At 47.2% G+C, this 249,109-nt stretch overlaps 3 protein-coding genes across 11 annotated transcripts; 1 reads left to right on the top strand and 2 right to left on the bottom strand.

Moving 5' to 3' along the window:
- Nucleotides 1-24,684: 24,684 nt before the first annotated feature.
- RNF144A (ring finger protein 144A) lies at nucleotides 24,685-148,048 on the bottom strand. Of its 9 annotated transcripts, none has more exons than XM_043916978.1 (10): nucleotides 147,928-148,048; nucleotides 117,454-117,642; nucleotides 91,750-91,896; nucleotides 61,760-61,908; nucleotides 52,673-52,777; nucleotides 52,470-52,530; nucleotides 44,332-44,539; nucleotides 42,650-42,797; nucleotides 35,600-35,689; nucleotides 24,685-28,941 (listed from the first exon to the last, which is right to left on the bottom strand). In XM_043916978.1, exons 3-10 carry the CDS (start codon nucleotides 91,802-91,804, stop codon nucleotides 28,810-28,812), a joined length of 948 nt encoding a protein of 315 aa, XP_043772913.1. In that variant the 5' UTR covers nucleotides 91,805-91,896; nucleotides 117,454-117,642; nucleotides 147,928-148,048; the 3' UTR covers nucleotides 24,685-28,809. The 9 variants fall into 9 exon arrangements, with proteins under 9 accessions (XP_043772913.1, XP_043772914.1, XP_043772912.1 ...); XM_043916979.1 differs by lacking the exon at nucleotides 91,750-91,896 and adding an exon at nucleotides 87,871-87,977 and having other exon boundaries at nucleotides 147,928-148,042; XM_043916977.1 differs by lacking the exon at nucleotides 147,928-148,048 and adding an exon at nucleotides 147,352-147,484.
- An 11,122-nt stretch (nucleotides 148,049-159,170) lies between these two features.
- RSAD2 (radical S-adenosyl methionine domain containing 2) lies at nucleotides 159,171-176,844 on the bottom strand. Its single transcript, XM_043917607.1, has 6 exons — nucleotides 176,357-176,844; nucleotides 172,466-172,627; nucleotides 167,827-168,056; nucleotides 165,655-165,804; nucleotides 163,459-163,491; nucleotides 159,171-161,535 (listed from the first exon to the last, which is right to left on the bottom strand). The coding sequence occupies exons 1-6, from the start codon at nucleotides 176,706-176,708 to the stop codon at nucleotides 161,371-161,373; spliced, it is 1,092 nt and encodes a 363-aa protein (XP_043773542.1). The 5' UTR covers nucleotides 176,709-176,844; the 3' UTR covers nucleotides 159,171-161,370.
- Nucleotides 176,845-188,257: 11,413 nt separating this feature from the next.
- Nucleotides 188,258-205,312, top strand: CMPK2 (cytidine/uridine monophosphate kinase 2). The gene is made up of 5 exons (XM_043917055.1): nucleotides 188,258-189,298; nucleotides 190,835-190,949; nucleotides 192,275-192,476; nucleotides 201,681-201,914; nucleotides 203,327-205,312. The coding sequence occupies exons 1-5, from the start codon at nucleotides 188,630-188,632 to the stop codon at nucleotides 203,442-203,444; spliced, it is 1,338 nt and encodes a 445-aa protein (XP_043772990.1). The 5' UTR covers nucleotides 188,258-188,629; the 3' UTR covers nucleotides 203,445-205,312.
- Nucleotides 205,313-249,109: the final 43,797 nt, after the last annotated feature.

Raw genomic sequence — 249,109 nt, 5'->3', positions numbered from 1 at the left:
ACACAACGGAAGTGTCTGAGCACATGGGACACAACACAGCAATCAGAGAAATCAGATCGAGAGTGCAGGCGCTCCAGACTGAGCCCACGTGCATGCGCTTCTATGTGTCTGGACAGGACGTCCCACGAGACCAGACCCAGTGCCCACCCAAGGAAGCGACAATAATGATGCTGAGTCCACTGGACGAGTCATAAGATAGTGCAAGCCCAGGCGTGTCAGTGGAGCATTCGACTGCTTGTGTGCTTCGGGGTTTCTCTCGAGGACTCCCACACTTCACCCTAGTGTACACACACAGTCACCTGCTCATGCACCCAGACACCAGGTTTAGTCACGAAGAGGGGCACCAGTGTTACAGCCAATGACTCTGTGATCATTAACCAATATCTCATAAAGTGAGACCTGTACACAGGCTGCAGAGAGACAGATGTTTCCAGGGTTTAATGAAGGGGAATCATGCACCATCATCGTATGACAGAACCCAGCCCCGCCTCAGCCACATGCATCATAAAGCGCTCAAACAGCGTTGCTGGCTGTTTGGATGAGCTGGGTGCAAATGGACCCTGGCTTACTTAGGTTGCATCCAGAGCTTGCTCAGCTAACCCTCACACACTCACAAATACACACCTGTCTTGTATGTGTGCATGCGCACCCACCCAGGGCCCAGGCTGCCTGCAGGCAACAGTTAAACAAACACAGCACCACGAAGGACTTTCAAGAAAGGAACCAACCCACTGCTGAGACTGGAAGCCTGGATATATGGTGTGCGGTCAGCCGAGGGTTCCCGAGGAAAGGAACCAGGGCTTCAGCCAGTCACACCCGGGCTCCCCACGTTGTGAGCTGCAGGAGGCCAGGATCATTCATCTCGAGGCTCTAACCTTTCGTGTGGAATTTGATGGGCAAATATTACAATACCTAAAAAGTTCAACCTGTGGATTGCTGAGATGTGAAACACCATCATCGTTGAGGGGATCTTCCTGACCGAGGGATCAAACCTGGGTCTGCTTGCACTGCCGGCAGACACTTTACCATCTGAACCACCAGGGAAGCCGTCATTTAAAGCAGGTGAAGCCTAAGAAAGGTTTTCAAATGACCCAGGAGCTTATGAGTCATGATAAAGTTCTCTCTCATCCATCGTGTTGCCTGTTTTCGCCTTTCACAAGGGAGCCCTCAGGCACCCGTCCCTAGTTCTTCATCAGTTTTCCAGGGTCACCCTGTGGATCCGGGGTGCTCCTGCCTGGGTGGGGCCGCACTGACGTGCGCTCCAGGATGTGCAGGGGGAGAGGGTGGCCTCAGACTCAGGGGGAAGGCACCTCTCCCAGCCAGCCTATCTCTCATTTGGGTCCATGTGGCCTCCTAGCCTATAGCCAGACTGCTCATGAGGTCACGAACCCCCTAAAACCCTGCACAAAGTCTGGGCTCCTGGTAAAAACCTGGCTTCGCAACATTTACCAGAGCTCACAGTTTCCCCAGGTGGGTTCTCCCACCTGCCCTTCGTGCTTTCAACTCTCTTTAGCTCACCTCGCCTCCCACCCCAGCGGACTCTGATCCTTACAACCGCAGACAGCCTGGACAGTCCATCTGCCCATCCAGTGTGGCGTCTCTGAACTCTGCCATTTTAGATCCCTTCCCTTGACTAGACCATCGAAGCAGGTGACCCAGCATCACCCACACAGGCTCCAGCTCCAGTCGAGGCTCCGCTGGACCAGCCAGCAGTCAGGAAAGCCTGACTTGTGAGAGAGTATAGCCGTTCCAGATACCAGCAGGCTTCTCATCCAAGCCAATTCCAGGTACACAAACTGCTCACGTTTCATCTTCAGTATGATAGCCATTGCATTGTGTGTGTGTGCGCGCGTGCATGTGTGTGACTGTGTACACACACCTGTGTCAGCATCTGTGTGAAATGAAAGCTGGTCAACTCTCTCTTGATCAGTCCTCCAAAATCCCAGGGCTCTGTCTGGTTCTTATCAGCTCCAGGTTCAGCATCTTCTCTTCGGGTGCTCAATCCTTATCTCTCCTAACAGAACACCTAAGGGGAAATGGGAACATTTCCAAAACACCCAGAATACGCAGGCACATCGGTCACTCCCTTTTATAGCTGTGGACCTTGCAGGGTACAGACGGTGATCCTCATTGTAATCAGAACATTCCTTGAGTGTTTACTGTGAGCACGCGCTGTTTCAAACACCTTTGCCAGCCTGCCTGGTCTCTTTGAACAAACACCAGCGATGGACGTTCAGAGAGGGCCTGAGGGCACGGGAGCAGCCGGGGTAGCAGGGGTCCCGCAGGGCCTGGAGGGCCTTACTTGTGTATGACATCAGATCCAGCCACGGAAGGGCACAGACTTGAGACCGCTTCTATCCTGCTGCTTGGAAGGCTTGGGGGACTTTTAATTTTTTCATTTTTTTTAATTGAAGTTTAGTTGGTTTACAATGTTGTGCCAATTTCTGCTGTATTGCAAAGTGACTCAGTTATACATGCATATATATACATTCTTTTTATCTTCTTTTCCATCAGGCTTATCACAAGATATGGAGTACAGTTCCCTGTACTATAGAGTAGGACCTTGTTCCTTATCCATTCTATATGTCATAGCTTGCATTTGGGAGGCTTTGTAAGTGCATCTTTCTTTGAGCTGCAACAGGCTTGCCTGTGACCTTGGAACTTCCAGCCCCAGTGAAATCCCCATGGGATTCTTTCTTCCAGAAAAGCCTCATCCTGCCGTGTGGGCTGCTCTCCAGGGAACCTCGACAGCAGCACCCTTCCTGGCCTCACTTACAAGATAAGGAACCTTGAGACCTAAACTAGATTATTGTATCTATGGGCACATACATTTAGCTTGGAAGGAGAAGAAATGAGAGAAACGTGAGTTTCCGCATCTAAAGGGCAAAGAGACACATCATGTTCTCTGAGCATCTTCTTTCTCTCTGGGAACAGCATAGAATCGATGTGGTTCCAGAGTCTACCTGAGACTAAGTGTGGAAACTGAGGCACTGGGTCCTGTGCTCACACACACACACACACACACACACCCCCCCCACATACACACACACACCACATACACACACACCACATACACACATACCACATACACATACACACACACCACACACACACAAAACACATACACACACAACACACACATATAACACATACACACAAACACACCACATACACACACACCACATACACACATACCACACACACAACACATACACACACACAACACATACACACACCACACACATACACACCACACACACACACACACCACGTACACACACACCACACACACACAACACACACACACAACACACATATAACACATACACACAAACACACCACATACACACACACCACATACACACCACACACACACACCACATACACACACACCACACACAACACATACACACACACCACACACACACACACATACACACACACCACACACACACACCACATACACACACAACACACACACCACATACACACACAGCACATACACACACACCACACACACAACACATACACACACAACACATACACACAACATGTACACACACACCACATACACACACAGCACATACACACACACACCCCACACACACCCCCCCCACACACAACACATACACACACACAACACATACACACACACAACGTGTACACACACACCACATACACACACACTACATACACACATACCACATACACACACACTACATACACACACACCACACATACACACACCACATACACACACCACACACACACAGACACACACCACACACACACACACAAACACCACATACACACACCACATACACACACCACACACACACAGACACACACCACACACACACACACAAACACCACATACACACACCACATACACACAGACCACACACACACACCACATACACACACAACACACACACAACACATACACACACCACACACACACACACAAACACCACATACACACACCACATACACACACACCACATACACACACCACACACACACCACACATAAACACACACCACATACACACTCACCACACACACATACACACCACATACACACACCACAAAAACACACACCACATACACACACACGTACACACACACCACATACACATACCACACATACACACAACGCATACAGACAACATAGAACACACAACACATACACACACAACACCACACACACACAACACATACACACACAGGGCTGAGTCTTTCTGGGACAAATGAAGAAAGAAGCCAAGGCATCAGAACCTCCCAGGTAACCTCTCGGGACTCAGAGTCTTTGCAGAACGTTATCTCATTTGAATCTCATGGCGACTCTCTGGGGGGACTTGGAAAAAGGTGGCACTGCATTTGTCAGGTGGGGAAACCTACTCAGACGGTGAGCGAGCTTCTCCGGATTTGTGGCCAAACTAGAATCACGCCTTGACCTCTGGCTTCTAGTCCTGGAGGTTCTTTTACACTAAAATGCCCCAAAATCATTGAAATGCCCAAACAGCGGTCGAGGTGATAACAGTACCGTAGTAACACCCGGAGAAGCAGTTGCACTGGAGGACATACACATAGCAGAAGCAGCGGCAGAGGTCGAATTACTGAAATAGTGAACTAACTGCAGCCCAGGTGTGAGCAGCAGTGACAGGAGCTTAAGAACCAGCAGCGCCACGAGAGCAACGCGGTGAACACACTGCCAGTCACAGTAACAGTGGCCTTTGTACGGAAGTATTTACATAAACAACTTCCAAAGAACCAGAGAAGCCACGAGAAAAGCGTGTCACCCATCACACCTTCGTGAGTAAAGCTGCTCATTATACTTGCTAAGCCTCTGAGGAGGCTTTACAAACAGCTGAGAAAGAAGAGAAGTGGAAGACAAGGGAGAAAGGGAAAGAGATACACAACTGAATGCAGAGTTCCAGAGAAGGGCAAGGAGAGAAAAGAAAGCCTTCCTAAGTGAACAACACAAATAAATAGAGGAAAATAATACCATGGGAAAGACTAGAGATCTCTTCAAGAAAGTTGGAGCTATCAAGGGAATGTTTCATGAAAAGATGGGCATGATAAAGGAGAAAAATGGCAAGGACCTAACAGAAGCAGAAGAGATTAAGAAGAGGTGGTAAGAATACACGAAAGAACACACAAAAAAGTCCTAATGACCTGGATAACTGCAATGGTGTGGTCACTCACCTAGAGTCAGACATCCTGGAGTGTGAAGTCAAGTGGGCCTTAGGAAACATCACTATGAACAAAGCTAGTGGAGGTGATGGAATTCCAGTTGAGCTATTTCAGATCCTAAAAGAAGATGCTGTTAAAGTGCTGCACTCAATATGTCAGCAAATTTGGAAACCTAGCAGTGGCCACAGGACTGGGAAAGGTCAATTTTCATTCCAATCCCATAGAAAGGAAATGACAAAGAACGCTCAAACTACCATACGATTGCGCTCATTTCACATGCTAGCAAAGTAATGCTCAAAATCCTTCAAGCTAGGCTTCAGCAGTATGTGAACTGAGAACTTCCAGCTATACAAGCTGGATTTAGAAAATGCAGAGGAACCAGAGATCAAATGGCCCATATTTGTTGGGTCATAGAGAAAGCAAGGCAATTCCAGAAAACATCTATTTCTGCTTCATTGACTACGCTAAAGCCTTTTACTGTGTGGATCACAACAAACTGGAAAATTCTTAAAGAGATGGGAATATCAGACCACCTTATCTGTCTGCTGAGAAACCTGTATGTGAGTTAAGAACGAACAGTTAGAACTAGACATGCAACAATGGAATAGTTTCAAATTGGGAAAGGAGTATGTCAAGGCTGTGTATTGTCACCTTGTTTATTTAACTTATATGCAGAGTACATCATGTGAAATGCCTGGCTGGATGACTCACAAACTGGAATTAAGATTGCTGGGAGAAATAACAACCACCTCAGATAAGCAGGTGATACCACTCTAATGGCAGAAAGCAAAGAGGAACTAAAGAGCCTCTTGATGAGGGTGAAAGAGGAAAGTGAAAAAGCTGGCTTAAAACTCAACATTCAAAGAACTACGATTGTGGTATCTGGTCCCATCACTTTATGGCAAATAGATGGGGAAAAAGCAGAAACAGTGACAGATTTTATTTTCTTGGGCTCCAAAGTCACTTTGGACAGTGACTGCAGCCAGGAAATTAAAAGATTCTTGTTCCTTGGAAGCTATGACAGTGTATTAAAAAGCAAAGACATCACTATGCCAACAAAGGAACGCAGAGTCAAAGCTATGGTTTTCCCAGAAGTCATGTACAGATGTGAGCGTTGGACTACAAAGAACGCTGAGCACAAAAGAATTGATGCTTTTAATCTGTGGTGCTGGAAAAGACTCTTAAGATTCCCCTGGACTTCAAAATCAAGCCAGTCAATCCTTTAAGGAAATCAACCTTGAATATTCATTGGAAGGACTGATGCTGAAATTCCAGTACTTTGGCTACCTGATACCAAGAGCCAACTCATTGGAAAAGACCCTGATGCTGGGAAAGTTTGAGGGTAGGGGGGAAAGGGATGACAGAGGATGAGATGGTTGGACGGCATCACCAACTCAATGGACATGAATTTGAGCAAACTCCGGGAGATAGTGAAGGACAGGGGAGCCTGGCGTGCTGCAGTCCATGGGGTCACAAAGAGTCGGACACAACTGAGTGACCGAACAATAACAGCCACACAGTCTTCCGTTTAAATAGACCAAAAGGAAAAAAAAAATGCTTATGATCTTCTCTGTAAGTTTGGAAGAGCTTTTGATAAAATTAAAATTTCATTCTTGACTTAAAATTCTTAACGAAATAAGACTGAGCAAGAGTATAAAACTTTTTCCACTTACAGACCTAAGACCTTTCTGAGACTGGATGAGAGCTATCTTCTGGGACAAAATTCCCCCCACTCTGCTGGGCGTTGCAGGTGTGGGTGTGGGCAGGTGCGCAGATTTGAAGCATTTTACAAATGTATAACAAACCTCACTGGGTCTCATAAATGCAAGAGCAGTGAATTTCCGAGGTAGTGATACAAAAACAGTCATGATGCGGGGGAAAGAAAAGGTAACTCAAAATGAAACTGTGAGAAAAATCGGCAAAATTTTGCATGCAGATAGGAGGAAAAAGTAAATTGGGAATGATTCTTAAAAATGAAGAAGGGACAATGCTTGTATTAAAGATGCCTTGAGACTTCCCTGGCAGTACATCAGTTAAGACTCTGGGCTTTCAATGCAGGAGGCATGGGTTCAATCCCTGGTGGGGGAACTTAGATCCCACATGTTTCATGGCATGGCAAAAGATTTAAAAAACAAGCAAACATGAAAGATGCCTAGTCAGTGGACAACAACTAGGAAATATTAACAGCACCGACTTTGTATATGTTCTAGCCTACTGCTGTCAGAAGAAGGCCAGGAATGTTCCCAAAGTTGAAAAACCACAAATAATTTCATGGGCTCAGCACTCTTTCAAATCATTACAACACTGAGATAAAAATAGGGAACACACTCATTTTGTTAGCTAGAAAGACGTTCACGGCAATACTCATTGAGATTCTCAAGGCAAATAAACGTACTTATTTAGAAAAATGAAGCCCAGAGAGATTCATCAAAACACTTTTTTTTTTTTTAAAGCTTTAAAATGAAATCACACTCCTGTTTGGTGGAATTACCTCTGGGAAACAGAACTTTAATCCCTGCCCAGTCATTTAAAAAATAAATAAATAAATGGTCTTCAAATTCTTCAAGTTCAAGGGGCTCCACGGAAGTGACTTGAGGGAGGAAAGCGTGCCTTGTTCATTCCTAAGGCTGCATCTCAGGATGCTTCCAGCCAGGTGCCCCGGTATATGACCAGGATACAAAGGTTCTCAACAGGCTGAGCATTAAATGATCCACTATTAGGAGCTCTGTCTGCACAACTCACTGTGGTTTTAGAAGTATTCTCACAATCTCCCATCTCTGTTTGGTCTTCTCAACAGCCTTCGGAGGTGTTTCACGAAGGGGTCGTTTTGATTCCAAGCGAAGAAATGGTAGCCAAAGTCATGAAGTGAGGCCCCAGACACAGCAGGTCAATGGTTTCGACGCAGCAGCAGAACCTGGGGTCTTCTGACCTTCTCCTGCTAATGTCCAGCTGGCAATAAGCCAACACCCTGCATCCGAACCCAGAAACTAGACGGAGGCGTTCAGAGTGAATGAGGGAGACCTGGAATCACTCTCCTGGCTACGCAAGGAGGTCTTTTTACTTGTGAAACAAAGAGCTTGCTTTGCGACTCGAACATCTCATCCTTAAGACTGGTGAGCCAACGTTTCTGATGCCATACTAGGAGTAGATTCAAGCAGTAGAATGAAAAATCTTAGGTCCCTTCATTAAAGTTTTAAATAGATCTCCTTGTCATCCAGGCAGGTGAGTAATCAGGCTAGATCCCAAGACATAAGGCTGATCACTGCAACAATTAAAACTGGTTAACGTTTACATGTTTATATCAATGAATGGGACCCTGAGGGGCTTTGTACTCCTGTTCACACTTGACCAATGGAGAACAGAGGGGGCACCTGAGGTTCAGAGACAGAGCATAGGGTGTCCGAGGCGTAAAAGGGCAGAGAAGATGGGCTGGCAAAGCCTACTCTGAAGGGTTAATTGTGGTTGAAAACCTTTTCAAAGGGAGATAGCGAAGCCTGTTGCATTTTGCTCTTATCCTCATGTCTTGGGGGCGAGGTCACATGGAGGATGGCAGGGGGGAGGGTTGAGTGACGTGCCCAAGACGCCTGGCAGAGCAGGGACAAGACCCCGCTGAGTGGCTGTGTCTTCTGGGTCCCACTCAGTCTCTTAAGGAGGAAGGGGGTCTATGGGGAGAAGTCACTGTCGGGGTTAAGAACAAACCTCTTGCCTGAAGATCTCAGAGAGAAGGTGAGAAGGTTGATCTTTATATCGTCTTGAAAGGAGACCTCTTCAAACAGGTGTGTCCACCTGGGATGCGGGATAAGGAGGACCGTGTGCATGGGGAAGGGGTACCTGTCCATCACCAGTCTCTGGACCCCGGGATTCCACTTACCTGAGGTCTCTCCTGCCAGCAGGATGACCCCCAGGGGCCAGGCAGGGCAATGGCCACAGACGCCAGGTCTCCATCAAGCTCGGATCTGGTCAGCTGCTCCCAGTACCACCCTGTCCTTCCTGAACCTAGCACTTGCTTACTCTTTCCTTGCAGCCCTTTTTGTTTTGATTTAATTTCAAAGAAAAAAAAAGAAAAGCATCCTGAGAGAAGCTGCAAAGAAGGTAGGCGGGTACAGGTTGTTTAAGGACAGGAAAGTGAAAATGAAAGTCGCTCGGTCGTGTCCGCGACTCTTTGCGACCCCTTGGACTAGACAGTCCATGGGATTCTCCTGGCCAGAATACTGGAGTGCAGACACAAAATTCACACACACACGGCAAACAAAACACCGAAATAAAACGTAACAAAAGACCTCAAAACACAGACCGCGGCGGAACCTGGATAAATGAAGCGCTGCAGCGCCACCTCCTGGCTATCCCTTGGCACTGCATGCCGGTAGGCTTGGAAATCAGTGACTCAAACCTCAATTCCAGCGGCTGTGAGCTCCACGCTCTCTGCCACGTTTTCTTTCCCCTTACAAATTTCTGTCGTCCTCGGTGGCTCTTCCTCTTCAGATTTACCTTGTGTTTCCCTCCATCCAGTCCAGACCCTAAACCAGGTAAGTCCTGTGAGTGTGCACACGCGTGCACACCTTTCACTTTCTGCAAACACTTTGTGAAGTTAATTAATGGCCGAGAAATGAGCACATCAAGGAGACACCCCAGGACCACGTCCTTGCTTCACTCTCCACTTTCTGCTTCCATGCCTGGCGAGAACCAGCCACTCTTCTCCAGGCCTCTGGGGTTGGGCGCTGCCAGGTCTGATCTTCAGCTTCTACCTTAAATAAGTTCATCAAAGACAATTTTTCTAAAAAAAATGTAGCAATGCTCCATGGAGGAGGAGTCTCCTGAAAGCGTTTGATCCTTGTTATTCCACTTCATAACCAGAAAGGGCTTCAATGTCCAAGTGCAAGAAGCTTGCTAGGACCAGACGCCCCTGCAAACTTGGGTCTCATCCCTTCCATCCTCTCCTCTATTTTCCGTGGGTTGGTCCTTCTATCCCATCTCCCCAGCCCTCTCTCTGCTCCACAGGTGGGGATACCCAAGTCTATGGCCATGTGAGCATTAGTATGGCATGGGACTTCCTTGAGATTCTTAATGGCCTTGCATGGGTTCCTGCCCACTGCATGCATTTTTTAGGTGGACAGGAGGATGTGGAATGTCTTATTGATACAAGATGCTGGCCTCGCTCTGCAGACCTGGAGAGGCCCTTGGTCTCGAGTAGATGCTTGGAAAGTCCACTGCGATATGTCCTCGCAGGGGCGCCTGTGGTCTCAGTCCCTCTGCCTCCCTTCCACCCACCCGCGCGCTCAGAGCCAGGGAATAAGTGACCAACAAGTAAAGACAAGTTCCTGTCACTCCCCGCAAATGCTCACACTGTTTGGAATCCAGTCTGAGTGCCTGGACCACACACCTTCAAATCCAACTGGCCCTACTTGCTCTTCCCAAACTCTGCAAACCAGAATAAAATACACTCATTCTAAGGCAGCTCTGCAAACCAGAATAAATACACTCATTCTAAGGCATGGTCATGTAAGCAAACGAAATGTTCATACTTGGGGCTGGGGCTATGATTTGAGAATCAGTTGTTCAGTTCAGTCGCTCTGTCATGTCCGACTCTTTGCAACCCCATGGACTGCAGCACACCAGGCCTCCCTGTCCATCACCAACTCCCGGAGTTTACTCAGACTCATGTCCATCGAGTCAGATTTGAGAATAGATCTGGGAATTAGAGGCATTAAGCTTTATCTTGAAAAATCTCCACCCATAGCTGTTTCTAAATCTTTCAAAAGCTGTGCAGGAGCAAAACTCTTGGCAATAGTCATTAATATACATGTTGTTTTCTTCAAAAGGATTGCATCTTTGCCTTAGCTGACTTTTAATCATGAGAAGAAGTCTTTCTATTAAGAGAAAGATGTGGTCAGTATGTTTAATTTTAGCTTTTCTAATGGGTTTGTGATCATATTCCATTGTGGGTTTGGTTTGCAATTTCCTGATGACGAGTGATGCTGAACACCTTTTCATGAGATTGTTAACTAATCACATATTTTCTTTGGTGACATGGCTATAGAAGTCTTGTGTCCATCTTTGAAAACTGAGTTGGTTTCTTTCATTATTTTCCCCTTTAATTATTGATTTAAAGGAGTTCTTTCTATGTTTTGAATTTAAGTTCTTTGTTAGATACTATATCGTGATTATTTTCTCCCAACATGTGGCTTGTCTTTTCATTTTCTTCATAGCTTCCTCACTTGAGCTTTAGTTGTGATAAAATCAATCTATCCATCTTGTTCTCTTATAATTAAAGTTTTTGCGTCCTCTCAAAAAAGAAAATGTATTTGCTTACCCCAAAGCCACTAAGATATGTGTCTCTGTTTTCTTCCAATAACTGTAATGCTCAATCTGTGATCAACCTCAAGTCAATTTTGTTCAAGTTGTGGGGTAGGTACTGAGGCTCGGGCTTCCACGTGGAGTTGTTAGGAAAACTCACCATCAAATTTAGGGCTTCCCTGGTGGCTCAGTGGTGAAGAATCTACCTGCAATGCAGTAGATGCAGGTTTGATCCCTGGGTCAGGAAGATTCCTTGGAGGAGGAAATGGCAACCCACTCCAGTATTCTTGTCTGGAGAAGCCCATGGACAGAGTTGCCTGGCGGGTTACAGTCCATAGAGGTAGCAAAGAGTCGGACGTGACTTGGCAACTAAACAACAACAACAATCTGAAGGGTCTCTATTGCATTCTTCTGCTCTCTTTGTCCAAAGATGAATAAACTTACTCTGTAAAGGGCCAGCCAGGGAGTATCTTAGCTTTTGCTGGCCACGTGGTGTCAGTTGCAAAGACTTACCTCTCTCCATGTGGTGTGGAATATGGCTGTGTTCTGAAACTTCTGTAATGGGCACAGAAAGGTGAATTTCATGTTGTTTCTGTGTGTCACAATATACCATTCTTCTTTTGATTTTGTCAAACTTTTAAAAATGTGAAAGTCTCTCTTGTAACTGTACAACAGCAGGCAGCAGGCTGTTTTTGGCTCACAGCTGTGGTTTGTCAGCCCATTTTGGTCCGGCCTTATTCCCAAACCACAGGGTCTTGATTACTGTAGTTTTATAAGAAATTTTGAAATCATGATGTGAGTAGTCCAACTTTGCTTTTTCTTTTTCAAGATTGTTTTGGCTATTCTAGGTTCTTTGCATTCCCGTATAAATTTTTGAACCAACTTTCAATTTCTATATAAAACATCTGATGGGGCTTTGAGAACACACTGAATCTATGGAGCAATTTGGGGAGAATTGACATCATAGCACTGCTGAGTCCCCTAATTCACAAACACTGCACATCTCCCTCTCATTCACGTCTGCTTCCACTCCTCTTGGCGATGGGTTAAGGTTTTCAGAGTCAAGTGTCTTATATAGAGTTTGTGAAATATATTTTTAAGTATTTTGTATTTTTGCTGCTGTTAAAATGGATTTCTAAATTAATTTCTCAAGTGTTTTCTGTGAGCTTAATGAAATACAATAAAAACCCAGGTTCGTGTTCTCAAGTCCCCTGTGAGCATTCACTCCAGATAGAAATGCTCTTCCTAAACTACAAAGCTGATCAGGCCTCTCTCCTGCTTACAACTTAACCATAGAATAAATGTCAAACATTTTCAGCTTTTCTATCTGCTCAGCACTTGAACTGCAAATAATTCCAACTGAATTTTTTTCATTGTTATTTTGTTAATGTTATTAGTATATTGGGTTTCCCTGGTGGCTCAGCTGATAAAGAATCTGCCTGCAATGTGGGAGACCGGGGTTTGATCCCTGGGTTGGGGAGATTCCCTTGGAGAAGGGAACGGCTACCCACACCAGTATTCTGGCCTGGAGAATTCCATGGAGTGTATAGTCTATGGGGTTGCAAACAGTCGGACACAACTGAGCAACTTTCACTTTCATCAGTATATTAGTATATTTTTGCCAGCCCCAAGAGAAGAATTTCTAGACAAAGGAGAGGATTCATACACACACAGGGACTTACCAGAAACTATCCCATCCCTATTGTGACCTCTTCGATAGGTGGCGGGATCAGAAACGCCATATCTGAGCTGGTTTGGGATTGAGGAGGCTGTTGACAGGGCTTCACCATGATCAGTCTTTGGGCCAGAGGACAGGGTTCACCTCCAAGTTATCGGAGATCCAGACAAAGAAAGTGGATGTGTACCTCTGCTACCTCCTCCTCCGGACCATCTCACTCCACACCATGCAGGCCGACATCATGGTGAGTATGACTTCGTCTTTCTTTGTTTATCTCACTCTCTGCCTGAGTTGTCTGTAATCAACTTGTTTGAACTTGGGACCATAATGTCCTTCCTACCACAGAGGCAATCAATGCCTTTCGTGGCCTTTCTTCCTTGAAAGTGAAAACCCCTTGCTAATCTCTTTTTTTTGTTGAGTTTCCCACGTCATCAACTAAGAACACATCTGTGACTGATTACACAGGGGCCGCCCCCCTGCTCCCCCTTTGCAACGTGATTTTACAGCCACTGACACCAGGAGGCAGAAGGTATTTCCCTACTTCTTAACTCTGGAACATTTTTGAGATTTGCCCTGGCAAAAAACAAAAAGGAAAAAAAAATATACAGCAGAATTAAGGTGAAACTTTTTCAAGCCTAGACCTCCAGGGACCCCGCCTGTTCCTTCTCTTTGTTCAACCTCTGTTCAGGTCAGCCTGAGGACAAGACTTGCCAAACTTGCCAGAAACAGGAAGATGGCGTGAGGCACAGCCAAGCTGGTCATCGACCAGCAGAACCTCTTACCAGAGTGACCCGAGCCAATCACGGTGTTTGACTGAACTCTGGGGAGATAGGAAGAAGAGCCTCCTGCATGACCACTGGACTCAGAACAAAGATGAATGCTCCTCGTTTTAAACCACTGAATTCAGGAATGATTGTCAATAGCAAACAGATACAGTATCTCGTTTATGTTACACAGTCAAGTGGAGAAAAAGCCTATTGTTGAATGTGTATTTGATAGGTTGTTCTTGTTGTTGAGTCACTCAGTCGTGTCTGACTCTTTGTGACCCCATGGATGGAAGCACACCAGGCTTCCCTGTCCTACACCATCTCCTGGAGCTTGCTCAGACTCATGTCCTTTGAGTCTGTGATGGCATCCAACCATCTCCTCCTCTGCCATCCCCTTCTCCTTAAGCCTTCAATCTTCCCCAGCATCAGGATAATGCCTGTTAAATACTAGCTCTAATGCACAGAGTGGGGACTCCCCCATATCAACCTTTGAAACTCTATAAACAGTTCTCATTCTGTGGTTGGGTAATGTGTGAAGAGCTATAACAGCCTTACCAGAAATAAGTGTGAGATACAAATCTAGATTCAGCATTTGGCCTAAACCATGAACTCCAAAGTTTTATCTGCTTCTTTGGGACCCCGGACTGTAGCCCACCAGGCTCCTCTGTCCATGGAATTCTCCAGCCAAGAATACTGGAGTGGGTTGCCATTTCCTCCTCCAGGGGATCTTCCTGACCTAGGGATCAAACCCAGGTCTCCTGCATCGCAGGCAGATTCTTTATCATGCGAGCCACCAGGGAAATTATAGGTGGCGCTAGTGGTAAAGAATCCTCCTGCCAATGCAGGAACATGAGACCCAGGTTCAATCCCTGAGTTGAGAAGATCCCCTGGAGGAGGATATGGCAACCCACTCTAGTATCCTTGCCTGGAGAACCCCATGGACAGAGGCGCCTGGTGGGCTACAGTCCATGGGGTCAAAAAATGTCAGACACGACTGAAGTGACTTAGCACACACATGAACTCCAAAGAGCAGGCTCACAAAATCCACGGCAGAACACTCACACCAGAACTCTCTCCTTCAGCTGGCTGAGTGGTCATGGATTCCCACCTTGGCCCACGGAAATGGGTGCAGATTCATACAGGAGACAAGCAACTTGGGGAGAAAACTTTGGCTGAGGTTATTATTTTGCTCACCTGAGGAGGAAAAGTCATTGTAAACCTCACCATGGAACTTGGCTCCTGCATTTTCCCTCAGAATATGATTAATTACTCTCTAAACAATAAAAGCCTTCCAGGAACAATAGAAGGCAGCTACTACAGAATATTCATAAATATTCAACCGAAGCCTGGTGGGAACGTTATACTCCCACCAGGGCTCTGTGCTGACATTGGAAGTCAGACCCCCAACTCAGAGACATTAAACTGTGCAGAAAAATATTGACATAAGTGAGCCTGCTATGACTCGTCAGAGTGCCACGCTCTGCTTTTGCCAGGACATTGGGAATTAATTTGGACCCGATGATGAAACTGAGGTCTGAAATGCTGGCAGCCTCTTTATTTCTGTGACCAGCTCGCATGGATGTCAGGGGTGAATAGAACAGGGCTACTCAGGCCACTATGTTAGTAGAGCCCAGGTCAACAAAATATTGTTTTATTTGTCTTGGGGTTCTTTCTTTTGCAGCCACTCTTTTAGAAATCACTTGGTGCCCACATACTAGACATTAGGAAAAACAAAGTGTAGGCTCAGGCCCTGCGTTCTCCCCAGGAAACTACATCCCAAAAAGGAGTGAAGACACAAAGAGGAGACTGCAAAGCATCTTAAATGCCATCTTGATCAAATATAAGGGACGGGGACATGCAGGGGCTCCAGGAGCTCATCAGGGGTGTGGGAATGGGCTGGTAGCTGGATTGATGGAAAGCCTTTATATAGCATGGGATGTCTGAGCGGGGTCGCCTAGAGGAGGTCAACAGTTCTTCCAGGTGGGAAGACAGAAGCAGGAGATTCCTGGCATCGCTGGTGTGGCTTGCGAAACAGTGAAGGATAGTGAGGTTGTGGTTAGAGAGCGAGAGCTGGAAAAATCAGAGCTAAATCTGTAGCAGTCATTTGGAGTCCCAGAAAAACGCTGTGACCTTCCTCCCTCCGCCTCACTGTTGGTTTATTCTGGCTGAAGTTTCTGCACAAGGGAAAGGCTCTAGAGGGTCTTAGAGTATTTGTCTGGCCGAATCCTTTGTAATTTGCGGGGAACAAAAGAATCTTCCAGTACCCTTGGTTACCACGCACTTTGAGAATGACTGAAGGTCCTATAAAGAAAGCTGAGTGCTGAAGAATTGATGCTTTTGAACTGTGGTGTTGGAGAAGACTCTTGTGAGTCCGTTGGACTGCAAGGAGATCCAACCAATCCATCCTAAAGGAAATCATCCCTGAATATTCTTTGGAAGGACTGATGCTGAAGCTGAAACTCCAATACTTTGGGCACCTGATGCGAAGAACTGACTCATTGGAAAAGACCTTGATGCTGGAAAAGATTGAAGGCAGGAGGAGAAGGGGATGACAGAGGATGAGATGGCTGGATGGCATCACTGACTCAATGGATATGAGTTTGAGTAAACTCCGGGAGTTGGTGATGGACAGGGAGGCCTGGCATGCTGCAGTCCATGGGGTCACAAAGAGTCGCACATGACTGAGCAACTGAACTGAACTAAACTGAAGGTCCTACAGACCCTGCATCCACTGGGGATACCACCAAGCTTCCTTTGTGGAGCTTTTTCAGGGGCAGACCTGTCTCTGGGAAAGCAGAATGCCAGCATAAAGCCAAGTGAAGACTGCGTGGACTGAGTGGTCACTGGTGACTTCAGCAAGAGATGTTTGGATGGAGCAGTGGGTATTGAAAAAAAGCAGAAAAAATCAGAGACCTTACTTTGCTGGCAAAGGTCCATCTAGTCAAAGCTATGGTTTTTCCAGTAGTCATGTATGGATGTGAGAGTTGGACCATAAAGAAAGCTGAGCACCAAAGAATTGATGCTTTTGAGCTATGGTGTTGGAGAAGATTCTTGAGAATCCCTTGGACTGCAAGGAGATCCAACCGGTCAATCCTAAAGGAAATCAACCCTGAACATTCATTGGAAGGACCGATGCTGAAGCTGAAACTGAAGCTCCAATACTTTGGCCATCTAATGCGAAGAGCTAACTCCTTGGAAAAGACCCTGATCCTGGGAAAAATTGAAGGCAGGAGGAGAAGGGGATGACAGAGGATGAGATGGTTGGATGGCATCACTGACTCAATGGACATTAGTTTGAGTAAACTCCGGGAGATGGTGATGGACAGGGAAGCCTGGCGTGCTGTGGTCCATGGGGTTGCAAAGAGTTGGACAGGACTAAGTGACTGAACAAGTAGGTGCAGAAGCTGGTGAGTGTGGTGTGAAAACAGATGAGAGGATTGGAAACTCAGCTATGTCACTTACGAAGAGGTTCAGGTGCCAAGCTTTAGGTCCTCGCATCTGTGAGAATGTGGTCACAGATGAGATCTGATCATTGCTTCTCAAGTTTCTGTTTACATGGAAGAAAGACCCTAGGGTAGTGCCCACGCTCACACCCTGTATAATTCAACACCTGGAACTTGCTTCTAACCAAGGCAAAGACGTCACTCCTATGATTAGTCTACACACTCACACACAGACATACATGTATTTATACATATATGCTGTTGTTTAGTCACTAAGTCAGGTCCAACTCTTTGCGACCCCATGGACTATAGTCCATCAGGCTCCTCTGCTCATGGGATTTCCCAGGCAAGGATGCTGGATGGATTGCCATTCCCTTCTCCAGGGGCTCTTCCTGACCCAGAGATGGAACCTGCATCTCCTGTGTCTCGTGCGATGTAGGTGGACTATTTACCCACCTAAAGAGTCACCTAGAAATCACCCTAAAATCCAGATCCTAACTCAATAGATCTTAGGTGAGGCCTGAGGTTTTGTTTCTAGTGGTTCTCAAGCACCTGTCATGCCTCTGGTCTAAAAAACCACCTTTTTAGTATAAAGGAGATCGATGCCTACTGAGATTCCTTCCAACTCCAGGAATATACCAGCTGGAGGGAATCACATGGGCATCAAAGAAAAGAAGTTATCACCGTTTGCAAATATCTAAACTGACTTTTGCAATTTCACTAAACATTGAAAAAGTATGTTGAACAAGTTTAAAGGCATATGGAATTATTTCACAGAAGTCATTTTCAAGAAATTCTTAAGGCTCTACAGGAGAAATGAAAAGACTAATGATGAAATAAATGTTGGAAAGAGAAGATTACAGAAAAGTGCTAGCTCTAACTAGATATTCCATACACAATGGTGTGCGTGGGTCCTTATGCAGGACGTAACCTGTTTCGGTAGAAGCCTGCTTCTGTGGCTCTGATCACCGTGGGGGTGGGAGGAGGCGCCCTTCTCTCCCTGTCTGTGCTGACCCCGCCCCCCACAATCCCATCGCTTCCAGGAGTTTGCTCTAGCAGGAAGCCGCTCCTCTCTGCTCTCACTGAGCTTCGGGGCAGGTGTAACCTTCACATCTCTGCACCCCGTGGCTGCAATGCCTGAGGACAGGAACCTGTTCATGTGCTTTGTTCTGTGTGCAGAATTCAGGTGCTGAGGAGACAGAGAGATCTGCTGGGAAGATGCTGCAGGCTGGGGGTGTCTCCCCCCGGAGCACCAGGCTCCTCTTTCTTAAGAACAGGTGATGTCTGAGGGGTCCTTCCAGGCCTGGGATTCTGGCGATCCTTCCCTGGGGAGCTTCCGGAGGGATTAGTGTTCCTCTCAATTGTTGGTATTCAGGGTCTCTAGGGATTCCTCCCAGAAGGTCAGAGGAGTCAAGAATCTGTTAGTCCTTCAAAGGCAAGTTCTTCTGTTTCTGCCTAAAGCTATGCCAGAGAATCCACACTCCTGGGAGATGATAATGTCTTAGAATTTTAAAAGCATAAATAAGGAGCAGTGTGGGAGGGCTGGGGTCAAAATCTAACTCTTAAGAAATTAAAAATCAAAAACAAAGTAGAAAGGATAGTGTAATGAACACCCATGCACTTTTCAGCTAAATTAAAAATAAAAACAAAACCTGAATGCTATAGAGCTCAGTTATATACCTAGTGTGTGAAATAAACATCACAGGCGGGGCTGAGGCATCTCCGAAGGGTGTCCCCTTCCTTCTGTCGCCCTGCCCCCCACTTCCTAGAAAGTAACTGACTTTGTGGATCTGATGTGCACTGGTTCTGTTTACAACACTTTTACCACGTATATTAGAATAAACTATGCAGTGTAATTTATGGTAATATTTTTGCAGTATGTTACAATACACAATATATACATAATAATTTTGTTTAGAGTGGATCAAGAGAGGAAGGATACAAAAACGGTGTGATGGGCAACACATGAGTCCAGCAGGGCAGACCCGTCCCCCACCAGCCGCCATGTCCTAGGGGGTGGCCAGTTCTCCCAGAGCCCCTTTCTCACTGTGCTGTGGGGATCACAGTCCTGGCAGACTTGGGAGCACTCGAATTAGCACCTGCATGGAGATAGCAAACTGCCTGGCCTATTTGTAACCCAAGGGGCCCAATTTATAACACATGTAGAGTGAGACTTCTCCCTCTAGATGGTCTGTCTGTCTTCAGTTCAAATTTAATGGCTGATTTCTTAACTGAATGACCCAAGTAACTGACACCCCTCCAATAAACACACACACACACACACACACACACACACATACACACACAGGGCAACTTATTCCTCCATTTAACAAGCTCCTAATGTTAGGGGAAGCACACTGATTGAAACCGCCCACCCTGGCCAGGCACCATAGTAACCATTTGCATGAGTTGTTTTATGGCAGGAGATCCTGATAAGGAATACGGAACTAATAGGCCACCACCAGCCGGAAGAGTTCGGGAAAGATCAGAAGAGTTTGGGAAAGATTGAGAGGAGACACTACCTGTCCGTCCACTTCCCAGAATCCCTCTCGCTGGCATCCATCTTGGCTGAGCGATGCGTGCGCCACCAGGAAAGACTCTGAATTAGAATGATTGGCCAAAGACCACCCGGAAACTAATCCCATCACCATAAAACCCAAGACTGCGAGCCACGCGGCAGAGCAGTTCTCCTGGGTTCCCTTACCTACTGCTCTCCACCCGGGTGCCCTTTCCCAATAAAATCTCTTGCTTTGTCAGCATGTGTCTCCTCGGACAATTCATTTCCAAGTGTTAGACAAGAGCCCAGTTTCGGGCCCTGGAAGGGGTCCCCCTTCCTGCAACACTAACAGTCTCTACTATGTCAGACTTGATGATGCAAACAAGAAAAAAACCTGTATTTATAATACTAATGTCCTAAATTCCTGGGTAAAACTAACAATTAAGTCTACTTTTCTGAAACTTCATTGATATTTTTTTGTATAAAAATTTTAAATAAATAAATACTGAAAAAAGCAAGATAAAAATTCCTGGATAAAATAATTGAGTCTACTTTTCTGAAACTTCCAAAATTGTTTCCTTTCATATAAAAATTTTAAATAAATACATATTGAAAAAAGCAAGATAAAAAAGTCCCATGAAGGATTTTAACCCTCCTTTTTGTTAGAAAAACGCCGCGGGAGGAGAAAAGCCGCCTCTAAGGACCAGTGGTAAAGGCCTTTATTGAGCGGTCGCTCTCGGGCAGAACTCCCGGGGGCGGGTGAGCGAGGAGACAAAGGGAGTCTGCTAGGTATGAGGGGTGGGGAGGGGTTTTATAGCCAGGGCCGGTGTTTAAGCCAGGTCTTTTCATATAAGGAAGAAAGCGCGGGCTACGGCGACAGTTAGTGTCCGAGGGCTCTGTGTTGGTACATGATTGGACCAGGCTGCAGGGGGTCGGTCTCCGGAAGTTAGCCAGCCTCTGGAATTTGCCTTGCGGCACTTTTTCTGGGGCATGCCCCGACCTTTCACTTTTCAAATGAAGAAAAGGATGCCCTGGTAAGACACAGGCCTAAGAACTCACCCACCGGGGACTGGAGCCCAGGGCGCCCTTCAGGTCATGGCCACACTCCTGACCATGACGCTCCGGCTCACCCTGGGCGTCAGCCTCACCCCTAAACATGCAGCTGTGTGATGCCAGAAAGGGAGGAGTGGATTGTGAACGTTCCAGTAATGAGCGGGAACGGCCATTTTTAAATGACTGAGAGCCCAGGAAACAGGAGCATTTGATGCTGTCTGGGGTTTGGCCACATCAACAGCTACACTCTCCCCCAGGACCTGGGCACAGCAACCTTCCACACAAACACACACACACACAAGCCTGCGGTCAGTACCCACACCCGCCCACGCTCTGTAATTTGAGTCCCCTAAGAGTCTGTGATGTGGGTGAGTGCAGGCACAGAGGAGTATTCTTTGTGGGGAGAACAAGTCCATGCACCTATGTGTACACACACACACACACACACAAACCATGTACACACACACAAACCATGTGTACACACACACACACACCATGTACACACACAAAAAAACCACATGTACACACAAACCATGTGTACACACACACAAATCGTGTACACACACACACACACAAACCATGTACACACACACACAAACCATGTACATACACAGACCATGTACATACACACACACCATGTACATACAAACCATGTGTACACACACAAGCCATGTACACACACACAGACCATGTACATACCCACACACCATGTACATACACACATACCATGTACACACAAACCATGTGTACACACACAAGCCATGTACACATATACAAAACACATGTACACATACAAACCATGTGCACACACACACACACAAACCATGTGTACACACACACACACACAGATTTATTTTGCTTAAAAGCAGTTGCTCCTCAGCAGGGTGTCCTCTGGGGTGATTCCCACCTTCCTGGTCAGCGTGAAGACCTGAGATCCAACCAGAGTGGGGCTGTTTCAGGGTCGGGGAAGCTCGGCAACCCCCTGCCTTTGACTCTCGTCTGCCTCCTCGGATTGGCCTCCACTTGGGCAGGGTTGCCCCACCCATGGACCATGCTCCCCGCCACGGGCTGAGCTATTCCCCCCAAAACATGCTGGAATCCCCACCTCTAGCACCTGTGACTGTGATCTCATCTGGAAACAGGGCCTTTGAAGATGGTCAGCTTGAGGTCACACTGGACTTGGCGCGGGGGGAGCTAATCCAGTGGCTGGGGTCTTCACAGAAGCAAACATGGACGCAGAGACAGAGGCACACGGGGGAAAGAGCATGAGGAGATGCAGACAGACTAGGGGCGGCCCGCACAAGCCCGGGGCTGCCCGAGATGCTGGCAGAGCCCCAGCTGGGAGGGACGCTGGCACGGGCCTGCGCTCGGGCTTCTCAGGAGCCACCTTGCTTCCTGCGGACCGTGGGCCCCTGGCCTCCAGGAGCAAGAGAGAAGACATTCCCGTTGTCTCAGCCCTGTGTGTGGTGCTCTGTCGTGGCGGCCCTAGAAAGCTGATGCACCTGACCCCCCCTTCACAGCTTTAGAATGAAGCCCTGGAGCTCTGTGGGCTATGCCTCCCGAGGGGGGACCCCTGAGTGGCCGTCCAGCCCCAGCATGCCCATCAAAGTGCTTGCGCTTGCTGGACTGGGCCATTCCCTCATTTCTGCTCGGCCGACGCGTCCTCATCTGCTAGACCCAGTCCACACACCTCACCCTCCCCACAGCCCTCCCTGACCACCCGTCCTGGCTGCAGTGCCATGGGGCGGCCACCAGGGCCCTGGCCACACCTTGCCCTGATCTCTGACCCACAGATCGGCCTCCCTCCAGACGAGGAGCCCCCGTGAGCAGGGACACCATGTCTTCAATGCCAGCAATGGGTCATCCGCTCACAGAATACTCCTTCCTGCACCCACATCTCCAGAGTCTAAGGATGGCTAATATTTATTTTTTAATTAATTACTTAATTTTCGGTTGTGCTGGGTCTTCATTGCTCTGTGGGCTTTTTTCTGGTAGCAGCAAGCGGGGGACACTGTCTCGCCACGGTGGAGGGGCTGCTCATCACGGTGGCTTCTCTTGTTGTGGAACATGGGCTCCAGGGCATCTGGGTTCATCAGTTCTATCTTCTCGGCTCAGAGTTTGGGCTCAGCAGTTGTGTCTTAGATGCTCCGCGGCATGTGGGATCCTCCCAGACCAGGGATCGAACCCGCATCTCCTGCATTGGCAGTGGATTCTTTACCACTGAGCCACTGGGGAAGCCGAGGATGGGTTTTAAACTGTAGCCACAGGACAGGTAACTAACTGCCTTTTCCTAGCCTTTCATTTTATGTTAATAAGTGCAGTAAATTAAAAGACGCTTACTCCTTGGAAGGAAAGTTATGACCAACCTAGATAGCATATTAAAAAGCAGAGACATTATCTTGCCAACAAAGGTCCGTCTAGTCAAGGCTATGGTTTTTCCAGTGGTCATGTATGGATGTGAGAGTTGGACTATAAAGAAAGCTGAGCGCCGAAGAATTGATGCTTTTGAACTGTGGTGTTGGAGAAGACTCTTGAGAGTCCCTTGGACTGCAAGGAGATCCAACCAGTCCATCCTAAAGGAGATCAGTCCTGGGTATTCATTGGAAGGAGTGATGCTGAAGCTGAAACTCCAATACTTCATGGCCACCTCATGTGAAGAGTTGACTCATTTGAAAAGACCCTGATGCTGGGAGGGGTTGGGGGCAGGAGGAGAAGGGGATGACAGAGGATGAGATGGCTGGATGGCATCACCGACTCGATGGACATGAGTCTGAGTAAACTCTGGGAGTTGGTGATGGACAAGGAGGCCTGGCATGCTGCTATTCATGGGGTCGCAAAGAGTCGGACACAACTGAGTGACTGAATTGAACTGAACTGATATATTCTTCCAGGAAATGTAGATGAAGCAAATGAAAATCAAGGTGGAATACTCAAGAGTTACTAATTTTTTCTCCTATTAAACTCAGCATCCATGTTTACTCTTTTTTTCTAGCAATGACAGGATGATCACTGATTCTTACGACGCTCCCTTAAACTTCGGTAGTTTTTTAAGTACTTGTCTCCATGGATGGAGGCAGAGAACCGCGGTTAAGGTGCTTCCTGATGTCATTTTCCTAGAGAAGGCACAATTGGGGTTCACTTACCCAGCACCCCACATGATTTTGGTTTCGAGAGAGTTGAGAATGTTCCTAAGAGAGAAAACCTCAGCATATACAGATGTGTCTGAAGGGTGTCACGCCAAGTGAAATGAGTCATAGACATTGAGACCCAAAGACTGTGATTTCACTTACTCGTGGAATCTACAAAACAAAAGCAATGAGCAAAGGAAACAAAGCAGAAGTAGACTTACAGTTACAGACAACAATTGTGGTTGCCAGAGGGAGGGGGCTGGGGGACAGATAAAACATGAAAGAGATAAAGAGGTACACACTTCCAGCTGTGAGACTAGTTCTGGCATGTAACATAGAGAATAGAGTCAGTAAGACTGAAGCACCTTTATACAGTCAGAGCTACCATGTGACAAACGGTTGCTGGTCTTACTGTTGGTGATCATCTCATAATGTATAAAAATACTGAGCCACAATGCTGTACACCCATAACATTATTCTACTGCATGTTAATTATAACTCAATTTTTTTAAAAGCTGTGTTCCCAGTGGCATAAGGACCCTCTCCCGTCCACCTCCAATCCTCACAATAGTTTCAATCTTCAAGCCAGCAGTCAACTAAGAGTGTAAGAAAGATGGAGCCAGACAGGATTTACAAAAGTAACCTGTATTCCAGCCAAAATATCTTTAAAAAGAAATCCCTTCTAAAGGGGTGGGGGACAAACTACATAAGACACAATACACTTAAAATATGTATTGAAATTACAAATCAAACTTGTCTATATGATTCCAAAGTACAAAACACGACATTAAAAGGCGTTCAAACAGCTCTTTTATACATCACAGTGTGAGTGGCACAAAATGTACTGACATTTCAAAAACACAAACCAAACTTGTTTTGGTTTTTTTTTGTTTGTTTGTTTGTTTTTACCACCACTTGTCAAATACATAATGTATACATGTGCATGACTCATTCATGCATGTTTTTACACAAGAGTAGAATACACCCACGGTAAAATGAGATAAGGGAAAGGTCGGGTACCTACCCCTCCCTGAAGGCTGCTGGAATCTCGGAAGACAGGATTGTGCAAACTAAGGAGGGGCGAGCATGGGCTTGGCGCCCCCAAACAGCAGGCTCTCCGGGTCAGGACGCATCAGTCATTCTGCTCTCATGCACCCCCTTCTTTCCAGCTGGCAATTTTGACAACACCCGTCACAACTCTTCATTTTGTTTACTTTCATAAGGGCTTGGGTTAATGATAAGGAATAAACAACCTTTGGTATTTTTGAAAGAGACCTTCAGGAAGCTTTATACATGCAAAATGTTTTCCCTTGATGATTTCACTATGATTTATATATACATAGACAGGTATTTATTCATCAATGAGAATCTGAGAAATAGACAAAAAAAAAAAAAAAGCCCACCCTGGTTCTTTTCAGTACTCTCATTTTTAAATACAACCAAGGGAAAACACTCTCTTCTAATCTGCAAAATAACTTTTAACTTTTGGAACACAGGTGAGAAAGATGAAATCATCTTGGAGTAATTTCTGCATATCTGATAAGCCCCTTTCCCCGGGTCCTATGTGCTCATCAGGAATTTGTCTGGTTCTTAAACCGGTTTTAAGAAACAGTATGCTGTAAAGAGAATCTGTTCCCCTTTAAAAAGATTCCAGAGGGGCAGACATCATTCCTTAGCTCCTCCCGGGGGTGAAGGAAACACTGATGGGCCAGCATTCGGGCCTTCAAAGGTTCTCTTTACACTCAGGTCCTGGGTCGGTCTCTGCTGAGTTACCATCTATAATGACGCCCCTGAAGGCGCTGGTCCCCGGTGACGATGGTGAAGCTGGGCTGGCCAGGCTACAGGACGCAGGGCGGAGCCCAGCTCAGAGCCCAGGCATGGCCAGTGAAACCTCACTGCACCATCCATTCCCAAAGGACTCTGATCACCACACCCTCCGTCGCCCCCACCCAGCCAGGGGCACTCAGCCACAGTCCATCTCCATGTTCTTCTTCCCCTCCCCAACCCCCCAGAATTAAAGGCCTCTAAATGAATCAACAGATGTGTGCTTCCAGAGGGTCAGTGTGAATACCACCTGTCAAAGGTCATCTTCGATTAAAGCCACATCTGCAGTGTCAAACACCCAGGCTTTCCTGGGAGTGACGGCAAGGTCAGAAACCACAACGCGGGCCATCTCCCCACATCCTGTATACACCTGACATCAGGCCCGGTCCATCCTGTGTCCCCATGAACAACAGGGACGGCGCTCCTCGCTGAAAGGAGGGGCATCAGATGGTAATGCTGCAAGTCTCCGAAAGGCTCTCAAGGCGACCCTGCCGGTGTCTTTCTAGGGAACAGGCAGCTTTATTTTTGCTTTTCCTAAATTACACCGAGCACTCTCAGGCAGGCTTGATGTAAAAACTCAGAGCAAGCAGATGTGACTCAGGCCCCGGGGGGCCCCAGAATCCCGGTGTGTCCTACCCGGGTTGCACCATGTGCGGTGAACTGTCAGGGCTAAAGGCACAGGGCTGGCAGGGGCTCCGCGTGTGCACAACCTACCCGTGGACTCCCCCATGAGAACAGGCGGCCCCGCCTGCTAGGAATGAAAGGACCTGAGCGCTGGCCCAGGCAAGGCAGCGTTTCCAACAGCTCTGGTCCCCACCCCGAAGGAAGGGGCACTACCGCCTGGACCCCTGGACCTGACGGGCAGCAGCAAGTACAGACAGGATGATCTAGGATGGGAAGCTCTGCCCCGTGGGCCACTGGACACGGGCCGCGAGCCTGCTATCTTCCATAAGAACTTTAAAGGGCATTCACAAATCACAGTGAGCTCTCAAGCCTGGGCCATAAAGCTCAACTTCAGGCCTCAGGGCGCTGTCGCTCTCTCCAGAAAAGCCATTCCCCACGTCCAGACCTGACCCTGATAGCAGCACCTCCAGCTACAGAGACTCAGGGCCCAGGCTTCATCCAGGCAGATGGCCTCGGGCATGTTCTCATTCTTAGTGAGTTTTCAAACTGCAATTATATGGAGGCTGTTTTGCACATAATTTCGACACAGACTGGCTCCCTAAAATGGCTTCAGTTTCAAAAAGAAAATGAATCCTAGAGGGCAAGAGTGGTCCTGTTTCTCCTAAGCTGATTAAACGTTAACAAATAAAAGTCATTTCTCTACAAGAAGGTAATCGAGGACCTGAGATGGATACACAAACGCAGACATCAAGGATACAAACCACCACGCTGTACCAACGTGCCTGACACAAGCAAACGACAGAGATAAAAGACTTCGTTTTCATTTTACTCTTTCGTGGAATGCTCAATAAGTTTTAAAAAGTTCCACCATGATAAATCCACAACAATCACCTACTATGTTTAGAAGTCCCAAGCTGGATGAAATCAATGTGCTCTTTAAAAGCCACAGTAAAGCCAACTGTCTGTAAAGCACACGTTGCCCAAAGTTAACTTATGGAGCCCGGGATGTGTTATTGATCTGGGCATCCGCCTGCCCTGGTCACGGTCACACACAGCTGTAAAAAGACCGAGTGGTAATACCCCCTCAATCAGAACAACTAAGTGAAGCGGAAGATTTTTTTCAGCAGGGGCAAAGGGGTAAGCAGCGGGACTTGGAACTGTGTAAGAGAGATGATTTCTCCAGAATAACTCAGTCATGTCAAAAACTGTGAACATCCAGAAGCTTGTCCCCCAGCCCCCTGCCAGGAAGCCCTTCATCCAGAAGCTTGTCCCCCAGTCCCCTGCCAGGAAGCCCTTCCCCTGGACTTCAGGGTCACTATTTCATTGGCTTTGTCTGCTTGAGGGGACTGACGCTGTGGCCAAACCACAGGGATTCTCAATAAAACTATTACCAAGTAAAACATTCAGTTTCTGAAGACATGAGAGGAGCCCTGTGAGCCGAGCTGAATCACTAGAGAGAGAAAAACGAAAGGCGAACCTAGGGTGGAGATGTTCCTTTAAATGCATCAGTATGTTCAAAAGAAACTCAGTGATAAGGGAAACACGCTGATAACAGTATACAGAGCACAGCAATCCAAAAAGTCTCCATGAGCGTCAAGAAAAGACACAAAGAGTACACAAGGCCTCCTAAATCTCCTGCAAAGTGGCCGAGCCAGAAAGGCCATTTAACCATAACTTCTTAAAATCGCACATCTCAAGAGAAGGCATACAATGGTTTCGATGCACCATGTTGATTTTTCACTACTTGGTTGGGGGAGGGGGGGAAGCCTTCTAAAAAGGATTTTACTAAATGCCATTAGTAATAAAAAGAGTTGTCCCAAACAGAATGCTTTTCTCAAGTCAGAACACTCGGATTCTGTCTGAAGTGAAACGCGATCCTTAAAGGACTTCTCTCAGCCACGAGGAGGCGCCAGCTTGAAGCCAGGGAGGAGACAGACTGCACTCTGCTTGAGATGATCCCCTCGGCAACATCAGAGGGTCCCGGTCCAGCGGGATGGGGAGAACGTCACCGGGGTAGGGGGCGCTCCGCACAGCACCTCCCTCGGCGAGTCTGCGGAGACCCACCCTGTGTGAGGCGCCCCACCCACGCCAGCCTTGCCTCCCCCATGCCGGGGGTGACCGCACCTGGGGCCTCGGCCGATGACCTGACATCAGTCCCTGGAATCACGGCGTCCTGGCGTGACACTGTGAAGCTCAATGGGGCACATAAGGCAAGAGAGATGTTTAGTGAGAGGGGGACAGCCGGGTGGGGTGGGGGAACCACGCTTCCCGCAGGCGGGGGTCCTGCTCCAGCATCGCGCCGTTCTCTAGGTGGGCAGAGGGTCATCGTCACCTTTACTGCACTTGCACTTGCAGCAAAGTACAAACGGAGTGGCCAGGAGCAGGAAAGGGGAGGCCACTAGGAGCAGGAGCCCAAATCCGGCAAAGATGCCCACGACCTGCAAGAAGGAAACAGGAGCAGAGGGTAAGGGGGCTGGTCTATAGGTTCCACAGCTTAAGTACGAGCTGCACAACCACCCATTCAGCCATCACCCACCTACCCAGCCATCCATCCACCCACCTATATCCATCTATCCATCCATCCACCCACCTATATCCACCTATATCCATTCATCTATCCATCCATCCATCTATACATACATATATACATTCACCTATAGCCACCCATCTATCCATCATCCACCCATGTATATCCACCATCTATCCAGCCATCCGTCCATGCATCCACTCATCCATCCATCCATTATACACACAACATCCATCCGTCTTTCCATACGTCCATCATTTTTCCTTCCACTTATCCATCCATCTATCCATCTATCTACAACCTGTATCATTCATCCATGCATCCATCAACCCATTTATTCACCCACTCATCATCCACCCACCACCCATCTATCCATCATCCACTCACCCATCCATCCATCTGCCCATAGTTCTTTCCCTTCACTTCCTTCCTTTCATTCTCCCTCTCTTTCCCCCTTTTCTTCTTCCTTTCCCTTTCCCTTCTTTCATCAAAGTAACCAGACATCCATTCAATAATAGATTCAATTAGCCATTAAGCACCCTCTGAGCCCAACACTGTATTAGGTGCTGCAAACACAGAGGCACAGAAGACCTTGGCTCTCAGCTACCACCCAGGCTGGTGGAAAGAGAGCATGATTACAGCTGATAATAATACAGTTTACAAAAACTGCGATCAGGTTCCAGGTGTAAAGGAAACCCAGAGCCGGACACGTACATGAGCCATGGGCAGGAGAGTGTGCAACAGAAAACGGTTGAGATTATAAAAGGCTTACGAGGAGATGGGTGGTAAACAGGAATGCCTGGAATAAGGCACTCCATGTGGAAGAGCAGAAAGGCACACACAGGTGCATTAGGGAGTAACCAGAAACTGTGTGGCATCATTGACTCAGTGGACATGAGTTTGAGCAAACTCCAGGAGATGGTGAAGGACAGGGGAGCCTGGCATGCTGCAGTCCATGGGGTCACCAAGAGTCAGACACGACTGAGTGACTGAACAACAAGACCTATGTTATTCCTGGAGTTTAAAGTCCAACATGTACTGTTACAAATTTTGATTTGGTTTAAAACATACGTTTACCCCTAGGGATGAGTACCTACCAAAGGATATAAGCCTCAAGTGTACACATGCTGTCATTCAAATCAGGGAAGGAAGCTGGACAAAGAAGCTGGGAGGTTGTCCCTTACCTGGCTCCCTCCATCAGCTCCTACAGCCGGAATCTGAACTGAAGGTGGAGTTTATCTGCCACCTAGTGTTCAGAGCGATAAATATGTAAATCCCGGGGCTCTTGGTTCTAATTCTGACTCAGTGTGTTCGCCTCTCTGGGTTTCCTGCTAAGTCACTTCAGTCGTGTCCGACTCTTTGTGACCCCATGGACTCAAGCCCACCAAGGCTCCCCTATCCATGCAAGAATACTGGAGTGGGCTGCCATTTCCTCCTCCAGGGGGATCTTCTCGACCCAGGAATTGAACCCGTGTCTCTTATGTCTCCTGCCTTGGCAGGCAGGTTCTTTACCACTAGCACCACCTAGGAAGCAGTTTTCTCAATGATAAAATAAACAAATGAAGTAAAACACCTCTGAGGGTTAGTATCAGCTCTGAAATATGATAATATGCTACAGCATCACAGAGGGGTGAACGAAAGTGTCCCTTGACTTTTGATTTTACCTGAAGACTATCACAGGTACATGCATACACCTGCACACACACACACACACACACACACACACACACATCATATGGTGTTTATAAATTAGACTGTGTGAGTCCAGGCTTTCTGACGAGCTGGCTAAGTCCATTTGTCTGAACTTAACATCAGTGGTGCAATTGTGAGGTCTGAATTCAGATCACACTCTGATAAAATCACGCACACGGCTATTTCAGAATACATAAAAACCCACAGGAAGGCATCGCTGATCTGCAGGGCACCTTGAACAACCTTAGCCACTGGGAACACACTCTCATTCTCCAGGGAGCCAGGGAGTCTTGCATCAAAAACAGACCAAAACCCTTGAGCAGATGCTCACATCCTTGGTCAATAAGACACCTTCGCTTTCACTGTCTACTTTGTCTCGTTCTCGGCATGCTGTGGAACCAGCCATACCCAATTGTTCCCAATTGGTGACAGAGAAACAAAGCAGAACCCTAAGGTCCTTGCCCCCACCCTATGTCCTCTGTCTGCCTTTCGTCTGTGGAAATGCTTGAGCCAAAGAACAAGTTTGATCAGAGAAGTGAGAATACGCAGAAACAAAGGCAAACAGTAAAAGGAGACCAAATAACAACAGTTTAAGTCATTAAGCGAGGTCAAGGACTTTCAGTTCCTCCTCAAGGGCTAGAGATAATATTCGGAGCCGTATCCTGTGAGCTGTCTTGTAGATAGTGAACCCCCCACCTGGTGGAGGCGTTAATTACATGATGACCAGACTGCAGTCACGACACGAGCTGCCACAGTTCTGACAACTGTCCTCAAGGAGATGGGGACCAACCAACCCTGGAACTAAAGATTAACTGTACTTAGAACAATCAAGATGACGCTGGTCAGACCACCGATGACCAATGTGAAGGTGACAGACAGCTGACTGTGCGGTTTCTGCCCTCTCCTTCTGTCTATAAAAGCTCTTGTCCCCTGACTGCAGAGAGTGGTGGGAAAGTCAGCTTTTGGACAGGGGTCCACCCTTCGCCCTCCCAGCCCACCCTATTGCTGGCTTCCAAAATAAAGCAAACTTTCTTTCCAACCAACCTGGCCTCTTTTTCGGCTTTTGAGCGGCGAGCAGCCAGGACCCACTTCCATATAAAAGGAGGAAACAGGTATAGTCAGAAGGGAAGTCAGCCGACAGAAAAGAATGAGACAGGGAGCAAAATATCCCACAACAAAAATCATCCCTTAGTGACCATCTTATAAACAAGTCAGGCAGAAATGATATACTGTGGGGACAGAGGATAAAGAGGGAATCACGTGAAACAAGGACCCTTCACCCCGGGCAAACCCTGATTTAAAGGAGCGGTTACCCACTCAGACTGTTTCTGAAAGCACCCACTCATCAGGGCAGAGCCTGGTCTGTGTGACCATCACCAGCCCTCAAAACACAGCCCAGGGTCTCTGCCTTCACAAATGTCCAATATGTGGGTATAGGATGAACCAGTCCAGTGGAGTCTGGGAGGTTCTAAGTCCTCTCCCCTAGAGAGAGTTCTTCAATACAACTCCAGGGCTTGGTGGCGGTAAGCCAAGTCATAACTGTGGTGAAACAATCAGAACATTACATTCATTGAAACCCAGCACTGAATGCGGCCTGAGTGCTCGGAGGTCAGGCCAGAGAGGCTGTGTGGGGATACAGGGGGCTGCTCTGACGTCTCTTCCCAGCTCTCCATGCAATGGCATCACCTTGGCAGCTTGAAACGGCTATCCCAGGAGACTTGACACTGCAGAAGAGACCAAAACTACAGTGTAGCCTGCCCCCCGCCCTTGCCCCATGGCCAGCTGATAACAATTCTCAGAACACTGGCCGCGCATGTGTGTGCTTCAAGGCAGGGGATGGATGAGTTCAGAGGGCCGGCAGCCTGCCTGCTTTACACTGAAGGTGCCTCTGCTCAATTTCACCAGCACTGAGAGGGGCCTGAGATCAAGGATGCATCCCTCGTTCACATGCCTCCAGGGGTGGCTCAGAGCTGGCGCTGAGCATTTGCCCCTAGAAGGTGCTGACCGATGAGGTCAAGAAGAGCTGGTGGGAGGCGTCCACAGCCTTCTTCCTCAACAACGGTGGAGGCCGGGAAGCCCTGTCCAAGTTTCTGCATTTCTTCGGGGCCTGTTCTCCAAGTGCCTGTTACCAGCGCCGCTTACAACCCCGGAAACATGAGACTCACTCCTGAGAATGAACAGGCATGAGGGCTGAGGTGTGACCACACAGCCCAACCTTGCTATCAGACAGGGTGACAGTCTCCACCGGCACTCAGGCGCTCCTGGGAAGCTCGCTGTGGCTCCAGCCACGTGGAGACATGGGAAGGAGAGAAAACAGCTCATTGTTTGGAAACAGGGTCTTTACGGAGATTGCTCTTGTTGTTGTTCAGTCTGACTCTTTGCAACCCCATGGAATGCAGCACGCCAGGCTTTCCTGTCCATCACCAACTCCCAGAGCTTGCTCAAACTCATGTCCGTAGAGTCAGTGATGGCATCCAACCATCTCGTCCTCTGTTGTCCCCTTCTCCTCCTGCCTTCAATCTTTCCCAGCATCAGGGTCTTTTAAATGAGTCAGCTCTTCACATCAGGTGGCCAAAGTATTGGGGTTTCAGCATCAATCCTTCCAATGAATATTCAGGGTTGATTTCCTTTAGGATGGACTGGTTGGATGTCCTTGCTGTCCAAGAGTCTCTAAAGGGATTTTGGAGCCCAAGAAAATAAAATGTATCGCTGTTTCCACTTTCTCCCCATCTATTTGCCATGAAGGGAGGGGACCGGAAGCCATGATCTTAAGTTTTTTGACTGTTGAGTTTTAAGCCAGCCTTTTAACTCCCCTCTTTCACTTTCATCAAGAGGCTCTTCAGTTCTTTACAGAGGGAATCGGGTTGAGATGACATTCCCAGGATGGACTCTAATCCATTACAACCGGTGTCTTCACCAAGAGGGACGTCTGGACGCAGAGACAAGGTGAAGTGCCAGAGGGACACACCTGTGAGCCAAGAAGTCAGGGTCGCAGGGTCCCACCTGGAGCTGGAGGAGGCAGGGGGAGCCTCTTACAGGTTCCAAGGGAGAGGCCCTGCCCACACCTCGACTTCAGCCTCCTGGCCTCTAGAACTGCGCAAGAGTCCGTTTCTGTTGTTCAGTGTCTTATTCCAGCATAAAGGGGGCCGGGGAGCCCTGGAGCTGGCCATGCTGGCCCGGAAGGCAAAGTAAAATGCAGCTCAAATCCGCTCTCACACCGAGGTCAGCAGACTGGCCCTCGGGCCGGATGGAGTTCACAGTCCACTGTGCTTTGTTTTCTTCTTACAACTTTATGGAGCTGTAACTTACACACCTTACAACTCAGCCACTTAATGCCCAATTCATGGGTTTTAGTGCACTCAGTTGTTCAACTTGCACCCCAGTCAATGCCACCCCTTGCTTTTTAAAAGTGATTTCCTGGAATGCAGCCACGGGCCTTTGCTGACATACTGTCTGCAGCCCCGGCCTCCCCACCAGGCGGAGAGGACAGTTGCAAAGCCAGACTGTCTACCGTCGGCCGGCCGGGGACCCGTCGTCCCTGCCACGGGGTCTGCAGCAGGGATCACGGGAGAAGCACAGTCACAGGCACTCCGTCTCTGTTCCTAGGAAACCGCCTGAGACTCGGTTCCTGTGTCTCCCAGACGGCCTGCCTCGGGGCTGTGCTGAGATGTGCCAGAGAACAGGGCTGGAGCCCACTGAGGCTCTTCCCTACCCCAGGAGCTGGCGTGCACTGAGGCCTGCCTGCCGGTCCCCTCAGGGGCTTCCCTCCACGCCCGCAGCACACCTGAACATCATACCATGGCCTGCAATGCCCATGGTGTCCACCCTGATCATCTCTGACCACTGCTACCCGCTCCTGCTCTGTCCGCATGGACCTCCACGCCACACTTCTGTCCTTTGGCCCAACACTGTCCCCTTGTATGAACTGTCCCTCCTCTGGCTGGACAGCCCCCTCTGCCCTGTCCCACCTACTCCCACCACAAGCTCCCCATCACTCAGTCCTTGGCCATAGGCATCACCTCTAAGAAGCCTTCTGGGCCGCACCATCTAAAGACCCCTCCCGATCACCCCTCCCCTACAGCTGAATTCACACCATATGCTGCCCCTGGCTCACTGTCCCTACAGGAGATGTGGGGCCGTAAGGGAAAGATCCATCGATCTCCTTCACCAGAGTGTTTCCAGCTCTTGAACAGCGCCAGGCACACACGAGGAGGTAAACATCTGCTGAAAGTATGAATAACCCCACCGACCGGCTGCACAGACATCACCGTGTGGGGACCTTTCCATCCCTTCCCTCTTATCCTTCCCTGTGACTAACGCGCTCACCCGGGGGCCTCTGTGGGAAGCTCTTCAATAAGAGTCAGCAAGGATGGACCACGCACAGCATGCCATGACCAAGGCCGGGAGTAGGCACAAGCAACCAGACGGCTGATGTTGAAGAACCACCGCATGCTAAAACGTGGGGCGTATTCATGTTAGGTAAAGAATCTGCCTGCAATGCAGGAGACCTGGGTTCAATTCCTTGGTCGGGAAGATCCCCTGGAGAAGGAAATGGCAACCCACTCCAGTGTTCCTGCCTGGAGACTCCTATGAACAGAGGAACCTAAAAGGCTATAGTCCATGGGGTTGCAAGAGTTGGACACAACTTAGTGACTAAACCACCACCAGCACCATTCATGTTAGGCAGGCCTACCGAAAGCATAATCTCGGTCCAGGAAAAACTCTGGCAGGTACCGCATTTACTAGCTGTTTTTCTATATGAGAGATCTTTGACCAGCTGGCAAGTCTCCTGGAAATGACACACACAGGTCCTGTTTCTCTCTCTCTCTCTGTGGCTCTGTCCCCAAGATCAAAACCGCAGGCGCGCCGCCTCCTACCTGTGTCCGATGCCAGATGACAGACGCCCTGGAGTGGCCCAGCTTGTTCCTGCAGGGCCCTTTATCATAATGGATCAGGAGGAAGTCGTCCTGCGGAGGGAGAGAAAGAACAGAGGTGCGTGGGACAGCACGCTCCGCTCAGCGCGTCCCGCCTGCTCCCGAGGTTTGCAGCAGCCTGTCATATTCCCATATTCCCTCTTTCCTTTCCTAATATTTAGAACTAGAGTTCCTATCTCAGGTATCCGATTGAGAAGAAAGAAAACTGACTGACTGATTCTGGCTGGCCATCCCAGACTCCTCTCTGCTGAGCGCTCCAGAGTCTTAGTTCAAGTGCAGTGAGAATTCTTTACAGGAAAGAACAGGCTTATCTTTTTGAATTAATACAAAGACTAATTAATACAAAAATGAATACAAAAATTAATTAATATAAAAATGAATGCAGAAAACTAATTAATACAAAAATACAAAAAAAAAGTAATACAAAAATTACTGCAAAGACTACACATTTAAATCAATAAATGGGAAAGACCGTGTTGTCTATACCTGTGCATTCCCCAGAATAAAAATGTAGAATTACTAAAACAAAGAACTCATTAATACAAAAACTAATACAAAAAACTAATTAATACAAAAATTACTATAAAGACTACACCTTTTCAATAAATGGTAAAAACTGTCTTGTCTATACCTGTGCATTCCCCAGAATAAAAATGTAGAATTATTAAAGAAAGTTATTCCAAATAATGGAGGAGGAAATGGCAACCCACTCTGGTATTCTTGCCTGGAGAATCCCAGGGACAGAGCAGCCTGGTGGGCTGCCGTCTATGGGGTCGCACAGAGTTGGACACGACTGAAGTGACTTAGCAGCAGCAGCAGCATTCCAAATAAACCTTTTTGTTAAATGAAAAAAAAAAAAAACCACTCAAAACGAGGGAACACAGACAACAGCAGAGGAAGCAAGTTCACGGAAGGGGCTGTAGTCAGCCTGGCCTCCTGGCCCCCTCCATCATCCGTGACCAAAGGCTCACAGGCCACGAGAGGGAGCCCTGCTCTCACCTCGGCCCTGGTCCAAGCCTGGCTCCGGCTCCAGGAATCCGCGCTGATGCAGGGCTTCTGAAGAAGTAGGTCAGAGGCTGGGCCGCTCCGGGAGCTGCCAGCAGACCCAGGGCTGAGCTTTCTTCCCTGGAATCCCTGCCTTCCCGGCTTCCTGCCGCCCTGGCAGAATTACTCCCAGATGAGATGACTTCCGGTGTGTGTATGGTCCATCCTCGGCCTCTAGGGCCAGCCTTCTCACTCAGAAAGTGCTTCTCCTCTCAGACCAGAAAACTCTCACGGCTCAAGAGCTGGCTGGAGACCAGTCTTCCGTCCACAGTGCCCCCGACTGTCTAGAACGGAGAGGAGACTCCCTTCTGATTTGGCGGAAACGTCCTACCCACCCACCGCCACCACCACCTCTAATCACCTGGGAGTCTTCACCAGACCGGCAGGGGCTCCTGGAGTCAGGCCCCTGAAGCAACGTCAGCCTCGGTAACTACATCGCCGGCTCGGAGCTTGGCACCCAGACTTCAGCAAGCAGGAACCGAGGTGCAGGAGGCTGTTTTCTGCACAAACCCCTCTGCTCCTCCTTCACAGGAGGGGCTGTTTTCTCTCCTATCACCCACAAGGAGAACCAGCTCAGCAAGCAGCACAGAAGGGAGGCCCATGCTGTTTCTTCATGCAACCGAGAGCGTGAACAGAACCCCTCTCTGAGAGAAGAGCAAATGAGCCTGGGCCAGCGTGTCTGAGACAGGAAGCCATTCCTCTTGGAGCTGGGCAGAGCTGGTCACGATGGTGTCCCTTAGCATCCCAACGGGTGGCACTGCCCGGGAGCCCTCCTCTGGTCCTGGGAACTGCCGGCATCCAGTCTGATGATCTCATAGGTCAGCCTCCTGGAGCCTGAATAGGCCCTGGAGCAGCAGGAAATTCTGGTTTCAGGGGGTGGTAATGAGATGCCTTCCAGGGAGGTGGGCGGTCCCAGCCTGCCCCCTCTCACCTTACCCCCAGTCCCAGCCCCCCAGCTGTCCAGAAGAACATGGGCGGAGATGACCACACGGCTCGGCCGGCCGGGGATGTCTTCTCAAAGCCGTTTCTGATGACTTGTGTCCACTGGGCACTGTCTCTTCCTTGAACTCCTCGTTCTATTTTCTTTCACTCACATACCACGGAGGTTAACTTTTCACCTGGGGTCTCATTTTGCCAGGCTGCTCTTCACAAAGTCTTGCTCCGGAGGCTCTTGGATACTGTTTGGATTTGTCTTCTGAAACACAAGGCGAACTGTGCTGTCTCGCCCATCGGCTATGTCTTCAGGGATCTCCTCCGGCAAAGCTGCTCATACCCTGTTGCTTGTTACAGTCACCAGGAGCCCTCGGGGGCTGCAGCTCCTGACTCGGGGTCCAGGGTGGGCCCGGGTTACAGACGCCCCGCGTGAGCTTCATCAACCTGCCGTGGACCAGCGCTTGGGGGCCATGAGCCCGTGATGGAGGTCAACCTCCATCTCGGCCCAGAGGCCCCAGTCACAGCCCCCACCTCAGCCAGGCCCAGGCCACGTACAGCTCATGTCCTTCCTCACCATATCCTCTTCTCTGGAGATGGCCCGCCTCCCACACTCTGCCCTCTGCCTGGTCAGTGAACTCTCCATCAGCTATGCCCACACCCTCGATGCCGCTGGACCCAGGGACCGACCCCCATCCCCGGAGGGGCTGCCAGAGACCCCACACGCATCGCCTTGCGGCACCACCCACAGGGACCTAGTGCTACCGGGGGCTTCTCGATCCGGGGGTCACCAACTCCTCGGGGTCACGGACTCTGCGGGCCTCAATTTGGCAGTCCCCCACTTCCTGCAGAGCGGGGCTGTTGACACTCATGGCACGTTTCCTGAACGAAATGAAAGCTTTCCCCCTGACAAAAGCGCTGGAAGATGCTTTCACAATGTAACAGTGATTTCATTGTGACCGTAAGTTCCTGAATGAAGGCCTGGGGAATAAGCACCGCAGGGCCTGCCAGGAACCCAGGTGGGTGGTGAGCGTGAACATTTCCTTCACATTGTCCAGAGGAGCCGCATCAAGCTCCTGGGTGAACGCAGAAACAATGGAGCTGGCAATAGAGCTCAGTGGCCAGATGCTCAGAGACGAATGAGTGAACTCAGAGCAGCCCCACCACGGAAGGCCTGAGACTTCCTGTTCCCCTGAGTCGGGCCTGCCTGACAGAGGCCAGTCTAACCCACGCGCTGGGGTTTGGAGTCTGAAAGACCCGAGAATGGATGCTGGGTCTGTTCCTCACTCCTTCGGGGCTTTGGGAAAAGATCGCTAACCTTCGTGGGCTTCTTAAAAACAGGAAATAATCATTCCACCTCTCACACCAGAATCTGATGCCTAATGATCTACAGAGGAGCTGATGCAATAATCATAAAGTGCACGATAAATGTAATGCCCTTGAATCATCCCCAAACCATCCACCCTCCCACCACCGTGCATGGAAAAACCATCTTCCACGAAACTGGTCCCTGGAGCCAAAAAGGTTGGGGACGGCTGGATGAAGTAACAGAGGTATGCAGAGCAAAGCACAGAGGCTGCACCTCATACATAGTAACGATTCACTTGCCCCCAAAAGAAAGAAAGTGAGTGGGTCCCCCCTGACTATAAGTAGTGATTGTGGGGTCAGCAGTGCAGCAGATGAGCGGGTGTGGTCCAGGGCCTCCCCTGGAGGACTGGGGGCCCGGCCCAGCTGGGTGGGTGGGTGAGGACCAGGATGGAAGACAGCGGCGGAAGATGAGGGGTAACTCCGTGAGGCACATGGGTGCTCAGGAGCTGGTGCAGGGAAGGAAAATTCCCCGGGAGAGATGGGAGACCTGCCAGCCCTGTCTCCGCTCTGGACGTGCTGTTGCTTCCAGACCTGGTTCACACACTTAGAGTCACGACTACTGTCCTTGATTGACTGCCCTAGAGCAGACTCCCTGTCCTTCAGGGTCTGCTTTCTGTGGCCACAGGGTCACTAGGCAGCAGCTGCTCATCTACAGAGAAAAACAGGACACTCCTAGCCTAGAGGATGCTGGCTTTCGAGGAGGAAATTGCTGCCTTGGTCCCTGGGAGCCTGAAAACAATGGGACCTCTAGCTGGCAGGAACTGTGCTTTAGAACTGAGTCCGATGACACATGGACGGACAGACAAGGTGTCTCTCCAGAGACCAGAGCAGAGAGGGAACAGCTTTGGGCTCAAGGGAGACAGGCCGAGAGGATGTCAAGGTCGCAGGAGAGGTCACAGCAAAGCTATGGTCTCTCTGGAAGTCCGGCTCTGTGTCTGTCCACGTCTAATACTTACCCCCAGAATACACTGGGAGGTTTGATAATGTGTAATTAAAACTAGTGTTTCACTTCCTTTCCCTTTTAGGAAAAGTTGATAAGGAATGGGAAATTGCAGGACAGAGAGTAGATAATATAATAATGATCAGTTTTCAAAAAAAAAAATACAGTGAAGTGTAAAATTATATATCATATATTTATAAAATAGACTATGTATGATATATAGAGTATATATAGAATTATATAATATAGAAGACTATGTGCTAAGTTACTTCAATCATGTTTGACTCTTTGTGACCCTGTGGACTGTAGCCCGCCAGGTTTCTTTGTCCGTAGGATTTTTCAGGCCAGAATACTGGAATTGGTTGCCATGTCTTCCTCCAGGGGATCTTTCCGATATATAGAAAGACTATGTATAGACTGAAAAGTGTTTGTCACTAAGTCGTGTCTGGCTCTTTTCAACCCCATGGACTGTAAGCCTTTCAGACTCCTCTGTCCATGGAATTCTCCAGGGAAGAATACTGGAGTGGGTATCCATTCCCTTCTCCAGGGGATCTTCCTGACCCAGGGATCGACCCCAGTTCTTGTGCATTGCAGGCAGATTCTCCACAACTGAGCTATTAGGGAAGCCCTATATACATATATATATATATACACATATATATATAATACATAGAGAAACCATATACATATAGACTTTGAAGACCATAAGGACTTGGTAAAGCTTCAGATATCATTCAAAATATCCCCTTCCCATTGCATAAAGTCAGTGAACAAACCTATTATTGGTTTTAAGTTAGAGAAAATTAACCTTGCCAAAGTGACTTATTAAACTTGCTTAGGAAAGGGAAAGGAAACCTCCAGGACAGAAAGATGGCAATATACTCCCCAGATTTGTTCAGTTACACAAAGATCTCCTATACCTTTAGTGACTTAAAGTTAACAAAGGGGCAACAGGCTTTTTGAAAGGAAAAACCAGAAAGAAGCAATCTGTATAGTATTTTTATAGGTGGCCTTTGAATTACAGACCTGTTAGCTTATTCAAGCGTCCATCTCAAACAGACATTCATTTTCTTCTTGATAGTCTCTAGACCTGTCCATCTTGGGACAGGCAAACTTTCAAAGTTCTCCCACTTTGCACACTGTTAAGAATTCTTTCTCCTTCACCTGTGCGGCCCGAGTTGACCCTTCTCTGCAAGGATGTATAAAGCTGAATCACCTGTGATAACCTCTCAATAGTAGACTCACCCAGACATGATGCTCTGACTGCAGACGGTCAGGATGAGAAGGAGCGGCTGTCAGACAGGTGAGCTCCCATTAAGGTAAATACGGGGCCATTCCGACCTCCTTTTATTCTAATTAAATCTTAATACTATTATGGGATGGGCTGGATCCATCCCAGACACACCTTCGCTGTAAGGACAGATAAATATAAAGCCATCCCTTTATGACATATGATTCAATAGGCTTTGACTGTTACCAACTACAATCATTTTAATAGATGATTAGTTCTATTTGATCATAGGTGGCTCAGACGGTAAAGGATCTGCCTGCAATGCGAGAGACCCAGGTTTGATCCCTGGGTTGGGAAGATCCCTTGGAGAAGGGAATGGAAACCCACTCCAGAATTCTGGCATGGAGAATCCCATTCTCCAGCAGCCATAGTTCATGTGGTCACAAAGTGTCAGACGTGACTAAGCCACTAACACACTTCAGAAACAGATGTACAAATAAACTCTTATAAAATTGGAGCCATAATGTCATCATGTCAGCAAGATGCCCACTCCTGATACAGATGAGAACGTGAACAGGAAGCTGGAAAGAAGTATGGTCTGCCTTAGGCCTGGGAGCTCCAGCAAAGGCAGGGATTTGAGATGGGGTGGGCATGGTGCCCTGGCAGGATCTCCCTGTGAGACAAACAGCACGAGGTACACCTGTGAGAAGGTGGCCATGTGAGGCCAGACGGCAGAGGGTCTGTATGCTCCTCGGCCCTGCAGGCGACACGACTGTCACTGAAGCAACTTGCTCCGTCCCGGGCATCCACGGCCCTCATCCTTGCTCTTCCAGGAATGGTCCCTGTGATGGATTGCTTGTGTTTCCCCCCACCACCCACAACTCCTATGGGGAAGCCCTACTGCCCAGTGTGATGGGATTTGAAAGTGGGGCCTCTGGGAGGTGATCAGGTTCAGAAGAAGTCACGAGGCTGCAGCACCCATGATGGAATTTGTGTCCTTGCAAGAACAGGAAAGGGTCCAGAGGGTCCTCTCTCTGCCAGGTGAGGCCATGGCAGGAAGGCGGGCACCTGTACACCAGGAAGAGGGTCCCGAACCCACGCCCGCCGGCACTCAGACGTACAGCCCCCACAACCAAGAGATCAGCAACCAGTTTCAGCTCCCTGATGGCGGGGATGATTCTGTTTCAGCAGCCTGAGCTAAGACAGCCCCACAGTCGGAAACCTAAGATGCTGAGATCTACCCACTCCCTGAAAACCCAGGCTGAAGCCCACCCTGCGCTCTCGGAGCTCCTGTACCAACTCCCGTCTTTTGACACCACTGCATCCCATGAGCTCATATTTTCACAGGCACAGAATGAACACCTGTCGGCATGACTTCCGTGGCCCAGGAGCATCCCCTGAGTCACCGTGCAGCGGCTGGGCCACACCTCCTGCTCAGCCTGGCCCACGAAGCCCCACCCCCCACCCAACTGGTACTCACATCCAGGGACTCGAGGCAGTACCAGCAGAAGGCGTGTTTGCAGTTCTTACACATCATCTGGGCACAGCCTTCGTCCCGCTCGATGTAGACTTTGCACTTGGGGCAGCGCTTGATGGGCGCATCGTCCTCGTCCAGCTTGAAAGCGGAGCTAAAGCGGGAGAGACCCCGTCAGGCTGTGCATGGAGGCTCCGGGGTGACCTGCCGGCAGGGGCTGCCCCGCAATCACGAGCTCAACTAGAGGGGCTGAGGTTGTGTGTGTGCTCAGTCGTGTCCGACCCTCTAAGACCCCAGGGACTGCTGCCAGCCAGGCCCCTCTGTCCACGGGACTTCCCAAACAAGAATACTGGAGTGGGTTGTTATGAGGTCACTTGCTATTAAGTGAAATAAGTCAAAACCAAAGAATCTCAAACTCTGGAAAATAATCACCAAAAAAATTTAAAAAAACTGAATCAGCAATGGTGGGGGGAAAAATGAGCAAGGTCAGCACAGATCTAAATTTAGATGTGTACAGACAAACCAAAGAAAACAGGGCAGAGGCTTAGAAGGGAGGTCTCTGAGTGATGGGATTATGGTCAAATTTTATGTCCTTATTCATATATTTGTATACTTTCCAAAAGGTTGATAATACATGATATGCTTTTTGTTATTATCAAAGGGAAAAAATGTCAAAAACACACACATGCTAATCACTTACTTAGATCTACTTGGCGTCTGTACAAAATCATTTTCCTGAGAGGGCTGGGCAGGCCACGGGGGTAAGCGTGGACGGGCTGAAGCCTGAGTTCGAGTGTGGCTCTTCTGCGCACGGGCTGGGTGGCAACCTCTCTGAGTCCCAGCTTCTGGTTGGTGTGAGTGTGGCAGACGGGATTATGCATGAAAGGCCCTGGGCAGGGCAAGCCTGTGTGAAGTGCCCAGTGAGTGGCAGCGAGGGTTCTATGCTGCTCACAAAATGACAAGCTAGGTATCTTCTTAGGTTTAACTGTAGAAGGACGCCCAGCCCATGCTGTTAAATTTCATGTCAGCTGAAAATGCACAGAGTCCTCTGAAGAAGTGGTTCAAATTCACCAATTATGGGGTGAATTCGCTACATCGTATGAACCCACGGCATTTACCGAGGGGAACGTGATTCCCCACAGAACTGCGCAGACCGTGCAGAACCTAAAGCATTCATGAGTAGAGATTCACTGAAATTGAGAGCCAATTCTGGCATTTTGAATGCATTCTGACTGTAGGACCTTACACAAGCATCATAGTGACTGTAAGGGTTAAATACGTCATCACTTTACAAGGTTATCTGAGGACCGATGAGCTTCCAAACAATCACCCAAGTTTCCCTGGTGGCATAGCAGTAAAGCATCTGCCTGCAACACAGGAGACCACCTGCAATGCAGGAGACGCAGGTTTGATGCCTGGGTCAGGAAGATCCCCTGAAAAAGGAAATGGCAACCCACTCCGGGATTCTTGCCTGGGAAATCCCATGGACAGAGGAGCCTGGCAGAATACCGTCCATGGGGTCGCAAAAGAGTCGGACGCAGTGACTAAACCACCACCACCAACAAACGATTATACCCTTGGGGTCTTCCTAAGCTTGAGACCCTTGCACTGTGAGGCATGCACCAGTTCAACAGGTTCTGTTTCATTCATTAGCACAAGGTGACCAGGAAAGACACGCTGGAAGGTACCTGGTCTCCCCGGGAAGGAAGGTGATGGGCATGGTCTCTGGGCAACCCTGGCCAGGGTGCCAGCTGGCTTTGCAGGCAGAGCAGAACTCCGTGTCACAGGCTTTGCACTGGACCAGCTGGGGGGTGTGTAGCCCCATCTCCTGGAGCTGGCACACCGCCTGGCAGGTAGACGCTGGGCACCAAGTCCGACAGGGGTCCAGGAGCACCTCTGACACAAAGAGAAAAAAACGGGCGAGTCAGAGTCTGCAGGACCAGGGAACTGGTGGGGCTTACAACAGATGGACACGTCAGCATACAGCTTCTTGTATTTAAGGGAGAAAAGAAAATCAAGGTCAGACATAACATGCCCTTTAGAATCTGGGACCCACCTGGGTGCCCCTCCTCCCTCCAGCCATTCCCCATTCCCCAGCCCACTCGCGTGGGGGGAGAGCAAACCCCCAAGTACCCCCAGAGTCCTCAAGGTTCTGGAGCCCCATTCTGGAAACCCCATGGTCCAGCCAGTGCCTCCTGTCCCCACCTGCCTGCCCTGAGACACAGCGTTGCCACAGCAGCCTGTCTGAAGGCTCACAGCCTCGGGCGGGGTGTGCTGTGGACACCCCTAAATGTAGGGTAAGGACAGAAGGATAAGACGAAAAGGAGATGTCTGGCTCTTCTCATCAAAGGGCGCATCTGCCTACAACAGTTTCCATTCCAAATTCACATCAGAGCCCTGAGCTAAGGACTGTGTGAAATTCATTCTTGGACAGCCGGTTTTCCCTCTGAAGTGGAGCCTGATTTAATGAAATTGGTGAGAAAGCTGATTTTGAAAAACAGGACCCCGTGACACTCGCATGCCTTCACATCTGTGTCCACATCTCACGTTTCTTTAAATAGAGGGTCCTGAGCTGTCCCGCCCACCACAGTGAGCCGGATGACGGGTCCCATGGCCCTCTCTTCGGTGTGACTGGACTCTGAGTGCTGGGCGGCGGGAGGGAGCACCCAACCGGAACCCAAAGGCGAGGAGGCCAAAGGATTACAGGGTGTTTGCAAAGGCCTCCAAGTCGGCCACTGATTTGCAAGCTATTACCAGGGTCACTCTTGAGAAGGAACGGACTGTATTTCACTGTGAACCTAGAAGCAATGAAAGGCTCTTCTCGGCCATGTGACTGCCAATGCTGGAGTAGGCCGGTTCACCCACATCAGAGACGGAACGTGTAGACACTGGGACCCCCAGCAGGCTGCGGCTGTCATGGGCTGCAGGTGGGCTGGGCTGCTCCTCAACAGGCATGTGTTTGCCACATTCCCTGGACTGGAAGCCAGATTCAGCCCTCAAGTTCCTGTCGGGTACCAACAGACTGAAAACCACCTTATCATCTAATTCCGACCCTGAGTATTTCAGTCTTTAAGGGCCACGAGGTCTCCATCCAACTACTCAGCTCTACTTCGGTAGCACAAAGGCAGCTAGCTGTGTTGATCTGTAAAGGAGTGTTTCAATAAAACTTTATTTATAACGCCAAGCCAGGGGCCAGGCATATGGCCCACCAGCCATGGTTGGCTGACTCCTACCCTATTTTAAAAAGGTGAATTAATCAATAGCACCTAGGGGCTTCCCAGGTCGCTCAGTGGGTACAGAATCTGCCTGCAATCCAAGAGATACAGGCAGATGCAAATTTGATCCCTAAGTCAGGAAGAGCGCCCAGAGGAGGGCATGACAACCCACTCCAGTATTCTTGCCTAGAGAATCCCATGGACAGAGGAGCCTGGTGGGCTATGGTCCCTAGGGTCACAAAGAGTTGGATATGACTAAAGCGATTGAGCACAATCAATAGCACAAAAACTATCAAACCGATAGGTCCAGTAGAAGGTTTAGAAGACTTGCTAATACAAAGGAACTCTGGCATCCAGGAAAATGTGATACTTTCTCATCAATGTTCATGATAATAAGATAAAATCTTCCTGAGGCCTCAGTGGTGAGTGAATGTGTAAAATGAGGTCTTGTCATGAGCTGAGAGTGTTTGCTTTTATAAGACTGTTTCTGGCTGTCAGATCGGAGGAGGTGGTTTTGTGGGGAAAATGCACGCGTGTGGGGACAGCGGTCTGCAGGTTCCCGGGGTGAGGGGGCAGGAGAAAGAAGGACGGAGGGATGAAGGGTGGCCTGGGGCACAGTGGGGAGGGGGCAGGAAATCCAAAGGCTGCTCCCCCAGAGTGCTGTGCCTTTTACCTGGCGGCCCTCCCCTGCCCCCATCTGGACTTCTCTACCAGCAGTTCAGGCTCCGGGCTGGATGAGCCTGGACCTGCCTCAACTACATCATGGGGCCCCCACAGGCACGGCCCCCCAAGGACGGCACTGCAAGATGTGGGCGCTCAGCCTGCAAAGACGGCAGGACGCGTGCAGATAAGCTACATCCTCCGCTGGGTCGGCTTCCTGGCTGACTTGACAGAGTCTTCAGTGCGGGTCCGCCTGAGCCCCTAAGAGGACACCACTGCCCATTTCAGGTCCTTCCCGTCCCCACGGCGCCCCCTTCCTGCTCTCAGCAGCCTGTGCCATGAGGAGGGGACCGGCTTTCCCAAGGTCTCTTGCTGCCTCTCACCACTGGGCAGCATCTCCCGGTCACTCCTCTCAGCTCTGCACGTGTAGCCCTGATTACAGGATGCGGTGAGCAGCAGAGGAGACCTAGTTAGGGTTTCCATGGTAACTACTGGCATCGTGTGACTTGTGTTCTCTTGGAGCTGTGACAGGGCACTGCCCATCCCCACAGGAGAGAGTCCCTGCGGCAGACGGTGGGCAAACACCCCACCCCACTGAGCTGCCAGCTCAGAGCCCCTTCCTGAGTGCTGCCGGCACCCCGCACCCCGAGAGCACAGCCCGGCTCTGCTCTCGGATGTCTATTAAAATTCTACAAGATCCCTCTGCTGCTGGAGTCCGCCCGCTGGGTGTGCAAGATGGGACCCGACCAACAGGAAGATCCACACTGGGCAACAGCATAGCTTTTCTTTCCAGGATGTATATCATACATATCGATGTCTGTCTGCCTATCTACCTATTTATCTCTCCATCACATCTATATATTTAAATATACTATATGTATATGACCACAACTATATACTACACACTAGATACATTATAGCCAATATGTTATGTTATACACATTGTATCTAGTATGTATACATGCACATATCTGTACATATTTTCAAACAAAGCAAGAAGAAGTGTGCCAGAGCACAAGATGAAGAGACAAATCTTAGCTCCCCTCTCTCGGAGATAGATACATAAATAGAAATTTACTAAGTCCCTAACAGCCCTACTCATCGAAAAGCCCAAGACTCTTGTAGAAGGTGTTCTTCTTTCTTAAACACAATTGTCCTTTGAGAAGCACGCTGTGCAGGGCAGTGTGTCCTCCATCCCTTCTGATGCCGCTCCACTCCCACTGCCCCGAAATGTAAGTAAACCCTGAAGCATGGCACGGTCAGTGTCCAAAGAGGAACTCCTATGAATGCCATGGGGCATGTGAGCAAGTGAAGGACCTTCCTAGGGAGCCTGTGGCTCCCAGCTTTGGGGGTCTTACAGCTGGCAGATGAAGTGCTCAGAAAAGACCTCCTCCCAGAACCTCCCTCCCAGCGTCCTGCTCCCCAAGGACCCTGGCTGGAAGAGTGTGGACGCTCAGGTTAAAATAAGGCTCTGATATGAGATGTACAAATGGAGAGAGTATTGGGACTGTGACCAAAGCACTTTTTAAGTAAATAAATGTTGTCAGGAGATGATGTAAACTGTCACTTTTCCACCAGTCACCATCCTCATTTGAAGGTGACTTCAAAGGGAGAGAGCAAATTGAAACCTGCTTCACTGATCCCATCTAGAATTTGCTCAGTTCAGTTCAATTCAGTCACTCAGTTGAGTCCAACTATTTGCGACCCCGTGAACTGTAGCACGCCAGGCCTCCCTGTCCATAACCAACTCCCAGAGTTTACTCAAACTCATGTCCGTTGAGTTGGTGATGCCATCCAACTATCTCATCCTCTGTCATCCCCTTCTCCTCCCGCCTTCAATCTTTCCTAGTATCAGGCTCTTTTCAAATGAGCTCTTTGCATCAGATGGCCAAAGTATTGGAGTTTCAGCTTCAACATCAGTCCTTCCAATGAACACTCAGGACTGATCTCCTTTAGGATGGACTGGTTGGATCTCCTTGTCATCCAAGGGACTCTAAACAGTCTTCTCCAACACCACAGTTCAAAAGCATCAATTCTTCGGCCCTCAGCTTTCCTTATAGTCCAACTCTCACATCCATACATGACTACTGGAAAAACCATAGCTTTGACTAAAAGGACCTTAGTTGGCAAAATAATGTCTCTGCTTTTTAATATGCTGTCTAGGTTGGTCATAACTTTTATTCCAAGGAGCAAGTGTCTTTTAATTTCATGGCTACAATCACCATCTGCAGTAATTTTGCAGCCCAAAAAAATAAAGTCTCTCACTGTTTCCCCATCTATTTCCCATGAAGTGATGGGACCAGATGCCATGATTGTAGTTTTCTGAATGCTGAGTTTTAAGCCAACTTTTTCACTCTCCTGTTTCACTTTCATCAAGAGGCTCTTTAGTTCTTCTTTGCTTTCTACCGTAGGTGTGGTGTCATCTGCATATCTGTAGTTATTGATATTTCTCCCAGCAATCTTGATTCCAGCTTGGGCTTCATCCAGTCCAGCATTTCACATGATGGATTCTGCATATAAGTTAAATAAGCATGGTGACAATATACAGCCTTGATGTACTCCTTTCCCGATTTGGAACCAGTCTGTTGTTCCATGTCCAGTTCTAACTGTTGCTTCCTGACCTGCATACAGATTTCTCATGAGGCAGATCAGGTGGTCTGTTATTCCCATCTCTTTAAGAATTTTCCACAGTTTGTTGTGATTCACACAGTCAAAGGCTTTAACATAGTCAATAAAGCAAAAATAGATATTTTCTGGAACTCTTTTGCTTTTTCGATGACCCAATAGATGTTAACAATTTGATCTCTGCATCTGCTGCCTTTTCTAAATCCAGCTTGAACATCTGGAAGTTCACAGTTCACATAGTGTTGAAGTCTAACTTGGATATTTATGAGCATTACGTTGCTAGTGTGTGAGATGAGTGCAATTGTGTGGTAGTTTGAGCATTCCTTGTCATTGTCTTTCTTTGGGATTGGAATAGAAACTGACCTTTTCCAGTCCTGTGGCAACTTCTGAGTTTTCCAAATTTGCTGGCATATTGAGTGCAGCACTTTCACAGCATCATCCTTTAGGATCTGAAATAACTCAATAGCTCACTAGCTTTGTTCACAGTGATGCTTCCTAAGGCCCACTTGACTTCACATTCTAAGATGTCTGGCTCTAGGTGAGTGATCACACCACCATGGTTATCTGGGTCATGAAGATCTTTTTTGTATAGTTCTTCTGTGTATTCTTGCCACCTCTTCTTAATATCTTCTGCTTCTGTTAGGTCCATACAATTTCTGTCCTTTATTGTGCCCATCTTTGCATGAAATTTTCCCTTGCTATTTCTAATTTTCTTGAAGAGATAGAGAGTCTTTCCCCTTCCATTGCTTCCTTCTGCTTCTTTGCATTGATCACTGATGAAGGCTTTCTTGTCTCTCCTTGCTATTCTTTGGAACTCTGCATTCAGATGGGTATATCTTTCCTTTCCTCCTTTGTCTTTCGCTTCTCTTCTTTTCACAGCTATTTGTAAGGCCTCCTCAGACAACCATTTTGCCTTTTTTTCATTTCTTTTTCTTGGGGATGGTCTTGATCACTGCCTCCTGTACAATGTCACAAGCCTTCATCCATAGATCTTCAGGCATTCTGTCTATCAGATCTAATCCCTTGAATCTTTTTCTCACTTGCCCTGTATAATTGTAAGGGATCTGACTCAGGTCATACCTGAATGGTCTAGTGGCTTTCCCTACTTTCTTCAATTTAAGTTGAATTTGGCAATAAGGAGTTCATGATCTGAGCCACAGCCAGCTCCTGCTCTTGTTTTTGCTGACTATATAGAGCTTCTCCATCTTTGGCTGCAAAGAATATAATCAATCTGATTTCAGTGTTGACCATCTGGTGATGTCCATGTGTAGAGTCTTCTCTTGTGTTGTTGGAAGAGGGTGTTTGCTATGACCAGTGCCTTTACTCAGTGACTGGCTATAATTAATAGCTCTGTTTCATGTCTAACATTTTCATATTCCATTCAGACAGGTCTCTGCTCCTATTAAGTCTGAGTCCTTTTTGTATTTTTTTGCTGCTTTGAACACAACGCTAGCAAAATATTCTAAAGTGATAGCTTTGAGAGATATTTTTCTAACCTAAGTCAAATTGGGTTCATTACTATGCAAAAGAAAAAAAAAACTTCTTTGACTAAGTCAAAGTACAGAAGAAATAACAACAGTTAAAATTATTAGGTAGGAACATTTACCCAGCTGCATTTTTAAATTCAATGTCATAGAAAGTTCATTTTCTTCTAACCCAAATAACTGCCAGTTTCTGTCAAAATTCCCTCTGGAAAATGTTTTCAGAAGAGGCTCACAGCCTCAGGAATCCAAATTAATCAAATTTATAGCTCTACATACCAACTTTTGTGTCACATGGCCATATATTTAAGCTATAAACTGCCCCAAACCAAAGAATATATGGCATTTCAATAAATAAGCACTTGAAAACAAATTTCAATGTCATCAGAACTCCTGTATGAATTTTTTTAGGTTGGCCACACATTACCTTTTTTTTTTTTTTTGCCTTGAAAAGTGAGTCTCAAGAGGAAATGCAGCTATCTTTAGCATTTCTTTTTTAAAAAAAAAAAGGAGAAAAAAACTTTCCACATTCAGCTAAACAAGGAGTCTATGGACACACTGCTCGGGTCTATTCCTCATTCCATTCCCATCCTGACAGTGCTTTCCTGTAAACACGAAGCCCAGGGTTGTGCTCATCTCTCATGAACGCCAGAGTCAGGAGACCACTAAGAGCCTATCCAGGAAGAGTGGGGCGCAGACAGCAGTTGCTCAATAACCCACCCGGAAATTTTAGAATCCAGATACAGCATCTTCACAATAAAGTCTTACATACAGAGCGTTGTCTACACACGTCTGTTATTCTGCTTCTTTTCAGATGAGCCCGAGGTCCAGAAGAGACATGAAAACAAGATCAAACAAAATCCATAGAATAATGCCATCTTATGAATCTGGCGTGGGGCTTCCCTGGTGGCTCAGACACGTAAAGAATCTGCCTGCAATGTGGAAGACCTGGGTTCAACCCCTGGGTCGGGAAGATCCCCTGGAGAAGGAAATGGCAACCCACTCCAGTATTCTTGCCTGGAGAATCCCATGGACAGAGGAGCCTAGAGGGCTACAGTCCATGGGGTCACAGAGTCGGACATAGCTGAGTGACTAACACACACACACATGAACATGGCCTATTTCAAGACAGCAAAGACAAAGATCCATCCCAGACAATCAATGTGTCTTAACACTGCAGCAGCCTGGCTCCAGCCAGGAGCAGTGGGTGGGACACTGCAGGGGTGAGGGGGTCCATGCCCTTCCACCCACCAGAGATGGAAACCAGGGCACATTAGTTAGCTTCTGTGGGTGTCAGGCTAACAGGCAACCCTGTTGGGCTGCTGTGAGGCTTGGTGAGACAAGACCCCAGCACCCACTGGCCCCGTCGGCGTGCAGCAGACAGTGAGGGCAACAGACCTGTGGTCAGGGTGATGACCATCACCATTCCACCCTGCCTGACCTTGGGACTTTCTTCCAAGCTTCCTTCGAAGGCTTCCTATCTTTTAAATTCTGTGACGGCCTAAGAATTAGTCCTCAGACTGTTAGGCCTTAACCTGGCTGGAGAATAACGCCCCGTGAGGGACTCTTTAAACCACCCCCATAATCCCAGATCCCTAGAAGCAAGCTGTTCCATGGATCTTCCCTGCTACCAACTAGACCCGCCTCCCAACAGAGGCCATTCAACTGTGAGCTCTGCAGAAAACTCAAATGACAGCCAAACTTCAGAAGGCTAATTTACATCAATGTTTTCATGTCCAGTGCATCCAAATGATGCACAGTGGCATCCACCGAAGCACTCCACCCAGTTTATACACCAGATTCAATAACAGGAGTCGTAAGCGGCTGTGACACCGGGGCACCTACCTCTTTCAAACTGTAGCTTTTTGTATCTTTGCATAATCTCAGCTGCCACCATGCACTCAATCTAAGGGAAGAAACACAAGAAAAAGGAGTCTAACCATCTGAGGGCTGGAACACAATGCCAGGTCATCCTGGACAGAGCCTGGGACCCCTGACTCACTCGGGAGCCCCCGCACGTGCACCCTGATTCCCCCAGCCGTACGTGCCTCATTCTCCTGCAGGTGGCCCTGTTTGGGGCAGGCAGCATCTGGACAGCTAATCGCAGTTTCTAATCCTTCTTTGATCAAGAGCTCCACATACTGTTTCAGGCACTGAAAAAAACAAAACAGAGAAGTATCTGTAAACATCTTCCTTAAGGCTGAAGAAGCAGTGATGCATTAAAAAAAAAAAGACAAATCAAGCACATTGTTCCAGCACAGTTTTTTTGTATTTTTGCCCTGTAGTCCGTGGCAACAACCAAATTAGAGGTTATATTCACTCGACAAATATTTGCGGGGTACCTCTGCTGCACCAGGGCTGAGGATGCGGTTGGGTCCCTGTGCCCGACGTCGGCAAACACCACGCCAGTGTGCTCGGTGGGAGGAGCGGGGAGGCAAGGGAGGCTGGGGACCCGTACTCCTCAAACACACACCAGACATCAGGGTTCTGCTCAGTCCCCTGTATGCCACTGTTTCACGTGGCGCTTATAATGTTTTTGCAGGAAAGTTATGACGATGCCATCAATCGGGTGAAAACTAGGACCCCAACAAGGAAGCTGCCAGCTTCCCCAGACAGTGAGGGCAGAGCCCAGACTCCAGCGCAGCCTCACCTGCCTCTAGGCTGCCCCAGTGCCCCCACCAAGAACCCAGGTCAATCTGCCCACCCTCCTGCAGTGACCTCTCACGCAACGGGCAATGACTGGCTACCACCCCCCGCCCCTCAACTTGGCCGTCTGGCTGAACATCTGAAGTAAGTCAGAAAAGTCAGTAGGAGACACAACCCTGAGCTCATGCCAAAGTGAAGCGGCCTTTCCCAGGGCTGGTCCACTCCTGCATTACTGTCTGCTGGTCTCGGAAATCCAATGCTCCCTGAAAAGCACTTTTTAAACAACAAATAGAAGAAAAGTGATGGTCTTCTCTAGGCAAGGTCACTACCTGATATGCCTGAGACAGACCCTGAAGCACTTACATCAGATGACATCAAAACTCAAAGGGGATAAGAAACCGGACCTCTCAGTGATGGAAGCACAAAGTGAAATGTCTCAGCAGCATCTCCAAGTCCACTTCCCGTCACAGCCCAGGCCGCAAAGCTACATAGACACCTGGAACCCCGGTCTGTCCAGGCAGAGCTCAGGATCGGTCATGTGATGGGCTTGGGCCACAGCTCTTTGGACAAGAGACCAGAGGTGCCCATCCTGCTGGACATCTGCGACGGTAAGAAAGACAGTACGGAAAATCACCTGGCGCGATTCCTGATACACAGACCAGCTAAGTGAGAGTGGTGGCTGTTATCCGCTGCGTGTGTATCTTGGTGATTGGTGCCTTACAGTCACAGGTGTAAAAAACATCACAACCTTAGCCACAAGATCATTCTTTTACTTTTTTATAATTAAGTCTGTCTAAATCGAGTCTCTGGGGGACACTAGAATGCCATAAAGCGATAAAACGCCGGAAACTCTCACAATATTCTGCAGAGAGGTACACAATGAGAGAAAGCTGACAAAATACAACAGTTAAAGCTGGTGTGATAGGTACACTCAGGGGACATTTCCGACTCTAAACATCGCTGTGCAAGGACTTTCATGTATCAACAAGCAGTGCGTCAATCCTGGGGAGGGCTACCTGGGGGGTGGACATTCTATGCCGCCAGCAGGCTCGGCACAGTCTGCAAAATGACTGTTTCTGGAAGCATCTATTTGCATACTACATAAAAGGGATGGGGAGTTCTCTGGTGGCTCAGTGGAGAAGAACCCGATGACCAGTGCAGGAGATACCAGTCTGATTCCTGATCCAGGAAGACCCCACATGCCACGGAGCAGCTAAGCCCGTGAGTCACGCTCCTAAGCCTGTGCTCTAAAGCCCGGGGGGCCGTAACTCCTGAAGTCCACGCGCCCTACGGCCGTGCTCCACGACAACAGAAGTGACCACAAGCGGAAGCCAGGACACCACAACCAGAGAAAAGCTTGTGCGGCAACAAAGACTCAGCACAGCTAAAAATCAACTAATCAGTTAAACTGAAAAAAAAAAAAAAAACACAAAGACTAGCAGAGAAGGAAAGCCCCTTTAAAGGAGGGAGCGATGAGGATCTGGATCTGACCAAGCATCCATGGAAAACAAGCCCGGTCTTCTTCCAGATAGAAACCGGGCCGTGACTCACAAGCTGTGTTTTTCAATCTAATGGCAAAAAGATGTCTTGAAATGAACACCCAAAAATTCCAGAGAAACCTCGGTGAAAATAAACATACAGGACAGAGGCAGACACTGATGTATTCCCGACTATCGTATTAATTACAGCTCTCCGTAACCAAAGGCCTCAAGACTCCGCGTTAATCACCACCTGTGTTAGCCAACTAAACAAACAAGACTCTTAGGAGGTGTTAATCGCTCCCCTTAGACAGAGAAGAGAACAAAGCTCAGGGAAGTCAGAAACAGGACAGAGTCAGGGTCTGTAAGTGGAGGAGCTCGGCTCAAACCCACGTGTGCCTGACTCCGAAGAGATGGCGGTTTTGTTTTTTAAACTCTTGCCTCCTTCCTCCCCAATCAAGAATTCTTTCGTAAGCAATCATTTCTTACTTACTTTCTGTTACCTCATTAAGTTTCCTAATGAGGACAAAGAATCGTATGCATTTCAGACCAGCAAAGTCTGAGTCACCCCAGAGTGTGTCTCTATGTGTCCCTGGTGCTTGGGTGCCGGGACCCTCCAGGACATCAAGACCCCCAGTTCAGTTCAGTCGCTCAGTTGTGTCCGATTCTTTGCAACCCCACGGACTGCAGCACGCCAGGCCTTCCTGTCCATCAAGACCCCCAAGGCCCCCCCAAAGATGCACGGTGCTGAGGTTTCGGGGGGGTCCCACCTTGGGAAGGGGGGTCAGGAAGGTACCAGAGATAGAAAGTTGGCCAGAGGAACAAGGCCTCTCAGGAAAGGGGTGTCCACTGCACAAAGAATAGGAAGTTCTGGGAGCGGGGAGGTGGTGTATGGAGAGCTGCAGAAAGTTCCACACTGTTCATTCTCCACTTTCTCGCCCAACCCGTTGAAACCCGGGTCCAAAGATGCAGAGGGGGTCTACCGATCTCCTGGGACCCCTGTTGCATCGGAATCCTTCGCCAAGGAGAAGGGACCGCAGAGAGACGGCTGCCCGGTATGGAGCCTGCAACAAGCCTGAACTTGGTCTGCTTTCTCCCTGGGAGGCCCATCGGTTACTGATGATGCTAACAGCTGGGAGAAATCCCCAGAAATCATGCTCAAAGGTGCCTGAATGGCTTCCGCTTATCAGGGATCCGTGTTTATAAACAGCCCACACAGGCAGATCTGAACAACGGCCGTGGGACTCCCGTGGACCGGGTTCAGGCAGATAAGACCCTGGGACCACTGCTCTGGTGGGAATGCCAGCGAACCCTCATGCCAGATGTGGGCATGCACCCCTCTGAGGCCCCCGGCCCCCCACAGTGTGAAAGGAAACAAACCCCAAGGACAGAAAAGGATGCTTCGGCGGATAGGTGCCCGCACACGTACCATGAGTTCTGCCCAGCCCCCACGGCCTCACTCAGGGAGGGTCTGCGTACCCCTCTCCTCTGCTAGGAGGCAGGCTCTTTGAAACCCAGGCTGTTTATCCTCCCAGGCCCTGGGCCTGATGGAGTGCTGGTGAAAAGCAAGGCCTTAACAGCTTGGCAGGAGAGACAGAGGCCAACAGCTGGCGGGGGGGGGGGTGGTGGTCTGTACGCAGAACAAGCCAACACGCACACGTGAACATGGACACGCATCCGTGCAGAGGAGGGGAGACCTGGGGTGGGGACCTCAGGTCACTGCCAGAGAGCCAGCTGGACGGGCATCCCAGGCCCCTCGGCAAGCGAGGAGGGCAGACACGTCCTACAGGGCTGTCCTCAGGCGGCTGGAGCCACTGCCTGGCACAGCGGGCAAAACAAGGATGCTTCATGCAAACCACCCCCCACCCCCAACTGCTGCCAGGGGCTGGAAACCCGAGCAGACCACCCAGCAAGCCCCGCCGTGTTATGTTCTGGCAGCAATACCATTCCAGGCTGCCGGGATTGACTTTACCCGAACCAGGGACTCCAAGAGATGAAGGCTGCTTTTGTATTAATAAAAATTTTTAGAGGGAAAAGAAAAAAAAAATCAGATTTACTTTCTACTGGAAGGAAAAAAAAAACCTCTCATCTACATGTACTCTGGGTCCAGTGGTCTTGCCAAACCACCAGCAAGCTGTCTCCTGGACTCACCTCCCCTGAGATCTCTGACCCCTCCGGTGCTGAAGTCCAGGTGGGCCCCACAGTTAGGGGGCACTGAGAAATGTCGATGCTCAGCCCCCCGTGTGTCCCCTGGGCCTTTCCCTCAGGGTCCCTCAGGGTTTCTAAGAGTCAAAACCCAGTCAACCACTGGACCAGGAAAATGACTTTCCCTGCAGGCACTGTCCCTGGTGGAAGGATACACAAAGAAGGCCTCAGAACACCAGTTCCTGTCACTCCGACTCTGTTATCCTGCAGCCACCAGCCTCTCTCTGTCCACGTGGACGTCTTCCCACCAAAACCCCGCCAGCCCACCAGTCCAGACTGGGGTGCCCCTCCTTTCCACGGGCCCCCTGACCTGCAGCCTGGTGTCCACGCACAGCTAACCCCACAGGCGGCTGGGGCAGACGCGACCCCTTCTGAGGCCCCGTTGCCTCTCATGGGAGGGCGTGTGACCACAGGTGAACAGAAAGACACTGGCTGAGTCCGTCTGATGGGCAATGCTCTCCCTCAAGAACACGGAGTCAACAGTTCTCAGCTGCGAGTCTGTCACTTGCTCGGATTTTCCAGGTCAACTAAACCAGCAGGCACTGGGCACCCGCTTCTCCGGAGGGCGGCTTGGGGATGGGGAGCTGTGATGGTGGCAGGAGGACCTGGGTGGCCGTCCCCGCCTCACCACAATCAGCAGGAAGAGGCAGACCGGCTGGCCCGAGGTGCGGACGCTGCTCACTCAATACTGCCACCCAGAGAGGAAGTTGTCCATCCCAGGGCCGGGTGCACCCACGGCAGAGAACCTCCAGGAGACGGTGCACGGGCATGACAGCAGGTGGATTCGAGAAACAGAGCAGGTGGTCCTGGGGGACTACGAACCCCTGGGGGTGGGCGGGGGAGACGCGGAAGCCCCCCAGAGCTGAGCCAAGTGGCAGGTGTCATCTATGGAGGCCATGGGTTCCAGGGTGCCCGGAGTGGATGCACATCACCAAAAGATGTTGTATAAGAACCTGGTCTCCATGTGTGAAGATGAACCTGATGGGGCAGGATGACCAGGCCCAATCGGGGCACCGGGACGGCCCTGGCTGTGGGTAGGGATCTGGGCCCAGCCTCCGCCCAGCCTGCAGCTACACCAGGATCTGAAAAACCAGCCATGAATCGTGAACCTGCCTTGGGAAGCCCTGCTGGTGCGGCCACACGCCTACTGATAAACTGCATGAGGATGCCCTTTGTTCTGAGAACTGGGCCATGGCCACAGGGACCCAGGGGACGGATGACGCCTGACCCCGGGGGCCGGACTCAGGGTGACGTTGGGAGGTGACCAGGAGGCGACAGCGCGGATGTTATATGGATGACTCGGGCCAGCTCTGATGACCCGGGAGCACTCTGGGACCGAGTCGGGCCTTCCCCTTGCTCCCCCAGCCTCACAGAAGAACATGAAGCTGAAGCTACGCCTTCTGCTCACCCGCAGAGACCAACAGACATCCGACGCTGCCCGTCCCCAGCGTGCTGGCTGAGAGGTGGAGCTCCTAGTGGGCAGGCACCGTCCGCCCCCCTCCGCAGGGAGGGTGCTCTCCTTGGGCTTCTAACCAAGCTGCAGGAGAAGCCCTGCATGCAGGACACAGTCTGTCTGCTCCAGAGTCGTGCAGGATCAAGAATGAGCATGTAACCCGACTACATCTTCATCACAAAGACCTCCCGGGGGAAGGGAAGACAGGAGGGGTTGTGAGGAAGTGAAGCCTCTCCGGTGGAGTCCGACTCTTCAGTAGCACACCTGGCTCCTCTGTCCATGGGATTTCCCAGGCAAGGGTACTGGAGTGGGTTGCCATTTCCTTTTCCAGGGGGTCTTCTTGACCCAGGGATTGAACCCAGCTCTCCCACATGGCAGGCAGATGCTTTACCGTCTGACCCTCCAGTAGGAGGGGTTAACATACAATAATTCAGGGAGCTGCAAGTTAAAGCAACAGTGGTCCCTCGTGCGGATTTCTGGGGCTTCCTCCGTGTTCTCGGGCACCCAGAGTGTCCCAGGGTGGGTACAGAGACGGACATGGCACGTGGTGCTGAGCAAATCCACTGAACCGGGATGGTCATCTGAGTGCATCTTTTACGACAAATGTTCCCCAGGATGCATGGCTGGGGAAAGCTGCTCTTTTGGATTCCTGCAGTTCTGACCCCGAACTCAAGGCTGAAAGGGTTAAGAGCCTGCAGACAGCCTGCCCGCGGAGCAGCTCCTCCACATGCGTACCCTGAGCCTCGGGGTGAACTCTGTTCATCTCCATTACACCGGTGAGGCCCACGAGGGTGGCAGGGTGGGAAACAGCCTGCATTTCAGGGCACTGACGCCCAACCCCAGCTCCAGGCTTTCTCTGGACTCCCTTCCTCCTCGAGGTCAATCTTCTTCTTCTGACCTAAAGCCTGTAATTCTCTGGTCGTTTTTTATCTTGAGAGAGCCTTCCTGCAGCCTTGCACAACTTCCTCTCTTCACTCTTCTCTTCTCAGGTCTGTCCCCAAGAAAAAGACACAGGCACTTCTGCTGGTGGGGGGCCCGGGGGCCTCCACGAGGGGACGGGGCCTTCCCCCGCCCACCCAGTCTGTGGACACACAGGTGTTTCCTGTGCTTCAAGCCACACGGAGCTGCAGGCACAAGCAGGCCTGGTCTCAACATCTTAATTCAGGCCTGGTCTCAACATCTTAATTTTTAATAAACGGTTGTGAAAAAAAAAATCACAACCATCCCCTGTTTCTTAGTGCTCCCAGCAAGCCCCCTGTGAGAAAACAGTGCTCTTTTCCTCTATTCACAAGCTCTGACTTAAATTAAGTGTCTGATCTGAATTAGAGCTGCTATCCGGTAGAAATAGGAAACTAAAACAAGGACAACAAATGAAAGGCGGGGTGAAACCACGGCGGGGTGAATGAGTGACCTCACAGAGGAGGAGAGCCGTGGTCTCGGGAGGCCCTTCCCCCGATGGCATATTGGGGGCGACAGGGAGGGGCTGGGAGCTTGCTGGGAGCTTGCTCCCGGGCACAGCTGCACAGGGAAGCCAGCCAGTTAGCTGAGACTGGAAAACTTCCCTTCAGGCAAGAAAAGAGGCAATTTTGCATAAAGGGGATTCTTTAATCCGGCCAGACACGGCTGGACCATTCCAGTTCACCCTCCAGAAATGAAAACGCTCTGTGTTCTTGGGCTGGAGGTCTGTCTGTCCATCTACCTCCCCCAGGGCCCTCTGCCTCCCATCCTTCCCCAGCTCAGAAAATGCCCCCAAACAGCTTCCTGTGCTCCAGGTTGAATTTCCTTTCCTGGGGCTTCAGTGAGGCAACATTGCTTGGCCACCAAGCATGCAGCTGAGGCCGACTGTCTGCGATTCAATCCAGCCGCATTTCCTGATTATCTATCAGGGTGATTAGATAGCATCACAGACTCAATGGACATGAATCTGAGCAAATTCTGGGAGATGCTGAGAGGACAGGAGAGCCTGGCGTGCTGCAGTCCGTGAGGTTGCAGAGAGCGGGACACGGCTGGGCCACTGAACAACGGCAGTCACGGGTCCCGCTGTAAACCAGGTATTTGGGGGCAGAACTGTGCCCTCAGGAAGCCAGGGTCTACCATAAAAGGAAGTCGGATACACAGACTTAAATGACTGCAACCTCCGTCTCCTTATCCGTAAAAGGTAGATGATGCTACCAAACGAGCCTACATTTCAAGGAGATCAACAGACAAACAGAGAAAGGGGCAGGAGAGAAGAAGCCTCTGGGGAGGCAGCTGTGAGCAGACGGAGACTAACCAGGACATCTGAGCGACACACAGGCAGGCCGTCTGGAGAGTTTACTTAACACAGTAACTTTTTTAGTTTTTCACAGTTTAAAGAAAAATATTTTTTCTGGACTTTTTTTTATTTTGGAATTCCTTGAATGGGGAAAAAAAAAAAAATTCCATGAGACAAACTGAAAAGAAACCCTACACCCTCATTTTTCTTTTCTGGTGAGTAAAATGTTGGGTCTGAGTAAGGCCTGCTGGGGACAGAAGACCTGCAGCCCTGAAGTCCCGTACAGCCGTTGGCTCAAAATGAAGCTGGCTGCATCTTCAGGAGATTCAAGTGTGACTTCAACACTCTCATGGGAGGGGAGTTTGGGAGAGAATGGATACACCTGCATGCACGGATGGGTTGCTTTGATGTGCACCTGTAACTCACAGGGGCGTCCCTGATAGCTCAGCAGGTAAAGAATCCACCGACAATGCAGGAGACGTGGATTCAATCTCGGGGTCAGGAAGATCCCCTGGAGAAGAAAACAGCAACCCACTCCAGTGTCCCCGTCTGAAAAATCCCATGGAAAGAGGGGCTCCATTCCAAAGAGTAGCAAAGAGTCAGACACAACGGAGTGACTAAGCATACTGACATGCATAACTATCACCACATTGTTAATCAACTATACATCAATGTAAAATCAATTAAAAAAAAAATACATCCTCTCCAGTTTAGCACTAAGGCAGTGCCAGCTGACACGCAGAGCCGACTCTCCTGGCGTGCACACTCACCGGGACGGCACCCTGACCATCTCAGGCACGCCATCGTTTCATTACATTGGACACAAGCAACAGTGAAGATTTCTTTTCCAGAAAGGCGCGGGCACACCATGGAAGGGTTTCTCAGCTGTGTTCCCTGCTTCTAAGCCTCTGTGTAACTGATCACTTCTGCACCACGAGCACCTGCAAAGGAACCTGCCTGGGGAGCCGGACGGACTCAGAAGAGAATCCTTTGAATAAAACTGTGTAAAAGTGAGGGTGACCCTGCATGCTGTCTCTAAAACAAAAGCAAAAGACACATCCCGAAATCCTTTTAAGCCGGCGTTCCCGGCGAGACCAACCAGGGTGCAGAAGACGCACTGGCACTGGGAGATGGTCGTCATCTGCTCCACGGGGTACTCCCCCAGACACAGCTTGCAGGACACCAGTGGGTCCAGGGCCAAGTCCCAGGACGGCCGGCACGCGCGCGCGGCGCTCATGGCAGAGCAGTCTGAAACGAGAGAAGCACAGGCCGTCAGATCCGTGTGGCCTCCATGGAACCCAGGCAGGGCCACTCCTGGCTGAACCCGGGGCCCGGGGGCTGGCCGAGTGACCGCTGAGGGGCCCGGGTTTCACAGGCCTCATTGGGTTCTCTGAGAAGTTTTAGCCAGAGGCCCCTGACGTGGTCAGTGGGTGATACTTCCTCTCCTGTATTGACTGTAATACTCCTTTCCCGTACAGATGGTAATATTCCTTCCCCCTATTGATGGTAATATACCTTCCCCATATTGATGGCAATATTCCTTTCCCGTATTGATGGTAATATATCTTGCCCTATTGATGGTAATATACCTCCCCCCTATTGATGGTAATATTCCTTCCCTGTATTGATGGTAATATACCTTCCCTGTATTGATAGTAACATTCCTTTCTCGTATTGATGGTAATATTCCTTTCCTATATTGATGGTAATATACCTTCCCCGTATTGATGGTAATATTCCTTCCCCCTATTGATGGTAATATACCTTCCCCATATTGATGGTAATATACCTTGCCCTATTGATGGTAATGTACCTTCCCCGTATTGATGGTAATATACCTTCCCCTATTGATGGTAATATTCCTTCCCCGTATTGATGGTAATATTCCTTCCCCCTATTGATGGTAATATTCCTTCCCCCTATTGATGATAATATTCCTTTCCTGTATTGATGGTAATATACCTTCCCTGTATTGATAGTAACATTCCTTTCCTGTATTGATGGTAATATTCCTTCCCTATATTGATGGTAATATTCCTTTCCCGTATAGATGGTAATATACCTTCCCCATATTGATGGTAATATATCTTGCCCTATTGATGGTAATGTACCTTCCCCGTATTGATGGTAATATTCCTTCCCCGTATTGATGGTAATATTCCTTCCCCCTCTTGATGGTAATATTCCTTCCCCCTATTGATGGTAATATTCCTTCCCCATATTGATGGTAATATACCTTCCCTGTATTGATAGTAACATTCCTTTCCCGTATTGATGGTAATATTCCTTTCCTGTATTGATGGTAATATACCTTCCCCGTATTGATGGTAATATTCCTTCCCCCTATTGATGATAATATTTCTTTCCTGTATTGATGGTAATATACCTTCCCCATATTGATGGTAATATTCCTTTCCTGTATTGATGGTAATATTCCTTCCCCCATTGATGATAATATTCCTTTCCTGTATTGTCGGGTATCGAGGGATCCACTCAGCCCCATCCTTCCTTCCATCCCTCCGATGGGTCTTGAGGAAGATACCACCACACCAATCAAGCACCCAGCCCAGGAGGGCAGGACCTCAGCAAGCCAGCGAGAGAAGCTTTTGTTAGAATAGTTGTTGATCAGGTCAAGCTGTTCTCTGCTGTAGGAACATCACAGGGAAGCCAGCATGTGAAGCTCTGGCCTCAATGCTCCATGTCCTCCAGGTGGAATGGTCTTCCCACACCGTTTCTGTCCTCACTGCTCAGGTGTCAACTGACCTTCCAGAAACAGCCCATGCACCACTGCCTCCTAAGGTAGTCCTGGAAGATTGTCTAAACCGTGAGATTCTTTTCTTTAAAAAAAAAAAAAAATTACATCCTCTTTTTGTGTTTTAACAGTCATAGTTCACTGGGTATCACTAAGCAAATGTTTAGTTAGGATGAAGCACTGTGGGTTCCAGGCAGGGCACTGGTGGAGGGAAGGCCCTGTGACTCAAGGGAAGAGACCACACGATGATCTTGAAAACTCAGAGGAGATAAGACACAAGGACACAAGACCCAGGGTGTGAGTGACCTCAGGCTGACAGAGCAGCAGAGGGGACCCTGACCTGTGAGAGCTCAGACAAACAAGGGGGATTACTGAATTCCAGCCGGAATGGGCTTCGGGGGTGAGGACAGAAATCAGAATTCAGAGCAGTGGCCTCTTCCCAGGTCAGTTAATATCTGAGGGCAACTTAGTCTGAAGTAAGTGTAACTTCCATTGTTAGAAGAGAATTCTGAGATGGTCTGTGGCTAAGAATCTGCCTGCCAATCCAGGGGACAGGGGTTTGATCCCGATCAGGGAAGATCCCACAGGCCACAGAGCAAGTAAGCCCGTGCACCCAACTACCGAGCCGGTGCTCTAGAGCCAGGAGCTGCAGCTACTGAGTCCACACGCCACACAGCCTCTGCTCTGCAACAAGAGAAGCCACTGCAGTGAGAAGCCCGCACTCCGCAACTACAGAGCAGTGCCCATTCTGGGTAACGAGAGAAAATCTGCATGCAACTATGAAGACCCGTGCAGCAAACATAAATAAAATTGTAAAAGATAACATTAAAAAAAAGAAGAAGAGAACTCTGATACAAATTCAAGTAGCTTTCGGAAGGGTTGGAATCTTCCAGATAATTAAAACAAACATTTGAACTTAAGTCAAAGGGGCCAGAACACTTGGTTGATTTGAGGGGTCATTCAGCAATCTGGAGGATGCAGAGGGTACCAGAGTCAAGACTCCCCCACTCTCTGAGTCTATTTTCTTTTGTAAACATTCCCCTGCACCTTGAATCTATGCTTATTATTATTATTTTAAATGTCCACTGTTGTTTGGATCCTGGGATCATGGGCCAAGACTTTTTTGTTTATATTTCCCAGCGCCTTCCTCTGTTTTCAATCCTTAATGTCTCTTAAAGCTCACAGGACGGAGCGCCGACTATATTTTGTTAAGAATGTTGTTGCTCAGTCGCTCAGTCGCTCAGTTGTGTCCGACTCTTTGTGACCTCATGGGCTGCAGCATGCCAGGCCTCCCTGTCCTTCACCATCTCCCGAGGCTTGCTCAATGTCCATTGAGTCAGTGATGCCACCCAACCATCTCATCCTCTGTCGTCCCCTTCTCCTCCCGTCTTCAATCTTTCTCAGCATCAGGGTCTTTTCTAATGAGTCAGCTATTCACATCAGGTGGCCAAAGTATTGGAGCTTCAGCTTCAGCATCAGTCCTTCCAATGAGCATTCAGGACTGATTTCCTTTAGGATTGATGGGTTTGATCACCTTGCTGTCCAAGGGACTCTCAAGAGTCTTCTCCAACACTACAGTTCAAAGGCATCAATTATTTGGTGTAAGAATGTTAGCTAGGCCCTAACAGAGATCACAAAACTTTATTGGAGGCATTGAGAAATCACTTAAGACTGGAAGTGTCCCCAAGGAGGCAGAGGTTGCTTAATTGGCTTTTCTGTCCTGGAGAGCTGCGGACAGGCAGCAGTGGACACTGTCTGCTAGGTCTGGGGCCCAGATTCTGCAGGGATGTCACCCACCAAACAGCGGATGACACCGTATGTCACCCAGAGACCCGGGTTCAAATTCCTTTCCTGCCACTTGGTCATGTGACTTTGGAGAAATTATTCAACCTCTGAACTTTAGCTAAGTTTTGTTTTGTTTTTTTCTTTTCTCTCTGTAAAACCTATACACCATCACCTCCCATGTACAGTTGTGAAGAGTGAGTGAGAAATAATGTATTTAAAATTCCTGGGACATAGTGCCTGCTTGGTAAGCAGAGGTCATCGTGCTATGTCAGATTGAAGAGCCTGAACATTAACCGATGCGAATGAAAGTGAGGAGAGAAGCTGAACCGAAAGATGATAAGATGGACTCAGGGTCAGGAGGTTCATGCTGATGGGCCCAGATTACTTTGGAAGAAGGAAACAACCCAAACCTCAGAAACCTCCGGCTTTATCATCTGCTGTGCAGGCTGGGGTGAGGCTGGACATCACCCCTACTGGCAGAAATCGGGAGCTTACCCCTCACACACCGTCTTGAAGCCCACGGCCCTGTCCCTACACACTGCCTCTCGCGCTGGACCGCAGGTCGCCCCTGGCTGGTCCGTTCCCAGACGACTCACTCCCCTGCAGCTTGCTGCCTTTCCTGTTTACGGCCTGGTCAAAGACACGACTTGACCTCTTGCTTCCTTTCTTCCTGGACCACGATTTCCACTTGACCTGAGACAGCGCGGCCTCCCACTGCCCTGCGCACAGGTCCGCCTTGGCCCCTCCCCTCCATACCTTCCGATTTAGCCTTGGAGCAGGTCAGACATGATTTCCTGGCACCTGGTCAGTTTTCTTTCCTCCAGAGTAGACAAGCTCTGAGGTGAGCTCGTCATCACGATTAAGAGGGAACAACAATTGGGCATATTTTACCAAAAAAAAAAAAAAGAGTTACATTGTCTAAGCCCATCACGACCTTCCCGACACACAGGATGGGCTGAGTATGACCTTGCAAACATTGAGCAGCTGCAAACTTGAAACAGGAGTTGGCAAAGCAACTCACAATGCACAATGTGAGAAAAAACAGTCTTTGTTTTCCTAATGTGAATGTCAAGTTGAATGAAACAACAAACTATTTTAAGAACATCTGGTCAATTATAAGTATTATTCAATCTAAGCAACTCAAAATGTTTATAAGGCAAGTCCCTCATTAAGCACAACGGGGTTATGCAAAGAGGGTGCTTGGTGAAGAGAGGTCTACAAGGATGAGAAACAGCCAGAAGGGAAAAGAACCCATTGAGGGAGACAGTCTTAAAGGTATTGTGTGGTTATTTGGCCAGAACCATCCTAGTTCTGGGGCATTCCAGGTGCCTCAGTGGTTAAGAATCTGCCTGCTACTGTAAGAGACGAAAGAGACTCCGGTTGGATCCCTGGGTTGGGAAGATCCCCTGGAGGAAGAAATGGCAACCTACTGCAGTATTCTTGCCTGGAGAATCCCATGGACAGAGGAGACTGGCAGGCTAAAGTCCAAGGGGTCCCAAAAAGTCTGACACAACTGAGCAACTAACACACATCCCAGCCTCGGGCTTTGGGGCTATGGATCCTGCACGTCCCTCTTTACCCTCCGTCACCCCTTCAAAGCACAGCAGTGAAAGGGAGACCAGGTGCCAACCAGTCACACCCACCCTTTACTCTCAGGACCCCCTCCAACAAGTCCTGCTGCCCTAAAGCCGACCGAGGTGTGTCCATGTTCTTCCCCGGCAGAGGGAGAAGAAGACATAGCAACCTGAGTCTTCTAGGGAGTTTCCATTGCAGTGAGTCTGAGAACCACTGGTCTGTGATTCCACAGTATCTCATCGCCCGAGGCACCTCCCAGCCTGAAGCCCATGGAGGTAGAAGCTCAACACACGATCAACTCTGAAAACCGTGGCACTGCGCAATCTGTCTGCCAGGCACTAGGCTAGACTCTGCGTACGGACCTTCCTTTATTCTTTGCCATCACTCTTTCTGGGGAAGCAAGCGAGGATCGGGGAGGAGGCAGCCCCCTCTGCAAGCCACAAAGATGATGTGTCAGTTCGCAGGTGTAACACACGTGTCTCTGGTGGGGGCCGGAAGTCAGCCCTGGTGGAGGCTGTGCACTGGGGGAAGAGAGGCTGGGGAGGGCTATGCAGGAACTCTATTTTTATCTCGATTTTGCTGTGAACCTAAGACTCTTCTGTATGGTAACTCCCTAGAGATTTGCATCAGTTTTATAAATCTAAAAAGTCAAATCTGTTCATCTAAATCTAAATTTAGAAACCGAATCTGTTCATCTGACTTGCCCCAAACTAAAACATTTGTTTTAAAATTTTGTTTTTATTTAAACCCAAATAAGCCTATTAAAGGGCTTCCCTGGTGATGCAGTTGGTAAAAAGAATCTGTCTGCCAATGCCAGAGATGAGAGATGTAGGTTCAATCCCTGGGAAAGGAAGATCCCCTGCGGGAGGAAATGGCAACCCAGTCCAATAAAATTCTTGCCTGGGAAATCCATGCACAGAGGAGACTGGAGGGCTACAGTCCATGGGGTTGCAAGAGTCAGACACGAAAACCCTATTATTAATAAAATGCAGAGTCAACTGGGAATATTTTAAGAGTCTAAATTTTTAATCTGTTTTAAAATTGTGTTTCCCCAAGCAGTAACATTTTTGGTTTTAACTTTTTTTTTTCTATTGGAATACAGTTGATCTATGATGTTATGTAGGTTTAGGGTCTGCAGCGCAGTGATTCATATATATGTGTATATATTCTTTTTTCAAATTCTTTTCCATTACAGGTTATTATAAGACATTGAGTATAGTAACCTGTGCTATGCAGTAGCTCCTTGCTGGTTATCTATTATGACATGTCTGTGTATGTTAATCCCAAGCTCCTAAATTATCCTTCTCCACCCCCTTTCCTCTTTGGTAACCATATTTGTTTTCTATCTCTGTGAGCCTATTTCTGTTTTGTAAATAAATTCATTTGTATCTTTTTCTTTAAGATTCCACCTCAAACAGTACTATTAATTGTGATACTAAAAATCAGAGGCATATGGGATTAACCATAACTGGGAAGATTAGTGTGTATATTTTTAACCATCCAACCCCATGTGGGTCTTGAGATGCTAATGAACGCAGTAACACTCCAAGAAGCTGTACTATAGGCTGTCTCCACTGGACAAAACAGAAACCATGTTCTCACAAGCACAGCCACACAGCATCAAGGTTAAAAAGAAGAAAAAAAACATTTTTAAATCATTTCACTGTCATAGGCTCCCCAGTTCTCAAGCACAAGCACACAGCATCAAGGTTAAAAAGAAAAAAAACACACACACACACACAGAGAAACACTTTAAAATCATTTCACTGTCACAGGCTCCCCAGTATTCAAAGGACAAGGGGCCCACGGAGCAGGGAGCGTGCTGGCCTGTCCGAGTGCACTCGGCACAGAACGAGGTCTTAGATTCGTTGAAGAAACAGCCGCAGACTGTCCTGAGCAGGCAAGGGTGTCCAGGCTGCATGGTGCTGAGGGGACACTCCATGGTCCACGGGTCCCTCACTGCACTCAGGGCGAGGACACTTGCCTTCATGTACCCTGGGATCTTCTGTCTAGCTCCCTCCTGCCTCTCAGAGATTCTGACCATTTTACAAGCGCTATGAATTCACCTCTGTTAACAGTGGCTCAGAAGCTTCTTTGTGCTAAAGCGTGGATGGCTGAAGGGAGCCAGTCATTCCCCAAGAAGCAGAGCCCCTCCCACTTCATTCGCTGCCCCGACCCTGTCCTGAAGCCTCACCGGGCGGGGCGACTCCCTTACCAGGCTGCCCCACTACCCACGTCCCTGCGAGACCCTGTGTTTGAGGAAGGTAAGGTGTTGGAGAAGACTCTTGAGAGTCCCTGGTACTGCAAGGAAATCCAACCAGTCCATCCTAAAGGAAATCGGTCCTGAATATTCTTTGGAAGGACTGATGCTGAAGCTGAAGCTCCAATACTTTGGCCATCTGATGCGAAGAGCTGACTCATTGGAAAAGACCCTGATGCTGGGAAAGATTGAAGGCAGGAGGAGAAGGGGATGAGAGGATGAGATGATTGGATGGCATCACTGACTTGATGGAGGTAAGTTTGAGTAAACTCCGGGAGTTGATGATGGACAGGGAAGCCTGGCATGCTGCAGTCTGTGGGGTCGCAGAGTCAGCCACGACTGAGTGACTAAACTGAACTATGTTTTTAAAATATCTGTATTACTTACAATTAGTTAATAAAAGTGACCAAAGTGGGTTTAAAAAGCCGACCCAGGAATGGGAGCTCCGTCCCTTTCAAAGGTCCCTGCACAGGTGATGGGGAGAGGAGTCCCTTCCTGGAGCATCTATTACTGGGCACCGAAGTTCACAGAGTGGGGTGGGGGTGGGCAGGGGAGGGGTAGAGGCTCAGGGTGAGCAGAACAGAGTAGGGACCGTTCAGGGGCATGGACACAGGCCTCTGTGAAGATTCCAGAAGCCAGGGTTCTGGTGTCAGCACCGCTGCTCACTGACCACTGGACCCCCTGGGACCTGTCCTGGACCTTCCTGGGCCAGCAGTCCTCATCTGAGCTCCAGCTGGGACCTGGCCCCCGGATTCCCCAAGCCTTGAACCCTCCCTACTCCACCCACCTGGGAAGGTATCAGCCAGCTCTCAGCGATAAGCCTGGCTTTCGTGTCTACAGAAGCAGAGAGGGGCTTCAGGGCAGTGAGGATACATCTCAGAGAGCGAGCTAGAGGGTAAAATAATCTCTTGAAGGATCAGCCTAGAAGCCACAGATCCATCTAGGAGCTCAGGCATGCCTGCGGCTGGGAGCCTTGTCTGTCCATGAAACCATCTAAACACTCTCTGTCCTCCCTTTCTAAGAACTCCCCACAATTCCACCTCCAGTTCTTCCCCATGGCCACGCCTATGTTTACACTCGAATCCCTCCACCTACTCAGGAACAGTAGTGAGCCAGTTGGCATTAGGTTTCCCTAAGGATCTAAACACTGCTCTAGACTCCAGACTACAAGAGTCAGAGGCACACAGCGCTTCGGAAAACAACCAGAGCCCTTTCTCTGGGCAAGCACCTGCCTTTGAGGATCTCATCATGAAGGGAAAAGGGATCCAATAAAGGTGGGGCTAGTGGTGAAGAACCCACCTGCCAATGCAGGAGACGTAAGAGACATGGGTTCGATCCCTGGGTCGGGAAGATCCCCTGAAGGAGGGCATGGCTACCCACTCTAGTATTCCTGCCTGAGGAATCCCATGGACAGAGGAATCTGGCAGACTACAGTCCATGGGGTTGCAAAGAGTTGGACACAACTGAAGCGATTTAGCACAGCACGCACGCAAAAGGTATAAAATGACAGGGAATCTGTTTAAAGGCAAGTGGAATCGCCCTTTTATCAATATTGAGCTGCAGATGTTTTTAGCTTCCCTGACATACTTTAGTCAGAAAATTAAGCAAAATCTGGGACTTCCAAATACATAGAGCAGATTTCTTACTGCACCACTCCAAGATCTAAGTTTCTTCTATCAGGTTTATTTGGATTTTGTCTTTGCTTTTTAAGACCAGATGAGAGAAGGGGGTATTTCTAAAAACAGAGAAGTAAGTGGATACAATAAACTCCACACTGGTGGTAAGAGTTGATGACAGTGAGGACATAATATCTGCCAGGTCCTCTAAGGACAAAACCAGGATGACCAGTGACATGTCAGCGAGGACTCCTGGGTGAGGCTCAGAAACAGGAAATCCCTGCCGGTATCATCCAGGAGAGCAGGTTCAAGGTCAGGACCAAGGCCAGGGCCTGACAACCACATCCTGAAAAAGTCGCTTCAAACTTGTGTAACCGCGAGCAGCCCTCCAAAACCTCCTGAGATTCGAAGACAGGAAGAGCCAGAACTAGAGCTTTAGGCCCTGTTTCTGCCTTCACACGTGATAGTGACACATGATGGCCAGAGGCTGGGAGCTGCCTGGACAAGTCATCTCTGAGTGCCCTGTCCTTGGTGCTCTAGCTCACGGACACCTACAGGCTCCTAAGGATTTCTTCTAGAAAGACAGTAGCAGGTGCAAGTGAGGGGGACCAGCACACACCCTCAGAGTCCAGGAGACTTCTTGTGGGAAAGTAAACAGGAAGCTTTAAATTCCGCTTCTCCTGTTAGGAGCATGCCAAGGAAGTAGCTCACACAAGGACCAGACATACACAAGTGCAATCAGCCCGTGGTCTGAGCCTCTGTGTCCTCAGATCTGGAAGAAGTGACCTCTGACATCTAGCAGCACAGACAGGGGAGAGACACATACCTCCCACGGGAAGAGCAGGAGTGGTCTTCACTGCAGGGGACACTGTAACATGTCGATGACAAGTATCCTCCCTAGGCTGTTTCCACACTCTCATTTATACCTTTGGGTATATTCAGGGTTCACTCTTAATCACCAGTAAATTATAACCTGCTGTGCCCCGAGACAGGCAGAATCCACGTCATTCTATTCCATGTGGGCTCAGCTATGCTCTCAGTGTAATAATTGAGTAATGTAAAACTGATGTTTCAACTTAAGAATACTGAAAGTGTCATTTTTTTGCACCTAAAAGCATCTTTTTCATCACTGGGAGCTACTAAAGGTCTGGGAACTCTTAAAGGACCCCTATGTTTAGAAAACAAGAACTTGTAACAAGCCTAAAGAATCCCATGTCAGTTGATCTGTATGACAATTATGACACTAATATCACAAATCTTTGTTTTCCAAAACCCATGACCTATAGATCAACACATGTTCACCATCTTTCAGTCATCTGATCACCTACATAAAACTGCCTGCATCCCATCCCCTCTGGTCTCCTGCCCCTCTTGATGTTACCCCAGAAATTGTCTACAAGCACTTCTTCATTTATTTATCATTTCCTCCCCCCAGAACACAAATTGCATGAGAACAGTGGGTACTATCAAGCAAGAGTTTAAAATACCTACCCAAAGAAATATATGACTGCATTTTGTTCTTTCCTTTACTGCCAACTTAACTAGGTAGGAAAAAAACAAACAAAAATACTAGCTTCAGTGGGGCATTATCTATTTCATTGGGGTGAAGAGGACAGACCTATTTTCTGATCAAATAAGGCTGACGCACATCTCCGGATACCCTTGTGATTAGCTGCGATGTTTCTGAATACCTGTTCAAAAATTATTTTTATTGTGTAGCTGGTAACCAACACATCAGAGACAGGAAGTCAGCTCAATTATCTTCACATAACAGATGAAGAGAAGAGGCTCAAGAAGGGAAAAACCATTTGCCTAAAGTCTCAAATGGTAAATCCAGGCTTCACACCCAGTGTCCTGACTTCCCAAGCCACGTTCTCTTACTGCACCAACATCCACACTGCCCTCAGGTCCACCGAAGCCTCTCACAAACCCATGGCTCGGACGGTTGATGGGCTGCTGGGGGCTCCCAGGAGCCTGTAGAAGCCGCTCTGCCTCTGTCTGCTGCACAGAAACGCCAACTGCCAGGGGCTTCCCTGGTGGTCCAGTGGTTAAGAGTCCACCCGCCAATGCAGGGGACACAGGTTCGCTCCCCGGTCCAGGAAGATTCCATGTGCTGGGGGCAACTAAGACCATGCATCACAACTACTGAAGCCCACAGTCTAGAGCCCTGCGGTCCGCAACAAGAGAAGCCTCCACAATGAGAAAGAAGCAATAAAGCGTGTCTCCACTCTCCTGGAGACAGTCTGTGCGCGCAGCAACAAAGACCAGTGTAGCCAAAAATGAATAAACAAAACAAAAATAAAATGGTTCTTAAAAAGCCAGTTGCTAACCTGGCTGTTCTACCATCTTACGACAAAAGAGGTCAGCCACCCTCTGGGTGGGGTAGGGGGGGTGGGGGAGGTGGATGGATGGGGAAGCCACTGATGTTTTAACCTAAGAATGTTGAAAATGTCCAATTTTTTACCTAAAAACATCTTTTTCATCACCGAGAGTCCTCTGGTTACGAAATGAGGCGTCTGGGCCCCACGAAGGGAAGGACAGTCTATCGAGTTGGCCAAGATGCCGAAATCAATCCAGAGCTCGACTTCCTTGATGAGACGAGTCACAATCTCACAAGCTTCTCTGTACTCCCCGGGCTCAGTGCCGAGACACTGTACTTTCTAATAATTGGGGAGAAAAAACCATCTATCATCCTCCCAGTCTCCCAACGTCTCTGTGAGGAAGGCTGGGTCATCAGTATGTCCTTGGATTTGGACGAAACTGAAAACCAGGGGTCCAGGGCTCCAGGGGTGTGGCCCAGATTAGGATGTTAGGAAGGGTCGCGCTCCATCCCACCCAGCTCTGAGTCCCCCTCACTCCCCCACGTCAAGCTGCCTTCCCAGCCCTTGCCCACCAGTCTAGAGCTCACATTCCAGCAGGGACTCAGAGCACACCACGGCCACTCCAGCCTCACTTTTCTGACTCTGGCTGTATGGAGACCCCAAGCGCCAATGGGCTTACTTTATGAAGAGAGAGAAACCCAAGTCACGACTGACAGATGAGATCAAGGCAATGCCACGAACCCTGTCTCGTCCCCTTCTTGTTCCAACAGTTTGCCCATCCCCTCTCCAGCCCATTGCTAGACACCACTGGGGGCTCTGTTAGACAGAAAAACCACAAAACTTACTCAAAATGAGTTCTGACATGGCAACAAAGATCCCCCGCAGGTGCAGACACAGGAGTTTTCATTTAGAGAAGATTCACGCAGAGAGAAAGCCCCAGACCAACAGGGCCAGGGCTCCGCCTGCAGACCTAGCTCAGTGTCTCCCGAACACGCAGCTTTGTTGGAAGCCCACCCGTGAGGGAACAGGAGGTAATCAAATAAACTGACGCAACCTCCCCTGCAGGGAAACAGAGATGCAGACTTCCAATTATTCCCAAGAAAACAGCAGCTTTCAAGGTGGGGAGCATTCCTGCTGGGAATACCCATAATAAAGCAAGTCTAGAAAGTGTATTTATTTCCAGCCCTGGGATGGAAGCCGGACTTGGACTCCCAGGACTGGCGCCCGGTGTCCCTGTGCGTGGAGCCTTCCTTCACGGAGAACAGACACGGAGGAGTCTGTTGCAGGGAAGGACCAAGTTGTTGACATGATAATGGGCCTAAAGGGACTATGTTCTCTCAAGGATGTAAAACTCTGGCCACTTGAGAATCGTTAGTATAGAACTACAGCACCGACAATAACAAAACCCACCAGGTCCAGCCAATGTTTTCCTCTTTCTTAGGTTATCACAAGACTCCAGGGATTGGCATCCACGGCCATCTGCCAGCTTCCTGACAATCCAGGAATGAGCAGGTCCAGGTGCCTCCGGGCCATGGAAGACCACTGACACCCTCACCTGCCGGCGCCCAGGTGTCCTTTCCGGGTCTGCTCACCACTCATCCAGAGATACTGAGGGATGAGGGGCTGGGGGGCTGTTTCTCTGGGCTCTGCAACAACCTTGTCTGCAAGACGCTGCTCCATCAGGTCTCGCTCTCCTGCTTGAAAACTTCTGACAACCCCCCAGCGGCACAGGAGACACACGAGCCCCTCAAGCCCACCTGCACACACACGCTTCCGTCGTCTCTTCCTGCCCATCAGTGTCTGTGGCGTAATTTGCTTATCTCGTTTATTTTCTGTCGCCCTGTTGGGAAGACACATTCCTCGAGGAAACTTATTTTCACTGGCTTTGCTCTCTGTCGGGTCCCACGGCCCTGGCACAGAGGAGGTGCTCCATAAAAATGGGTAGGCACAATCTATCTGATGAATTCACACCTGGGAGAAAGCCAGGGGGAAGGGGGTTGGGGGGGCGGGGCATGTGGGAAGGATCACTGATCTACCAGAGATGTCACCAGGACAGGAAGGATGCTATGTCCACGTCGTATCACTACCTGGTATTACAGGCTGTATGTGGAAAGGAAATATTTACTGAGTGGATGTCTCAGTAACTACTCAATTAGCAATTAGGTGTGATTTTCTCTTCTGGGAAATAAAATTTCTCATTTTGGCCCAACTCAATATATGTGAAAACTGTCCAAAGAACCAATTCCAGTCACCTGTGCTTTGGTGTGAATTCATGCAGAAACGTGCCAGCTTTCTCTTTCTTCCTGGGGACCAGGACACTGGCTGTAGCCAGCTCTGTGACCTTGGCACATCTAAGCTCTCTGCAGCTTGAGTTAGTCACATGGAAAATGATAATGGTGGGTTTTCCACCTATGAAATCAACTGCATTGTTTTTAACTATAATAATTTGATTACAGTCATGGTTGTTGTTGAGTTGCTCATTCGTGTCCAATTCTTTTGAGACCTCGTGGACTGTAGCCCATCAGGCTCCTCTGTCCATGGGATTTCCCAAGTTGGACTACTGGAGTGGGTTGCCATTTCCTTCTCCAGAGGATCTTCCCAACCCGGGGATCGAACCCATGTCTCCTACATTGGCAGGCGGATTCCCTACCACCGAGCCACCTGGGAAGCCCAAACTCTACAGTCATGAAGCCAATACTAAAACACACAAGACTAACAGTAACACACGTTAATAGTATGCTATTGAGAGGCAGCAGGCAATATTTATCAAGGACCTTAAAAACGTTCAACTCCTTTGATCAAGTAATCTCATTTCTGGGAATCCATCCATAAAGCATGAAAAAAACTATGGACATGAAAATATTTGTCATAGCATTTCCCATAATACATAAAAGACCATAAATGTAATTTTTAAAAAGAAATATCAAACCAGTAAAAGCAGAAGAGTGGAAGACTATGAGCCACACGATGATATTCTGCAGTCTTAACCAATGGCTTAATGTAATCTTGGTGAATGGAAAAGGAGTATAAAAATCATATGTTATGTTAGCCTCTAGAGACAAAGAAAGGATACACAGGTGGAGTCATTGCTTCATTACAATGAGGAGCCACTGAGGAAACCCTTACGACCCCATGGTATGTAGCCCTCCAGGCTCCCGTGTCCATGGGATTCTCCAAGCAAGAATCCTGGAGTGGTCCACCATTTCCTCCTCCAGGGGGTCTTCCCGACCCCAGGATCAAACCCGCTTCTACGGCACTGGAAGGCAGATTCTTAAGTGCTGAGCCACCCGGAAAGTCATACATATAATTATAATTATATGATCTCAAAAACTTCTACAAACCCAAGGCAAGTCAAAATAAAGAAACTGTTTCAGTGAACAGTTGCAAAACGTATCCCAAACAGTTAATCTCCTTTATACAGAGTTTTAGAAACTGATGAAAGAACAACAGTAATAGCAAATGATCAAAGAACAAGAAACAGTTCACAGGGAAGAAAGACAAGTATCCTCCAGAGGGACACAGTCCTAAGAAGACATGCAAATTCATGACATAAGATGCCATTTCTCAATTTTCTACCCAGCAAATATTCAAACATTTTGCAAAACACTCATCCATGAGGCTGTTGGTCAATAACTGCTCTCCTGACCCACTGGAGTTCAAAATGATACAATACATCAAAAGGTTTTTTGCTTTGCTTTGTTCTTAGAATTCACCAACACTTTATCTATATTTGCCCATTGATCCAGATAGCCTACTTCTAGGGCATGTGACCAGTGAATGAAGTTTGTTACTGTGGCCTTGTTTGAAATACCAAAAGACGAAAAACAATCCAAGTAGGAGACAGGTTAAATAAACTGAGAAAAACAACCCTAGAATTCAGTACTAGGTGATGGCAGAAAGGAGAAATATTCTACAAGTTAAAAAGGGAAGGTCTGCACAACATAGTAGATTAAAAATGTGAAGTATAGAACATGTATATTACATTCTGAATTTTGTGTATATTTGTACTTATTTATATTTGCATAAAGAAACACTAGATGTACACGTGTAGCCACCATGGAGATCAGTATGAAGATCCCTTAAAAAAGTGAAAATAGAGCTACCATATCCCACTCCTGGGTATAAACAGGGAAAAATTTATAATTTGAAAAGATACAAGAGCCCCAGTGTTCTCCACAGCGCTCTTCAAAATTAGCCAAGACATGGAAGGAACTTAATGTCCATCAGCAGATGACTGGATAAAGAAGACGCCTTATATGTATGCAACGGAATATTACTCAGCCAGAAAAAAATGAAGTAATGCCATTTGCAGCAGCATGGACAGACCTAAATTCTGTCATAAGTGAAGTTAAGCCAGATTGAGAAGGACAACTCTTACAAGATACTGCTTATTATGCACAATCTAAACAACAAAAAAAATTACACAAATGAACTCACTTACAAAACATACACACTCACAGACATAGAAAACAAACTTGTGGTTGTCAAAGGGGAAAACCAGGAGTTTGGGATTAACACATATACACTGCTACTGCTAAGTCACTTCAGTCATGTCCGACTCTGTGCGACCCCATCCCTGGGATTCTCCAGGCAAGAACACTGGAGTGGGTTGCCATTTCCTTCTCCAGTGCATAAAAGTGAAAAGTGAAAGTGAAGTCGCTCAGTCATGTCCGACTCTTCGAGACCCCATGGACTGCAGCCCACCAGGCTCCTCCGTCCATGGGATTTTCCAGGCAAGAGTACTGGAGTGGGGTGCCATTGCCTTTTCTGATACACTACTATATATAAAATATTAATAGATAATCAACAAGGAACTACTGTATAGCACTCGGAACTATACTCAATTTCTTGTAATAAACTATAATGGGAAAAGAATCTGATAAAGAATGTGTGTGTGTGCGTGTAACTGAATCACTTTACTATACACCTGAAACTAACATAACATTGTAAATCAACTATACTTTAATTTTAAAAAAAAGAACACTTTAGGAATACCCAAATCGTAATTAACAGTCACCTAACAGGGTGGACTGGGCAGAGGGTAGAGAGACTGACAAGGCACAGCTGGCAAACAGGACTCCTCAATTATTACTTTTAAATAAAACTGACTGTGAACTACATGAATAAGCTTAAAAAGACTTTAATAAAACAGACTGAACTATCATAGCCATTTAGCATAGACAGAGGATCTCTTGCTCGGTGTTAATTCAATCAAGGAATAAAGCCTGTTCATTCTGTACATTGACTGGCCTACTCAAAGTCAGGGGATGCATTTCAAAATTATATAAGAGAAAAGTTTCAAACGGTTTAAAGAGTGTTTTTCTTCTCTGAGCTAGCTCAGAGTTCCCAAAATGTCAGTGTGTATCTGCTCTACTCCAAATTTAAAATCTGCCACTTATTGTCAACATTCTCTGATCCTCTGCCTGTCAGAGCTAAGGTTTTATACAGAGACTTGTCAGCCTCCAGGGAAGGGTCTTATTTTTCCCACAAAGAAAGCAAAGCAACATCATTTCAAACAAAGATTGTTCGTGTGCCTGTTCAGTCGTGTTGGACTCTTTGGGACTGTAGCCCACCAGGCTCCTCTGTCCGTGAGATTTCCCAGGCAAGAATCCTGGAGTGGGTTGCCATTTCCTCCTCCGGGGGATCTCCCAGACCTAGGGATCAAATGTGTGTTTCCTGCATTGGCAGGTAGATTCTTCACCATTATATCACCTGGGAAGTCCCAAACAAAGATTAAGAAACACCAATAACAGCTAACATCGACTGAGAACTTCCAAAGTATACACATTCATGAGCCACTTAATCTTACAACAGCTCCAAGAAACACTGCCCCTCCTTTGCAGGAGGGCTGGGGTCCAGGAGGCTGAGTGATGGAGGCAGGGGTAGACTCAATCCTGCTCTCTAACCATAAGGCTCCACGTCCTTATTTCCTGAATGAAACTGGACTGGGTGTAGCTTAGGTTGTCCTGAGGCAGCTAGAACCTCAGCGGCACGAAGGCCCACACTCCAACCGCCATTCTTGCTTCTTACAAACCCTGTGTGTTCAGTTAAGACACTCCTGGTGAACAGCGGTGAGTGACCTGTGCCAGGCCATCCCACAGAGTGTCAATGATGGCAGTGATGGAGCTGAGAGATGAGCAGGCTGCCATCAACACACGAGCCCTGACAGTGGCCTGGAAGCTGTGGGATCCAGGGTACTCACGCAGCTAAATCCTACATCCTCCCCTCCACTAATGAATGACATGCTACAAAAGCCCAGCAAAGGCGTAGACCAGATGCCGGAAGATGTTCCCCACGGGGACCAGACAGTTCCTGCTCTGGGTTTTGTTTCAAGTGTCTCCACAGCAAAGGCTAGACTCCACCGCTACACCCCCAAATCAGACAGAGGCAGCTCCTCACCCACGGGCAGGCTGGGCATCAGGGAGACCAAGGACCATACCCTGGCCCCAGTGCAGGCACCTATGGGAGCATCCTGTCCCCTCCTCCCCATTTCTGACCCCGGCCTTCTCTAAACATGGTTAAAGACTGTAACAAAGCTGTCATTGTTTTACTTTGCTTTTTTTCATTTTTATAATGTTGTGTTGGTCTCTGTCATACCACTCTCAGTTCAGTTCAGTTCAGTCGCTCAGTCGTGTCCAACTCTTTGCAACCCCAAGAATCGCAGCACGCCAGGCCTCCCTGTCCATCACCAACTTCCGGAGTTTACTCAAACTCATGCCCATCGAGTCGGTGATGCCATCCAGACATCTCATCCTCTGTCGCCCCCTTCCCCTCCTGCCCCCAATCCCTCCCAGCATCAGGGTCTCTTCCAATGACTCAACTCTTCGCGTCAGGTGGCCAAAGTACTGGAGTTTCAGCTTCAACATCAGTCCTTCCAATGAACACCCAGGACTGATCTCCTTTAGGATGGACTGGGTGGATCTCCTTGCAGTCCAAGGGACTCTCAAGAGTCTTCGCCAACACCACAGTTCAAAAGAATCAATTTTTTGGCGCTCAGCTTTCTTCACACTCCAACTCTCACATCCATACATGACCACTGGAAAAACCATAGCCTTGACCAGACAGACCTTTGTTCGCAAAGTAATGTTTCTGCTTTTTAGTATGCTATCTAGGTTGGTCATAACTTTCCTTCCAAGGAGTAAATGTCTTTTAATTTCATGGCTGCAGTCACCATCTGCAGTGATTTTGGAGCCCCAAAAAATAAAGTCTGACACTGTTTCCACTGTCTCCCCATCTATTTCCCATGAGGTCTAATCAGCCATAATTATGCCTATAGCCCCTCCCTCTTTTATTAACACACCGCTTTTTATCATTTTATTTATTTACTTATTTTTGGCTGTGCTGGGTCCCGTACACGTGGGATGAGCTAAGCAAGTGCAGCCCGAGGACCCGGCAGGCTGTGGTTGAACAGCTGGCCACACTTCTGAGAAAAGATCCCAAGTCTCGTTATCCAAGGGGCCCAAGGCACCATGGGGACCTCGTATGCCGGACAGTGGCCTTTCCTGGAAAGCAGACAGTGTCCAGGACCCGAGGCCATTGGGTTTGAATCCCAGTTCAGCCACCCAACCATGGGATGGTGGCAAATCAGTGAAGCTGAACATCAGTTCACAGTTCCCAGGGCACGATCTTAGGCTACATAATATGAATATTGCTTCAATCAGTACGTCCACCAACCGTGAAGTACATGCACTCTTCTTCCCATTTTACAGAAAAAGAAACTGAGGCACTGAAGCTCCACAACCAGTTCAATATTACAAGTCAGAGCCTAGTTCCAAACCGAGGTACCCTGGCTCCGGAACCCCACTCCTCCACCCATAAACTCTAGGGTCCTGCCGGCAATGGTGTCTGCGGTCATTGGTTATTCAGCATACGCTGCTTCATGCTGATGTATGGCAGAAACCAACACAACATTGTAAAGCAGCTATCCTCCAATTAAAAATAAGTAGATTTCATAATAAGTATAGCCCTCAAAAAACAAACAAACAAACAGATGCTGTTATTATGATTGTTCTCTCTGGATTGGTTTAGGAGGCACATCACTCTAGCCAAGGGCGGTTTGAGAACTGACCCCCCCCCCCCCACCAGCTCTTTTCTGACCTATCATCTGCTCCGCCAGCCACAAGCATCTACAAGAGGTCTTTCTCTGGGAGTCTGGGCCTGGACACAGCCCAGGGATGGGACCCCTTCAGCCCGGGGAGATGTGGACAGCACCCCCACGGAGGGTCGGACACACCCAGAGACACAGCTGGCTGCCTTTTCAGCCAAAGGCCCAGCAACACGGTAAGATGGTGAGTAAGCTAGAAAGGCCAGCAAGTGGCAGGAGGGGGCACAGAGCAGGAAAGCGTGGCCAAGGAGCCTGATCCCACGTTCCCGTCCCAAGAAAGAGCAATCAGCCCACAGAAGAAACCACCTGGGGCTGTTTCCGCTCAGCCCGACCCACTCGGAACTTGTCCAAAAGGCCAAAATCAGTTACAGGCACAGGAACTTGTCTAAAAGGGAAAAACCAGTTACACGCATAGGAGCTTCTCTAAAAGGGAAAAATCAGTTACACACATAGGAAGACGTGCAGCTGAAGAAGGTGAGGGGTGGGGTGAATGCCAGAAGTTACATAACATCACTTCTGCAGGCCGGGGGAAAGCTGTCTCCCAGTTTGACAAGTGAACAAAGAAACACGGCAGCATTTAAGACTGCCACCCAGTCTGGCTGCGGAGCTGACATGCCCACGAGCAAGCTCAGCCCAAACCCGGCCTTGGGATGAAGCGGAGGGGGAGGCGGGGCGGGGGAGGCAGACCACGTAAATTTAGCATCCTGTCAGCGGGTGCAGTGCTGGGCCTTCCAGGAGAGTGGGTGGGTCCAGCGGCTCCAGCCTGATTTGCGGTTATTGCAGAAGGTTGTGGGCTGGGGGTGGGAGCCATCCCTCCCCAGGGGCCTGGACACAAAGAAATGAGGCTCCTCCTCCAGGACTCAGGGCTCATGAACCAGGCTGCAGTCTCTCTTGGGCACACACAAGTAAGAACAGACCGGAAAGAAAAAGGAATTAAGTTCAAAAGAAGCAAATGAGGAATCTAGAAATATACATTTTGCACTTTTTCTTTTCCTATGTATTTTTTTTTATTAAAGTAGTGGGTAAAGAATCTGCCTGCAATGCAGGAAATGCAAGAGACACAGGTTTGATCCCTGGGTCAGGAAGCTCCCCTGGAGGAGGAAACGACAACCCACTCCAATATTCTTGCCTGAAAAGTTCCATGGAAAGAGGAGCCTGGCAGGCTACAGTCCTTGGGGTGAAAAAGAGTCAGACATCACTGAAGGGACTAAGCAGGCACATATGCATAGTTGATTTAGAGTGCTGTGCCCATCTCTGCTGCATACAGCAGCGTGACTAAGTTATATATATACTTTATATATATATATATATGTATATACATAATAATATATATTCTTTGCTTAAATTCTTTTCCATTACGGTTTATCACAGGCTACTGTGTATAGTTCCCTGTGCTATACAGTAAGACCTTGTTTATCCATTCTAAATGTCATAGTTTGCATCACTGATATGAGGAATCTAAAATACGACACAAACGAAACTATCTACAAAACAGAAATACACTCACAGACACAGACACAGACACCAGACTTGTGGCTGCCAGAGGGGAGGAGAGAAGGAGAGGGACTGGGAGTTTGGGGTTGGGGGGATGCAAGCCATTCTGTACTTTCTTAACCTACAGAGAACATCCTAGGCCTCATTCAAAAGCAAAGCTGCAGTTAAGCAGAGCTGAGTCCATACTGTAAACACAGTAAAAGAGCAGGGAGGGCTTTGGGAATCCCAATGTGCAAGCCCTTTTCAGGGACAAGTGACCTCCAAGGCCACAGAGTGGCAGAATCTAATCAGAAGACCAGACTCACTCCTAATCCCCAGGTCAGCATAAGTGAAGTGAAGTGAAGTCGCTCAGTCGTGGCTAACTCTTTGCGACCCTATGGACTGTAGCCTACCACGCTCCTCTGTCTATGGGATTTTCCAGGCAAGAGTACTGGAGTGGGCTGCAATTTCCTTCTCCAGAGGATCTTCCCGACCCAGGGAGCGAACCTGGGTCTCCCACGTTGTAGGCAGACGCTTTACCGTCTGAGCCACCAGCATAGGTGAACCTCATACCAGCTGCAGCTTCTGTGGCCAGGACGACGGACAAGGATGGTGAGAAATCCAGTGGCACCAGCAACAAAGTCGAAAGAGGTGCCAATCAGTGATCCTTTCTCTAGGCCTGCCAGATACTTCACAAAACGTGTGTCACGTCATGTGGGAGGAAAAGCAAGAAACTCGGCAAAGACAAAAAAGTTCAGGAGTGCGCACAGAATTCATGGCCTCAAGGCTTCTGCTTGTCATTCGGGTTTTTTGTTTGTTTGTTTTTCACAAATGTTGCTATGCAATAGGTTTTCTGCGGGCCATGTTTCAGGGGCAATACATTTGGCTCAAAAGTTCAAACAGGGACAAGATCTTGGGAGGAAGGCAAGGAGCCTAGGGCCACTTGAGAAGTCACTGCAGCCCGACTCAGCCCCTGAGGTTACATGGAGAAGGTCACATTACCTGTCCCCGGGACCTGCAGGCTGAGAACACAGGCTGGAACCAGGTGACCTTGGGTCACACCCACCTGCAGCCCCTGCTCTCCGGGGACCTTGACCAAGTTACTCAATCCACCCAGCCTCAGTTTCCCCATCTTCAGAAGGAGGATCATGAGACCTCCATTAGTTAGCCAAGGCTGCCTTAACACCACACCACAGACTGCAGCTTGAAAAGTGTTAGTGGCTCAACGTGTCCGACTCTGTGCGACCCCATGGACTGCAACCCACCAGGCACCTCTGTCCATGGAATTTCCCAGGCAAGAATACTGGAAGAAGTTGCCATTCCCTTCTCCAGGGGACTTTCCCAACCCAGGGATCGAACCTGCATCTCTTGCCTTGCAGGCAGGTTCTTTACCACTAGGCCACCTGGGAAGCTCCACAAAAGCAATTCTTTGGGTCACAGTCTGGGGGCTGGAAGTTAAGGACGAGGTGGTGGCAGGTTGGTTCCTCTGCAGCCTCCCTCCTCAGCTTGCTGATGATAGCTGTCCTCTCCCTGTGTCTCTTCCCCTTTGAGGTGTTTCTCTGTCTCCATTTCCCCTTTGGATGAGGACATTCATGATACCGGGTTACGGTCCACCAGAAGGACCTCATTTCAACCTAATTCCACCTGTAGAGACTCAAATCCAAACAGGTGCAATTCTGAGGTACTGGAGTTTAGGGCTCCGACGCGTGACTCTCTGGACACACTTCAGCCCCCACAATACTTATGTCAGAGCTTTGCTATTGTTGTTAAAGTTCTGGGAACTCTTAAAGGACCCTCATGTTTAGAAAACAAGAGCTTGTAACAAGCCTAAAGAATCACGTCCATTCATCAGTATGACAGTTGCAGTTGTTGTTCAGTCACTAAGAGTTTTGTACAACCCTTTGCAAACCCATGGACTGCAGCACACCAGGCTCCCCTGTCTTTCACTATCTCCTGGAGCTTGCTCAAACTCATGTCCACTGGGTCAGTGATGCCATCCAACCATCTCATCCTCTGTCACCCCCTTCTCTTCCTGTCCTCAATCTTTCCCAGCATCAGGGAAAGTGGCCAAAGTATTGGAGCTTGAGCTTCAGCATCAGTCCTTTCAATGAATATTCAAGATTGGTTTCCTTTAGGATTGACTGGTTTGATCTCCTTGCAGTCCAAGGGACTCTCAAAAGAGTCTTCTCCAACACCACAGTTCAAAAGCATCAATTCTTCGGGGCTCAGCCTTCTTTATGGTCCAAGTGTCACATCTGTACTTGACTATTGGAAAAACCACAGCTTTGACTACACGGACCTTTATTAGCAAAGCCATGTCTCTGCTTTTTCATACACTGTCCAGGTTTGTCATAGCTTGATTCTGCTGAGGGGCCTGAACTCAGCCAGGGTTCTACAGAGAATGATTATCATTGTCATCATCATGCTCAGAGCTCCATCCCTGGTGACAGGCTGTCACCACGGCCATGTCCACCCCCTGGACCAGAGGCAGGAGGTAGATGACCCTATCTGTCCGACAGGGCCAGTCATGCTCTGCCAGCCTCACACTTTCTCTGCAGGGGACAGTCTGGCCTGGAAGGGCTGGGTTCAGAGACATAGCGTGGCCACCATCACCCCTTCTGATGGTGGAAGGAGGAAGACTTGTGGAGGTGTTGCCCACTGCCCCCCAAGTTCAAAGTGCCTCCTTAGTCTTGAAGAAGTGTGAATTAATTTTTCTAGACATTACGGCTCAGCTGACTTGTAATGAACAAACGTGCAAGGAATTCTGGATGTTATTTTGCATGGTGGGAGAGAATGACTCTTTTGTCAAGCGTGTTTGTTTCTGGCAATGAGAGCAGGCTAAACTGGAGAACTTGAGACGTGTCTTCAAGACTAGGAGGCCCCCATTCCAGCCGCTGCCCTACGACACGTTTGAATTACTGGCAGGGCTGGTGTGTTCCCAGAATAAACCACTGTGTGCCCGACCAAGGAGGGAATAGCAACTAGCGTGGCAGGTCCTACCAGCCAGGAGGGAGCCTTAATTCCAACCTGGGTTCCTTCAGTGCCCTGAAAGTTCCCCCACACTCTTCCTTCGACCAAAATAAAACGAAAATGCACTCTGCCAACATATTTCAACTTGTGAATCATTCTGGAGGATTTTGTGATCCTGTATTTTCTCCTGCAAATAAGGAAAGTGGGAGGGCCCTGGAGCATCTCTGTCCCAGCCTTCAGGACAGTGGCCCAGAGAGCGGCAGGGACCACATAAAGCATTCCCTGGGGGTTGGCAGGGCCACGCTGCCCGCCAACTGCAAGGCCAGCGCATCTGCCCCGCCTGCTGTCTGTCTGCGCACCACCCCGTCCCAGGCTGTAACATCCTGTCTTCACACAGAAGCTCCGTTCAAGCCCTGTCACAGCTGCAACACCCAGGGAACAGCAGAGGAGTGTGGAAGGGGACACAGTTTACCAGCAACCAGCAGGGGCTTGCCCTGGTGACTGAGTGGTAAAGAATCCACCAGCCGGTGCCCAAGACATGGGTTCCATTGCTGGTCCGGGAAGATCCCACATGCCTCGGAGCAGCTAAGTCACAACTGCTGTGCTAACAGCCCGTGCTCTAGAGCCTGGGATACACACCTCTGAGTCCCCACCCACGTGCCTAGAGTCTGGGCTTTGCAACAAGAGAAGTCACCGCAATGAGAAGCCCGCACCGCAACAAGAGAGTAGCCCACCCACCCCCTGCTCACCACAACTAGAGAAAAGACCACGGGCAGCAACAAAGTTCCAACACAATCAAAAATAAATAAACAAATTGGAAAAAAGAAAAACAAACTCAGACTCTTCATGAGGAATCGTTTCTTGGACCCCACACGACTCACTGAAGGCATGACCCAACTCTGCAAAGCATCAGGGATCCCCGGAAATGCTCACGGGAGACCCACCAACACACAAGAGGCCAAAGTCAAATAGGTTAGAGCTTTGAGTTTAAAAGTACATTCCTGGCTTTTAATCCGTCTGATTCTCCCAGCTCGGAGGGAAACCGCCTATGGCAGCATTTTAGCTTGGCCTCCCCGAGAAGCAGTCTATTGGGGAAACGATCCCGGGGACGCAGTTGTAAACGAGCAGAGGGAGGCAGGAAGCGAGGGATTTATCACCGAGCGGCTGCCACTGGGGTTCACGGGAGCCCGATCCCTCGGGGAAAGTGGGGGGACGCTGTCACACTGGCCCAGTGTCCCCCCATTCTGGAGGCAGGCGCTGGGACAGCTGCCCCCTTAGGTCACTCGCTGGCCAGGGAGGCTCCCGGCCAGAAGGAGAGGGCTCATTTCTGCACCTGCAGGCTCCTCCGAGGAAGGTCTCAGGTGGGGAGAAGCAGGCATCCATGGGTGGACACTGCAGGGTGGGGGCAGGCACAGACCACAGGAGGCACTACTCCGGGGGGTCTCCGTCTCACCCCCTCGTTGTGACAGCCCGGCTCTGCCCTTCAGGAAGATTTCCTGGGGCAGATGACAAACGGCTGTGTCTTTCTGAACATGAGGAATTCCATGCTTCATATACCATTTTCAAAGCTTGATTTGGGATGATCTGTCAAGTAAATTAAACTCTAATTGGAGGCGGAACAACCTAAATGTACAGATATGGGCTGAAATTTATTAGAACATGTGTATGAACTTATGAAAGCTTGCAGGGTGGGTGTGTGGGTGATAATGGCAAAACGAAGGAGTAGAGGGTGGATGGGACAGTCAGTGAGAGAAGATGCTACAGGGATGGGGGAAAGGTGGGGGGCAGGGGAGGAGGCAGAAAGTGTCCCCCTAAAGCCCCCTAGAAGGTCCTGAAGAAACTCATGACGCAGTAACATAAGTTAAGAAATCAGGGTTGATTTGAGAACATGGGTCTGTGCAGGGCAGAAGCATGGACATTTCAAGGACAGAAGAACTTCCAACTGGACACAAACCCCAGGAGAGGCAACTGAGGTCTATCAATAGGGAACTGGGTAGCTCATATACACATCTGGGCACCCACGGTCCAAGGACCCTCTGCCATGCTGAAAGCTGCCGAGCGACCCTACCACTCACCTCCCAACTGTCCTGTTCTCAGAACAAGCTCCTCAGTTGTTATTCTACAAGACAGTCTTGAGGTTCTTCAGACCACCCCAAAATAGCCTCCGATCACTCACCCTTTCAGACCAATATTGACTGTACCTCCCAAATGCAAGGGAAGAGGCCTGTTATGGGAAAGGAATTTAGCTACTATTAGCCTCTATCTGAAAATAATCTTTTCATAATAGACTCTTTGGGATATTTTGGGGATTGGGGATTTCTCCAGTGGCAATTTACCCTTCTCCCAAAACAAACCTCAAAGCACAGCCCTTCCAGGCTCTGGGAAGACGGGGCGGGGAGGAGGGATGTTGACTGGAGGACTTGCAATCTGACCACTGTGCTTGCTGTCTGGATCCTGTACCCTGGCAAGGACAGAAAACACACACTGTTGAGAAGATGCCCCTAAGTTTAAAACATTCCAGAATGCTTCTGGCCAACTTGTCACCATGAGACTCACATCGTCAGTTATAATAAATCTCCTCTTTTCTTACTATACATGAAATAAAAACAAAGCAAACTCATGGCCACATGAGAATGGGCACAGCAAGTGCTTGGTAATGGAGACTCTCTTAATTTTGATTTTGGAGTTTGGGTTTGGGGGGAATTTTCTGTTTTCTTCCCTTTTCTTTTTTTTTCCTTTTGAAAGTTAACATTAAAGTTTCAAGTCTCTTAAAGCTAAAATGCAAATCCTGTTTAAAAACCGGAAATGTAATAAATGAAAACTCTAATAAACATATACCTGGTAGTTCAAAGAATCTCTTCTACAATTACAGAATTACTTGCACAAAAAGAAAAAAATGTGTCTATGTCACTGTTGATCTGGAAAGCACAGGGAAAAGGCTTCACATAGGAAACCCTAATGATAGAATTCTATCGTATTTTCCAAGAAGCAGGGCCACTGGCCTGTCAGCCCTGTGCATCCAGGGAAGTCAGGCATATGGATCAGCCACCTGTGCTTACACCTCACATCCTTGTCCAAGGCTTGGGAGATTCTCCCCTCTTACAAGATGATGGTCCCCAAAACTTCATCAAAGCCCTTAATGTACAGAAAGTGAAAGTGAAGTCGCTCAGTCATGTCTGACTCTTTGTGACCCCATGGACTGTAGCCCACCAGGCTCCTCCGTCTGTGGAATTCTCCAGGCAAGAATACTGGAGTGGGTTGCCATTTCCTTCTCCAGGGGATCTTCCCGACTCAGGGATTGAACCCGGGTCTCCTGCATTGGAGGCAGATTCCTTACCTACTGAGCTATGATGTATAGACCTTTCTACAATCTAGAGAAACCTACCTTCCCCATAGAAGGGGGCCTGGTGCTGCCCACCCGCACACCCCAGGGCTCCTGTCAGCGTTGGCAGACGCGGTGGGGGGCGGGGAGGGCCAGCAGGGAACCTGCAGACCCCTCTGAGAGCCTCAGCCTCTCTAAGAGGGTCAGAAACCTGTCTCGTGTCACTGCCTCAGGCAACCGTCTCCAACAACCACGGACACGTTCCAATCCCCCAACGGCCCCATCACAACCCATGTGCCTGCAGAGTAGGTACGCTTCTTGTATTAATAACATCCTCACGGCAGCCTCGCCAGCCAAGGTGAAGGAACCATCACCCACCTGAGCCCACGTGTCTACATGCAACTCTAAACAAGTGCCCTGCAGAAACACGCACGCAGGACTCCTTCCTACACAGAAACCCAGCTTTTCTACCTAATCTCTCCTCGCTGCCTTCTTGATCTCAAACTGTGAGCCTGGCTCCAACGAAGGGGAATTCAGACCAGAACTAATGTGTTCTTTGTCCCGGTTTTTATTGGTGGTGGCGGTGTTCTTCCTTTCCACCTCCGCTCCTCTCTCAAAGGTTCTTCTTTAACATTATTCCTCTCTTCTGGGCCACTTCACTGATTCTTCTACTGTACTACTTGAGCTGGTGGGCCAGTCGGTGAACAAGGAAAGTTCTAGACTAGACCAATCACGTGTTAGCACAGTTACCCAAGAGATCCTGCTCCAGGGACAAGCCCCCTTACTGGATGCGAACTGTGTACCCCATGCTCTACTCCAGGTGAGGACCAAGGCCTGGATCAAATGCACCTCCGTGACCCCACTTCCTCACCCAGGGACTAGAACTTATTGTGGTATAAGGGCATGAGCCAAAAACTCTGAGTCTCACCCTAGATGTGTCAAGAACCAGTTGGAAGACTTTTACCCATCAAAAGAAGGGAAGGAAGGAAGGGAGGGAGGGAAGGAGGGGGAGAAGAAGGGAAAATGGAAGAAAGAAGAGAAGGGGAGGAAGAAAAGGAAGGAAGAGGAGAGGCAGTTGTTGAAACCACGTGGTTTATCTGGTCCTCTTCTAATGGTTTTTCATTCTGTCATTTTCTCTTCGGACATGGGGTTCAGGCAGTTGACACCTAAGTGGACATCACATGTCCAACTCTACAGATTCTGAGAAGGAAAGGACGCAAAACAAAAGGCTTGACTTAGGAGAACAACACGTTGAGGAGCCGTGTAACATAGGAGGAGGAAAGTGGGGTGTGGAGCGGGCTGAGCTCAGTCAACGCCTCCGGGAACAGGACAAAACCAATGGGGCGATGCCTCTGATCAGAATGTGCTGCATGCTAACTCTGGAGAAATTCTTTCTTCTCTAAAATGCACGGACATATTTCGACCCAAAGACCCCTTGCTTGGCCAGTGAGGGTGAAAAATACACTCATGCAATTAGTCCGGCTCACCTTGTCAGATATTTAGAGTCTGTGTCATGGGAGAACCGCAGTGCCCTTTGACCCGGCCTCTCCGGGCCCCAGGGACGCTCTGTGGGAGGGACAGCTCAGGAGAAACGTCCTTGCAGACCTCAGACACAGACAGTTTAGTCACTGTTATTCATTGCTGTTCAGTCACTCAGTCGTGTCCTCACAGACCCCAAGGGCTGCAGCACACCAGGCTCATCTGTCCTTCACTATCTCCTGGAATTTGCTCAAACTCATGTCCATCGAGTCGGTGATGCCATCCAACCACCTCATCCTCTGTTGTCCCCTTCTCTTCCTGCCTCCAATCTTTCCCAGCATCAGGGTCTTTTCCAATGAGTCATCTCATTGCATCAAGTGGCCAAAGGATTGGAGCTTCAGCTTCAGCATCAGTCCTTCAATGAATATTCAGGACTGATTTCCTTTAGGACTGACTGGTTTGATCACTTTGCAGTCTAAGGGACTCTTGAGACTCTTCTCCAGCACCACAACACAAAAGCATCAATTCATCAGTTCAACCTTCTTTATGGTCCTGGATCTCCCCAATCAACCTGCTGCTCTCAGACGTGCTGCCTGATTCCAGACCACATGTACATGTTCCCCCATCCTCTGCGACTCTGTGTTGGAGATGGCCTCCTTATTCACCCATCTATCAAAATCACCATTATGATCATGGGGTCTCCGAAGGCCAAGACCAACCAAAGACCCCAAAGATCCAGCATTGGCTTCATGATGGCACAGACCACGATGAGGACAGAGGGCCGTCCAGGCTGTGTGAGAAGGTCTGTGCCAGGCACTGGGGGGTTCAACCTCCAAAGGTTTGCAATGCAGGTGATCAATGCAGACATAGGCACAAATAACTACACAGCACAGAAAGGCAAAGACGTGAGGTTTTACGGGCTGCCCAGTAAGTGTTCAGAGTTTTATCTGTTTACATGGATTTAGCCACAACTGCAGTCCAATGGGATATTTTTATCCTAACCTTACAGATGAGGAAACTGATCGTTAGTGGGTTAAAGAGTTCTCACAAAATCTTATGTGTCTTTGGTGACCGATGGCAGCTTTCCAAATGCCAACCAGACGCCAGAGATAATGCCGTCCACTGCTCGCAGTTCCCGGAAGAGACCCAGATTTCCTGGTGAACTCATCAATCATGCTTCACAGCAGAGAAGCTGTTTGTGTTGCTCTGAAAGACTGGTGGGATGCTGCTAAGTGACAGGAAAGAGGCGCGGGGCAGAGGGGCCAGGGAGTGATGGGAGGTCACAAACTACGGGCTGGAAAGGAAAGCCCGACCTCACTAGGTCGTGAGAAGGAGCCACCTCACCTGGAAGACCACCCTCGTGGGAACTCCCATTTCTTAGTGACGTGTGTCTTTTGAAACAAAGTATTAACCAGCTTCTTATCACGCACACCTCGTCTCTCCAAACATCCGGACGTCTCCGTGAAGGCTGGATCTCTGCCAAACATCTTCGGATCCCCAGAAGCTCTACTCACAGAACCGCCCGTGTAGTCGACGCTTACCGCGGTGTAGTAAGTGCTCAACAGCACGTAGGTCAGCGCTTAAGTGAACAGATAGCATCCTGAGACACACACTGTACTTTCACAGGAATTCAACCGCAAAAATAAAATACCCCCACCCCTTAGAAATACTTTGATTTTTTTTTCCTGGTCTGATCTGTGCTGCCCATTATCATTTGAACATCTGAGTACAATGAGAGAAATAAAACGTAATCTAAATATATATCAAATACCTATGAAGCAACCAACCTCTCTGTAACGCAATAAGAGGCAGTAAGAAACCCACGGACTGTTTTAACATCAGACAAAAAGAGAGAAATGCATTTATTACTTCTTTTTCCAATTACGAAAGAATGGCTGGACATTTTAAAGAGAAAATACAAGAAAAGGCAGAAAGAAGACAAGTGATACATCTACAAACAAAGGAAAAAATGAAGGGGGCCAAGTTTATTCCAAACATCTAGGCAGGCTGTTTTAAAGCTCTCTCCAAAAGCCCTCCTCCCCACCACACACATGCACACACACGCACACACACACACACCCCCCAAAGTGGCATTATACCAACCAATGGTTTCACACAATCCCATTACTGCTAAGTTCAAAAGCAAAGGCAGACAGTACTTTCCTCTGTTCTTCTCTTCACGCTGAAGGAAGTAAACAAACCACTTGTGAATGGGAACACAGCAGAGATCGCAACACCCTGCCTGCAGCTCCTCGTCCATCCAGGCCAGGGGGGGCAAGTACCCATAGACACACAGTGGGTGATCGGCAGGCACGACTGCCAACCCCTCTGCCTCTTACAGGCGAGGAGGCGGAGGGCAGGTGAGATGAAAAACACCAAGCAGAGAGCAAGCCTGTGGCTCCTCTGACTTCAGTAGTTCTCTCCCTGCACGCGTCAAGTCTGAGCTATGAATGCTTTGTCTTCATAATCAAGACTGGGTTAAATGTCTGGTTACGGTTTGGCCACCACTCTCCATCATGTGCGCCTGGCCGCTCCCCTCGACGAGCGGTCACCACAGAATGCAGGGATCCGGGTGGACTCGCCCCCACCCGACCTGCTAACACACAGAAGCAAAGGCTCCCTCTTCCCACTCCGTCTTCCGAGCATCGGAGCAGACTGTCACTAGACTAAGCTTCAAAAAAATAAGAACACAGGCCGGCATTTATCTGGAGACCTCAGAGGCTTTGGCTCTGCTATAAAGACTCCATTCCAAAGGCACAAACGTCACCATCTACGCTGAACATCTTCCCAAGCCCATCCCAAGGGAGAAACAGAAAAAAAAAAAAATTAAATTAAATTAAAAGGTTTCAATGAGCAAGAAACCAAAACAACACAGTTAACTTTCCCTCCTCCCATGTTTCCACGTAGTTTTCCAAAGGCCTTCACTGTCATAAAGCATCCTCTCAAATAGGAGAGGCAGTCTGTACATTTCCAAAGAGAAACTAATCCTTAGAATCACTGAACGTGAGGTCCGGGGACGGGGGTGCCATGGGAAGCCGAGAGGAAGTGGTTGAGAGCAGAAAACTGTGTCTCGGCACCTCCAGGAAGGTGAGATCAAAGTCCTATTTGGTGCCACACAAGTCTTGGGGGACCCACGGGCTTGGGGCTCCATAGGCTGTTGCGGCTGTAGTTCTCCTGCCAGCATGTGAGCATTCAAAGGGACCCAGGCCTCATAATTAACCATCAGACTGTGCAGAGATTCTGTGCTTACCAGCTCTCAACTCATCCTCTCACCTTTTCCGACTCCTGGCAACCCCAGCCCTCTCACGAGGAGAGCATATTGGGAATATCTCAGGGTGTCCTAAGATGTGAACGTATTCCAGGGATGTGGACTTTGAGCATCCCCCGGGTTCCAGCCTGGGGTACCTGTGCTGTATAAGATGGCCAACCTGGCCCCAGGCTATGACTCGAATACGATAGCACCTTTTACAGGGATAGCGTGGGGAGGAAGAGGTGTGTAGTCTAGGAAGTCTGTGTAGTCTGTGTGTAGGAAGAGGTGATAAGTCTCTGAAGACTCCTACATCCCTGCTCTAAGGGGAGGAGAGAGAGATCAGAGGAGAAGTCAGCCCTGCCCCACGGGGACTGGGAACCCTGCTCTGGCTCATCTAAAGTAGAATTTAGGAGGACTTCCCTGGTGGTCCAGTGGTTAAGCCTTCACCTTCCACTGCAGGGGTTGCAGGTTCAATCCCCACTGGGGGAGCTAAGATCATACATGCCTCATAGCCAAAAAAAAAAAAACAGTACCTAAACAACAGAAGCAGTATCTTAACAAATTCAGTAAAGAGTTTTTAAATGGCCCACATCAAAAAAATATACACAGATTAAAAAATAAATTTTAGTAGAATTTAGGGAGGCTGACCACTGGGTAAAGTAGAATTCTTAGTTTAGTGTCCAAGGGCCTCTGAGATGCCCCCTGGCCCCGCCCCAGGCCTTGATCTCTGCACAATTCACCCCAGTGTCACCCTGAACCCTGGAACTCAACCCACGTCATGACCCCCGTCCTCCCTTCCACTTCTCTTGTAACGGTTTTGGGACACGTGGCCGTTTCTACATGGTGTTTTCATCCTTTAGGTCTTATAACATTTGCCTTCCCCCAAGTACAAGCTTGAGACATGTATGCTGAGCTGAACTGGCCTCAAGAGAATGGGCACAGATGTACAAAAGTATACAGAAATAAAAGACAGTGTGCCCGGACAGCGGAATGAGTGGAAGCAAAGAGGGCAGCTGTGGAGGTGGGCAAAGCCAGCCACCGAGGTGGGATCAGCGCTGGACGGCCTGGAGCACAGCCTGACCTCCCTGGGTCTCTGTTTCATCACGATCAGGGTGATAAAGCCTATCTCGTGAGGTTTCCGCAAGGGGTGAAATCAGGCTCTCTGTGCACAAGCCCATCGGGGCCTGGACAGAGGAAACCTGCAACGACCGCTGCCTGGATCGGGTGCTTCATGACACGGTCAACACCGAACTGAGGGCAACCCGGCTTTGAAGTGATTCTTAGAGAAAATAAAACCCTAAGCTCCCCGATGTTTAATATAAATGCACCACATCCTAATTGCAAATGTTTTTAAGAAGCAGTCGGGGGAGGGGGTGGCCACCTGCTGCACTGTCCCCGGTGCTGAAAGTGAGTCCTCCTCGGCAACCATGGCGGCGGCGGTCCAGAAGGACAAAGGTGAAGCTGTAGCCCCTGGACAGCCCGCCCCCACCGCCTCCGCCGCCTGAGCCGAGCTCGGTAAGAGGCATGGGGGTGCTGAGTGATCATGGTGAAGCTGGGCAGGGAGACAGCACCCTGGCCTTCCTCCTCACTCTGCCGGGCAGCCATCTGTGCCTGGACAGCCAGCCAGGCCCCTCAAACCCGACTGTCTGTCTGTCTGTGCATCTATGCACCTGTAAACCTGTGTGTCTGTGTATCCATGTGTCTATGCATCTGTGTGTCTGTGCATCTGTGTGTCTGTCCATCTGTGCATCTGTGCGTTTGTGTGTCTGTCCACCTGTGTGTCCATGCATCTGTGTGTCTGTGCATCTGTGTCCACTGTGTGTGTGTGTGTCTGTTCACCTATGTATCTGTGCATTTATGCATCTGTGTGTCTGGCTGCCTGTGTGTCTCTGCATCTGTGAGGCAGGCGGACTGGCCTAGAACCAGGAAGGGCCTCCCCAGGAAGGAGGAAAGGGTCTGCGTGGGGGTGAGTAGTAGGGATGGGTTGTGCGCCCTCCACCCCAGCACAGATCACACACGACAGCTGATTCAGAGGAAAGTCTCACTGCCAGAACAAAGGCGCTTTGTCAGCCTGTGGCCTGTACTCCCTGACAAGGCCCCGCAGGTCTGAGACCCTCGGACTTAACCCCCAGCTGTGGGCAGGCTTTAGGCCTGGGAACATCACCTACCCAAGGACAAAAGCAAAGACCGAAAGGCCCCGTTTTCCTTTGACTCCCATGTTGTCAGGCACTCACACAGGGAACCCAGGGTCAAGGACACCTGTGCCTGCGTGCGGGCCAAGCCCCTGCCACCCTCTGCCGAGACTCAGAATATCGATCGGCCAGCCTGGGACCTTCTGGGAAGTCCACTGTGGTCACACGGATGATCCCAGGAGAGTGGACACGGAGGCCTTGGCCTGGCCCCAAAAGCCACATTGCAGGCCCGGGAACTCGCCGCTGTGACTGAGGAGAGGCCGCCACGTCACCAGCTGAAGGTGTGGTCTCGGCCAGCCCGTGCAACACCCAAAGGGGCTGGGGGCTCCCTCAGCACCCCCGGCGGGTCCCCCGGCCACTTTCTCAAGGTCCGTGCTGAGCAGTCGGCAGGGAACTCAGGACCTTCCTTCTCGGCGGGCTGCTCTACCTGAAACAGGGCTTTCTATTTCTTTTTCTTTCTCCCTATTTCCTCCCACTGAGCGATGGAAGGAGAGCAAACAGGGCTTGTCCGTCTTGTGTCCATCTGTCTGTGCGCACCGTGTCCATCACAGCAGCAAGTGAGCTGGCTCGGCTTCAGCTTTCCACCCTGCCTTTTGTGCTTTCTGGACCTTTCCTGGCTCCACAGGAGTGTCCGTCCAGGGCAGGGGCCTCCACAGGGTGGAGCTGATGGGACCGGCCGTGCGTCCCGGGATCGAGGAACCAAGATCCGCACTGCAGCCAGGCTGCGGGCCGCGGGCCAGCCCTCCGCAGGCGTCCACCACGGGCGCAGAGTCCACCACGGGCGCAGCGGCCCCTGCGGTCCCACCCGCTGTCGGGGCCTAGTGGGCACATCCAAGATTGTGGGGCCTCAGTCCGGGAGAGAAGCTGAGAAGCCAGAGTGGGCAACTCAAAACAGGCAGGTCGGGACTGGGTGCTGAGAGGGCGGGGGTGCCAGATCCCCAGGGTCCTACAGGGCAACACCCAGGGTGACACATGGGGTGACACAGAGGGCCTACAGGGTGACACATGGGGTGACACCTGGGGCCCACAGGGTGACACACGGGGTGCCTACAGGGTGACACCTGGGGTGACACATGGGGTAACACAGAGTGCCTACAAGGGAATACACAGGGTGACACACGGGGTGCCTACAGGGTGACACACGGGGTGCCTACAGGGTGACACATGGGGCCTACAGGGTGACACACGGGGTGACACACAGGGTGACACATGGGGTGCCTACAGGGTGACACATGGAGCCTACAGGGTGACACACGGGGTGACACCTGGGGCCTACAGGGTGACACACGGGGTGCCTACAGGGTGACACATGGGGCCTACAGGGTGATACACGGGGTAACACCTGGGGCCTACAGGGTGACACACGGGGCCTACAGGGTGACACATGGGGTGCCTACAGGGTGACACACAGGGTGCCTACAGGGTGACACCTGGGGCCTACAGGGTGACACACGGGGCCTACAGGGTGACACCTGGGGCCTACAGGGTGACACACAGGGTGCCTACAGGGTGACACCTGGGGCCTACAGGGTGACACACGGGGTGCCTACAGGGTGAGACACGGGGCCTACAGGGTGACACACGGGGTGACACCTGGGGCCTACAGGGTGACACACGGGGTGACACACAGGGTGACACACGGGTACCTACAGGGTGACACACGGGGCCTAAAGGGTGACACACGGGGTGCCTACAGGGTGACACACGGGGCCTACAGGGTGACACACAGGGTGACACACAGGGGGCCTACAGGGTGACACATGGGGTGCCTACAGGGTGACACACGGGGTGACACCTGGGGCCTACAGGGTGACACACAGGGTGACACACAGGGTGACACACGGGGTGCCTACAGGGTGACACATGGGGCCTACAGGGTGACACACGGGGTGACACACAGGGTGACACACGGGGTGCCTACAGGGTGACACATGGAGCCTACAGGGTGACACACGGGGTGACACCTGGGGCCTACAGGGTGACACACGGGGTGCCTACAGGGTGACACATGGGGCCTACAGGGTGATACACGGGGTAACACCTGGGGCCTACAGGGTGACACACGGGGCCTACAGGGTGACACATGGGGTGCCTACAGGGTGACACACAGGGTGCCTACAGGGTGACACCTGGGGCCTACAGGGTGACACACGGGGCCTACAGGGTGACACCTGGGGCCTACAGGGTGACACACAGGGTGCCTACAGGGTGACACCTGGGGCCTACAGGGTGACACACGGGGTGCCTACAGGGTGAGACACGGGGCCTACAGGGTGACACACGGGGTGACACCTGGGGCCTACAGGGTGACACACGGGGTGACACACAGGGTGACACACGGGGTGCCTACAGGGTGACACATGGGGCCTACAGGGTGACACATGGGGTGACACACAGGGTGACACACGGGGTGCCTACAGGGTGACACATGGAGCCTACAGGGTGACACACGGGGTGACACCTGGGGCCTACAGGGTGACACACGGGGTGCCTACAGGGTGACACATGGGGCCTACAGGGTGACACACGGGGCCTACAGGGTGACACACGGGGTGACACCTGGGGCCTACAGGGTGACACACGGGGCCTACAGGGTGACACACAGGGTGACACCTGGGGCCTACAGGGTGACACACAGGGTGCCTACAGGGTGACACATGGGGCCTACAGGGTGATACACGGGGTGACACCTGGGGCCTACAGGGTGACACCTGGGGCCTACAGGGTGACACACGGGGTGACACCTGGGGTGACACCTGGGGTGCCTACAGGGTGATACATGGGGTGACACCTGGGGTGCCTGCAGGGTGACACAGGGTGACACGGGGCACCACAGCTCAAAGAGTGGGCAGGGTGGGGGAAGGGACTCTGCTTTCAAGGAAAGCATTTGCAGAGTCAGCTCTCTGAGCACCCCTCTAAGTGTTCTCTGGGATCTATGGAGGCCCAGAACTGAAAAAGGTTAAAAAAGTCTAAGCATTAAGAGGAGTTACACTGCTGCTCGATCCCATAAACACACCGAGAGCCAGCGCCATGCAGAGCTACTTGGGAGCGCACAGAGACCCCCTCCCCCAGGGGGCGGGGGGACCCTCCCCGGCAGAGGTCACAGTGCTCTCCGTACATCAGACACTGGAGCTCAGGGCCAAGGCCAAGCTGGACATCAGGTTGAGCCTGGTCCCTCTGAAGGACCCCACTGAAGGCCAGCTCCTTCCCGACCATCACATCCTCCAAACACCCACAGAGCATGCGCACATGTCAGGGAATTTAAAAGGGAATTTTTGTAAATGCAGCTTCTTCATTCACTGACTATGAGCACGACCTTCCAGGGAATGTCAGAGCCCAGGACACCCACGGACCTCTCTGCCGAGCTCACCATCCACTCAGCCGGGTAAACCCTGGTAACCGTGGGGAGAAGGGATGCGGTCTCCTTGGAGCTCCAGGGATGGAGCTTTGATCAGAGCGTGTTTATCACTTTAGAACAATCACTCCATGGCAGAGATCCAGTTAGGTTAGAGAAACTAGCGAGAGCTCTGCTAAGATAGCTAGGGGCAGAGAGACCAGTGAGAACATTGCTGAAGACCACTAACAATTTGGACGTGGCCTCCCTGTTTTCCGTAGTGCATGTCAGCAGCAAAAGACTATCAGGTGTGAGGGCATGGACCTTAAAGCAGCAGGCCTTCCAGAACGTGGTGCTGAGGCTACTCACTGAGCCCACGTGCCAGCAGATTACAACAGAGCATCTCTGAATACATACCAGTAGTGAAACAGAAAGAATACTTCTCTAAGGTTCAGGAGACCCAGACATAAGACGTGATTGCACCTTAAATTCACAAACTCTTAGACAATTCCGCAACCCCTTGGAAGCCTCAGCACCATCATCTATAATCTGAGGTTAATAACAAATGCCCCGCGTCTCACAGGGTGGTAATGGGGATGGCATAAATGAAACAGGAAAGCATCAGGGGTGTCCATACAGGAGCATGAAGACAGGGAGCCGACGGCCCCTTCTGCTCTCGGCACCTCTGACTCTCTAGTTTGGCCACTTCACAACTATTTCAGGTATACCCACATGCCAGACACCAAAGCTACCAAGGCAATTAAGGAAAGCGCCATCCTCAAAGAGTTTATAAGAAAATAAATGACCGTGACTGGGCATCTTGTCCTAGGAAAATAGAAACAAGAGAGGAGTTTGCTAGTCCACAGCCAATACACAATTCTCTATGAATCAGACCCCCTTACCATGTAATCTGGGCTATTTTGGAACAGCCTTAAGAAGGTTCAGAGGGATCACCTCATTGTCAATGTCTTAGAGGGCTCACGGCCATGGGATATTTTTATAGCCTCTCTCGGAGTCAAGAGCAGTGCAGATTTTGTACTCATTCTGAATTTAACTAGTATTTAAGTGTGCTGATTATAGCTGCAAATACACTTTTTATTCCAGTTTGTGGTTGGAGAGGTGGCTGGGGAAGAAGCCTTGGAAATTTACAGCACAGAAATAGCATGTGGTCTGTCTGTTTGAAGGAACCGATCCTTCCATGAGCAGCAAGGAGGCCAGCAAAGGGCCTGAAGCAAAGACAGGACAATGAACCGAGGCTTTTTGTCACCACATCCCTGTTACCAGGGGCTTCCCAGGCGGCACTAGCAGTAAAGAAGCCACCTGTCAAAGCAGGAGACCTAAGAGACGTGGGTTCAATCCCTGGTTCAGGAAGATCCCCTGGAGGAGGAACTGGCAACCCACTCCAGTATTCTTGCCTGGAGAATCCCATGGACAGAGGAGCCTGGTGGGCTACAGTCAGTGGGGTCTCAAAGAGTCAGACACAACTGAAGTGACTTAGTACACAGCCCAGCCTGTTACTATAGTCTGGGAGAGACCCCCAAAGAAGCAGGCAGCAGCCTCAGGGCTGGGGTTTAAGAAGACCCAGGACACAGCAAGTCTAGCTGGTGCACTGGGGTCACCCAAGCAACACATCTAGACATGATCTGAATATGAAGAAAATGATGCAAGTAGAAATGTGGAAATCACTTTCTAACTGGCTTTGCCTGAAGGAGCAGCTCTCCTGTTTGTGGAGATGAACTACTGGTGGCAGAAGAGCCTAGAAAAGACGGCAAAACCTAAATTCTGGTCCAGCCACCAGTATCCTGGGGACCCTCTGAGGTCACCAGATTCTCCTCTACTGAATTAGGGGTTCAAGGGAACGGCCTTTAACCTTGGGGTTCCTGCACATCCCCTGTTCTCTCCCAGGGGTCAAGAGTGGGGAGATCTTAGCTAATATGGGCCACCAGTGCCCCAAGTTTATTCCAATCTAAGCCTACTTATTTTTAAGACATCAGGCTTCCAGAAGACTGCTTCGAAGAATGGATCACTCAACCACCTCCCCAAAATAAGTCTGGAAATCCCTGTGCGATGTTAGCAACACGACTTCCATTAAGCAGAACACTCTGCAATTCCACATCCAGACTCGTGGCTGCTGCCTGGCAGGGATGTGTGCAGAAGAGGGCATGGAGAGCTTGCCCCATAGGGTCTGGCATGGCACTGGCCTCCTAATACACGCTTTTGACAATGCAACCCTCGTATGTCCCAGAATTTCAAGTCATTGCGAAAAACATGGGACAGACAGGTTTCTTTTCAAGCAAATACACTCCTGCCTGGCCTTTTTTTTTTTTTTTTTTTTGAGAGAGAAGATGATGTGAGTTTCTTTATAAATACATTAGAAAGTAAGGGCAAAATGAAATTATAGGATAAGAAAATCTAGAACATCATATTGATAACTAATGTTAACGCTGTTATTTCCTTTCTCTATAATGGATGAAGGAAGCCCCCATGTTATATACAGATTAAATCTGGACCAGGCATCTAATCCAAACTGACCAACAAATATTTCTTTATACTAACACGTGTTGCTCCCATTTCACTGCCCATCTATGTAGGAGTCAGTTGGTAAAGAATCCGCCTGCAATGCAGGAGACCCCGGTTCAATTCTTCGGTGGGGAAGATCACCTGGAGAAGGAAATGGCAACCCATCCCAGTGTTCTTGCCTGGGAAATCCCATGGACAGAGGAGCTTGGTAGCTACAAAGAAATTTGTAATCGTAAATGCATTTACTTAAAAAGAAATCTGAAAATCACTGAGCTGTCTCTAGTCTAAGAAGTTAAAAAGCAACTGCAGAATAAACACACAGTAAGTAGAAGGAAAGATCTATTAACAGATAAAAAGAAAATACAAAATTAAAGACAGCCATAGAGTCAAAAGTATTTTTCTTTGAAAATAATAATAAAACATACACTGTCTGGCAGGTTGGTCAAGAAAAAATGAAAGAGATATAGCCCAATTAACATATTCATAATGAAAAAAAGCTAGCAGGGATTTAAAGCAAAATGAATGATTTTATGCTAATTTTAACCTGAAAAACAGGTAACTATGAATATACTCCTAGAAAAATATAATTTAAGAAAACTGAAAGAAGTCCAGTTTAAAAAGAAACAGGAGTTCAGATCATTTTAAACACCTTGAAAAAATCAGATAAATATCTAGCAAAAAGGAAACCACGAGTTCTTGCTTTTAGCTGAGTACTACCAAAATTTCATGAGCAGATTAATTCAAATCATACACAAATTCTTGCAAGAAATAGGGGGAAAAAAGGAAAAATAGGAAATAAAAACCTCTCTCTAAATCAGACAAAAGCAGTTAAGGAAAGGAAAAATATAAGCCAAAGTTACTCATGAGTAAAGAAACAAAAATTTAAAGCAAAATAAAAGCAAATAGAATCCAGATGTGCATCAGGCACGTACTTAGGGGGGAAAGTAAAGTCAAACAAGCTAGATTTATTGTAGGCATAGAAGAGAGTTCACCATTGAAATAAGTCAGGTGTGTCAGATAACACAGTAAGAAGAAAACAGTGGAAACCATACCTTCACCCTAATAGATACAGAACAGTCTTTGATAAAACTCAACATACACTTGTGATTAAAGCAGAAAACAAAACTCTGCAAAACAGAACCATAAGGGAACCTCCTAACCTAATAAAGGGTATTTGGAAAAAAGTGACAGCAAACATTGGTCTTAATTAAATAAGAACATTTCTTATAAAGATGAGGAACAATGAAGGGCTAGCTTATATTGCTTCAGTTCACTATTATATTAGAGTTCTAACTCAAACAAAGAAGACAGGAAAAAGAAAAAATGCCAGAAATGAAAAGAAATAAACCATATTTCAATTATTCACAAATGACTTTACTTCTAGGAGGATCTATAGACAAAAATATTAGAATTACTAGAAGTTTAATTAAGTGTCTGGACGCAAGATATGTATAAATATCAATTAGACTTTTATCCTTTGCAAAAATGACATCTCCTAAGGCATCCCGAAACTAAGGTGGCTGGAAACAAATGTGTCACATGGACCTAGGAGCATACAGAAAATGAGTAAGACCCATTCACAAAAGTGGACAACTTGCCCCAAATATATGGATAGAACACAAATCTATGGATAGTGATACAATGTTCATGGATAGGAGAACTCAATATAAAAATTAAACTCAATTCTTTCTCAACTGACCTATAGATTGAAAGCAATCCAAATAAATCCCCCACCGGTTTTGTTGTTGTTTTTGTCATTGTTATTCCTGTTTCATAACTTAACTCTAAATTTCTATAGAATGGCAAAAGTCCAAGGACAAATATCCAAAAGTCCAAGGGCAAATATGAAAAAAAAGTCCAAATATCACCCCATAAGAGGAAAAAGGTGAAAGAACCAAATATGAAGGTGTCACAGAGAATTACAGTAATTAAGAGCAGGCAACACTGATACAGAAGTGGGCAAATTAACCAAGACACAGAGAGAAAAGACACGGAAACAAACCCATGCACCTGGGGAGACAGGACACCACAGGCTGTGTATCCCAGATACCTGGAAAAACGGATTATTCAATAAGTGGTACTAGGAGAATTTACTCATCATGGATAAAACCAACACTGGATTCCTATATCACACACAAAAATTAACTTCAAGTAATTTTAAAATAGGTAAAGGAAATAAGGGAGTAACTTATAACCTTGGGACCCAGAAGAAAATCTTAAAGGAAAGACTCTAACCGTAAATGGGCAAGGTTGTCTATATAAAATACGCTAAAAATCAAGAAAAGCACCTTGTGAAAACATACAGCACAAACTAGAAGGTGATCTTTTTTAACACGTGAAACCACCATTGTGAGTCTTCTGAATATGTAAAGAATGCTTTCAAGTGGATGAAAAAACATAACCCAGTGAGAACCGACATCAAGGAGATGAACAGTCTTTTTACAGTAAATGAAACAGATGATAATTAAATATGTGAAAGAAGCTCAAAACTGCTGGTACATTAAGTTCACTCTACTATTAATTTGTCAAAAATTAAGAAGGCCAATGACACCAAGTGTCGGGATAAGACAAGCGTAAATCTTAAAGGACACTTTTATTCACTGCTGGTAACAATGTGCATTGATATAACCACTGTGTAAATTAACAGGGCATTTTCTTGTAAAGTTGGTCATAAATTAGCCTTTCTTTAGTCCCAAACTCTCCTCCCTGGTATATAACCAAAAGAAAAAGAAATGGCATATGTGCAGCAGAGATATGTGCAAGAATATAAATAGCAGGGTATTTTGTGACAGCAAAAGACTGAAAATAACTCAAACACCCACTGACAGGAGGAAGCATGGATGTTAACCTTATCAGATATTATATAAGTGAGATGAATAAATATAGCTGCACAGAACAAGGCTGTTAAACCTAGAATCAAAACACCAAACAACATCATGAGACAACTTTTAACGAGTAGTATTACATATATTTTTAGGGATACGGACTACCAAATGCAGCAAGGAAAGATGAAAGGATAGTGCAGGGAAGGGCAGTCAGATAAAAGAAAACGTCCACATCGGGGTCATGGTGTTGGTGATGATTTTGTTTGAGACAGGTTCATTAATTACACTTCGTAACTCACATATATAAAGTGTTATATGTATCAGATCCAACCTATCAGATGTTTTTTAAAAGATATGATTAGATATAATCCGGTTCAGATTTAAAACGGATATCTTTCCAGGTATACTAAATTTTCCAGATGGTGAAACTAAAAAACAAATTAAAAATTATTAGTGTTATTTTCCTGGGGAGGACAAAGAGATGAGGCATTTACACTTGTGTTTAATAATTTGTATTTTAATAATTTTACTACATGCATGTGAAGTGAAAGTTAAAAGTCACTCAGTCGTGTCTGACTCTGCGACCCCATGGATTGCAGTCCATGGAATTCCCCAGGCCAGAATACTGGAGTGGGTAGCCTTTTCCTTCTCCAGGGCATCTTCCCAACCCAGGAACTGAACTCAGGTCTCCCGTATGGTAGGTGGATTCTTTACCAGCTGAGCCACAAGGGAAGTCCACTACATGCATATATGTATTAAAAATATTAAGTAACCAGTTTAAATTGGTGAACTTCAGAAACTCAGAGGCTGAGAGCAACAAGAGCTCCTCAATGGATTCCAATGGACCACTGTTGATTTATTGTCAATGTATTTAAAGAAAACAGGGATGTCTGGGCTGAGCTGGTGGCCAGATCTCTGAGTGGATATTCTAGACCATGTCCACACGCCACCCCCACCCAAAGCCTCCATTCACCTCCCTGGCCAGGAAGATAGCTCTGGGTTCAAGAAGTCAAGAAGTTCAAGGAATCAAGAAGTCAGATTCAAACTCCAATACCAGGTCTTAAGGTCTATGGATTTCACGATCCTTTTTAATTAAGAAGACTCCTTTAGGTCCTATCCTATAAAAGAACAGGATCATGTACTTCTAATTTCTTCTCTATTCTAATGGAAACTTTTCAATTCTCTTAAAAAAAAAAAGAACTATGAAATGCTTTCCCTTGGCTAGGCCCCTCTTTAGAGATTGTGAAATGTGATTTTTTCCCCCAGCTTGGAACAATTTATACATGAAACATCCTGCCTCTTGTTAGTCCTCACATTCAGTTCACTCACTCACACAGTCTGCTCTTCATTCTGATGTTTCAAAACCCCATAGTGCATCTGATTTTCTTTCTAGGGGGTGCTGGTGATAAGATTACACTCTCTGATGTTCACTTCAGCTTGCACTACTGTGTTGAACTTGAGCTGGGCAGAGAGGATTTAGAACAAAATTACAAAGTACCTTGCAAAGTATCTTGTAGGCCGACACTACTTGCAAACTATCTGGTAGAGTCGACACTTCCTAACACATCTAGGGGTGGCAGCCCCAGAACCCGTTGGCCTCATGACAGCCTCATCTCTTCCCACACTAATCCTGCCCACTAATGGACTGAAAGTGATGTTCCTGAACTCTGCAAATTCATCAGGTTCAATATATATGGCCCTTCCCTCAACTGGGTAGTGACTACTCGGGATATCTTTAGATTTCCGCAAAGCACAGGCCAACTCCTCTTTATTAAAGAGGCTCTTTCACAACTCCAACGCCCAGAGAGGACCCCATCCCACTGCCACCAACTTCTTGCTTGAAGATGTCTCGCAAACCTAAATAATGTCCATTTTTAACCAAGCTCTTTTCCAAGACTTCCTATTCCTCCCTGCTTTCCAGGTGCTGCAAGTCCATCCAAAACCTTCTTTATAGGCAGAAAGGTCAAGTGAGATGTGGAAGCTGGGTGTGCTGGGTTAGCTGGGCTCCACCATTTCCCAGCTGCATCATCCTGAACAAGTCACTTTGGGTCTTAGTTTTCTCAGCTGGACCGTGGGAACAACAGTAGCTATCATCACGGGAGAACTGCAGAAGCCAACAGCACACACACGGAGGTTCAAGTATAAACTCCCAGGCCGGATACCAACGAAAGCTGTCAGCAGACATCCTTTGCTATTTCATCTCTCCCTAGACATGAGGATGGTGGCTTCAGGAGCCCGAGAATAAATCAAGGTTGTGGCTTCTTTCTGCTGTGCTGGAAGGCATCCCTCAGTCCCATCCTCCAAATTCCTACAGCCCTCCCTAGGAACCTGACCACCCCTCCCCTGAGCACAAAACGCACAAAACGCACATCAAGACCACGGGAACGCCGGGCCCTCCTCACAGCTGTGCTTCCTGTCATCTTGTTTGCATCTTCTGCGCTCCCAAGGTCCGCCCTCTCCACCCCTCCCTCAGGCCCCAGAGGAGGCTGCAGGTGGTCATTCCATTTGCATTTGGTTCCTGATCAGTAGCGAATAGCTGAATGTTGTTTACACATCGTGAGAATCGAGCCCACCCTTCAGGCACAGCGGATCGTCACCAGGGACTTCCGGGTAGGTAGGGCGGCAGTGCTGTCATTCCCATTTTAACAAAGAAGAAATCCAGGCTCTGAGATGCCAGTGACTTTCCCAGCTCTGATTTCCTGGTGGCTCAGATGGTAAAGCATCTCCCTGCAATGCAGGAAATCTGGGTTCAATCCCTGAGTTGGGAAGATCCCCTGGCAACCCACTCCAGTACTCTTGCCTAGAAAATTCCATGGATGGGGAAGACTGGTGGGCTACAGTCCATGGGGTCACAAAGAGTCGGATAGGACTGAGCGCCTTCACTTTCACTTCCCTCAGCTCCTGGGAAGGAAGGGGTAAAGCTGGGCCTGGACCTGCCTTCTGACTCCCCGTGTCCACCTCTTCCACCACAACACAGAGCTTTGAATCTGCTCTACGTGCCCCAAAGGAGAGATTTTCTGGTTTTCCTAGGGAGGAACCGAGCTACAGCCGACAATAACTTTTTACAAGTACACAGGACTTTAGCACATTCCTCAGTTATCATAAAATTATAGAAGAATTTTAAATAGTTGCAGAAGATACAACTTCCGGCATACTGGAAATATTGTCTTTTTAAAATAAAGTAGAAACAGTTGAAAGAAGTGTAATTTCTAGCATATCATTTATCCTTTTAAATATCCATGAATAGCTAAAGCAATCCTGAGAAAGAAGAACGAAGATAAACACGTCCTGACTTCAAACTATATGACAAAGCGACAATAATCAAAACAGTGCAGCATTGGCATAAAACAGACACACAAATCAATGGAACATAATAAAAATCCTAAAAGTTTCTGCATGGCAAAAGAAATCATCAACAAAGTGAAAAGGCAACTGGTAGTATGGGAAAAAATATTTGTAAATCCCCTATCTGATAAGGGGTTAACATCCAAAATATAGAAAGAACTCATATCACTCCATAGTAAAAATACAAATAATCCAATTTTGAAATGGGCAAAGAACTTAAACAGATATTTTTCCAAAGGAGATGTACAAATGGCCAACAGGTAGATGAAAATATATGCTCAACATCACTACGCATCATGGAAATGCAAATCAAACCACAAGATGCCACCTCACACCTGTTAGAATGTCTGTTATCAAAGAGGCAAGAGATAAATGCTGACAAGGGGGTAGAGAAGAGGGTATCGCTGGACACTGATGATGGAAAGTGTAAACTGGAACAGCCCCTGAGGAAAATAGTATGGCGGCTCCTCAGATTATTAAAAATATAACAAAGGGATCCAGCAGTCCCACTTCTGGGTATACATCTGAAGGAAACAAAATCCTTAACTCAAAGAGATAACTGAAGTCCCATGTTCAGTGTGGCTCTACCCTCTGTAGGCAAGATGTTAGAAACAACCTAAGTGTCTGTTGACAGATGAATGGATAAATATACATATATATGGCATATATAAGGTATAAATATAATGGATCATTTTTCAGCCTTAAAAGAGAGGGAGTCCTGCCATTTGCAGCATGGATGACCTGGTGGCATTATGCAGGTGAAACAAACCAGACCACATGGTATCACTTATATTGAAATCTTAAAAAAAAAAAAAGGAAACTCATAGAAACAGAGGGAAGAAAGGTGGCTGGCAAGTTCAGGGGGTAGGGGAAATAGGGAGCGGTTAGTAAAAGGGTAAAAACTTTCAGTTATAAGATGACTAAGATCTAAGGATCCAACGTATAAATGGTGACTATACAGGCCTCTGTTTTAAACCAATACATTCAGAAAAAATTTCAGAAAAAATATATTCACTTCAATGCACCTCTCCACAGAAAATATCTTAATACATGATTTATCATAAGCATCTTTCAATTAAATGTTTGTCCATATTATTTGCATATTTATCTCCTTCCAATAGTTTAACAGATGAAGACGGTTTTCACTGTTAAGCCAATGAACCAATAAGAATTCCTTTCTATGAAGATTTTACCTTATTTTAAATTCAGATAAGTGTATTTATACATAGTTGATACATAGAATAAATTATGGAATATGCTCATAAAATCAGCCATTAAAATAAGTAAATTCAGGACTAAAATGAGATTGAGGTAAGTCAATTATGTTGTAGTTTTCAATAAATGATAATGACCAGATACTAAAGATTTCCTCACTGACATTAATCAAGCATGTTAACTGTAGCAGAAACCATTAAGTATCATAAAGGATGGCATTTCTTTGGTAAAAAGGCTTGCATGTGTTTGTGAAGCTCTGTTGTTAAGCTTTGGGGAATTAAAAAAAGAAAAAAAAAGGTACTGTATGAAGAAGGAAATGGCAACCCACTCCACTATCCTTGCCTGGAAAATCCCATGGACCAGGGAGCCTGGCAGGCTGCTATCCACAGGGTCACAAAAAGCTGGACACGACTAAACGACTGAGCACACACTCACTGTGCATTTTTTTAATTGAGGAGGGGAAAAAAATTCCATTAATTTTGTTAAGCCACATGATTAAACTTTTCCTTGATTATTTTCCCTGTGTGCCGTCTTTTCTTTGTAACAGTGTCCAATGAATCGGTCCAAATTACTTTAAAAACATTCTATCACTATGCTAACAAATTCTGATGGTTCCCAACCAGCCACAGGAGGGGGTCTAATCCAGACCGGCAGAGTCCAGCCCAAGGGGCCCTGAGCACTGCCTTCCACCCTCTGTCCCTCCCTTCTCTCCACTCTAGACACGTCCCTTCAGCCGTGAAGGGACCTAGTACTCAGCACCCGTTTCTCGCAGTCTCAATTCTGCTCCAACCTGCACTCAAGTTTCGGGAACTGGCATCCCACACCTGCTGGCTAACGTTCATCAGAGGAAAAGATCAGAGCAGAAACCCACCCACGGCTCCTCCTCCAACCCTCTTGGATCTTGCACACAACAGGTACTCATCAAGTATCTGCTGCCTGGATGTCCAGAGAAACTCACACTATCCTGGGAAACAGGCACTTGCTTGTCTCTGACCAGAGGTCCTCGCTGCCACTGGGCCCTGGGACGCGGAGACGGTGAGAATGCTTAGCAGACTTACCCAGCAAATGCTGACTTGAAAGCACAGCCTAGACAACAGCACGTGCAGCTCTCAAAACAAACAGAACAAGAACAGCAACAGCAAAAGCCCAAGAAACTGCAACTGAGACAAACGTGGAAAATGTGACACCGTTACAATTTCTTTTACCAAGACCCTCAGCCAGGGATCTCAGAAGAGCATCTTTATCTTTATGTGTTTCTGTTTCTAAAAATACCGCTGGCCTAACCGCCTCAGCCACTCTGAAACCATGAGAACTAAAGCCGGGTATTGATATTTTCGATTCTAGTTAGTGTTTTAAGCGACCTTTGCCTTAAAGCTTCACCAGCCAAGACTGAGCCCCGTGTCCCAGCTGCAGCCCTCGGAATGCCGGCCGTTCCCAAGGCCACGTCAAAGCCAAGGCTCAGCTAAACTTTCTTTACAGAAGATTTCTTTTCTTATTGATGACATTCTCCAACTGCGGGGGGAGAGGGGAAGGAAAAAAAAAAAACAAAACTCTTGTTTCAGATTTAGCTACTTCAATCACAGAAGCGAGACCTGGGGGTGGTTTATATCCTCCGAAGACTGTTTCTCTTTATAAATCCTAAACATTTAAAAATAGCTTTGCCTGTGCTGGAATGTCATTTTCGGGTATTTGGGCTTCTTCCACACGAATCTTTTTGTGACTGTGAAGCCATTTCAGTTCTTGGAATTTGCTGGAGACAGATTCCCAAACACAGCGTCCTGGGAGGTGGGAGTGGGCCGATGCGGGGAAAAAGCACAAGTCCACTCTGCTTGGCAACCCCTTCTTTTCCAGGGTGCTTTCAAGTTCCCGTCATACCTGGGGAGACTGTGTCCGGACCAGTCAGGGTACTGCAGAGAAAGCTGCAATAACCCTAAAACATTGTAGCTAAGGTCAAAACGCACACACACACTCACACACTCACTCCGTACCCAGGCCTGTGAAGAAGGGGGTGGGGTGGGGGCGGGGCTTGAAAGGTCACTTATCACACTTCCTGTTTCCTTGCAGCACTGATGAGCCAGCTAGAGACCTCCCTCGGCCTCAGCAAAAAAAAATTGTCAGTGAGAAATCAGCAACAGATTCCCAGGATTACTGGAGAAACGCTGGTAATGTCAGTACATGGTACACAGTCAAGGGATTCAATGGGGATTCTCAAGCAGGCCCTTTCACAGTGCAGGCGACAAGGCTGGCCTAGTGGTTAGGACTCCACGCTCTCACTAAGGGTTCAATCCCTGGTCGCAGAACAAACATGCTGCTAGCCAAAAAAGTTAAAAAATAAACTGCAGGTGGTGAAAAGACAAGGCAAGCTGATGAGGACTTGAGGCTGTCAGGAGGGAATGTTGGAATGTAGCTTCCCTAAAGTGCTCCAACAACACAAGAGATGACTCTACACATGGACATCACCAGACGGCCAAATTCAGATTGATTATATTCTTTGCAGCCAAAGATGGAGAAGTTCTATACAGTCAGCAAAAACAAGACCGGGAGTTGACTGTGGCTCAGGTCATGAACTCCTTATTGCAAAATTCAGACTTAAAATGAAGAAAGTAGGGAAAACCAATAGACCAATCATGAGTGTGAGTGAAAAGTTCCTCAGTCGTGTCCGATTCTTTGCAAACCCATGGACAGTCCAAGGAATTCTCCAGGTCAGAATAATAGAAGAGTGGGTAGCCTTTCCCTTCTTCAGGGGATCTTCCCAACCCAGGGATCAAACCCAGGTCTCCTGCATTTCAAGTGGATTCTTCATCAGCTGAGTCACAAGGGAAGCCCATGGTATGACCTAAATCAAATCCCTTATGATTATACAGTGGAAGTGACAAATAGGTTCAAGGAATTAGATCTGATAGACAGAGTGCCTGAAGAACTAGGGACAGAAGTTCATAACATTGAACAGGATGCAGTGATCAAAATCATCCCCATGAAAAAGAAATGCAAAAAGGCAAAATGGTTGTCTGAGGAGGCCTCAAAAATAGCTGAGAAAAGAAGAGAAGCAAAAGGCAAAGGAGAAAAAGAAAGATATATCCATCTGCATCGAGAGTTCCAAAGAATAGCAAGGAGAGATAAGAAAGCTTTTCTAAGTGATCAATGCAAAGAAACTGAGGAAAACAATAAAAAGGGAAACTCCTGAGATCTCTTCAAGAAAATTAGATATCAAAGGAACATTTCATGCAAAGATGAGCACAACAAAAGACAGAAATGGTATGGATCTAACAGAAGCAAAAGATATTAAGAACAGGTGGCAAGAATTCACAGAAGAACTATACAAAAAAGATCTTCACAACCCAGATAATCATGATGGTATGATCATTCACCTAGAGCCAGACATCCTGGAATGCAAAATCAAGTGGGCCTTAGGAAGCATCACTATGAACAAAGCTAGTGGAGGTGATGGAATTCTAGCTGAGCTATTTCAAATCCTAAAAGAAAATGCTGTGAAAGTGCTGCACTCAATATGACAGCAAATCTGGAAAACTCAGCAGTGGCCACAGGACTGGAAAAGGTCAGTTTTCATTCCAATCCCAAAGAAAGGCAATGCCAAAGAATGCTCAAACTACTGCACAATTGCCCTCATCTCACACGCTAGCAAAGTAATGCTCAAAATTTTCGAAGCCAGCCTTCAACAGTACGTGAACCAAGAACTTCCAGATGTTCAAGCTGGATTAAGAAAAGGCAGAGGAACCAGAGATCAAATTGTCAACATCTGTTGAGTTATAGAAAAACCAAGAGAGTTCCAGAAAATCATCTGCTTTATTGACTATGTTAAAGCCTTTGACTGTGTGGATCACAACAAACTGGAAAAATCTTAAAGAGATGGGAATACCAGGTATTCCTGAGAAATCTGTATGCAGGTCAAGAAGCAACAGTTCGAACTGGACATGGAAAAACAGACTGGTTCCAAATTGGGTAAGAAATACATGAAGGCTGGATACTGTCACCCTGCTCATTTAACTTATACGTAGAGTACATCATGGGAAATGCTGGGCTGGATGAAGTACAAGCTGGAATCAAGATTGCCGGGAGAAATATCAGTAACCTCAGATATGCAAATGACACCATCCTTACAGCAGAACTAAAGAGCCTCTTGATAAAAGTGAAAGAGGAGAGTGAAAAAGCTGGCTTAAAACTCAACATTCACAAAACGAAGATCATGGCATGTGTTCCCATCACTTCATGGCAAATAGATGGAGAAAGAATGGAAACAGTAAGAGACTTTATTTTCTTGGTCTCCAAAATCACTGCAGATGGTGACTGCAGTCAAGAAATTAAAAGACACTTGATCCCTGAAAGAAAAGTTATGACCAACCTAGACAGTATATTAAAAAGCAGAGACATTACTTTGCTGACAAAGGTCTGTCTAGTCAAATTTATGGTTTTTCTAGTAATCAGATATGGATGTGAAAGCTGGACCATAAAGAAAGCTAAGTGCCGAAGAATTGATGCTTTTGAACTGTGGTGTTGGAGATGACTCTTGAGAGTCCCTAGGACTGCAAGGAGATCCAACCAGTCCATCCTAAAGGAAATCAGTTCTGAGTATTCATTGGAAGGACTGATGCTGAAGCTGAAGCTCCAGTACTTTGGCCACGTTATGTGAAGAACTGACTCATTGGAAAAGACCCTGATACTGGGAAAGATTGAGGGCGGGAGGAGAAGGGGATGACAGAGGATGAGATGTTTGGATGGCATCACTGACTCGATGGACAAGAGTTTGAGCAACTCAGGGAGTTGGTGATGGGCAGGGAAGCCTGGCGTACTGCCATCCATGGGGTCGCAGAGTCAGACAAGACTGAGCGGCTGAACGGAACTGAAAGTGCCCCATTTCCCCAGGTCCAGGCACACTGACAGCCCACTGCTCCTGTCTTCCCAGCCAAGCCCTCCAGTGTCCCGGTACAGACAGCACTGGCCCTTCCCCAGCCCCTGCTGGCCACCCATTGCCCACCCTGATCTCCTCCTCATGACCCATGTGCTGTCTCCTCAAGTCACCATGGTAACCTCCTGGTGACCTGGGTTATCTCTCTCCTACAGACACTGTTGTTCAGGCAGTCCTTTCATTTTGCCCCTCTGCTCAGCCAAACAATATTCTTTTTTTTTTTAAATTTTTATTGGAGTATCGTTGATTTATAGTGTTGTATTAGTTTCAAGTGCACAGCAAAATGAATCAGATATATATATATATATATATATATATATATATATATATATCTCCATTCTTTTTCAGATTCTTTTTTTTTTTCTTTTTCAGATTCTTTTCCCATACAGATTATTAAAATGATACAAATGAACCTTTTTACAAAACAGAAACAGACTCACAGATCTTGACATTTCAAGTCTTGAGCTACTATGCGCTTAGTTTGCTCAGTCCTGTCCGACTCTGCAACCCCATGGACTGTAGCCCGCCAGGCTTCTCTGTCCATGGGATTCTCCAGGCAAGAATACTGGAGTCGGCTGCCATAAGCTCCTCCAGGGGATCTTCCCAAACCAGGGATCGAACCCAGGTCTTCCACATTGGAGGCGGATTCTTTACCGTCTGAGCCACCAGGGAAGCCCAAGAATGCTGGAGCAGGTAGCCCATCCCTTCTCCAGAGGATCTTCCTGACCCAGGAATCAAACCGGGGTCTTCTGCACTGCAGGTGGATTCTTTACCAACTGAGCTACCTGGGATGCTACTGTGAATGCTTTCAACTGTCTAGATAAACACAGTCATACGGATGGGGGTCTTTCCATCTGTGGCCACGAGCTCCAGGAAGATTCACACCAGGGGATCACTCTGTATCTGCCTCTCCCTGGAGATCTCCTCACTCTTTCTCTTTTTCCCCAAACTAACAAGACCTCCTGCACCATGGAAGTCTCAGCTGATGACTTTGCTTCCAATTTCACAAAGAAAATAGAAGCAATCACAAGAAAATGCCTCTCTGAGCGCCACATGTGTCTGTCATATAGACCATCCCCACCAGTAACTATCTGTGTTCCTCCCTAAACAACCCCACCTGTACACAAACACACCTCCTTCACCTACTCAAGACACAGTCCCAGCAGCCCTCTGTCGTATATTAACTTTTTTTTTCCTCTCTACTAGACCATCCCCACGGATGTATAAATAAAGCAAATGCATCTAACTAAAAACAAATTCTCTCAGCCTGACTTACCCCACCAGACACCACCCCGTATTCTGCTCCCCTTGGCAGCAAACCTCCTCCAAACTGTTGTCAACAATCTCTGTCTCATATTCTTGCCTCCATCTTTCCCTCCAAACCCACTCTCCTTGGCCTTGGTTGCCATAACCACCAGACCCACATGACATTTTGCTGTTTTTACTGAAGCCACCAATGACCCGCATGGCACTGGTTCAAGAATCAGTTCTCCGTCTCCGCCTCACTTGGCCCGTCCATATACTGGGCACAGCTCATCATTCCCTCCTTCTGAAATGATTGCATGTGGCTTTCAAGAAGACTCACCCTTGGATTTCCCCCTTTCTGCCTAGCAGTTGCTTCTTGGTGCTCCAAAAACTGGAAAGTCCCAGGACCCAATCTTGAAAATTCCTCTCTCCCCAGGATTTCATCTGACCTTATTCCTTTAATAACCACAGACCAAAGACCTCCATTGTATCTCCATCTCAGACTGCCATCTTCAACTACCAGATCTGGATATACCTGTCACTCAGCATCTCCATTTCGGGGTCTTATAATCTCAAACATAATCTGTTCAAAATCAAACCCCTTGTGGTACCACACCCTTGCCACCACCCTGGCGGACTTCCCCGTCTCAGTTGGTGACAACTCTCCAGTTAAATCTTTGCCATCGTGATGGACTTTCCCTTCTTCTCAAGCCCTATATCCATCCTGCCAGGACACCTTAAGGGTTTTTCTTCAAAATGTATCCAGAATGTGACCACTTCCTGCTTTTCATGGCTACCAATGGAGCAGGCCACTGAATTATCTCTTGCTGGAATTACTACAGTGGATTTCTCTAACAACCTCTAAGTGGTCTCCTGGTCTTCCCCTATCCTCTAACATCAGTGCCGGAATGAGCCAATTAAAATGGATCCTGCCCCTCCTCTGCTTAAAACCCTGCACTGATTTTTCAAACACAGAATTCCTCCAACAGTCTGTGATGCTAAACATGGTCAGTTCCCCACTGTCTCCTAACCACCCCACACCACCTGACTCACAGCTCTGGGCTGGTTCCCCGCCAGCCCCCCTGCCTCTCGGTGTTCCTGGACTCTGGGCCTTCACACACACGTCTTCTTCTGACTCCAATTCTCTTGTCCCAGACGCTAACTGGCTAATTTCCAGTTCAGTTCAGTCACTCAGTCATGTCCCACTCTTTGCGACCCCATGGACTGCACCACGCCAGGCCTCCCTGTCCATCACCAACTCCTGGAATTTACTCAAACTTATGCCGATTGAGCCGGTGATGCCATCCAACTATCTCATCCTCTGTCATCCCCTTCTCTCACCTTCAATCCTTCCCAGCACCAGGGACTTTTCAAATGAGTCAGCTCTATGCATCAGGTGGCCAAAGTATTGGAGCTTCAGCTTCAACATCAGTCCTTCCAATGAACATTCAGGACTGATCTCCTTTAGCATGGACCGGTTGGATCTCCTTGCAGTTCAAGGAACTCTCAAGAGTCTTCTCCAACACCACGGTTCAAAAGCATCAATTCTTTGGCGCTCAGCTTTCTTTATGGTCCAACTCTCACATCCATACATGACTACTGGAAAAACCACAGCCTTGACTAGAAGGACCTTTGCTGGCAAAGTCCCACAGTTCCTTAAATCCCTGTTCAAATGTCAACTTTTTAACGAGACCTCCCAGAGCACTCCATTTAAAACTCCACCCCTCTAGACCTGGTAGCTTTTTATTTTCTCCATGACACTTAGGCCTGGGAACGAGACATAAAATTTGCTCCCTCACATGGTCTGTCTCCTGGTGCCCGTCCCCACCATCACCTTCCCCTCACATCCCGCCATCCTGGAATTTCCATGAAAGCAGAAGGGCAGGAGAAGCACAGCCCCAGGCACAATGCAAGGGGCTCAATCCATCTCTTCTGGGTGAGTCCATGAATTGTGGAAACCCTGGCCATAACACTTTGATCTTCTAAGCCTGTTTCCCAGTCTACAAAACCAGACTGGCAATATCAACCTCATGAGGTTGTTAAAAGCAGTAACGAGGACCTCGGTGGAAATCTTCGTAAAATATTAATTACTGTAATCACTTAACATAATATGCTAAGGACCATCCTCAAAATTCACTAAGGGGAAGCAAACGAGGCCACAGCTTACATGGTGTGGTTTAAGAAGTTCAGAAAAACTCATTCAGGGTCTTTTCCAACTGCCTGAGATTCCACCCTGAAGACATAAATGAAGGTTTTCAAGCTTTCATTTTCCAAATTCAAAGTTACCTCTGATACGTCCTGATGGGAGGAGAGGAACGGTCTTCCAGCCAAATTCCAGGGTCCCCAGGGGCTCAGCTGGCCCGCCCCCTCATGGCAGGACGCCCTCCTGGAGAAGAGGGAGGAGGTCTGTGGCACTGGGGTCCCTGCAGACCTGGGTGATGCGGAGAACACCGGATTCCACCGAGTGCTGACCACCTGGGGACAGGAGAAGGGTACGGAGCTTAGTGAGGAGGTCTGGGCGGGGGGCAGCGAACATCAACATGCCCACTCAGCGCCATCCCGGCATCAGCCTTTCCAATCTCCAACCCAAGAGGGAAAGCCTGTGATATAACCACTAGAGTCTAGGCAGATTAATCAATGAAAGTATTACAGTTCACTGGAAGAGGAACTGAGGCTTATGGTGTAAGTAACCAAACTCCACCATGAGGTTAGCAGATACATTTACCAACACAGACAATTTTCAGATGACAAAGTGTCCCTGGTCTTCCTTTCTGCCCCATCTTTTCCCAATCACAGCCGCCCAGGTTTGCCCCAACTGGACTCCTACAGGGAGAGGTTTAGGTCCATAGAAAAGTAACATAAAGAAAGATTGCATGAACTGCAATCCCCAGGGAAACTACTAAGGAGATAACTGGAAAATGAATAAAGAATGAACTACAGAATTAAAAAGGCAGATTAGAAGCTAACACTAAAGAAGGCAAAATAGAGGAATAAAGGAACACAAACGACACAGATCCATAGAGAAAAACAGCAAAACGACAGACATAAATTCTAACTCATCAGTAACTAAATAGTCTAAACACTCCAATCAAATGGCAGAAATGGGTACAATGGATAAAGAACATATGCTATCAAAAGAGACCCACTTCAGAACAGCATCAAAGAGTAAAACACTTACAAATTCAACAAGCTATACAATATTTATATGTTGAAAATTACCAAAACATCATTACAAGAAATTAAAAACTAAATAAATAGGCATCCTGTGCTCAAGGACTGAAAGGCAATACTTCCCAAATTGATCCTCAGGTTCAATGCAATCTCTGTTAAAATCTCAGCTTTCTTTTTTACAAAAATTGACAAGTTGTTCCTAAAATTCATATAGAAATCCAAGACACACAGAGACAAAGCAACCTTAAAAAAGAAAAGCAAAGTTGGAGAATTCACATTTACTGATGTTAAAAAAAAAAGCTACCATAATCAAAATAGTGTAATACTGGTATAAGGACACATAGAAAAGGAAAATGGCTTAGAATTGATACCCAGAAATAAACCCACATATTTATGTTTAATTGATTTTTGACAAGAGTGCCATGACAATCAAGGGAGTAAATGATAGCTTTTCAAAAAATAGTACTGACATTCAAAAATGAATCTCTACACAGACCTTATTCCTTCCACAAAAATTAACTCAAAATGGATTACAGACCTAAATGTAGGAACAGAAAGTTATGAAACTCCTGGAAGAAATCATAGCAGTAAATCTTTGTCATCTTTACATATTAGTTTCTTAGATATGTCTCCAAAAGCACATACAACAAAAGAAAAAGAGGTAAGTTGGAACTCAGTCAAAATTTTAAAATTGTGTGTACTACTGACAACCATCAATAAAGTAAAACCAACCCACAGAAGGGGAGAAAATATACACAAATCCATCTATCTGATACAGACATTATACATATCTGATAAAGATGTTGTATCCAGGTTATATAATGAACATATTCAAATCAACAATAAAAAGAGAAATAACCCAAATAAATAATGGGCAAAAGATGTAAATAGACATTTCTCCAAAAAAAGATATCCAAATGGCCAACAAGTGTATCTAAAAAATGCTCAACATGATTATTCAGCTTAGGAAAGGCAAATCAAATGAGATATCACATCACACCCACTAAGATGACTAGAATCAAAGACAGAAGACAACAAGTGTAGGTACAGATGTAGAGCATTCTGAACCCTTACATTACACATTGCTACTGGGAACTGAGTGGTGCAGCTGCTCTGAGAAATTGGCAGTTCCTCAAAGTGAGAAACACAGAGTCACGTATAACCCAGCAATTTCACACCTAGGTATGCACCCAAGAGGATGGAAGACAAACATCCGCACAAAAACTTACATGTAAATGTTCGCAGCAGCATCACTCAAAATAGTCAATAAGTGGGAACAACCCAAATGTCCAGCAGCTGGGGAATGTGGTTTGTCCACACATGGAATTGGAATGCTACAATAAGGACGAAACATGAACACATCCCAGGTAGCTCAGCGGTGAAGAATATGCCTACAATGCAGGAGACCTGGGTTGGACCTCTGGATCAGGAAGGTCTCCTAGAGAAGGAAATGGCAATGCACTCCAGTGTTCTTTCCCAGAAAATCCCACAGATGGAGGAGCCTGGCTGACTATAGTCCACAGGGCTGCAAAGAGTTGGACACAACTTAGCAACTAAACACACACATGAATGCATCATGCTAAGTAAAAAAAATAGAAAGTCAAGCAAAAAGGCTACAAACCACAAGAAAATGTACATATGAAATGTCCAGAACAGGCGAATCCGGAGAGACAAAAAGCAGACCGATGGTCTCCAGGAGTTTAGGGCAGGCAAGAGTAAGGAGGGACGGTTACTGGACTGGGGTTTGGGAGGGAACTGAAAATCTTCTAGCACCGGAACGGGCGTGACACTTGTACAACTCTGGGAGTATCCTGAAAATCCCTGAATTGTATACTTCAAAATGGTGACTTTTATACTACATGAATTACATCTCCAGGAAACTTCTGTTTAAAAAGAGTAGTGGTGGGCTACAGTCCACAAGGTCGCAAGAGTCGGACACGAGTTCGTGACTAAACCCCCACCAGACCTGAGATACATCCCAATGGACAGACCCACATCTCCTCGGGGGCCAGCCCTCCCTCCCTGCTTTTACTGAGATGACAAGCTTGGCCCCCATGAGGCCGGAGCAAGTGAGTTCTCCTGCAAAGCTCCGGACCAGCTCCCGAAGCCTACAACCTTCGATGTGGAGGCTGAGAGTTCTGAGCGACCCTTGCCCCTGGCCTGGTCCCTGCTCAGGGCAAGGCCCTTCTCCTGCAAGAAGCTCCTCCTACTCCCCGAAGCATCAAGGTACCAACTCCAGAAAAAGTGCCCCTGTGTTTTGCACCTCCTTTCTCTGCCTTTACTTGGCAATCAATCTGAACCCTTCAAACAAAAGGTACTACAAAAGAGTCTGCACTACTACCAGTTTCTGCCATTTTTCCCATGTACAAAGAGCCAGTAAATAAAATTATAATCTTCAGCAAGAAAGAACAGCTCGGGCTGAGCTGGTGCAGGGACAACAGGAAACTGAGCCACACTAGGAGGAGGTTTATGAAGAGAGGCTGCACGCAGGGCTCTCTGCCCAGAGGCTGTGCTGGGAGCCCGGGTGTTTTCAGGCTGCCAGCAGGTTGGAGGGCCCCCCTGCCAACTTTCCAGAGCCCTGCTCAGGGGGCGGCTTTGCGCTGGCATCGCCTGGCCCCCACAAACAGGCGTGAATTAAAGTATTAGAGCACCAGGGGGTTTCCCGTTTTGCATGGTAGCTCCTCTTCCACACGGGTCCTGGAAGTGGGGGCCGCCTCCAGCCTCAGCTCAGTCGCCCAGGTATGAACCAAGGGCAAAGACGACAAACTACAGCCTAAGATGAGACTTCTTGTTTCCTTAGTCTGCACTCCTCTGGAATCTCAATGCCATTCCAGTATAAATCTAATCAATTCACTCCTTTATAGGAATGAAGATGCTACATCAAACAATGAAGGTCTCAACCTGAGGAAGTCAACCTGGCACAAAGATATGCATTGAAGAAATTACTTCACCAACTGTATCATATGTGCATGTGTGTGTGCTCAGTTGCTCAGTCGTGTCTGACTCTGCGAACCCATGGATTGTAGCCCTCCAGGCTTCTCTGTCCACGGGATTCTCCAGGCAAGAATACTAGAGTGGGTTGCCTTGCCCTCCTCCAGGGAATCTTCCTGACTCAGGGAATCGAACCCACATCTCCTGCATGGCAGGCAGATTCTCTACCCACTGAGCCACGTGGGAAGCCCCAACTGTGTGCACATCAATATGTAAATGAGTCCTAGTAGTGAGTTATATAGACTTCCCTGGTGACTCAGACTGTAAAGAATCTGCCTGCAATGCAGGAGACTCCAGTTCAACTGCTGGGTCAGGAAGATCTCCTGGAGAAGGGAACGTATTCCTGCCTAGAGAATTTCATGGACAGACCATGGGGTTGCAAAGAGTCGGACACGACTGAGTGACTTTCCCTCACTCAGTGAGTTATTATAAGATTATTCCCTGTTAAATTAACTCACCAAACAAAGGACAGCTGGAATCACTAAAATATAAGGAAAAAACTGGTGGTAGGGATAACCACTCAAAATCTGCAGAACTTTGTAACACATACACACACAAACACATCACAGATATATGTGTGCAACATTTACATATGGGCTTTCCAGGTGGCTCAGTGGCAAAGAATCCACTTGCCAATGCAGGAGATGTGGGTGGGTCTGATCTCTCGGTCAGGAAGATGCCCTGGAGAAGGAAATGGCAACACACTCCAGTATTCTTGCCTGGGAAATCCCATGGACAGAGGAGCCTGGTGGGCTACAGTAATGGGGTCACAAAGAGTCAGACAGTACCTAGTGACTGAACAGCAATATATATATATCTGTGTATATGTGCAGGTACATACATACACACACACACACACATACATACACAAATATATACTCAGACACACTGCAGAACCGGGCGCCCTGCTAAAGGAGCACCATGGCCAGAACCAGAGCAGCAGGGGGCCAGACCGAGCACCTGCCCAGCCCCACACCGCAGCTCAAGTGCAAGCCCACCGTAGCAGGAAAGTGGACTCAGCCGAAGCTGGGTTTTACCGGTGACTACAAAAGTGGGAGGACTTTTAGAAAGAAGAGGACTGACAACATAAGGGTGGTGGGGAACACTGGAAAGGAAGTGGGGCTGAGGATCCGGGGAGGGTGGGGCATTTCTGAACCCCAGGAGCAGAAGGACTAGGACTAGCTGCAACGAAGGACGACAGTGATCAGAGAGGGTGCTGGATGTCAGGGTCAGAATGATCAGGCACCGCTCTGGGAATGCGCAGGCGACAAAAGGCCTCGCAGCATTCCTTGCGAGATAAAGGCTGCAAAACGACTCAAGTGTCCATCAACAGGAACAAGCTGAATGATTAAGATGGTGTCCTTCACACAAGAGGAGGAGGAGTTGGACCTGCGAGCACTGGTATGAAGAGATGTCAGAGACATAATGAAGGAGGAAACAGACAGAACAGGCTCCATCTTGAAAGCAGGACTCCATCTTGGGCCAGACTGTGGACTTTGAGCTATATGCCCAGTAGCTATGGAAACGACAGACCAATTGGAAAACCAGGTCCCCGGAAGGAAGAGCCCCAAGGCTCACACCTAGACTCTCTGCCACCTAAAAGAACACCCTAATTATCTGTGTAACTGAATAGAATCATACATTCTATTACGCTTATTGGGGTATGACCACAGGCCTATTGATAATTGTCCACTGTTACCTGCCTAGGCTTAATGCATGTGAATCACAGGTTAACTCTGATTGTATCTTGCTTTTCTTTTGTTCGGACTAGTTTCAGGGAATTTGGGGAGGTGGGTTTGGGCACGTACACTTAGGGTATATAAGGTTTTCACAAAAACTGGTCGGGGTCCTTGGCTAAGAGGAGACTCGGCCTTGGGCCCGCTGGTGTAATAAACCGCACTCCACTATCTGCATTGTCCTTCTGAGTGAGTTTGTTTCCCGGAACTCGTGGCTACAACAATAAGAACAAGGACAAACGCATAATACAAAACAACGTATATAATAATCTCATTCACAGACATAATTTAAGTTACACACACACAAAATTTTTCTACAAGAATGGAGGAAAAAAAACCTGTTGATAATCACTTTATACTACAAAGAATTTTACTCATTTTATTCCTAACTTTTCTTTTTCTTTTTTTGCTTTCTGTATGTGTAACTCAAGTTTTTTAGAACCACAGAATTTTTTCTTTAATGTAGTATATTAACCATGAGATGCTACACATGAATGCTATACATTCTTTGGCCTTTCCAAGGATCTTATTCTGCAAACTCTGAATTAAAATCCCACAAAAAGGCCCACTGCTTTGCATTCCAGGCTCCCTGAAACAAATCCTTAGAGAGCAACAGGCTCCCGACATGGGCACAGGGATTAGTTAGTGGGAGGTCTTCCTTCTTCCTGTCTCTCTGTCTTCCTAATGAATGGGCTTTAAGACTCAACTAGACATCAGTGCAGAAGCCAGCTCACAGAGAGAAAGCCTCCCACTTACCTACAGTTCCACACACCCAAATACACAAAAGAGATTCAAAGACAATCCCTCTGCCTCTTCCCAGTCTTTCAATTTCCAAATCAAGAATGGTCTTTGGGCTGCTGCTGGGCTTGCAAGTTCCTAAATCAAAACTCAGTGAGGCTCCACGAAGCTCAGCTTCTGCAGTCCCAGCAAGCGGAGGCTTTCCTGTGTGTGATGTGTTTGACTGTGATATGAATAGAGGTCTTGTCCCACGTCTATAAAGCGAGCTCTGTCTCCGGACATTGTATACTAATAGTCCTGAACACTGAGGGACAGAGGGCCCCACAGTCTGCCCTCTAGAGCCGTCCTGCACTTACTTCTTACTTCACATTGATTTTCTCGGGGGGAAAATAAAACACACGCTTCAGCAATGGAGATATTTGTCAAATTATAGCTATGGAACAGATTCGTGGCCTCATTAACTATCAATTAATTAAATGAGCTTTCTTTTCAATTCTCTTATTGTGATGAAAGGCACTGGGCTGATACCATCATCCTTTCTGATTCTAAGAAATGACTCATAAAAATGAAGCTAATCCTTAGGCTTAAACCTGCTCACAAAGAACAGATTGCTTTCCCCAATTGGATACCGAATTAGGCACAAATTAAGCGGCTTGTTATAGTAGAGGCATTACAACAGGAAAGAACAGTTTATTTAGAATGGTGACATGAAACGTGTGCCTTTTAAGAACTTAGAAAATAATTCCTTTGACTATGCAGCTCTGAAAAGGAGAAAGGTAGATTTTTACGTGTGGATAGGGAAAAGCTCTGATTTAAGTAGAAGAAAAGCTGCATGCAGCATCTGCCATGTAAAAAGGGAGGTCGGGGGCTGGTGTCAAAGTGCCTGTAAGCTCAGAAGACTAAGAGTCTGGGGCAGAAGGAAGAATTGCTTTGCACGGTAAAATGTTTTGCACTGTTTGACTGTTGAATGGCTAATGTACTATATGTAACTTTTATTGAGGTGAAATTCACATAACATAAATTCAGCCATTTTAAAGTTAACAATTCAGTGTGTTCCATGCATCACAGTGGGGTGGCTCAGATGGTAAAGAATCTGCCTGCAATGCAGGAGACTTGGGTTCAGTCCCTGGGTCAGGAAGATCCCCTGGAGGAGGGCATGGCTTCCCACTCCAGTATTCCACCCTGGAGAATTCCACGGACAGAGGAGCCTGGGCTACAGTCCATGAGGTCGCAAAGAGTCAGATAGGAATGAACACGCAGGCACGCAATGCTGAACCTCAGTCAAGTTGCAAGACATCCTCATCACCCCAAAACAGAACCTATTAAAGCAGTTAATCTCCTCTCTCACTCCACCCGGTCCCCGGTAACCAGAAATTAGCTGTCTTTATGGTTTTACTATTCCAGACACTTTACACAAATGGAATATACAATATGTGACCTCTTGTGTCTGGGTTCTTGGGCACTTCAATTTAAAAGCCAAAATTTAAATAAAATATTTCCTGGAAAAATTCTATTCAAGACATTCATTATATTTTTCAAAAATATATAAATGCCTAATGTCTGTAAATCCATCATAGCATGTTCCATAAATGACAGAATGATGAAATTAGACAAGAAAAGATTATCCAGATAATTATATTCTGTTTCAAAGGGCAAAAAGTTATGAGGCTAATGAAGAAAAGTTTGAACACCCACCCTATGCAAAATATCCTGTAAAATACCATGAGTAATTCAGAAGAAGGAGATGGTTAGATTTACAGCTGGAAGGCAACAGAAATTTCATTTACTTATGGGCTTCCCTGGTGGCTCAGAGAGTAAAGAATCTGCCTGCAATGCGGGAGGACCTGGGTTCGATCCCTGGGTGGGGAAGATCCCCTGGAGGCAGGCATGGCAACCCACTCCAGTATTTTTGCCTGAAGAATTCCAGGGACAGAGGAGCCTGGCAGGTTACAGTCCAAGGGGTTGCAGAGTTGGACACGACTGAGTGACTAAGCACGCAGATTAGAAAGTCAAGGCCCAGATCCACAAAATTTCCCAGGCTCATGTCGCAGTTCTGAGTGCCCTGGTCTCCACTGGTGTCCTCTACACTACCACGGCTGACACTCTCAGGAGGTTTGTTATTGAATGAACAAGACTGAGGCAGAACAGCACACGTGGGCAGAAAACTGTGAGGGTGGAGATCTGAGGTTTCAGCGCTGACACAGAACGAGCTGTCACTCCCATTCTCGCATAAAGACCTGAACAAACCCCCAATCTGCTATTTTGTGGACTCATCAGAAAACTGAGAGTACAAGGCAAAGGACCCCCCTGAAATCTGGAGAGGTCAGCAAGTCAGAGCCAAGATCTGCTCACCGGAAGGAGATTCCACCAGGGCCAGCACAGACAGCATCGCCCACATGTTCATCTTCATGAACTGCTGGATTGAGGATGCGCTAGTCTGAGTGAGAAAGGAAACTCCCAGGGGCCACCGTCTTAGGGGGCCCCACACTTTGATGGGTCTGATCTCCAGGAAGCCCACCAGGCTGTCACAGTGAAGAGCCAAAAAAATTCATTCCTGGCTCTGGCTAGGAGAGGGGAAGAAAAACTAACTGAGATACACCCAGGACTGTCTACATAACAAAGGCCCAATCTTCAGGCCTCAGTGAACCTGAGGAGCCGTAATGACCCCACTCGAGTCCTGCTCACCCAAGGACGAGCAGGATACCCAAGGGACTCTTGTGAAGAACTCAGCCCAGGTACCCTGCCTGTGAAGTCAGGTATGGGACTTTACCTGGTGCCCTCTGGTGAGCTAGTTAAGAATCCCCCTTGCAATGCAGGAGACACGGGTTCGAACCCTGGTTGGGGAACTAAAATCCCACATGCTAGGGACCAACTAAGCTCACGTAGTGTGAACAGTGCGTGTACACTCAGTGGTGTCCGACTCTCTGCAACCCCCATGGACTGCAGCCCACCAGGCTCTGCTGTCCATGGAATTTTCCAGGCAAGAATACTGGAGTGGGTTGCCATTTCCTCCTCCAGGGGATCCTCCTGACCCAGGGATCGAAATCCATGTCTCCTGTGTCTCCTGCACTGGTGGGTGGATTCTTTACCACTGAGCCACCTGGGAAACCCCAGCTAAGCCCACCCACCTCAACTATTGGGCTCACATCACAACTAGAGTCTGCCCCCTAGATCTGCATATAGATCTGCAAGATCCTATATGACCAGCGAAGATCCCACGGGCCTCAACTAAGTCCTGATGCAGCCAAATAAATAAGGGAACAGTTTTTTAAAAGACTGAGGTTTACTGTTCAGCACACACAGTGTTCCCCTGCCCCTCAGCCAACAGGCCTGCTAATAAGGCGCCCGTGTGTATGTGTCTGGTGACAGTGAATCACAGCTCAGAGGGCTGCGGGAATCAGACACTCTCTAAGAAAGAGTTCTCCGGAAACCCCAAAGGCATCAGGGAAGACAAAGAAGGTCAGGAGAGGCCTCTGAGGCCCCCGGCACCCACAGCTACCACACACATTAAACACAGCTCAGCTCCTACGACAGTAACATAAAACCTCACCCTACCGGCCTTTTACCTCAGTTCCTACTAACAAACACATCATTCTCCGCTATCAACAAAAAACCCACAAAGCGTACTGCCGGCGAGAGAAACTGCAATCTGAAGAGACAGAGCAAGTCCAAACTTAGACATGACACAGATACTGGAATTATCACACAGGGGATTAAAATAGCCATGGTTAATACATTTAAGGGCTCTTTGCGGGAACGCAGACAAAATATAAGAGCCAATGGGGTATGTCAAGTGAAAAAAATGCACAACCCAGAAGTTGAGAATTACATTGGATTTGGCAGATTTTCTGAGGACTTAAGCCCAGAAGACAACTTCTCAGATAGCTGTGAGGGACTGCTCCGAAGAGGTAAGGGAGGAGCCAGGATATATAAAAGTTTAACAAAAATAAGACACAAAAAACAGGCCAGTTCAGTTCAGTAACAGATTCAGTTCAGTTCAGTCGCTTAGTCATGTCTGACTCTTTGCAACGCCATGAACCACAGCACGCGAGGACTCCCTGTCCATCACCAACTCCCGGAGTTCACCCAAACTCATGTCCATTGAGTCAGTGATGCCATCCAACCATCTCATCCTCTGTCATCCCCTTCTCCTGCCTACAATCTTTCCCAACATCAGGGTCTTTTCAAATGAGTCAGCTCTTCGCATCAGGTGGCCAAAATACTGGAGCTTGAGCTTCAACATCAGTCCTTCCAATGAGCATTCAGGACTGATCTCCTTTAGGATGGACTGGTTGGATCTCCTTGCAGTCCAAGGGACTCTCAAGTGTCTTCTCCAACACCACAGTTCAAAAGCATCAATTCCTCGGCGCTCAGCTTTCTTTATAGTCCAACTCTCACATTCATACATGACTACTGGAAAAACCATAGCCTTGACTAGATGGACCTTTATTGACAAAGTAATGTCTCTGCTTTTTAATATGCTGTTTAGGTTGGTCATAACTTTCCTTCCAAGGAGTAAGCGTCTTTTAATTTCATGGCTGCAGTTACCATCTGCAGTGATTTGCGAGCCCCCCAAAATAAAGTCAGCCACTGTTTCCACTGTTTCCCCATCTGTTTGCCATGAAATGATGGGACCGGATGCCATGATCTTAGTTTTCTGAATGTTGAGCTTTAAGCCAGATTACAGTTAATAAAAACAAACAGACATCTCACGTTAATGAATTCAGAGCTTTTCTATGCATGGGAAGATGAGATGCAAGAGCCTGGGCTCACTGAAATCACTCCTTTGATGAGCATCTTGGCTATCTGGGGCCAGGGTCCTGCTTTCTCCATCCTGAATCCTCTCATGGTGTGCAGTTGGGGGCAGCTTCAGTAGATGCTGGCTTGATGGACATAACAGCCTTCATTTACTGGCAGGCGATATTTTCCATCCACAGTTACATAAGCAGAAAGAAGGATTTTTTTTTTTTAAAGAATCAAAGGAAATGCTAGAAAACAAAAACGTTGTAAAGAATGAAAAATGTCTAAGTCAGGCTCATCAACAGAGTAAGTACAGCCAAGACAAAAGTCAGTGAGTTTGAAAAGAGGTCAACAGAAAGTTGCCAAACTAAAATGCAAACAGAAAAAAAATAATAATAATAATTAAAAAAAAAAGAACATCCAAGAATGGTAGGAAAATTTCAGAAAGTATGTCATATGCATAATTAGAATATCAGAAAAAGAAAAAAGAGAAAACAGAGGAAAAAAATTTGAAGCAAGAATGGCTGAGAATTTTCCATAATCAATTACAGACACCAAACCACAGGTTCAGTAAGCTCAAAGAACATCAAACAGGATAAATACCAAAATATGCACTCCTTAGCACATCATATTCAATTGCAGAAATCAAAGACTAAATTAAAATCATGAAAGAAAGCAGAAATGAAGGAGAAAAAAACACTCTACCTGTAGAGAAGCAGGAATAAGAAATTAGATCTGACTTCTCAAGAGAAGTCTCTCCACACGCAAAAAGTGGAGTGAAATATTTAAAATGTTAAAAAAAAAAAAATCACCATACTGAAATTCTACTTCCAAGAAAAATATCCCTCAAAAGTGAAGGAAAAATAAATACTGGGTTGGCCAAAAGGTTTGTTCAGGTTGTTGGCCAACCCAATATTTCTTTAGACAAGCAAAAATTGAAGGAATCTATCACCAGGTGTCCTGCCTCACAAAAAATATAAAGTTCTTCAGAGAGGAAGAAAATGATATGTGAGAAACTCAGATCAACATAAACACAGGAAAAGAGAGAAGGAACAAATAAAAATGTCTATTTTCCCTTTTCTTAATTGATCTAAAAGAAATTATTTAAAGTAGAAATAGCAACTTCAGAATATGGATAAATGAAAAAATGTCAATAAAATCATAAAGGCAGGTAGAGAAGAATCAGAAGTACTCTAAGTGTCTTTACTACATACACATCAAGTATAACAGTGTTTTCTGAAAGTGGACTTAGTTTAGTATTAAAAAAAAAAAATATATATATATATATATAAATATATATATAGCACAAACTCTATGGCAACCACAGAAAGATGTTAAAATGAAGTTTAACTGATATGCTAATAGAGGAGGTAAAATAGAATGATACAAAATACTCAAAACCAGAGAAGTCAGAAAAATGGGGGAGAAAAAAAAATTGAAGAACAGATGTCATGAATAGAAAACAATTTCAAATACAGTGGATATTAATCCAACTATACCAGTAATCACTTTAAATGTGAAAAGTCTAACTGCACCAGTTAAAAGTCAGAGATTTCCAGAGTGGGTAAAAAAGTAAGATTCAATGATATGTTGTTTAAAGAAACCAATTTTAAGTAAAAAGACTCAGGTTAAAAATAAAGGAATGGAGAAAGACCCGTATGTCAATGCTAAAGAAAAGAAATCTGGAGCAACTACGTTAATGTCAAACAAAGCCAACTTCAACCCAAGGAAAACCATCATGGGTGAGGGACACTGTGTAAGATACAGGAGTCAATTCTCCAAGAAGACATAAAAGTACTAAATACATATGCATGAGCAGCATAGTGTCAACATAGAGAAGCAAAAATTGACAGACCTGCAAGGAGAAATAGACAAACCGTGGTGGTTGAGATGGTAAAGAATCTGCCTGCAATATGCGAGACCTAGGTTCAATCCTGGGTTGGAAAGATCCCCTTTGAGAACAGCATGGCAACCACTCTAGTATTCTTGCCTGGAGAATTCCATGGACAGAAGAGTCTGGTGGGCTACAGCCCATGGGGTTGCAAAGAGTAGGACACGACTGAGTGACGAAGCACCCAAGCACCATCATAGTTAGAGAATTTCCACTCCTTCCAGTGATGGACAAGATTCAACAAGGAGAAATGCAGTTAAGTACATGGCTGACCTGAACAGCTCTAAACAATCAACTTGATCTATTTGACACACAGAATAGTCCATCCAACGGCAGCAGAATACACATTCTTCTAGTTCATATGGAACATTCGAGGCTATAAAACATTTTATCAAATTAACAAAAGCAGCAAAAATCATACCAAGTATGCTTTACATCAAAATGGAATGAAACTGGGAGTCAGTCACAGGACAGTAGCTGGAAAAGTCCCAACTATCTGGAGATAAAGCAGCACACTTCTAAATAACACACTGGTCAAAGAAGTCTCAAAAGAAACTTAAAAGTATTTTGAACTGAATGAAAATAAGAACATAACTTATCAAGATGAGCAGACTGGAGCAAATACACTGCTTATAGGGAAATTTATAGCATCGAATGCATACATTCCAAAAGAAGAAAGATCTGAAATCAATAATCAAAACTTGCTTTTTAGAAAACTAAAGAGGGTAACTTAGGCTTAAAACAAGCAGAGGAAAAGACACTATAAAAACTAGAGCAAAATTCAATGAAATCATAAACAGAAAAACAACAGAATCAAGAGCTGATTCTCTGAAAGATCAATGAAATTGATAAACATTTAGTTAGGCTAAAACTGTATTGGTTAAGATGGATACATAAAACACATGGGTTGTGAACTTTGGACAAAGAAATGCATGAATGACTAACCTCAGTCCATAGCTATGTCTCTACTGTATCTATTAGCAATGCAGTCTTTGGGGGCATTTTCACCAAAAATTTAAAGCAAAATAACAATCAAAAGAGAAACCTTTTGTAAATGAAGAAATATGGCACTATTTCATTTAGGTTGTGCCAAACAGAAAAAGCCGAAAAGCTAGAGAAAATAAGCAGACTTGATAGGTCTAATACTTTTCATTCTTGTGAACCAGAATGGCAATATTTTATTCAACCAGGAGGAGCTTTCAAGATGGGATATGAGTGCATTAGGCAGTGTCTGTCTGAGTTCCCAGATGTATCACCACTGCCTTGCATCTTACATCTGACTGCCTCCTTGCTCGCAGAACTCGGAAGGGTTATTTATGAATCTGCCTTCTGACGGATGTTGAATGTTTTCCTTCAAAGTTTCTCACTGGCAATGTATGCAGTCCTCAGAGTAGCCTATAAAAGCAGCAACCCTACTACTATTCTCAGTTTTCGTGAATAAACTGGGACCATTTACAGAGAGGCTAAGGGTCTTTCCGGAAGTTTCCAATGGGATGTGAAGTCTGGAGAAGGATTCCAAGCCACTGTCCGCGTGGTCCTGCTCTGCTCTGCTCAGCAGTGACCACAGCCACAGATGCCTGGACTTCACACAGCCAGTGTCATGGTCCTGACTTTGACCGTCACTGCTCATATGAGAGCATGTGAGCTAAAAGCAAGCCTTAAAGAGTCCCCTTTCAGGGAAAATGTTAGTGTTTACATTGCTTTATCTCTTTAACTGACTGGACAGGTGTCTACTAATTTGCCCTCATTTCTCTTTAAGCCCTGACAGCAAAATATCCACTTGACATACAAGGTTATTTGCTGAAATACATTTGCTGTATATGAAACAATAAAATGCTGGGGGAGGGAGTGCAGAATTTAAGCCTTCCCTGGTAGCTCAGCTGGTAAAGAATCCGCCTGCAATGCAGGAGACTCCCGATTCGACTTCTGGGTCGGGAAGACCCCTTGGAGAAGGGAACGGCTACCCACTCCAGTATTCTGGCCTGGAGAATTCCATGGACAGAGGAGCCTGGCAGGCTACAGTCCATGGGGTCACAAAGAGTCTGCACATTGTAAATTGGGCAGAATTTACAAGACAGACCACTTTTAACTGAAATGATTTCACTATAAAATTAAATTAGAACCACAATTTTAAAAATCAAAAATAGAAAAAAAAAAGTCACAGTCCTTAAGAGGAGCCTGGACTTCCGTCTTCAGTATATTTTCCATATCTGTACACATTTTGTACATACAATTCAGTCTCATAACTGTTTTCACTTAGTGATATATTACAAACATTTTCCCACGCCCACCATCTCCAAAAATCTTATCAAATTAGAGCAGGATATTTGCCTGTCCAAATTTAGAGGTTCTCCATTTGGGGCTATTATTTAAAATGAACAAACAAACAAATGAAGAGCATTTGGGCCTAAAGCATTTCTTTTTCTCCACAGTTAGTATCATTTTCCCAAGCAAAATTCTCCAAAGTACGACTGTTTGAAGTAATTATGCAGCTGCAAACAAAAGTCAGGCCTTTATCCTTGTCATCCCTTCCCCCAGCCTAGACCTAGAAATTCCTTCCCTCTGCTGAGGCAACACAATTTATATTTCAAAGCTTCCTGCTCTGCAGAAGGGCCCACTTCATCATATTAGCAAACGTTCCCTGTAGCTAGTTTATCTTTGAATTGTTTTTCAATTTAAAAAAAATTTAACCCAGAAATATCCTTTATCTTAACCACCAAGATACGTATTTGCTATCATATAATGTTAGGTGCTAGAGAAGACTCTTGAGAGACACTTGGACTGCAAGGAGATCAAACCTGTCAACCCTAAAGGAAATCAACCCTGAATATTCACTGGAAGGACTGATGCTAAGCTGAAGCTCCAGTACTTTGGCCACCTGATGTGAAGAACTGACTCATTGGAATAGAGCCTGATGCTGGGAAAGATTGGAGGCAAAAGGAGGAGACAAAAAAGGAGGAGAGGGTTAGGTAGCATCACTGACTCAAGGACATGAACTTGAGCAAACTCCAGGAGACACTGGAGGACAGGAGTCTGGGGTGTTATAGTCTATGGGGTTGCAAAGAGTCGGGCACGACTTAGTGACCAAACAACAACAAAATGGTAGTTACATTGTCTAGACTTCCCCAGTGGCTCAGTGGCAAAGAATCTGCCTGCAAATGCAGGAGACACAAGAGATGCCAGTTCGATCCCTTAGTTGGGAAGGACCCCTGGAGAAGGAAATAGAAACTCACTCCAGTATTCTTGCCTGGGAAATGCCATGGACAGAGGATCCTGGCAGGCTACAGTCCATGGGGTCACAAAAGAGGTGGACACAATTTAGCAGCTAAACAACAGCAAGATCAATGTCTAAGCAAGCAGCGTGGTGCAGATTAAGCACATAGGGTCCACGGAAGGAAAACTCCACGTACAATTTAAGCTAAAAACATACAAACAGCATTTTCAGCTTCTGAATGATTATTTTTATTAGCAGCTCATCTAAGGGTTTTTGTCATGTGGAGTCAGTTTATAAATGTCTATGGTATTAAAAACTACCATATGGCAGTGCTTCAAAAAGAAAAAAAGAAAATGTAAATCTTCAGGCAGGATGTTAATGTCCTGTATTATATTTTTAATGCACTGAGATGAGTTAAAAGTTTAGTACAGTGAAGCAGGGATGTATCAGGCCCTGGGCTGGGAATTCAAAATGGAGTGACAGGCCAGGGCTGTTACTAAGCCAAGAGAGTGACAAATAAATGTGGAAGTCTGCATCTCATTTCTGGTGCCAGGCAGAGGTGGGAAAGCAAGAAGTGTGGAGGGCAGTGCTTAAATTCGGGGAAGTTTCATTCCCAGAGGCCTCAGCGAATCAAGCCAAACACTAAAAAGCTCGCTCATTTCAGGATAAACACGATTTTCTACATAACTGTGTCTTAACTTTCAGTTGACTAAATGACGGTTATATCTTGTTGACATAACACAACACAGGTGTTACCATCAATTCTCTTTGGCGAAGGCTTTTGGTTTTTTTCTTTTTTTTTTTTTTAATACTTTGGAGCTAATGCTTGTTTCCAGGATTTTTAAAATATTCAATATTGCAAAGCTCGCGGGCCCTAGGCACCATGCCTGCTGTGCCTGCCAGTATAAGCTGACTCAACTCCATGTCAAGATGAATGCCAGGGCAGATCAGGAATGTGATGGGGTCTGAAGGAGCCACGCGGTGCTCCCAGGAACCGGCAGGAAGAGGAGCAGGGGGATGAGCCAGGAGGACCTCAGGAGCAGGCACAGTGCCAAGGCGCAGGAGCTGAGATGAGCCTAGGATGCAGGGGAAAGCAGGTGATGCGGGGGCGAGGGACCCTGCGATGCCCTGGACCACCACTGCCATCCAGCGACTGCAGCCAGCCAAGGACAGCAGGACAGAGAAGGGACAGGTGGGTGGAAAGACACGTCGCAAAGACGCAGGAGCAAAGACCAGGTGGCTCTGAAGCAGGGATGCAAACAGGGCTGGCAATGCTGCCAGGAATGAGGGCAGCAACTTTAAGAGGTCAGCTGGAGCTGGACACCTGGGCGGGCGACTGATCGGCTGTAGGCAACACCCTCCTGCATCCCTGGGCAAGATGTGTGGCCCTGGGCTGGGAGCAGGGAGCAGGATTCACCATGATGGCACAGGTGTGGGAGAGGATTCTCTCAATCGGCCTCCCTTGGGCATCCAGGGGTGGGTGTGGCTGGACTGGACCCTGGACAGCAGGTGGCCAGAGCTGAGGTTCAAAGGCCAGCAGTGTGGATGCTGTGAGACACGTGGGACTTGGGAGGGAAAATCAGGAGGGCTTGCGACAGTTAACCCGAGGCCAAAGGTCAAAGTCAATGGACAGGAGTTTGAGCAAACTCCGGGAGATAGTGAAAGACAGGGAAGCCTGGCGTGCTGTAGTCCATGAGGTTGCAAAGGGTAGGACATAACCTAGAGACTGGACCACAAAAAGGTCAGGGTCAAGGCAGATTTCAAGGACTAAGGAGTTCGGTAAAGAAAAATGTTAAGTTCCTTTAAGGCAAGCCCCTCATTTTACACATTAGACATAAAAGTCCACAGACTCTTGCATTTGTGTTGAGACTGAACGGAGCCAGCAGAACAGTTGAATCTGAGTAACACAGGCTGCTGAGAAGAGGATGGGCCCCGCTGGGCAGGAATGTCAAGCATCTGGGACTAAACTCAAGAGAGAACAGCCCCGGTGACAGTGAGGCCCGGACCCGCTCCTGGCTGGCCCACCAGGGCTGGCTGCATCATGGCCCCGGGCGGCCAGCCTCGAGAATGAGCAGGGCTGGCCACAGGGTCTGTGAACCACGAAAGAAAAGCACCTCCCCAAGTCCCTCCAGATTGTCAGTCTGGGAAACTTAAGGAGAATCGCTTCTGTAATTTTAAATGTCCTGGTATCCACATTAAAAAAAAAAAAGGAAAAGGAAGCAAAGGAAATTCATTTTAGTAATGTATTTAACTCAATGTAGCCAAACTAAAATCATTTCAACGTGTGATCAACTTCAACGTTATTAATGAGATACCCTGCATTCTGTTTTTCACACTAGATTTTGGAAACCAGACACTTCCTACACGCAGGGCAAAGTTCACGTGGGACTGGCCACAGGGCAAGGGCTCAACAGCCCTGCCCTCCGCCCACTCCCCCCCTACCCACCCCGTCTTTGGTTTGCTCCTACTGCACCAGCAAGAGAGCCTGCCCCCCCAAGGGAGAAGGCTTATCTGCAAGGCCCTAGGACACAGCCCAAGGGCTCCCACCAGCACTCCGCAGTGGAGAAAGTCTGGGCCAGCTGCAGGTGGCTAGAGAGGGAAAGAAAACAAGGTCACCAGCAAGGAAGCATGGCTGCAGGCCCAAGGAAAGGAATCCTAGGAGCGATTAAAGTATTAACAGATAAGACCGTTCCCAGCCACTCTGCTGAAGGAAGGACACGTTCATTTCAGGGCAAACACTCCCGCTTACACATTCCATAGCACAGGACCCAGGGGAGGGAGGGGGCTGGATAAATATTTATTGAGCATATTAAAAAGCATGCCCCTTAAGCTGGAGTTATTTCACAGAGAGGAGAAATGGAGTGTGAGCGATGTCGCTGGATGGAAATTCCTAGCTGTCCCAACTGGTTGTTTTCACTAGAGTGAAACTGACATTTGTTGTTGTTGTTCAGTCGCTAAGTCATGTCCCACTCTTTGCAACCTCATGGACTGCAGCACGCCAGGCTTCCCTGTCCTTCACCATCTCCCGGAATTTGTTCAAACTCATGTCCATTGATTCAGAGATGCCATCCAACCATCTCATCCTTTGTCACCCCCTTCTCCTCTTGCCCTCAATCTTTCCCAGCATCAGGGTCTTTTCCAATAAGTTGGCTCTTGGCATCAAGTGGCCAAAGTATTGGAGCTTCAGCTTTAGCATCAGTCCTTCCAGTGAATATTCAGGACTGATTTCCTTTAGGATGGACTGGTTGGATCCCCTTGCTGTTCCTCTCCAACATCACAGTTCAAAAGCATCAATTCTTTAGCACTCAGCCATCTTTATGGTCCAACTCTCACATCCGTACATGACTACTGGAAAAACCATAGCTTTGACTATATGGACCTTTGTCGGTAAAGTAATGTCTCTGCTTTTTAATACACTGTCTAGGTTTCTCATAGCTTTTCTTCCAAGGAACAAGCATCTTCTAATTTCATGGCTGCAGTCTCTGTCAGCAGTGATTTTGGAGCCCAAGAAGATAAAAATCTGTCACTGTTTCCACCTTTCCCTCATATATTTGCCATGAAGTGATGGAACCAGATACCAAGACCTTAGTTTTTTTCATGTTTCAGTTTAAAACCAGCTTTTTCACTCTCCTCTTTCACCCTCATCAAGAAGCTCTTTAGTTCCTCTTCACTTTCTGCCATTAGAGTAGTATCATCTGCTTATCTGGGGTTGTTGATATTTCTTCTGACAATCTTCATTCCAGCCTGTGAGGTCATCCAGCCTGTTATTTCACATGAGGTACTCTACATATAAGTCACTGAAATTTACAAAACTGCAAAAGTATAAGAGATTGATACCTGTCTTGCTGATCACTGATCTTGTTTGTCAACTTAAGTGTTACTTGCTCAGTCGTGTCTGATTCTTTGTGACCCCACAGACTGTAGCCCACCAGACTCCTTCATCCATGGGATTCTCCAGGCAAGAATACTGGAGTGGGTAGTCATTCCCGTCTCCAAGGGATCTTCCCAACCCAGGGATCGAACCTGAATCTCCTGCATTACAAGCAGATTCTTTATCATCTGAGCCACCAGGGAAGCTCTCACAACCTAAGAGTTGAGAATTATGTTTTATTCAGTGGGAATTATTAGGACTTTAAGCCAGAGAGACAGTATCTCAAGTGACCTTGACAGAACCGCTCTGAGGAGACAAGGGGAGGAGCCAGGTTACACAGAAATTTTGCAACAAAGGGCAGGTAGTCCAAACATCAAAAGATTACCGCTCATTAAAGAAAACCACACATCCCAAGTTAAGGATTTTAGTGTTTTTCTAATGCAGGACACACAGGTTCAATCCCTGGTTTGGGAAGATGCCCTGAAGGAAGAAACGGCAACCCACTCCAGTATTCTTACCATGGACAGAGATGCCTGGCAGCCTGCAGTTCATGGGGTCACAAACAGTCGGACACAACTGAGCACGCAGACACACAGGGCACTCGTGCGTGTCTGGGAAGATGCAAGAGTCTGGGCTCACCGCAATCATTTCTTTCATTTGCATCTCAGCTATTGCGGCCAGTATCCTGTGTTTTCACATTCTGACTCCCTTGGGGGGTTCCCCGTGTGGAGTGGCTGCGGTCTGATGGCTGTTAGATTTCACGTATTCTTCTCCTTCTTGAGTGCCCTTAGGGCTCACCAGCTCACACGGGAGGGCTGCAATCGCTGATGACTGTGGCATCCTTGTTTACTGATAAGGCAAGAAATATTCCATTTCTCACGTTCTAGAAAAGCCTCACCAGCCCCCTACCCACCCTCTCCCCATGCCCTTATCTTCAGTCTATTCCGTAATCTGCCTTTGAACCCCCAGGACCAAAAAGGTTTTGCCAAATGAATGAATGAAATGAACCAAAAGAATGAATGAATGGATGAGATTGTCTCTGGACTTGAATGTCTCTGAAGGGAACAGATGCCTACTAAGTTCAACAAACATTCACTGAGCACCTACTGTGTACCAGGCACCACGTGCCAGGTGTTAGAGGGAATCAGAAATGAACAAGACCGGGCTGTGCTTCCTTGGCCCTCAGTTCAGTTCAGTTCAGTTCAGTTACTCAGTCGTGTTCGACTCTTTGCAACCCCATGGGCTGCAGCACGCCAGGCTTCCCTGTCCATCACCAACTGTCACAGCTTGCTTAAACTCAAGTCCATCGAGTCGGTGATGCCATCTGGCCCTCACCGCACCCAAAACCACAAATACCCACGGAGGTTTGGGTGTGCTGGCACCATACTGGCAAGACACCAAGAACATTTAAGCCACGTGCACAATGGCCTAGATGTCACCCCGTTTGGATTTCTGTCTTTAAAAGAAGATCAGGTAAGAGCAGCAAAGACGATTATTAGATGGCAGTCCAGCCACAAAGCGTGCCAGGAGCCTAGTCCTGTCCTGTCCCACCTGTCCGAGACCACCCTCCCTGCTCCTGCGACCTCTCACTTCCTCGGCTTCTCTCACTTCCACCATGAGCCACCCAGCCCAGAGCAATGAAACAGGAACAGAGGCAGCCACATGCTTTCGGAAAAGGTGGCTTCCACGATTAAAAAACAGACAAATGGATCCGACACCAAGTGCCCCTCTCCGGCGACCTGAACACAGATGAGAGTGCAGCCTGGGGAGCTCTCTGGACCCAGGGCCCGGCGCAGAACGGGGGCCACCTCAGGGAGACCTTAGTCCTCGGGGCAGCTGACCCAAGGCCAGCAACCGGCCCCTTTCTGGGCCTTGTCACCAAGGACACGGGGAGTGTCCTGTCGCTGGCCAAACACACAGTAACATACAAGGACATACGCACATGTACTCCGTGGTACTGGGAGATGTATGCTATGGGCTGAACAGTGTCTCCAAAATACATGCTGAACTCCGAGGCCCTGGCATCTGGGAATGTGACCTTACCTGGGTCTCAGAAGATGATCGGGGTAGGGGGGGTCTCACCCCCAATGTGACTGGTGATGAGACACTTTTGCCTATCTTAGTCCATCCGGACTTCCCTAATAAAAAATCCCACAGATGGGGCATCCCACAGTTGGGCAGACACCCATCTCTCACAGATCAGGAGCCTGGGCATCCAAGATCAAGGTGCCAGTGGATTCAATGTCTGGTGGCAGCCACTTTCCAGCCCAAGACAGCTGTTCTGTCGCCGTGTCCTCCCACGGAGAAGGGGCTAGAGAGCTCACTGGCGTCTATTTTACAAGGCCACTAACCCTGTTCTTGACTACTGGAAAACCCACAGCTTTGACTATATCCACCCTTGTCAGTAAAGCGATGTCTCTGCTTTTTAATCTGTCTAGGCTGGTCATAGCTTTCCTTCCAAGGAACAAACGTCTTTTAATTTTGTGGCTGCAGTCACTGTCCACAGTGATTTTGGAGCCCAAGAAAATAAAATGTGTCACTGCTTCCTGCTTCCAGTTTGCTCCCTTCTATTTACTACGAAGTGATGGGTGCTAATAAGTTCCAGGCCTATGCCATCTGATAGGAAGAGTCGACTCATTGGAAAAGATTCTGATGCTGGGAAAGATTGAGGGCAGGAGGAGAAGGGGGTAGCAGAGGATGAGATGGTTAAACAGCATCATCAACTCGATGGACATGAGTTTGAGCAAACTCCAGGAGATAGTGGAGGGCAGAAGGAGCCTGACATGCTACAGTCCATGGGGTCGCAAAGAGTCAGACATGACTTTGCGACTGAACAACAACCCTATTCATGAAGTCCCCGCCCTCATTATCTCCCAAAGTCCCCATCTCCTAGCGACATCCCACTGGGGATTAAGTTTCAACACATGAATTTGGGGGCACACAAACCCTGGGTGTATAGCATCACTCCCTGCCTGGGAACAAGAGAGAAGTTAGGAAGGAAGCAGTGAGTGAGACTGGGAGTGTTAGAGGGAAAATAAACACGGAAACAGAGGTAATTTCTTAGGGTCCCAGGAGCTGATGGAATAAAGATCCCGTTTTTCTTCCCTCTAATATATCTGGCCCACCCAACACTCTGCCTCCCACAACCAGTCCGTCGCAGTTCTCAGGGCCCCCAGCTAAGGCTCCGTGGAGACATAAAGAAGAAAGAAGAGTCTGAGCTCCCAGCAGGGCCAGCCAGCTCTGTCTGGGCCACAGCAGCTCATCCTGCCAAGCGATTAGGAAGAAATACACAGTTCCCGCCAACAAATTCGAATCCCGAGGCGCCAGCTCTGAAAGTCTGCAGGGAGCTCTTTTGTTCCATTTCCTAGGACTATTCTGAGCAGTGTAAGTGCTACCAAGAACCACTGTGTGGCAATCAGGGCGTCAGGAAAAATTAATTTATGGGACTGTTTGTTTCTTTATGTTCTCGATAGCATAACAAACAACCACCGCCCGCCCCCGGCCCAGGGTCTCTGCAGACCTGCAAAATTTGCCAGAGCAAAGCTGCTCCTGGAACACACAGGCTACCACCAGCTTTCGGATGCAAACTGGCCCCCTGCACAGAAGGGGAAGGGAAGACACCCAAGAAACAGACTCCCGGGGGGCAGAGAACAGGCTCACCACCGCGAGTCATCTCACACACCCTGGATGCACTGACCCTCTGACCGTTCCGCTCATCCACGTGAAGCGAGGGTCCCCACCACGTTCGCCTGAAAAACACTATCCAGAAACTCTAACCACCTCTTTACCTAGAGCACCTCTCCCTCCCGTTAGAAAGATCCAGACTCGTGAGGCCAATGGAAACTCACCCCCAGCCTAGGCTCCCCGACATCCTCAAGAACACACCCTTTTTGCCCCCTCCCACACCAGCACAGGGCGCCCCCTTCTCCAATAACCCCTCTTCAAGGTCTAACCACCTTCACCCCACTTCCCAGCAATCATTTCGTCACTGGCGTTCCCATAACACCCACCTGGGTGGGCCCTGGGGGGGGGGGTCACCGTCCCCCCATCACGTCTCCCTGGCTGGCCCTGAACAACTCCTTCCCTGTCTCGACCTCCCTGCCCCCACGGAGCTCAGGCCACCTGGCCCCCTCCAGCCGGTCCACGCAAGGCTTGCCACCTGACTCTGGAACTGGGGTGCCTGCTGCCCCCACGTCCAGGCAACCTGGGACTGTCCAGCCCGCCCCCCGACATCCCAGACAGCCCACCTGCAGGCTGGGTCTTCCCCTGCACCACAAGCCAACACCCCCACCACCTCGGCCCCACATACTCCTGCGGTGTCCTGCTCTGTGGCTGGACCTCCCCAAAGACAAAGCATGTCTCTGTTTGTTCAGATCCTGCTGGAGAACAGAACACGAGCCTGGATCCCATCTCCTCGTCGATAACCTACTCCATGTTCCCTTCCGGACCAGGTTTCTCTCCCTTGGATTCAATCACGGAGCAAAAATGCATTTAGAGAGACCATGATGGGCACTGAGGGAATGTTAAAATGAATAGGTCCCTACATCTGTAGGGCCTGCAATTTAGTAAAAGGAAGGATAAAGTTACAGAAAAATTAGAGAGGCTTAAGTGCAATTGCAGGTTCTGAAAAAAAATCGCCGTAGAAACACCTGGCAGAGAAGAGGCTCCCGGCTCACGGGAGGAGAAAGATGCTCGGGCTGGGAAGGGAAGGGGCCTGATGGGGCTCCCAGGCCTGCATTCTTCCCTCTCTGCCCCACGCCTGCATTTCCTCCTCTGTAAGAGGCCACTGCTGGAGGACTCAGCCTCCACAGCCCCCACACCAGTGATCCCACAGCTTTAAGAAAAAGGCAACACGCCTGTGGAGCCTGGAAGGATCATTAGGAATTTGACACCTGGAGGCAGAGGGAGAATGTTTCAGGGTCTAAGTGTGGAGGCTGAGAAGTGTGGAGGCTGTGAAGAGATCAGCCTGGAAAGACGGGCTGGAACCCAGAAGAAACTAACGAAGGCTCGATCCAGAGGCACAGCTGTGACTTCATGAGCAGCGAAGTCTCAGCCAGAAAGCTGTCAACTTTCTGGGTCAGTGGTGAGCCTGAAGGGGGGCAGGGAGTGGGGGAGAGACACCACAGAGAAGGAACAACGATTGTCCCAGGATGTGACACACGCCTGAATAATTCTGGCTTCAGGACACCCACCGAAGAGATGATTTACTTTCAGGTGGAAGAGGCCCCTAACACAGAGGTCTGCACACTTTCCACCCATGAGCCGGGGGAGCAAAGAGCCTCTCTGTCCTGCAGGCTACCCCTCCTGCAGGCAGTGTGGACAAGCCTCACCAGGGTGGGGGGCCACAGGGGCTGGCTGGCGGGGCCACTCTGGAATGATGGAGCAACTGCAGAGGAGCCAACCATGGAGGGTGGGTAGCAGGACACACACATCACCTGCCGCCATCGGGGTACCACTTCCCGGACGCAGAGACAGAGCATCACGGAATGGCCCCCTGCCTGCCTGTGAGGCTAGCAGGTCAGTGGGAATCCGAGAGGCAGTCTCTGCTGCTCCTTGGGTGCAGCTGGCACAGCCCCACCTCCCTCCAGATCACCTTTAGATGCTGGCACCCCAACATCAAACATGCCCTGTTTCAAAGGACTGCTTGAAAACTGACCCCTTGGAAACTAAAATATGTCCCAGGTCAACCGCTGTGCGGGAGGCATTCCAAGGACAGACTTGAAGCCCTGTTTAACCGATAACCTAGCCTGAGAGACAGAGTCAGTATTTTGGTTTGGAACCCTCTGACCCAGCAGCTCTGCCATGTCCTGGCCTGCAGGGCGGAGCTGGCAGGAACAGGGGGTGACCCCAGCTGCACTGGCATCCTTCAGGGGGCCGCACTTCCAGTTCAGTGCTTGCCCACAAGTTCGGGCTGCCACCGCCGGGGAATCACGGCAGCCTTGCTCAGGTGACCCTGCAGACAGAGCGAGCAGACCCTGGGCTGTGGCTGGGCTTCCTCTCATCTTCCCGGGACACCCTCTTCTCTACAAGCAAACTGGCAGGGGTCGGGGGTGGGGGCAGGAGAGAGACAAAAGAGGACAGAGGCATTAAAACCAAAGAACTCGTGCTGGTGGGACCATCCAGAAGTTTCCAGAAGTGACAGCAATGCTGCTGCAGCTGGGGGTCTTGCTTTGAATAGGATTCAGAGACAGGGTCACCCTTCAGCAGGACAAATCCAGCACAGCCCCACTACACCAGCCCAAGGTTCCCTGCACCCCCAGGCAGCTTCTTGCTGCTCCCGGGCCCAGCCTGTGACCCTGACCTCATCTGCCTGCCAACAGGGACTCGTCCTCAAGACCCAGCCTGCCTTACCAGCTCCAGCAGGCAAACTCCTCACCATAACCCCTGGAACTGTGTGTACCAAGCCCAGCGCTAGAACAATCTGTGACTGGCTGCTTCCCAACCCCCAGACCGTAGCCTCCTCAAGGACAGGGAATATACTTTTTTTCCAAGGGGCTCTGAGTTCCACGCTGGCTTTAGCCATGTACCGAGTGCCTGGCCTTGGACGCCATAAGGGCTCCTTAAGCCTCTTCCCTCCCCTGTAGATCGGGGAAGGTACTAATGCCTGTCCTTCCTACGGGCCGCCTGAGAACTAGGTCCACAGCACTCAGAGCACTTCCCATCAGCACCTGGTGATGGAAAGGCTAAATGAACATCCACTGCTTCCTGGCTTTCCAAAGTCAGACCCCAAGAGACCGCATTTCACCTAGTTGGCACGGTTCATCACACCATCCAGGAACTTATTTTTCTCCTAACACTGCATCCGGCTCATCAGTTTGCTCCTCAGAGAAAGCCCTGTTCTCTCTGCACCTGCTAATCAGCAAACTCCATCAGATCCAGGCTTTCGACTCCAGGAAAGAAGGAAGATACAGACTCATCATCAAGGAATGACCCTCTTCAAAGCCCCATCTCTCAACTTATCATCTCTGAGGAAAACCATTGTTCTGAAACTGATACATGTATATAAGTATTTATATATATGTAATTTTTTATCTTGCAAAATTTCTTAAAAATAGTTGCATTGTCAAGACTGATGCTCCTGGAAGAGACCTTCAAAGCAGCACATTCTTATATCCCGATCTTGACAATCATTTAGACCAACATCTTAGTTTCACAGTGGGAGGAAACTGGGGCCACACAAGGTAGTTAAGACACTTGCTCAAGGTCACAGAGCTGGGTTAGAAAGTTGGACAAGCTCTGTCCTTCAGCCGAACTCCCCAGCAGGTATACGAACAGTTGCTTCCATTTAATTTCTTCATCTAATTAAGAAAAGGTATCCATGTGTGTCAGTGATGCAGAAACAAAGGAGACAGGAGACCGCTTCCAGAAATGACGACCTCGGATGACTTTTTCATCTCAAAGGAAAGAACCTTCAACTCAGTCCTTGGTCCTCGAAGGTAGGAAACTCCCCCAAGTGAGTGTGGACAGGGTCCATCTTCCGTCAAAGCATTCCATTCTACTCAGTCCTGGCTGCCCCTGACTGTCCACACCCCAGGGACCCAGGGCAGGTCCTTGCTTGGCCAGATCCTCTGGAAGAGTGGCTCCAGACCAGCAGACCCCAAGGGCAGTGGACACATCTCCATCCTCCCAGTTTAAGCATGGAGCCAGAGAAAGAACAGCAGACCATCAGGAGGGCTGGTGCTGGGCCCAAGCTGGCCACCGCCCTCTTTGTGGCCGGGCCCCTGACCATCTCCCTCCAGTCCACAGAGTCCTCAGTCACAATGGGCGCTGGACTGGGGATCTGTGATGACCAGTGAGCTCTGTGATGCTCACTCTCGTGTGGACAGACTTTCCCTGTCTCCACACCAGAGAGACAGAGGCTCCTAAGAGGAAAGTGAAATTTGCACAAAAGAAGGCGGTGGGGCCAAACCATGAACCACAGTGGAAAACACAGGCGACGTGGCTCCCGGCGTCTGGCCGAATGGCACGTTCACCCCGCTGGACGCCAGCAGCTTCCACTGAAGTGTGGGAGGTCCCTTCCAAGTCCCAAACCACATGGAGTCCACAGGCCAAGCCCTGTACTCGGGCGAGGATTTGGGTGCAATAGGCGCACTTGATTAAAACCAGGGCACTGGATAGGCTTATAAAACACAGGCGTTTGAAAGTGTTCATGCAGGTCTCAACACCCCCATCTTCCAGGCCCATGGCAGCCCACACCATCACCCACTGGCCTCAGCTTTACCCTCAGCATCTGACTGGTTCATCCGTTTTGCTTCCAAGAATCCTGACATTTGAACCAGAGCTTCTTTATACACAAACTTCCAAACTCCAATGGTGCTGGATCTCAAAAACTCCCCTCCCATTAAAATTAGGCCATTTGCATCTTGCTTTTTCCTGAGGTTCTCAAGCCCTGCCTGACCTTTGATGAGAAGTACCAGGGGGACTAAAAGCCACAATTCCCACCCCTCACAGCTGCCTTCCCCACCCTCAGTGGGGGCCTAGCCCACTCTCTGAACCATCCAGAACCATCGATGACTCCCACTGCCACAGGATCAAGGCCATAAGCTGGCCTGGAATTCAACATTTCACCATCTACCCTCATCTGACCACACTAGTCATAATTCCTTTGCACTCTAGAAAATAATAAAAGTAAGATTTGAAAAGGCACTAGGAACCTTTAGAAGACCAGGAAAGGGGGATCTCGGTTCCCTTTCCTGAGAACCTGCTCTGGGCACCATCCCAGAGGGACCACGTCCAAGGAGCACGGGGGCTGCAGGTCCAAGGGAAAGGTCAAGACGCACACCTGTGTCCCTTCTTTCCTCCGCTGGCCAGTTCCCTCTGGCCACCCAGAACCTGTCCCACCTCCAAGCTCTGACTCAATTCCCTCTTCACCAGCAGTCCAGACCCTCCTTCCCCAGCCTCTCTGCCCTGGGAACTCCCAGGGCTCTCAGGCAGGCGGTCCTCACCTCGCTCTCTGGGTCTCACACTTTCTTTATCCACAGGGCTTATCTGCCCTGCCCCCCAGCCAGATTGCCTGGAATGCGTCCTTATCAGATGCCCAGGCCCACTCCTGGGAAAGGGCTTCCTTCCCACCATCAAAGCAAGAATTGAGTCTGTTTCCAGTTCGGAGACCAGATCCCCCTCACCCCACAACGAGGGTGGGGGGGTGGCAGGACCCCCTGGGGATAGTCCCCTGGGGTTCCCTCACCCAGCCGTGAGCCTGGCAGGAGGCCAGCACAGGCTATTTGTTGACTGGGCTTTTTATGATGATTGTGCCTGTTCGCTGGGAAGAGGGCAGGGAGAGAGAACTTTTGGCGCTGGACATCCACGAGATCATGAGGGCGCAGTGAGTAACCCCTTCCTCCTCAGGAGCTGATAGTCCAGATTCTCAGGAGGCCCAGAGCTGGGTGCCCAGGGCAGTGCAGGGGAACTGGGGAGCCTGCCGGAGGGTAGGATGGGGGAGGGGGGTGGCGGAGAACTTTCTGCGCGCCCCTGGGGAGGGGAAGGCTTGGAGGGACGCGGGCGGCCGCGGTCGTGGGCGCCGGGATGTGCACCGCGGAGGACGCGGCGCTGGCCCACCGCGGCCGGGCTGACCTGCGCGCCGCCTGCCCGCGCCCCGCCGGATCGCCCCGGCCAGACCCCAATCGGCCACCCCCGCCGCCCCCGGGACCCGCCGGGGCGCCGGGACGCGGCGGCACCCGGGCCACCCAGGGGCAGGGCCGGGGAGGGGCCCCTGGCGGGGATGGGTTGGCCGTCGCTGCCGCCGGATCAGCTCAGCACGGCCACCTCCCCCGGGGCCCTCGGCCGCGCCCGCCCCGGCGAGGCCGACACAAAGGGGCCGCGCGTCACCCACCTGGTCCCGCGCGTCCGGGGCCCCGGGGGTGGGGGCCGCCGCTCCTGCTCAGCCGCGAGCGAGGCTCCGAGCGCCGAGGTCCGCGGTCTGAGGCCGGCTGTCCGCGCCGCTCCGCGCGGAGCCGCCCTTTATTCCCGCCCGCCCTCCAGCCGGGGCGCGCGGCCCGCGGGGGGAGACTGGGCGGCGGCGCCGCGCGGCACAAAGACGCGGGGCGCACGGGCTCGGCCCCCGCCCCGCCCGGCGCGCAGCGCCCCCTGCCGCCCGCGCGAAGCCCGCGGGGACCCCCGGCTCCCCCAGGACCGCCCGGACCCCAGGCCGCCAGGAGGAACGCCGCGGCCTCAGTTCGGTGGCAGCCAGAAGACGGGGACCCCGATGCCGACATTCGGGGGCACAAAGATCCGCAAGCTGGGAGAGGAATGGGGGACCCAAAACACTCTTAGCGCGGCGATAGAAAGAGAACCGGGCCGGGCCCCGGAATCTGGGCTCCATGCCCCGGAGCGTGGGGACCGTGCGTAAAGGCTGAGGGCCTTTCTAAGCCAGCATCTCATCGCGCCAAAGGTCTTCGCCTCCGCGTACCTGACCTGCTGGACTGATGGAGCACCGGGCTTGTCCGGTCCTTCGGCTCTGTGGATTCCCGAGCTCCAGACTGGGCTGTTGACTTCCTCTGCTTTAGGGTTGCGAGCTTGTTAGAGGCAAAGGTATTTGAAGGCAGAATTTTTCTGTAAGATTTCTCCTTGCCACTCCCTCTAGTAACTAGAAGTTACACAGGTATTAAATTCTGTCTCCAGCTTGCGTACCTGAACAAAACCTACTGATGTGTATGAAAGAATGCCTCCTTCAATACATAGATTATTCTCCCGAAGTATGGGAAAACCCACCCTCACCGCTTTCAGCCTTAACACCACACCCTCCAGTGTTGACTCTGCCGCCTCATACCATCACCTGATGGACCCAGTGACCTTAACTGAGCAAGTTGGTTAACTTCTTTGGGTTTTGATTTTCTTATCTGAAAACTACCAATGGTCATAGAGATCTTGGCAGGGATTAAATATGGCAAATAAGCAAAGAGCAATCTCAACATAACTGGAAAGTTGTAAGGATTCCATAATCCTTAGCTGTACTTTGTCTCATTTCCCCCCAAACTACAACATTCTTAGCTATCTTGACACTGCATAATTTATCTTCCTCTACTATATACACATCTTTAAAAATAATAATAATAATAAATCTGTCTCATCTACACTGAGAAGTTATTCTGGTAACTTCTCAAATATGAATCCCTCCCTAAATATGAATGAGCGCTTTTGATGTCTCTGTCAAATTCTTCGTATAAATGTCATCATTCAAGAAAAAAGGCACAATGGGAAGAATTCTAACAACACTTGGTTACTCCAGCCTCTCACCAGAAGATGAAAATGGTTCTGCATAAAGGCCTGAGCTTCACAGAAAATATATTCGGCCCTTCTGTACACGGGTTGTGGGGCCAGGAAAGCAGTGGTGCGATACTGCTTAAGAATGAAGGGATGGATGGATGAGAGCAAGTATCCGGGGAAGCGATGAATGTGTCCACATGGATGGAGGTGCTTCTGTAGTTAGCAAGGGCGTGGGAATCAAGCCTGGGGGAGGGGGAAGGGGGGTGGTTGGCAGGGAGAGGGTTGATGTACAAAACCAACCTCTTATCCAGTTGTGTCATTGAGCCTTTGTGTCTCTTGCAAGTGCTTAAGTAGTGATGTGTATGTGTCTGCATGTGTGTGTGAGGTCATTCCCATGTTTGTCTTTGTTAACCTGCTTGTTGTTGGGGAGACAGGGAAAGACAACATCATCACTGATAACACAGTTTACAGCAGGCCATGCCCTGAATCTCAAAAAATCTCAAGACTTTTCTCTATGACGTCTTCCTAACCCATCACTGCTTTCCCCATTTCCAGATGTCTGGAGTTGTGTAATAGTTCATTTGTCTCCATGGCATCTGTTAGACTTCATGTTTTGGATATTTACTGTCTGATTATTAGGTCATAAGAGTCTGCAGACAAGAAATGAAGTAAAGTTTCTATTGAATTTCCCAGAGGGCCTTGGGCATAGTAAGTGCTCAGTAAATGTAGATAAGTCCTCTGCCCTGAGCTGTGTCCTTCCTAATTCTCTCCAATGAACTGCCTGTATCTCTCAAGGTCACATCCACCCATCACTGATTGATTTTCAGTCCATTCCTCTCATGGCTTTCAACCATCTCACCCAGACGTTTGTTGTGTCAAGCTCATTTTTAAAAATACCCACTGTTGCTAAGCGCTTGTGCCTGTGGGCAACATGACTCATGGTTCTGAAGAAGCCCCTTGTTGATTACCTACTGAGGGCAAGATTTTGTGCTAGATTGTTGCCAGGGAGTCAGTGCCCCAGCAAATGGTCCAGACTCTGGAGAAATGAAGTCCATCAGGAAGTTCCTTCTCTAGCTACAAAACTGAGTAAAGATCAAGATTCATTCGGTGGCTTAAATTTAAACCTTTTCAAGCAGTGGAGTTTGCATGGGTTCATAATCACACATTCTGAAGTCCAGAACATTCACATTTTTTTTTAATTTTTAAAATTGCCTTAAATTCAGTTCCGTATTTCTGGAGAGTAGCAGGCAATTAAATGTCAGCTGTTGCTCTGATTGTCTCTTCCTGGAGGCCCACGGGTCCCTGGGGGATTTTATGGTGCATGGATCCAGAGTGTAACCCTTCATGCTCAGCCCATCTCCCTGTCTATCTAGCAGGCTCTTTCCTGAGCCCTGAAATCCCTTCCAAGCAGGCTACATGTTTCTCTTCCAGGGGCCCAGCTTCCCAGGTGGGCCAGAAAACTGCAAGTTTTCTCACCTCCCAGAGCGATGCAAAGTCTCTGCTGCTCTCGAGGATTCTTAGGAAAGCTTTTCTTGTCCAACCCCTGCCTCCATTCCCACAAACACCTCCCCTCTTTCTTTTCCAGCCTTGTTGTTTTTCAGTCACTAAGTCATGTCTGACTCTTTGTGATTCTATGGACTGTAGCATGCCAGGTTTCCCTGTCCTTCACTATCTCCTGAAGTCTGCTCTAACATATATCCATTTAGTTGATGATGCCATCCAACAATCTTATCCTCTACTGCCCCCTTCTCCTCCTGCCCTCAGTCTTCCATAGGACTTCCCTGGTGGGCTCAGATGGTAAAGAATCTGCCCACAATTCTTAAGGAAGAAAAACTAAAATTTAGGAAAGATAACACATGGAAATGGGGAAATTCATCCTTGCAATCACGTAGAAAGAGCGCTGCTAGAGGTGAATTGGGCTTCCCTCATAGCTCATTCGGTAAAGAATCCACCTGCAATACATGAGACCCTGGTTCAATTCCTAGGTCGGGAAGATCGGCTGGAGAAGGGATAGGCTACCCACTCCAGTATTCTTGGGCTTCCCTGGTGGCTCAGCTGGTAAAGAATCTGCCTGCAATGCAGGAGACCTGGATTTGATCCCTGGGTTGGGAAGATCCCCTGGAGAAGGGAAAGGATGCCCACTCCAGTGTTCTGGCCTGGAGAATTCCATGGAATGTAGATCCATTGGGTCGCAAAGAGTGGGACACGACTGAGCGACTTTCACTTTCACTTTCAGGGGTGAATTGTGTCTCCAGATTCACAGGTTGGAGTGTTAGCCTTCCCCACTTCCTGACATGAACTCGTATGGAAATAGGGTCATTGCAGATGGAATTAGTTCAGATGAGGACATTCTGACGCAATGAGGACATAGACTCAACGGACATGAGTCTGAGTAAACTCTGGGAGTTGGCGATGGACAGGGAGGCCTGGCGTGCTGCAGTCCATGGGGTCGCAAAGAGTCAGACACGACTGAGCGACTGAACTGAACTGAACTGAGGACATACTGGAGAAGAGTGGGCCCTAATCCACTATGACTGGTGTCTTCATACAAGGGGTAAATTTCAAGGGACTTCCCTGGGGGTCCAGTGGCTAAGACTCTGTGCTCCCAATGCAGGGAGCCTGGGTTCCACCTCTGGTCAGGGAACTAGGTACCACAAGCCACAACTAAGAGTTTTCATGCCACAACTAAAGATCCTGAGTTCTGCAGCTAAGAACTGGCATAGCTGAATAAATAAGTAGAAACACATATTAAAAAACAAAGGGTAAATTTCAAAACAGGTACATAAAGGGGGCACTCTAGGAACATGAAGGGATGGAGATAAATTAATTTATGGAGATAAATTAAGCATCAACGAACATTCCACCTGACCCCAGGAAGCTAGGAGAAGACCTGGAACAGCTTTCAGGTTCCTCTCAGCTCTCAGGAGGAACAAACCTTGCTGGCCCCTTAATCTCAGACTTCTAGCCTCTATAAGTGTGAGACAGTAAACTTCCATCGTTTAAGCCACTCGGCCAGTAGTATTTTGTTTCAGCAACCCCCAGCTCACTAAACAAAACAGCTAGACAGTGCCCATGTGTGACCACAATTTAGAGAATAATTTCATGGCAAAAATAAAAATATCATACAAAAGCTGTAGAGTATGTGCTAATAAGATTTCCATGCTAATAAAAGAGCAAAAATATTTTTCTGGCACCTCTCAGGAAATAGAGACATTTTCTGTCTTGTTCGCCACTCAGCCCAGCACAGTAAGAACATGTTCTGGGCACTTAATACATATTTGTTGAATAAAATAGATGCATCTTGTCTTCCAGGCTTCCCTGCTAACTTGTCCTTCTATGTGGCTCAGATGCAGAGGCCACAGATGCTACATAAACATTTAGACCAGAGAGAAAGTTTCATCTCATCTTTTCATGTCACACATAGAAACACTGAGGTTGAAAGTCGTCCTTGAAGTAAGTTCCCAAGATTACTGCCAACTAGTGACATACACAGTGATGTTACTTGCTGTTACTCAAGGTTCTTGGCCAATTCAGTTACTTTCATGTTTTACTACATTGCTTTTCTGGAATAATCAATAGGATATGACCCTTGTGGCCTGACAGAATTTTAAAAGGTTTTCCCAACTCTCAAGGAGTGATTAAGTCATATTCAACATTAGATGGACTTACCTATGGGCAGAAAGTTGATGCTCACTGAACACCCATGTGCTACTGCACAGGTCCCAGCCCCTTGCAGTTAGGAAGGGGCATGTGACTCGTTTTGTTCACTAGACAATCAGTAAGACTGTCACTTCTGGGCTGAGACAGAAAGAGGAATTTCAAGACCTCTAACTGGCCTGGCCGGTCCCCATTACAGTAACCACACAGCCACCCACTGCCATGGTTGGACTGTACAGCGAGGTCAGCGTGAGTCCCTGGATTGTCCCCTGTCAGGACAACTCCCAGGAGACATACACGCCTGTGTTAAGCTATGAGCGTCTAATCTATACATACTCGTGCATTTGTTCCACACTGCTTTTGTTGTTGTTTAGTCGCTAGTGACGTGTAGTGAAAGTCACTCAGTCATGTCCAACTCTTGCAACCCCATGGACTGTAGCCCACCAGGCTCCGCTGTCCATGGGGATTCTCCAAGCAAGAATACTTGAGTGGGTTGCCATTTCCTTCTCCAGGGGAATCTTCCCGACCCAGGAATCAAACCCAAGTCTCCTGCATTGCAGGCAGGTTCTTTTACCGACTCAGCTATGAGGGAAGCCCTAAGTCATGTCCAACTCTTTATGACCCTATGGACTGCAGCTCACCAGGCTCCTCTGTCCATGGGATTTCCCAGCTGGAGTGAGTTGCCGTTTCCTCCTCCAGGGGATCTTCCCGATCTAGGGATCGAACCTGCATCTCCTGCATTGGCAGGCAGCTTCTCGACCCACTGAGCTGTCGAGTCACCAGTCACTCTCCTGGATCTCAGGGAAAGTCAAAGCACAGTGCCGGGGAAGGAGAGTAAGTCATCAAGTCTTAGAGGAGCCCCCATTTGAAGCAGGCGGCCAGCTGTCAGAGAACATGAAAACCTGAAAGGAATTGAGGATCAGAGAGGCAGGGGGCAACACCACGAGGAGCTCCTTTGTCAGGGGCGTGACCATGTGCTGTAACATCTTTTTTTAGTTGTGAAAGTCGCTCAGTTGTGTCTGACTCTTTGCAACCCCATGGACTATATAGTCCATGGAGTTCTCCAGGCCAGCATACTGGAGTGGATAGCCTTTCCCTTCTCCAGGGAATCTTCCCAACCCAGGGATTGAACCCAGGTCTCCCGCATGGCAGGCAGATTCTTTGCCAGCTGAGCCACCAGAGAAGCCGCCTGTAAAGTCTTACAGGTCATTAAAATACCGGCTGAGGGTACGCGGGATGGCTGCTCCGTCCGCTGCACAGGGCTTGGGTGAGGTTCGGCAGGTCGGTGCTATGGTGCCTTGACCAGACCTGCCTACGGAACCAGAGCACTCACCCCGGGCTGCTGGCATGCCAAGTATCAATGGCTCACTTCCTGGGGATCATCTTTTGCCAGAGAAGGCTGCCTCACCCAGATTTCTGGAGGCAGCGCTTCTAATAACTGGTCCACTGGGAGTTAAGGCCTGCCCAGCTGCCTTAACTCCAGACAGTACCAAAGAGTCCCAGTGGCTGCAGCTCTCTTCAGCCTCATCCCAGGCTCTCTGCTCCCCACTCTCCCTGGGACCCCTTCAGAGAGCATCCTGCCAGCTTCCCTGGGGGGCTGACCCCCTGGCACAGGGCCGCACTGGAGGAGCACAGCCACACAGACGGAGCCAGGGGTCATCAGGAGGTCCATCTGGTTTGGTGAGGACTGGAAATGAGGGTGGGGGTGGGTCCCGGGAGCCCGGATCCATGGGGCCTTGGGTACCACCTGTGGATGGACAGTTCTGGGGAACCTGGGAGTAAGAATAAAACTGGGGGTGGGGGGTGGTGTGAAGGCCCCTAAACAGAGTGGGAGAGACCTTTAGAGACTTTTGTTTCTGTTTGATTTCTTTGTGTGTGCGTGCTCATCTCTCAGTCGTGTCTGACTCTTTGTGACCCTGTGAACTGTAGCTCGCCAGGCTCCTCTGCCCATGGGATTCTCCAGGCAAGGATACTCGAGTGGGTTGCCTTGCCCTCCTCTGCCGGGGATCTTCCCGACCGAGGATCAAACCCACGTTTCCTGCATTGGCAGGTGGGTTCTTTACCACTGTGCATCCTGAAAAGCCCTGACTTCCCTGTATTTTACTCTTACTCTGCTGTGATTTTAAAGCTACTTTAAGGAGATTATTCAATCCCCTGAAGCGCTCTATCCCTGGACAGCCTGGGGTCCTCTTCTAATATTTTGGAACTCGGTTCCCGGCTGTTGCTTTGATGTCTCCTCCGTGACTCTGTCTGGATCAGGGTGGGTGCCTGAACTCTCAGACTGCCCGCACTCTCTCTGTGTCTGTGGCCCCGGCAAAAGGCAGGACTGATTGCCGAGCTGGGATGGAAGAACTCAGCCTCCTCTTCCCCCCGCTGCCTTCTGCATGTCTATGAAGATCTGTATCAATTCTCTATCTCCCCTTTTCCTTCCTCTCCCATGTAATATCTGTGTATGAATGTTAGATATCAGGCTGTATTTCTGAGAATCTCGTCTGACCACAGGATCTCGGGGTAAGGCCTCACCTCATTTCCCCGAAAGAAGGCACACAATCACAACATCTTATCATTAAGAGAAGGTGCCACGGACTCCAGCAAACAAGAACACACCAACCGAGCAAAACCCAAAGACGCAGAGTCGGGGTCTCCTGGGAGTGGAGAGGCATGGGGAGCAGCTCCTGTCAGAGCCTGGAGCCCTGGGCGCCCTCCCCACCTCCCCTGACCGGTGGCCTCTCTGCCACGTGAGGGCAGGCCAGCAGGAACTCGTTACCTTGCAGCCGGATCAACTGTCACCTTGATCTTGGGCTTCCAGCCTTCAGACATGAATGTCTGGTTTTTGCGGGGGCCCCCAGTCAGGGGTGAAGTAATAAGGCCACCAGAGCTGACATGCCGCAGGTCAGGGCTTTGCAGACAAGACTGCAGTCAAGTGACATCTGAGTTATGCTGGAAGGAGCGACAACGTGTCCCTTGTGAAAATACACAGCTCCCCCTTCACACACACACACACACACACACACACATATCTTGTAACAGCTTATGGGGAGGAGTTCTAGCAAAAACTAGTTCACTGCAAAGCAAACCCCAAGAGAGAACTGACCAGTAGAGGCTAGTCTCCTCAGACACAGAACTCAGGGAGATTCAAGGTGAGACATTATGCTTTATCAGTTCAGTTCAGTCTTTCAGTCGTGTTTGACTCTTTCCGACCCCAGGGACTGTAGCATGCCAGCCCTCCCTGTCCATCATCAACTCCTGGAGCTTGCTCAAACTCATGTCCATCAAGTCAGTGATGCCATCCAGTCATCTCATCCTCTGTCATCCCTGTCTCCTCCTGCCTTCAATCTTTCCGAGAATCAGGATCTTTTCTAATGAGTCAGCTCTTCACATCAGGTGGCCAAAGTATTGGAGTTTCAGCTTCAGCATCAGTCCTTCCAATGAATATTCAGGACTGATTTCCTTTAGGATGGATTAGTTTGATCTCCTTGCCGTCCAAGGGACTCTCAAAGAGTCTTCTCCAACACCATAGTTCAAAAGCATCAATTCTTTGGCACTCTTATAAGAAATGAATATTTGGTCTTCACCCCCATTCCTAGTGCAGAGCTCCTAAAACCCATGGAATGTCCTAAGTGATGATGGTACTGACCTAGGTTCCTAGACTCTCGTCAATAGAAATTGCTGAGAGGCCAGATGAGGAATTCAGGTGGCGCTTTACTGGGACTGGTGCTGCAGCAGGAGGGAGTGAAGACAAGTAACAAGTTCCCTCGTTCACTCCCCAAAGGGAGCGAGCTGGTCCCTTAAATAGGGTGAGGTTGGGGGCAGATGGGTGGGTCAGGAAGGAGGGGGTGGCTTGGATGGTCAGTGCACCCCTTGGGGCTGCTGCCTGCAGGGGTCACGCACAGGACCCTCCTTTTTTTCTCCCAGCTCAGGAAGTAGCATCTGCATCTTGGCCTTTGTGTATTGTGTGCATCGTTTGCCCCAGTTGTACAAGTGCACAGTTGCTTTTAGCCCCTTCTAGTTGCTTCACATCCTGTTGCCCTAGGAGACATTGGTCCAAGTGCAAGCTCTCGGGGAGGGGGGCAAAGGGTTCCTGGTCCCAGGTCCCAGTCTCTCTCAATGACATGAATACAGAGGTCTTTTGCTGTGATACAAAGCAGACTTTGGGCAGGCCCTAGGCCACCGATGGTGGAGGGTGATTGCCAGGGCATCCAGTCATGTGATTGGAGCATTAGAACTTTCAGTCCCAACCTCAGACCTCCAGAAGGGGGAGTGCAATCACCAGTGACCAGTGATGTCATGCTACAGAGTGAGTCCTCCATAAAACCTAAAGGGACCGGGTTCAAAGAGCCTCCGGGTTGGTGACCAGGTGCAGATTCAGAGTGACTGGTGCCCCTCCAGAGGGCATGCATGCTCTTTGCCCTTCCCCCACACCTCACCCTGTGCAATTCTTTCTTCCAGCGGCTATTCCTAAACTGCACCCTTTCGTAATAAACTGGTAACCTAGTAAGTACAGTGTTTCTCTTGAGTTCTGTGAGCTGGTCTAACAGATTAATCCAACCCTAGGAGGGAGGTCTGGGCCTTTCGTTATAGCTGGTCAGTCAGTAAGAAGCACAGGTGATAACCTGCAGTTGTGATGGGCATCTGTATTGGGGGTGGGAGAGTAAGGTGCCCTCTGGTGGGACTGAGCCCCCAACCCATAGGATCTGATGCTGCGTGTGTGCTATGCTATTGTATCCGACTGTTCACTACCCCATGGACTGTAGCCCGCCAGGCTCCTCTGTCCGTTGGATTCTCCAGGCAGAAATACTGGAGTGGGTTGCCATGCCTTCCTCCAGGGGATCTTCCCGACCCAGGGATTGAACCTGAGCCTCTTATGTCTCTTGTACTGGCAGGCGAGTTCTTTACCACTAGTGCCACCTAGGTCTGACGCTACCTCCAGGGAAAGAGTGTCAGAATTGAGCTGCATTGTAGGACATCACGCTGATATGGGAAAATTGCTTGCTGGGGTGGAAAAAACTCACACATGGGAATTGAGGGTAGAATTAGACAAGGGCAAGCCATGATGGCCCAAGTTAAAATAATAAATCACTTTCGGGCATTTCCCCAGATCCTCCAGGAATGAGTTTGCTCAGAGAAGTTTTGTTTTTATTATTATATATGTATTTTCTAGATAAAGTGAATTCCCAGAACACGAGTTGCACTCACATTCCTAATCAAATTTGTAAACAATTCAAAACCCAAATCTGGTGTTTTTTTTTCTTTTTCTTTTTCTTCAAATTAACTGCGGTTTTTAGGATACCATTGAATCTCTTCTCATCTTTTCGTGTGAATTGTTAAGAACTGGCTGTTCTCATTAAAGTATAAGAATGCTCGTTGGTTTAAAAATCCTTCAGAAGCTATGTGGAAAATAAAATTGAGTAAGAACTCAATTCTATTAAAAAATATGCATTACTGGAAATACGCATGAAATAAACTAGCAGTTGCCTCTGGGCCACTGTAATTATGGGTAATTTTTATTTTCTTCATTTTGCTGTATTCTGTTTCTCAAATATTCTCCAAATGCTTATTTGTCTTAGAATCATGGGGGGAACATGTGGTTAAAAAGCCTTTCTCATCTTTCAAACCCAACTCAATGGCATCTGAGTTGAACTTGCTATGTGGGCTTTCTGTGGAATTTCTCATTCTTTGCCACTGACTGGAACAGCAGACGCCGGCAGAGACTTGACGCTGGGTTGTGCCCCCAGACATGGCTGTCCATGTCCCGGCCACAAGGCTGGACGACTTGGGCTGCCTCTTGAGTCTCCTTCACTGTCCTCAAGCCCCTGGATCTGATCCCTGTCCTGGGTGCTGGAGCCCAGGGTTGGCCTGACAAGTCCAGGGTGGGCAAAGATAATGAGGCCATATCCTTCCTAAAGAAGTGAGTAAAGTGAAAGTGAAGTCGCTCAGTTGTGTCGGAGTCTTTGTGACCCCATGGACTGTAGCCTATGAGGCTCCTCCATCCATGGAATTTTCCAGGCAAGAGTACTGGAGTGGGTTGCCATTTCCTTCTCCAGGGGATCTTCCCCACCCAGGGATAGAACCCGGGTCTCCCACATTGCAAGAAGACGCCTTTACCATCTCAGCCACCAGGGAAGCTCAGGAAGTGAGTACTTACAACTGAAGATTAAATGCAAGGACATGTCTGAGAAAATGCCCCATGTCCAAGAAGGGCCAGTCCAAGTCTGGAAGGTGTGAGGTGGGCGTTGGAGCTGGGGGTGTAGAACTCTCGACTTCAAGAGTTGGGAAGACATGGGAGGGGGGAGTCAGGCTGGGGGAGGAACAGAGGCAGGCCTGGCCTGAGGCATCTGAGGGGCGGGGACCGAGTGGGCAACTCAGAACCAGGTCCTCCGAGTGGCTCCACGCCACCTGGGACTCTGGGTGCCAGGCGCCCACTCTGCAGACTGTGGACCCTGTCATATTCAGAACAGTGGCTCTGCGACCATGTGTAACCTGGGCTGCTGCTATTCCTGCTGCCCGTCTGAGGAATTCATTCCTTCCAAAGGGATCAAGTTCAGGACACCAGGCCCCCGAGATGCTGGCTTTCATTTAAAACAGGAGGAGTACTTTCCCCAGTGGCTCTTCTCTGCTCCATCTTGTTGCCAGTGGGGCTGTCTGAAATGTGCTCATTAATTATTGGTAACTTTGTTGATTTTTACAGTGCACTTGCCTTTAGCAATGGTGGTTTGTAAAAGCCTGCAATTATTTTAAACACACACCAAGGAGAGACTTCATTACGTTGACCCACTGAGAATGAAGGTAGTATACGAAAATTACTTTATTTACAATATCTTACAAAACAACAGACCAGCAGACAAGAGCATCCCACACAGAGAAAAAATAAACATATATACATATATTTCCCTAAAACTAAGATGTCCGAAACACACTCAGGACAAAGTCTTAAAAGCTTATGGTGTGGGTAGCCTTCATCTAATCATGAGGAGTGAAATAGTCCTTTCAACAAGAGAGATGCCTGTGCAATGAATTACTTTCTGATAGAACCTCATGGAGAATTGTCCACCTGTTTTATATCATGATTCTCTTTCTTGATCGAAGAACTAGACTCCAAACACCAAATTGTCATAGAAGAGGAGCCAACATATCAGATGTTTCAGGTTCATACTTTGTACACCAGCATGCTGTTATTAATGTCCAGTCTTTCCAGGTTTCCTAAGACAAAATTCCATTCCTATTGTCACAACCTAACCAAGCAGTAATTGAAAGCACCACAAAAATACTTTCCTTTAAGACTTAAATGGAGATACCTCACTGAAATTACACTTTATTTTCCTAATAAAAAGAAATATGTCTCACAAAATGGACATAAATACTTAAAAACTGAAAATATAAAGCAAAATGTTACATAATCTAAGCTTGAAATTTACTCTAATGCTACTTCTCCAGCTAAAGAAAAATGAACACTTGAATATTTTAAACATTAGGACTTTGAAAATTCTGTCAGTGCATAAGGAAGTGGGTGGTGGTGTAAAAACAGCTGGGAAATGTATTTAAAATAGCTTATTTTTCATTTTTCTGTTTTTTTTTTATTTTTTGTTTTATTTTTTGTATTTTTAATTTTATTGTTTTTCTGTTTATATACATATTTTTTTCATTTTTCTCAAGTGTAATGTTTTACTTTATATTCTTTCTCTTTGGGGAAAGAGAAATGTAGTTTCCCTCAGGTTGAGAAAAATTCACTTCATATTTCATTTGAATCACAGTGACTTAACGTTTGAAGTAGTGATATCTTTTTTGAGGAAAAAAAACAATCACTTAAACCAAACTTTCAAAATCAGCAAGTCTTGAAAAAAAGATTCTGAAGTAGAATTTCTACATGGGGGCTTAACAGAATCAGGCAACATTTAGATGCCATCTAGTGGCCAAAAAGGCAGCTGGATTATTAATTAAAGAGTTCGAGCAAAAAATTGTCCGTGATTTTGCTTTTTTTAGAGCAATGATAGGAAATTATTACTTCCCAGGCAATGGGATAGTGAAGAGGTTACATGAATAAAGTTCACATGATATTTCCACGAGAAGAGGGTTTTGCTCCTTGACCCAATTCAAGTGACATTTTCCCTCGAGCTCTTTCTTAGCACCAAGAGAAGGCTCTGGAACTGTCTCACGTTGCCCTAGATTACATTCTTATTTCAAATGGTTCAGAGTTAAATGGGAAATAGTAGCTTTGTGCTGCAGCTTTATTCACAGGAAAGCCAGGTCCAGTCTCGGTCCCCTGCTCCACGGTCACCTGGTGCCTTTGCCAACGGGATCATGCCAATCCAGGAAACGGTCGCTTTCCAGTGATGTGCAGACAACCAAGCAAATCAACAGTGTCGTTGCCTGCAGGCTCAGAAGATCCACACGGCAACCCAAGCCCTGACCCTGTGTCAACTCTATCACGAAACGTAGAGCATACCTCAGTTTTGTTAAGAATCTTGGAGAACAAAGGGGAGATGGCTCACATTCCTGGAATAGTCAGTGTGGGCTACAGATTGTCTCTTTCTGGGTCTCACCAAAGCCTGATAAGATGAGCATTTCTTATTTTTTGAAATATGTATGGACTATTTCTCAACTTCTAGTTAAATATCCAAGGTTGCAATGATATAAAGGCTGAGAAGTAAAAAGCCTCCCCACAGGTGGAGAGACTTCCTAATTTTTCCAGATGGGAAAATAACTATCAACTGAAAGGACTAGGAAACACAGGAGTCACACTCAAACATTAAATGCAAAGTAAGCTAATTAACTAAGGTTAGTTGTCTTGTATGAGCTACAGATTTCAATTACCTAAGTTATTTGTATGTGTTCAGTTACCACAGACAACCAGATTCCACGTGCAACTGAAAATAGGATTTGGGGCCCCTGAGAAGTGCCCATCAGAAGGGGGCAGCCACGTACTGAGTCCCAAGGTGGTCCCCACAGGTGGGCAGAGGGTGGTTCAGCTTCCAGCTTCACCAGTCCAACTTCACCAGTCTAACTTCAGGTCTGCCTTGCTCCATACGTATTTCCCTCCTCGCTTTAGAAACATCTTCTCGTCAAAGCCACTGAATTTTATAGCTTCTTCTACACCCACATCCAAGATGGACTTGGAAGGATCCTTCCGCCCATTTCTACAGTTCAGGAAGCGCATCTAGGAAATTTAAGACCAAAGTTAGAATATTTCCATATAATTTTCCTATAAAACTCAACTAGGGAGATCAACTCAAAATGATTCTGGTTATTCCAATCATTCCAACAAATGTTTGTGGAGACCTATAAGCGAGATGCTCCCCTGGGGACAATGAGCCCATTGGACAGCATCTCTGCTCTCAACCAGCTCCCATCACCCACCTGAACACGTTAGGCCAGGTAAGTGCAGGATAACCAGAATTGTATACATGTACGTATCCCTCCATTGGAGAGTGGGGTTATCCGGAAAGGCTTCCAAAAGATGCTGACATCTGAGTTGTGTTTTGAAATTGTAAGCCGGAGAGAGTAGTATTGTTAATGCCCAGAAACAATACAGTGAGTTTGGGAAATTTCAGGTAAATGATATTGCTGGTGTGAAAACTGTGTGTGCACAAATAAGTGTAAAGAGTAATAAAATGTTCTTTTAAGAAAGGGAGAGAAAGTTGTATGAAGAGGCACTACAGAGCCAGGCAGGTCCCACATCAAGAAGTGTCACGTGCCCTATTGAGGGCCTTGGTGGTGGTGTTCACTCACTCAGCCTGTCTGACTCTTTGCTACCCCCATGGACTGTAGCCCGCCAAGCTCCTCTGTCCATGGGATTTCCCAGGCAGGAACACTGGAGTGGGTTGCCATTTCCTCCTCCAGGAGATCTTCCTGGATCAGGGATTGAACGCACATCTCCTGCATTGGCAGTCGGGTTCTTTACTACTGAGCCACAAGGGAAGTCCGAGAGTCTTGGTTTTTATCCTAAATTAAGCATCTTGGAGCAAGGAACCAGATCTTCATACCCTATGACCTACCATGGCACAGAGCATTTTTTAGTAATTCTTACCAAATCAAAATGCTCTTAAATTGCCAAAAGTAAATTTTGTTCCCACTCTGTTTATTCCAACTATGCAGATACCAGAGAATTTTTAAGGAGTGTTGGTCAAAATCCCCAGGTAGTAAGGATATTCCAAAAATAAATTCCGTTTGACTTTTCCTCTCTAACTTGAACCCATAAACTGGGCACTTGTGTTACCTTACCCCTCTGCTCTGTAAAGAAAGCTCATATTGGCAAAAAAGTGAATGACTATGAAGCGTCACTGATTAACTTGAAAATAATAAAGTGTCAAAAGTCACAGTAAGCATTTCTTGAAACACCAAATCCAACTTAAATATGGAAAAGCCACTGTTCTTGGAAATCATTTCTTAAAAACAGGTCTTTGAATGGAAGTATTTGTCCTGTGTTAGAAATACTTGCAAACATTTCTGAATTGGGACAAACACAGAAGAGACAGAGAGGGAAAGGGAGAAGTGATTTTTCAGTTTTGAGAATGCCGGGTTATCTTTTCCCTCGGAAGGCAGTGGCATAGGAATGTATCAGTGGCTTTAGGGGATTCTGCAACCTCTTCACCCCAAAGCTGACAGCTATCTGTTAGAGATAAGCCGGCAGGCATCTGGGGAATTAAAGGCAATAATGTGACTTGTGACATGTCCTTCCTGCAAAGAACACTTGGTGCCCCATGACCAGAGAAGCCAGCCAAAGATGGCATAACAGAGGGGTCTGCTTTGTGTGATGTCAGCTCCACACAACCTCCGTGGATTCATAGCCACAGGGAAGACGCCATGTAAGGGGCGGTGGGGGCGGGGGTGAGGGTGGTCGTGCAAACACCGGGACTGGGTTCAAGCCAATACCTGTCCAACACCTTAGCTCCAAGATGGACACAGTGAATGAAGCCAGGGCTCCATAATATTGATGCTAATTAGTGACAGTAAAACTAGGAAATGCTGGCTAAAAAGAATGAATATGGATTAAACGGTTATGCTGACTGTAACTCAACACTGGCCTTGCTGCTTAGCTAATTTTTAAGGGATCATTTTATGATGCTCTAGAAATACTCACATATTCATCCAGAATAAGGTAGGAATCTCTCATCTGCAAAGGAGAAATTACAGACAAATTTAGTTTCAGGCATATTTTTCAGTACGTACGCTCAGCTGTCTGCCTTACAACGTCGGTGTGTTTGTTTCGCCTTATCTCTGGAGTCACTATTCCTCAAATCTCCTGAGCGTCTTTGGATTCATCTCCACAAGGTAAGCCACCTGTGAGGGCCCCGCCCCACCCAGAATGCCCTCCACCTGGAATCTGTCTGTGTCCATTCAGATTCCAACAGATTCCAGCAAGCTGGCCTCTGCATCCTGCTGGAAGGGTCACAGGGCTCTCTGAAAGCACCTCTGACAAGGAAGCCCCCAGGCTAACTCTCCATGCCCTCCAGATCTTGGGGTGCCCCGTCCTGCACTGTTCAATGTTCCCTGTGTGTGTGACCTGCCTCGAATGGACCCCCTTTTCAGTGAATAAAGCAGAATCTCTTTAATGCTACTGCCTGTCTACTAAGTTGCTTCAGTCATGTCCGACTCTTTGCCACCCCATGGACTGTGGTCCTCCAGGCTCCTCTGTCTATGGGATTCTCCGGGCATGAATATTGGAATGGGTTGCCAGTTCTTTCTCCGGGGGATCTTCCCAACCCAGGGATTGAACCTGTGTCTCTTATGTCTCCTGGATTGGCAGGCGGGTTCTTTACCACCAGCGCCACCTGGGAAGCCCTTTAATGCTATTACCTGGGAGCTTACTGAGGACTTGAACATTGCTTATATTCCTTGTAACTAATGACACCTTTCAGAGGTATGTGGAGGGTGTATCTGTACTTCTATAGGAAGTTGTACCCTCCATATGTACCCACAGAGGTTGGGGTCTGCACATGTGTTTGTATAAAGGCCAGATTGTAAATATTTTTCAGTCTTGTAGGCCATTTGGTCTCTACGGCAACTTTAGTTCACCTCACTTTACCTCTGACATAGGTGAAGTCAGCCTAACCTTGCCTCTCACACAGCTGAGGTCAGCTAACTTTACCTCTGACGTGGGTGAAGTCAGTTAACCCTTTCTCTGATGTAGGTGAGGTCAGTTAATCCTGCCTCTGACATGGTGAGGTTAGTTAATCCTATGACTCAGGCCCCTGTGTTTCTGAAATGGGGGAGTGATTTCTGGCTTATGGCCCCTCTGTGAAGTACTCACCAACTATTAATAGTAATGCTTATTATAACATATTTTCTTTGATCACACATTAACTGCATAATTAAGACAACTTTTCAAAAGCCAAATACAGCAGTGTGGACATATGAGTATTCTCCTCTGTTCTCTGTCCTCTTTTTGAAAGCTGCTCTGACCCCATCTGGGGATTTTCTTATTCATGCTCTGGTCAACATGACTTAGGAGTCTAAAGCATAAGGAACAAGTCCTTGTTCTGGAATTTCCAATATGATATAAGCATGTGACGAGAGATTTTGCTGCATGTTTATTCTTTGGGGGAAGGTGGGGAAAGCTTTTGATTTTTAAATAGTTGAAAAATAACAAAACTACCTATTTTAGAAAAATTTAAAGTCCAAAGAGTTATTAAGGTAAACAAAAATGACTGATAATCCATTACCCCAAGACGACTGTGGGATGCGTACATACACATCCGTGCACACTAGGATTAAAGGTCGAATGGATTTTGCCTGTTGTTCTTTATTTGCACCCAATATCATATCATGCAAATTTATCCTGGTTTCCTAATGTTCTTTGAACTATGCTATTTAGTCAGTATAACATTCCATACTGACAACATGAGTTTACCTGTTCTCTGTATGTTGAGTATCAGACTACCTTCAATTTTTTTTTTTTCACTCCTTTCCTTAACACTGCAGGAACATAGCTTTGAACAAGAAGTTCTTTGGCTTCAGAGAACACTCTGATTATTTACTCTGTGGAAGCTCTGCAGTGTAGACGGGCTTTGGTTGACACGGTTTAATCTACAGGACATATGCATTTGTGCTAACAAGACATACCCACTGTTCTCACTGGAAACCTAAAGATTTAGTACAGCTTCTATATCTACCCTTAGACTCCTCCCCTCTCTCCACGAAATCCTCCCACATCCCAACATGGGCAGCCCTTGGTGGAGACACTTTTCTCTTTGGAGCTACCTGTGTGATGGGAAACAAAATGACGTTCACTTTCTATTAATACACTTTAATACACTTAGAAAGTTCACTTTCTAACCTTCTGGTTAGACTCGGGCACCAGGCAGGACACGTCCTTGTGGCGATCTAAGAAAGCTTCAAACTCCTCATCGCTGATCACGAACCGTTCCGCTTCTCTCAGAGCATCTTGTCCAGAATTCTCACCCTCAATTATGAGACACTGGAAGACCTGAAACACAAGGGCAGTGTTGGCCTCCTAAAGAGCTTTCCACTGCTTTCTGCCCCAAATTGCATTTCCCTCTGAACCAAGCTTCATCCCTCCCGAGCACAGAAAGTGAAAGTATTAGTCACTCAGTTGTGTCCAACTCTTTGCGACCCTGTGGACCGTAGCCCGCCAGGCTCTCTGTCCATGGAATTTTCCAGGCAAGAATACTGGAGTGGGTTGCCACTTCCTTCTCCAGGGGATCAACATTGGGTAATTGGGCATCTTTTACAAAATTAGAAACTTCAGCTGAAATCAATGTAAATTTATAGGAATATTTTATATATCTAGAAATCTCTAGTGTTCTGAAAAATAATCTTCATGAGATGAACAGAATTGGAATTCAAAAGTGGAGGAGAGGAACTCCTTTACTATTACTTTTGGGGGCATCTCTAGCCTTTGGGTTTGGAACATTAGCTAGTTACACTTATTGAGATGAACAGTTTTGGTTGAGGAATAGAAGTGATTTTTATGTATATATCTATGTTGTAGTTCTTTGATACAAAATAGTCAGGTTTATAATATGTGTGCTCAGTCACTCAGCTGTGTCCAACTCTTTGCAACCCTATGGACTGTAGCCCACCAAGCTCCTCTGTCCATGGGTTTCTCCAGGTAAGAATACTGGAGTGGGTTGTCATGCCCTCTTAACAGGGGATCTTCCTGACCCGGGAATCGAACCCACGTCGCCTGAATCTCCTGCATTGGCAGGCAGATTCTTTATCACTAGTACTACCTGGAAAGCCATTTACAATATGTCTGCCTATAAATTTTCAACTTTTTAGATCAGAATTTTATTGTTAGTATTTATACTGTGATATTTTTTAAAGTAGCTTTTAAACCTTTATGTAAAAATGCATATTGCTTTCTTACTACATTTTAGATTTAAAAGATGAAATATACCAGGTGAAATAGGCTTCCTAAAGTATTTAACAGTTTAATTTTGGGGTTCTCCCTTTAGGTTTCAAGCCATTATGTGCATGCATGCCTTCTAAGTTGCTTCAATCATGTCCAACTCTTCACGACCCCATGGACCATAGCCCGCCAGGCTCCTCTGTCCATGAGATTCTCCAGGCAAGAATACTGGAGTGGGTTGTCATTCCTTCTCCAGAGGATCTTCCAGACCTAGGGATTAAACCCAGGTCGCCTGCACTGCAGGTGGATTTTTTCCCATCTGAGTCAAGGAAGACTCATCTGCTAGAGAAGGAGTCAAATACTGCCTCCTACATGAAGTCTTCCTAGCTTTTTGGCAGAATTAAACCTTTCCCATCTCGCCTTCCCACTTTATCCCAGCAGACATAGCTTCATATTACATGAGTTTTCTTCCTCTCTTTTCCTTGCTAGAATTGAATTCTACATCCTATCTTCAGTTTCATTAGTCTAGGGACCAGCCACAGACTTTCATGGATTCCCACATGACAATGGCCAGGGCAGATTGTTAAGAACACATATTCAGGGGCTCCCTTGGTGGTCCAGTGGTTAAGAAACCTCCTTGCAATGCAAGGGACATGAGTTCGATCCCTGAACCAGGAAGATCCCACATGCCTCAAGGGCTGCTAAGCCCATTCACCACAACTACAGAGCGAGTCCACATGCTGCTGACTACTGAAGTCTAAAGCCTGTGCTCTGAAGCGAGAGAAGCCACCATAATGAGAAACTCACGAACTGCACCTAGAGAGTAGCCCCTCATCGCTGCAATTACAAAAACGTTCACATGACAGTGAAGACCCAGCACAGTCAAAAATAAATAAATCTTTACACCCCCCCAAAAAAAGACATATTCACACAAGTCCTCCTGCTAATCTGTTTCAGGACAGTGCGTATGGGATGAGTCCCCAGAAGCTGATTCTAAGTCTAGCAGAAAGAAGGACCAAACCCAGCTGGCTCTCTGAGTCCAGAGTTCTCTGTAGCCTTATCATTTTTGGTGTCCCTGCAGCAAATCTCTCCTGAATGTTCACTTCATTACTATCACAAAAGCAATGCGGTTTGTACCTTCCAGCGGACAGGGTTCAGTGCATTTATCTGTTCCTTCATATCCTCGTCCACATTGAATCGATTGATGACTGAGTTTATCTTGAAGGCCACTCTGTATTCCTTACACCATGTCCTCAGTTTCTGGAGATTTTCCACGTGGTTCTTCTTTCCTTGACCACGGCCGATAAGGACATTGACCTGCTCATCAAAGCTGTCACAGGAGATGGCGAGAATGTCCAAATATTCACCTGAAGGAAAACGATCACTGTTAGGCTTTTCCATCCAAGGATGAGAACTTATGTTAAGCTTTTCCATCCAAAGATGAAAGCATAGGATTTGGGGCTTCCCTGGTGACTCACTGGGAAAGAATCTGCCTGCCAACGCAGGAGACACAGGCTCACTCCCTGATCTAGGAAGATGCCCACACGCCTCAGAGCAACCAAGCCTGAGTACCACTACTGAGCTTGGGCTCCAAGCCCGGGAGCCACAGCAACAGAAGCCCACGCGCCCCTGAGCCTGTCTTCGCAGCACGAGAAGCCACAGTGATGAGAAGCCTGTGCACTACAAGAAAGAGTAGCCTCTGGTGCCCAAAGCTAGAGAAAAGCCCACACAGCAGGGACGTCAGCACAGTCAAAAATAAAGAAACAAAATCATATAAAAAACAGCATAGGCTTTCAAGCCAAAGGTGGAGAACTGGAGCCTTATGGACCACAGAAGTTGGCAAAAACACTTTGTTTGTTCCTCCAGACATTTAAAAATGTTACAAGAGCTAAATCTGACTACATGTCAGCTCTGTGTCTTTTACTTTAACCTTTGCTTCCCTTTGCTATTGTTCACTAAAAGAATACTGTCCATACACAATGGCCAGCCCGGGAGAACCCTGCCCCTCTGCCTGAATGTTAAAGCAAAATGCCTTTGTTCAGGGAAACACCCTGACCCTGTCCGCCTGCAAGAGAAAAGAAATATACACATCCCTTCCCTGAGGGCCATTGCAGGAACAATTGCAAAACCTGGGGTCTTTTTACTTTATTTCTCATCTCATCCAGACCCCAGCGAGAAGGTTATTTTGAGACAGTCTGCCATCTGATCCTTCTGCCAGCTTTTGGAGTCAAGTCCTTATTCCTTGTCTCAACACCTCCTCTCCCAATTTAAGGCCTGTTGTGTGGCGAGCCGAGCAAGCTTGGACTTGGTAACAAAAATATTTCACGCTGTTTTTAAATACTTTATTTGGGAAATTTAACATAGTCATTAAAAAGAATGAAATAATGCCACCGCAGCAACATGGATGGACCAAGAAATTGTCATACTGAGTGAAATCAGGCAGAGAAAGAGAAATATGGAATGATAAGGCAGCAGAATCTTAAAAAATGATACACATGAACTTTTTTACAAAATGGAAACAGACTCACAGACTTAGAGAATGAATGCATGATCACCAGGAGGGAGCAGGGCAGTGACAGCCTCAGGTCTGTGACTGACAAAGAGAAAGCACTTGGGACTGACCTAGACACCCTGCTATGTTTAAAACAGACAACCACCAAGGACCTACTAGGTAGCACAGGGAACTCTGCTCAATACTCTATAATAAGCTAGATGGGAAAAAGAATTTGAGAAAGAATAGATTTATGTATAACTAAATTGGAAGAGGAAATGGCAACCCACTCCAGTATTCTTGCCTGGGAAATTCCATGGACAGAGGAGCTTGACCGGCTATATAGTCCATGGGGTTGCAAAGAGTCTGACACGCCTGAGCGACTGAACACATGGCACATACTCTAACACAAAATAAAAGGTGTAAAAAACAGAGTGTAGATTTAGGACGTATCTTTAATAATTTGAGCATATGGCAACACCGACCCTGATCTCTGATACAGGATAAAAATCTGGCTTTTCACAATTGGCTGTCAAAGTGTCTGCTATGAATAGTCCTTGCACTTTCTTGTTGTCTCCCTACCCCAGTGATCTTTTTTCTTTGCTGTTTTTCAGTCACTAAGTCATGTCTGACTCTTTGTGACCCCATGGACTGCAGCATGCCAGGCTCTCCTGTCCGCCACTAACTCCAGGAGTTTGGTCAAATTCATGTCCATTGAGTTAGTGATGCTATCTAACCATCTCATCTTCTGCCCCCCACTTCTCCTCCTGCCTTCAGTCTTTCCCAGCATCAGGGTCTTTTCCAATGAGTCGACTCTTTGCATCAGGTGGTCAAAGTATTGGACCTTCAGAGTCATCCTTTTTCTTATGCACTTCCAAATTCGCTGCTTTGCACTGCCTCTCCAGACCAGCCTCTGAGCTTTTGCCCTAAGTGCAACACTGCTGGTGGTCCTTACTCCGCACACCACACGTCTTGGAGGGAACACACTGCCCAGGACACAGCCAGCAAACCCAACTCAGTCTCCTGTGCTCACAGGGCTCCCCAACCCTGCCTATCTCTCTAAATCCAGTCCCCAAAGCTTACTTTTGAATTTCTGACGCTCACCTTTGACTGAGTGACTCCCTTCATGGTGTTTTGTTGCTGACTCGTGGCCCTATGCTCCTGCTGTTAACCTTTCCCAGATGGGAAGTACAACCCTCCCCCACACCCTGCCCTCCCCTCCCCCATGTCCATGTTTCTTCATCGTCTAGGAAAGAGGGTTTCATCAGAGATCCCCGTGAACATCCTCAACACATCGTACATGCAACTACCCTTTGAATGATTTCAGGACTCAAACATCTCACAGAAAGCAAGCACAGAGCATTTTACCGGAAGAGCCAAATCAGAACTGTTTACTAAAATGATAGTAGGGCTGTGCTGACCTAAGTGGGACAGAAATCCAAAAGAGGGGATGCATGTAAACAAACAGCTGATTCACTCTGCCGTGCAGCAGAAACTAACACAATATGGTAAAGAAGCTATACTCCAATAAGAATTAATTTTAAAAAACTGTTCAAAAACAAAATAAAAAGACTAAATAAAGAAACAAAATAAATAAAATAAAATGTAATGATAGCTAACGTTTTTCAAATGCTTCCTAAATTCCAGGTACTGCTCTAAGAATATTAATAAGTGTAAGTGTTAGTCGCTCAGTCATGCCTGACTCTTTGCAACCCCATGGACTGCAGCCCACCAGGCTCCTGTGCCCACAAGATTTTCCAGGCAAGGATACTGGAGTCAGTTGCCATTTCCTTCTCCAAGAATATTAATATCTATGTAAAAATTAGCATTGAGGGACCTCCACAGTCTTAGGCTTCTCTGGTGGCTGAGTGGTAAAGAATCCACCTGCCAATGCAGGAGACACAGGTTTGATCCCTGAGTCAGGAAGAGCCCCTGGAGAAGGAAATGGCAACCCACTCCAGTATTTTTGCCTGGAGAATCCCATGGACAGAGGAGCCTGGCAGGTTACTATCCATGGGGTCACAAAAGAGTAGGACATGACTTAGTGACAAAATATCAACAGTCTTAGGACCAGGGGTTTGTAACCCTGATTGCAGAGTGGAATCCCTTTGGAGCACCCCAAGTTGGAATGTCCACACACCACAAGGCTCTGAAATAAATAGTCTGGAGGCCAGTCCCAGCAGAGGTGTCTTATTTAAAGTTCTGGGCATACACACTGAGGAAACCAGATCTGAAAGAGACACGTGCACCCCAATGTTCATCGCAGCACTGTTTATATAGCCAGGACATGGAAGCAACCTAGATGCCCATCAGCAGATGAATGGATAAGGAAGCTCTGGTACATATACACCATGGAATATTACTCAGCCATTAAAAAGAATTCATTTGAATCAGTTCTAATGAGATGCATGAAACTGGAGCCCATTATACAGAGTGAAGTAAGCCAGAAAGATAAAGAACATTACAGCATACTAACACATATATATGGAATTTAGAAAGATGGTAACAATAACCCTATATGCAAAACAGAAAAAGAGACACAGAAGTACAGAACAGACTTTTGAACTCTGTGGGAGAAGGTGAGGGTGGGATGTTTTGAAAGAACAGCATGTATATTATCTATGGTGAAACAGATCACCAGCCCAGGTGGGATGCATGAAACAAGTTCTCAGGCCTGGTGCACTGGGAAGACCCAGAGGAATCGGGTGGAGAGGGAGGTGGGAGGGGGGATCGGGATGGGGAATACGTGTAAATCTATGGCTGATTCATATCAATGTATGACAAAACCCACTGAAATGTTGTAAAGTAATTAGCCTCCAACTAATAAAATATAAAATAAATAAAATAAAATAAAGTTCCTCAGTAGCCAAATACATAGTCAGAGGGGAGAATGACTGTTTTAGTCCAACCCCTCAATTTATACAGGAGACTACTAAAATAGAGTCATTTCCACAAATACTGTAAAAATTGAACATAAACAGGAAACAATAAGGTCAGGGTTTGCAAAACTGTCCACAGTGTTCATCTTCCCCACTAATGACTCAACTAAAGCTACTTTGATAACGGACAGCATCTGCTGCTGGGTCCTGCTATCTGCTCTGCCATACTTGTTTACAAGAGCCCTACCGAAACTCAGCGTGCAGCCTGAAGAGAGATTAGCACAAGCATACTTGCTTTTTTCTCCCTTCAGATCCCCAGCAGGCCAGGCCGGAGGCCCAGGGTGGAAGGAAGCACAGTGACAGGCAGTGATAGAGGCTAGAGTCACATGCGGTGGGGGCTGCTCACCGTACTTCTGGAACCAGCTCTCGCGGATCAGGCTCCCGTTGCTGACGATGCTGACGCTGGGCAGCTGCAGCTCCTGCTTACAGAACTTCACCAGGCTGCCCAGGTACTCGCCTCGGTCCTGGAGGAACGGCTCCCCACCTGAGAAGTTGATCTTCTCCATACCTGGGACAGACAGCACATGGATTTTCCTTCTGTTTTAGCACTTCATCAACATGTTATCATTTTAATGTGTGTTTTCTCAAGGTAATAGAATGAGACTGGAGAGAAATGGCAAATAGATAGGGAAACAGTGAGAGACTTTATTTTTGGGGGGCTCCAAAATCACTGCAGATGGTGACTGCAGCTATGAAATTAAAAGACGCTTGCTCCTTGGAAGAAAAGTTATGACCAACATAGACAGCATATTAAAAAGCAGAGATGTTATTTTGCCAACAAAGGTTGGTCTAGTCAAGGCTATGGTTTTTCCAATAGTCATGTACGGATGTGAGATTTGGACTATAAAGAAAGCTGAGTGCCAAAGAATTGATGCTTTTGAACTGTGGTGTTGGAGAAGACTCTTTAGAGTCCCTTGCACGGCAAGGAGATCCAACCAGTACATCCTAAAGGGAATCAGTCTTGTATATTCATCGGAAGGACTGATGCTGAAGCTGAAACTCCAATACTTTGGTCACCTTATACGAAGAACTGACTCATTGGAAAAGACCCTGATGCTGGGAAAGATAGAATGCGGGAGGAGAAGGGCATGACAGAGAATGAGATGGTTGGATGTCATCACCGACTCAGTGGACATGAGTTTGAGTAAACTCCTGGAGTTGGTGATGGACAGGGAGGCCTGGCGTGCTGCAGTTCATGGGGTCGCAAAGAGACGGACACGACTGAATGAATGAATTGAACTCAACAGAGAGAAATAAAGCTAAGACACAGGTCCAAGCTCCAAAGCCTTTGATTTTTCTAAAGTGAGGTTGCCACCCATCCTGGCTTTCCCAGGACAGTCCTGGTTTAAGGAGACCACATCTCATCAGTTGTTCTTCCCAGCACCCTGTTTTGCTCTCAAATGTTTCTGCAGTGGGAGAGTGATAAATTATATCATCTCACTCTTCATAAGCTAACATGCTAGAAGGCAGCTTGTGTGACAAACATTATTATTCCAAGTAAAATATTGTTCCCTAAAAGTGTGATTAAACAGGGACAGATAACTGGGGAAAGTGAAACAGTGTGTTGGCCAGCGGTGTAGCCTGTGATGAGTTTGAGGAGCAGGTCAGAGGGATGAGTGAACAAGAAGACTGAAGGAACAAGATGTAGAGATGCAGGTAAGAGCTTAGAAAAGGAGTCATTCCTTTACAGTGGTGGCAACACACAGTCCATCCTGTCACAGCTCAGGTCAAGAGCTGTGACGATGCTCATATGGCTGCGTTCTATTCAACCTGCTATGTAAAAGTCAGAGGAGTGAATAATATATTTTGGAAGCATCTTCATCCAGAGTGGTGGTGATTTAGTTGCTTCAGTCATGTCTGACTCTTATGACCTCATGGACTGTAGCCTGCCAGGCTCCTTCATCCATGGGATTCTCTAAGCAAGAACACTGGAGTGGGTTGCCATTTCCTTCTCCAGGGGATCTTCCTGACCCAGGAATCAAACCTGGGTTTCCTGCATTGCAGGCAAATTCTTTACCAACTGAGCTATGAAGGAAGCTACTTCATCCAGTGTAGCAATTTTAATTTTAAATGTAATGTATATTTACATTTATTTTCTGAATTTAAATTTAAAAGTAAATTTAAATTTAAATAGTCACCAAAATAGATTTTCCTTCATTTACCAGAAATTTAACTTATAGGACATGCCATCCATACTATTAGTACAATATGTACTAATTATAACTATAATAGTTTATGCTCTATTAAAAACACAAGAGCATTCATTTATTTGTGCCTTGTAGAAACTTTGTAAGATTGATATCTTACATCGAAACGTTTATATTATCTAGGATGAAACAGATCACCAGCCCAGGTTGGGTGCATGAGGCAAGTGCTCGGGCCTGGTGCATTGGGAAGACCCAGAGGGATTGGATAGAGAGGGAGGTGGGAGGGGGGATTGGGATGAGGAATACATGTAAATCCATGGCTGATTCATGTCAATGTATGACAAAACCACTACAATATTGTAAAGTAATTAGCCTCCAACTAATAAAAATAAGTGAAAAAAAAAGGCCTATACAAAAAAAAAAAAAAGTGTCTATCAGAGGTTGAATGGATAAAGAAGATATGGTATATATAAACCAAATGGAATACTACTCAGCAATAAAAAAGAATGAAAATTCTGCCATTTGCAGCCTCATGGGTGGATTTGGAGGGCATTGTGCTATGTGCTTAGTTGCTCAGTCATGTCTGACTCTACGACCGCATGGATTTTGGCCTGCCAGGCTCCTCTGTCCATGGGATTCTCCAGGCATGAATACTGGAGTGGGTTGCCATTCCCTTCTCCAGGGGATCTTCCTGACCCAGGGATCAAACCCCAGCTTCTTGGGTTTCCTGAATTGGCAGGTGGGTTCTTTACCACTAGTGCCACCTGGGAAGGTATCTTGCATGAAGAGGACCAGGAATAATTCTAAGGCACTTTGAAAGTTCACTAACAGGGCCTGGGGTGACTGGCATTCCAGAAAGAGGGGACAGTGTGATCAGGGTCCACGAGGAAGGTGTTGGGGGAGAATTGTGTCACGTGATGTGCCCATAACCTGCGGTCCTTCAGAAAATGGGGTGAAGATGGCAACATGGTGCTTGAAGCCTGTGCTCGCAAGTTTGGGCTTGGAAGCCAGGCAAGAAAGTTCAGTAGGGGGAATTATGCATCTGACATATATTTCCGTACGATCACGTGCTTTCCGTGGGGACACGGGGACAATGAGATGAACTGCAACAGTCCTGGTGAGAAATACCAAGATGCTGAACTAGACGCCACTGGGAATGGCAGCAAGGTGGGTCAGGCGCTGGATGAGCTGCGGATGACCGGGCAGACATGTGGGGAGTGAAATACGTCAGATCCAGTAAAGGTCAGGTGCACGTTCTCAGCACATAAAGTGCCAAATCAGGCAAGGCTGGTGTCAGAATAGGAGCTAGTGGTTACCCCGGGCAGGAAGGGCAGGGGCTGAAGGCGGCAGGAGCTATAGGCACCCTGCTGATCTCTGTGCAGATTTGCCTGCTGTTTATCGGGATGTGGTCACTGTGACGTTCAGGATGTGTGCAAGCCGGGGCAAATGCGTGTTATACGTCTGCAGCAGAGTTAAGCAAGTTGAGAAAGAAGCTGGTGATATGGCTGAGGTTGCTGGCTTAGGAGGTGCTCTAGGGAAGACAGGAGGATGGGAGAGGAGGAGAAGGAGGACAGATCACCTTAGACCTGGACCGGCTGGGCTCTCTCTGAGATGCCTGCCTCTTACTGATGCGGTGACACTCAGTGAGCAAGTCTCCAGAGCAAAAGCATTGCCTTACTTGAATCGTACACAGCATCTCTAAATATTTATGATAAGAGCACGTGAATACTCCCAAACAACAAACCCAAACATTTTGTCGGCAGCTCTCATCAGCTGTCTCTGGGGAACTCAGTCCATGAACTCAGAGAGCAGCACAACTTCCCAACCTGCCTCCTTCCCCACGCTGCTCGCTTAGAAGAAGCTGTAATGCTTCGCTTCCCCATGCCAGCCCACGCTGCAGGTTGGGAAGATCTCGGTACCCATCCACAGCTCGCCCCGACCTCCTCTGGCCGGAGTGCATCCCCGCTGTGTCCTGGGAAGGACTGAGGTCCTGGGGGACCTCTCAGGCTGGGGCTGCCCCCCGCCCCCACCTCTTCGCCCTTCTCAAAGTGGCAGAGCACCTGGGGGCTTTCCTAGGTCTGGGGACTGACCTGCTTCTTTCAGCATCAGCAGACCTCTCTTGGCCTCCTCCAGCGGCAGCACGAAGGACGTTTTGGCTGTGTGGAAGCAGAAGCCGCACTTGTAGTTGCATTGGCGGGTGAAGTGGTAATTGACGCTGGTGGGGGTGGTGGGCAGGTCGCCGCCTCCCTCTCCCTCTGCCCTGCCAGGCTCCCCTGCTTCCCTCCTGCCCTGGAGCTGCCGGCTCCTCTCAGCCCCTGTCAGCCAAGATGCTGCCTGGAGCTGGAGGAACAGGGGCCCCAGGCTGCTCCACACGGAGCCCAGGGGCTGCAGGAAGGCGCTCAGCAGCTTGAGAGCGAACACGATGGGTACCAGCATCCACATGGTGGCAGGCGTCCTGAGGCTCAGCTGTGTTGGCAGGTACCCTGAGGCTGCGTTGCAGCCGCAGGCTGGCTTTTATACATGCCTGGCAACCTGTCACATGGAAGGAGGGACACACCTTTCTTGACTAACGCTTAGCTGAAGGCTAAGTTTCGATTTCCTTCTTCGTGAAAATGAAAGTTGGAACAGGGCCAAGACTGAAGTCTCAGGAGTAGGACCAACATCTGTTTTTCTCTGCCCCATGGCTCGGCTCCGTCTCCTGGAATCAGTAATAATTCAGACTGGATGTAGATGGACATGCTGCTCTTGAATCTCTATTTGGATCCAGCAGGTAGTGATAGAACTAGGCAGAGACATAACCACCTCTGCAGCTGCTGCATTACTAGTGGAGGACATAAACTGTAGAAGCATCTGCCCCAGTGCCCTTTGCTTGCAGGGCTCAGCAAGAGTTTGTCTGGAGAGGAGAGCCAAACAGTGAAGAGTGATGGCCTGGTGGACGATGAGAGCAGATTCTATCACCTCAGGACCCCTTTCAGATCTCAGTCGAAATGCATAGGCACATAAAGACATTAATGCCTGAATCTTCCTTTAGTGACTCTTCTTAAAGCATGCATTTTCACATGGCAAAATGTTTCAAATGTTGAAATTCAGCCATTTATCTTTTCCTGCAGGTTTATGCTTGTCTACACCATTTTTAAAAGATGAGAAAAATCATATGCTTTTCTAAGATCCTTCTTTTTAAAAAAAAAAAATTGAAGTATGGTTAATTTATAAGGTTGTGTTAGTTTCAGGTGTACAAAAAAGTGACTCACTTATCAGTTCAGCTTAGTCACTCAGTCGTATCTGACTCTTTGCGACTGCATGGACTGCAGCATGCCAGGTTTCCCTGTCCATCACCAACTCCTGGAATTTACTCAAACTCATGTCCTTTGAGTCGGTGATGCCATCCAACCATCTCATCCTCTGTTGTCCCCTTCTCTTCCCGCCTTCAATCTATCCCAGCATCAGGGTCTTTTCCAATGAGTCAGTTCTTCGCATAAGGTGCCCAAAGTTTTGGAGTTTCAGCTTCAGCATCAGTCCTTCCAATGAATACTCAGGACCAGTTTCCTCGTTTCCTTTAGGCTGACTGGTTGAATCTCCTTGCAGTCCAAGGGACTTTCAAGAGTCTTCTCCAACACCATACAGTTCAAAAGCATCAATTCTTTAGTGCTCAGCTTTCTTTATAGTCCAACTCTCACATCTATACATGACTACTAGAAAAACCATAGCTTTGATTAGATGGATATTTTTTGGCAAAGTAATGTCTCTTTTAATATGCTATCAAGGTTGGTCATAACTTTTTTTCCAAGGAGGAAGTGTCTTTTAATTTCATTGCTGCAGTCACCATCTGCAGTGGTTTTAGAGCCCCCCAAAATAAAGTCTCTTACTGTTTCCACTGTCCCCATCTATTTACCATGAAGTGATGGGACCAGATAGCATAATCTTAACTTTCTGGATGTTGAGTTTTAAACCAACTTTTTCACTCTCCTCTTTGACTTTCATCAAGAGGCTCTTTAGTTCTTCTTCACTTTCTGCCGTAAGGGTCATGTCATCTGCATATCTGAGGTTGTTGATATTTCTCCCGGCAATCTTGATTCCAGCTTGTGCTTCCTCCAGCCCAGCGTTTCTCATGATGTTCTCTGCATATAAGTTAAATAAGCAGGGTGACAATATACAGCCTTGATGTACTCCTTTTCCTATTTGGAACCAGTCTGTTGTTCCATGTCCAGTTCTAACTGTTGCTTCCTGACCTGTATACAGATTTCTTAAGAAGCAGGTCAGGTGGCCTGGTATTCCCATCTCTTTCAGAATTTTCCACAGTTTTTTGTGAGCCACACAGTCAAAGGCTTTAACATAGTCAATAAAGCAGAAATAGATGTTTTTCTGGAACTCTCTTGCTTTTTTGATGATACAGTGGGTGTGGGCAATTTGATCTCTGGCTCCTCTGCCTTTTCTAAAACCAGCTTGAACATCTGGATGTTCACAGTTCGTGTACTGGTGAAGCCTGGCTTGGAGAATTTTGAGCATTACTTTACTAGCATGTGAGATGAGTGCAATTGTGCAGTAGTTTGAGCATTCTTTGGCATTGCCTTTCTTTGGGATTAGAATGAAAACTGACCTTTTCCAGTCCTGTGGCCACTGCTGAGTTTTCTGAATTTGCTGACATATTGAGTGCAGCACTTTCACAGCATCTTTTTTTAGGACTTGAAATAGCTCAACTGAAATTCCATCACCTCTGCTAGTTTTGTTTGTAGTGATGTTTCCTAAGGCCCACTTGATTTCACATTCCAGGATGTCTGGCTCTAGGTGAGTGATCATACCATTGTGATTATCTGGGTTGTGAAGATCTTTTTTGTATACTTCTTCTGTGTAGTCTTGCCACCTCTTCTTAATATCTTCTGCTTCTGTTAGGTCCATACCATTTCTGTCCTTTATTGCATCTATCTTTACATGAAATATTCCCTTGGTATCTCTAATTTTCTTGAAGAGATCTCTAGTCTTTCCCATTCTATTGTTTTCCTCTATTTCTTTGCATTGATCACTGATGAAGGCTTTCTTATCTCTCCTTGCTATTCTTTGGAACTCTGCATTCAAATGAATATCCCCTTCCTTTTCTCCTTTGCCTTTCACTTCTCTTCTTTTCACAGCTATTTGCAAGGCCTCCTCAGACAACCATTTTGCCTTTTTGCATTTCTTTTTCTTGGGGATGGTCTTGATCACCACCTTCTGTACAATGTCACGAACTTCCACCCATTGTTCTTCGGGCACCCAAGAAGGATGGGTCATGGTGGAGAGTTCTGACAAAACGTGGTCCACTGGAAAAGGGAATGGCAAACCACTTCAGTATTCTTTCCTTGAGAACCCCATGAACAGTAAAAAGGCAAAAAGATAGGACACTAAAAGATGAACACCCTAGGTCAGTAGGTGCCCTATATGCTACTGGAAATCAGTGGAGAAATAACTCCAGAAAGAATGAAGAGACGGAGCCAAAGGAAAAACAACACTGAGCTGTGGATGTGACTGGTGATGGAAGTAAATTCTGATGCTGTAAAGAGCAATATTGCATAGGAACCTGGAATGTTAGATCCATGAATCAAGGCAAACTGCTGCTGCTGCTGCTGCTGCTAAGTCGCTTCAGTCTTGTCCAACTCTGTGTGACCCTATGGATGGCAGCCCACCAGGCTCCTCTGTCCCTGGGATTCTCCAGGCAAGAACACTGGAGTGGGTTGCCATTTCCTTCTCTACTGCATGAAAGTGAAAAGTGAAAGTGAAGTTGCTCAGTCATGTCAGACTCTGTCCTACCAGTCGTGTCCTTCCAGGCTCCTCCAGCCATGGGATTTTCCAGGCAAGCGTACTGGAGTGGGTTGCCACTTCCTTCTCCCAACCTAGAAGTGGTCAAACAGGAGATAGCAAGAGTGAACATGAACATTTTAGGAATCGGTGAACTAAAATGGACTGGAATGGGTGAATTTAACTCAGATGACTATTATATCTACTACTGTGGGCAAGAATCCCTTAGAAAAAATAGAGTAGCCATCATAGTCAACAAGAGTCTGAAATACATTACTTGTATGCAATCTCAAAAACAACAGAATAATCTTTGTTCATTTCCAAGGCAAACCAATATCACAGTAATCCAAGTCTATACCCTGAAGAGTAATGCTGAAGAAGCTGAAGTTGAACGGTTCTATGAAGACCTACAAGGCTTTCTAGAACTAACACCTCAAAAAGATGTTGTTTTCATTATAGAGGACTGGAACATAAAAGTAGGAAGTCAAGAAATACCTGAAGTAACAGGCAAGTCTTGCCTTGGAGTACAGAATGAAGCAGGGCAAAAACTAACAGAGTTTTGCCAAAAGAACACACTGGTCATAGCAAACACCCTCTTCCAACAACACAAGAGAAGACTCTACACATTGACATCACCAGACGGTCAATACCGAAATCAGACTGATTGTATTCTTTGCAGCCAAAGATGAAGAAGTTCTATACAGTCAGCACGGGAGCTGACCGTGGCTCAGATCATGAACTCCTTATTCCATTCAGACTTAAATTGAAGAAAGTAGGGAAAACCACTAGACCATTCAGGTATGACCTAAATGAAATCCTATATGATTATACAGTAGAAGTGACAAATGGATTCAGTTATACATATATATCTATTCTGTTTCAAATTCTTTTCCATTATAGGTAATTACAAGATATTGAATATAGTTCTTTGTGCTATTCAGTAGGTCCTTGTTGATTATCTGTTTTATACATAGTAGTGTGTATTGAAGGCAGAAGGAGAAGAGGGCAACAGAGGATGAGGTGGTTGGATGCCATCACTGACTTGATGGACATGAGTTTGAGCAAGCTCTGAGAGTTGGTGATGGACAGGGAAGCCTGGTGTGCTGCAGTCCATGGGGTCGCACAGAGTTGGACACGACTGATGGAACTGAACTGGACACCACATCTTTTTATCCATTCATCTTTCAAGGATATTTAGGCTGCTCCTATGTCTTGTTCATTATGAATAGTGCTGCTATGAACATTGGGGTGCATATTTCTTTACAAATTATAATTTTCTTTGGCTATATGCTCAGGAGTAGGATTGCTAGATCATATAGTAGTTCTATTTTTAGTTTTCTAAGGAACCACATGCATGTTCTCTGTAGTGGCTGCGCCAACCTCCATTCCCACCAGTGGTGTTGGAAGGTTTCCTTGTCTCCACATTCTCTCCAGCATTTATTATTTGTAGACTTTTTAATGATGGCCATCAAAAAGTGACCAGTGTGACCGGTGTGAGGTGGTACCTCACTATAGTTTTGAAATGCATTTTTCTAATAACTAAGATGCTTCTTAGTTGTCAAGAGTTTCTGTGGCTTTTCATTTTCACGTTTTCCCTAGAAAATGTTGTTCAACTTTGTATTGGGATTTTTTTCTCCTTGAGCCCTCTTTGATTGGAGTAGCGTTTGATTGATCATGTGTGGTCTGGCTTTCAAGAGACTTGTAGGAAGTTGGGATAGTCCTTGTGGTTAAGTTTGTGAAACCACAAGCCTAGCTCATCTCTTACTAGCTGAGCTGACTGGGTTACTTTATCTCTCTGGATCTTTAATTCCTCATCTGTAAGACCAGATATCTCAAGGGATGTTTGAGGAGACTGAAAATTCTAATGTATGTGAACATTAGAACATTCAGTTAAGGTTAGCTTTTGTTATTATACTTGTGGTGTATTTTGAATGGAAACAAAGATGACTTTCATTCCATGGGGAAGGAAACTGAAACTAAATTCAGCATGACTAAAATGGAAAGTTAAAAAACAAAACAAAAGAAAAAAAACTGAAAGTAAATTACCAAGCCCGTCACGTGTGCCTGAAGAAACAAAAACCAAATCTGTTTCCATTTCAAATCAAATATTGAGTAATGTAATAGAAGGTAGCCATATGGGCTTTTGAAGCCAAACATTTAAAGGTTTAAATAGTTCAGTCAGTATTGTTTAGTGGGTAACTTTCTTTACCTGCCTGATATTGTTAACACAGCTGGGAAATATGGGTGTTAATGTCTGTCTCACCGAGAGCATTTTAAGGATTAAATAACATGATGTTTATTAAGCACAGAAGAAAGAGCTAGAGAAAATCAATTAGAAATATCTAGCGCATTTAACATTGTGTACCAGGCACTGGGTTATATTTTGAAGGCATTAACTTACCTTGTTGTTTCATTGTAAAATCATGTTTGACTCTTGCAACCCCGTGGACTACAGTCCACCAGGCTCCACTGTCCATGGGATTTTCCAGGCAAGAATACTGTAGTGGGGAGCCATTTCCCACTCCAAGGATCTCCCCAGCCCAGGGATTGAACACACTTCTTCTACATTGAAAGGCAGATTCTTTACCACTGAGCCAACTTATCTTACAGCTGGTAAAACCTATGTCACATAGGGAGTGAGGGTTTGAACCAGGACTTAAATACTTACAATACTGCTCAATAATTGATAATTACTATCAAATTATTTTATGATTGCTTCTTTAGTCTGTCCTATTCAAGGCAGTTTCTTTTATTCATTCATTTGCTCATTCAATCATTCATTCAGGGATTCATGATTCATTCAAGAATCATTCAGAGATTCTTTATTTCCTCCCTTTTTTTTTTTAGTTTTATCCATTTTATTTTTGGCTGTACTGGGTCTTCGTTGCTGCATGAGGCTTTTTCTGGCTGTGGCAAGCGGGGCGGTGGCTACTCTCTAGTTGTGGTGTGTCGGCTTTTCATTGCAGTGGCTTCTTCTGTTGTGTAGCATGGATTCTCAGCGCACGGGCTTAGTTGCACCACAGCATGTGTGATGTTCACGGACTAGAGATCAAACCTGTGTCCCCTGCATCAGCAGGTAGATTCTAAATGCCACTGAGTAACAGCCAAATGTCACCGCCATTTTTCTTTACCAGGCACTTTTTCCTTTGAAGACCTGCACATCCCTAAGGTACCTACCCCTGCTCCCGGACATGGATCATCCTCGAAGCAACATCAAACAGCAACTGCCACACATTAGACTACGGAATCCATTTCGTTACTTGCAGTCTTCATGTTATTTTTCTGGTAAATCTTGTATTGAGCATCTTCTGGTTAAAGAAAAGTGCACAGTTCATACATGTGCAGTTGAACAAATTTTGGATGCTATGAACACATGTGTGTAACAACCATCTTGATCAAGAGATAGAACTTTTCTCAGACCTTCAGATGTCCAGGACCTCCCCCCAGGGCCCTAAACCTCTGCCCCAAAGATAACTGTGTCCTGTTTTCTAAGACCACACTGTAGGTTTGCCTGCTTTTGAAGTTGTTATGAATGGAATCATGCCGTATGTACTCTTTTCTGTATAGTTTCTTTCACTTGAGGTTATCTTTGTAGATTTATCCATTTTGTTGTGTCTAGAGTACTCTGTTCATTTTCGTAGCTGTCTCGGATATACCACAATCTCGGATATTCCATTGCTGTTTCGGATATTCCATTGCTCGGATATACCACAATCCATTTAATATATCTCAAACCACGTCATCATTATGAGGAGCATTTGGACTGTTTTCTTATTATGCCATGAATTTTCTTGTACTCGTTTTTCGGTCGACATCAGTATGCGTGTGTGTTGGGTATACACCCAGGAGTGGGATCATTGGTTCATGCAATACACACATTTCCCTTTAGTACCTACTTGCATAAAGTTTTCCAGAGTACTGGGCCTATTTACACTCCAACCAGAATAATAGAAGGGTTCCCACTGTTCCTCATCTTCCTTCTCATTTGGTATTGTCATTGTAAAAGTTTTGTTTTGTCCGGTTTAATGTTAGCCATCTCAGTGGGTGTGGAGTGGTGTCTCATTGTGGTTTTACTCTCCAGTTTCCTGATGACTAATGATGTTAAGCACCTTTTTAATATGTTTATTTGGAGAAGGAAATGGCAACCCACTCCAGTATTCTTGCCTGGGAAATCCCATGGTCAGAGGAGCCTGGCGGGCTATAGTCCATGGGATCACCAAAGTGTTGGATATGACTTAGCAACTAAATAACAACATGTTTGTTAGCTATTTGGTTGTTCTCTTTTGTGAGGTGCCTGTTCAAATTCCTTGCCCTTTTTTGTGTTAGATTTTCTGCATTTTTATTATTGATTTGTAGGAAGTCATTGTGTAACATCTGCTTTCTTGTTTATATGTATCGCAAACATATATGTATTGCAAACTTATTTAACTCTTTGTCATTCCTGTTCACTGATTTACTGGTTATAATTTAGTTCATCTGATGAGTGTCATTTCACTAATTTGCAGAGACGTATTTGTGCATGTGAGTATTTCAATAAATAAAATGGAATATGAAAGTGCTTCATAATAAGAGTTCTTGAACTTTTAATTTCTCTGTGTGTGTGTGTGTGTGTGTGTGTGTGTGTTGGATTGTGTTTTAGGAGTCTTAGGACCACCCACATGTTTGCTAATTGGCTACAATGACTTGCTGGTCTTTGGAGCAGGTCACAGTCACAGCTGAGGTTTATTCCAGGGAAGAGGTGCGAAGCAAGGACAACAAAGCAAAGAGGGACATCAAAGGACTTTGGAGAGGTGGGCGCAGCTTCTGAGTCTTTCCCTTCTGGGCTGCACAGATAGACCTCCTTTTCCTCCACCCCCAAGACAGGTGTGAGAAAGCAGGTGAGGGATGCCTGAGGAGTCTCAGGTCTGCCGTTATGTTGCTGAGTCCAGTCCAAGCTCGCTCTGCTCACCGCACAACAGGCCAGCAAGTTGGGAGATGAGGTAGCATATCGAGAAGATGGCAAACTAATGTCTCAAAATAAAGGGACTGGATGCCACTTCCTTTAATAGAACCGAGAGCAGGAGGAGAGGAGGAAGGAAAGTAAAAAGGCCATTAATCTTGCAAATATCCCTAGAATGCCAGCCTCAGAGAAAATGTGTATATTTCTCTTTTCTTACAGCCATCCACAGATGGACAGGGTCAGGGTGTTTCCCTAAACAAAGGCACTTTGGTTTAACATTCATGCAGAGGAGCAGGTTGCCCGAGGGAGGCCATTGGACAGTGTTGTTTTAGTGAACGAAAGCAACAGGAAGGATCCGACATGCAGTCAGATTTTGTTACAGTTATATGGTGCTGGGCTGGACGTGTAGACACATTCTTCTGTGTCCATCCTTAGCTACCTAAGCTCAGGACCCCACCTGTGAATGAGGCACCAGTCTTGATGTTTGTGCAAAGAAACTCAGATAAGCTGGTGTGGCATGACCTTTGTTTCAGGTACACATGCTGAACTGTCAATGATTGATAAGAGAGGCTTTTTTTTTTTCAAGTTTCTAAGTTAATTTGTATTTTATCCATCATAGAAGCAGGAAATACTATTTTAAAAAATCTTTAATTCTATATTGGACTATAGTTGATTAACGATGTTGTGTTAGTTTCAGATGTACAACAAAGTAATTCAGTTATATGCATACGTGCATTAATATCTATTCTTTTTCAAATTCTTTTCCCATTTAGGTTATTACAGAATACTGAGAAGAGCTGAGGGCATATTTCTAGGATTTGGGCAGTATCAATCATGGTTCTAGACTTCCCTGGAAAGATGCCAGGAGTAAGAATCTGCCTTAGCCATGTTAACTTTCTTCTCACAGAGAGCTATATAAACTGTCCTTCTTAGTGGGAAAATCAACTCCACAATACAATAGCATGCTCTTCAAGGCCAGAAGCCCACAAATGTGCCCCAAAGAACTTTTATGAATCAGAAACGGATGGCTTATGTAGTAGAGGATTTACCTGTTTCTTGACAAAGCAACTACCTATAAACCTGACCCAGTGTTTCTCAGAACCTTCAACTACTTTTCTAGGATTGGGATTATAGAATCACCACTCTTTCTTGGATTTATTTTGATATGTTTTATTTTCCCAGTTCATTATTTATTTGTGACATTTGGATTTATTGATGTAGAATTGTATGTGTCTTTTTTGGGTCCTTTATAGTCTGTGGTTCGTTCCTCTCTTGTGTCACTATTAATATTATGCTGATTTCATTTTCTTTTTATGCACTTGAATGGTCTACCTAGAAGCAAATCTGTTTAAACAGGTTTTCAAAACCCAATCTGTTTTTCAAAATAATTGCTATTTTTTCATTTTATTAATTATTATTAATAATTACTGCATTTATGTTAGTTAATTCTCTCTGCTTTTCCCCCCTAGTAACAGAATGACTAGAATATTTCATATTTAATGTTTTCCTGATTGATGCTGTGTTGAAGACTCTGGCTTTATTTTTTCTGATTTATACATCTCATAAAATTTTATTTCTTATTTATCTTTCTTTTTTCTTTTTTAAATTATGAAGGTATAACACATTTACAAGAGGCTTGGAAAATATAGAACAAAGGTACATTTAGTTTCACTATATATTACAATTATTAAGTGGATATATTAAGAATTTTAGTTGGAGATTCAATATCCAACTGTCAAAAATTAACAACAGAATGATATACAGAAATGTAGGATATAGTAGACCTGAAAAACACCATGAACCAATTCAACATAATTAAGATTTATACAATTTCCACACAATAGTAAGATACAAATTCTATTCCGGCTCCCATAAACTAGGAGACACTAAAACCTATCCAGGGACATAAAACAAGGTGCAAAAACTTCATGGTCTAAAGATATTAAAATCATAGAAGAAGCCATAAAATCATCTGACTTTTTAAATGAATAAGGCCACACTATTCGTTTATTCTGGAGTAGGGAATGGCAACCCACTCCAGTATTCCTGCCCAGAGAATCCCATGGACAGAGAGACTGAGAGAGAGAGAGAGAGAATCCCATGGACAGAGCCTGGTGGGCTACAGTCCATAGGGCCGCAGAATCCAACAGGACTGAAGTGACTGAGCACACTGGTTCATTCAAAGCCCCCTGAAGTGTCTTCCCAGCTCCCAGCTTCTCTGCCCCACAGTCACAAGATAGGTCACTGCAGGAAAGTTTGTCCAATCAAACATCCACCCAAGCAGGATCCATCATTCTCTGTCCTAGGCATTTGAAATTGAGCTAAACAATAAGACAGATTTCTTTTTCCCTTTATCAGTGAAGACATAGTGTCTCCAGTCGTCAACACAAGGTTACCACTGACTGAGCCCAGATCCTACGATGTCACTGAGGTTACACTCTCCTGGTAGGAAAGTGGACAGGAAAACCTGGGTGAAGAGAAGATATGATGGGGGTGGTCATGGAAAAGAGGTAAAGAGAAGTTCTCTGGAGGATGCACTAGGGTCCTGAAGAACAGAAAGAACTTTGTACTTTTCCTGTGTTCTTAACCTCCACACTCTTGACAACCTGCTCTCTCGATGTGCAAAAGTCAAATTGTTCATACAGAACTAAACACATCTTAATCTCAGAATTATTACTTGCCTATTAACCCATACTTCACATGAACTAGCTCATACTTATTAAAAAGGGGTTTGCTCTCAGAATTAAACCTAGTCCCACTCTAAATGCACATGGATTAAATCATAATTATTTGCTTTCCCTTTATCTACCGTTTTCCATCCTTGTTTCTAATCCTGGGGTCTGCTTAGCAATTATTTTCAAAGATACCAGCGAAGGAGTACAAACAAACGAAAACATCCAAATAATCTTCTAATTGCTGCTTTTCTATGGAAAGAGTGCTAGCTGATGAAGGCGCTGTCAGGCCACCTCACTGCTGTCTCATTGGACCTGCGTGCAAGACTTGGGCGTCTGTAAGGCAACTTGGAGGGGCCAACCTGGGGACACTTCTCAGTCTGAGAGGCAACGAAAGGAGGGAGATGATTCTAAAAAGGGAAAAGCATATGTAAAGCGGACGGAAAGCGCTCAGCGGCTCCCAGCACCGGAGTCTGGGCGCGGGCGCGGCTGGGGAAGGCGGTCGGAGCGCCGCGCTGGGTCCGGAGCCGTCGCCGGGTCTGCGGGGCGAGCCCGGGGGAGGCGTCGGCGCTGCAGCCGGACGGGGAAGAGCCGGTGAGCGTGGTGGCGCGGGGTTCGGGGGGGACCCCGATGGAAACACACACACGCGCGCGCGCGCGCGTCCCGTACCCGGGCACAAGCAACAGAGGAGGAATTATTCAATCGGGGGCCTAGGGCCACCGGCCCGCCTCCCATCGTGGGTCCCGATCAGAGGCGGCCCGGCGCCCCGGCCACTGCGGTTGCCCCTCCGGCCCCTCCGGGAGGCGGTCTGCTTGCGGCGCGCCCTCGCGGTCGGACGGAGGCGGAGGCGAGACCGGGGAAGTCGCCCCATCCCGGGCCCCGCCCACTTCCCGGCGCCGCTTCGCTTTCGCTTCCCCCGCGGTGCCGCCCGCCGGTCCCCGGTTTCGTTTCCCCAGCGTGCGGGGCGGCACCGGGAGGCGCCCATGGCCTTCGGCCGCCACCCGCGCGCGCGGCGATTGCTCGCGCGCCTCTCGAGCCGGCGGCGCGGGGCCTGCGCTCTGGCCATGGAGCCGCCGCGCTGCTTCGCGCTGGAGCTGCCGGGCTGCACCCTGGCGCACTTCGCGGTGGGCGAGCAGGCCCCGGGCGCGCGCCCCGACCCCCGCGTGGCCGCGCTCCTGGGCCCCCCGGGCCGCAGCTACTCGCTGAGCGTGCCGGGGACTGGGGGCGCGGGGGCCCGGGTGCGCGCGGCCCGGCTTCATCAGCACCTGCGGCAGCAGCTGCGGCGCGGCCCCTTCCAGCGGTGCGAGCTACGCCGGCTGCTGGGCTACCGCCCGGACGGCGGCGCCGGGGCCCTGCAGCACGGCTTCCTGCTCCGCGACCCCCGCGACAGCCCCGACACCCGGCAAGCGCTGCTGGCGCTGCTGGACGCCTGCCCCGAGGCCCCGCGCCCGCGCCTGGCCGAGTTCTCCGGCGACCCGCTCTGCCAGCTGTGGCGGCGCCCCTGGGAGCGGCGGGACGGCCGGGGCTGGCGGCAGCTGGGCGGCGAGCGCGTGGGGCCCGCGCCGGAGCCCAAGCTACACCCGGTGGTGCCCGACCTGCCCAGCGCCGGGGTCTTCCCGCACCGGGAGGCCGCCCGCGCCGTCTTGGAGGCGGTAAGAAGTCAGGTCCCTTCCCAGCGCTCAGGGACCCCCCGCAGCAGGGACGTGGAGGCAGTGGGCTCTCCCGGGGCGGGGGCTGGCCTGTCCCGACCTCTTCTGCCTCTTTACTCCTGTTAGCAGATAGGGTGGTGAAGGCAGCCGCTGTGCCAGCCGCTGTTTAGACCCGGGGGTCGTTCCGGATTCTTGCCCGCCAGGACCCCCAACCCAACTGGATGTCAGTGGGAAGCTGACATCTAAGCAGGAGCCGTGGGGTGCCCGGGAGGGGAGGGGAGAGGCGGCTGGCTGTGCGCAAGAGCTGTGCCATCTCAGAAGCAGTTATCAGGTTCTAGGAGGTCGGAGTGTAGAGAAGAAGGCTTGAGTTTGGGGGTTGGAGAAAGTTAGACTTCAGTGGTGCCCGCCTGCTTGCTGGCAGCTACTTATTTCGTGTGTAACACACCTGCCTCGCGGTGTTAGGACAAAGAATCAGAGGTGCTTGGTGCGGGATGGCTGACATTCTGGCCGCAGCCTATAGGCAGGTACTGAGGCTGGACTCTTGTATCTTAGATACATTTTAGGAACTCGGGATTATTTCTGAGCGCTTACAATTGCAAAACCTGGGTTTGGATCCAGACGCTGGTATTTATTGAGCTTCCCAGGTGGTGCTGCTGGTAAAGAACTCACCTGCCAATGCAGGAGACTTGAGAGACTCCGATTGGATCCCTGGGTTGGGAAGATTCCCTGGAGGAGGGCTTGGCAACCCACTCCAGTATTCTTGCCTGGAGAATCCCATGGACAGGGGAGCCTGACCGGCTACAGTCCACAGGGTCGCAGAGTTGGGCACGACTGAAGCAACTTAGCAGGCACTGGTATTTATGACCTGTGTCACTTTCAATGAATTTCTTAAGCGTTTCTTTGCCTTGGTTTCCCTAATCTGTAGATGGGGTTAATAACAATAGCGCTCTCGTAGAGTTGTCTTGAAGAGGGGCCAAGTTGATACTCCCAACGCACTTAGAATATTGCCTTGCTCAGAGAAAGCACATAAGAAAAGAACACGCCTGGGCCTCTCTGTTAGAGATGCTGAGTACACAGTGAGGTCAGGAACAGGTCAGAACCTTGAAGCCCAGAGACCCGCAGCAGTTGGCACTCTGCTGAGCCCTTGAGCGCTCAGGACCAGACAGGGTGCTGACTGCTTTCCTTGAAGCCTCCAGTGGTGCTGATTCCACATGTTTGTGACCCAGGGTCCATGGTCCACTGCCACCGCGAGACGCTGCTCTGCAGTCAGGCATCTCTCCCGTCCTTCCTCCTCTGGGGGAGGCTGGTCCGTGAGAATTCCAGGCCGAGTGGTCCCGACACTTACTGCCTGTTTGAGCCTCCACTGCATCATAAAATAAACCGATCCTGCCCTTTCTGAGGTTCAAAATGCTTTGCACTTTGGCATAGTGCCAAACACAACTCTGCCTTATCTGCCCCGGGCAGTCTTCTCAGCAGTTAGACGTAGCTGCTGCCCCGGCCCCGTGGCCCCGCTGCTGACGTGTGGATATTGCTTTCCAGTGCACGTCCTTCATTCCTGAAGCCCAGGCAGTGCTCGACCTGGTGGACCAGTGCCCAGAGCAGGTCCAGAAAGGAAGGTTCCCCGTTATTGTCATTGAGGGCCTGGATGCCACAGGTAAGAAGATGTCACCTGCTGGTACTAGGCAGTGAGATTAACAGATCAGTTGCAGAAATAGACAGGTCTCAGCAAGCAAAACTTATTGAGGGTTCAACTCATAAGCCTCCTGTGAGCCTCTGTTGTGTGCCAGGGACGGAGTGAAGCTGGCTTGGGATGAAATATGGATAACTTCCAGGGGAGCTGAGCCTCGGGTGCCCCGGTGAACACAGGGGAATGCAACCCCCTTGGTGTGGGAGAGGAGGGGTGGGTCATGGTCTGGCAGAGCTTGGAGGGGTGGATCCCTGGATTGGATTTTTAGCAGGACAGGCGCTGGTCGGGTGAGGAAGGTGGGAGAGATCCTCCAGACAAGAAATGGCAGCGTGCAGGCAGTTGGAGTCTTGGAGTGGCCCAGTGCGGCCAGGAACCGCGGGAGCAAAGTTTGGGAAAACTAGGGAGTGGAGGGGAGAAGACTTCAAAGCTGCCACACAGGCGTCAGAATGCAAGAGATGTGCCCACACTTGGCCCAGAACACAGCAGCAGGAGGAGGGTGGCCCAAGGGCAGGGCAGACCCGGGAGAGCCAGTGTTGTGAGGCTCCGTGGGAGGCTATCTCTTTCTGTGTCCCCTGACTGAGGAGGGGAATGAGGGCCTGGGAGCTGATGCCAGAGTTTCTCATTAGTTTGTAAACCAGTGAGGTGACCATTTTGTTTTGGCTCAGACTGTAAAGAATTTGCCTGCAATGCAGGAGACCTGGGTTCCATCCCTGGGTGGGGAAGATGCCCTGGAGGAGGGAAAGGCTACCCACTCCAGTATTCTGGCCTGGAGAATCCCTGTGGTCAGAGGAGCCTGGCGGGCTACAGTCCATGGGGTTGAAAAGAGTTGGACATGGCTGAGCAACTGAACACAACATACATTCTATTAATAGCACTTCCCAGGTGACGCTAGTGGTAAAGGACCCACCTGCCAATGCAGGAGACATGAGAGACATGGGTTCAATCCTTGGGTCAGTAAGATCCCCTGAATCGAACCCACCCAGGTGTTCTTGCCTAGAAAATGCCATAGTCAGAGGAGCCTGGCGGGCTACAGTCTGTGGGGTCTCTAGAGCCAGACACAACTGAAGTGACTTAGGACAGAGGTCAGATGGATTCTGTTAACACCAGTAGAGGAATCCCAAGTTCCTAAGGGTCAGCAATTTTTAAAAAAAATAAAGAATCATATTATTTAATCCACTCCTAAGTTTTATAGGTAGAAAAATTGTCTTTGCTCTTTCTGAGTTGCTGTTAACTTTGGGGAGAGATACCGTGGCCTTGGTTAAGATCTGCTGTATTTTGTATGTGACCTGCAGGTAAAACCACTGTGACCCAGTCAGTTTCAGATTCACTCAAGGCTGTTCTCTTGAAGTCACCACCCTCTTGCATCAGCCAGTGGAGGAAAATCTTTGATGATGAACCAACTATCATTAGAAGAGCTTTTTACTCTCTGGGCAATTATATTGTGGCTTCTGAAATAGCTAAAGAATCTACCAAATCTCCTGTGATTGTCGACAGGTATTTGTAATGTTGCCTTGAATTTGGCATTTTTTTCCTAATGTATGTGTGTGTGTGTGTGTGTGTGTCTGTGTGTCCGTGTAGTGTACATATGTATATGCAATTGTGTTTAAGCCAAACTATATTATGATAATAGTAGGAATAATGTCTATGATTTATTAGCCTATACCATTGGCTGGCATTTTGCCAAGAACATTCCACAGACTATCCTAAACTCTGGAACAATTACTCCTACTTGGATACTGAAACTGCTAATGAGAAACACAGGTCTTAGAAAAGTTAAGTAGCTTGCCAAAGTGAGAATGCTGGAAATGCCATGTTGGGAATATTAACAAAGGTCCCTACTTCACAAGTCGAGCTTTCAGTGACTCATTTGCTTATTGGTTTGTTCACCAAACATATATTGGGTGTTTACTCTTTGCCAAAGACTTCTTGATTTAGGGGATTCGGTGGGGAATGAGCTAGAAAATGCCTTGCTTTCATGGAGCAGACATTGTGCTGAAGGAGAAGATGACAGTCCAGCACGTGGATGTGTAAGATAATAATCAGAAAATGGTAAGTACTGTGAGAAGAGAGTGCAAGGTCGTGTGGTGGAGGAGGGCTGACCCCCCGCTAGATGTGGCTTAGTAAGGCCTGTGTGAGGAGGTGCCATTGGCCTGAGCTGTGAGTGACCCTGGAAAGACAGACGTGGAAAATTGTGGAGTAAAAACTTTGCTGGAGGGGGATGCAAGAGCAAAGTGTAGAGACAGGAAGAAGGGACCATGTTCCAGGGCTGGAAACAGGCCAGGAGAACTTCTGGACAAGTGTCTGCTATCTGGATGGATAAAAAACCAGACAGATCAGCAGTGTCTGTGGCTGTGATAAAGTGTGTGGATTTTATTCTGAGTGCAAAGGGGAGCCTTGGGAAGGTTTCATATAATAAGAGTGACATAGGGTGAGTTATATTTTAACTTCCCATAAATAAAAAAAATGCTTTTAAAGTGCCACAAAAATAGACAACAGGTACAACAAGCAAGTCGTACTAGGGTTAAAGTCACCAGGAATCGGTGAAATGAGAATTAAAATGACGATGAGGTCCCAGTTTCCTCTCATCGGGGTAGTGAGCCCTGATTGAAAAGGTCTGAGCTGGAGATGTTATGGATCAGTAGAAACACGTGTGGTGCTGGTGGGAGTGGGTACCTGCCTGGTGACGTGGGTAGCAATTTGAGAAGATGTAGCAAAGTGGAAGATTTGAGCAGATTCTTGTATCTCCTGGAGAAGTACCAAGAGAGTCTATTTCAGCTTTGTTCATAATACTGAAAACCTTGAAAAACCAATAGGCATCAGCAGAAGAAAGTAAATAAATACTGGCGTATTTATAGACTGGTGTGTCCTGTAGCTGTGTACATGAGTACGATATGTCGATGTGTCTAAGTTACAAAACCATCATTTCAAATGAAAGAAATCAAGTTACAGAAAGATGTTCAGTAGACTGCATGCAAAATAATAGGAAAAAAATACCATAGAAAGGGCTGGAGGGTGGAGGGTGGGAGGAAAGTTCAAGAGGGAGGGGACATTCGTGTGCATGCATGCATGCATGCTAAGTTGCTTCAGTCATGTCTGACTCTTGGCAACTTTGTGGACTGTAGTCCACCAGGCTCCTCTGTCCATGGGATTCTTCAGGCAAGAGTACTGGAGTGGGTTGCCATGCCCTCCTCCAGTGTGATCTTCCTGACCCAGGGATAGGACCCACATCTCTTACATCTCCTACATTGGCAAGAGGGTTCTTTACCACTTCTGCCATCCGGGAAGTTCTGGAATGTGAATACTTATGGCTAATTCACACTGTTGTAGTCTGAAACCAACACAACATGGTAAGGCAATTATCCTCCCATTAAAAATTAAAGACAAAAGGGCTGGAAAGGTGTTGACCATTCAATTTAGGAGAGTGCCGTCCCCTGGGAAGGAGAGAGATACAGTTGACAGGGAGGGCCACAAGACTTTGATAGCAGCTGAATTCATCCTAAGCTTTTCTCCCATGTACATCTTACTGTTCCTGCTGCAATGTTTCTTATTTTTGGAAAGATGAGCGATTGCATTAAAGTCTGACAAGTGTTAAGGGAAGAGAGGTAATTGTAAATGGAAGCCTCAAGGAATTTCAAGAAGTGAACACAGCCGAGGACAACCTGCACCCACGTCGTGACTTAGAACCTTACTCCACCCTGTAAGTCCTTCCTTTTCAGTCCTTCCCCTGGTGGGAACATGGCCTTGATTATCCATCCCTGGATCTTATTTGTTCTGCTTGTTCTTGAACAGTCTACACAGGCAGATAGACTTCGAGTGCCATTTGCATCTGACTTCATGCCACCTGTGAGCTTTGTCGCTGTTGCCACAGCCATTCTTTCATACAGCTTTGTTTGCCCACGTGTGTTACTAATCCTGGTTGGTTTGCCCAGAGCTCCCCAAGCCAAACCCTGAGCCTCTGTTTGCAGCAAAGAAAGACTGTATTCACCAGGTCACCAAGCTAGGAGATGGGAGAGAATCTCAGGTCCACCTTCTCCAAAGCGAGGGGCTCAGATATTTATGGGATAAAGATGCATGGTACTCTGAGGTGTGGTGAGTGAAGTGGTCACTCAGTTCTGTCCGACTCTTTGCGACCCCATGGACTGTATAGTCCATGGAATTCGCCAGGCCAGAATACTGGAGTGGGTAGCCTTTCCCTTCTCCAGGGGATCTTCCCAACCCAGGGATCAAACCCAGGTCTCCCGCATTTCAGGCAGATTCTTTACCAGCACAAGGGAAGCCTTTGTGGTCTTGAGGTGTTGGGAGCCTGGGAAAAGGTGATAGCAAGTAGGGGAAAGGTGAGGTGATGATACAGTGCAGGTATGACCAAGCATGTCCAGAGAAGGGCCACATAGTTGACATTTTTGGCCTTCTGACATCAAAAGGTAGCTGACCACTCACTACCTTGGGAGGGTCAGTGGTCCCAACCAGTCCAAAGCCTGGAGCTTGAATCGCACACCACTGACTCCACTCCAGCTTGGGCAAACATCTCAAGACTCCTAGGACCAAGATGCTATCAATAGGGGTGGAGAAGGATCTTGTTACTTATTGTTTAGGCTAAGTGATGCTTATAGAACATGCAGGGGTTTGTGAAAACAGTTAAATCAGGCTTGATCAGTCAAGGCAGGTTACAGTTTGTTATTTATTAAGCAAGTAACAGTTGAATGGACCTAGCTGATGCCGGCCCTCAGTTTCCCGTGTGTGCCTCTGTTGCCTAGAATCCCAGGAGTGGGATTGCAAGGGTGCAGGGGGCTTAGGTGTACTCACCTGGAGGAGGTGCCACAAAAAAGTGCTGAAGTGGTTGAAACTTCACAGCACCCTCCCCCCCCCACAGTGGTGTCCGAGAATTCCCTTCGACTCACATCTTGGTCAACATTTAGCATTGCTGGTCTTCCACTATAACTAGTCCAACTTTTCCACTGTTCCTGGTGGGAACGTTAGTCATTTAAAAGCTATAGCCAGAATATGGAAGCGACCCAAATGTCCATCCACAGAGGAATGGATAAAGAAGTTCAGTTCAGTTCAGTCGCTCAGTCGTGTCCAACTCTTTGCGACCCCATGGACTGCAGCACGCCAGGCTTCCCTGTCCCATCACCAGCTCCCGGAGCTTGCTCAAACTCAATGTCTATTGAGTCGGTGATGCCATAAAGATAAAGAAGATGAGCACATATATACAATAGAGTATTACTTAGCCATGAAAAGGAATGGAATTGGGTCATTTGTAGAGACGTGGATGGGCCTAAAGAGTGAAGTAAGTCAGAAAGAGAAAAACAAATATTGTATATTAGTGCATCTAGAAAAATGGTACAGATGGCCCAATTTGCAGGGCCTGCAGATGTAGAGAACGGACGTGTGGACAAAAAGTGGGGGAAGAGGGGTGGGAGGAATTGGGAAATTGCGATTGACAGGTACATGTAAACACGACCATGTGTAAAATGGATGCGTAGTGGGAAGCTGCGTTATAGCTCAGGGAGCTCGGCTCGGTGCCCTGTGATGACCTAGAGGGGTGAGACGCAGGAGAGGTCCAAAAGGGAGGGGATATATGTGTATATATGTATATAGTTGATTCACATCCTTGTACAGCAGAAGCTAGCATAGTATTCTGAAGCAATTATACTGCAATTTTAAATAAAAGCTAATTGCCACACCTGGAAATAGAACTTCTACCTCTTCACATGTCTTTCTCCATGCAAAAGAGACAGATACCTGCATATCTGAAATTTCATAAAGAGATCACTCTGTATATTGAGAATGAAGTGTGAGGTGGTGATTGAGGGGGAGAGATGAAAACAGTAGAAATTAGTTAGCAGGCCTTCACTGTCGTCTCAGCTCTAGTACCAGTGGGTACTTTTGACTGTGGGGATGGCAAGATAGCTATTTCAGAGTCGGCAAGTCCCAAAGGGTCCTAGAGGAAGGGAAAGGCTTTGCTTTCTACTGTGGGACTTCATCACCTGTGGGATGTTTTCAGCCTGTTGTTAAAGTGTCCGGATTTACTGCACTGATATCTTTTTTGTGATACAGTCCCCTTTATCTTGCAGAGAAAGACTAGGCTTTTCCTAATGAAGTGTGACTCCACGAAGCATATTATTTCCTGAGATGTCCCCAGACGAGTAGCACTGGCTCCTGCATGGAGGCAGACGCTTGTTCTTGACACCCTAATTCCTTATCTGTTCCCTGCTGACCAGAATTTGAAAAAGAATAGATACATGTAACTGAATCACCTTGCTGTACTCCTGAAACTAACATAGCATAGTTAACTAACTCTCAGTTCAGTTCAGTCGCTCAGTCGTGTCCGACTCTTTGCGACCCCATGAATCGCAGCACGCCAGGCCTCCCTGTCCATCACCAACTCCCAGAGTTGACTCAAACTCATGCCCATCGAGTCGGTGATGCCATCCAGCCATCTCATCCTCTGTCGTCCCCTTCTCCTCCTGCTCCTAATCCCTCCCAGCATCAGGGTCTTTTCCAATGAATCAACTCTTCGCATGAGGTGGCCAAAGTACTGGAGTTTCAGCTTCAGCTTCAGTCCTTCCAATGAACACCCAGGACTGATCTCCTCAACTTTACTCCAGTGGGAAAAAAAAAAAAAAAAAGATTCGTGATGAATATCCAATGAGTTGATGTAGGCGGACATGCATTGAAAACAACAAATTGCTATTAAAATATAAAGCATTATTATATAAGCAATGTATAAGACGTCAGCAAATTGCATCTGATTTGAACTAATGTGGTTTCCCTGATGGCAGGAATGGAGAAAACTAAATAATAAAGAGACTGAAATTGATGGCCAGAGGCTGTGATTATTTAAAATGAGCTGCAGTGTTGTCAGTGAGAGGACTCTGGCTTTGCAAAACAGGGCCCCCATTCTTCCCTGATTTTTCTTCTTTGTGTCTGTGAATTGTCTGCAATTTTGGTCTTTAAAGAGATAATACTAGATCACCTTGTCAGATGAGAAGAAAAGAGCAGTTATTTGTCCTCTGAGTGGATTTTGTTCATGTTTAAAGATTTTAACGAAATCCATTTTAGACAACACCATCATCTAGCTGAAAAAATAAGGGAGATGGAGTAATTTTTGATGGTGACTGTGGTTAAGGTTGGCAACTTAATCACCCTTATTACCTTTAAAAATCTATTCTTGCTGATGGTTTTGCTAGAATAAAGAAGGCTTTTTACATTTAGATGGTATCAGCCTCTATATTCATAGCTGAGTATTTAATTTGGTGAACTAGGAGAATGTGCAAAATGCAGTGCAAATTGTAGTTCTGTTGCCAAGAAGGAGAAAACCTGGACCTGCGTGGATTTATTCAGCTGGGGAGACAAGATGTGTCTGGTAGAAAAAGTGAGAATACAAGTTTGTAAGTGATTAGGAGTCTGGTAAGCAATACACAGGGCTTCACTAGTGTCTCAGAGGTAAAGAATCCTCCTGCCAATGGAGGAGACATAAGATACACGGGTCCTATCCCTGGTCAAGATCCCCTGGAGGAGGAAATAGCAACTCACTGCAGTATTCTTGCCTGGGAAATCGCATGGACAGAGGAACCTGGCGAGCTACAGTTAATGGGGTCGAAAAGAGTCTGACTGACTTAATGGGGTCGAAAAGAGTCTGACTGACTTAGCAACTAAACAACAGCAACAAAATTGATACACATGAATGGCCCCAGGCAGAATTCAAGCATGCAGCAGCTACAGTGGCCATGCTTTTTGGAGGTGGAAAGGGACTCTGAACGATGAATGACATTAGAATTGATCAACTCCCAAATTAATTTTTTTACATTTATTCTTTTTAGTACTCTCGGTATTGTTGTCGTAATGCGAAATGATGCAGCTTTTGTTTTAACTGGTGCCCAGTAAGAATTAAATATTTTCTTATAATGACAGTGTGTTACATTTTTTATAAGCACTTGAATATTTTTGTAAAAACTATAGGGAAAAAAACAAAGCTTTCATGACTTTCATTTTCCAGACAAGAAATTTAAGACTCGTCTATATCCACAAAACGAGTAGGTGGCAGAGATTAAAACAACACACAGCTTTGATAAAGGACAAGCATGTCCTTTGCACTGTGTAAAGTAGTTCAGATCTAAAGTGATTAACAGTCTGGGATTTAATTTTTTTATTTTTTAATTTTTTTTTCAGTCTGGGATTTTAAAACATTGCATGCAGTGAGTGGAAAGGCCAGACAAGGATGGGGCCGTGGGGCCTCTGTACAGTGGGATGTTTATTAACTGTTTCATAAATATTTGTGAAGGTTTAAATGTTTTTGTAGTTCTTTGATACTGGATTTGGAGTTTTGCATTTTGTCACTTAAAATTGGAATATGACAAAAACAGGGCAAGAGTGTAGTAAAGGATACCAATTAATAAAATGATTCTAATTATTGTTTTTCAGTCTTTTAAGTTGTGTTCGACTCTCTGCCACCCCATGGACTGCAGCTTGCCAGACTTCCCTGTCCTTCACTATCTCCCATTGGCTTCCTTGGTGTCTTAGACCATAAAGAATCTGCCTGCAATGCAGGAGACCTGGGTTCAATCCCTAGGTTGGGAAGATGCCCTGGAGGAGGGCATGGCTACCTATTCCAGTATTCTTGCCTGGAGAATTCCATGGACAGAGGAGACTGGTGGGCTACAGTTCATGGGTTCACAAAGAGTTGGACATGACTGAGTGACTAACACTTTCACCTTCTCCCAGAGTTTGCTGAAATTCATGTCCATTGAGTCGATGATGCTATCTAACCAATCTCATCCTCTGCCGACCCCTTCTCCTCCTGCCTTCAGTCTTTCCCAGCATCAAGGTCTTTTTCCAATGAGTCAGCTCTTCAAATCAGGTGGCCAAAGTATTGGAGCTTCAGCTTCAGCATCAGTCCTTCCAATGAATACTCAGGGTTGGTTTTCTTTAGCATTGATTGGTTTAATCCTAATGCAGTCTTTCATATATCCAATAAAACATTATTCATTACATACTTATTGTGTGCCAGACACTTGTTTCAGGCTTTAGGATATAGAGATGACTAAAAAATGATTTCTCTAATGGAGGAGACAAAAAAGATCTTGTAAATGGCTAGGTCTGACTTAGAATGAATCCTTCAACAGAGTTGAGTAGGAAAGGGTTGAGAACCCAGAGGGAGGAACAGTGAATTCTGTCTGGGGTCTCCTCTGAGTGAGATTCCCTTTTCTGTTATGGTTTATCACAGGGTGTTGAATATAGTTCTCTGTGCTATATAGCTGGGCCTTGTTGTTTATCCATTCTGTATATAATAACTTACATCTGTTAACCTCAACCTCCCACTCGATTCATCCCTCAGCTACCCCTCCCCCCCTTGGCAATCACTAGTCTGTTCTCTGTGTTTGTTTCAGTATCTTAGATTCATTTGTGTCATATTTTAGATGCTGCATAATAAGTGACATCATACGCATTTGTCTATCTCTGACTTATGTCACTTAGTATAATAATCTCTAGGTTATCCATGTTGCTGCAAATGACATTATTTCATTCTTTTTCATGGCTGAGTAATATTCCATCATGTATATGGACCCCCACCTTCTTTATACATTTCTCTGTTGATGGACACTTAGGTTGCTTCCGTGTCTTCTCAACAGGTTCTGTTTTAACACACCATAGGAACTGAATGGGCCTGTGGATTTTTATTTGACCAGCACACAATATTAAATACCAACAGACTACCAAACAAATCTACTGAAACAATAGAAACAGTGACAGACTTTATTTTCTTGGGCTCCAAAATCACCGCAGATGGTGACTGCAGCCATGAAATTAAAAGACGCTGGCTCCTTGGAAGAAAAGTTATGACCATCCTAGACAGCATATTAAAAAGCAGAGACATTACCTTACTGACCAAGGTCCATTTAGTCAAAGCTATGGTTTTTCCAGTAGTCATATATGGATGTTAGAGTTGGACTATAAAGAAAACTGAGCCCTGAAGAATTGGTGCTTTTGAACTGAGGTGTTGGAAAAGACTCTTGAGAGTCCCTTGGACTGCAAGGAGATCCAACCAGTCCATCCTAAAGAAAATCAGTCCTGAATATTCATTGGAAGGACTGATGCTGAAGCTGAAGCTCCAATACTTTGGCCACCTGATGTGAAGAACTGACTCACTTTAAAAGACCCTGATGCTGGGAAAGATTGAAGGTGGGAGGAGAAGGGGATGACAGAGTATGAGATGGTTGGATGGCATCACCAACTCAATGGACTTGAGTTTGAGCAAACTCTGGGAGTTGGTGGTGGACAGGAAAGCCTGGCATGCTACAGTCCATGGGGTTGCAAAGAGTCAGACACGACTGAAAGACTGGACTGAACTGAACTGAACTAACTAGATCTACATCCTCTGCCATCATGCCTTCAAAAAAGAAAGCATCCTGCAGGGCCAAAGCAACAGAGTAGTCTTGCCACACATGCAATTTCAGCTGAGAAAATGGAGCTCTGAGAAGTGTGCACCAGATTCTTATTGTGGTTACTGATTCTAACTAATTTTTACATGTTATAAATATGTTAAAAAATAGAATTTTGTTTTATCTCTTTAATGTGTACAGCACTAGGACAAGTTCAGCAGAGCCATCCCTGGTTTGACATCCTCAGCGGCTGATTTCTAGGTGTTGCCTTGATTTCCTCTGCAGACGGGGAACTCACTACCCTTTTCCTTCTCAGGTACTGGCACAGCACGGCCACCTATGCCATAGCCACCGAGGTGAGTGGGGGCCTCCAGCACCTGCCCCCTGTCCATCACCCTATATACCAGTGGCCCAGGGACCTGCTCAAACCCGACCTGGTCCTGCTGCTCACTGTGAGCCCTGAGGAGAGGATGCAGAGGATTGAGGGCCGAGGCATGGAGAAGACCAGAGAGGAGGCTGAGCTGGAGACCGACAGCATATTTCGTCAAAAGTAGGTGTCCTGATGTGATGTGAGGGGCAGGGGTCTCTGGCTGTGATGATGACCCAGAAATAGCACTGACTCCAGCAGAATGGAGGAGATGACATGGCTCCCATTTTCCAAACCAGCGAGGCAATATCCTCCTAGTTAGAGTCACCCCTTCCCCTGGGACAGCTCCCTGGGGCTCCAGCGAGGTTGTTCTGTAGCCAGGGTATACCTTCCTCCTAGTCCTGGCTGTGCTGGCGGCAGGGTGAACCTGAGTGAGACAACACGCCTTTCTGGGCAGTTGTAACAGGATGCGCATGAGCACTGTCTGATGATCACAGCGTGAGTCTTACCTGCTAGGGGATCCCTGTGTGTCAGGCATTTATTTCTGATGCTCTGTAACCCTTGCAAGGACAATATGAGCCATGTTTTACAGCTTCCAAAACTGATGCTCAAAACGTTAAGTGATATGTCTAGCACAGGAGACATAAGAGACCCGGGTTCAATCCCTGGGTTGCGAAGATCCTCTGGAGGAGGGCCTGGCAACCCACTCCAGTATTCTTGCCTGGAGAATCCCCAGGGATGGAGGAGCCTGGCAGGCTGCAGTCCATCGGGTCGCAAAGAGTCGGACACAACTGAGCGACTAACAGTTACTTCCTTACTTAACCATAAGTTTGTTTTCCACATCTCTGATTCTTTCTGTTTTGTAAATAGGTTCCTTGGAACTGTTTTTTTTTAAGATCCGACATTTAAGTGATATATGATATTTGTCTTTCCTTGTCTGACTTGCTTTGCTCAGTGTGATAGTCTCTAGGTCCATCCGTCCACGTCACTGCAGATGGCATTGTTTCATTCCTTTTTATGACTGAGTCTGGGTACTCGTTTTAACCACAAAGCTCTAGAGTTTTGGTCACATGATCATCCCTGGGCATTCTGCACACACAAAGGCTGGTTAACACCAGAAGGGGAGGTGGAATTCTGTGCAATTGCAGAAGAGTCCTAAGTGAAGACAGTGTGCATGCCAAGGACCTCTGGCTTGTGCAGAATCCCTCAGGGTGCGGACTCCTGAGAAAATTGCCACTGGGAAACTTAATCTCTTCGAGCGTCTGCACCTTTCTTTGCCAAATGGGGATAAATGACAATGGTTCTACTCCTAAAGTTACTCTGGAGTATAAAATGAGAAGAATATGCAGAATGCTAAGGCTTGGCAGTACTAGGCGTTCAGTAAAGGTTAGCTATAAAATATTATTAATTTTTCATTTATTAAACTAGATGTGTCAAATGTTTCCTGTGCACAACAAGTTGCCTAGGGTTGGGGGAGTGAGCTCAGCCAGATGGGGACCTGGCTTCAAGCTGTTTGTATTACGGTAGGAAAACAACATTTGCACGAAGGGCTGTGTTAACACATGGGCTGACTCTTTCATTCTGCCTGTCTCCAGGGTAGAAGTGTGCTACCAGCGGATGGAGAACCCCGGCTGCCACGTGGTGGATGCCAGCCCGTCACGAGAAAAGGTCCTCCAGATGGTGTTAAGTGTAATCCAAAATAATTGCAATTAATTGTAGTTACTCCGGGCCAGGTGACACATTTTACTAAACCTGCTGCTGTTTGATCCATCTAAACCCACAACTGGTTGTGCGGTTGCGTAAAGCGTGTTGTGTATCAGAAGAGTGGACATTTCAGTTTTACCTAAACTGTTGTTCTCCTGACCAAAGGACCCATGTGGCTTCCATCTGCCAAGTATAATGAGCGTTCGCTTGGAACGCGTTCTTAAACTACACCCCCACCAAGTCCTTCCAAGGTGTGTCTCCTCTAGAAAGTGCAAGGTGGACAGAAGCGACCGAGAAGTTTGTCCAGATCCACGGAAGTCCCCCCAGCACCTGCCGTGTCTCTGCAGGCTTGTGTCCCGAAGAACGTGCATGCATGTCCCAGCTGTCAGAACCCATCTCGGAGTGGGGGACTCTGAGCAAGAAATGTCTGGCTTGTGTCTGAGGCTTCTGGCCCCTAAACGAGTCCTCTTGGTTAGCTCTGCAAAGTCAAACGCAGGGGAGGCCACCCCAAGAGGCTCTGACTACAAACACACCGAGAGTCCTTGGATTCTGTTCTGCTGATTTACATTCCTCTCCTTTCCTCCAAAAACATTTCTTTGGATGGAAGGAGTGGTCTGCACCGAGCTAGGTGCAATAGGGGCTTCCCTGGTGGTGCTAGTGGTAAAGAGCCCACCTACCAATGCAGGAAACTTTAAAGACGCTGGTTCACTCCCTGGGTCTGGAAGATCCCATGGAGGAGAGCATGGCAACCCACTCCTGTATTCTTGCCTGGAGAATCCCATGGACAGAGGAGCCTGGCGGGCTACAGCCCATGGGTTTGCAAGAGTCGGACATGAATGAAGCGACTGATGCGTTAAACGGAGCCAATCCAGTCATGCATTAATACTGAAGTGTACATCTTGTTTGTCCTCAGTGTAGGGGGTGCGTTTTACTAATCAGAATCAAAGCCAAGAAGCTGAATGTAACACTGCTATATGTTTTTATTAGACAGATGCCATTTATCCTACTGAGTAAGCACAGTGGATCCTGGAATGGGATTTCTCAATGAATTATCTTGCACTTGAATGTCTTATGAGTGTACATGCATTTGGTATTGAGATTTGTTTGGCTAGAAGGAAAAAAATAGCTGAGAAAACAGAAACTTACTAGTCTTGTGGCCTTGGGTGAGTCACTTAACATCATGTAACTTGATCTAAAAAGTGACAGTAATTCTTTGTTTTTCTTAAGGCATTGGGTGAACTATGTGATTACTTAAAATTCCTTCCAGTTCTAAGATAGATTGAATCTGTGAATTACTTTAGGGGAATGGCTCAAGAAGACATCTCCTCAGAAAAATTTAAGGCATTATCAGGTATGGACTCTTAAATTTTAATAAAGTTTATATTAGCTATCTCTTATTATTTTTCAAAAGAACTGTAGGTAATTTATGCACAGTATATGTACATGTATGGGCTTCCTCAGTGGCTCGGCGTTAAAGATTCCATCTGCAATGCAGGAGCCACAGATGCGAGTTTGGTCCCTGGGTCAGAAAGATCCCCTGGAGGAGAAAATGACAACCCACTCCAGCCTGCTTGCCTTGGAGAATCCTGTGGACAGAGGAGCCTGGCGGGCTCTAGTCCATGGGGTCAGGAAGAGCTGGGCAGGACTAAAGTCACTGAACATGCACACATGTACATATATAAATATTTAATTTTAGGTAAATATTTTTTAAAGCTGATAAATCACGCTTGGGTGAAGATATGGTATCTAATTATGCTGTTGGTGTTATTGACTTCAAACATTTTCAAAAGCATATGCTGGCACCTAGAAACACAAACATTTAATGCTTTCTGTATGTACCTTGCCAATGAATAAACTTGCTGTGGTTTTCTAAGCTATTCTGTTGTCACAGAGTGTGTGGGTTTTCCTGAAAGGGATCCCCCAGTATGCCTCTTGTAAGGGAGGGGATTTGGGGTTAAAGAAGTGAAAAGATGTGAATTTGTGGTCAGAATGCTTTCAGAGGAAGAGGAAGGCATTTTTGTTTCTTTTTAAATGTCATTTCAAGAAAGTGTAATCCCTTCCTCATTGCACAATCCCTCCCTTCCTCTTTAACATTTAAGAGATTTAGTCCTCTAATCTAATAATTCTTCATCCATTTGTCTTTATATGCTGAAAGGGGTAAGATCACTGAATATGAGATAGCACCTCCTGCCCGGAAAACGATGGTGAGGAATCATCTGTTTGATTTTGTTTCATTAACACTTTCGTTTTTGTTCCTGAAATAGACCTGAGTGTCCCATATATTTATTCTTCATCTCTGCCACAGTAATAGAACTTTGAGTCTGACACGTAGTTGCCAGGAATTTCCAAGTCTTTCTTACCCCTGGAGTGGCCAACTGACCACTCCATGACAGGTCCTTCCCATGAGCAGAAGGGGATTAGGAATGTCAGGGGGAGGGCTGCCCCCCTCCCCTTTTAGCCCTGCACGCCGCTTGCTATTCAGGATGGTGGTAAGGCATTTGGGGGTCAGTGAGGACAGTGACCTTACACAGCTGGGGAAGCAGATGAGTGGGGCGGCTGTCACTTACGAAAACAGGTAAGTTCTGGGTATGGGTGTGTGTCTGGGGCTCCAACCTGGAGCGTGTGTCCATTTGGGGACACAGCTTCTGCGCATAACCTCAGCGCCCACCTTCTCCATTTGCTTCTCTTCATAGGGGCAGGTGTCTGGGTTTTTTGCTTGTTTTGTTCTGTTTTCTATACTAGAATCCTCATTTTTTGCTGACACTTCTCTCTGTGAAATGTCTCCCTCCTCTAGCAAGAGTTGTGAAGCATCTTAAAAATGTTTAGACCCTGGTATCTTTTTGGAGTATATACCAAGGAAATGATCAGTAATGCACATGAAAATATTTCATCGTATCTGCATAAAGGACTTCAAGGAAGTGGAATGTATTTACTTAACGGGCACACTTGTTTTATTGCCCTCTGCTTTATTGTGCTTCACAGATACTGTTACTTACAAGTTGAAAGTTGGAGGCAACCCTATGTCAAGCAAGTCTATCAGTGCTGCTCATTGACAAATGAGCTGACACACGGGATCTTAGTTCCCTCACCAGGGATAACCCCCATAAACCTGGTTACCTGAGAGCCTGATGGAGATGTACGAGAGGAATTCTGTTGTCATGCCTGCTAACACAGCACCCATACTGCAGCCCGTGGATCAAGAAGACTTTCAAGTCATTACTTAGGGAATGCATTTCATAAAGCTTTAGCTGCCATAGACGGTGATTCCTCTGATGGATCTGGACAAAGTCAACTGAGAATCTGGAAGGGGCTCACCATTCTAGATGCCGTTAAGAACACTCACGGAGCTTCCCTGGTGGTCTAGCGGTTGAGGGTCCACCTTGCAGTTTTGGGGACACAGGTTCGATCCCTGGGCAGGGAACTAAGACCCCACCTGCCACAGAATAGCTAGGCCCGAGTGCCGCTAGCAGTGAGCCCTAACACCACAACTGGAGAGTCCTAACTGTTCAGTTGCTGAGTTGTATCTGACTCTTTGCGACCTCATGGGCTGTAGCACGCCAGGCTTCCCGTCCTTCACGATCTCCCGGAGCTTGCTCACCACTGAGGCAGTGATGCCATCCAACCATCGCATCCTCTGTCATTCCTGAGAGCCGCAATGAAAGAGCCTGCATGGCACAATGAAGATCCTGCATGCCACAGCTAAGACCAGATGCACCCAAGTATATAAATAAATAAATAAATGTTTTTAATTAATTTATTTATTTTATTTTATTTTTTTCATTTATTTTTATTAGTTGGAGGCTAATTACTTTACAATATTGTAGTGGGTTTTGTCATACATTGACATGAATCAGCCATGGAGTTACATGTATTCCCCATCCCGATCCCCCCTCCCACCTCCCTCTCTACCCGATCCCTCTGGGTCTTCCCAGTGCACCAAAAAATGTTTTTTAAAAACAACATTCATGAGGAGGAAGGAACTGCAGTGTGGTGGAAACAGAAAAAGAATTATAATCAGAAGTGAAGCTTGAAGATGTGGCTGAATTACTGCAATCTTATGATAAAACTTTAATGGATTAAGAGTTTTTTTCTAATGGGTGAGCAAAGGAAGTGCTTTTTTGAGATGGACTCTACTCCTGGTGAAGATACTATAAAGAATGTTGAAATGACAACCAAGGATTTAGAATATTACATAAACTTAGCTGATAAAACAGTGGCAGGGTTTGAGAGGCTCGACTATGATTCTGAGAGAAGTTCTCCTGTGGGTGTAATGCTATCAAACATTTGTGTGCCTGTACGAATAATGTGTGCTTACGTATAATGTGCATTGATTAAATTATTGTTTAGTTGCTCAGTCATGTCCAAGTCTTTTGTGACCCCATGGACTGTAGCCCACCAGGCTCCTCTGTCCATGGGATTTCTCAGGCAAGAACACTGGGAGGGGGTTGCCATTTCCTTCTCCAGGTAATCTTCCTAAGCCAGGGAGTGAACCCAGGTCTCCTGCATTGGGAGGCAGATTCCTTACCTCTGAGCCACCTGGGAAGTCCTGGTATTGACTGAATACACTAGGGTCAATCCTTTACTGAAATGCTAAGCAGGATGCACCAAGAGACTTCTCTGGTGGTCCAGTGGTTAAGACTTTGGCCTCCGATGCAGGAAGTGTGGGTTTGATCCCTGCTTAGTAAGCTAAGATCCCACATACCTCCAGCCAAAAAAACAAAATATAAAATAGAGGCAACATTATAACAAATTTAATAAAGACTTTAAAAGGGGTCCACATTAAAAAAAAATCCTAAAAAAGTTTTCTTGCACCTAAGATGTAAATATCAAAAATACTTTTCCGCCCCCCAGAGATTGCCCATGATTGAAATTTCAGCAAAAATGAAGGTATAGCTAAAACCCTTTTGATTATAAGCAAGGTTAGCTGATTCAGAATGGAAATTCTGTGCTGAGCAGCAGTATGGCTTCATGGGTGCTAGGAGATAAGGGTCTTTATGTCTTTGGTTTGCTTCCCATTCAAACTTGATTTTCTTTAAATTTTGAACCCAGGAGTCAGACACTAAGCTGTGCCTCACATGGACATATATATCCCCAAGCAAATGCATTTACTCTTCAGGGCTCTGTAAATGCATGCTCAGTCACTCAGTCATGCCCGACTCTGTGTGACCTTATGGACTGTAGCTCACCAGGCTCTTCTGTCCATGGGATTTCTCCAGGCAAGAATACTGGAGTGGGTGGCCATTTCCTTCTCCAGGGGATATTCCCAACCCAGGGGTGGAACCTGGGTTTCCTGCATTGGCAGGTGGATTCTTTACCACTGAGCCACCTGGGAAGCCCTCTGTAAATGCAGCCTTGTTCATATACTTATTTTCTTAGAATGAAGAGGAAGAAGAGAAATGGTGGTTGGCCTTCCCACGACCACCACCCCACCCCCCTGCCCCGGGAAAGCTTTTTTTTTTCTTTCTCTCACTTTAAAAGCATAGTAACTTTATGAAATTCATTCAGCCTGCTGCTGAGATCTACAACTAGGTGGAGACACTGTTTTTTTATGATGCCTAAAAATAATCTGGTCTTTTTCACCAGCAGCATAACTGGTTACTAGACATAAAAGTCTTTAGTCCTATCAAGTTTCAATCTCCCTAGCATTTGATCTCTTAACATCCCCCTTAGGTAACGTGGGCTCTTTTTTAGAGAGAAGCTCAGCGGCTCCAATTTCTGTCTTCAAAGACCCACCACGCTGGCCTCTCCCCAGGATGGCATCTGGGTGCCTGGGGCCAGAAGTGTCATTTCAGCAAAGCTGGGGCAGGGGAAGGGTGGGTGAGAGTCACAGCATCCTCTCTCTAGTTGGAAGAGGAATGCCCCGTCCATGTGGGTGATTGAGATTTGTTTTTTGTGGCTGTTTCTGAGGAACCTGGCCTCAGTGTAGGTCTCCTTGGCGCTCAGGTCTCTGGAGCGTTTGTCTCCCATCCAGCCCTGCAGTCCTCTTCCAGCTCTGGGTTCAAGGCCTTGGAGCTTCCTCCCCAGGGCCTATATCCTCTCAGGGTGTCTTCAGATTCACGATTGAATGGGAGTGCCCGAGAGCAGCCAAGAATTCAGTGCTATCCTATGTCTGGGAAGATGCAGGATTCTGGGTTCACTGCAATGATTTCTTTTATTTGCATCTCATCCATCAGGGGCCAGTATTCCTTCCTCGATTTTCACATCTTGTCTCCCTTGGGGCTCCCCGGCGGGAGTGGCTGAAGTCTGAGGGTCCTTCCTGAGTGCCCTCAGGGCTCACCAGCTTGCACCGGAGGGCTGCAGTCACTGATGGCTCTGACACCTTTGACACTGATAGGGCAGGAAGCTGTCCATCTCTCAGGTATATATATATTATATATGTGCGTGTGGACTATAAAGAAAGCTGAGCACCAAAGAATTGATGCTTTTGAACTGTGGTGTTGGAGAAGACTCTTGAGAGTCCCTTGGACTGCAAGGAGATCCAACCAGTCCATCCTAAAGGAGATCAGTCCTGGGTGTTCATTGGAAGGACTGATGTTGAAGCTGAAACTCCAATCCTTTGGCCACCTGATGCGAAGAGCTGACTCATTTGAAAAGACCCTGATGCTGGAAAAGATTTGAGGGCAGGAGGAGAAGGGGACAACAGAGGATGAAATGGATGGATGGCATCACTGACTCAATGGACATGAGTTTGAGTAAACTCTGGGAGTTGGTGGTGGACAGGAAGGCCTGGTATACTGCGGTTCATGGGGTTGCAAAGAGTCGGACATGACTGAGTGACCGAACTGAACTGATATATATATGGCTTCCCTCATAGCTCAGTTGGTAAAGCATCTGCCTGCAGTGCAGGAGACCCGGGTTCAAACCCTGGGTTGGGAAGATCCCCTGGAGAAGGGAATGGCAGCCCGCTCCAGTATTCTTGCCTGAACAATCCCCATGGACAGAAGAGCCTGGTGAGCTACCATCCATGGAATCACAAAGAGTCGGACATGACTTAGCGACTAAACTACTACTAAAATATATATATATTTCAGATTCTTACCCATTATCAGTTGTTACAAGATATTGAAAATAGTTCCCTGTGCTTACAGTAGATCCTTGTTGGTTATCTATTTTATATACAGTAGTAGGTATCTGTTAATCCCAAATTCCTAATTTATCCCTTCCCCACCCTTTCGCCCTTTGGTAACCCTACCTTGGTGTTCAATGTCTTTGAGTCTGTTGTTGTTTTGTAAATAAGTTCATTTGCGTCATTTTTTAAGATTCCACACGTAAGTGATCTCACATGGTATTTTTCCTTCTCTGTCTTTCTTCACTTAGTCTGATCATCTCCAAGACCATCCGTGTTGCTGATTGCCTTATCTCATTCTTCTCTGTGACTGAGTAGTATTCCACTGTCTGTAGAGACCACGTCTTTATCTGTCCATCTGTCCATGGACATTGAAGTTACTTTGCTTGTTTTGTTTGCCCTTTCCAGGCAAGAGGCTCCCCTCAGGTTCTGGTAATGCCTGGCAGTGCTTATGACTATGTGAAAGGTCAGCAACTGTTTGTGTAGCCACTGGTCTCATTGAGTGAAGCTTCCGTCTTGGGAGTTATTGCTTTAGATCCTCAACCAAACTCCTGAGTGATCGTCCTTCACCTTCTGCAGTCTTTAAAGTGCAGACCTTACTACAACTCTTCCCTGGAGAAAGAGGACCAACCAGGGCTCTGGTCAGACTGACTCGCAGGCTGAATTCAGCAAGCATAGTATTAGTTGATTTTACCTTAAGGAAAAATGAACTTTTTAGCACAGTGGTTTTGAGGCAATTGAATGTGGGTGCCTTTGAAGTCGTGGGCTTCCCTCATAGCTCAGTTGGTAAAGAATCTGCCTGCAATGAAGGAGACCCTGGTTCAATTCCTGGGTCGGGAAGATTCCCTGAAGAAAGGATAGGCTACCCACTCCAGGATTCTTGGGCTTCCCTGGTGGCTCAGCTGGCAAAGAATCCATCTGCAATGTGGGAGACCTGGGTTTGATTCCTGGGTTGGGAAGATCCCCTGGAGAAGGGAAGGGAAAGGCTACCCGCTCCAGTATTCTGGCCTGGAGAATTCCATGGACTGTATAGTTCATGGAGTCACAAAGAGTCAGACATGACTGAATGACTTTCACTTTCACTGTTTGAAGTCGAAGTCTCTCCAGTGATGTCACTTGATTCCTCTCCAGCCATGAGAAGGAGGCACATAAGGAGTGCCTTGTCCAGGTGGAAATCTGAACGCGCCCACGAACCACTGTTGATATACTTCCTGTGGCTGCAGGAGGTGCTTACAAGTCATGGGACAGTTTACTTTGCCTGGGGAGTCAAGAAAGGTTCCAGAAAGATACAAGATACATAGAATAAGTACCTATGCATTAAACTGAGTTGAAATGGACAATTCTTGCCCAAACACTCTGTCTTATAACTCTCCTTCCTTAGGGCTTGTCCCATTCAGTGACTGCTTTGACTCAGTAATTTTCATAAGTGAACTGATTTTAGCATTTTTGAGGGTATAAATTAAATTGTTGTTCAGTCGCTCAGCTGTGTCTGACTCTTTGCGACCCCATGGACTGACTGCAGCACACCAGGCTTCCCTGTCCGTCACCATCTCCTTGAGTTTGTGCAAACTCGTGTCCGTTGAGTCGGTGATGCCATCCAGCCATCTCATTCTCTGTCGCCCCCTTCTCCTCTTGCCTTCTATCTTTCCCAGCATCAGGGTCTTTTCCATGAGTCAGCTCTTTGTCTCAGGTGGGCAAAGTATTTAGCATCAGTCCTTCCAATGAATATTCAGGGTTGATTGGCTGGTTGGATCTCCTTGCTGTCCAAAGGACTCTCAAGAGTCTTCTCCAGCACTAGAGTTCAAAAGCATCAATTCTTTGGTGCTCAGTCTTCTTTGTGGTCCAACTCTCACATCCATACGTGACTACCAGAAAATTAAATACAAAGCGTAAATTAAGTACAAAACATCTAATTTGGACCTGCTTATTTCATTTGCAGATTGTGTGTCTAAATGTACTTTGCAGGTTTTCATTTTTAATCTTGAAGTTTTTAAACAAGTAGAATATTTAAGATATTTGTGTAGGAAAGCATTGTAACAAATTGAGTTTAGTTTGATCCCATATTACGACTCATTCATGCTAACTCTTCTCTATTTTGTTTGATGAACACTTAAGTCCTTTTCAGTTCAGTTCAGTTTCTCATCATGTACAGACACTCTGCGACCCCATGGACTGTAGCATGCCAGGCTTCCCTGTCCATCAGCAACTCCAAGGATGTCCATTTAGTTTACAGCAAATGCATGACATTTCCACTAGAGGGAGGAGAAGTGCTAATTTTAAAAATTGAGGAATGAGCTGTTCTTTTTGCCCAGATAATCACTCCCCTCATTACACACCGTGCTTAGAAAAACAGTGGCGGTTCCTTTCATTTTTATTTAAATTTCTTCTCCAAAGGGAGAACAGAGGACAAACCGTGGAACATTTCTAGGTCAGAGTAGCAATTCTTTAAAAGTGGCTGATTTCTTGCTTCATGAGTTCTAAACACAGCCCTGGGGTCAAAAACATTTTCAAAGGAAGACCTTAGTGATCAGAGAAAGCCATCTCTTTCTTTAATGGTTGTGGAAAATGGGGCCCAGAGAGAGAGGGTTGCCCTGCCTGAGATCGGAGAATTTTCTAGAAGCAGATGCAAAAATAGAAATGCTGCCCAGTTCTTTTTCTAGTGCTCTTCAGAATGCAGTCAATGGGGTCAGCATGTCTAATCTAATGCTGTAGCTATTTTAGACACACACCTATGTATATGCTTTTGTACACATATATGAGTGCATGTATTTTTTGCCTTCTGACTTTTGGGGTCTGGCATTAAGAAACATTCTGGGGCTTTTATGCATCCTTGTTTATTGGCTCTTAATCCTCCCCCCATCCCAACTCCCCTCTCCATATTACTCTAGATGCAAAAGACAGTGCTTATGTAGGACATGGCTGATGAATTCAGCAAGGTCCAAGATCTTGTAATTACTGACCAATCAGCAAATTACCCTCGTTTAAAGAACACACCATAAACTTTCCTGTGATCTCTCCAAAATTTTTATTAACATGCATGACATTAGAGGTTGTGCTTATTTTGCTGTAACTGAGGGTGTGTCGTTTCTGTAGAACATAACGAAGCATTTGAGGAAACTCTCAAATTTCACTTCTGGCTGAACTCGGTCTGTGATGCATTCTGTGCTCCTCTTCGAGGTAAGAAAGGTGATTTTCTGAATTCTAACTGAAAAGCAAACAAACCCCCAAATACCCAAATCTTCTAGTCTGAAGTTGTTAAAACAAACAAACAAAAACAACAATAATAAAAAAGCAAGAACAAAGCAAGACCAAAGTAAATTACCAGGGTGTGCTTTTGGAAGTCGTTAAAGATTTCTTTCTACATTTTCTGTAGTCAGAACCTCTGATAAAGAGCTTTCCCTCTGCCTCTGAATACCCTGACTAGCTGCTATAGTCTGTGTCTACCTGAGGGGAACTTCATCAAAAGTGAGTGGTAAGGGACTTGCCTAATGGTCCAGTAGTTAGGACTCCCTTCTGCTGTAAGGGGCAGGGGTTTGATCCTTGGTCAGAGAACTAAGGTCTCACGTTTTGTAGGGGGGAAAAAAAAAGTTAGGCTTAGTGTTAGGAAAGGTGGAGATACATGTTTAAGAACTGTGGTCATCTATTTTTCTCCCTTCCATTTTTGTTGAGATATAATGGATACACTTCCCAGGTGGCCCAGTGGTAAAGAATTAGCTTGCTGATGCAGGAGACAAAGGAGATGTGCATTCAATCCCTGAGTCAGGAAGATCCCCTGGAATAGGAAATGTCAACCCACTCTAGTATTTTTGCCTAGAGAGCCCCATGGAGAGAGGAGCCTGGCAGGCTACAGTCCACAGGGTCACAAAGAGTCAGCATAACCGAGCAGACACACAACAGTGGACACCCCGCACTATATGTTTAAGGTGAACAGCATAATAAATGGACTTACATACAACAAGAAATGATTATCACAAGAAGTTTAGCGACCATCCATTATCTTAGAAAGAAAGAAAACAAAGTGAAGTTGCTCAGTCGTGTCCGACTCTGCGGCCCCATGGACTGTAGCCCACCAGGCTCCTCCATCCATGGAATTTTCCAGGCAAGAGTACTGGAGTGGGTTGCCATTTCCTTCTCCAGGGCATCTTCCTGACCCAGGGATCGAACCTGGGTCTCCAGCATTGCAGGCAGATGCTTTTACCGTCTGAGCCACCATCATCTTACATAGATCTAAAATTAAAGAAATAGATTTTTTTCCTTGTGATGAGAACTCTTAGGATTTACCCTTTTAACAATTTTCACCCATAACATACAGTGGTGTTAATTATATTTATCATGGTGTACATCACATACTTATTCTGTATTTATCTTATAACTAGGAGTTTGTGCCTTTTTACCACTTTTATCTCCCCCCCGGCCCTGCCCCACCCCCCCCCGCCCCCCGCAACCACAAATCTGATTGTGGCCATTCTTTCAATGAAGAGATAAATCATCTTCCACTTTTATGTGCATAAATATGAAATAACGAATGGAAGCACTTCTGGCTGTAAGCAGGTGTAGGTGTCATTCCTAGCTGGATGGCTCAGAGATCCTGGGTAAGATCCTCTCTGTTTGCAAAACAGGATGGCCACCAGGCTGGGAGAGGCGAAAGGGCCTACACTTTCAGTGGCTGTGCTTTCATAATTGCATAATGAATGCAATTCACCTGAGACCCTTAGATCCCTTGTAATTTTTGAGTGGATTGTAACACAGAATCTGTTGTTTTTATACCATTTTATCACTGTTGTGATAACTTGGGAAAGCCAGGTGTTGGGTTACATTCCATGCTGGTGTCTACACACCCTTTAGGTAAATGAATCTTCTGTAAAAGTGCTGCCTTTAAGTTCCTTAGGGGACCCTGGTGTGACTTCTAGTGTGACTCACGAGGGGCCGCTCCTTGGTGCTGGTGTGACTCCCACGCCGTGGGACCTGCCCTCCTCCTGGGAACCAGGCAGTAACCTCCACACTGCTGGCGCGACCGCCCCCTACAGTCCGTTCTGTGTGCAGCACCCAGCCTGATTCTTAAGTCACCTTGTTCATCACTCGGGTCTTTTTGGCATTTCTCCTGAAAGGCCTTCCCCATTGCAGCCTGAAACACGTTTCATCATGCTCTTCCCCTGAGCGCTCCCTCACGACCACCTGTCTCTCTCTAGGTCTCTCTATTTATATCCAAAGTGAAAGTGTTAGTCGCTCAGCTGTTCATGTCTGATTCTTTGTGATCCCATGGACTGTAGCCCACCAGGCTCCTTTGTCCCTGGGATTCTCCAGGCAAGAATACTGGAGTGGATAGCCATTCCCTTCTCCTAGGGGATTTTCCCAACTCAGGGATCGAACCCTGCTCTCCTGCATTGCAGGTGGATTTTTTACCGTCTAAGCCAACAAGGAAGCCCTATTTATGTCCATACCCACAGCTATATGCCTGTACCCATAACCAGGTATCTATCTAGGTCCACATTGACACCTAGAGCTATATCTCTGTCTACAGTATGTGGGTGTGTTTATCTGTACTTCTGCACTAGAATACACCTTCCATGAAGGCAAATGCCGTGTTTTCTTGTTGCTTTCCTCCCACTGTCTAGAACAGTGCCTGGTGTATGATGGATACCAAATAAGTGCTTGCCAAATGGGTGAGCCAATCTCCTACTTGTCAGAATTTGGATTCTGGCTTTTACTAGCTCTGTGGACCACTTACTTGACTTTAGTGTGACTTTATTTTCTCATTTCTCCATCAAGGATGGTGTCGTTTCTCTCAAAGATCTGGTGTGAGAATGAGATTAGGTGCTGTAATGAAGAGACGCTGCCAGGCCTGGCCCAGAAAAGGCATCAAGTTAAGGTTAATTCCCTTCTTCCCCCTTCTGTCTTGTTGAGGACATCCTGACGTTCACCAGTCTCTGGGCTCAAAGAGAAACATGTTGATTAGTATTCACTGTTGAGTCATATCCAGAGTTGGCAAAATGAGAGTTCCCAGCTCAGGAAGATTATAAACATAAACACAATAATACTACTTTCCACAGGAGAAATTACAAATCACTGAGCTGATGTGCCCACGAGTTCAAGCCTGACCATGGTAAATATACGTACATATATAAAATCAAGAGCAAGGGTAGCTTATTTCTAAATTTTATTAAAAGACAAAAATTGAGTTAAGAGCTATACTTTTGCTATCAGTATCTTGTAACATAAACTTAAGCATTTACGCCATCACCCAACACAAGAGATCGTGTTTCAAAAAGGAAAAACACTTTCAAGAAGGCCTCTTTCCATTTGTATTTAAAAAAAGAAATAGGTTTCCAACAGAGAATTACCTCCCTTAGAAAGAGAAACCACTTTAGTCAATAAAAATATTAACCCTAAACATCTGTTAAGAGTTTCACGTGCATTATTGCACACATTGTTCACATTAAACCTATGAATCAGCTACTATTATTATCTTCGATCTGTTTTGAAGCGAGTTAACCAGCCCAAGGTCACAGGGCTAGTTAACCATGGAGCCTGGAATCATCTTATATTTGTCTGACCCTGGAGCCAGTGAGGGCCCCTGGCCATTACACTTGGAGATGACAGCAAAGCAGTCCCAGTGACAGTTTCATCTAACTAAAAATACATCAGCATCAAAAAATGAAAACTGAGAAACAAATACATCTAGTTTTTATTTGTTGTTTACAGATGGCCTGTTTACAAGTTGGGCTTCCTGGGTGGCTCAGTGGTAAGGAGTCCACTGGCCAGTGTAGGAGATACAGGAGATGCTGGTTTGCTCTCTGGGTCAGGAAGATACCCTGGAGAAGAAAATGGCAACCTACTCCAGTATTCTTGCTAGGAAATCACATGGTCAGAGGAGCCTGGCAGGCTACAGTCCCTGGGGTTGCAAAGAGTCAGACATGACTGAGCAACTGAGCGCGCACGCACCCTTTATAAGTCATCACAATCCATCCTATGTAGGATGGGGTGAGATTTTATCTCACTTTATAGATGAAGGAGGAGAAGTTATAGAACTTTGCTGATGCCCCCAAGTAATAAGGGGTAAAGCCTGGACTCCACCTTCTGATTGTAGATCCTGGTTCTTTCCCCTGCTCTCCTTGACTTTCCAGGAGAAAATTCCTCTTCTACAGTTAGAGACTTAGTCACTGACAGAGTATCTTCCAGTGTCAGTAGCTGTCACGCTCCCACGGGGCTTAGATAAACACAGACACAATCCCTCCTCTTTGGGGGAGAGGCGGATAATAAACAAATAAATGCAGACGATGTTGGGTCCATGGTGGTATTTGCGCCACAGACAAAATTAAAATATGTGAAGGGGTTTGGGAGAACCAGGTTGGGGAAAGGGTTGAGATTTTAACTTGGGTTGTGTGGGGAGGCTACTCTGCTAAAGAGATATTTGAGTACCTGAAAGAGGTGAGAAAGCCAGCATGTGGTTATCTGGAGGGATAGGCAGACACCACTGTACATGCAAAGGTCCTGAGGCGATGGGAGGACTCTTGATGTGTACAAGGAACAGGGAGGAGGGCACGGGGGCTGCATCAGCCAGGGAGCAAATGCGTCTACAATCCTGAGGGTTGTGTCTTCTGCCATGGAGGGCAAGGACCTGTAGGTTCAGCATCTGAGGGTTTGGTGCCAACGGGCCTGTGGAGGGAACCACCCACCGCAGGTAAAGAAGAGCCTTAAGGTAGCGAGAAATCAGAGGAAAACCTAGGCAGAACACTCTTTGACATAAATCGCAACAATATCATTTTCTATCCATCTCCTGCAGTCATGGAAATAAAAAGAAAAATAAACAAATGGGACCTAATTAAACTCAAAAGCTTCTGCACAGCAAAGGAAATCATAAACAAAAGGAAAAGACAACCCACAGAATGGGAAGAAATATTTGTAAACGATGCAACCAGAAAGGGATTAACCTTCAAAATGCACAAACAGCTCATGCTGGTCAATATCAAAAAAGCAAGGAACCCAATCAAAAAATGGGTAGAAAACCTAAATAGCCAGCTCTCCAAAGAAGATGTACAGGTGGCCAACAGGCACATGAGAAGATCATCAACATCAATAATTATTAGAGAAATGCTGGTGAAAACTATGATGAGACATCACCTCACACAATCAGATGGCCATCATCAAAAAGTCTACAGACAATAAATGCTGGAGACAGTGTGGAGAAAAGGGAACCCTCCTACACTGTTGGTGGGAATGTAAATTGGTACAGAACTATGGAGATCAGTATGGAGGTTTCCTCAAAAACTAAAAACAGAGCCATCAGTGACCCAGTAATCCCACTCCTGGGCACATATCAGAAGAAAACCATGGTTTAAAAGGATACATATGCCCCAAGATTCACTGTAGCACTATTCACAATAGCTGAAACATGCATGCACACTCAGTCACTTCAGCTGTGTTTGACTCTTTGTGACCCTGTGGACCATAGCCCTCCAGTCTCCTCTGTCCATGGTATTCTCCAGGCAAGGATATTGGAGAGGGTTGCCATGCCCTCCTCCAGGGGGATCTTCCCAACCCAGGGATTGAACATGGGCCTCCTGCATCTCCTGCATTACAGGCAGATTCTTTAGCCACCGAGCCATCCAAGAAGCCGCAGCCAAGACATGGAAACATCCTAAATGTCCATTGATAGAGGAATGGATGAGATGTGGTAAATGTATACAATGGAATATTACTCAGCCATGGAAGAGAATGAAATAATGCCACCTGCAGCAACACAGTTGGACCTAGAGATTATCATGCTGAGTGAAGCAAGTCACACAGAGAAAGACAAATACCATGTGGCATCGCTTATATGAAGAACCTAAAATAAATGATACAAATGAACTCATTTACAGAGTAGAAGCGGGCTCACAGACTTAGAAAACACACTTATCATTACCAAAGGGAAAAAGGTGGTGGGAAGGGGATACATTGAGACTTTGCCATTGACATATTTAAAATAGATAATTGGCAAGGACCTACTGTATAGCACAGGGAACTCTGCTCAATATTCTGTAATAACCTAAATGAGAAAATAATTTGAGAAAGAATAGATACATGTATTTACATACCCAGATCACTTTGCGGTATATCTGAAATAAATACAACATTGTTAATCAACTATAGTCCAGTAAAAAACTTTAAAAAAGACTTAGCAACTGGAAGATACAATGAATGTATTTAAACCAGTCAATAAAAATGAAGCAAATTAAAAAAAAAGTGATTCAGGCACAGCTTATTTACAGCCTCAGAAGGAGCCAATTCTGTTTCGTAAACGTGAGTAGCATCCCCTGAGGATGGTGAAGACCTGTCAGAAGAGCATTTGTGCTGAGCTTTGGAGGAAAAGCCCTCAGCAGGAGACGCCCAGCTCTCTCCATGGACTGAAACCTTCCTGGCAGAGACCACACATTTTTCTATCACATTTCCCAGAACAACTCAGGCTTCTGGGTCCGCATATATGAATGATCTAGTATGCAGTCAAATGTGGCAAAGTCACACAACACAAGCCTGTTTAATTAACAGGGTGCCTAAGTGCTTGCTGGAAAGGCAGCACTTGAGCCCATTTTTTCCCTCCTTGACATTTCTGTAGCCCTCTTTTCTGCATAAAGTATAATTTTTTATTGTCACAGCAAAATTGTGACGTAGTTGGGTGGAAGAGTATCATGTCTTTCTCTGTCTCTTTCTCTCTCTGTCCCTCCCTTTTGTCTTTCCTTCCTTGATGAAATGGGAAGTCACACGGTGTTTGATGTGATAGAAAGTGCTGGAGCTCCAGAGACCTCGGCAAATTCTTCGTGTGACCTGCTCAGACCCCACCAGAAAGAGACAGGGAGCCAGGTCAGGCTGTGATGGCATGGAGTGGGACAACTTCCTGAATCTGCAGGACCCTCTGAGGGGCCCTGTTGGCTCCCAGGACGCGTGGCTGGGGGCGTGAAGAATCTGGAGTCCTGGATCAGGACTGGGAGGGTCACTGGCTAGCTGAACACACCATGGGGAAACCATTCATCTCTCCAGCCTGTCCTTTTCACATCTATGAAGGATAGGAGTGAACGTTTCATTTATCCAAGTAGCATCTCTATATAGCTCTTATTTCCTGCCAGGCTTGTTGTTGAGCACTTTAGAGAAATTGACTCTAATTCTGCAGGCCCGTCCTCTGAGGTCAGCCCTACTCTCATCCCCAATTTACTGACTGGGGAAGGAAGCCGCAGGAAGGTGAAGTGGCTGCTCAGGGCCACTGGCGAGTGGCTGGCAGAGCCGGGGTTCAAACCCACACAGGCAGGCTCTGTTTCCGGCTCTCAGCTCGCCAGCCCCCTGCCTCTCAGTGCAGGGTTTGTACGTTCGCTCCCAACCGGCACATCTGATGAGTGTAATTGTATGAGGCGAGATTTCAGCCCATATGGGGAGCTCTTGCACTAATCTGTTAAATCGTGGTGCACGCTCTGGTCTGTTATTATGCCTTCACACAGGGGACACTGCCCTGGGGAGCATCCACCGCGGGAATCAGCCTGGATGCCGCTTCCACAGAGGCGAGAACTCAGGGCCTCGGTGTCCACTGACATTACCAATGATCTCTCTTCTTAAATTGGAAAACTAAATGCTGATGTAGGCGGGGTGGCTGGCTGGGGGCCCTCTCCCTTCTTCTGAGGTCACTTGCTCCCCTGGGGGTTCCAGTGACCTCTGCTGAGATGACCCTAAACTGTCCTTAGCCAGTCCCCCCAAGGTTAAGTGGCTTAGTGGGTGAAGAATCCGCCTGCAATGCAGGAGATGAGGGTCTGATCCCTGGGTCAGGAAGATCCCCTAGAGGAGGGTATGGCAACCTACTCCAGTATTCTTGCCTGGAGAATCCATGGACAGAGGAGCCTGGGCAGGCTGCAGTCCATGGGGTTGCAAAGAATTGGACATGACTGAGTATGCCCCACCAGGAGGCAGGAGCTAGCTGGGGCTCCTCTCCACTCCTTGTTTCAGTTCAACTCTCAAGGGTTCACGGGAGACTCTGACCCTCCTCTGGGCCACCTCTGGAGGCAGTGCTTGGGGTTCTAAGATTCTTTTTTTTCTTTCAGACAAAAATAAATCTTATTCCTGAGCAGCTGGTGTGGGTTTGAGTTTCCCATGTGCTGCCAGCCTCTTTCATTCCCAGCTCTGACATGAGAAATTCACATCCCCGCCTCCTCTCAGGTCGACTCGGGTCCACGTGGTCAATGGCTCCCCTGTCCTCGGATGCGGGGTGCTCTGCTCGTGGCCCTGGTGCCCGACGTCCCTCCTTGGTAGTGACCCCAGCGGTGTCTCTCCCTGTCTGTCCCCTTTGCGGTCCTATCAGTGATGCTGGTCCTCAAAGCTGCTGCAGCCTCATCTCAGTTATTGGAGTAAATCTCTCTGAAGAAATCTTACTAGTTAAGAGTGCTCATGGAATCCCTTTTCTTTTTCTGGGCTTAAGTAACACAGATATATATTCTGTTTTCTGTTTGTGTGATTTTGTTTTTGCTAAAACACAAGGTGGTTTACAATGCATATTTTTTAACCTTGCTTTTCACTTAAAATTACATCTGGTGATTTTTTCACATAAAAACACAGGTATATACTTGCTTCTTTTTCATGTCTGTATTGTGTTGTATTTTATATATATGTATGCATATATACATATATATATATACACACACACACACTGCATATATATATATACATATCATAGTTTATTTAATGAATTGTTGATTTATGGACAGATGTTTCCAGTTATTAGCCATACTAACTGACGATTCAAATGAATACCAGTGTGTGTATAAATGGGTGTGTTTTCATATGTATATATGTGTATGTGAGTGTGTATATGCATGTACATGTGTGTGTGAATATATATGAATACCTGCATGTATTTGTGCATCTCTGTGAGTATATCTGTGGAATAAATGCATAACAAGTAGTCACTGAGTCAAAGAATACATTCATTTAATTCATTTTTAATTTGCTCAAAATCAGTTAATTTGGCATCCAAAAATGTTGCATCAATTTAGCCACACCAACAATGTTTAATATTCCCTTATTTTAATTTTTTCAGGTTGCATAGCTAAACAATCCTATCACATTGTTTTAATTTGTATTTCTAAAATACCAGTGAGTCTGAGGATCACTTTTCTAAGTCTTTTCTATCTTTCCCTGCCTGTTCACATACAATGCTGGGTACTTTACTGGGTCTTTGTCTTTTTAGAATATTGATTTATAAGATTTCTTTATATATTTAGGTAAATGTCTTATGTCATATGTTTTGTCTTATGCTATTTTTTCCTGAAACTGTGTTAACATTTTAGTGTACTGAAATCTGTTCCCTACTGGCTTCTGTTTTTTGTTTGTTTGTTTGAAGATGTTATATTTTCAGGGAAGTTTTTGGTTCACAGCAAAATTGAGAGGTAAGTACAGAGATTTCTCATATAATCCTCTTGTCCCTAGACATGCACAGCCTCTCCCTGACCAACATCCCTCACCAGAGTAGTCCATGGATTGTCATCCATGGACCTACATCAACACATCTTAATCACCCAAAGTCCACAGTTCACGTTCAGCTCCATTCTTGGAGATACATTCTGGGGGTTTGGATGAATGTATAATGACACATATAAACCATCATAGTATTGATCAGAATAGTTTCAGTTTTATAAAAATCCTCTGTGTTCTGCCTATTCATTACCCCCACCCAGCTTCTACTTCAACTCCTGACAACTACTGTTCATTTGTTTTCTGTCTCCACGGTTTTGCCTTTTCCAGAATATCATCTAGCTGGAATCAAACAGCGTGTAGTCTATTCATATTGGCTTCTTTCACTTGGTAAAATGCATTTAAGTTTCCTTCATGTATTTTCATGGCTTGACAAATTATATCTTTTTAGTGCTGAAGAAAATTTCATTGTCTGGATATACCACAGTTTATTTATCTACTTACTTGCTGAAGGACATCTTGGTTGCTTCCAAGTTTTTGCAATTACGAATAAAGTTGCTATAAACATCTGTGTGCTTCTGCCTTCCTTGTTTTGCTTTGAAAGTTTTCTTTATTTCCAAGATAAATTTCAAAAATTTAATATTGCAATTTTCTTCTAGTTTGGGATTTTACTTTTTGCTTCTACTTTATAACCCATTTGAAATTATTTTAGGGTTAGAATATATAGTGATGTTTTTCTCTACCTGTCTGTTGATTTTTTAATGGCAAGTGTTACATTTTGCCCTTCTTTGAACTCTACCTAAGATGTAGAAAAATGTTTGGCATGCACATAACACTATGTACTTACTGTCATGATACTATTTGCTTTAAAAAATATTAAGCAGTACCACTAACATGGAGAAGGCAATGGCATCCCACTCTAGTACACTTGCCTGGAAAACCCCATGGATGGAGGAGCCTGGTAGGCTGCAGTCCATGGGGTGGCTAAGAGTCGGACACGACTGAGCGACGTCACTTTCCCTTTTCACTTTCATGCATTGGAGAAGGAAATGGCAACCCACTCCAGTGTTCCTGCCTGGAGAATCCCAGCGACGGCGGAGCCTGGTGGGCTGCCGTCTATGGGGTCGCACAGAGTCGGACACAACTGAAGTGACTTAGCAGCAGCAGCAACCACTAACATGTTGGGAGTGCTAACAGTGATAATATCTACCATTTATGGGCTGGGTCAATCTATAAACTTTGTTGTTTTTGTTTTTTAGTTGCTCAGTCCTGTCCAACTCTTTTGCAACCTCATGGACTGTAGCCTGCCAGGCTCCTCTGTCCCTGAGATTTTTCCAGGCAAGAATACTGGAATGGGTTGCCATTTCCTACTTCAGCAGATTTTCCTTACCCAGGGATCAAATCCAAATCTCCTGCTAGGTGAGTGGATCTTTACCACTGAGCCACCAGGGAAGCCCCCACATTTAAAATCCAACAATCCTACAAGGTGTGTACTATTGTCTCTATTTTATACATAAGAGAATGGATGATTTTGAGATCACACAGCTTAAAAGTGGCACAGCTGTGACCTGAACACAAGTCAGCATATCTTCAAATGCCCAGAGTTTCCAGCTCCCAGAGCTGTAGGTAACAGTGGAGAGGGGAGGCGAATGATGCTTGGAAGGATGGAGGAACCTCTTTCTGGTCCACTAACTGGAATTTATAGTTCTAAAGCTTCCGTCTCAGCATCAAATATTTTATTGAATTGGATTTAGACCTCTTCACTGTCGACTGAGCCCAATGAGGTAAGACTTGGTAAATGCTACATGTTGGCTTCTGTCCCAGTGCAGGGAATGCACTTTACAGTGGTAATTTCCTGCTAATTGGTTGTAACTAATGCACTACCATTCTGGAATTTGTCACTTACAGAAATGTACCTTAGCAAATGGACCATGGTCTCCACCTAAATGCACATTTACTCATGCTAGAAACAGCGTGGTGAGAGGCAGGTGGGATGAAGGATGTGACTGAGTGGGCAGTAGGTGACCTGTGGACCCCCGCCTTCCACGAAGTCTTTTTCAGATGAGGAAGAATGGCTGGAAGAACAGGCATCGGGAATCAGAGGACAACAGAAGAGGCAAGGTTGGGGCCAAAGTCAGTGTGTGTCTCCTGGGCTAGTCTTCCATCTCCAGAGGTTATAAGTAAAACAGAGAAGCTTGTTTACACCTGCCACTTCAAACTGTGCTCTGCGGAGGTTACCTGGGGTCTCAGAGCTAGAATGGATGAATTCTCTGCTCTGCTCAACCCTGCACCTCTCTACTTCACCCTTTTTACTCCTTAGGTTTCCAAGGTGAGCAACATTCAAACCATAGGGAGTGAGGCTGCCCTGGGAAGGCTCTGGCGCTGACAGTCTGAGATCTTATTTTTTCCCTCCCGCCTCCAGCAGCCCCGCTCTGCTCCCGTATTCGTGCTCTGATGCAGGCTGGCATGGCAGGCACAGAGCCCGCTAAGCTGCCTGTGCGGTTTCCTAGGAACCCCTGCACCAGGCAGGGCCAAAGAGAGGGCAGGGAGGCTGGCAACAAAGAGAAGCCGGTGGAAGTAACCAGGGTCAGTCTCAGCCCCCAGGGGAGCAGGGGCACAGATGCCTGCCACTGCCAGCCAGTCCCCTGTGAGAGGAGCAGCAGAGGGAGGCTGGTGGCATCTGTGTCCCCATGAGGCGCTCCCAGTGCTGGCATGGGCTGAGGACATGTGGAGTGCCCGCCTGCCCACCCCAGCTGGCCGGCTTCAGGCCATGCCAACTGCAGTCAGAGGCATCTGTCCTGGGCTGGGGGACATCTGATGCCTGGTAGGGCGGGCCAGGAGCCTCGAGGGAAAGGAATGCAAGACAGTCCAGAAACGGAGGTGAAATGAAACTTTCAGAGAGACTGGCACCTTGAGCCTTCGCTTTCTTAAAATGTCAATGAATTCATCTCTCTGCTCTGCGTCTCAGTCTCCCCCCACCCCGCTTTCTCTCTCTCTCATCTCTGTTCTACTGAGATGTGATTTTCATTACCCCAGGGATCTTAAGATTTCCACACCAATCATAGTAAAATTGCATAAGAAGTCTTGATATTACCACTGTGGATTTCACTGCCTTGGGGCCAGGCTGAAATCCACAAGGTTGAAAGAGCTGATCTTTATAGGAGAGGCAGACCAGGGAGAGGAAGAGAGACAGAGAAAGGGAGGCAGGGAGAGGAAGACAGAGAGGGAGAGAGAGGACTGATGAACTCAGAAAAATCCATGGGAATCTCATTTCTGTCTTTTATGAGCTAGTGGGAAATCAGCAAATGACTTTGCCTGTCTCAGTGTCATGTTCCACATCTGTTAAACAGGGATTTAGATTAATTTTAGATTCCTAAAGCTAATAGTAGTATCTACTTTGCAGATTTATTTTGAGAATTGTTAGAAAAGAACCTGCTTAGTCTAACCTTTCCAAAATGTGCTTCTAGATGGTGGCTGTAATGGTGCACAGGTTAACACAGACTCTGACGTTGTCTTCACCTGTGTGGCTCTGTGATCGTGACTTTATCGTGTTCTGTTCCTTCTAGGCAGACAGAACTCACCACATACATGTGGTGTCATGTCAGCTTGTCATTTCCCTGGGCTGGTTAGAAAAGGTCAAAGAAAATAAATGCAGAGAAAAAGTTAATAGAGGTATTTGTCTGAAAAGGCAGTCATCTACCTTCAAATTCTCATCCTTTGTCACTATCTTTTCCCACCCAAATTCCAGCCTTCCCACAAAACCTTTCCAAATCAAGCAGAAGTCAGACTTTGACATCCCCAGAATGTAAGCTCCAGAACCATCATTCATGTCTCCCCTGGTTTTGGACACCAGTTCTGGTCCAGACTGGCATTTCTCGTCCTGCAAAGCCAGTCTGTTGGACTTCCTGGTTCTGAAATCCATTCCACCCCAGGTAAGCTCTGCAACTATCTCCTTCCATTCTGAGACCATGGTTTCTATACTAAAATTCAGAGACCTGGTCTGATAACTGAAGGAGAAATGAAGAGACCTTTGGAGTCGAAATGGTTTGTGGTGGCCCACTCTCAGATTCTTTCTGATGATATTTGGATGTGTAGATCTAATACTTTTTCAAAAATGAATATTCTGTTTTGTTTTGTTTTTTTTTAGTTGGAAGCCCTTTGGTTCTGAAAACTGGAGGAAATGAAGAGGATATGTGAAGTTGTTACCTGAATGGACTGCTTGAAACTCTCATTAATTGAGAACACAAGGGACCAGACAAAACAGATTTTGAATTAATTAGTTTGCAGTATCTAAAAGCATTGCTGAGAAATACAGGACATCTTTTTGGCTAAGAAATCCCCATTCATTATGTCATCTGATGCAGTATTAAGTCAAATGGTAAATGGCAGTGATATTTCCTATATTTTGGGGCAAATGATAGGTGATTTGGGAAATACATTATTTGATTCTTGGCCATCTGGACAAAATTTATCAGATTCTTGCCTATTGTACCCTGACAGCTCTCAAGTTCCGTTCTTTAATAACTTTTTTCCTTTCCATGTCAATCCTGAGTGATCTAGTGGCTAACCAGACATCCCATGTTTTGTCTTAAATTCCTAAAGATTCAATGAGCTTTCCCAATGGCTCAGCGATAACGAATTCGCCTGCCTGTGCAGGAGATGCAGGTTTGATCTCTGGATCAGGAAGATCCCCTGGAAGAGGAAATGGCAACCCACTCCAGTATTCTCGCCTGGGAAATCCCATGGACAGAGGAGCCTGGTGGGCTACAGTCCCTGGGGTCACAGAAGAGTTGGACACAGCTGAGTGATTGAGAGAGAGAGCCAGTATTCAATACTATCTTTCCACTTGACAATCTTTCTTTTTGCTTCAAACATGGCTTGTGCTCATCAGCGAGGAGCGTGTCTTCTTCACCGTGCATGGTGGCCCTTCTGCGTTGCCTTCTGTTTTCAGCTCCCAGGCTCCCAGGCACTGGCTGCCTCTGACCTGTGCGCCAGCTGCCCCAGCAGCATGGCTCAGGGTGCGTTCAGGTCTCCCTGCTCCTGGCACACGTGCTGAGATCCACAAGGAGTTTTTACATCTGTGCTTTTTAGCCTTTCCTCTTTGGGTTAGAGTCATCTTAGCACAGGGCCTCGAGCAGGTTAGGCTGTAATGAAATACTCAATATATAATGGGGGTGGGAGGAGGGCAGTGTGATGGGATGCTGGGGGTGAGCTGGCCCTGTGTCCCCCCAGCTTCCATAAAACGCTGCTCCTCCCTCTTGGTTGGGATCTCCTCTCTCCTCTGCTCCAGCCCCTCACAGCTGAGTCTCCACATGGTCCAGAGCTGGGCTGAGGCCTGGGTCAGCCTGTTCTCCAGTGCTCCCTCTGGGATGGGGCTTGGCTTGTTGGAAGGACGTGTCTCTGTCCCCTCACGGGAACGGTGAGTCCTCCATGTCAGCCCCTGCCTCCCATTTCCACAACCCCTGCTCCTGGATCCTGGAGCAATAGGATGCCGTGAAGACAGGCTCAAACACAGTCAGTGTGGAATGAAGCGTAAAATCTTGCAGAGCCCATGACTGCTGGGTGGACAGGATGCTCCGTCTGTGACACTCAGCCTCCCTGTGCTCTGCGTCACCAACCGTCCTCTTCCTCCGCCTCCTCGTCTGTGTCATCTTCCTCTCCAGCAGCCTGTGACTGCAGCCGCCTCTCCCCACTTGGCCACTGGGCCGCTCAGCCAACCGCTCGGGCTGCAGGAGGCCCATGTGCCTGGTCCCTCTCGCCTGCTCGCCTCACATGGGCAATACCTGCCGCCGTGGAGCAGTCTGCGGGAGCCTTGTTGCTGCCTTAAGTATCAAGTCCCTGTGGAGGGGAGTCCAGAGCCTGGGCTCATGTGCAGTGGTCCCACAGCCCACCAGATGGAGGGTGTGCCAGCGAGGTCCTGGAACCAGCCCAAAGCTAAAGAATGACCCCTGACCCTGCTGAGCGCTAACCTTGGTTAACTGGTACCTCACTGGCTTTTGTTTGTGTCCTGACTCGCAGAGTATCGAGCACAAATCTCTATCTTTCCCTGGCTCTTCCCCTGACCACAACGGGGAGCAGACTTGTGACCATCTCTCTCTGCTATGGCTTCACACCAGCCCTCAGCTCAGCTGAGACTCCTCTCTGTCCTCCGCATCACTGCCCAGGATCTCCCCTCTGCCTCAGTGCCCACAGACAAGTCCCCAGGGCGCTGTGTTGTCTACACTACAGCATCTGGGGGGCTCTAAAGATCCCAGTGGTCCAGAGTCCTCTGGGTTCCTTGAAGATGAACAAACTATCAGGAAACCTGGGCAGATTAATTTACCCATGGGACAAAGGGACAGGCTGTTTGTAATTAGGGGTCTCCTGTAAAATCCTGAAATCTGGGTTGATGCAGCTGAGAACTCTGCCCTCAGGAGGGAAGTGGATTAAAACACACACTCAGAAAACAGGCTAAGTTTGGGCACCGGAAGCTCTCAGACAATGCCAATGACACGGACAAGATGCAAGCATCTCACTCCGTACCAGATGCCACGTGCACATGGAGGGGCTCGTGCATGTTACCTGATCTTCATAAAACCGTCCAAGGGCGATCGTCTTCAGATGGAGCTGATAAGCAGCACTCTGACCTGGTTGAGAGGGTTACAGAGCCGGCCCTTGTCACACCACTACCGAGCAGGGAGACGTCCAGTCATCCTGGCTCTATTCCTGGTGCAGGTCATCCCTTCTAAGGACAACGTGGTCTGTATCCAACAAGAACCAGCTCCAGATATACCAGCCCTCCTCACAGCAGGGTTGCTGACTGATCTCACCGTTTTAAGTTGGGATCTCATCTTGAGTTTCCAGGTTTTCCCAGCTTTGAATGTATGCTTATCCTCTCCATCAGATCTCTCCCTGGAGGACACGTTTGTCTTTTTCGATCCGGTGCTGTCTGATCCACCTCCACTAGTGGCTGGGCTCCCCCGGCGACGTCTGGCTCCTACTCATACAGGGCTGTTTGTTAAATGTGCCTGGAGGTTCTCCTCTTGAAATTTCAAGCGGTAAGTAAGACAATCATCTTTACCTATGGAGTACCTGCCTCCATACACCCATTGTGGTAATTAGAATAGTAAAATCAATATGGTGGAAACCGAAGGATGGCCTGATAAGATAGAAGGATGCTATGGCTGGGCTTTGAATCAACCTTGGCGTGTGCTGGGTTGGGGGCTCTGAGATGGTGTGGTAGAGGTATTTTGAGAGCAGTTTGTAATGAGCTGAAAGATTATTATTTTAAGAAAAATACAGGGAATGCTCATGTTCTCTGTGGCTCTAAAGGGAAGAACTAAACCTTATTTTTGCACAGTGGAGAGTACAATCTTCAGCTCATTATAAGTTTCATTCAACACTGGGGAAGTTCAAAAAGTTCTATTTTGAAGTGAGTTACCCATCACTGGACTATCACGTCCTGAGTACATTGTGGGTGGTTGTCTTTGGATAAGATAACCTCAGATGTTACTTTGAACTCTGAGATCCCATGACTATTTTCTAGAAGCATTCAGTGGAAGAGAAGCAGTCAAAGGGCAAGGTGTCAGGAGATTTATTTCATTTTTTATTAATATTTATCAAGGAAAACGGAGCCACTCTGAGTTAGGGAGAAACACAATTTAAAATATTATGTATACAACTAATAATTCATTCTGTGTGTTGTTCAGTCGCTAAGTGGTGTCTGACTCTTTGTGACCCCATAGACTGCAACACTCCAGGCTTGTCTGTCTTTCACTATCTCCTACAGTTTGTTCAAATTCATGTCCATTGAGTTGGTGGTATAATAATTCATATCCTGAATAAAAATTTTAAAGTCTTCTATAACCTCATCATCTTCCTATAATAACTATTTTCATTGTTTTATAGTCACAGAAATCATATAATTTTCAGGGTTCATGATGTTTGTGCAGTTGTTATCATGGAACATAGAAGAGTAGGTAAAAATCAAGTTTTTATGGGGAGAGGGGAGAAGAGGGTGAGATTAAAAAAATCAAGTTTTTTGACTGTTCCTTCAGATGATTAGGAATAGAATCCTTCCTTAGTTTCATTTTATGTGGGAACTAATAATATTTAAAATCATGTTTGTGTGTGTGTGTGTGTGTGTGTGCTCAGTCACTAAATTGTGTCTGACTCTCTGAGACCTCATGGACTCTAGGCCTCCAGGCTCCTCTGTCCATGGGATTTCCCAGGCAAGAATACTGGAGCCGGTTGCCATTTCCTTCTCCAGGGGATCTTCCCAACCCAGGGATCGAACCCATGTCTCCAGCGTCACCTGCATTGGGAGGCAGGTTCTTTACCCCTGAGTTACCTGGGAAGCCCACTTAAAATCATAATGTGTTAATACATGTATATCAATAATGGAATTCTGTTCACACAGTTAAGAATAAATGCTGTTCCTCTTTAGGTGTTTCTGCTTCCTGCTCACAGTCTTTTTTGGTCCTGTTATCTACTGCATATTTTTATGGATGAGCAGTCCACGGCTGGGCCTCAGAGCGACTGAAAACCACGTGAAATTATACAGAAGATTTGGGAAGAGTGTCCATGCTATTGTTTTCCCTGGAGGAGAGTTCGGAGTGTTTTCATTAGTGTCCCCCTTAATTGCCACTGCACCCAGACTGAAGTCCAGGCTTCTCAGAGCCTCTGAGGAAGGACACACCACACCATCTCCACTCACTGGGCTTTCACTCCCCCCACTTTCCTCTGTGACGGAGGAGGAAGCAGAGTGGCGCCATCCGTGGGCACCTGTGGAGACTCGCGTCGGTCTGGCCAGGGGCCACGGCTGCTCCTTCGAGGCTGGTATCATGACTCTGAGCACCTGATGAGGAGAAAACTAAGACTTGGAAACGTGACTGGTCCAGAGACACAGGTCAGGAGGTGGGAGAGACATTTAAATGCTGTGCTTCATTCATCACCCAGCAAAGCCCTTCCACAGGCTGTGAAACTCTGCTGGTTGGCTCACGAGCAAGCGAGTGCTAATAATAGATAATATTTATTGAGTTTTCACCCTGTACACTCTCTGTGTATACTTCAGTCCCTCGATCATCTCACGAGGGAGGGTTTCTAAACCGCTAATGCGATGCCTATTTACCGATAATGGAACGATGCCCGTCCCTGAGTTAAGTAACTTGCTTAAGACAGCAGCTCAGCCGTGGGGGAGTCAGCATTTGACACAGGGAATGGGTTCATCTTTTTAACTGTGATGCTATGGAATCCTTGATTTTTCTTTGATTTTTTTTTCTTTTTAAATTAATTTCTTTGGAGTATAGGGCTTTCCTGGTGGCTCAGATGGTTAAGCATCTGTCTGCAATGCTGGAGACCCAGGTTTGACCCCTGGGTTGGGAAGATCCCCTGGAGAAGGAAATGGCAACCCACTTCAGTATTCTCGCCTGGAGAATTCCATGGACGGAGGAGCCTGGTAGGCTACAGTCCATGGGGTTGCAAACAGTCAGACACGACTGAGCGACTTCACTTTGCTAGAGTTGCCTTACAAGGCTGTGCTGGTTTCCACTGTGCAGCGAAGTGAATCGGCTGCACGTGTACACATGGCCCCGCTTTCCCGGATTTCTTCCCCGTTCAGGTCACCACAGAGTGCTGAGTACAGTCCCTGTTCTCTACAGTAGGTTCCCGTTAGTTTTCTGTTTTATACACAGTATCAATAGTCTCAAATCTTCTTGGTCTCCTAACACATTTGCCACATGAAAAGTAAATTAGGAGCCCATTCATTACAAATATGAGATCTAAAGAGCGTGCCAAAGCCTTTCTAGCAGTAATCTCTGTAGGACTTGACAGAAGAGGAGACTCTATAAACCTTGCTCATAGCTGCTTACGGCTCATACCTACGGTATCCCAGGTTGACAATTCCCAGATGGACGTGACTACTTTTTTCCCACCATTCCTCAAGGTAGATAGTGACAGCAGCAATCCTCATCTCATGTAATTTAGGAGCAGAGACGGTCTGAAGGGCTCGCGGATTTAATTATAGGATGCAAAGTGGGCGATGCATAGCACTTGACTGACAGCTGATGGGAACCTCAACTGGGTATCCTGTTTTCATCTCCTGAAATCACGCTGACAAACCTCAGGGGTGATTTTGATAGGATGATCATAAAACAGACACTTTTCTTTAACTGCCAGGGTAAATTACCAGGTCATTTTCGTGGAAGCCTGTGTCGATGTAACAGGATCTCTTTTCCCATCTTTCTTGCTTTCTTTTTTTCCCTTCTGTCCTTTCAAGGTGGTCGGTCTGCTAGCAGGACGGCGAAAGGAACAGATGACTACTCTTTGATCAGGTGTTTCCTGAGGGTGCAGTTTCTCCTTTGCAGCCCGCAGCATTCTGAGCAGGCTGGTGATGAGTCTGTGCTTCCCAAACCCGCAGACCTGCCCTGTGTGGGGAGTGATTTTCAAGCCAAAAGGGGAAACATGTCCTGGGCTTGCCGAGATGTCCCCAGTCGAGTTTTTAGTTTGCTAGTCGGTCATCCAGAAGATTTGATCCATGATGGAAACTTAAGGTAACTGTATTCTCTTTTATTTTGGCCTTTCAGATCATTGAAACACAAAAGCATAAGACTTCACTCCTCCCTGGAAACCACAGCAACCCCTCGTTCCATGCACACCACTCCCTTGACCCCACACAGCACCCCTGGACCCCACACACAGGCTCTACCAGGGGCCGCCGGCCAGTTCCTCTTGACCATGCTAGGTTTGGTCTTGACCTCGGTTGGGAGGTTGCCTCAGCAGCTACACGACTTTGTTCTTCAGGTGGCGCCTTTGATCTGCCAGGAGGACACAGGTCTATGGATAATCCAAGAGTTAATGACTTCATGGGCAAAGGTAGTCATTGATGATCCTGTCACCAAGGTCACCAAGTAGAGTGACGGTGCAGAAGAGGAGCTGTGACAGTCACTGGGAGAGTTGTTCTCATCTCACTCTGCATTTTCTTTGCAGAACCTCAAGGAGAGCTGACTGCCTCGCTTTTCTTCCTCCAACTGCCTTTCTTCTGACCAGCTCACACCTGAGCACGTGGCTGGCACAGGGGTCCATGTAGACCGCCGCCTGTAGGTCAAGTCCTCTTCTATCTGGCCACATATCCTTGCTCCTGCCAAACTGCTCTGATGATGTCATCATACACCCCACCCTGTTGACCACTCAGGCCCTGCACTCTCTCTGCCCTCAGGTGACAGCATCACATGGATACATCCAAGGTCCTCCCTGATGCTTTGCTCTCCTGTAGAGTGAACCTCATTACCCTCCTCATTCTTCAAGATGAGAGTGGACTCTTCCATCCTCCAGAAGCTCGCCTTGACCTCTTAACCTGCAGTGATAGCAACAGCAAGAGCCATCATCACCATTTTCCATGAACCTCATTACTGTCTTCATTCTTCAAGATGAGACTGGGATCTTGCATCCTCCAGAAGCTCTCCTGGACCTCTTAACCCACAGTGGTAACAGCAGCAAGAGCCATCACCATTTTCCATCCTCAGAATAATGCTGTGACACAGGCATTGTTATTACTTCTACTCTATGGATAAGAAGATTGAACTCAAAATGGTTAGGAGTTGCCTACATTTATAACCTGGTAATAATAAAAAATAGCAAGCATTCATCAAATGTCTACTATCCATCCTGTGTGTATGCTAAGTTGCTTCAGTTGTAGCTGACTCTTTGTGACCCCATGAACTGTAGCCCACCAGGCTCCTCTGTCCATGGGATTCTCCAGGCAAGAATACTAGAGTGGGTTGCCATGCCCTTCTCCAGTGGATCTTCCTGACCAAAGGATCGAACCCGAGTCTCTTATGTCTCCTGTATTGGCAGGCAAGCAGGTTCTGTACCACTTGTGCCATCAAGGAAGCCCACTATATATGCTACACTGAGCTAATTCTTATGCATTTTATCTCAGTTAATTCTTGAGGAAATCCATGCAATAGGAACAATTTTAGCCCCATTTTGCAGATGAGACAAGTGAGGCCAAAAGAGAAGAGCAAATGACTCTGCAATGGAGTCAGGATTTTCACCTTTGTGACAACCGACCACCTGCTCACCTCAATTGTCCATCTTCCTAGACATTCTACTGAAACAGTTCACTAATAACTGGTAGTTGTCATTATTTTTGAAAAGGGGGGTTCTGGGTACTGGGAGAAACTCCACCCCTCCCCTAATCTGGCCCCAGGGCTTGTATCTTTCTTGTAAGGAAATCTGTGTAGACATGGATTAGAAGAGGAAGAGTCATGTTTAGAGCACCTCTCAGATATGGGACCGTTGTGACACACATTTTGTACAAGTGAGTTCAGATCCAGAGTTGACTGGAAAAACAGTGAAAGTGGTAATAAATACAATGATCTGTTTCGGTTTATATTTAATTGCTCCAGTTGACATGTGAATGTGTTGCTAAAACTATAGCTGCTATGGCGTGGTGTTTTGCATCTTTCTTCCCTGGCTCAGCCTTTTCTGCCCCTAAGTAATTCTTACATACTTCAGTGCTTTAGAAATAGCTTTATCCGAGCTAATGACATGAAAATAAGGAGTAATGTATACTCAATTGTACATAATAGGGTTGTAATTCCACGGAGAGATGCCTGAGTGCTCTGCTAATGTCATGAGAAATGCAACATGGGATTCCAGGCTCCAGTTAACGTGCAGGATGGTTTGATGGGTTTGTATGCATTGACTTCCCTGCAGGATGCTCTCAACGGGATCCTTCTAAAGATCAAAGCCAGTGGAGAAACAGAGGGGGTGGTGGGGTCTGCCAGCTTCTCAGATGGTATTAGAATGCTCTGCTCCCTGACAGCACCGCCTACTGCTAGACTCCCATCCTGCCTGTGAAGACCACCACTCCAAGGACCTTCCTGGGATGAAGTGTGTTCAGTGAAGGTCGACATTCCCCAGTCATCATACCATGGTGTTATTTTCAAACTGGGTTTTTATTAGTGATGAGATTTATATTAATATTAAGAAACCATGAGCCAGGCAATCACACTTCAGCAGAACACAAGATCTAATCTAATTCATTATTAAGAGCCACCCCGCCTTTTTTATTTTGCCACAATTGTTGTTCAGGTGCTAAGTCGTGTCCAATTCGTCACAACTCCATGGACTGCAGCACACCAGAACCACGTTGCTTTATAACAGGTCCAAGATCGTTGTCAGGAGGAGGCAAGGTACAAGCTAGAGCTCCTGTGAAGGCTGGCAGTAAGTCAGGAGTGGGGCTGAAAGAACACAGAGCGGGGATGGTGGGGAGGGGGTTGGAGAAAGGAGGCACTGAGACGCCTTTTTGCCAGATGGCGCTGGTGGTAAAGAACCCGTCTGCCATTGCACAAGACACAAGAGATGCGGGTTCAAGCCCTGGGTTGAGAAGATCACCTGGAGAAGGGCATGGCAAACCACTCCAATATTCTTGCCACTCCAGTATTCTCGCTTGGAGAATCCCATGGATAGAGGAGCCTGGCAGGCTATAGTCCATGGGGTTGCAAAGAGTAGGACATGACTGAAGTGACTTAGCAGGCAACACAAGATGCCTTACCCGCCAGGGAGAGTGGTTCAAGGCCAAGAGTGAAGATAGTGAACGAGCCTCTGGGGAACACTTGGTATGAAGGTGCTGCATGAGGGCCTTGCAGTAGGAAAAAAGCTATGATGGAGAACAGTAATAATTTTCAACCTATTTCTGTGTGCAAGATTTCATACAGCTCTCGAAACCCAGTGCATTCAAGGAATAGTATCTTAGGTCCCATAATCTAGAACAACATTTCTTAATAGGGGGTCAAAAATCCCTTGGAACTCCAAGTGGACTTCGGGGTAGCATAATGTATGTGTTAAGAGCCTGACCTGTGAGGTGGCACAGCTGTGCCCTTCCTGGCTCTGTCTTTTCACGGCCACGTGATCCTGGACAAGTCACTTAATCTCCTGACTCAGGATCCTCATCTTCAAATCAGAGTCTAAACAATCCTTTCCTCATTGTGTTATTGAGATCATTGTGAATGAGTTGATAAGATGGCACCCAGTAATCACTACATATGTTGGTTATCATTGGATCCATTTTTCTGGAGACAGTCTGTTGCTTTCATCAGATTCTTTTTCTTTTTTAAAAATACTTTTTACTTATTTATTTGGCATTCTAGGTCTTAGTTGAGGACACAGGATCTTGCATCTTCTTTGCGGCAGGTGAGATCTTTAGTTGCAGCATGTGGGAGAGTCCTTTGGACTGCAAGGAGATCCAAACAGTCAATCCTAAAGGAAATCAACCCTGAATATTCACTGGAAGGACTGATGCTGAAACTGAAGCTCCAATACTTTGGCCACCTGATGTGAAGAGGTAACTCACTGGAAAAGACCCTGATGCTGGGAAGGATTGAAGGCAGGAGAAGGGGACGACAGAGGATGAGATGGTTGGATGGATATGAGTTTGAGCAAACTCCGTGAAATGGTAAAGGACAGGGAAGCCTGGCGTGCTGCAGTCCATGGGGTCGCAAAGAGTTGGACATGACTGAGCAACTGAACAACAAATGTGGGATCTGGTTTCTCAGCCAGGCCACCTGAATTGGGAGCGTGGAGTCTCAGCCCGTGGACCACCAGGGAAGTCCCCATCAGATTCCTGAAGCAGTATAAATGCCTATCCCCTCAAAAAATCCAGATGGTACTTGATCTGGAGAAAGAGATGGACATATACGTGGTTAGCTAAGCTGCCCCTACCACCCTAGAAGGCAGCTGGAGATATGGGGGTGCCAGGGAAGTGGGGGCAGGGTAGGGAGGGAGAGCTGCAGGCAGTCTGCCCCCGGAGAGGGAAGACAGGCCAATGGTCCTTCTCATGACAAAGATGGCGTCCAGCATGTTTGAGGGCTCCCCCTGCCGGGCACGGGTCTCCTTCACCCTCAACACTGGAGGGGGATTCCACACGTCCCCTTAATCTTACTGCTGCACAGAAGAAGCCAATTCTGACTCCACGCTGGAACCGTTTCTTTGACTTCCTCTTGTTACTATAATCATGCAGAATGGCCTGCCTCAGAGAACCCCGCTTGACTGTTAAAACTAAAGTACCTTGTTCAGAACCCTGTCCACCTGGGGATGGCAGGAAGAAACGAACACGTCCCCTGCCTGAGGCTGCCATTCTAGGAGATGTTAGCAAGACGAATGGCCTTTGGCTTCCTCACCTCCCCCTGTCTGGGATCTCTAAAAGAATATGGCATCCAGACTCTGACAGGATGGTTATTCTGAGGTGCTAGCCTGCCGTCTTCTTGGTCAGCCAGCTCCCCAAATAAAGTCTCTTCGTTGCCTCAACCCCTTGTCTTTAGGATTCATTGACGGGTCGTGTGGAGAACAGGGCAAGCTTGGACTCTGCAACACTAAGGAGAAGGAGCTGACCTTGGAGAGCTGGGCGAGCAGATGGGAAGTGCCCACGCCCTGAGGGAGTCAAAGCCCACACCCCCTTTTCTTTTGGGAAAGGCTGCAGCTTTGAGGTAGAGGCAGCGTTTGAATCTGGCCTTGCAGCCCCCTTAGTGTCTGGCCGAGCAGGGAGGTGGGTGCAGAGAGGGGTCTGGGCCCTCCTGGGGGCGGTCGCGGCAAAGCTCAGAGGCAGGTGGGGGCCCGCAGACATCTAGGGGTCAGTTGGGGGGGTCGGGGTCCCTAGAGGTGGTGGTGGGTGGAGTTGGCCTCTCCTTCCTCCTGTTTTCCGCTTTGCTTCACCCTCAATGTCTCCTGAGAACACAGCCCTCCCTGAGGGAAGGTCTTTGGGGATGCACAGTGGGTGTGTGGGTGTGTGAGGGTGTGTAGGGGGTGGGCGCGTGGACGTCCTGGCTTCAGAGCCCCTCGGGGCTCGGCCTGTGCTCCCAGGGCTGGTCCCTGGGGAAGCAAGACCCTGGAGAGGTGGCACCGTCCAGGCGGTGCTGGCTGAGGGGACCCCGGGCAGAGCCCGTGGAAGAGCAGACACCTTCACCCTGCACCCCAAGACCTGGGCCCCCGCCTTTTCCTCTCCACCTTGCCCCACCTCCAGGATCACCCTTTCTGAGGCTCTGGGCTCAGCCAGCTCGAGCCCTTTAACCACCAGGCGTCTGTCCGGGTCTCTGCATTTGCCAAAGTTCAAGGACCACGACTTCTGAACTGCCTTCCGCATTTTTCACCTCAGTGCCTCACAGGGTGGTTTCACAAGCTTTTCTGCTACAGGAGGTTTCTTCAGACGAAACATTCTCAACCTCACTGGCTTCATTCTCTTCTCAAAAGGTGACCATTCCTGTTGTGGTTTAGGCCATTTCTGTGAGTCCTTGTCAGCATCTTAGAGTTTGGTTCCGTGGGGAGGTGATTCCTTGCCCCTCTTTCGGGCTTCCTCTGGTCCTACTGGCACCGCAGCCTGGGAGGTAGGACCCCATAGCATCCATGCATGTCAGCGTGCCAGAATTCTCCCCGGTCAGCGGGATGTGGAGGTGGGTGGAGGTGGACACAGAACTGGGGTGGGGGCTTTGTGAAGAGGGTGGGGAGAGCCTTGTGGCGGGGGGGCTCTGTTTGCGTCTCCATCTGTGCGAATTTGCAGGCATGATTGGGTTTCACCTTCCTCCTGCGTCAAATTGCATGCTTGCTAAGTCGCTTCAGTCATGTCCAACTCTTTGCAACCCCATGGACTGTAGCCCTCCAGGCTCCCTGTCTAAGGGATTCTCCAGGCAAGAATATTGGAGTGGGTTGCCGTGCCCTTCTCCAGGGGATCTTCCTGACCCAGGGATTGAACTCACGTCTCTTATGTATCCTGCACTGGCAGGTGGGCTCTGTACTACTGAGCCACCTGGGAAGCCCCCTGTAACTTCTCTTGGGGTTTGATGTTTAGCATCTCAGTTGAGATGGTGGTTACAGTCGAGGGCAGTAGAATTGTATAAAATTAAAATAAGACAGTTCTGTGGCCCTCATCTGTAGTCACAATCTCAACTGAGATGCTAAACAACAAACCCCAAGTGAAGGGCTGAAGACACAGCCACTCATTCAGGCACCGCCTCCGTCCATGAACCTCCCAACCTCCTATTTCTCACATGAGTTCAGCGGACTTTCCCACTCTCTTTTCTCCCTGCAGTTTGTATTAGCTTGCTTCTGCATATCTGAGGAATCATGGTAGTGTGGGCTACCATTTCATCCACGCGTAAAGACAGAAAAATCAGTTCTTACGGTAGGGTGGGCTACTGTTTGATCCAAACATAAAGACAGAAAATCAGTTCGTACTTCCAAATATAAAGACAGAAAATCAGTTCTTACTGATTTCTTCCATTTGTTAAACATCATACCATTTGGAAATAACTTTCCTGTTGGTTATTATTAGCTCACTGTTCATCCAACAGATATTTCATGTCTGGCTCTCGTGTTCTGATTTGATCTGGCGACATCTTCTAAAGTCTCACCCTGAGGACTTTTCCTCTGCAGGAGGGGAGGCCAGAACCCAGGGTCTTACTCAAGGTCACGGCTGGGGTCTCTGGCTCTCTGTGCGGTCCTCTCTGGTGCCCAGGAGGCAGAATGAAGCTGGTTAGAGGGCAGAGATGGCCTTGGTCAGGAAACGAGGGGAAGCGAAGTGCTTTAAGTTCCTCCTAAGGAGACTTCTCACTAGGATGACTTACAGTGCGATTTTCATTCTAAAAAGCTGCCTGCTACCGAGTGATGTTTGTCAAATGCTTAACCTTATGGGGATTCCTTTGGATATGCAGAAAAAAGTACCATAAATCCTTTTGTCTTATTTTTTAAATGGAAAGACATGAATTATATTCTCATGAGGTGTGCAAAATTAAATGCACAGGAAGATGCAATTTTATTAAAAATTTTGACCAAAGAACGCAGCAAACTCTCTGCCCTCTTACTGATCCTCTCTGCCCACAGTTTCCTGGAGAGGGAAGACCTGGCTGGGCCGTTGGCCAAGGAGACTAATTTCAGGTGGATTCTGAGCGGGGCGTGCAGGGGCCTGTGGCCAGTGGGGAGTGTGCCGGCCGTGTAGACAGACGTCCAGTGACGCACAGCACGGTCCTGCCATCCGATCAGTGCGTCCACGTGTTTATCCACCAAGGAACAAGCAAAGAGAAGAAAGCATAGCTGACGGTGTGGGACCTGCTGCAACCGTGCAAGAGGCAGGAGCAAGGAAGAAGCAGAGACCAGCCTCGGGCGCCTGCCCTGGGGAGTGGCCTTCCCTGCAAACGGTCTGTCCAGGGGTCGTGGTGGAAGGTGCTGGCATCACGGGCGCTCGGGATCTGGGCAGTCCGGCATCTGAGATGGGGCTCAGACCACCCCCTCCACCTGCTCCCCTGCCCCATCCTGTGGGGCCCTGAGCTCAGGGCGGCCGCTCCCACCCATGCGCCAGGTCAAGTCAGCCCGCTGCCAGGCAGCCGGAGCCCCCAGGGCTGCCATCTGGCCCTCTGGCTGGTCCCTCGTCGTGGGCCGCGAGGACGCTGAGGCTGCTGTCACCCGGCTGGGAGGCGACGGAGGGGCACCCAGATCGGGTTGAGAGGATTCCAGACTCTGCTCTTGTCTCTGCCCTGGTGCAGAAAGCGAGGGCCTGGTTTGGGCAAGTGGCTCCCTGGTTCTGATTTTTCTTCCTGTTTCTGACTTTTCTTCTTGTCTCTGTATTTCCTTTCTGTCACAGCCCGTGATCCCCAGGTCTGGAAAGCGCCCCTAGTCTATGAGCTGCAGAGCAACGCCGCTGGGGCCCTCCGATGTCTGTGCTGGAGAAGGGAGAACACAGGCACACGCGTGCTGCACACAGGACGTGCACCACACACACAGGGCACGTACCACACACGCCACACAGCATGCGTACACCACACACACACACGGGCCATGTGCCACACACGCCACACAGCATGCGTACACCACACACACACATGGGTTATGTACCACACACACCACACACCATGCGTACACCACACACACCACACACACACCACACACACCATACATGCCACATACCGTGCATACACCACACACACACACGGGCCACACACCACACACCATGAGTACACCACACACACACATGGGCCACGTACCACACACGCCACACAGCATGCGTACACCACACACACCATAGAGCCACACACCATGCATACCCCATATACACACACCACACACACATCATACACGCCACACACCATACACACCACACACCATACACGCCACACACCATGCATACACCACACACACACACATCACACTACACACACACCATACATGCCACACACCCTGCATACACCATATACACACTACACACACACCATACACACACCATACACGCCACACAACATACATGCCACACACCATGCATACACCACACACACACACCACACACACACCCTGCATACACCACACACACACACCATGCATACACGCATGATACACCCACACCACAGATACATATACCATACACACACACCACACACACACCATACACACATCATGCATACATACACCTCACACCATACACTCACACCATGCATACACCATACACACACAACACACCATGAATACACAAAACACACACCCACACCGCACACACCATACATGCACCATGCATACACTCTCAATAGGCCCACATCATTTATACATACACCACACACACACCACACATGTGCCATACACACACAACATGCACACAGACAACACGTACTGATACCCACAACCACACACCACACACCCACAGCACACACATGTACTCACAGCCACACACCACACACACACCACCACACACACACCATGCATACACCATACACACACAACATGCCATGGATACACACACTACATACATACACACACCACACACACCATACACACATCATGCATACACACACCACACACCCACAACCAAACACCACACATTCATAGCACACACACACACTCATACCCACACACCACACACCATACATACACACACAATACACATGGCACACACACCATACAGACACACCACATACCATGCATCCACATATGACACATACCACACACACACCATACACACACCAAGCATATGCACAACATACACCCACACCATGCATACACCATACACATACACCACACACCGTGCATACACACAGCACACACACCCACAACTGCACACCACACACCATCCATACACACAACACATACACATGCTGTACACACACACTGACACCCATACCACACACCATATGAAGACACATGCCATGCACACTCAAACGTGAAAGGAGGAGAAGGAAGTGATATGGCTACATCCTTCACATATCTTATCCCAATTAATCCTCACAATAATTTTGAGAAGCTTTGAGTCCATTTTATGCAAGAGGAAACCAAAACTGAGAAAGTGGAAGTGACTTCCTCAAATGCACAAGCCAGTGCCCGCCTCCAAGTGGGAAGATAACCCCAAGCTGGCCGGCAGCCAGAGACAAACATCTGCTTCAGACAAGTGCCAGGCGCCGGAGGGTCCTCATCAGGGCCAGGTCTTGGAAGCAGCTGTTTCCAGGTGTCGCTGCCTTTCTTGAGCATCCTCGGGAGCTGTTTCTGATGGAAGCTATTCTGATAGTGGCCACCAGGCAGCCACAGCGGGAAGAGTGGCTGCTAGGAGCTGTTGCCTGTGAAACACAAGGGCCTCCACCAGGAGATTCCCCTTCTGTGAGGGCACGAGCTCCTCATGGTCACCACTGGCCACAGTGAGGAGGAGAGCAGGGTGGGTAGACCAGATGTCTCACATGTTTTCATCTCATCACCTTCCTTGATTTCACTGGTGAGTCTTTCTCTCCTTGGAGGAGGTGACAGCTCATGGTCCCTCAATGTATTTTTCTCTGAGGAGCCAGGACTCTGGATTCCCATTAGGACATCTGGTGAATCGGGGTTAGGACCAGGACACTCGGAGGGGAACGGTGCCAGCCAAACATTATGGAAAATGTTGAGGGTATTGGTGTCCACCAGCTGCAAAAGATGCATGACCTTCAGTAGATCTTTGACAACTCAGGGCTCCTCTCCCTCTGTCTAAATAGGAATATGATTATCGGCTCACAGGACTATTCTGAGCACTAATTGAAATGATGCGCAAAAAGTGCCTGAGAACATCAATAGAGTTTCTGTTCGCTTGGTCTGGCATCTTCTTCCTACCAATCCTGCCTTCCGCTTGGATGACACTAAGCTCTCCCAGCTCCTTACATCCAGGTTAGGTGCCTGGATGTGTTAGGGATGTTTTTGGCTGCAAGGGATGGAAGAGACAGGAAAGAAGGAAGCTAACTTACACAACCAGTTCTGCTGTAAGAGGATGCATCAGTTCAGTCCAGCCGCTCAGTCGTGTCCGACTATTGGCGACCCCATGGACTGCAGCATGCCAGGCTTCCCTGTCCATCACCCCCTCCTGGAGTTTACCCAAACTCATGTCCATTGAGTCAGCGATGCCATCCAACCATCTCATCCTCTGTTGTCCCCTTCTCCTCCCACCTTCAATTTTCCCCAGCATCAGGGTTTTTTCAAATGAGTCAGCTTTTTGCATCAGGTGGCCAAAGTATTGGAGTTTCAGCTTCAACATCAGTCCTTCCAATGAACACCCAGGACTGACCTCCTTTAGGATGGGCTGGTTGCATTTCCTTGCAGCCCAAGGGATTCTCAAGAGTCTTCTCCAACACCACAGTTCAAGAGCATTGATTTTTTGGCGCTCACCTTTGTTTATAGTCCAACTCTCACATCCATACTTGACTACTGGAAAAACCATAGCTTTGACTAGATGGACCTTTGTTGGTAAAGTAATGTCTCTGCTTTTTACTATGCTGTCTAGCTTGGTCATAACTTTCCTTCCAAGGAGCAAGCATCTTTTAAATTCATGGCTGCAGTCACCATCTGCAGTGATTTTGGAGTCCAGAAAAATAAAGTCTGCCACTGTTTCCACTGTTTCCCCATCTATTTGCCATGAAGTGATGGGACTGGATGCCATGATCTTAGTTTTCTGAATGTTGAGCAGAGCTCCCTAAAAAATCACTGAACTATGCAAAATTGGGCAATCAATCAATTACGGGGAAAATGGACCTAGGGGCAAAACACTCAAACAAAATCTTCGTCCATGACATATAAAAGGATAAGAACCTCACAGAAACAGTCATACAATTTTACACTTAACAATGATGAAGACAGACACCAGTACTGCAGGAAATACGGCACTTAGCCTCAAGAAAAGCCTGAAGCTTGCTTGAGGATGTAGGTGCTGAGGGATCCTCTTGTGAGCTCTGGTGACTTGAAGGAAGGAGCGAGAGGTGGAAGGGGAAGGAAAGCTCTAACAAACAGTGGGTGTGTTTCGTGACATACTTGGTGATGGCTGGTACGTGGGAGGTGATGGAGGGGTGTGTGTGTGTTTGCGCGCGCGCGCGCGTGTTTCCAAGCTTGCAGTAGCTGGATGTGGCTTACTGCCCTCACCTAGAGTTTCTTGCATATGAAATCATGCATCTGCAAACACAACTTCTGCTGGATTCCCAAATTGTTTCCTAATATATCAACCTCATTGAAACAAATGTGCGTGTCAGAACAAGTGTTGGAGGGAAAGTGACTGTGCCCACATCCACGCCTGCCCAGGGACCTGAGAGCCCTGGTTCTGTGGGCATCAGGCAGTCTTCTCAATGGAGGAGGGGCTGGTCTCCAGGGCAGAGGGTCAAAGACAAAACCACAGTGACCCCCACTTTTTAGGGGGTGACTACAGTTTACTTGAGAGTGAGTGAAAGTCGCTCAGTCATGTCAGACTCTTTGCGACCCCAGGGACTATACAGTCCATGGAATTCTCCAGGCACAGAATACTGGAGTGGGTAGCCTTCTCCTTCTCCAGGGGATCTTCTCAACCCAAGGATTGAACTCAGGTCTCCCTCATTGCAGTCAGATTCTTTACCAGTTGAGCCACAAGGGAAGCCCAAGAATACTGGAGTGGGTAGCCTATCCCTTCTCCAGCAGATCTTCCCCACTCAGGAATCCAACCAGGGTCTCCTGCATGGCAGGTGGATTCTTTACCAACTGAGGTATCAGAGAATTATCTCTGACCAAAGGCATTTATTACAGATTATTTTGTCTAGTGTTAACTTTGCAAGACCTTCAAACTGGATAACTGCCTTAAAAGTATCTCTATAGAACCCGTGGGTTGAGATTAATATTGATGTTGGAAGTACAGGTGAACAGAAAGGCGGTAGCAGCTGCTATATGTCCCATTCAGGATTCAAGTTCTTTCTCTGCCATAATCAGATTAAAAGGGTGATAATTTAATGAAATCTGACAAGAACAAACACAAATTTCAACATTCTAAAAATTATTTGAAATAGAGATTGAAATCCACTATCATTATTGATGAACCTCACTTTTGGTAAGCAGGGAGTTGGTGTATTAACTAAGGAAAGTGCAAATGCATCAGAATTAGACTCTGCAAACTAAGAATCCAAACATGAAGACAATGTGCAACTTTTTTGGCACTGCTACAGGTTTTACATTCTTTAATCCTGTACTTTGCAAAATTCCACTAAACTCAATGATAATTATTCAGAAGTCCCTTTTGAATTTTTTCCCTTAGTGGAAAAGGATGAAAAGCTGTATCAATTAAGAAAATATTGAGACTTCCCTGGCAGTACAGTAGTTAAGACTTCACCTCCCAATGCAGGGAGTGTAGATGTGATTCCTAATCAAGGAGCTAAGATCCAGAGTGCCTCATGGCCAGACAACCAGAAGAGAAACAATAGCAGCAATATTGTAACAGACTCAACAGACTTTAAAAATGGTTCACATTAAAAAAAAAAAAAAACTAAAAAAAAGAAAATATTGCTTCTTCCTTCTTTGGTGAAAGTGACTGGAATGGCAGAGAACACAATGTGTCACATGAGATTGTAGTCTTGTCTTCAAGCACTTCTGGGAAGACACATAACATTATGCAAGATTGGAAGAAACCAATTTGTGATTAAATTAGTATGGGAGGTGTCCTCTACAACTGGGTAAAATACAGATGTTTATCATATATCCAACTTTCTGGTACTTCTTAAATTCAGTTTCAATAATGAAATACAGTAAGAACAATTCTGTGATCTGAACAGCACAGGATTCCATTAATAAAATGATAGTTCATGGGAAAAAATGATGTAAGGGTAACCAGGGATGCTCTGCTGGCTGGCACCAACCCCTCTTAATCTTACTCCTAGTAAGGGGTCCTTTAAAATGTTGCAACACTTTTTAAAGATATGGAAACTTGTGTTGCTGTGTGCTCAGTTGCTCAGTCATGTCTGACTCTCTGCAACCCTATAGTCTGCCAGGCTCCTCTGTCCATGGGATTCTCCAGGCCAGAACACTGGAGCGGGTAGCCATTTCCTTCTCCAGGGAATCTTCCAGACCCAGGAATTGAACCCAGGTCTCCTGCATTGCAAGCAGATTCTTTACCATCTGAACCACCAGGGAGTCCTGAAGATATGGGAGGTAAATTTAAAAACCTTTAGTCCACACATGTTTAATGTTTCTTACATTGCAAAGTTCTTAAGAGGTGTCAAACGTGAAACAGAGTTATGAAAATTATTTGTTCAAAAGTTATGCTTTGAAGGAGTATGTGATAAGAATTAGTTGTCATCATTGCTACCAACCAGACACTTTTAATGAATAAATTGAAAATAAATAATTAAATGAGTTATCTTAAATATTTACTTCAACCCATAGGTAATTTTTAAACAGTGATGAGAAAGTAAGTACTTTATGAGGGAAATTTACGCTACAGAGAGAGAGGGACTTGGAACTAGATATTTGGAAGTGATGCTACCTTCATGTGACTTTTTGTTATCAAAATATTATATGCTAACAATGACAACAAAACTCCTAAATATATACATTATAAAAACTTAACAAAAATACATTAAAATATTTTCTAAAATGAGGTATATTGCTTTGAACCCCTTGGATAAAAATGTAAAAATGACAAAATGTAAGCTTGGAAGAACAACTGACTGACATTCAGGAAAGTGGAAACTTGGTATCTGGATTCTAAGGACAGCTACAGATCTCCATATAATTGGTGAATGGAATTGAAACCTGGTACCCATCTTTAGAAAGCACAGCTCATGTTTCATTTCTATTTGGATTTATGTACTTCTGTGAAATACATTTTTCAACTATGACAATAATTTAATATAAAAGCTAAATTGAATGTAGAGCTTTATTATATTATAAAGTATCAAACCAACATAAAAAATCCTATTTAATCATATTTTTTCCTCTAAAATATTATTAACAAAGCAATTCTCATGGTGGTACAAAATTTTCCATTTACTTTTAAATGAAAATTTAAAATTAACCCAAAATATTATTCATTTTCTCTTATCTCACCCTGTACTACACACATCTTCTTAGAAGTATGTGAATATAATGAATGAGTACATAAATATACACAATGTTTTTTAGTTTCTCTAATTGATTTACTAAACAACGGGTTGACCAAAAAGATTATTTGGATTTTTCATTACAGATTGTGGAAAAACCTGAACGAACTTTTTGCCAACCCCACAGATGCATGATCAGAGAAAACAAAATTGCATGATGCTGCTCTAGATAAGAGGGGCTACAGGTGGTGCTAGTGGTGAAGAACCTGCTTGTCAATGCAGGAGACATAAGAGATGCTGGTTCGATCTTTGGGTTAGGAAGATCCCCTGGAGGAGGGCATGGCAACCCATTCCAGTATTCTTGCCTGGAGAATCCTATGGACAGAGGAGCTTGGTAGCCTACAGTCCACGGCGTCACAAAAAATGAGAGCTCGCACATAGCAGGAGACTGAGGTGAAAAAGAGCCAGTGAAGAGGGAAGAACACTGAAGGACACAAGACATACTCACCACTAAGGAATCCGATTTTCTGAACATACACACCCCTATGAAATAATCAGGAAGTGTTAGCTGTCTGCTAGATGCTTTCAAGAAACTTTTGAGGTGTGTACTTAGAGAAGAAGATTAAATTTGCACTGACTCAAATTCTGACCTCCAGCATCTGTTAAAACTTTGCCTAACATTGTTACCTTTCTATTCTCAATGCATTTTAAAATTAAAATGGTTTCATGTGCCTGGCAAATACTAAGATGATGTTGTTCAATCCTCAGAGACCCTGATAATCCAAGAAATTAGACTATGGAAGGCTGTTTACTCAATTGCCTTGGTACTAAAGTGCCTGACAGAATGTAGAAATGCAGTGTGATCTAACTCTCTGGGAGAAGTCATT

This window comes from Cervus elaphus, chromosome 11, assembly GCF_910594005.1.
Source record: "Cervus elaphus chromosome 11, mCerEla1.1, whole genome shotgun sequence".
Lineage (NCBI taxonomy): Eukaryota > Metazoa > Chordata > Mammalia > Artiodactyla > Cervidae > Cervus > Cervus elaphus.
Note: the sequence above shows the minus strand (reverse complement) of the source record. Positions and strands in the feature narration are given on the sequence as shown.

What these genes read in the sequence shown, in the direction of transcription:
- CMPK2 (XM_043917055.1), top strand. Translation starts at nt 188,630, where the DNA reads ATGGCCTTCGGCCGCCACCCGCGCGCGCGGCGATTGCTCGCGCGCCTC. An exon ending in TGAGGGCCTGGATGCCACAG is followed by an intron (nt 190,950 to 192,274) that starts GTAAGAAGATGT and finishes TGTGACCTGCAG; the next exon opens with GTAAAACCACTGTGACCCAG. An exon ending in GACAGCATATTTCGTCAAAA is followed by an intron (nt 201,915 to 203,326) that starts GTAGGTGTCCTG and finishes GCCTGTCTCCAG; the next exon opens with GGTAGAAGTGTGCTACCAGC.
- RSAD2 (XM_043917607.1), bottom strand. Translation starts at nt 176,708, where the DNA reads ATGTGGATGCTGGTACCCATCGTGTTCGCTCTCAAGCTGCTGAGCGCC. An exon ending in GAGCTGGTTCCAGAAGTACG is followed by an intron (nt 168,057 to 172,465) that starts GTGAGCAGCCCC and finishes GTTTTCCTTCAG; the next exon opens with GTGAATATTTGGACATTCTC. An exon ending in ACCTTATTCTGGATGAATAT is followed by an intron (nt 161,536 to 163,458) that starts GTGAGTATTTCT and finishes TAAATTTCCTAG; the next exon opens with ATGCGCTTCCTGAACTGTAG.
- RNF144A (XM_043916974.1), bottom strand. Translation starts at nt 92,442, where the DNA reads ATGGGATTGTGTGAAACCATTG. An exon ending in GCCACCTGCAGGAGAATGAG is followed by an intron (nt 52,531 to 52,672) that starts GCACGTACGGCT and finishes TTCTTCCCTTAG; the next exon opens with ATTGAGTGCATGGTGGCAGC. An exon ending in TCATCTGGCATCGGACACAG is followed by an intron (nt 28,942 to 35,599) that starts GTAGGAGGCGGC and finishes TCCTTCTTGCAG; the next exon opens with GTCGTGGGCATCTTTGCCGG.